This window comes from Malus sylvestris, chromosome 8 (genome assembly GCF_916048215.2).
Source record: "Malus sylvestris chromosome 8, drMalSylv7.2, whole genome shotgun sequence".
In the NCBI taxonomy this organism is placed as follows: Eukaryota; Viridiplantae; Streptophyta; class Magnoliopsida; order Rosales; family Rosaceae; genus Malus; species Malus sylvestris.
This window is the reverse complement of record NC_062267.1, coordinates 1596605-1871385: the sequence shown is the minus strand read 5'-3', so window position 1 is coordinate 1871385 and position 274781 is coordinate 1596605. Positions and strand designations below refer to the sequence as shown.

The following is a 274781-nucleotide window of genomic DNA, read 5'->3' as shown; positions in this document are numbered from 1 at the left end:
CATGATTGTCGAGGCAATCAATATTGCTCAACAATAATTTTGCCTTTTCGTAAAATTGTATCCATAGGGTTTTTGGTGGTGAACATCACTTCCATTGATTAAAGTGCACGTCTTGGAGGATGGTAATTTTCAAGAGGGACAAGAAAGGTCGATGATTGCAACCTTTTTTTTAGTGTTTGAGAAGCACACGTAGACACAAATCTAGTATTTTGATTTGTAGCCTTGTGTGATCAACTAGCGCATATAGCTACGTTGAACGCAGACTTCTATCACAAGTAGTCCTAGCAAAGCCAGACATAGCTAGTCATGGCTTTATAAACTTTTGAATGAAATAGCTAAGATATCTTTTTATCATGACAACATTTGTATAAAACACTAAGAGAACTGCATGTTGCATGTGGCCCTTTTGTGTTTGTACGAATCAAATTAATTACATATATAATCTTTAGTTTATCCCCTTGGAATTAGGGTTAGATCAAGTAAAGAGGGAGTTCTGCCCCCGAGGATCCTTTAGAATGGAAAGGGATACTCTCCGGATCTCTTCCACCAAGTTTACCAAGTCCACTCATCCGGGCCATTGAAATTTGATCAAACGGTTAAAGTTATTATAACTTTTAAAGAGGTCCTCTGTTTGTAGCTGTTGGATCAAATTTCAATGGCCCGGATGAGTGGACTTGGTGGAAGGGATTCGGAGAGGATCCCTTTCCCTTTAGAATAACTATGTGATTGTAGCAACTTTTTTAATTGAACATTCTCGTCTCTTTTTATAATTATACAATATTGCACAATGATACGAACCATATAGTTTCAAGGTCACCTTGTAAAGACCAACTCTGCTAAATTAAATATGAAATTGTTTAGTCATCTAACGCTTATCCAATAACACACAAACCATGTTATTCAATTAAACTTTCAAATTTCGACAGAACGGTCAAACAATTTCTAATTTTTTTTTGCAAAGTTAATGTTTAATAAAGGGTCCAATAGAAAGTAATAGTTCCAATCATTGTGTAACATTGAAAATGAGAAGAATAGTAAAGAAGGTAAAACAAGAAGGTCCGACTGAGTAGATCAATAGCATACCGGGTATAGTTTAGGGTTAGTGAGATGTGTACGTACTTAGGAATGGCTTGTCCCAAAAAGAGATTTCCATTCATGTGTAGGTTCAACGACAGTACAGTTGCTTCTATGTTTTGGTCATACGATTGGTCTCTACTTTATAGCCTTTGTTCTTAGGTTTTTAAAGCAACTTTGTGATGCATATGGATTGGAAGCTGAGTAGATTAGACGAACATTGACGATTGATCACATCAGTTACAAATCAAAGATTCGTGTGAAGATATCTATATAGAAGATTGATATTTAATTAGGATATCTAAGACCTTTCTAATTCAAACTTTTCTTCTGCATGATCGACTTCTTCACGAACTGAACAATCTGCATTTTTACTTTCAATCTGTGGATCTTTTTCGTGATTATCTATATGTATATAACTTCATATATATATAACAACAGAAGCTTGTAATTAATGTGAAGAGCGATATTGTACACAAATGGCACAAATTAACTGGTAGACGCCAAATTGAATAAATATTAATTTTTTATCTTCATGTACGAGTACAGCTGATATTGTCAATTATATATCTAGTATTTTCGCCATTCTCCGGCCCAGATCTTGAGGTAGACAAAGCAAATATGAGGGAGGCAGGGGCAGGCAATTCACTTCTTATTCAAGAGTAGAATACTGTCAAAATATATATGTTCAAAATACTTGTTTATGATGGTTGAAATAGATCAGGATAAAAAAAAAGTGTAACCTAATTAATTGTTCAATCATATACCTCCTAGCTGCTAGTGGCAAACAATTTCTCTAACCCAAAAAACTCTTGCCAGACAAAATATAAATATTTGATGTACATAACTAACTGTCTGCTATTTTTCAAAAATAACAATAAATTTGAGGCTGCCTCTGTACATGTAAGTCTGAATAGATGCGATATTTAAGATATGTGTGTGTGTGTGTGTTACGGATCCGGATTCTCTTCTCCCATTTTCTCTCCCGTCCTATCTTATTTGAACACTCACAATTAAACCACGTCAACATCTTTTATTTGTTTCTTTATAGAAAGAGAAAGACAAAGCGGAGTGAAGGGGAGGGAAGGGGAGGTAATATGGAGGGGAGAGAATCCTACTCCATGTGTCACTACTATCTGCAAGTGCATTTATGTTCAATGGGAAGAAATAAAGCTAGCAGCTACTTGTTATTTCTGGTCGAGCTAGTACTGCAATGGGAGCTAGGGTTGAACTAGATTAGCCTCGCTAATTAACCCTAATAAGGGTGGGATCGAAATATTAACTATATATACTTGTGGACATGGATTATATTCTCCATCAAATATTTGTTTGAGCTGCTGACAAAGACATTTAGCTGAAGAATTAAAGAACAATTAAAGTATGTTTAAGTTGTCATTCTCCATCAAAAGAAGGGGCTATATTATAATTCTCAGCCCCACAAAGTTCACATCAGACGAAAAAGGGGAATGTGAGATCAGAGAGCATGGGCGAGCTTAACTTTTCTTTTAGCCTGCTCTTTCGCCTTTTGGCTAGCCTTCCAGCAAGCATGCATGCCCACCCATCTCACAAACTACACTAATTCAATTTATTTATTTCTTCAAAGTTCCAACTATTTATTTCTTCTTTAAAGCTTTTCTTCTTTATCATGAGCTTTTTCTTTTCCCTCTTTCTTTTACTTGCTTGTCACCTTTTTTTTCAACTAATTTCCTACTCTCACTATCTTCCAAGATTCATTTAGCTAAAGCTGCTTCTGCATCTGGTTTACAATAGAAATTTCAATTATTATTTTCACTTTCATGGTTCTTCAAAGATTCGTACATCTTAATAATTCTTTTCCTTTGAAAAAAAAAAAATATTCGGGCCTTATGAATGTGCAACTAATGGTTGCATACATTATATACATCAATTACTATTTTCATCCAAATAACTATAATAAACACAATTAAAAAAAAAATTGATTCAAACTTGCTCTGGTCTTATTAGGTAGTACTTGTTAATCTTTCAATCTTTCAATCTTTCAATCGTGCATTCAAATAAGAATCCAACTAATCAACATTTCATATTTTTTGTGCCATAGGATATATACATGTCATACAATTTGGTATGAAAACATAATGTCGCGGTGGTAGTATAGTAGTATCTCAAACTAATCATGCTTTATGTGTGAAAGTTAAAACACATAATAATATGTGATTAGTTTGAATTTGAAATATACTACTTGGGGTGTGATATCCACATACCATTTTTTACTTCTCACACACCTTTCTAATTTTCGGCCATCGGATCGAATGAATTGAAGAAGATCAACAGACATAAATTAACAAAGGGTGTGTGAGAAGTAAAAAGGGGTGTGTGGATAGCACACCCCTACTACTACAGAGCTCATTTGGATATGTTTTTGAAATGACTGAAAGCACTTTTGATGAAAATATTTTTAGAATTAATCAATAGTAAAGATGCAAGTAAATCTTGGAAAAGCACTTAAAGTGCTTCCTGGAAGAAGCACATAACTGGTGTTTCTTGCAGAAAACACTTAAAGTGCTTTTGAAATCCAAAAATATTTTTTCTAAAAGCGCTTTTATTCATTTTAAAAGCACATCCAAACGAGCTCATAGTGGTGTTCTCCCTTCATGAAAGTTTCTCTCTAAAATATATGCACATACATATTGTTTTATAAATATTCAGAAATTTAATAATTTTGGTAATCATTTTCTCATCAACCCTAGGAATCATTCTCCAGCTTGAGGAAGATAATGCACATATGGGAAAATAAAAGCCACCGCCACGAGCTCTAGTAAAACAAATTAACCAAACTATTGAACTTAGCTTCGGTTGAAAGGTCTCTTCTCTACTTTCTTTAATGCATGTGCAAAGGAGTGAAGTTAATTATAATCTCATCTGAAAAAGAACTGAGGGAAACAAACTTCCTCAGTGGGTAAGGATGTGGACTTCAATTTGAAATGATAACAAGTCACTCCTTCTTATACAGTCATTCAAATCCATTGTATCTCATCCATAGATATAATTCACATCGCAAGAGATTTGTAGACCAATTGATTAAGAGCATTAGCCCTTGCATCTGAAATCTCGAACTCGAACTTCCCCCAATACGCTTTTGTATCTTCAAATATAATTTCCAAGTAAGCATACCAAAAAACTGGATGCTCTATCTACGTAGACCCTTCGTCGAAGCATTATTTAATCCAAATTATCTCCAAACAAAATGTCCCATAACCTACACACAAAAAAGAAGCAAAGTTGTTATGATTAATAACTTTAGGGTTAGGGTCCATCACCATCATTAATTAAACTAAGTAGAGATAACAGGTCTTTTTGGAGTCCTTGCTCGTCAACGCCAGGGTCACACACTCACTAGGTCTGTGGCACTTACCATGTTGCCTTATAATATAACCCTAGCTACTTTATCGTAAACTTTTCCAAATATATCAATATTTTTTTGTCTAATTACTTTAGTATAATCCGCACGTACACATAACACTGTGTGTTTAATTAGTTTCACTGTATTGTTCAATGCTTAGTGGAACGAATATTAGAACCTTCTTAATTCAATCCCAATCACTAGTCATCGTAGCCGTACGTCAGCCTCGCGTTTCACTAAACAGTTCAAATCTTTTGTACTCAAAATCTTTAATGACCTCTTTATGTCCTATTGAGTAACACGTGTTATTTTGACTTAATTTATCTTGAGTTTTTTTATTTTTTATTGAAGTGATAAGTTAAAAAGTTAACGTTGTTAAGTGAAGTTTAAATAAATGGCCCAATGTCAACAAATGAGATAAGTTACAGAGAAGGCATAGAGGGTTTTGGGTGAGATTTGATTTGATTCTCTACATTAAACTAGACCTATATATATGTGTGTGTATATATTTTTTGTCAAAGAAACTAAACCTATTTATAATTATTGAAATTACTGAGAAACCCAAAAGGGTTTGATAAGCAAACTTTTCAAGAATTTTCTTAGTGTGGTTTACTAGCTGTGAAGAGATTCTAAGGTCGTATGTAACTGTAGTAAAATTAAGGGAGTTTTAACAAAACACTTCCGCTATTGTTCACTTTTAACGAAAAACCACATTTATGCATTTCTCTGGTACTATTCATTATACCTTTAAAAATAATTTTTCATTAAAAGAGAAGTTTTTTTGGATTTTTCGTTAGTTTTTCTTAAAATTAAATTATATACAGAACTTGAAAGATGCTAAAAGAACTTTAGTAGCTCCAAACAAGAACACATTGGATTGGGAAATAAAGTCTCTCTTGACGTGAAGGTAAACATCAAATACACGCGCGCGCGCACACACACATAAATAAAGTTCATGAAAAAGTTTTTTTTTTCCTTTTCCCTTCATAAAAGAATAAGATACATGATGATGATACTTTATTTTCACTTTTATATATAGGAAATGTTCATTAGATAAAATTTAACTATACATCAAAGACGTCTACAAGATATGAATGGTAATAACAAACACAGTATAATTCAAAACCAAGTTTATACAATTCGCAATATTAAAACTTTAAACTAACACTAAACATTAACTGCACCACCACGAATCGAAGCTACATCCCCATAAAACGCACTGTATCTCGCTACGAGGAAACTGTGGAACAATTGACAAGTATTTTGACACATATAATATACAACATTTGCATGTTTAGACACTTTATAGCAAGCTAGAGATTAATTAAGAAGTTGTAATAATTAGATAATTTTTCGCCCTCTTTAATTTCCTCCAATTGTTTACCATGATCATTATTTGGTGATGCTTTTCCACTCGATTATAAAATGAACTTTTCAAGAAAATATATGGCAAAAACCCTAAAAAGGAGGGTCTAAAGTTGCAGGATTTAAAGGTGTGTCTTGAGAAGATGACAAATAACTGGAACAGAAGAATATATGCTTGTCAAAACTTAAGGCCATGAAATCCAACACTAAGGGGCCATCACTTTTATTTTAATTTTTTGTCATTTGCTTTCTATGCCCACTGAACCCTAAATAATATTTCGTTATTAATCTATGCGAGTCCTCATCTTCCTAGCTAGCTATATTTTGGTTTTCAGCCACACATCTCTGTAATTGAAGGTGATTTTTGCTACCGACCGTTAAGTAGAGGTGGTAAATTAGTCTATTGGATTGTTAATGGGTATCTGTTAAAACTTGTTTAATTTGATATCACCGTAATTTAGAGGTGATATTGGTAATTGTAATGATGGTGTAAGGTGAAATCAAACTAAATGAATCTTAATGGAAGTAACCAATGAGTTGATTTGACACCTTTATCGTTAAAGGTGAGGTATTCTCTGTTAATTTGAAAACTTCAAGCATGTTTAATTTGACATTAAAAAAATTGATGATGAATCTCTCACTCACTTGATTTAAGCTCGATACAACCAATCTATCATGAACGAATCTCTTATGACTTTGGCCCCTTTTGCATCCACTATACCTAATGACGTTCCAAATGGTTTTAACTTAATTAATTTGGTACTCACCAACATGTTCTTTCAATGGCTATATTCAATTCCCATATAAGAACATGCCAAGTGATCAGTGCCCATGCTTTATTCAAAGGCTTCAAAGAAATCAAGAAAAATATGTCCACATATGTACGAATGAACATTGACATCTGCAAAAGAGAAAGTAAACATGAAGTGATTACACCCATAATTATTAATGAAGAATTAAGATATATAAATAAACTTGTGCATAAGAAAAAAAATACAATAATCATTTATTCATCAAATAAAAGATCTATCATTCAATTATTCGTGATGATAGAATGAGCTCACTTTGTTCAGTTTATAAGAGATTTTTCAATGTATTTGAAATGCGAAGGCGGTACGCCATATTTTATTACACAAATGGAAAGAAGTTTTTTTTAAGTGTCCATCTACTTATATAATGACATGGCGTATGTACCCGTTTTTCAGGCACACTAAAAAATATCTCCCATTTGATTGTCACATAGATAGTTATGTTGGCCTTTTGCATTTTAAGTATGAGTAATGATACGACATTTAGTACCACGGTCTAATCGTAGCCTCTTTTAAGTGAGAGGGCTTAGGTTCGATTCTCGTCAAACGCAAATTTGAACCATATTATTGTTGACCCATTGTGAGACTAAGTCTACCCCCTCATCTTAGTGTAGATAATATTGTTATATATATATATATATATGAGTAATGATACACCTACTACATTTTATATGGATTTGGATCCCATTCGGATCCAAATTGTGGAGATCCTAAAGATTCTCACATTTTAGTCATTTATCGTACATTGTGTGGTTAGAAATCATTTGACTTTTTAATTTATTTAAAATTAAACACAAATAGTACCTGACAAAAACTGACAGCACAATGTACGATGAATGAATATGATATGGGGATTCCTAGGATGTCCTCTTCCATTTTATATACCACATTTGTACAACATCTCTAATAGATGTAAGACCCACCAACACAAGTGGATCCTACCTCTATTTGAAAGATGGTACAGATTTTGTAGGAAATATGTGATAAGAGTAACCATTTTTTTAAGCATCCTAAAAAATAAGTAGGAACTCTAATTCAAAAAAGTTAAAAAAAAAAAGTATGAATTGAAGAGAAATGACTTGGTGTTATTTATGATGAACTGTCAATTTAATATTTGAATTATCACTGTAGTGAAAAATAAGTCCCTAAAGCAATTTTTTGGAAAAATTAGTTATTGAATTATAAAAATCTACCAATTACATCCCTAATATTAGATTCAAAGCTACCATATTCAATTTTCTACCAATTTAAGTCACGTTACTTGCATGTGATACACATTAGAGGGTATATGGATAAATTTCCACAAAGAAATAGTGTATGGAGTTAACTTTGGAGGATAGATTAGACGTTAGATTTGCAACTTATATGAAATGTTTAGGGTTTATAGGTGAAAAAATGACGATATTACATTCTAAAGTATGTCAAATGACTTGAGTTGACGTAAAATTAGATAAAATAGGCACTTTACACTTGTTTCAAAACTAAAATGGGCCCGAACTTTAAAAGACCGATCGGCCTTTTATTTTCTCTCGCAGAAGGCCCAATAATTAGCAAACCTTTGAAGCCCAACTTCTGGATAAATCCGTCCCATTTATTTATTTTTGTTATTTACAAGAGAGAGGATCCACTGTATTATTACAGCATCAGACAGACAATGTACCTGAATTTCATACATCAGATGAGGCAGAAATTTTGCCGTATTTAGATGTATACTGCAAGATTTTAATTACTAGAATAACTCTCTACTTAAATACATACACAATTTTTCGACAAAAAAAAAAATTACTTACAGAATTAGAAGAATCGAGTTTCTAACCGAAGAATCACACTCTAATACACAAAGGAAGATGCCTGTAACGGCATGAAAAAACTCACAACCTTTGTTTCTTCGTTGCGGATGCATTTTGTAGCTCTACTCCATTTTCAAGCTCACTTTCTATCCAGGCTTCAGGATCTATCTCATCATCTATGGCATGAACTGACTTCTTATTTACAACTTTATCGCGCCTTCTCCTCTTTATAGCATCTCTAATCCGATCAACATCAATCTTACTACCGTTGGTCTGAGCAGAAACAGTCCTGCATTTTGAGTTCTGATCATCCAATTCCACTTTAATTGGTTTAATCTCGGCCCCACTACCCTCGTCAATACCACTTGGCTTTCCAGGCAGTGTTTCAGATATAGAAGCAATCTTGCATTTTGAGTTCAGACCATCCAATTCTTCTTTTGTTGGTTTAATCTCGTCCCCACCACCCTCGTCAATACCACTTGGCTTTCTAGGCAGTGTTTCAGATGCAACGACTCTTCCATTCTCGGGCGCTAGAGCTTTTTTTCCGCCTGGCCCCATCATCCGCTGAATGACCTCTGAGAAAGTGCATATAAGTTATAGACATTTTCCAACAAAGGAAAACATATACGATTCCAAGTCCTGATGTATGAATAGAATGGAGGTACCGAGAGAGAGGGAAATCTAACACTATATCCAACAACCATGTGTAATTGTTGAGGAAATATAATAAAACGCATTAATCAAAATATGAACCATATGCAAAGCATACTACGTGAGGATATCACCAAATGAATATAATACACACGTCAAAGATCATGATTCATGAATCCATATAATAGAAGGATAAAAACCAAGTAAGGACTTGTAACGCACCATTTAATTGCTTTGGTGAAACATCGAACTCCAGCCACCAAACTTTTCCCTGTTGTGTTGGTAGTTTCACTTTTTGAACTTTGGCAGCAAGAGCCACTGAACCAGCTGCAATATAATGGGGCTTGTACTGCAAGCACAGTGATGTACGAAGGCTGCACATACATGATACATTCATATAAAGGACCAATTATGAAAACAACAAACGTAATATCCAATTATGCTTCAGCACAAAAACACACACACAGAGCTCCTATAAGGAATTAAACAATGCTCACCAGTCATTAACAAAATTCAATGCCACCTGAGCAAGGTCGGGGAGAATATTTAAACTCTTTAAAGCTGCAACGAGTGACGTGTATGCAAGCTGAATGTCAAGATCAAAACCAATTGTTGCCAGAACAAGTCTCTCCCCAACCACAATCAATTCCTTTTGCTTATTGAAAACTTCCTAAATGCAGAAGGTTGAAGATAAGCAACCATCATTACAAGGATATGTATAATGCCGTAAAAGGGGTGTGTCTACATACTCTTTGTTTGATACTTTCTAAGGCAGAAGAATCTAAACTGTGCACCATCTCAAATGCCACAACAACAACATCCTTCAAAAAGCGTGGCGTTTCTCGTACTTTACAAGCAAGAAAGAAGCTTGAAGTTGCAATTGTCTGTGAAATGTATACAACCATATTGTTAAACAGAAGGTCCAAATAACATAAAACAGAAAATCTTTAGCAAGGCAAATCAATAGACAAGAATAGTAACTAAATCCAAAACTAATTAGAACCCTAGCCTGGCTAGAGGGCCAATTAAACTTGAATTACCTGCCAATCATTCTTAGCATGAGATTGACGCATGTAAAACCGGTGGCACAACACCATTGCACATGCTATTGTCGTCTGAGACCTGAATGAGACGTAGTAGTAATCACTTTTACTATTGATTATTATCTTCTGCGGAATTGCAATAAATGATTAATAAGATGCAGGATACGAACAGAAAAGGGAGATGATAGAAAGCAAAAATCTTCCCCCCCCCCAAAAAGTAATTTATTAATCGCATTTGAGGGATCTTGGTGGAACCTCATGAAATACAAAAGTATTGAGTAGAAGAAAATATCTATATCTTCTTAACGATGGCTAAAAAGGTCGAAGGTTTGAACCAATCAATTATGGCAACATTAAAAAGTTTGGATAATGCTGAAGATAATGGGACACAGAAGAAGAACTTAACAGTCTTAAGGGACCCGACTTATCTCAAGACAATAAGCAAATAGAGAACTTCATAGTTAGCTCAATATATAGCAAGATTAATTAACGTGACATAGAAAGAACATGCCTTCAACATTACGGAAGTTTATTTTCTTGTTATTTGAGGCCGATAGGCACGTAAGCAAAAACAATGTTCAAGCTAAGAGAGAATACAGCATAGTTTGTAGAGTTATCTAAGATATAGCAAGTACAAAAACCGAAAAGAGATGCAGAGAACAGAAGACTATTCTATAGGATTCAACAAGTTAAAACATGCCGTATAGTAAGACAACCATAAGATACTATCAATACACAAATCAACTGAACTTACACTTTAAGCTTCATCCCAATCGCTTGAAGAAACGAGCAATATGAATTCCGCAACTGTGACTCTTTCTTCAGGCTGATTCCATCCCTCCGAGATGGAGAATGATCTTCTATCTCCTCTCTCGTAAAATACCACTTACGCATAGAGCACAGGGGTTCCTCTGGTTCCGGGATGCAGATGCTAGTTGAAGTTTCCGCAACCCCTGGTTCAGCAGGATTCCCGGGCACCCCTCTAGCCATTGTCACCTTCTAATCATAAATTCATAACGCCACAGCACACCAAAATTAAACTCGCAACACGACACGGATGAACCAACATTGGTTTTTAGCATCTCAATCTCAAAGATTAATCAACCTATAAAACAAGCCAGGTGAACATTTACTTAAGCAATCTCCACCTAACTATAATTAACTACAAAATTTTAAAAATTAATTACAATTATTTTTTCAATTAAGCACAAAAATTCAAACCAAAACCCAGTTATAATTTCAATTTGCAGTTTCACCCAAAAACAAAAGATTTAAAATTGAAGATTTTCAAGCCAAAATAGTGATTAAATCACAGTAAAGATTATACCTTTACAGGAAAAACAGTATCCAGAAACAATGCAAATTAAAAAAAGAAAAAAGAAAATTTGAAAGATCAAACACTAACCGAAGACGAGGATTCGAAACTTCGCAGCCGAACGGAAAACTTCGAGAGACCAGACTAGATAAACAGGCAATCTCGTACCTCTCGCAGTAGGAGGTTCCTACGTTTCCCAGGGGTTTGATGAAAACGAGGAAACACTGACGGCGAAAAAAGGGAAGATTGAGACGACGGCGGACAGCTCACTGCAGCGTCGGCGTGCGTTACCAAAGGAGGAAATCGGAAACCCTAGAATTGTTAAGTCCGCTACCGTTAACTAATTCGGTCTGCGTTGACTTGCTTCCTTCGAAAGCACGCATCACGCGTCCATCCACGCGCTTAACTGGCACGTGGTTTGAACCATCCGCGGACTTGGGTCTTGGGAAGTCAAGGTGTTCGATTGGGAGAAGGATGATCTCCTCTCTCTTTTTTTTCTCTCCGTTTCTTTCTTCAATCATGTGAACAGTCACGGTTAAGCCACGTCAATATTTTATATTAATTTTTTATAGAAAGAGAAAGATAAAATACTCTTTCCTCATTTAAACGATCATAAGTAAACCACGTCAACATTTTATATTAATTTTTTATAGAAATAGAAAGACAAAATAAAGAATGTGAAAGGAGGGGATGGAAGGGGATAAAAAGAGAAGATGAGAGAATCTTAGTCCGTTCGGTTGTGTCTTGGTTTGGTATCCAACATCTTCTTGATACGACATGTCGCTTGACAAAAACTGGGCTCAGGCCTCAACGAAGCACTTGCTATTGGGCCTCAACTTTTCTGGGTCCTGGGCCTCTAGATTAAAACTTATGTGGAGGGGAGTGCTAACCTTGGTATTTTGAATTTAAGAAATCCTAAGGGACTGTTTCAAAAGTAGAGTTCTCCATAGATTCTCTGCGATTTCAAGTTTTTGACATAATATTTCATAATGTTGGTATGAGAATTGACGTAAAATTCAAGTGTCAGAGAGTTCGTGAAGATTTCTATTTTTTAGAGAGCATCCTTAGCATTTGTCTTGGATTTTTTCACTTTTACAAATCACATGTGTCATTTTTTTTAAAAGACCTTTAATGCCTTTGGTTATGAATTAATGTTAAAAAATAAAAATAAAATAACTTGAGAGGCATTAAATGTCTTGGTTTTTTGTATAAAAGAATGACATGTATTATGTGAAGAAGTAAAAATGTCCAAGATACAAAAGTTAATGCAAAGGTTGATAGCATTTCTTATATGTGAATATGTGAACTGAAAACACAACACTGAGAAACTTTTTAGTGTGACAATTACGATGTAGTATGATTTTAAAAAATTCATGTTATAATAATGGCGGATAACACAATATTGAAAACTTATAATATATTGCTTGTATAAATTTTCGCTATAATTTTAATAAGTTAATACATGTGTTAATAACAAAAGTAAATTAATAATCCTACATAACGTAACGAAAATCAATTTAGTAATCACCACCGACTGAATTATTATCAATGTGACAATGTCATTTTATGTTGTGTCATTTTATGTTGTTATATGTCACCTCACAACCATTGCACACTCATTACTACCACCCACCTCCACTAATATATGAAAAGTTTTGAATTAGGATTTGAAGTTTTGGTTTGTACCAAACAGGTTGATATCAAATGTAACTGTTTTTAATGGATGGATACGATTCAAGCTTTGTATATGATTGGGCGATAATTCTTTAATTATAAGACAAACGAAGTGCACCTAATAAGTCAACAACTATCGTTTCGTCTTTTAAAAAGTGCACCTAATAATAAAGGGAAAATGATTTCAAACTTATAATCCTTGGGAGTGCAATGCTAGAAGAATTGAAGTGATGATAGTCAGAAAAAATATGCATATATTATAGAGTTTTTATCTCTCAAATAGTTTCTGAAATTGACTTAATTAACTCATCATTTTGGTCTCTCAATTTGAAATCGATCAATTTTCATCCTCTTGACCAAACACATCAATTTTGTAACATCCCACATCGCTCAGGAGAGCGATCCTTAAATGTATATTCCCATCCCTACCTAGCACGAGGCCTTTTGGGAGCTCACTGGCTTCGGGTTCCATCGCAACTCCGAAGTTAAGCGAGTAGCGCGCGAGAGCACTCCCATGATGGGTGACCCACTAGGAAGTTCTCGTGTGAGTTCCCAAAAACAAAACCGTGAGGGCGTAGTCGGGGCCCAAAGCGGACAATATCGTGCTACGGTGGTGGATTGGGCCCGGGAAGTGGTCCACCCCGGGCCGGGATGTGACAAATTTGGTCCCTACCTATATTTTATAAGGGTGGTACATTAGCACTTCAAAAATAGTGTGTAATACATTTTTGGAGTGCAACGACACTCATTAAGCCTATAATCATATTAGGGAGTTGTTCTTTGCACTCATTTTTTAGCCTCTCATACCCTCCTTAGGTCTAGCGATTAGATTTAACTACGAATCATAAACAATTGGCAAAGTTAAACAACGATGTATATGTAAAAGGAAAGAAAGTGTGTGTTCGACATTTTTCTAATATATACTTAAGGCTAAATAGCCAAAATGATCTCTGAGATTTGCATAACTCATCACTTTGGTCTCTAACATTTCAAATCGATAAAAGTGGTCCCTGAGATTGTCCACCATCCATTATTTTGGTCATTCCGTTAAAAACTCCATTAAGTGTCCTGGAGTTCTTGCCGGAAGTTTGGACAATTTTCAAAGCTTCGTAACTCAATCATTTCTTAACCAAATTCGACCCATAATAATATATCAAAATGAAGATAGGAAAGTGTAGAATAAGATTATACCTATTTGGAAGCCCAATGGCTGCTGGAGATATCCAGAAAATAGCCTCAAAGTTGACTGGTCCGAGTGAAAACTGGAAAACTCGCTGGAAACTGGTAAACTTTAAACGTTCATAACTTCTTCAATACTCAACGAAATCAAGTGATTCAAGAACGAAAATCATACTTCTCGATGAGACGAAGAGAATGGTTCCTTTTTAGATGGCTAAATCATCGTGGTTTGGCTGGAAAACGGCTCGAAATTAGTTGTCTTGGTCTCAAGTTAGCCACTTCCGAGCCGTTTTTCGGCCAAACCACGGAGATTTAGCCATCTAAAAAGGTACTATTATCTTCATCTTGTCGAGAATTATAATTTTTGTTTTTGAATCACTTGATTTCGTTGAGTATTGAAGAAGTTATGAACATTTAAAGTTTACCCAGTTTCCGGCGAGTTTTCCAATTTTTCTTCGGACTAGTCAACTTTGAGGCTATTTTCTGGGCATCTCCGGCAGCCATTGGACTTCCAAATAGGTATAATCTTATTCTACACTTTCCTATCTTCATTTTGATATATTATGGGTCGAATTTGGTTAAGAAACGATTGAGTTACGAAGCTTTGAAAATTGCCCAAACTTCCGGCCAAGAGCTCCGGGACACTTAACGGAGTTTTTAGCGGAATGACCAAAATGATGGATGGTGGATAATCTCAGTGACCACTTTTATCGATTTGAAATGTTAAGGACCAAAGTGATGAGTTATGCAAATCTCAGTGACCATTTTGACTATTTAGCCTATACTTAATTGTACCATTAAAATAACAAAAGAAAGCAAATAACAACTATAAAACTTGGACTTCAATGGACAATATATATAATGTGTGTGCGCATGCTTTTCAAGTGTCACGTTTAGATCCTAGATTTGTTTTCATGTGGGTCTATAAAGATTACTTTGCAACCTAGTAGTGCCCTAGTGGCCTCGAGTAATCATTACTAACTTATATGTTTATTATGTGCCGTCTTCATATTTGATTTACCCACTACATTTTGCTACTTGTGAAGCATCGTCTTCAAAATATTGGCAAAAAAAGCATTGTCTTCAATATATTATATATGTAATGTATCATTTCTACATATATATGGTTTCGGTCAGGGACATACGTTTTTTATGCACATTTTTTGAAGGTCTATTCCGTAATGTACGTATATCAAGGATCAATACCGTCTATATTTTACTACAATATTCACAGATCATGCAAAAAATTCGGATCCAAAACTAATTAAGACATATATTTGCTGTAAAGAAAATGAACGAATATGATTTTACAAAGAAACATTGAACTTAATCCAATAGACATGGTTTCAAATTTGTGTATTTTTTAGTAGACATGATCTTTGAGGTAAGGCATAAAGATAGACGATTTGATCGTTAAAATACATTACAAAGCAGACCTATAAAATGTGTGTCAAAATATGTATTGATAATGTGTGTCTGTGAATCCTAACTTTGATAATGTGTGTCTGTGAATCCTAACTAACCAAATATATATAAGTTTTTGGATGGTGGTGGACTTATATTATATCTTCCAAGAGTGCGATTGCAAGCGTGGAAATTGACATATATTTGATCAATTGTTTTAAATCATATCTTGTACAAAATAGGTGAAGTGCGTACACTTCAGTTCAGATTCCTCCAAAAAGATAACATGCACCGATCTAACCGATGGGGTAGATAAGATGAGTTGAGATCGATCTTTGTCAGCACACTCGAAGTCTCGAACAAAGATTACGATCACACCACTGACAATTACTTTATGAATAAATTAAAGTGAAAGGGAAGGCTCTATTTTTGTATTGATAATTTGTTGTTATTTATAGTATTAGCTAGGGAAGTGTTAAGTGTTAACTCTTACCTGGGTTTTCAACTCTTAACCTAATCTTATTTATGGAGCCACACACACTGTTCAGGCAAACTTTCGATGTAGGACATTTTTTCATATCTTCACAGTTCTTAGCCTGCCTTTGAGAAGTAGTTAATTAACCATTCATAAGAACTTAAGATGCTTATCGTTCACGTATATTTTCATTTCTCAATTGTGGGGTGCATGCTTCAAGCAAACATTTTAATCGCTTTAATTTGGAATAAAGGTGATGCAATTTGGGAGCAAATCATGATTTGGACGGCTTGGATTCTCATTTTATATTTCCCATAAATATATATATATATATATATATATATATATGTATACATATATATACACATATCACTTCACCTTAATGTAACTATATGCTACTTTATATTAAGTTATCTTTAGAACACGCATGCTAAATAATAGAAGCCTCCATAGACCAAAAAACAAAGGAGATACCTTATTCTCTTATGGATTGATGAGAAATTGAATGATCAAGCTATTGGAGGAGTGTCACGAGTCCCATTTTATTTTTAAGATAAAAAAAAAAACTTTATTGGAAGAGATGGTATATATATGAGTATGATTAATTTCCTAACATCTTTGCCTCTGGAATTTTTTATATGATGGTAATGAAAATTTAAGTGGACCTAATTATGACGTTCCTATAGTGTATGATGCCTTTAGTATAGCATAGCTTGTGAATTGACAAAGAAAGATTTAGTGCTAATTTATTTTGCAGTGGAAATTAAAGTAAAACGTACAAGATTGCCAACCAAATGATGAAACTTTGATTTGTCTTTACACGTCGTAACACATGGAATTTTGTAATGGCCATCACTTTTCCCACTACCTATTAATTAATATTGTTGAACTTAATGTTGGATTTAAGATACTTAAGTAAACCACCATATATAAGCTTAATGGTGTTTGAGATGTGTTGCCATGTGGAGAAAAAAAGTACACAACCTGTCAAATCTTATCATATGAGAAAAAAGATATAGACAAAAAAAAATGATATACACTTCGTTATGTGCAAGTTCGATCATCTTCATCATGCACGTGTTGCATGGTATCATATTGTAAGCTTTAATATATTTCATGCTTATCTATGCACTACTGCTCCTTATTCACGTACCAATGTGAAGTTCTATATAAGGTTGTGATTGTAATGCTCAATGCTTCTAGAATCCTACCCACTAACGGATTTAAGAAACCCTAATGAACTTATAACTAGAATACTAAAGCTCATAGAATTACTTCCTTACAAAAATCACTTATTGCCTTTGTTTGTACCATACTTGACCAATCCCGAAACTACCGAGCACCGGCCAACGCTATACTGTCAAGGACCCAGAAGAGTTCCCCTCCGACCAGGAGGCCAATCACTACTCGACACGTGTCAAGATTAGAAGCCAATCAGAGCGCAGCACGTGTCGACATCAAGAACCAATCATAACATGACACATGTCAATGTGACAAAGCTACAAGTTTTTCTATAAATAGGGGTCATTCCCCCACAATATGGCCTAATGCCATTTGTGTTAAATCATTCACAAGAACTCACTAAATTGAGAGCTTGATCCTTTGTACTTATGTAAGCCCTTCACTACTAATAAGAATTCCTCTACTCCGTGGACGTAGCCAATCTGGGTGAACCACGTACATCCTGTGTTTGCTTCTCTGTCTCTATTTATTTACGTACTTATCCTCACTAGTGACCGAAGCAACCAAGCGAAGGTCACAAAACCTGACACTTTCTGTTGTACCAAAGTCTTCGCTGATTTTGTGCATCAACATTTGGCGCCGTCTGTGGGAAACGACACTTATTCCTACTCTCTTCAGCTGTGTCAAGCTGGTTTCTATCATTCATACACTTTCTTTTGATCAGGCATCCCTCTCCAACATGGGAAGCGAAGGAAGCCACAGCACACAGAATGACACCCCCCTTGCACATAGTGCGAAACAACGAAAGAAGGAAGGAAAACGAGTTCTTCTTCAAGCTAAAGTCGATGAGTTGGAAGCTCAGAACAACAAGATAGCAATGAGGAATGAGGTCCTCCAGGAGCAATATGAGAAGCTCTTCGAGACACTCCACGAAGCTAGGCAAGCTCAGACACGCGAGCTTGTTGCCCCCGTGGAAGTCAACCATCAACTGGGTGCCCTCCAACATGGAGGGTCACATGCATTCGACATAGATATCCCTGATAGGGAACAGATTACCCCTCGACTTGATAATCAACATGAGGCTTCTCTTAACCCAGTTGCTTCGACCCGAACCATGAGAAGTGGAGGGAGACACCTCTTTGCTGAAGGGGCAGAAGGATCGAAAGCCGTCTTTCGCGATTGTCGGGATTTCCTGAAGCAACGTCGAGAGAATTCCATCCATATAAGCTCAAAGATTAATGACCCAAGGATTTCTGAGAGACTCGGTCCCCTGCCACGGCCCAAGCCGGCCACCAATTTGGGGAAGGAGCAACAAGTCCCAGAGAGACATGAGGGTACAGGGGACTCAGAGGTGTTCCGACAGACATACCCTGGAAGCCAGTACAGCGAGTCCAGGGAAAAATCACATGCCCTTGATCAAAACTTCCTAATTCCAAGAGGAGATGGAGATTTACGAAAGAAAGCTCCAGTGACACATAACTCCGCTCAGGACCCCCTTGTCCTACAACTTCTTGAGGAAGTAAACAAGTTGAAGGCTGAACGTCAGGCTGAAATACCTGACTGGAACCAACCCAGGCCTGGCCCTCTTACAAGGAGGATCCTCAACACCCCCCTTCAAGCAAAGACAAAGCAAAAGCTTGGCTTGCAACTTTATACTGGAAAAGAGGACCCGATTGAGCACCTTAACCTCTTTGAGTCCACCATGGCATACCGGATGCACACCGACGAAGAGCGATGTCTTCTCTTCCCCTCCACCCTCTCTAGTGGAGCTCTAAATTGGTATTGTCGTCTTACACCTGAGACGGTAGACTCATTTGAGGAATTGAGGAAACTATTTGTTTCCCAACACATTTTCCAAACCGATCGCTTGCACTCTGCAGATGACTTGTACACTATCCGCCAGAAGCCAGACGAGTCATTACGTATGTATGCTGGCCGCTTCAGCCATGAATACTCCCGGTGTGCCGAGGCAGACGACAAGACTGCCCTCAAAGCCTTCACGGCAGGCCTACGTGATTGTTTCTTTAAATACATGATCAATGCCAATACTTGGAAGACTTACTCTGAGGTGATGGCGCAGGCTTATAACCATGCCTCCGCCGAGGCAAAGACATATCAGGAGAAACCCCCTACAACCATCCTTTATTAACAAGTGGGAGGTGGAAGCCAGACTCACCTAAATGAGAAGACCTCGACTTTCCAAACAGCAGTGGCACCTCCCCATGCCTTGCATAATGCTTCACCGAATCAACAGACATATCAATTTCAAGGCAAGAGGAAGGATTTCCATCCTCACCACTCTCCTTTCAGTAAAAAGAGTAAGGGACACTATCCCGATAACCAAGGGTATCGCCACAATAACGCTCGCCCCCAGGCAGTCAATGCAGTGGGTCAAACCCACGTCAAGATACCCCCTACCCCAAGGTATGAGACATACACGCCCTTGAATGCCACATGCGCGGCCATTTACCCCAGCATAGCTCACCTGATACCAAAGCCAAAGCCGAGGCACCCAGATTACACGCCCCCGAATAACGCGGGCATGTTTTGTTGCTACCATGAGCATAACGGCCATGATAGCGAGAAATGTATCATCCTCCGTGATCGTATTGAAGCTTTGGCACGAGAAGGAAAAATTGATCAATTCCTCCTTCACCCTCAAAGGGATAACCGTAACCAACGCCAGGTGAATGTCATATATTCCATAAGCGGCGGCACACCCATATCTGAATCTTCCAATAGGGCCATGAAAAACAGTGAACGAATTCTGAGGCCTGGTCACCAAGTGTTTCACGTGGAAGACATCAGGGGAGGGAAGTATCAAAAGCCTAACTGGGATCCGATATGTTTCTACCCTGAGGAAGAAAGAGGCATCATCTACCCTTATAACGACCCATTGATCGTGGAGGCTCACATAGCCAACTTTGATGTTCGACGAATCCTCGTAGACACAGGGGCTTCGGTTAATATCATGTTTGCCGAAGCTTTCAGGGCACTCAGTGTAGCTGAACACTTGCTCGATCGCTCGATTTCTCCTCTGATAAGCTTCTCCGGTGATATCGTGCAACCCTTAGGGAGCATACATTTACCCTTTACTATTGGTACAGGCCCTTACACGGCTACCATTACCACTAACTTCCTAGTGGTTGACTGCCCAACGGCATACAATGTCATATTTGGGCGCACAGGCATCAATGATCTCAAGGCTATGGTATCCACGTATATGCTGTTGATGAAATTTCCAACCCCCCATGGCAACGGCTACATCAGAGGAGATCAGCTTAGTGCACGATCATGTTACAACACTTCAGTTAAGCAACAACACTTGCCCGGACCCAAGGAAACCCTGTCTGTACATGACCAAGTCACAAAGACCAGCCTAGATGAAGCGAACTTGGATCTTCCTGATAGCAACAATCAACCCGATGATCCTCGAGATGACTCTTTCACCCAGCAAGCCCAACCTGCTGAAGAGTTGGAGAAGGTACCTATCTCAAGAGATTATCCAGATCGCATGGTGAAGATTGGCACCACATTGTCACCACCCCTTCGGTTAGCATTGATATCTTTTTTGAAAGAGAACACTGAAGTCTTCGCCTGGTCATACGAGGACATGCCAGACATCTCTCCCGATGTCATCTGTCATCGTTTGAGTATTGACCCCAAGATCAAGCCGGTGAGACAGAAGCGAAGATCTTATGACGCTGAACGATACGAGGCAATGAAAGCAGAAGTTGAAAAACTCAAAGGCATAGGCTTTGTCCGCGAAGTCAATTACCCGACATGGGTAGCAAATGTGGTCCTTGTTAAGAAAAATCCGACCAAAGAAAGTCTTTTGCTTCAAAAGGTCTTGTGGAGAATGTGTGTTGACTACACCGACCAAAACAAAGGGTGTCCGAAAGATAGCTTCCCTCTTCCTCTTATTGACAGACTTATAGACTCTACGGCCGGGTGTGAACTCCTGAGCTTCATGGATGCTTACTCAGGATACAACCAAATCCTCATGAACCCTTCGGATCAAGAACACACAGCCTTCACTACCGACAGGGGACTATATTGCTATAAAGTCATGCCTTTTGGCCTAAAGAATGCAGGAGCAACTTATCAGAGACTGGTCAATTCAATGTTCGCCGAACAAATTGGGAAGAGCATGGAAGTTTACGTTGATGATATGCTAGTCAAGAGCAAACATGCTGACCAACACATCACCAACCTATCTGAAACTTTCACCATTCTAAAGAGGTATCGAATGAGGTTGAACCCCAACAAATGTGCCTTCGGCGTGGGCTCTGGCAAATTCTTAGGCTTCATGATTAGCCAACGAGGCATTGAAGCTAATCCCGAGAAGATCAAAGCAATCCTCGACATGAAGGAACCGGTAACTTCAAAGGACATCCAGAGCCTTACTGGCAAGGTGGCAGCCTTAACCAGGTTCATCTCTAAGGCCACAGACAGATGTGCTCCTTTCTTCAAAGCACTCAAGGGAAATAAGAAGTACATTACATGGACGGAGGAATGTGCCAAGGCATTCAGGAACCTCAAAGAGTACATGAGTAAAGCCCTTATGCTCTCCAAACCAGAAGTTGGTGACACTCTCATCATCTATCTATCGGTTTCGGCTTCAGCAGTCAGTCCTGTTCTTATTCGAATGGACAGTGGTGTCGAACGACCCGTCTACTACGCTAGCAAGGCCCTACAAGATGCGGAGACACGATACTCCAACATTGAGAAATTAGCTCTAGCATTGGTCATGTCTGCTCGAAAACTCCGTCCTTACTTCCAAGCGCACTCCATCATCGTGCTTACCAATTATCCTCTTCGACAGATACTCCAAAGTCCTGACACTTCAGGGCGAATGATCAAATGGGCAATAGCGTTGGGTGAGTTTGACATCTCCTACCAACCAAAGCCAGCTGAGAAGGGCCAAGCAGTGGCAGACTTCATTGCCGACTTCACATATCCGGTTGACATTGCTTCTACACCTGAAGCAGTGGCTTCATTACCCCCGGAAGCTCAGAAGATAGAACCAACAACCCCAGCATGGAGTCTGTATGTTGATGGCTCATCCAACCAACAGGGCTGTGGAGCGGGACTAGTCTTGACTACGCCCGACAAAGTAGCAATGGAGTATGCTCTTCGTTTCAAATTCAAGGCATCAAACAATGAGGCCGAGTATGAAGCCCTTCTAGCAGGATTACGTTTGGCCAAACACCTCGGGGTTAAACAAATTGATATTTTCAGTGACTCCCAATTAGTGGTCAACCAGGTTACCAACAACTTTGATGCTAAGGACAGCTCCATGGCAGCATATCTTGCGCAAACACAACTTTTGCTCAAGTACTTCCACTACCAGATCACCCAAGTTCCTCGAGCGGCAAACAGTCATGCAGACGCCCTGGCTCGCCTCGCCTCAGCTGTGGAAGACAAGATTGGAAGAAAAATTCATGTCGAACTGTTGGCAACACCAAGCACCATGGCCGCAGAAGTATGCAACTTACAACAGGGGGATAGTTGGATCACCCCGATCTATAATTTCCTTGCTCATGGCACCCTCCCAAATGATAAAGTCCAGGCTAAGCAAATTCGATACAAGTCTACCCGCTACCTGATCATCAATGATCAACTCTATAAGCGAGGTTTTAGCCTGCCATACTTAAGGTGTCTTACGCCTGCCGAGGCGGAAATCGTCCTTCGGGAAATACATGAGGGAGTCTGTGGAGATCATGCTGGATCTCGGTCCCTAGCACACAAGACTTTTCGCCAAGGATATTACTGGCCAACACTCCACCATGATGCCATCAAAGTATCCCGCTCATGTGACAAATGTCAACGATATGCGACTATTCCTCATTCCCCTCCAGAGCCTCTTACTCCTATGATCAGCCCTTGGCCCTTCGCCCAGTGGGGACTTGATTTGATCGGCCCAATGCCGGCAGGGAAGGGCAAAGTCTGTTACGCAGTCGTTGCAGTGGACTACTTCACAAAGTGGGCCGAAGTAGAACCCTTGGCAACCATTACTGAGGCAAAGATAGAAGACTTCGTGTGGAAGAACATCCTTTGTAGATTCGGCATTCCCAATGCGATAGTCACTGACAATGGGCGACAGTTCGACAACAAGAAGTTCAGGTTGTTCTGCTCTAAGTTCAACATCAACTTATGCTTTGCCTCTCCAGCGCATCCCCAGTCTAATGGACAAGTTGAGGCCATCAACAAAATAATCAAGCGCACTTTGAAAACCAGCTTGGACAAAGCTAAAGGCTGTTGGCCAGAATTTGTACCCCAAGTTCTTTGGTCATATCGCACTTCATATCGGACTTCAACAGGAGAAACTCCATTCTCACTTGCCTTTGGCACAGAGGCGGTTGTCCCTGTTGAGCTCGAGCAAGCAACATTCCGAGTCCAGAACTACATTCAAAGTGAAAATGACAAACAACTCACCCTCAACTTGGATTTAGTCGAGGAACACAGAAACCAAGCTCACTTGAGGAATGTCGCCTACAAGCAGCGCATCTCCAACTATTATGACTCTAGGGTCAAGCCTCGCTCTTTCAAAATAGGAGACTGGGTCTTAAAGAAAAGATTACTCTGCGACAGAGTCCCGAGTGAAGGCACACTTAGTCCAAACTGGGATGGACCGTATGAAGTCATTGGCATCAGTCGCCCTGGCTCTTACACACTTAGAAGCTCCGATGGCAAGACCCTTGGCCATCTATGGAACGCTGATCACTTGAAGTACTACTACAAATAGACTCACGATGTACAAGTGTTGAGCTATAGCCGTTCGGCATCCTATGTAATGAAGGCCATTTGGCAATGAATTCAATAAAGAGGTAATTTAGCCAACTCAGCCCTCACTCTTTTACATTCATAGCAAGCGATGCCGGAACCCTTCTCAATCAGAAAGCAATCCGTCTTCCACAGTCACTACAAAACAAGCAAATGAAGACCGTGTCAAGCGCCAAAAAAAAAAAAAAAAAAAAAAAAAAAACAGCTTCATCCAAAAAGCTTCACCCGAAAAGCTTCACCCGAAAAGCTTCACCTCCAAAGCTTCACCCACAAAGCTTCACCTAAAAAGCTTCACCCAAAAAACTTCACCCGAAAAGCTTCACCTCCAAAGCTTCACCCACAAAGCTTCACCTAAAAAGCTTCACCCACAAAGCTTCACCATCAAAGCTTCACCCAGAAAGCTTCATCTACAAAGCTTCACCATCAAAGCTTCACCTCGAAAGCTTCATCTACAAAGCTTCAACACCAAAGCTTCACCTAAAAAGCTTCACCCAAAAAACTTCACCCGAAAAGCTTCACCTCCAAAGCTTCACCCACAAAGCTTCACCTAAAAAGCTTCACCCACAAAGCTTCACCATCAAAGCTTCACCCAGAAAGCTTCATCTACAAAGCTTCACCATCAAAGCTTCACCTCGAAAGCTTCATCTACAAAGCTTCAACACCAAAGCTTCACCTACAAAGCTTCAACACAAAACCTTGCTCCAAATAAACAAATTTTGTTCACAAAACCCAAGATGCCCTTGAACTTGTACAAAAACACTTGGGTAAACATAAACATTTTTTGTTTTACACCCACAAGGGCCCAAAATTTTCCTTCTTATTTATTCACTTATATATGTTCCCAAACATATTATAATAGATCCAACAACAAGCCAAAGTCCCAAGTTTCATAATGGACAAAAGTACAAGCAATTCATCAATAATGAAGGTGCTACAAAAATTGGAATCTGCCCCAAAATAGAAATCCAACCCAAGAGACTTTTTCTCTCTCTCCCTCTTCCGCCTCCTTTCATCTATCAAATTTCTGCAACCTCTGCTCTTCTCCAATGGAGCTGAATTTTGGACACCCTATAGTTCTTGAGCATATGAACAACTTTCAAGAAGGAACCATTTCTGTTTGAGCGACGGAAATTAAAGTGTTGAAGCTCCAAACATGACAGTCGGATTCTTGCAGATTTCGAAGCTGCTGTGATGTTTCGAAGATCTGGAAATATTTAACCATTAGTTCATTCTGAATTTTTGATATGTTATGAAAGAGACGATGAGGAACAACTTCAATGAAGAAAGCATGCCGATCTGAACAATAGAAAATGGAGTTTCGAAGCTCACAACAAATCTGACGGGTTGACAGAAAAATAATAACCAGTCATTCATCATACCTGGATTTCTGGAGTTATACTGCTCCGAGGGATCTCAAATTTGGATATGTTGTAGTTCACGAGCTGAGGAACAACTTCAATGAAGAAAGCATACCGATCTGAACAAGAGAAAATGGAGTTTCGAAGCTCACAACAAATCTGACGGGTTGACAGAAAAATAATAACCAGTCATTCATCATACCTGGATTTCTGGAGTTATACTGCTCCGAGGGATCTCAAATTTGGATATGTTGTAGTTCACAAGCTGAGGAACAACTTCGATGAAGAAAGTATGTTGATCTGAACAAGAGAAAATGGAGTTTCGAAGCTCACAACAAGTCTGACGGATTAACAGAACATTGATGAACAGTTACTCATCATACTTGAATTTCTGAAGTTGTACTACTCCGATGGATCTCAAATTTGGATATGTTGTAGTTCACAAGATAAGGAAAAACTTTCATGAAGACGACTTTGCAATCTGAGCTATAGAGAAAGGTGTTATCTTGCATCCACTCAGGCTGATTAGTGGAAACGAAAAGCAATTCCACCAAAGAAAAGATGAAAAAGAGAGAAAAGCTACTAATTGCACTTGATCTTGTCTAGTCAATAGCATGCAGCATCAAACACACAAAAGTTGGAAATATTTTTAGATAAAGCATATACGAATGTGTGACATCGAAACAAGGATTCGTTACTTTGACAAATTAGTAACACGCGAGACACCTCATTCGGCAACTCTCTTCGCCTGAAGACTTGGGGGACTCCCACCATATGCTACTGCACCTTGATACTCGGCAGTCTCACAACCACTCAGTGACTTGGATTTTTCAAGTCTCCAACCGAGAAGTTTTCCTCACTCGGGAAATTAAGGGAACACTACCTCAAACTACATGCTTCACTCACAAAGCTTCAACAATACAGGTTTCAACAAAAGCAAAAATTCAAAGAACTTTATGAAGAAGGCTTTGGTGTATTTAACACAATATGTTGAAATGAAGCAAAGCTTATTTATTAATATTTTCGATAAGCCACAAATATGTACATATACATGAGTCAAAATAAACAAACAAAAGGGAGCCTTCACAAAGGTTGCTTAGGGGAAGTCTCAGCAGTCGGTAGAGCCCCAGAAAGAGAAAGCACCGGAGGGTGGTTATCCGGAGCCTCAGTACTTGACAAAACCCCAGAAGGAGGAGGCATTGGAGGTTCATCATTTGAAGCTTCATTACCAGGTACAGCCCCAGAGGACGAAGGCAATAAATGCCTTTGGAACAAACCCACAAACCGCTGATGATCAAGTAAAACCTTACCATCAGATTCCTTCATCTGGTCAAGCTTCCTCTTCATGTTTGTAGCATAGTCATGGGCGAGCCGGTGCAACTGCTTATTCTCATGCTTGAGCCCTCTAATCTCCTGTTTGAGACTCATCACTTCAGCAGCCAATGATTCAACTTGGCGGGTTCTAGCAAATAGGCGTTGGGCCATATTAGACACAGAACCTGCACACTGAACACTAAGAGCCAGAGAGTCCTTAACAGCCAACTCATCAGACCGTTTGGAAAGTAGTCTATTATCTTTGGGAGTGAGAAGGTTCCTGGCCACCACTGCAGCGGTCATATCATTCTTCATCACAGAATCCCCAACGGTAAGAGGACCAGTAGGGGATATGAAGGATGGGCGCCATATGTTGTCTGGAGAAGGCGTGGCTGTCTCTTCTCCAAGGTTCAAGTCAAAACGACGGTCGGAGGGTCCAGACATTTTCAAATGTGTTGAAGAAGGAAGAGGTCAAACAAATCAAGATCTTAGAAGTGCAAGAAATGAGCTTCTACTGGTAGAGATTCAAGTGTGCTGTGGAACTTAATGCCAGCCTCTATAAAAATCTGCACTCGACGGAGCTTCAGAAATCGAAGAGGCGTTTGCTTTCTCAAAAGCTGGGCTGCTCAGAGACCACGAGGGCCGATCTCAGAAATCGAAGAGGCGTTTGCTTTCTCAAAAGCTGGGCTGCTCAGAGACCACGAGGGCCGATCTCAGAATCGAAGAAGCACCTGCTTTTTCAGCCTCGTCAGCACCTGTCACATGCACAATCAGCTTTGCGGAAATTACGGGCACTCTGTCGAAGATTTCTGGTGAAGTAGAAAGCACGTGAATCTTACTGTTCAATCACCGCTCTCCATATGCACCATCAACTCCTCGGGTACCACATATAACTTTGTCAAAGATCTCTGACAAAGTTTAGGCACGAGAATTTCGAAGTTCCAGCTACCCTACTATTACCCATAAGGGTAAAGGAACAGCACCACTGCTTGACAACTGGAAAGTCCCTATGTGTGTCGACCTCCGTGTTTTGCGGCAAGACAGGTTGGCAAGAACGTCCAACCTTTACTCACATTCGAGAAAAGACTCCCAACATAATTACTTTCTCAAAAACCGGAGTAGCACCGCTTTCCGAATCTCGAGAGTCAGATCCTCGACGGGATTGCTTGTTCGAAAACCGAAGAGGCACAACTCTCAGAACTTCGAGAGCCAGATTTCCTTAGATAAAGCTTGTCTGTAATCTTCACACGTAATATCAGCTTTCCAGATACCACATACCACTTTTTCAAAGTGCTCTAACAAAATTAAAACACGTGAAGCTGGCAGCTCCCACTACATTGCTGTGACCAAGAAGGGTAAAGGAATAGCATTACTACTTGTTATTGGGAAATCCCTATATACATTGACCTCCCTCCTCAACGGACAGAAAAACCTGCAAAAATGCTCAACCCTTTCTCGCATTCGAAAAGGCACCCTCAACATAACCTCTCGAAATACTCAGCTTTATTTCCCCCCGATAATACCTCAGCAAATAAGCCACACCAAGAACAAGAGTATCTCATATCATCAGGGTCGAAAGCAAGAGTATCCCATATCATGCTTTCTCCCTGTCTTTGTCTTTGTCCTTGTCCACACCTGCAGGACAAGGAGAAAGAGAGCAGTCAGTCGGAACCTGAAATCAAACCTCCAATCTGGAACTGACTGCCTGGAGCCTTTGCCTGGTTGCTTACTTAGCATTGCTCTCGAGTACTCATCCTCAACTGCTGTCAAGGTCACGAATTCCACCGGCAAGTACCTCATGACAGTTGATCAGATATTGGCTCTTTACACTGAAGCTGCCAAGCGTGGATGAGTCACTATGAAGGAATGTTCTGAAGGACCATTTAAATGCAAAGGTTGCACACCACTTCTGCCATGCAAAAGATTGAAGCAGAAGGTTCAACGGTGAGCTGAAACAGATCACTACAGCACGACACCTTTCCATACCACATTCATTATTCCGTCAACAGCAAAAGTATCCCATATCATCAAGGTCGAACGTACTCTAGATTTGATGGACTTGTTTTGACCCTCAAATTTTTGAATCGGCCTTATACTCTGAAGGGCACCAGAAAACCCTCCAGCACAGTTCAAGAATAAGCCTGTGGAAAGTTACTTCTTCAAAAGCAAAAGTATCTCATATCATCTCTTATCCATTTGCTTCTCCTTATCCTGGCAGTTGAATGAGAGACAAGGAGAAGGAGAACAATCAACCGGAAGCCGAAGTCAAACCTCTGATCCTGGGTTGCTTACTTGGAAGTTTGACTGCTTACCTTGTCTGTCACCTCTTTCGGCAGATCTCCTAGCTCGGCGACTTGGGGGACTCCTACTATAGGGTTTGTATCACACTTGACTAAGCCCGAAACTACAACTAAGCTTCAAGTGAAATTGATACATTACCTTGTGCGTCAACATCAGCTAAATACACCATTCCCGGATGGAGGAAAGGTACTTCCAGAGAAGGGCAGATGAAGATCAGACCACACTTCGGTACTTAGAAGTTTCGTGATTACTCAAGGGATTGGATCTTGCAAGTCCCCAACCGAGGAGTTTCCCTCACTCGGGAACTTAGGGGAGCACTGTTTGTACCATACTTGACCAATCCCGAAACTACCGAGCACCGGCCAACGCTATACTGTCAAGGACCCAGAAGAGTTCCCCTCCGACCAGGAGGCCAATCACTACTCGACACGTGTCAAGATTAGAAGCCAATCAGAGCGCAGCACGTGTCGACATCAAGAACCAATCATAACATGACACATGTCAATGTGACAAAGCTACAAGTTTTTCTATAAATAGGGGTCATTCCCCCACAATATGGCCTAATGCCATTTGTGTTAAATCATTCACAAGAACTCACTAAATTGAGAGCTTGATCCTTTGTACTTATGTAAGCCCTTCACTACTAATAAGAATTCCTCTACTCCGTGGACGTAGCCAATCTGGGTGAACCACGTACATCCTGTGTTTGCTTCTCTGTCTCTATTTATTTACGTACTTATCCTCACTAGTGACCGAAGCAACCAAGCGAAGGTCACAAAACCTGACACTTTCTGTTGTACCAAAGTCTTCGCTGATTTTGTGCATCAACAGCCTTAGTAATTAAAACCAGTCACATCCTATTAATTGATGCACACATGAAATAACTTACCAAATAAAACTCCAACTCTAATCTTTCTCGAATATATATAAATATCTAAACCAATTAGGGTTTGGCTATAGCGTTTAATTTCAACAGATAAACCCACACACACACACACATATATATAGTTCTAATAGCATTTGATATGGTCGCAAAAACCAAAACACACTCAAACAAATTAAAAACTTGTCAGTCAGTTTACAATTAATTATCGATACTCATTTTACAGTAGTGAGCTGCTCCCATTATTATACTCATACATGATACATTGGCTGAGACTCGAGGATAAAAAAAATTCAATGAACAAACAAAAATTCTCATTAATCCTCAATCAAATATCTAATATTCCATTGGATCTTCGGCATGGAATCCATTAGCACGATGATCTCCATTTCTTTCTTCAGCACACGAAAATTCTGTCATGTAATATTCAAATTTCTCAACCAAGCTTTCGGGCACGGACACAAGAACTCTCACAGCATCCAAATCTCCAACAACAGGTAAAAACAAGCAGTAAACATCACTCGTTAGAGGCCCCATATGCAATGGCTTCCCTTCTCCGAAATCCAAATCCTCTAACCCTAACTTCGCCCACTGCGATATAACCAAACTCGCGCACAGATCCGTCTTCAATGTTTTCTCCTCCAATAAGTCAACCATCGACCTTACATACTCATCATTTAGATCTTGTTTGGCCTGTTGAACCAACTTAACACCGTGCCGCAAGTTAGCGCCGACAAGATCCTTCACGGTGGTTTCGGCGCATGCTAGCACGAACCCGTTGCCGTAGTAGCCCTGTGGGATCTGAGGGTTTAACATTTTTCGTATGTTCATGGAGAAGAGGAGCTTGATGTTCAGAGACGGTGGCAGATTCAATGATCTAATCCAGGAGCGCCACGTATGAGATGCCAGGGTTTCGAAAGTGGTGCACTTCAGCGAGGGTGCGCATCGTCTCTTGAGGTGAAGGATGTCGGAGTGGGTGAAGGTTAAGGATGTGGGGACAAGCGGCTGCGATTGGAGCAGCCTCATTATGTCCACGTGGCCATTGTTGCTTGTTAGGGTAAATTGAGGATGACGGAAGGTTGCCATTGGAGGACTCCGGGATTTTAACACGTGGCGACAGTGGATCGGTTGGATTGGTGGATCGAGATCTGGCTTGGCTGTTATGTGGGCCCACGCGTGTAAGAACTGGGATGTGCCAATGCCGTCGCATAAACAGTGATTGATTGCTGTACACATGATCATTCCACCACAACGGAGATTTGTAACCTACAAAATTGGAATTGCATTTATATAAAAAATACAGAGAGTTTTGTATACATGAAAATAAAAATAGTAAAATGTTTACCTTCTGAACTATCATACAATTTAAAAGGATGTGCTATCCACACATCCCATTTTACTTCTCACATACCTCTTGATAATTTTTATCCGTTGATATTCTTCAATTCATTCGATCTAACGGTCGAAAATTAAAAAGGTGTGTGAGAAGTAAAATGGGGCGTGTGGATATCACACCCCATTTGAAATTAACTCCCTTAATGATTTGTTTGGTAAGTTAAGGACCTAAATTTTCAAAAATCACAAATTTACGCCAAGTTGTTGGATTCCATCCAATTTTGCTTGTCACACCCCTCACAATTATCTTTCTTTTACGTAATAAACAAGTTTCGTAGATGTAAATTAGGTAGCTTAGTCATGGTAGTGTGTATGTCTCTCTTTTCACAAGTTCGAATCCTCTTTTTCATAATTTAGTGCAAGTTCTTTTATAGTCTTATCAAAAAAGTAATAAACAAATGTTAAATTGGAAAAGGACTGAGGGTGCAAAATGAGAAATTTGTGCAAAAACGTTTTGGTGAACAAAAAAGCATAAAGAAAACATTGGATGCAAATGAAAGCACTCAAAAAAAAAAAAAAAAAGCACGAAATGAAATTCACCAAACCCTAAAGTTGACATCTATCGTCTCAGGCTAGGTAGTATGATGAGATGAGAAGGGGTCACTCACGCAACACAATCACACAACTTGGAAGTCTTGGATCGTTATCTTTGGGGCAGTCCACCTTTTCTTTAACGTTTAGTTCAAAAGAAAAAGGATGACTACTACTAAATACCCATCCTATTTCCTATATATATTGGACATGAGCTAACTTTCCTTCTCTTCTACTTTATTGATAACGATCCTTTATAAAGGAGAGGTGACGATTCTCTTTTTGCTACTTTAAAGAGAATCGAACACTAAACTTATTATAATCACGAAATTCTAAATTTTTTTTCTTCACTTAATTAGCACTAGAATTTATACCAAAGATTTAGATTGAAATTTTTGAAAAGGTTGGCGTCACCTTAACGGAAAGACAAAAGTAACCCTGTTTCTGGTGGACCGAGGGTAGATATTGGCCACATTTCATTTTCCGATATTTTTGGTTCTGTTGGGTGAAAAGCGACTTGTTTGTCTTGAGCGTAGGACTGTGCAGTGGAACTTTGTTTCCTCTATTTCCTCAGATAAGTGATTGAAAAGGAAAGTCCATATGGCAGAAAAAACCTTGGAAGTGTGTGTGTGTCTATATATATATATATATATATGCATATATTGGTATGTTATATTTTACCTCTACAAGTGGATAAATTTTTCAATATGACCGGTAAACGAGATGGTACATTACGTGTCATTATATAAATAGTAGGATATGTATGTTAAAAAGTTAATAACTTAAAAAATAAAATTTCTTACCAATTATATAAAAACACGTGATGTACCCCACATGTTTTAGTCACAATGAATTTTTTTTCCTATAAGCGGTAATTCCAGAAGATATTGGAGCACCAAAGGCAGTTGAGAAAATGCCAAACTTCCCATATTTAATGTCAAAAGTATTTTTTAAAATTTAATTTCTAGTGATATTACTATTTTATATATTAATCTAAGAAAATTAAAAAAATGTGAACCTTAGAGAAAGATTTAAAACTCGTTCAGAAGTGTTTTTAAAATGGTTCAAAGCATGTATGGTGAAAACATTTTTTGAGCCAACCCTTGATAAAAATATAAGTTAATCTTGGAAAAGCATATCAAGTGTTTTAATTTGGACCAAAAAACATTTCCTCTAACAACGTTTTAAGTGATTTTAAAAACAATTTCCAAACGAGTTACTATTCACCAAGACAATATACGTACAAAGTTAATTTGTTTTATTAGAAAATTGTGTTTTTTTTTTCCATGGGAAATTTACATGTTCGATTAAGAAAAAAGAAAGGAGAAAAAAAAATATACGGAATCGGACTGACCTGAATAACAAGAGGAGGAATATCCAAGAAACTGAGAGCTTCCACCCTGTACAAGAGTTTCCTCCAAGACCTGTTTGGCTTGCTGGAAAGTTTAAGAAAATCCTGAGCAGTGATGTCCATGAAAGCCTCGGCAAATACAGCACCTTCTCCATTGCAGTCAACCTCGAGCTTCTGGTCATGGTCAGCGTTGCTTCTCAACCTCCCAGCCAATGGGTAGTAGCCAACGAGGACGTTAGAGAGGGCATGTTTTAGGGTTTCTAAGTTGACAGATTTCTTGAAAAGGTAGAGATATTTGATTGAGAATCTGAGAAACTTTTGGTCGTCGAGATTTGAGAGGTGGATGCAATGCTTTGGGGTGGGGGAGTTTGGGTGGATTAATATTGGTTGATTTGGGTAGTAACAATCTGGAAGTTGTTCTTGAGATTTTAACATCTTGCTTATTTGCAGTAGTTGCTGATGGCTGGAGAGAGAGAGAGAGATGATCGAGAGACAAGGCAAGTGAGAGGGGAGCTAGGTAGCTAAGTAGTAGAGTGGAGAAACAATATCTACGGTTGGATATGAGGGATGGTACGATGAGATTCCTTTTGTGGGGTAAGGCTAGCAAGAGGGCGTGTGTATTAGGGGTTACAATATGCCCCCACTTCTCCATTTTATTAAAAAGTCATTAGCAAAGTTGTTAATTGCAAATTACTGCCTATTCATGCGCAAAACCTTGCATGTAACCATGATTATATCGCTTTTTCAGTCTCATCACGTAATTAGGTTATGCGATGAGATAGATATCTAGTGAAGATATATAATGTTGCATGACAAAATCTCACAATAATGCATGAAAGTTTTTGTTGGTGTCGTTGTAAGTTTTGCTCTTTTAACCTACGTACTGTTCTTTTGATAAGTGCGTAATAACTATTTTCGAGTCCTAATAACTTTCTATTTAAGTACCAAGCATTTCTTAGGTAATTTGAGGTCCCATGTCTTTAGGTATTTGTTAGCGCTAATTATGGGATTAAAGTCGTACTTCAAACCAGTACTACGTGCAAAGGTCTTTTAGTCTAGTTATTAGTCATTATATGTCAGTTAGGCTAGCTATAACTCTTTCTCAATTTTTACCTATGCTTTATTTAATATAAAATTTAATTTTGACTATGATTATTGCTTTTGACCGCAATAGCAAACAGACACTGACTTAATTTGTGTTGATGTATGAATTCACTCAAATTAAAACAAGACACTTTTCACTCTTATGTTCCCAACTGGGAATTTTAGTTTACTCAAAATCAGTATATTCCTTTGAAATGGTGACAAAAACGTTGCAAGTGTCCATGGAAATTATTACAACATAATATTCTTTTTTTTCGAGAGGTTTTTCAGCATACCCGGAATACGGATGGTACACCACGTTTCATTGTACAAATGGAGGGATAGTTGCAAAACAAAAGCTTTCTCCACTTATATAATGACTTGTGGTGTACCATCTATGATTATTATACAAATGGAGGGACACTTGAAAAATAAAACATTTATCCACTTAAATAATAATATGTAATGTACCACTCTGTGTTCCAGGCACACTGAAAAATTTCTCCTCATTTTTGACTCTTTGTAATAATTAAGCCAAGCTTAGATTAATATTGGATGTTTCGAGATTAATTAAACAAGATTAATTAGCATTAGATTGATGGCACTGAGCAAAAGGAAAAGGGATCAAGGAAAAAGAGAAGACAATGGATTGGCCATCATTCAATATTTGTCCCAAACCAAAGGCATACGTTTTAAAAGGACAACAAAGACGCCAACCCTTGAAGTTGCCAAGATGGAAAGGATCAAATTTTGTCTTTTTACCTTTCACTTCCATTTTATATATTACATGATGAGGTGAAAGTAAAACGTGTTGGAAAATAATAAGTTTAGGAATTGAGTCCTAGTATGTTAGAATTAGGTTTTTATTTAGATATTAGAATTTAGTTTATTATAAATAGAATGCTTATTGTTTTCTTGTGAATAAATTGGTCACAACTTGTTTGGATGTGCTTTTAAAATTATTAAAAGCGCTTTTAGAAAAAATGTTTTTTGGTTTCAAAAGCACGTAAAGTGCTTTTTCAGAATTTACTTGTATTTTTACTAAGAATTGGTTTCAAAAACATTTTCACAAAAAGCGTTTTCAATTATTTCAAAAGCACATCCAAACAAGCTCATAATCTCTAAGTGCAGCCATCTCAGCACTCGAGTGCTTGGACCATTTATCAGAGTTATGAATTCAAAGAGAAACCTTAATTAGGGTAACTTTCACATTGATTGAAAGGATAGTTAAATTAAGTGAAATTAAAAGTAAAAAAATCTCATATTTTTGTAAAATGTGTCAAAACAACGTCGTAATCGTTCCAATGGCAAAGAATACTCTAGGAGAACCTTATTTTACCTAGAAGAAGAGGGGGCGAGCTGGATTTGGATTTGGGAAATAGACAATCTCATATTGTTCTTCCTGTTTGGAGGTTGTGGGGCCGCATCATCAGCTACCAGGGTGTCAGTCATGATTTGGATGCCACGTGCTTCGGGAAATGGGAAAAATTAGGGAAAAGGATTCGGCGAGAGGATCCTTTTGTTGGAGATCCGGAGGATTCCGTAATCATGACTGTTCATCATAAATCGTATGATCAGAAATCATTTTAAATTTAAAATTAACTATAAATATTACTTAACGAAAACTGACCGCACGATGTAGAATGAACAGTAATGATCATGGGATCCCCAGGAAAAGGATCCGGCGAGAATCCTTTTCCGAAAAATAGGCCAACACAAGGAGAGAGGATCCTCGTTGGATCCTCCAATTAAATCCATTCATCGTATATTGTACGGTCAGTTTTTGTCAGGTACTGTTTATATTCAATTTTAAATAATAAAAATTACAATGATTTTTTACCACACAATGTACGATAAACAGATCTTCAAAATCCTCACAAAGAGAATCTAACAAAAATCCTCTGGACAACACAAGAAGCAAACGAAAAGATTCCCCTCAGCTGGACTTGTTGTATATCACCGTTGTCTTGATGTACCTCGAGTATGGATAGTTCTCCAAACATTTTGCAATGAACAAGTAACATCTGTCCTTTTAATTGAAGTTTATCTTTTCTTTTGTTATCTTACGAAGAATACCATATTTTACAACGAGATAATTCACCCGCAATAGAAACATGCCACCATATGAACCAGCCAATGCACAATTAAATTAAGAAAACTTTAACGAAAAGCATCCGGTACTGTTCACTTTAACGAAAAATCAAATTTTTACACTAAAAAGTCAATTTTGATACTATTCACTTTACCCTTTATTTTGTCCTTATCATTAAAACTCAAAGTTTTCAAGTCATTTTCATTAGTTTTCCTTTAAATTAATATCAAACTCATCTTGTAAGTCTATGACTGAGTAAACGTCCTCCATTTCCATGTTAACGGAGAGTTACATTTTTTGAAGAGAATTTCTAATTAGAGATTCTTTTAGCATGTTTCGATGTATTAAATGCATTTTAGTTTTTAGCCGTTATATTTTTTGTTTGAATTCAAATAATTAAAATGCAATAGAAAAAAAATTCAATGCATAAAAATATACTAGAGCATAATAAAATTCGGAGGGTAAGTGTTCACCGGTTATTCCCTAGAAAATTCCTGATTTCTTGCGAACAAGGGAAAACCTAGGTTTCATTACCATGAAACTTAATATCATCTTTAATTTAAGAATTCCTTTACTCTGTTTGGTGAATTAAATTTTCTTAAAATCAATATAGAGTATCGTAAACTCGAGACTACAGGACCTTATACGAGGTGAACGCTCTGAATCAACCGAGAGTACACACTCATTATATCCTCAAGTATAATTAAGAAATTTTAAGATATTCGATGAATGTTTATTACTTAAAATATGGTGTCCTCTTTCTTCTACTGCATTGAATGAGAATTCATTCCAGATTATGTCTATATCTTTAATTAATCCAAAGTTCCTTCGCTGATAGGAAGGATTAGACGGGCGATTAGACACGATTCCCGTCGTTAATAACCATTAGTCAAACTAAAGCAAACCAATATATTCATCACCAAACAGAAAAAGCAACGAAACCAAGCATCATATTCCTAAAGCAAATGTATCTGTGCATAATTGTTGATGTCAAAGATTATCAAGAATTTGAAATTTGAGGGCAGCAGATACCTTTCGTCGGAAACTTTATACGTAGATTAGCTGAATCGAGTAAGTGGCATCCGGGTGCTTTCTTTAGTATTAGCCATTTGGAATGAGCACACGATCTGGACGGCATTTCGCTATCGGCTATTCCACGGATAATCTAGAGAAAGATGAGTCCCATCATCCAAGTTTCCTTCACACCACTTCTGTTCAGAATCTCAGAGATGGTGATATGAATCAAGTTCTCCCAAAAAGACATCGAAACTGCGCAGTATATATACCCTAATAATCTCCAGCACACAAGTATTAAAAATAATTGAACTTGACATTTTTTGTCTAGATGCAAGTCAATCGAAACATTCGCTAAAGCACAGAGAACTCAACTGGTCAGTTTACTAGCCTGATTGTGACTCGTGTATTGTGTCGATGGGCTTCCAATGTGTTCCCCTTTCTGCAGTAGAGGGCATGCTCCCTGCTGATACATCAGAGTCCAACGCCCAGTTGCGTCATGTCATTATAATTAACATCAATAAGTAGAACACATCCCTAAAGTTCTACCACATTGCAGAAAGTTATATTTTAGTGAGTCAATCATGATAGTACACAGAACAAAGATTCAATCTGATTTGGTACAAGCAACTAGCTCTATTTTTTGATCTGGTGTAAACGAAATAAGCGATAGAGAAATAAAAATCAAACATACTAGGGTGATGAGATATTACAACCCAGCAACGTAGGAATTTGAGTGTGTGGCATATCTCACCCATCGATATGAATTGTAGCTCTTCCACTTCTTTGTTATATGCAAGTACTTTACCTGTATCAAGACAGATGAAGAAACACAACATCTTAGCATAACTGAGAATACATGATTATAGACGTATGAAAAATCGAAAATACAGAACTGGTTCGCGTTGTGAGTTTGATTCTCAAATTAAGGTCAACTAACTCACCTAGATGGCTACTTTAGAACCTAATTTTGATTTACACATAACATTCACTTGTAGGACACGAGTCAGTTTTAATTTGGTAGCACTGCTTACGTAGACTTCCAGCCCTTGTTTCTACACAATTCTAATAGCATTAAGAAAATTTAAGCTCCGAGTTTGTACCATAGGTCAACAGAAATTGGATGCATCCGGTTAGGTCCTTAGAAGGTCAAGAGAAAATCTTACCAGAAGCCTTGAAGGATTGACCATAGGTATTGTGAAGGTCATGCTAAGAGGTCCAGCTTCTTTGGTAATATTTCCTGCATCAGTACAAATGCAGAAACAAAGTAGAATTTACACATAAATGACATTGAATATGATACAGCATTACAGGCTCCAAAATAAAATAGTGTATACCAAGTGATTCCTGTGAAAATGTCAGCTTTGCCTGTAATGTAAGTTCAGATCCACCAACAATCTACAATGTAAGGCACCTGTTACTAATTTCGAACACTGAAGCAAACCCATCAGTTGTGTTTCCAACCGCTCCAGGTTCCAACTTAAAACTAACCCTGATGTAGCCCAGAGCGGACCAGAAATCTAACATTAATTTTGCTCTAACTCTAAGGTAGGCATTTGCTGTATATGCCGGCAGTGGAATCTGCACAAGGATTTTATCTGCAATAATGCTTGAGCGGAAATCAGCCTAACAAAACATGATTTAGATGGAATCAGATGTTACTATTTTAAGCTACGAGAATTTTTTGAACTTTTTCTTCACCTTAAGCAGTCCTGTTTCTTCAATTAACGCATTAATACGAAGGGGAGGCTTGAACTCCTGAGTGATGCGGTAATTCATGACAGGAAATTCGCCATCTGCTGGTACCTATTAAACAGTGGCGTGATCTATTAACTTTAGCACTAACAGAACAGTAGTTATATCTCCATCCTCAAGAAGTACTGCAGACGATTAAAAATTACAGTGTCTCAATCAGACTCACCAATGTAAGTGTTCTGTCAACATCGAAACTATCAAGATGTACAGATTCGTGGAAATTACAATCATCCAGTATAACAACCCCGTTCCTAAAATATAATCCGTTGGAAGAGGCAGCATAATCAGATTAAGAGGGCAATGCTACTAACAGTACTGACATCCTCATCTCACAGATCACACTCAATCCCAGCAAACTATTAAAGAAAGACAGTTCATGAAGACCACCGACATCCTAAAAGCATTTTCTACAGCGGAATGATTACCATAGGCTGAGCCTCCACCTCTTCCAATACTCACTTCCTCATTAAGAAGTCAAATTTCTGGATTGCTTGTGAGATAACTCTTCAATTGGATGGTACCATCAATCTCAGAAGTGTATATCCCTGCAAGAACAACATCATAGTAATCAAAACAGCTCAAAATTGATTACCACCTGGGGGTTGTGACGCCAACAAGAAATTAAAAATGGCGAGACAAACACGAGGTACTTACACTGGAACTGAATGTAACACTCAATTTCAATTACGTCCACAAAAATTTCCTCTCTTTCTACCTCCACGCTCATTTGCATCAACAGATTTTGCGATTGTCGTCACTGGCATTCTCTTGGCCTGATACCAACATGCAAGTTTAGCAAGTCAATCAAACCATACAATTCAATCAGAACCAACCAAAAATACTACCACCAGAATGCAAATTATCATATAAATAATACCATTAAAATTCCAGCAGAACCCTTAGGCAGTTACTGCCCAGGATCAACCACAAACGTCGCCGTCGCCGTCGTCCTTCCAGACCTTCACTTTCCGGAAGAAAACCTCCGCGGTTCCCTTCCGAACTTCGCCGCGATCTGCATCAAATTTTCAAAATTCGAAGCCTGAAACCATAGAAATTCGAAAACTTTGAAAATTCGAAAACTTTGAAGAGTCGAATCAAATGCGAGCGAGTGAGAGTGAGACTTACAGCCGCGGAAGACGATGCCGTCGCCCCTCTCTCTGCAAAAGCTCGAAGCTTCTTCTTCCTTTTCGAAGCTTGGCGCTCCGGCTACAGATTTGGCGCCACGTTTTAAAGTCACGAGCCGATCACGTGACTCCAACGAGACGACGACGTAGCGGGGCCGTTGAATCCCCGCCCTGCTCAAAGATGGGTCCCGCCGATTAAAAATATCCGTCGGTCTTCTCGCTAGCGTTAAAAGAGCGAAATCCGGTGGGAGATGCTGCGATTCGTCATCCATCGGACAAAAACACGAAATAAATAATAATTAAATTAAAATAATAATCCAGAAAATATTAAAAAATAATTAATATCCGCATAATTGTCACTAGCTCTTCCCCTCTCTGCTCTAACCGCGACGAGATCACGAATCCACAGCTCTCAGCTCGTCAAAGGCCGATATTTCTACGCACCCAGATCGGAATCCGAGTTCCCAATTCCAGATGACTTGATTCGGTGGCGAAATTGGAACTAGGGTTTGTGTCGGTGAAATTGGGGCAAATTTGCGGTGGATTGGATGAGAATTGGGACTGATTCGGACGTGGGATAGCGGAGTGGATGGGACTGGACTGAAAAAGGTAAAATCTTTCTGTTTGTTTGATGAGAATCTGAAAGCTTTCTGCGGGAAAAAAAGAAGAAATTAATCGAATTTGTTAATGTGAAGGAAAAATGGCGACGCCAGTGGAGCCTCCGAACGGGATCGGGTCGAAAGGGAAGCATTACTACTCGATGTGGCAGACGCTGTTCGAGATCGACACCAAGTACGTGCCGATCAAGCCGATCGGGCGGGGAGCGTACGGCATCGTTTGCTCGTCGGTGAACAGGGAGACGAACGAGAAGGTGGCGATTAAGAAGATCAACAATGCGTTCGAGAACCGAGTCGACGCGCTGCGGACGCTGCGGGAGCTGAAGCTGCTGCAGCACCTCCGGCACGAGAACGTGATTGCCCTGAAGGATGTGATGATGCCGATTCAGAGGAAGAGCTTTAAAGACGTGTACTTGGTGTACGAGCTCATGGATACCGATCTCCACCAGATTATCAAGTCCTCGCAACCGCTTTCGAATGATCACTGTCAGTATTTCCTCTTTCAGGTAATGTAAATTGATTGTTTTCGGATTCAGATTATCTTTCGCTTTGTTTTGTTAGTGAAATTGTTACCAAATTGGTGATTTAATCCGGTATGAACTCGTACTCTCGTGCATATATTGTCGAATTTACTTTGCTATCTTGTCCATTGTTGGCTACTTGGAAGATGAAACATGTTTGCATTTTGGAATGCTACATAGAAGCTGATACTGCAGAACACTTTTGATAGTTCTCGCTTGGTTTTATGAAAATTCGGAGACAAGACCGCAGCACTAATGTTGTTGAACATAGAAGTTTCAAATAATTAACGTAACCATGCTGGATTGTTGAACGTAGAATTATCGTAACCATGCTGGATTGTTGGGTGGTGCTACCGTTTCTTTCATCGATTTGAATTTGAATTATTGATTTGGTTTAGACTAGGGCTTTTAAGGGATGAGCATGATGGATGGATTGAGCTGGTGGATTTGATTTTACCGTGCTTCCTTTATGCCTTTCGTTCTTTTTCTTTTTTCGGAAAAACCCTTTTTTGTACTTCTTGTTGTTAATTTATTTCTTTCTACGGAATTTGTCCTCCATTGTTTCGAATTTAAAACTTTTGGAGAGGATATGTTCACAGTTGTCTTTCGTGTTAATCTTTTTTTTCACTTGTACTGAAGAAAATAGAATTTCCTTGCAGCTGCTTCGAGGCCTAAAGTATCTCCATTCTGCAAACATTCTCCATCGTGATTTGAAGCCTGGAAACCTTCTTATCAACGCAAACTGTGACTTAAAAATATGTGATTTTGGGCTAGCGCGCACCAGCACGGGAAAGGACCAGTTCATGACCGAGTATGTTGTCACTCGTTGGTACCGTGCTCCTGAGCTTCTGCTCTGCTGTGACAACTATGGAACGTCGATTGATGTGTGGTCTGTTGGGTGCATCTTTGCTGAGCTTCTTGGCCGGAAACCTATCTTCCCTGGTACAGAATGCCTCAACCAGCTCAAACTCATAATTAACATCCTTGGCAGCCAGAGGGAGGAGGATCTCCAATTTATAGACAATCCTAAGGCGACGAAATACATAAAATCGCTGCCCTTTTCTCTGGGGACCCCCTTTACCCGCCTTTACCCTGATGCTCATCCTCTAGCAATTGATCTACTGCAAAAGATGCTTGTTTTTGATCCATCAAAGAGGATTAGCGTCACTGAAGCACTCCAACACCCATACATGGCCCCATTGTATGATCCTAGTAGTAACCCTCCAGCCGAGGTACCTATTGATCTCGACATCGACGAGGATTTAGGAGAAGAGACAATAAGGGAGATGATGTGGAGGGAAATGCTTCTTTACCATCCCGAAGCTGCTACAGACAATGCCGCAGTGTTTTCCTGATCATCTTCTTTCTAGCTTCGCTATGTAGAACTTTGAAATGCGTCTTCCATTCCAATAATCTTGAAGCAGCATATGCTTCAGTGGGTCGCTCACGCCTTCAATAGCTTTGTTAATAATAAGTTACGAGCAGCTATGAGCCTGAGCCCTGCATATGATTGGCGGCGTTTTAAGTTTGTATATATGTGTGTTTTTGTACGTCTATGGAGTCCGGAACTGGTTTCCTTTTGTAATTAACGCAGATACTATTTTACGTCCGCGAAATTTTGTATGATCGACTGAAATTTTACCATGGAGGCATGCTATCGCGACACCGATGTAGTGATACTTCTCCTTTCACTGTTCGATTAGTTTCACAGTTCAAAATTAAGAAGTGATTTCCATGCTTCAATGCGTATTCTGTTTATCGGATTGAATGAATCATAAAAGAAATGGAGGTCCATAAGATGTGGTCCGTGTGCCAGCACTGCTGTCCTAGTAGAGAGACCCATATGGAACATTCCTATGTATACAGGAAGACTAGTCATGGTATACGCGCTTTGACGGGTGGCGCGTATACCTTCAGTACTAATCACTGTCGGGATCGTTTTTCCTTTGTGAGGAATGAGATCGACTTCATGCACTTACCTTCCGCACCATGTCCCCACATTTGGGTCACAAGCGTTGCGTGATTGAACTCGGTACTTAAAATACGTAGACGTCTATGGCAAGCACAGTCGATGTGGGATTACCAGATAAATGACATTGGGTTTTATTTGTACCCTTTTCGAGGCCCGAATTGTGTTTGGGTTGGAGTGTCTCCTTCTTCTTCAAGAAGGCTTGGGCCAATTTCCAAGAAAAGGGCCTGTCCGTTTTAAAACTGATGGTCTAAAAGCATGCTCCTCACTAGTAATTTTTTACGCGCACAAGACAATTTCAGTTATTCACTCAAGCATTTCGTCGAACACTTGATGAGGTTATTATCTTCAATCAAATTATGTTGTGCACATGTCAACAGATATCGACGTATGCAGAAATAAGATAATTTGTTGGGTATTGTTTACGCAACCTGTCGACACACGCTTGCAGGCATTACAATGAACGCTTGGTGGGTACAAAAAAGATATGTATCAAACATTTGGACGGTCCTTGTAAGACCTTCACATGTATATCTCCCGAACTCTAAGTGGTCCTAACCTTGGTCCCAATATACATATGTCCTTAGTATTTGACTCAGTATTTGACTCTGTCGTTCGCTTTTATTACATGAATCAATTTTATTTTTTTTGTCAAACGATAGATTTTGTTAGATTAGTTATTAGATTAGCAACCGACGAGATTTGAATCCACGCCGTCATGCAAAAACTTAACTCCTTTCCACTACTGTGGTAAATGACCACTTGCACAATATGTATAATATTTCATCTCATGACTTTTGTTTTCGATACCCGTATTAGTTTTTCGTCCCGCTAATTAAAATACATGCCGAGTCGGCGTCGTGTTTCATGTGGTGATGTTCCCATGAATTAAAAAACAATGCCATATATGAGAAAGGGACGATTAAAGCAAGATTTTTTTTTTTTTTTTCTTTTGTGTTTTTGGTGGAACTCTTTTCTCCTTTTGCCCTTTTCAGAAAATTGAGAGAGTTTTAATTGGATGAGAGTGAGTGTCGTCCTTCTTTGACACACAAATTTCTTTGGAGTTATTGGTCTCAAAACATCCATGCAAAAATTAGGCACCACCGACATTTTATACCCTTTAATCTGTCTTCGTCTCCACCAAAGAATTTGGGTCAATTCTTATTGGTTCTTGACGTACGTCCAACCAACCAATCACCTTTCAACTTTTCAGCTACCAAACTAACCTACCTAGCTAGCTAACTAACCATGATGCTCACATGTGTAGAGATTCCATAAAATAGTTTCCACCTATTTTGATAACTTGGAAAAATTTGATGTTTCACTATAAAATCAGGTGGTGATATAGAAGTTTTTCCAACTTTTTGTAAAGACATGAAAGGTCGGTCTTTTAATTTACTTGACATGTAATTTACACTTTGAACACATTTTACCACTCTTATAACGTGACCAATAGTGAAACAATTACATTCAAGATCTTGTTATAGACATACTAACCTAGCTAGCCAACTAAGCATTATGTTCATATGTAGAGATTCCATAAAATATTCAACTATTATAACAACACGAGAAAAAAGTTGAGATTTCACTACAAAATCGGTTGGCAATATAGAAATATCTTAACTTTTTATAAAGAAATGCAAGGTCGGTCCTTTAATTTACTAACATAGAATTGACACTTTAACACATTTTACCATTCGCATAACGTAACCAGCCGTGTAATAGAAGATATAGATAAAAAAATAGTGAAACAATTACATTCGAGATCTTATTATAGACTCTAAGACATGTGCTAGACGTGTTGATTAGAGAATGAACAGAGGTACATTGACTCATATTTCAAAATAAAATCACCTTTTATTCATGATTTAATTAGGTTTTTGGGTATTGAATTTCATTCTTTTATACAGATATATTTATAATTCCAGCCGATCAAAATAGAAGAACCCACTAGTTATTGGCAGACATTGGAAGACTGCACGGGAAGGTTCTTGCGCATATGCACGACTAGATCACTAAGTGTTTCATGCATGCTTACATATATAATAATTCTATAGATAATTAGGATAATTAGACCTAAAATATATTAGGCGATTTTGTCATCTTGTTCAACTTTTATATATTCTAATATTACGTCCACCGTTTTGATTGACTGATTGCAAGGGGGAATTTACGAAACCTTCATCTCACAGTTCATCACTAGCTCCTTCCACTTCCCAGCATATATATCAACTAGGGATTTTGTGTCGAACCCTAGCTAGTTGCAGCACCAGAATATTAAACTAATCACTGATTAAGAAAGATAAATCATGACATTTTTTTTATAAATGTTTAGAGAGAGAGGAGGCTACCCCATCTCATCATTATGGTATCTCACAAGTCTATTTAGAGATTTACAGAGGGGTGATCTTAACCCCTTTTTAAAGTTTTTACCGATTACTCACCAAAAAGGATTGCCGGCAAAAGAACCCAAACCTAGGCATTGGTCTAGTGAAAAGAACAATCCTTACCAACTCAACCAACTCTAGTTAGCAAAACAACACATTTTTTCCCTCTACACATTCATGTTCAATTATATTCGTTGTTTTCTTTTGATTCAGTCAATTAGAGGACTAGAAACCAAGAAAGGTATGTAGAAGAGATTACCATTATCATTTCTCAGTAAGAACTATGAGCCAATTAACAACAATAACAATCAAGCCTTATTTCATGAAGTGGTGTCGGCTATATAAATCCATAATGTCATTACACTTAATTGTGCACCACGTCTTTCCTTAGGATTCTACCAGTGATGAACAAAAACTCCTTATTCTGCAAATAATAAACTCGAAATCTGGAGACGTGATTGCTTGCAAGCAAAAATAATTGCCTTCACAACGAAGGCAGATGCAAGAGTATTTGATGGACAAGTAAGTGACCCTAGTTTTAAGGTTGGTAAGAGGAGTGCAGAGAAAGGTGAGACGACAGCACTACAAGTACATTAGCCTACTTTATACTCTGAAACTCACTACTTTAACGTACACAACTGATCTTCCATGCTTGATCATGGGCTTATGATATTCACGTGTAGGAAACCCTAGCTAGTAGCTTCTAATGATATGCAAAATTAAAGGAGAGAGCCTTGAAGAGGATTTCTTCACCAACACATATGAATTGTATGTTGTCCAAATATAATTATAATCACTACTAATGTTCTTGCATGAGGTTATCAGTCATTCTACGTTGCAGTTAACTGCACTTGCGGATATAAAAGACAATAAACCAACAATCATATGAATACATTCTAACAAATATAACTTTACCATATCGATAATATATATCAATAATTACAGCAACATATGAAGGACATATCGACAGCATCCGCATGTCCATATTTTCTTTAAAGCAGTCATGAAGACTATATGATTGATAAGTCCCAACTTTTTTCTAGAGACTTATACTCACTAATGAAAGAAGCACAAGCACCAACAACCTCAAATGCTAAGGAAAGGCAGAAAAAACCCCACAAATAGAAAAGATGCTTGAATCAAGACTGTTTCCATGTTTTAATTACTTTATTTTTATTTTTTAAGAAAGAGTTTAAGCAGAAGAAAAGAAAAAAAGGTGAAAATCATGGCTGCAAAAGAAGACCAAATAAAATTTGTTTCGGGGCACCCCTTTACAAAAGGCTGAATTACTAGACCCTACGAACCAACTACCACTTTCTCTCTCATCTTTCTCGATCTCTCTCAAGATATCTTGATCGATACCTGATAACAAAAACAAAAAAAGAGAAGCAAATATGGTGCTTGGAGTAATGTTGGTTGGAGAATCACGTCTCAAACGATGCTGATTGACCTTTTTAATTACGTATTGGCATCTCTCCCAAACCTTTTCCTCAATGTGCTCCATCACGTAATTGTTTTTGCTAAAAGACAGAGAATTCTGGCAACGAAAACTCAAATTTAGGTCCACTTGATGGTAGTATATGACAGAAGAAAATGATGGAAAACAGAAGGCAAACAAAAGTAAACAAGGAGTTTAATTGCGTATCTGCTTCATATTGATTAATTTTCTTTTTATACAAACGATAGCGTTGTCCGTCTGACAAAAAAAAAAAGTGTTTAAAAGAAAATCAAATACGAAACCTCGAGTACGAAGATGAATACTGCTAATCAACGGAATTACAAACCCATCACAATTAACTTGTTTTTCTAGAATGAGTAAAAGGATACATTGCCACCAAACTATTTGTACACACACTACACTTGTGAATCCAACCCAACTTTTTTTTATGTACACAGAAAGTTTGTATGGTTCATTACGACAATGGTCTATGACATTGTTCTCGTGATTATCATACTTTCTTCCATGAACTCGATTTTTATTTTTTGTAATTATCCAAGGATGCTACTCATGTCATTTTAGTTCAACAAACTTCTATCTATGTGGCGCAATTTGAGAGGTAAAAAGTCAAAAGTAATAGGAAAATGTACTAGTAATGTTACGTAAATCAAATTTTTAGATTAAATTTGTAAATTATATGATGTGTCAACAATAAGAAAAATTACCAAAAAATTAAGGACAACTCATTTGTAAGAGAGTATAAAAAAAAGGGTCATGAGTTCGGCCCATTCACAAGATCATTGTTTGATTATTTACATATATATTAGCCCAGCGAAGAAGGCCAATAGGAGTAAACTAAGTCGAAAATGTAGCAAAAAAATTACAGAAGTGTTGCAGTTAATATTTAATTAGGAACATGATTGTATAAATCATAATAGATTATGTTTATGAATCCTATTTCATACTAAATTATGTATCGGGGCAAGTAAAACCCGTCATATATACTATAAATAAAGACACAAAACATGAAGAATATCAACAAAAACTTCTTAAGCCCTTCTTTCCTGATCTCTATGCCGATCTCCCTCTCTCTTCCCTCTCTAAATTTATACTACAACAAAAACTAAAGACTCGTTACTTGTAAAGAGCATTTGAATTATTTAATTGGCTCCAAAAGAATTTCCAACAATTGTGGGCATGCATTTTGCATCACACGAGTAAGAAGCTTTCAGCTCAAAGACCACATCCCACTTTCTGCCCATCCAATCCACAACAATTAGCCCTCTATTACGCATACGACTCTCACTAATCCATTTTCAATGTATTCCAAATGTTTCTACAAAAATTCATTAATTTAAAGGTCAGGCCAGTATAGAAGGCATGCAGTTTGATTTGGTTTTTTAGCTAAAACGTTATTTGAGCGTGGCACAACTCTTTAGTTCGATAGAAGTAGTTTTTGAGTTTGCTAAATCATCTTGATTCATCTGTGAAAAATCTGTCAATATCCTCGCTAAGTAGAGATGTTGGTTTGACAAAAATACATTAAAAAGGTAACCACATGGTCCTTCAGGTGACAATTTAAGGAGGATATTGACAAATTTTTCACGAAATGATCAAATAATTTACGCTGAACAAATTCAGGGACTACTTTTATTGATTTTCAATGTTAAAGATTAAAATGAAAAGTTATGTGAATCTTAAAAACCATTTTGGCTAAAAATCTTTTTGATTTGTACACTGCTACTGCATCGTGTCTACCATTGGCCCGCTACTTCATTAGAAAAATAAAAGTCGGTTGAAATGTTAATATATATTAGTGCTTTTTGTAAAGTATACTTAATTATGTGTATTAAACTACTAATTAATCATTAAGTTACAAACAGACACAGTAATTTCAATGCTCCTGTAAAATATTCGACAATAATCTCGTCCCTTTGACTTTGTTTAATTCCTAGACTGGTCCCCAAAATCTTGAATGTAATACAATAATATTTACAAGATCGATCTAGTACAGTCTGCAGTGCATCTAGGTATTGACCAAAGGGCAAATTCTTGGATGTAATCGGAAATAATAATAGGTTTTTCTCTCTAACTTTATCGTCAATTGTATGGCAGAATTCCAGAAACTAAAAAGAAGTATTATGAGTTAATGTTTAGGATATGTATAGTGTTAAATCAATCCACATAGTTGTGAGTGAATTGTTAGTCACAAAGATCCTTTATCTTTATAGGGAAGATGCAAAAACAAGAAATACAGTAAAGTAATTACAAATGGTGAGGTTGATATTCCAGCGCTTGCAGTTGCAGACAATAATATGGCGTACTAGTGCTTCTGGTGGGCACCAAATGACAGTAAAAATAATGGTGCAGGGGACGAGAGAGAGTACACCCTATGAGTTCGAGGCACGGAAAAGGAAAAAAAGGAACAAAGTAGGGTGCATGGTGGGGAGAGAGCTGGGTTCCACTCTCACCAGAGAGGAACACAGAAATTAGGGTTTCAGGATAAAGTTAAAAGAGACTTTGGATGTGATCTTTAACTATGAATATTTTTTTATTGAAATCTTGTTGATTTTTAAATTTTGATCGAGATCCCTGAAATTAATGTGATAATTTATTTATATGTACGTTACTATATATTTTTTTAAATTAAAAAATAGAAATTTTAATTGTTTATATAAATGAGATTTTAAATAAAAAACCATAATTTGTGGGATTAAAAATATTAAAATATAAATATACTATTTTATGTGTGTTTGTATAAACATGGGTACATTCATCAAAATTAAGCAAAAAAATTATTGTATAAAAACATGGGTACATTCTTCAAAATTACAAAAAAAAAAAGATATTAGGTTTAATAACATTAGTAAATTTCTTCGATGAAACTTGACATGGATACATTTTAAAATCAAAGAAAAAAGAATGTACCCATATAAGTTTAAAAATGGATTAGAAAAAAATTGAATAGATTTTATATAAAAAAAAATGATACATTTTACATATAACAAATTGGTATATTTAAGAATGAGTACATTTTAAGATTAAAAGTTTTACATGAATGGGTACATATAATTAGCATGGGTACATTTAGCAAAATAAAAAGTACAAATAAAAAAATATATGGGTACAAATACAAATAAACTTTAAAAAACATGGGCACAAAAAGAAATTAATATACGGGTACAAATTAAAATTGAAAAGAAAATTGGTACAAACTAAAACTAAAAATATAAGATAAAAAAATTTAATAAATATAAATATACTAATTGTAACATTTTTAACATTAAATGAATATATTTAGAAAAAAAAAATATTTTATTATTAAAATAATTAATGATGTTATTAATACCCAAGGACCTTGATCAAAAATTGAAAAGGAATAGGATTTTAATCAAGGGAGTTTTAACGAAAAGCCCACGGTACTGTTCACTTTAACGAAAAACCATTTTTTAACACTAAAAAGTCAAACATGGTACTATTCACTTTACCCTTTATTTTGTCATTATCATTAAAACTCAAAGTTTTCAAACCCTCTTCATTAGTTTTCCTTTTAATCAATGAAGTAGCAAAAGGAATGATGAAAACCTAATTTCTCCTAAAGTTAACCTGCTCGTTGTGGCCTTTGGGAGCAAAGAGAGCACCAAATAATCTTATTGGCTTATGTTGGCGTCTCTCATGCCTTATTCTGATTCAGAGTGAAGACCTCAATTTTTTGCTTTGTCAAGGTGTGAATTGCTACCCATCAATTGGGTTAGGGTTTTCCTACAAACCGGAGGACTTAAGGCGTGTTTAATTTGACCTTATAGGAGGATAATGAATCATTCATTCACTTTAACTCACTCTTCATACAACCAATTACTTTAACGCTCTGCTTAGTTACATGCCAAATCACTTTTTTGCTTTGTTAAGGTGTGAACTGCTACCCACCTATTGAAGACCAAACTTTATAACTTATTATTAAAAGCCGATATTTTTCCTTCACTTGCAACGTAAGATAAGTGTGATAGTAATTTACAACGATAAAAGATCTTACGTGTGATAGTAATTTACTACGATAAAATGAAAAAAATTGAGGTTCTACCATAAATCAGTTCGCAACATAGGGAGTAACCCAACTTCCTTATAAACTCATACGAAGTCCCTTCTCTCATAAGTGTAAGATTCATTGTCAACAAATATTACACTCGCTAAGTGTGTATATAGAACTATGGTTTAGGAATAGAACTATATGGGGAGAAGCTTCTTACTGTAGTAAACTCGAGACAGGAATAGGACCATCGTACATGGACCATATATGCACTGTATAGGACTTCTTCAATATTTCACTGTCCTTTTTTAGCTCCAGATACAAGCGGAAATACACTTTCCTTTCGTGCAAGAATAATTTCATTTTACTGTAGTGGAACGAGATTCCTGCTCATAAGTGACTTGAGACCATACACGCACCAGATAGCTAGCTAAAATAGACAGCGCTTCATTACAAAAAGGAAAAGTGAGGAGGACACCAATCCGATGGAAAATTTTCTTCTGATCTTACAATGATCCCTCTTTGCAGTGTACGTAAATGATAAGGTTTTCTTTCTAATTTTAACCCTTCAACTTGTGTATCTTTTGCTATTTTATTACATTACTGTGGAGCTGGCAAATTGTCCATGACAATGACAAATTGATATGAAAGTGATGCCACGATCCACATAATCCAGATTAAGATAATGCGATATACAGATTAAAATCTTGCAGGAGAGAATAAATCTACCATAAACAGCAAGAATTCACCTCAATCATTGTTGTTGGAGCTTAAAGTGTTGTGAGTGTTAGTCGTGTTCATTGCGATATTCCGGAATGACATCGTGGTCCCTCTAGCTATAAGGGCATGAATATGAATAAAGAAGAAAGTATTGTTCCTACTATTAAAACACTTATAAAAGTTGAAATATATTTAGCCAGATAGAGACACACAATTTGAATTGCACTAACATTTCGTTTATATTCTTCTTTCGTCTTTTTTGAAAAGAAATAAAAAAATTGAACTATCAAACTGTGGAATTGAATTCTACTACTGCTAATAATACGACATACACAAGGTTCTAAAATGCATTAGGCACTAGTCAGGTAGCGTCAAAGGCCTAGCACCTAGGCTTTTAAGTGGGGGCTTAAGTTTTTATTTTTATTTTTTAAAAAATTTTAGTTAAATTTATGATATACATATAAATAAATATCTACTATTACTTAAAAAATACATTATTGTATTAGGACACATAAATTACAAAATAGAATGATATATAAATTATAATTAATGTTCATCCAACTGTCCAACACTACAATTTATTGAAAAAATAAAATGTAAAATAGAAGTTAATTATCTATTTTCTGTTTATGTAAGAATTGTGACCTAAACAGTCTAAGCGGGCTCCTAGGCGAGTCTAGACGGATTAGATGGGTATCTAGGTAGGTATATGCACCCTTTCTTATTTTTTAATAGCTTAGGGATTAATCGTGGCCGTGATCAACCGCTTAGCTCCTAGGATGCCCTCGATGAAACTTCCTTTTTGTTTTTTTTTTTAACAATCGATATTATCTTTACTAAAGATAAAGAGGGATGAGTTTAGCCTCATAATAGGTTAGCAATAATGTGATCAAATTCATATTTGGCTAGAATCGAATTTAAAACATCTCGCTTACAAATGAAGATGAATATTATTTCGTTGATGCTATCATTAGTACTCAATAATAACGCACTCGTGCTATGAAATTCTTTCTCGTGAACTCCAGAGCATTCATGAGGAAAAGAAAAATGATCAGCAGCAAAAAGAAAAAGAGTTTCAGAAACGCCAAGAACATTTTAGAGAGAGAGAGAGTGAGAGAGGGAAAATGTTGACAGAGTGTTTTCTCGACGAACCCTTCTATCATTGGTTAATTATAAAAACGAGTAAAACTACACATGTCAAGAATCTCTTGGTGCAAATAAAAGTAGGGTAACACAGAGAAACTAACTATTTAAATAAAATGTTAAAAATTATTGATTATAAAATTATTACTTACTTAATATGCTTATTTATTTATTAATAAAATATTCTTTATCAACCAGAAATCAAAGAAAATAGTATTCTACCATTCCATGCATAAACTGAAAGAAATATCATGAAAATAAATTATAAAAGTAATTTTTTGTTGTTTTTTGTTTTCCCTCGCCGACATCTGATCATAGTTTTTTACTCTTCCACTCTCTCCGTCCTACTTTTTTTCTTTTTCTTTTTAATTTTAATTTTCATTTAAATAAAACTCCTTTAATTCTATTTTTAATCGTTATATATGTTGTCGGCCTATTTAACTAAAGAATTATAAAGATATGCGGAGAGGGAGCACAACAAAGAGGAGAGACAATTTGGTGAATTGTGAGATATGATTTCTCACCTTATTGTGCTTTATTTATAGTATTGTAGAAGGTAAATTTCGCATATTTAGGTATTAACATACAAACAGAAACTATCTAAAATATATCATAGAATTCCAATAAAATTTACACAAACACATTCATGGTTAAATTTTTAAATTTAAACACATAATTTGTAGGGCTTTTACATGGTTGGAAACGAAGGAGACGGGGTTGACGATCCTTTCAGATTTGAACCCAACATAAAATATTTTTAAAAGACGGTATTGTCCTTGTCCTACTACTTTTATACCACCTCCGTCCCTGAGATTCCTTCTGCTACATTCAGGTGTCACTTGTTCCATTATTTATCAATAAAAAGGGCACAACCTGTCACTTGCTACCAAAACGGATAAATCCGGTATATGACGGTGAAAGAGAGGTAAAAAGTACAAAATGTACAAACTAAATAAACTAAATCATCGTTTGTTTTTTTTTTAATTATCATTCGACCCGAAAATCTTTTAGTTGATGCAAATGACCTTTTTATTACAGTGGTGAAGAAGAATATTGTCTTTACATCACGGCGTAAGTTGAAATTTCGTCGACTTTTTAATTTAACATTTATTATTTGACAAAAATGAAAAATCTTTTAATTGATAATGAATCCAATAAAATTGACGGTTTATCATGAAGTTACTAATTGTTATTATAATCCATTACCTGTTCAACACAAATAAATGTTAAAATATCTCTTCTGACAAAAAAATTGTTAAAATATATCTAAATCAATAAATTTAAAGTAGTTAAATGCTGATAAAAAATTAATTGTAAAGATTATGACATTTATATAGTAAAATATAGGGAACTTTAACGAAAAGCACCCGGTACTGTTTACTTTAACGAAAAACCACATTTTTACACTAAAAAGTCAATCCTGGTACTATTCACTTTACCCTTTATTTTGTCCTTATCATTAAAACTCAAAGTTTTCAAACATTTTTCATTAGTTTTCCTTAAAATATACTGTCACATACCGGGTAGTTTTCTCAATTTCTCAACCCAAAAAGAGAAAGAAAAAAAAAAACATAAAATGGGTCATTAAATTTTTATAGAAAAAAAAAATTTTATGAGTTTACTGCTCACCAGCTGGAATTGGACAGTTCTGAAAATCTCGTACATACTTCACATGCCTCACCAGCTTCTCCCCCAACAAACCCTTCCTCATTTGCGGGAGAGAGATTCAGTTTGCCGAACACGGTACATTCATCAAGTGTAATAATACAATTATGATAAATTTTATTTTTACAATTTTAATTAATTGTATTATTATATTTATTATACACATTGTGTTTCCAAGGCATTGAATAATTTATCTATTTATAGAGAGAATATATTTACTCATCATTCTCACTAAATGATAATGCTCATCATCATTTTTATATAAATTTAAATTTTAAAATATGTATCTTACATATATTTTAAAATTTAAATTTATTCAACAGTAACAAGTAAGGTGGGTAAAAATGCACCCATTTATTTGTAGAAGAGTTGGGAGGAGATTCCAAAGCCCTTTACTTTTCCAACTTTTTTCTTTCTATTTTTCTTCATTTTTAATTTTTTAATCAATTTTCCAATTTCTTTGATTTTCCTTTTGGAATTTTTTATTGCATTTTCCTTCTATAAATTGACCCCTCAATTCCATTACAAACCTCTTCCTCTTCTCTACTCTTCCTCCTCTTTTGTTTACAGATCAGTCTGAGAGCATAAATTCTCCTCCTGAGTTCTTTCTTTCTCTTGAGGGCTGAGGCTCTGTTGGGTTTTCTTCCAAGAATTTCTGGGTGTTTTTTTTAGCTTAATTTTGGGTTTTTGCTGTTGAATCTTGGGTCTTTGGATTCTGTACCCAAAACCCATATATTTTCTGATCCAATTAGTCTTTGAAGTTGAAATCTGAATTTAATCTTGTGTTTCTGCCGAGATTTATTTCTCTGTTTCGGAAAATAAAACTCTGGAAAATTAAATGCTGAAAATCTGGATCTTAATGTTTGAGATTCATGTCGCCAGTTCTCAGTGAAATCCTCCGTTCCGGGTTTATGGTAGATTCCTCCCTCCGGCGCAGAACCCACCTCGTCCAATCTTTCTCCGTCGTCTTCCTCTACTGGTTTTATGTTTTCTCATAAATCGGCTCCCCGCACTGCCTAATACCTATATTATATATATAATCGCCCTTAATTATCTGAATAATTAGTATTTGGTTCTTCGTGTTTAGGGTTTAATCTAAGTTTTTATATAAGTTTGCATATATTTCTATGGCTTCTTCAAGCGGAAATTCCTCTGGTTCCACTCAGCTTCAGAACTCTGGCTCCGAAGGGGATCTGCATCATCTGGTGGATCAAAGAAAGAGAAAACGGATGCAGTCGAACCGCGAATCGGCGCGGCGGTCCCGGATGCGGAAGCAGCAGCACCTGGACGATCTGACGGCGCAGGTCGCCCAGCTGCGGAAGGAGAACAACCAAATCCTGACCAGCATAAACATCACCACCCAGCACCACATGAATGTCGAGTCGGAAAACTCGGTCTTGAAAGCGCAGATGGCGGAGCTCAGCCAGAGACTGGAGTCACTCAACGAGATCCTCGGTTACATCGACGCCGGCGGCGGTTACGGCGGAGACTTTGAAACCACCCCGGTTGCCGATCACAACAGCTTCATAAACCCTTGGAACATGCTTTATGTTAACCAACCAATCATGGCCACTGCCGACATGCTTCACCAATACTAATAACTAATCAATGGCAACAATGACAATAGAAAATTTTACCTTTAACCAGAATGTCACTGATTCGGTATTTCAAAATCTTAACACATTATTATGTATTTTAATTATCTCTAATCTCGTTTGGTAAAATGTTATTGGTTTTAAATATTGTTACAGTGACGTTCAAAGGTAAGAGGGGGTGATTGGTCAATTCGTTTTGTTGCCTAGTCTTTGGTGTTGGTGGTGTTTGGAATTGCATCATAGTCTCAAATGATTGGAGGAGGAAAGAACAACTTGGTTTTGTTTATGTAATTAGGTATTAATATTAGGAGAATCCAATATATGATGATTGTGATGGAAATGGGCAAAATTGAGAGGGACCAGAGGAGTAGGTTCTGGAATTTGTAATGAGTATTACGGTGTGAATTGCTAAATTATCAATGTAAATTTCTCTATTAACTTTAAATGTCTTCACTTGTTTGTGTATTATTTTTATTTTGACTTAAACAAGTATCAACACACAAAATGTTTATAAAATAGATCCAATCACATCCGACCTACCAAACTAGCCCTGAAAGTTTTGGTTGCTTTCGTAGAGTATGCAAGTTGAAACAAGTAATAGAACACTTCTACACGTTATTTAGTTTCTCCAATGGTCTATTACTTGAATTTTCAGTAATTTAGCATTATGGTGTATTATTATTGGCACTATAAAATCATATTATTCAGTCTTGATTTATTGATTAAGGACGTGTACATTCACAATTTATCAATAATATTGTGTTTATTTATTTATTTAGGTCACAGCCAGTTAGAAAACTAAACACTTTTATGATTTGAGTGAGTTTTGCTAGGACCAGATTTCAATGACGACCTAGTTAAAAATGTGGTTAATATCATGATATGGAGTGGTTAAGTCACCAATAGGATTACATTCGAGCACTTCTCTGTGTGCATGCATGTAGTTCTCTTGGTTGAAGGATTCATCAATTAAGTTTATCTGAGAGATCTTTTGTATGACTTACTCTATATCGTATTTCAATGATTCAATGATTTATTGTTTAGGCATTCCGTCAAAGATCATCTTTACTAGGAATCACCCACATCCAAAATTATTTGACCATTCGATTAAATGAAAGTCATATTACTGTTTCTTAGAAAAATCATATTCATCTATTTTCTTTGCTACAATTGGATGTCATAATAGTTTTGTCTAATTTTTTGCAAGGATGATCAATGAATGATATATTAAAACACAAACAGTTTGAATCGTTGAAAAAATTACGAAACGAGCACCACAAATTGTCTTTCAAATAGTATATACATATAAAGCTTCATCACATTTAACAATGTCTAAAAATATGTAAAGCCAATGTTGTATTGATAAAATTATGCAAATAAAAGATTCCAAAAGAGAAAATAAAGATCCAGAACTTATGGTTCTCCTGCGCCTACGCCATGTTATCTTCCTCAAGACAAGAAGAAAGAGATGCTTTGCTTCATATTAAATGAATTTTCTGTCTATTAATCTGTTTTGGGTCCATCATTGTTGCTGTATAATCCATCATTTTATAAACGATCAAATTACTCGAACGTTCAAATACCGGTGGTGGAGATTCCGTGCACATTCAAATAAAGTTTTTCTTTTGAAAATTGAAATCCTCTGTGGATCTCTGTATCTGCAGTTAACAGATCTAGAGATTCAGACCATTCATTTTAAATCATACGACTCTCATTAGTTTATTTTACGGACTTCACTTCACAAATTAAGGGTTCAAATCTCTCTCTTGAGCGGCTCGGATCTCTGGGCACGCTAGTAAGCTTCGAGATCCGGAGAGATCTCGATTCTTCTTTTGGCTTGTTTTAAATAGTTTATTAGGTATTTTGAATATTTTAAAGAATTAGATCGATGGATTTCCAGATTGATAGAGCGTTTATGTGAATCTAATCACAAAAGAATATGGGGGCACACTCCCAATAAACAAAATGAAGTTAAAAATAATTCAGTATTCTACAGTTTCATATATATTTAACTGCTTTGTTCTTGGTGATATATATGTTAATAATATGATAAATAACTACCATAGGAGACAAGAAAAAAAGTTATTTTAGTAGAGAAAAATATGAAAAAATTATCCCTTTCTCCTCGACCTCTTTTCCCATGTTTGGATTGTTGTGCCAATTGGTGCTGGCTAATAGCTCCAATTTGATTATTTGGCCAATGATTTTGCCTTGGTTCAATTTATTTTTTATTTATAAATCGTTTGAAAGTATTTTTAGAATAACTGTAAACGCTTTTAGGAAAAATATCTTTGAAAACAATTTTTAGTAAAAACGTACTTGAAATGCTTTTTTAAAAACATATAATTGGTGTATGACATTGACAATTTCTAGGAATATTAGATATATTTATCAACACCATATTCTATTTGTATGACATTTTAACTTTAACGTTCATCAATACATATTATAACTTTTAAATGAATAACACCACGTAATTTTGTGACTTTTTCACTCATAATAGTAATACTTCATGATGCACCTATACCTCAACAAACTTTGATCAGACCATAATATAAACCAGCAGGACAAAATTGGAATTGATGGTAGGTAAAGTAAGAACTTCAAACTCGAGCATATGCAACAATCACCAGATGACATAGTAGTCAGCAACGAATTTCAGGTATGTATTCTACACAGTATGCTCTGAGTTCAATTTTTTGTGCTAATAAATCACATCATGATGGCCAGAGAAAAATTAAAATGCCTACGTAAATCTTTTTAATCTCAAAAAGATGAATTAAAGTGGCGAAGCCCAACTAGTCCCTAGAGAAAACTCTGGCATACGCCAGATTCCTCAGAAGCGAGTAGGAAATCCCTGGTTTTATTTTCTTTTTGGTCGCACAGCCTGTTTCTGATACATATGGAGAGGACAATCAAGTACATCATGTGTCGTACTTGTTTGCTCGATTAACATGGGTTGACATGGAATGTCCCCTTTATTTTATTTTAATTTATTAAAAACTTAATTATACAGGAAATTGCTACATATATCAAAATATTTTGATAGTGTGTGGGATGCTACATCTTTTCTTTGTTCCTTTCATTAATTATTTATAGAAAAAGAAAACAAGAAAACTACAACAAGAGGGGAGGAGCTTTCATCCTTTCGATTTAACCAAAGATACAGTAATTAAAGTTTAATTCTAGAGCTCTATCTATGTTACTTATATTGTATTGTAATCTCAAATATTATGATGGCATCTAAACTTGTAAACGAGTTGTATTATTATCGGATCGGATCGATTTCGATCAACATCTAGATCTATTTATAATTGGATTATTGGATTCGGATCTTATTCGGATAATCAGATTGGAAGTATGGATCCATATCATATTAATTGCATTGGATTCAAATCGGATCCGGTTCAAAATATGATATATTGACAAGTCTAATGCCGTTTCTTAGTACTACGATTTAATAATATTGTTTTTCACTTGTAATTCGAATCTAGTAGATTACGAGTTCAATATCAAATTATTTTAATGACTATTATATGCCTTAACCTAATTCTTTTTTTAATATAAATTGAAATTATGCCAAAAGTAAATAATAATGAAATCAAATAGGGTCATAAAAAGAAGTGAAGGGAGTGGCTTGATTAGGTCGACAATAAATTTAACAATGGTGGAATATCTAAAAGAGGAAACAAAAAAAACAAAAAAGGATGATGAAATCATTTGTCACGCCTTTCCAATTTCTAAATGTTATTTTTCAAATAGAATGTTGTAGAACATTGTAATTAATTAGAGTTTAAACAATGGATTAAGAAATTAATTAAAGTTTAAACAATGGATTAAGAAGATGATGAAAGCATTTAAAAGCCACGAGTGAGTTCAGAAAATGGAGACTGTCATTTTCTCCATCATATTAGACGACTTTTGGTGTAGTGGGAAGCCAGTAATTTGTATAAATTAATGGCTGGTTGAAGGTGATAAATATTTGATTAATCAAATGGAACGAGAAGCATTATCAATCAAGAATATAATTTCATGATTACAAATGCAACAAAATCTACTTGCAAGAAAGAGTTTTTAATCGTTGTTTACATTTTATAAAAAATGGTAAATTACAAAAAGAAACAAGCTAAGGCAGAGTATAAACATGCTGTTGTTACGACGTGCATGCAAACTAGAATATCGGGAGCTGTTTGGTATTGTAATAAAAAAAATTAGAATTTTTAAAATATTTCTTAAGAACTTCTTTAATTTTTTTTTTAAGATTAACAAATTTGCTATGAGATTCAAAATTTAAATTTTAATAGTTAAAAAGAAAATAAAAAAATACCTTGCACCAACTCCTCGTAAATTTGAAAATTATTACTAAATTCAATTGGACAGACAAAGAGATCTAAAGAGATGGTCGAAGAAGAGAGAGATGAGATAGAGAGTTATCGGAGAAATATCAGAAGTGAGAAGAGAGGAGAGAGAAAGTAGTACTTTGGAGTTTAAAAACCAAAAAAATAAAAAATAAAAAAAATCACTTTTTGTGTTTTTTGGAAATAGGCTATCTTTAAGTTAATTTTGTGTTCAGTTTTTTAAAATAGTCTAACCAAACAAATATTTAAAGTGTAAAACTAAAAAATTGTTTTAGAGTCCAAAAAGTTGGATTCAAATAGAGTACTAAACAGGCTCTAAAGTATCCCACATTTCCTCTAAGAACAAAAAACAAAAAAACCTTTAGTAGGATATGACGTATATAAAGAGTTGTTATTAACACTTCTTCAGTTCCTTGAATTGAGAGAAGTTGAATTGTGAAAATACATTACTAAACTTATCATATTTCATAAATGAAAACGTGTTGTTCACGCAATGAGATAATAATAAATGTAAAAGAAAAGGCATGTACACGACTATTTCACCTTAGAATTAATGCTCCAAGATTTATCTAGTGTAATGTAACCAATATTCAAATCAATTACTAATTTACTAGCGTCTATTTGAATTTGAATTTATACAAGGTTTTACATTACGTGATATAAAACCCAACCATACATTTCCGCCCCACCACTTAGCCCATTAAACTAATTTCATGAAATGACGTAGTGACCACCTCATCCGACGTAAGATTTGGTTTTATTGGTTTTTTCCAATTTGTCTGTTTTTTTTTTTTTTTTTTCAAGAGGTATTGATCGGATCTGTCGATTTCCCTCTTTTTCTGAACTTATAAAGAGTTGTTATTTTTCTCTTTCAATTTTAATTTTAACTGATAGCCTCATGAGCTTTAATAATTAGTCAAAATTTCTCCCTTGGATCTTGGAATTTTCAATCTATTTTGATTACATGACAAATGTTTGAGGGCAATAAAGTAACTTTATCCACAATGTGGACAACAAATAATTTTTTTTCCTTCTTCTTCTTTTCCCCTAGTTGATTCTGGAAACTTTATGTTTGAAATAGCTATGGAAGTACAATTAGAAGCAGGGCCGTCTCTGAGATTTTAGATGTCCTATGCGAAATTTGAAAGAGGCCCCTCCTTAAGATAGGTTTTATTTTTAATTTTTTTAAAACTATGTATTTAGGTTGGAAAACAATCACTTAAATCAAAACAAATTTTAACACTCATTGAATGCTAGTTTACAAATGTTATTAATTATACGTACAGAGAGTTACAAATATAACCTTCACTAAATAATCAAAAGCAGTTCATTCTTAATTAAACAACCAAATATGAAAAATAAAAAACCAAAAACTCTAACTTTGAAGTTTCACTTGAACATATAATATTATTATATATATCATTTTTCGGGTGTTATTACTGACATACAAAATATATCATTGTACTTCAAATTTTTATATTTAGAAAAAACATTACTTTTATAAGAGGTGCACAAAGAGATTTTAAAATACTAACAAAAACATTTTTTTTAAATATAGAACTTATTACATAATATTAGACGACAATAATTATGGGGGCCCTTCAAATTTGAGGCCCTGTGCAACCGCACATTTTGCTCTCCCTCAGCGCCCTCTCTGATTAGAAGTTGCAAAGTCTTGGCTTTGTGCTCAATTTATCAAAACAAAATTATATTTTTGCCCTCATACAGTTACCATGTATTATTCACGTGATCAAGATAGATGGAAATTGGATAAAAAATTTTCAAAATCTAATGTTAGAAAAAAAAAATTGGCAACTCTATACATGTTCGGATAACAAATCGGTAAATAAGTCTTTTCAAATGGATTGCAACGTTGCAAGCATGAAAGGCAACACAAAAACACTCTGTGGTGTGAGACTAAAAACGACATGCCCAACTAATTGGATAAAATATTAAAAATAAGAGCACAAACATTTTATGTATAATATTATAATTATTATTTTATAATATTTATATTTTATCTTTTGGGACAACGTTAATTCAACCAAATTTTTTAATAGGTTAATGCTTACATCATTGAAGTCATCGACACTGTTCCATGTAATATGTAATGTTTTCTTTTCTAGAACCATCATCACATATATTAATGGTTTTATAATCTACACGATATTGGTTTTTCTAGGAATTGAATTCCATCCGAATCTACTTTGTGGAGATTTTAGAGATTTCTATACTTTAAGTATTCATCGTGTTACGATCAGAAATTATTTAATTTTTTATTATTTAAAATTAAACACAAATAGTATCTGACGAAAACTGATTGTACGATACATGATGAACGATTAAGATGTAAGAATCTCTATGATCCTCATAAAGTGAATCCGAAAAGGATCCTCTTCCTTGGTTAGAGCCAACAATAGACACGTCATCATCCATTTGCAAGCCCTAACCATGAGAAGAAATTTCACGCACATAAAATCTTCTCGTGGTATTTACTCAGGCTATAGATCGAGTTGGATTTGAACGCCATAGGCAAGTAAAGGCGCCAAGACATCAACCCAACTCCAGCCCAACACAAAATGAAAGTAAGGTGGGGTTGGGTTCGAGCAAGTTTTTAGTTTATTCTAACTCTCCCATCAAGTTTAAAAATCTAGTTGAGTAGGAGGGATTCAGGTTGTCCCGACCCTAGTTGCACCCAGGTGTTGCCTCAACCAAACCACTAGGTATGAAATTTACAATGAGGCCCGCTCTTTATGTTTTTGGCCGCAGGTAGAGATGTGCAAAATATTCGCGGGTATGGATAATCGCAGTTACCCGTTCATTTAAAATTAATAGTTACGACGATGAATAATCGTTTAAAAAACTGCATAGTTATAGATATAACCGTTTACATCGAGCTAACAAGGCTTACAAACCAATCCAATGCCTGCAGACTCCATAACCACAAATGTAAACCTCCACAATCACACAAGACCATCGTGACACGAGTTAATCGAATAAAGGTGTCACTTTATGTGTCTGTTCCAATGACACTGCTTTGTGCTTCACATGAAGCTTATCTTTTTCTGCAAAAACAGATAATTTATAATAACACACTACTATGAGCAAGTCTCGAAACGAAGCCAAAACAAAATTTTCTTAAATTTTAGAATCACAATGTTGTTTCAATAGTCAACACACTCACTCACTAATCACTACATCACAAAATACACACAAACATATATCATGTAACATGCTTCATATAAACCAATATCATCCAACACATCTAAGCAGACATTCATGTCTTAAAACTAAAAAATTTAGAGTAAAAAATGAAAAACTAAATCAACTAGAAAGAAACACAATTGCCGATGTGTGAGACTATGTTCTCCGAAACACCCACTCATGAGTGGCACCACACTGTGTCTCATGGAAAATCAATTCCCACATTGGCAATGGTCAAGTGTTTGACGTCAACTTAGTACTACGATCTAGTGGTACTCTTCTTCACTTGTAAGTAAGAAGTGTTAGGCTCAACTCTCGCCAAAAGTGAATTTGAACCACATTATTATAGCTAGCTCATTGTGTGGCTTAGCCCACTTTCCCATCTCTTTAGTGTAAAATATCGTTTGTTCATAAAATGCTATAAAATCATTACAAAATTTCAATAATCATCCATTCAATGATATTTCTCAAATGGTACTAAATTATTAGAAATTAATGTCATTTCAGAAATTGACCCGATTATGAGTTGAAATACATAAGCATAGAAGAAAAAGGAATATTTGTTTGGCGTGGAGGAATCACTCAAGGAATTGACTCAGCTAGCTGATACTGCTGGACTTATGGTTGTTGGTTCCACGCATAAAAAGTGATTAGTTTTCGATGCTTTCGTGTTCTTTGCTAGTATAGTGCTGTCCAACCTAGTAGTTTGTGTCAATGTGTGCTCAATTATTTGATGCTGATCACCTATCTTCAAATTGCTAATGCCTATATGTAATGCAGACTCGTTTATCCAAACTCGAGGACATACATTGGATCCGGCAAGGTTGCAGAAATCAAGAGCGCAATTAACGAATTGGTTGTTGAGACTGATATTTGATGATGAGCTCTCAGCAGGGTATGAAACATGACTTCATAGTTATTACGTACATGCTTATGGTCACTGTAGACTGAGTTGCATGAGTTGCGCAGTTTTATTTTGCCGATACTGACTCCCTTTCCCCCGCATCTATCAATTTGTTGTGTCTGTTGGATGATTTGGATTAGAATTCAACTCTCTTCTCTTTATCTTTGATTTGAGACCCTATGGAGATTTTTCTGTTTAAATTTTATTTTCTCCAAGAACCTTTCAAGCACTACTATGTTTAAAGTTTTTGTCTTTGTTTCAAATGTTACTAGGCGTTTGCGCAATTTGGAAAAGGCTTTTGGTGGGGAGGTTAGAGTTTGTGATTGCACTGCCCTCGTTCTGGATAATTTAACCAGCGGGCTGCAACACATGAAGCAGCTTTACAGGCAATTTATCATTGTGCTTTTAATTCTAGGTAATAATTTGTTTCGTTATATTTGAATATATGGCAACAGCTTACTTGGTACAGTTGTAGTAACTAGTAACGTAACAACAAAATACAAATTTTCCAGAATTATCATGCTGACAATATTTCAATCGTGATCTTCTAGGTTGCATCGGCACAAATGGAATACCAGTTACCTCGGCAAACAAAAGTGTGGACCCATCTTGAGCTTTAAGCAGGAGGACAGGTTAAGAGGACGGGTGAGAAGCAATTGAAGTGGATGAGCGTATCTTACGCACTCAAGGCCCTTTAATTTGTCGACAATATTCCAGTAATTCATTGCAATATAGAGATGGATGTTTATCGTAATGTGGAGCCGTTCTATAGCACTGGAAATCGATTCGCTTGTAAATATGTCTGTAATGCTAGATTGGTGTTCTCAAGGAGGAGTTAGAATCTGTCCGAAAGCATAGAAAGCAGTATCGTAATCAGCGCCTATCGGTACCTGTCCCTGTAGTATCTTTGGTAAGTAAATACGTTGACATTGTGGAATTCACATTTATTTGGTGGTAATTTTTAGTTTCTGCCCGGTGTTGGTGTACCGAATCAACAACTGAAAAGTCAGAGAAGCAAAATTTTGATTTTGATGTAGTACCGAACAGGCTTCAGGGGTTGCATGAAATTTGGTTAACATGCTATACAACCTTGGATTATCCACTGACAATGAGCTACTTTAGGTCCTATACCAGGCTTCAGGGGTTGCATGAATTTGGACTTCGTGCAATCAGTTAATTATTTATGAATCTGTTCCAGTTGAACCATCAGGCTTTTACATTGATCAGTCTACGATTTTTAAGTTTTTTCTAGTAGACGTGCAAGTTTAATGCTAAAAATTTTATATTTCATGTACTATAAGTTTGTGCTACTTTCCTTCCATTTGGTTGTAAGTCATGCGTGTTTCGTTTTCTTCCAGACGAAGAATGGGAAAGAGTTTCTTCTCACAGATACTGTTGGTTTCATTCAGAAGTTACCAACTACAGTGGTAAAATGCGCACAATTTATTCATGAAGCTGCTACCGTGCAGTTTAATTTCTCTGCCTCCTATTGTTCATTTTCAACTGTATTGCAAGAAAAATGTTTTGACGAATGTCAGTCCAATGTCAGTCAAGCTGATTATGTCTTGCACTTCTTTCCACTAACTGCATCTTACAGTTTGCTGCCTTCAGAGCAACACTGGAGGAGATATCAGAGTCCTCATCATTGGTGCATGTGGTGGATATCAGGTACAATTTTGGAAACCTTTAAACGATGCATTCGCGATGGTGGCCATTGGTATCTTATTAGATATGTTGATATCGACTTCAGTCATCCACTAGCTGAGCAACAGATAGACGGACGTGTCTGCAATTCCAAAGTTGATGGTGTGGAACAAGGTAGGGCGAATTTCCCTGATGGCTCAGTTATTTAATCCAATGTTGTGAAATGAGTGATTTATATTAATCATCATATCAGTGAATTGTGTGGTGTTGGTTGTTCTTTTATTTGCATGGAGTGTGCATGGGTCTTCTTTTATAAATACCGATGATCATGTACTGGATTTCATTTGTGAAGCGTATGCACAAGATTGATGATACACGGCTACTTTTTTTGCAGGTTGATAAGTTTAGCGATCCTGAAAGGATGAAGTTGGAAGCAGAAAAGAGAGATGATGTGATTTGCATATCTGCTCTGAGTGGTGAGGGTATAACTGAATTCTGCAGTTCAGGAGAAATTGAAGGTACGAGTGCTTGTTTCACTGTTTACTTTTGATACTCAAGAGTGAAGTCTGTACCTATATAAAGTGAAAGCAATCTGTTGCTTAACAGGACTCTATGGTATGGGTTGAAGCCTTGATCCCGTTTGAGAAAGGGGAGCTTCTTAGTACCATACAAAGGAACGCTAGCAACTCAAATGTTCCCTTTTTTTATTACGGAAATTGAAATTGCATTTTGGGTGGAAACGTCTTCGGATGACTATAATCCATCGTACTTAAACGGTGAATTTGAACTATGAAGTCGTTCCCTTTGCAAAAAAGTATCATAAACGCAAATCGGAGTTCAGACAACAAATTCGCAAATTCTCACTGCTTCCTTTTGCCTGCCAATGGTCCATTTCCTCTTCAATCCATTCGGCCATTTGTTCCACATCATGTTATCTTACTAGCATCTCAAAATGGAGCCTTTCACTTTCTCCATTTTATTATTTTAAGTTCCTGATTTCACATCAGTTACCGTGTGGTTAGTTCGATGTACATACAAATCGCAGCTGGCAGAAGACACTGTTCAAACATAGGTTTTCTGTATATAGCAGTCGAATGCTAACCATCGTGATTGAATCAATCACACTTGCCTGAAATCACAAATATGAAACCAATATTCGTATCAATGTTATATGCCATTTCGAGGAGTTGTGCTGTGTCATCTTGTCAAGTTGTTCATCTTCTGGAAAAACCTTTTTTCACGAAAGGCTTGTTCTTTTTTCTAAAGCTAATGAGGAATTGAATAGCATCTTCAAATGAGGTGTCAAAATCTTAGTTGGAGTGTCTCTGTGCATATTTGACGTTAAAAGTCTCTCCAATCAAAGTGTTATTTGCTGACTAGATTTGAAAGCTTTGTGGTTTGAAGTCAAATTTGACAATGTCAAATTTATTTTTAATTTATTTTAATGGTGGATCCTGCAAGGTTCGAGGGGGAGGCTTTGGTGCTGTTATGCGAGATCATAGGGGAGTTTTCATTGCTGCAACTGCGGGTTCGATTGGTTGGACATGTTCTGCGTTCCATGCAGAACTTTTTGCTGCTCGTCAGGCTGTGTTGCTGGCCCAAACGTTTTGCCATGTTGGTAAAATGATGATTTTTGAAGGTGACTCTAGCTTGGTTTTTTCTGCCATGAAGGGTCAGGAGGAGGATTGTTCATTTTTGGGGCCTATCATTAATGATCTGCATTTTTTGCTCCAGTCTTTTCCTCAGTCGTTGGTAAACTATGTGCAACGGGGAGGTAACTCGGTTGCGCACAGGCTTGCTCGAGTGGGAGTTGGAAATAATCAACAGCTCTTGTGGTTTGAAGACCTCCTGATTTGCTTAGGGATATTTTATTCGAAGAAAGCTTGTAAATTGTTATGTTTTGTTATGTATTGTCATTTGAGGATAGTTCTTTCTGTTATGCGGGACGCTCTTTTCCCTTCGACCAGGTTGAAAGCCCCCGTAAGGTTTTATTGAGGCTCATTATGCACACTATTCTCAGTTTGTATGTGTTCTATTTCAATGCAATGAATAACTTACTTTCCCTTAAAAAACAAAAGTGGAGTGTATTAAATAAGTAGGTATAGTCAACAATATGTAGGGTGCGAATAAAACAATCCCTGAGTTTGTTTGAGCTTCCCTGACTTGGGAACCCCTCGGCCACCCGCACCTCTGCCTATGTCCTTCTACATTGCTTTGCCATTTAGCATATCTTATCGCACTTGCTTTTGTCCCCTTTTTACTATAGTTGCTTGTGACGAAGGAATCTAGAGAGAGACAGAACTTAGAGAGAGAGAGGGAGTTCGGTAACTGTATTTCTATTTCTTCTTACTTAAGCTATTACATCACACTAGTATTTATAGAGAAGCCATACATCACAACTGCCTCTCCAACAATCCTAACTAATTACTCCTATCTTGAGCTGACAAGTGGCACTATATCTACCCTTGATTATACTCTAACATCCCCCCGCAATCACATGTGTGGATGAACCAAGCATGAGATTGTTACAATGAGTGTGAAATAGGGGTGCACTAAGACCCTTAGTGAAAATATCTGCAAACTGTTCTCGAGATGACACAAACTGAACAGCAAGCTGCTTCTTGGCAATCCTCTCCCGGACAAAATGGACATCCACCTCAATATGTTTCGACCTTTGATGTTGAACAGGGTTAAATGACAACGCTATTGCCGACAGGTTGTCACAAAAAAGGACAGGAGGAGAAGATATTTGAACCTGCAGAAATGCAAGAACTTGTAAGATCCAATCAAGCTCAGCAGAGGTAGTAGACATAGCCCGATACTCAGCCTCTGTGGAGGACCGAGAAACAGTTTGCTGTTTCTTGGAAGACCAGGACACAGGATTTGAACCCAGAAACACTACCAATCCAGTGGTGGACCTGCGATCATTCGGATCACCCGCCCAATCCGCATCACTAAAAGCTCGTATTGTCAAGTCACTCTTGGAGTAAGTAAGACCAAGATGCATTGTGCCTTTCAAATATCGGAGGATTCTCTTTACGGCAGTAAAGTGAGACACCATAGGATTTTGCATAAACTGACAGACTTGGTGTACAGAGAATGAGATATCTGGACGGGTAAATGTAAGATATTGTAAGGCACCAACAATACTTCTATAGGCAGTGGGATTGTTATACGGAAGGCCATCATCTTTCAAAAGCCTGTTATAGGGTAAGCAAGGAGTATCACAAGGCTTGGCCTCGAGCATTTCTGTCTTCTGCAGCAGGTCCTGAATATATTTAGACTGGGAAAGAAACAAACCAGAATCTGTTCTAGTGATTTGGATGCCAAGAAAATAATGTAACTCCCCAAGATCCTTAAGATCAAACTCAGAAGTAAGGGACCGAATAACCTGTTGGATAACAGTGATGGAGCTTCCAGTAATGATAATGTCATCAACGTATAGTAATAGAACCACAACAGCACTACCAATGGTGTTTATGAACAGAGAAGAATCTGAATATGTTGTTTTGAACCCAATTGTTGGAAGGAACGTAGTGAACCGCTCATTCCATGCTCGAGGAGCTTGTTTCAAGCCATAGAGAGACTTGTGAAGCTTACAAACAAGATGTGGATGGCTAGAATCTTCAAACCCCGGAGGTTGGGACATATAGACCTCCTCTTGCAAAAAACCATGCAGGAACGCGTTCTTCACATCCAATTGTCGAAGAGGCCAGCCAAAGTGAGCAGCAAGGGATAAAACTAACCGGACTGTAGTTGGTTTGACCACAGGACTGAAAGTCTCCCCAAAATCTAAACCAGGTTCTTGGCTAAATCCTTTTGCAACCAAACGAGCCTTATGTCGACCAATGGACCTATCAGCATTCCGTTTGAGTTTGAACACCCACTTGCAGCCTACAAGATTCTTCTGAGATGGTAAGGAAACCAATGACCAAGTGCCTTGAGAGTGAAGTGCATGGATTTCCTCCTGCATAGCCTTGTACCAAACTGGAACCTTAAGAGCATTCTTATAGGATGTGGGTTCAATAACAGATAGATCCACTTCACTGGAGTCCTCCAAGGTAGCAAGGAATGCCTTTCTTTTGACAATACCATTTTTGCTCCTAGTTTGCATAGGATGCAAGTTAATGGGAGCAATAGGCAGGACCACGGGCAAGTGCTCAGGACTAAATGTTGAGCCTATAGAATCAACAGGACTTTGTACATAATCCACAGGGAGCAGGGAGGAAACATTGTGACCAGCAGTAATGGACTGTGATGGTAATTGAGGCTGAGACCCTGCAGGAGAAATGGATGCTAGTGGCACTGACTCGTGGGTTGCAGAAACAGTGTGATTATGGTCTGAAAGAGGACAATGAGATGAGGAGGAAACCAAAATGTTATCGAGTGTGGGAATTAATGATGAATGTGAAAAAGTGCTAGAAGACTGAGGGAGAGAATACTGATGCTTCTGAGACAGCAAGGTCTTGTATGGAAACTCTAACTCATTGAACACTACATGCCTGGATATGTAATATTTGTGCCGTGAGACATCAAAACAAATATACCCCTTGTACTGGGAAGCATAACCAAGGAAGACACACTTGATGGTTTTGGGTTGTAATTTAGATGCATTATAAGGGCTGAGAAATGGAAAACATGAACAGCCAAAGATCTTAAGATGGGAAATGATGGGGAGTTTACCATACAAAGCTTCAAAAGGGGATTTATTTTGTAAAATAGTGGTAGGCATTCAGTTAATAAGATAGATAACAGTTTGACAACCAAAAGACCAAAATTCAGAGGGTAGAGAAGCATGTTGAAGTAATGTGATTGTGGTTTCAATGACATGCCTATGTTTACGCTCAGCTAAACCATTTTGTTGAGGTGTATAGGGACAAGATTTGTGATGTAGAATGCCTTGATGTTGTAAGAAGGAATGCAATCTATGATTGACATACTCACCACCACCATCAGTTTGTAATATTTTGACAGTAGTAGAGAATTGAGTGTGTACAAAAGAACATAAACTTACAAAGGTGGTAAAGAAATCTGATTTATTTATAAGAGGGAATATCCAACAAAAACGAGTACACTCATCAATTAGTGTGACATAATACTTGAAACCATCAATAGAACTACAAGGAGCAGGACCCCAAAGGTCACTGTGTACAATTTCAAATGGAATGGAAGATTGATGAGTTCTAGGTGAAAAAGGTAACCTGGTGAATTTACCCTCTAAACAACTTTGACACACAGTGGACACAACATCTTTATCACATGGGATATGAGCATTTTTCAGCATCAATGAGGTAGTAATATTAGAAGGATGACCGAAACGGTTGTGCCAAACACTGGATTTGACAAGCTGTCCAAGACATGCAATAGTCTGGTGAATAGAAGATCGGGACTGAGGAAGAGTTGGTATGGGATAAAGTCCATTACTGCACAGGCCTTTGTGGAGGATCCTCCCTGTGGCTTTGTCCTGGATCCAAAAACAAGAGGCATCAAATATGAGCCAACAATGGTTATCAAGACAAATTTTATGAACTGATAACAGGTTATGAGTCAACTTTGGGACATATAAAACGGAATTCAATTTAATGGGATAGGTAGAAGGTTTGATAACACTACTGCCAATATGAGACACAGTCAAACCTTCACCATTGGCAGTTTGCACAAGCTCAGTAGTGGGATATGGCGAGGCTAAAGACAGATTCTGAATATCAGCAGTCATATGGTTTGAGGCTCCCGAATCCGCAAGCCAAAACTGATGAGAGGTTTGAGAAGAAGAGCATTGGGAGGGATGATTAACCACAGTATGCATAGCATGCATATGAGGCAGATTTGGAGACTGAGAAGTCGACATGGAGACTTGTGAGGGAGGAAACTGCGAATCACCAATGTAATTTGGCCCTTTGTCATTATAAAAACAAAACCAAGTGGAGTGGTTTGTCTTGCCACAGATATGACAGCCTTGTTGTGATTGAGATCTCGATCCACAAAAAGATGCAGAGTGACCATATGTGTTGCATAGCTGACAAATGACGGAAGGAGATCCACCAGTATACCCATTTGGAGAAGAACCAAGAACTCCTGAAGTTGAATTAGGATACACATTATAAGACTATCTGTGGAATTTGACTCCGTGATTAAACTTGCCCCTGCCTTTTTGTTTGTTATGATTAAACTGCCTGTTCCCTCCTGAGAAGAAATTAGATGGACCAGAATTATTATGAAACTGAGATGGAGATCGTTTGGTAGCCGAAGAATGATCTGCAACCATAGCAGACAAAAGTGGACCCTGAACATGAGTTTCAACAATGAGCTCCTCAGCAAGAAGTTGAGATCTAAACTCCTTAAGAGATATAACATTCTCACGGCCCCGAATCACACACCTAAAGGTATTATATTCAGGAGGTAATCCATTAAGTGCAAGAATCACAATGTCCTCATCTGCAAAGTGTACCCCGGCAGCAGAAAGATAATCTCGAGCTTCTTTGATCTTTTGCAAGTACTGAGACACACTATCAGACCCTTTCTTGATTGTTTGGAGATTGGACTTCATTTGAAAGATACTAGTTCGAGAAACAGTGGAGAATTGTTCCTTCAATCTAGTCCACAAATCTTGAGAACTAACACTGCCAATAGCACAGGAGACAGCAACTGGAGATAAAGTTGCAGTGATTAATTGCATTAAAGCCCGATCATGCATTTTCCAGACAATGTAATCCTCATTTTCCACAGTAGATAAACCAGGCTCATTGTTCCGATCAACAGCAGAATTTCCAGAACGTTGAACAAAACGAGCAGGACAAGGAGTAGATCCATCAACAAATCCCATAATCCCATGTCCGTCCAATAACAATTGCATTTGAAATTGCCAATTTAAGTAGTTAGAATCATCCAATTTCACATGAACAGATGCAGAAACAGTGGAAACAAGAGATGTTATGGGAGATTGAACAATCTGAAGTTGAAAAGCAGTCACCATAATTTCGTATATCAATGAAGAAACTTAACAGAGGCAATATCACAAACACCTGGCGGGCAGAAAAATTTTTAATCTTGAAGAGAATCGAAGGACAATATCAGAAACCCTAGAAATCGAAGGAGAAGAATACCAATCCAATCTTTGAAGAACCACAACACCAAGTGCAGAAATGGCTGTGGGAAGAAGACGAAGAACTCGACGAGCAGCGAGTAGCGGAAGCAACTAGAGGATCGAAGATGCGCAAGCAATTTCGGCGATTGATACCATGTTAAGCATTAGCCATTTAACCAAGAAAACGAAGGAATCTAGAGAGAGACAGAACTTAGAGAGAGAGAGAGTTCGGTAACTGTATTTCTATTTCTTCTTACTTAAGCTATTACATCACACTAGTATTTATAGAGAAGCCATACATCACAACTGCCTCTCCAACAATCCTAACTAATTACTCCTATCTTGAGCTGACAAGTGGCACTATATCTACCCTTGATTATACTCTAACAATGAAAACAACAATAAATCTTCATGGACAAATTGTAGAGAGAGACAACGGGCACACAAAAAAACACGCAAGCATGAAATAAAAATGTTAATTTGACTTCAATTCTTTTGCTCTTATTTTTTTCTCTAATAATAGTACAAGTTTAATTTCTTTTTTTTTAGTACAAAATGTTAATGTGGATGATAGAAGTTGATTACATGGGTAATGAGAAGATAAGTAATGGGTAACTGCTAAATCCTTGTGTTAATGTATGTGTGTTTGTTCCTTTATTTTTTACTTGGATAAGAAGATTTGGATAATAATTTAGATAAAAGAGTTATTTACAGGTAGAAGGGGCATAATATGGCCTCCTATTTAAGTTTTTGCTAAAAAGATTTAATTAATAAGAATACACCATACAAAGCAACTCTTCAATCACCAAATTTATATTAAGTCTTTTTCTAAAAGGGGTCGGGTACGGGGCAGGTCCATATTATTTTATATACAAAACGGGGCGGGGCGGGTCTAAGTAAACAGAGGGGCAAGGCGGGTCCAATATTATGAAGACACGACCCCCGTGTAAGATTCCACATCGTCCAGGGGAGTGATCCTTATATGTATATTCCCATCCCTACCTAGCATGAAGCTTTTTGGGAGTTCACTGGCTTCGAGTTCCATCGGAACTTCGAAGTTCTCGTGTGAGTTCCCATAAATAAAACCGTGAGGACGTAGTCGGGGCCCAAAGCAGACAATATTGTGCTACGGTGATGGAGCGGGCCAGAGATATGGTGGACCCCGGGCCGAGATGTGACACCCCGGCCCGAACTGTATCCAATAAAGTGTCGTCTCACATACACACACTCAAATCTCACACACACCACTCAAATCACACACACACACACACACACATCACATCACTTTCTCAAAGACTCTCATTTGACTCGAATTGAAACTCAGTCCTCCCTCTCGATCTCTTTCTCCCAGAGTCTAGACTAACTCGTATCCCTCTCGATTCTCAATCTATCTCTATCGAACTCGAAGGGACGAATGACAAAGTCAGTCTCTCTCTGTCGAACTCGAGGGGACGAACAATGAAGTCGAACAACTTAAAATGACGAATCAGTCATCTCCTCTATCTGACTTAGATTTGCATGGAAGCCGAGCTCTGCTGACAGTCTTTTTCAGTTTCAAGGTATTATGTTTTAGGGATTTAGGATTGAAAATTAAATTATGATTTCCTAGGGATTTTGTTAGGTTCTTGAATCTTGACTTTTATTCTGTTCCAATTTCAAATCTTTTGTTTGATTGAATTTGAATATTCTGTTGAATATTTTTAATTATATTATGTAAACTAGATTTGAATGTTTCATGCAATTTAGATCAGTGGAGCGTTTCATGCAATTTGGCAGGTTATGAAACATGTATTCACCTTAAAGAGAACTGAGAGAAGGTTGTGATTCCTGCGAACACCTGTGTTTTGACTTACAGTGATAATTGGACCTGTGTTCAATTTGTGCAGCTGCTGTTGTGAATCTGTGCTGCCTTCTCTAAAAATTCAGTTTCCCCCCCCCCCAAAAAAAGAGGACCCGTGGACCCGGTCTGACAGGTCCGGTTCATGTATTAAAATTTGATGTACCCGCCTCAGCTCGATCCTTTTCTTTTAAACCCGAATCCGATCCAGTCCGTTCAAATTTGGACCCTGCCCGTCTTGTGCCCAGCTCTACTTCAAAGTCACCTAATTTATACTACCTACCTCAAATACTACCAATTCCACACCACCTCCCTTTCTCGTGGGAATTTTTTTATAGAACGCGTGCTTGTTTATGCATTGTTTGTTGCACACCAACTACATGCATCCATGTGGCATCTAACTCCCTCCGCATTCAAATGTTTCAATATTGAACGTATCCAAATTTTGTCACGTGGAAAATCAATGAGGAAGGAAAGGGAGGGTGGGGTACTAATAATTGGAATGGTGTGTGATGAGAATATTCTGGCATATTACTAAAGTCTGGAAAAGAAATTGCACTATTCATGTTGCATTTGGAATCGATTTCGGCCAATTACATATGTGCCATTGGTCTTTTCGTTTTATTTACAAGACTGCCACTGCTGGGTTTATCGAATTAGGCTGGATTACAGGTATCTGAGCCCAATGAAAGTATTGGTCCAGTGGAAGACTTCATTGTGAGGAGCAAGGTTCTAAAAATCGCTAGGCGCTAGTCGGGCGGCGGGCTGGGGCCTAGCGCCTAGGCGGCTAGGCGGGGCCTAGGCGGGAGCCTAGGCGGACTAGGCGGATTTAAGTAAATCTATCATATTTAAGGTAAATAAGTTCTGCTTCTACTTGAAATATATATAATTTCATCATAAACTACAAAATAGAATGCATATATATCATGAAGTATTGGAACATAATAAAAACATGTGAAATAAGGATATAATGTTTGTTCATTCAAGTATGCAACAAGTTTCTTACAATTTATTGGAAAAAAACAAAATGCAAAATGAAAGTTATGTATTTTCTGTCTAAGTGAGTTGCAACCTAGGCGGGTATAGGCGGGTGCCTAGGCGGGTATAGGCGGGTGCCTAGGCGGGCTAGGCGGGCTAGGCGGGTGCCTAGGCGGTCTAGGCGGTGGGCCTAGGCGGTCTAGGCGGTGGGCTGAGGCCTAGGCATTAATCGGGGCGGTGGGCTGGGGCCTAGCGCCTAGGCGGGGCCTAGGCGGCGTTAGGCGGGGATTTTTAGAACAGTGGTGAGGAGTGCATTTTGTAATCAAGAAATTCAGAATGTATAATTTATCTGTGTGGGCCTTTCACTTAGAATTACTCACCCCTGTTCCACTTAGAATTATAATAAGCTTCTTCAGGTAGGATTAGGGGTGGTTCGGTATGGGATCCCATACCGAAATCCTTGTCCCGATTCTCATACCGAAATTTTCGGGAATCCCAATTTCAATACCGATCCCAAACCAAATTTTTGGGAATCCCGAAATAGTTTCGGGATTTCGGGACAAATCGGGAATCCCAAAAATTACAAACTCACCAAATCGGGATTTCGGGACAATTTTCTGAAACACAATTACAAACTCACCAAATCAGTTTTTTGTAAAACCACTAAGTCAGTAAAAGCGCAAAAATCCATACATGGAAGTTTAATTTGTAACTCACCATAACAAAAACTAATATATAATCATATCAATGAGTAGTTAGTGAGGGATGAAAGTATGTGATACATGTAAAAAAAGAAACAATAAACTCAAACATCAATACATAATTGAAATTGAAAAAGTTGCACATAACTGAAAATCTTCAGCCACAATGACAGTGGCTGGCCACAACTTCTGGCACTGGCACTGGTGGCATGTGGGTCGTGTGCAATGGGGAGAAAATATAAATGTTCCTAAGCTTACATAGTATTTTCCCACAATTTGTTGCTTAATCCAAATAGAATGGGAAGGGATTGGTAGCTTTTATTGAAGTTGGTATTTTTTCTTAATACCTTTATTAAAATTGATTTTTAATCTGAAGCCTTAAAAGTATTTACCTTGAAACACCAAAAACTGAAGAAGTCTCTTCAAGAAACTGCTGAAGTTTGTGGGGAGGCACATAGAATATTTGGGTCGTCCCCTCATTTGCTGAAACCGTCAACCTCTCTCTTCTAGATCCAACATGTTTAGAGAGAAATCCAACTGCAGAAGTATACTCAATTTCAGAGTTCTATATACATCTTATCCCTCAAGCCACATCCACCAAGAAGAATATCTGCAGCATCATTTCCATGGAAAACTTACCAAACGTAAACTCATCCGTGGAGAGGCCAGATGCAGAGAGAGCAGCCAGAAAAGCAGACGGCCCAGGTATAGGAATAACAGGGATGTTTTCATCCACGCACAGCTTTGCCTGCAGCAAAACTTGAGAGATATCCAACTGCAGAAGTATACTCGAGAGAGATCCCTAGTTCTGTGACCTGTCCTATCCGTGAAAGACAATCGCCCTAGAGAGAGAGAGCGGTTGTTGTGTGGTGAAGGAAGGCTGGAGAGTCAGATACGAGAGTATGGTGTGGTGGTGGGTCGATGGCTGGTCGGAATTCGACAGTATGGTGAGGGACGACGTTGGTGAGGGTCGGAGGCTCACGGCTGCGCTTCGAAACAAATGAACGAAGGAATACAAAAGTGAAATGTTATCATTTGACCTAAAAACAAATCGACGACACAGATTAAATCCAAAACAATCAACGGTTGAAATAATTGTCTTATAATTAAAAAATTATATATATATATATTTTTTCGGTTCGGTATGGGAATACCGAAAAATGAAATGCAATACCGAATCCCATACCGAAAATTTCGGTTTGGTTTGGGATTACATCCCGAAACTTTCGGGAATTTTGGTTTGGGATCGGGATTTTTTTGGTTTGGTTTGGGATTTTTGGGATTTTTTTCCAGCCCTAGGTAGGATTGGCATATGGTTTCGTTGTTGTTGTTTAACTTTTATATCTTTCAAACATAATCTTTCATTTAATTTTCAATCTCGCAGCAACGCGTGGGCACTAATTTCTAGTGAGTCCCTAAGTTATAACATATGCTTCTCTTACATGTGTTAGTTTATAATTGATTATAGTTTGTTAGATGATTTTAGAGTATTCCTTGAAGCCCGTGAATGAGATCCTCAACGGCTCTAATTTAGGAGAAATTATATCATCAAGACACAAAAATTCACACCTACCCCGCACCCCTGATTCCCAGATCTACACCTACCCAACTCTCTAGTCATATCCTTTCTCTTTTTGGCTCTAGTCCAATTTCGGATAGAAGAACTTCTCCTAATTTAGGTAACTTAATTTCAGCACCTTCACGATAAAATTTGCACATTGGTGACTTTGCTTGATAACGTTATTCTCTTATTTTGATACAACGATATATCTATACCAGGGTTTTTATTACAAGAGCAAACATTTTTTATTTACCAAACACAAGTAAGGACTCAACTTTTTTAAGAAGCTGTTTAAAAAAAAATAAAAAATTTAAGCAACCCCAAACTGACCATAGAAGTTGAACATAATACCTTTTATTTATAAATAAAGAGATAAACATCACCACACAGTATGTGTTACAACTTACAACAAATTCTTAATAATCTTTAGATGATTGCCCCAAAGTGATAAAACGTAAAGTTCACCAACATTACAACTTACAACTGATTATTTAGATTATTTGATAAATTTGAACATAAAAATAAATGAGAAATGAAGAAGAGGGGTTGAGATAGTGATATTTGAGAAGAAGAAAGATTGACAATTACACACATTTGGGACAACCGTTAGAATGAGTGGAAGATGATCCTCTCCGAGTTCACTTTGTGGGGATCTTAGAGATCCCCACATTCTAGCCGTTCATCATACATCGTGCCATCAATTTTCGTCAAGTACTATTTATGTTTAATTTTAAATAAAAAAAAGTCAAATGATTTCTGATCGCACGATGCACGATGAATGACTAAGATGTAAGGATCACTAGAATCCGCACAATTTGGATCCGGATGGGATTCAAATCCAGAAGGCTTGGGGTGGGCTCCATAAATCAAAGTGGTGCACTGTACTAGTTGGCGACAATTAGGGCGCGTTTGTTTGGCCGACTTTAGTTTCACTGGATTGGACTACTTAGCTAAAATCAGTAGTCCTGTGTTTGGTGTAAATTGGGATTGTGTTTAATGGGATTAAGCCGGACTCATGCAGACTAAATCCTTCGCTAGGTGGGCTTAGCAAGAGCCACAAAAAACGATGGGATTTGTAGTCCCGTTTCTGTTCTTCGCTTCACCTCGTGTTGCTTCGCTTCGCTCCAGGCTGGAGGCTTCCAGAGAGAGGAAGAGTTTTATTAGAATAAAAAAAGATAGAATTAATTAATATAATATTATTAGATATGATTTAAAAAATATAATATTGTAGTTTGTTATTATCCTTCTTTTTAGTCCAATACTGCACCAAACGCTTCACTAAGTCAGTCCAGCTTAGTCTAGTTTAAGCCAGTCCAGCTTAGTCCCTGAAGCTAGTCTAGTCCGAGATAATCCGGTGCAACAAACGCACCCTTAAAGACTTTTGACTTGGAATGAGTAAATTTATGGAAGACTCCATCAAGAGGAAAAATTATTAATTGGAAAAACTTTTTCGTGGTCTGAGAGACACTGAGTCATGAAGATGTCATTTTCTTGTGGAAAACAAAATATTTTGTCATAGTCATATTAAATAAACGAGAATACTAAAAATAAAACTGGAAGTATCAATTAAGCATCATCAAGCTCTTATTCTTTGAAGAAAAAATTTGAAATAAATTGCCAAATTGCATTTATGGCCCTTGACTTGGACTTTGGCCAAGTTGCCAAATTGCCAAACTGCATTGATGGCAGACTCTAACATCAAACCTTTTTTTTTTCTTCCTCAAACGATAGATTTGTTTGATTAGGGAGCCGACGAGATTCGAACCTATGCTGTGGTACAAGAGCAACACTCATCTCCACCATTGCGATAGAAGACCACTTGCTACATTGGTGACTTTGCTTGATAACGTTATTCTCTTATTTTGATACAACGATATATCTATACTAGGGTTTTTATTACAAGAACAAACATTTTTTATTTACCAAACACAATTAAGGACTCAACTTTTTTAAGAAGCTGTTCAAAAAAAAAAAAAAATAATTTAAGCAACCCCAAACTGGCCATAGAAGTTGAACATAATACCTTTTATTTATAAATAAAAAGATAAACATCACCACACAGTATTACAACTTACAACAAATTCTTAATTATCTTTAGATGATTGCCCCAAAGTGATAAAACGTAAAGTTCACCAGCATTACAACTTACAACTGATTATTTAGATTATTTGATAAATTTGAACATAAAAATAAATGAGAAATGAAGAAGAGGGGTTGAGATAGTGATATTTGAGAAGAAGAAAGATTGACAATTACACACATTTGGGACAACCGTTAGAATGAGTGGAAGAGGATCCTCTCCGAGTTCACTTTGTGGGGATCTTAGAGATCCCGACATTCTAGCCGTTCATCATACATCGTGCCATCAATTTTCGTCAAGTACTATTTGTGTTTAATTTTAAATAAAAAAAAGTCAAATGATTTATGATCGCACGATGCACGATGAATGACTAAGATGTAAGGATCACTAGAATCCGCACAATTTGGATCCGGATGGGATTCAAATCCAGAAGGTGTGGGGTGGGCTCCATAAAACAAAGTGGTGCACTGTACTAGTTGGCGACAATTAGGGCGCGTTTGTTTGGCCGACTTAAGTTTCACTGGATTGGACTACTTAGCTAAAATCAGTAGTCCTGTGTTTGGTGTAAATTGGGATTGTGTTTAATGGGATTAAAGCGGACTCATGCAGACTAAATCCTTCGCTAGGTGGGCTTAGCAAGAGCCACAAAAAACGATGGGATTTGTAGTCCCGTTTTTGTTCTTCGCTTCACCTCGTGTTGCTTCGCTTCGCTCAAGGCTGGAGGCTTCCAGAGAGAGGGAGAGTTTTATTAGAATAAAAAAAGATAGAATTAATTAATATAATATTATTAGATATGGTTTAAAAAATATAATATTGTAGTTTGTTATTATCCTTCTTTTTAGTCCAATACTGCACCAAACACTTCACTAAATCAGTCCAGCTTAGTCTAGTTTAAGCCAGTCCAGCTTAGTCCCTGAAGCTAGTCTAGTCCGAGATAATCCGGTGCAACAAACGTACCCTTAAAGACTTTTGACTTGGAATGAGTAAATTTATGGAAGACTCCATCAAGAGGAAAAATTATTAATTGGAAAAACTTTTTCGTGGTCTGAGAGACACTGAGTCATGAAGATGTCATTTTCTTGTGGAAAACAAAATATTTTGTCACAGTCATATTAAATAAACGAGAATACTAAAAATAAAACTGGAAGTATCAATTAAGCATCATCAAGCTCTTATTCTTTGAAGAAAAAATTTGAAATAAATTGCCAAATTGCATTTATGGCCCTTAACTTGGACTGTGGCCAAGTTGCCAAATTGCCAAACTGCATTGATGGAAGACTCTAACATGGAACCTTTTTTTTTTTTCCTCAAACGATAGATTTGTTTGATTAGAGAGCCGATGAGATTCGAACCCATGTTGTGGTATAAGAGCAACACTCATCTCCACCATTGCGATAGAAGACCACTTGCTACTCTAAAATCGACTTGGATTTTGGCCAAAATGCCAAATTGCATTTTGGCCAAAATGCCAAATTGCATTTATATAAAAGACTCCATAGTCGTCCAAGTTACCAAATTGCATTTATAAAAGACTCCAAAGTCATCCAAGTTGCCAAATAGCATTTGTGGAACTCCAAGGACCATGTACAATGATTGGTTTAAAACTCAAATTTTGAGTTTCAAAATGTTAAAACTTGCTTTGGGCCAAATTCTCACCTCCCCTCCCAAAAAAAATGAGCCAAGGATAGTGGTGGCCCGAGCTCCAACGCATGAAAGCGCCTAGAAAAAGCCCAGCTGTAGCTAAGCAACGCATTAGAAGCATCTCATGCGACAAGTCATCAACTCCTGGGTCCCAACGACTACCCACTAGCATAACTACTCTTTTTGTGATCCAATGATTGGAAATGATGGGTAATTGGTTGATTCAACAGTCTATATTCAATTTTTTTGAAAACAAATTTATAATTAAATTAAATCGAACGACTGAATTCTTATATTAAATTAACTGTAAAAAAAAAGGTCTTATGGCCCAAAATTAAATTTAACGGCTAAAACATTTAAAAGAAATTATTTAAATCAAAATTCACCGAAAAACTCTATAAATACATGTATTTGTTCAAACATCCACCCAAAATTCACTTTCCTCAAACAATTCTTCCATTTTTTTCTACTGACTTCCAAAATTTTCAAGATGACAAAAGATCATATTAGAAGGAGGACCCTTACAAGATGACATTCAATTTTGATGTAATGAGGGAGGACCGGCCCCAACAAATACACTTCAAATAGGAAGAAATTATTCCGCGACAAGCAATCGGAAATTATAAGAAGGAATGCCGTAAGGAATATCTTTGAGGATGATGACCAATATAATGTCTATTACCCAAGTCCACCACGAAATCCACCACAAATTCAAGGACCAAGTCAACCAAATGTTGATGAATATTATTAGTATTAGTAATTGTTGTAATTTTTATGTGGTATTTTACTTATCGTTTATTAATTTTTATTTAGTGTTTTAATTATGTTTGTATTATTAATTGTTGTAAGATTGAAGCATACTATATAGAATTATTTCAAGTTTCAAAGTTTTAATCCTTATCTTTATAAAAAGGAAAACTAATGAAAATGGCTTGAAAATTTTTAGTTTTAATAAAAAACCATGTTATAAGTTTTATTTAATGATTAGTACAAGACCCATATTAAAGCAGTCCAACTAAAAATGGGTCAACTATAATAAATTATGATTTATCGATTTTACCACTAACTTTTTAAGGTTGAGTTCCAGATTTTCATCGTTAATGGAATTCATCGTTGTTTTGCAGACCTTCTTCTTTTTCTTTGTAACAAAAATATAGATCTCATGCTATTTAATTTATATTTTGTATTATTTCGTTGAAATGTGATCGTTGTTATTATTTATAGTGTATTCGAGGTACTGTTTTTCAATTTTTCTTCGTCAGTGGAGTTCATCGTTTGTTTCTCCAGAAAATAAATTTGAGAACTGCATGCTATTCAATAATAATGACGGGTCACTGTTTCTGGACTGTAAAAATAAGCTGTCTCTGGATTTTAAGTAACACTGTTTCTGGAATCTAAGTCACAGTTTTTTGAATTTAAATTACTGTTTCTGGAATCTAATTCACTGTTTCTGAATTTAAATAAAATATGCACATTGTTTCTTAAATGTAAGCTAGAAAAGAAATGGTGAAATTCACTGTATCTGGATTCAAATCAAAATAAGCACTCTGTTTCTTAAATATAATCAGCTGATACATGAAAGAAAAGAAATAGTCAAAGCTTAAAAACATAGACTGTTTATGGCATGTAAGTCACTATTTCTGGAATGTAAGTCACTGTTTCTGGAAAAGAAATAGTGAAATTTACTGTATCTGGATTCAAAGCAAAATAAACACTCTGTTTCTTAAATATAATTAGCTGATGCATGAAAGAAAAGAAACAATCAAATGTTAAAAACATAGAATGTTTCTGGAATGTAAGTCATTGTTTCTGTAGTGTAAGTCATTGTTTCTGGAATTTAAGTCATTGTTTCTGAATTTTGGTGTTTTTTTTTTTCCAGATACAATGTTTGTTTGTGCACAAACAAAACAAACACTGTATCTGATTTTTTTTCTTCAGAAACACTGTTATGTTTTGGGTTCTCCAGAAACAGTTTTATGTTTTGGGTTCTCCAGAAACAGTTTTATGTTTTGGTTCCTTTTTTTTTTTTTTTTCCAAACACTTTTTCGTCGGTTTCTGCCTTTAAACTTCTTTGAACTTGGTTCGGCGGCTTTGTTCCAATGAATGCTTCATTTTTCAACTTTGATTTGAACTGACACTCCTTTTAGGGGTATTTACGGGTTAAGGTTGGTGAAGAGTTGTCTTCGAGTGCCGCACGCCAACATCGAAAGAGAACAAAATCCCCACGATTCTTAAATGTCCGCCTGCGCCGAGAAAGCGGGCCAGAAGGGTGGGTTCTTCATGCAAGAGGAAACTGCAGTTCTTCGAGACCACGAACCGCGAAGAGGTTGAAGATATGTTCAACATCCAAAGACAATAAATAATAAGAATTCAAAGAATACCAATTAGCTAGCTAGTTGTGGAGGAAAGGTACTTCATATGATTGAAGTAATTCACGCTCATAGATGATGAAGGAATACAAATATATATATCCACATCCAACTGTCTGAAAAACTCATCCAAGTACTCCACCTATATATAACCTGGAAATTCAATCTTGCCCACCAGGCTTGAATCTATCCATGAACTTGCAATACAAATTATACGGACGTGATTGCCACGTTTTTGGACCGTACATATCCCTCATATATAAAACCCAGAAACCAAAAATCGTGAAAAATAAATAAGAAAAAAGGTGTAACAATAGTAGTCCGTTGAATTGAATTGGCACCAATCCATGAAGCAGCTTTGATTTATGTACATGGGCATCTCCTTTTGGCACGAGAGTTGATCATAAAGCTTGATCTGAAAATATCTTCAACCTCTTCGCGGTTCGTGGTCTCGAAGAACTGCAGTTTCCTCTTGCATCGAATCATTTAGGGTATTTACGGAAGTGTAGATTTGTAGCGGGTTGGGATTATAAGTTTGGCTCGTGGACAATAGTTTTAGATGATTTTTTATTAAACTTTGAGCCCTTTTGGTTAAATAACATTTTGGGATGATTTTTGATTAAATATTTGTTGACCCAAATCCTTTTCATTAAAGCTCCCTTATAAAAATGTAATTATTGTTCCATTACTTCCATGTTTCAACCGGCAGGTTTATCGGAATTTAATTATTTTTAAGTTAAAATGTTCACAAAAATAAATCAAGATAATTTACTTAAATTTTACTTTAAAAAAAAATTAAGCTAAAATCATTATTTAATAATCTTGGCCTAAAATTTTTAGCCAAAACTATTGGAGGATAAAAGTTATTTTTGAGTTAAAACTTAATTTTTTTTTATACAACACAATCACGGAGGTAGATTTGGGGCTAGTCTGGGGTTGCTGTATTTCTTGTTTTTAAAATTGCTTCTACTGTATTGTGAGAATAAATAGCGGTGAAAAAAGCAGGTAAGTGTAATGGTAAATTATAGTGCTAAAAGTGCTTTTAGAAAGAAAAAAAAAAGATGGGGTAGGATTGTCAATATGAAAGTTTCATTAATTGGTATTGTTCACCTGCGTCATTTGGAAAAAAAAAAAACTATTTTTTGAGAAGCATGTGTAGAGTTGCTTATGTTTTTAGCTGATTTAGACCTATGATTTGGAAAGAAAAAAAAACGAAAAAAAAACTTTATTTTTATTTACCAAACACAATTAAGGACCCAACTTTTTAAAGAAAGCTGCTTTTAACAAATTTAAGCAACCCCAAACTAACTATAATTAAGTTTTCAAAATTATTAATGCTCATAAAAGTTGAACACAATACCTTTTATTTATAAATAAAAAGATAAATATCACTACACATTACGTGTTACAACTGATTCTTAATAATCTTTAGATGATTGCCCCAAAGAGATAAAACATAAAGTCCAGTAGCATTTCCCAAATTTTCTTTTATTTGATAAGTTTGAACTTAAGATACCAAACGGAATAACTTTAATGAGAAGAAAAAAAATAGAAATAAATGAGATGTGAACAAGGGGCCAGGGCTGAGATAATGATATTTGAGAAAAAAGATTGACAATTACACATATTATAGGAACAACCGTTAGAAGGAGAGGGGTGGGCCCCATACAATTACACGCATTTGGGACAAAGACAATCTTGTACCTACAAAACATTCAAGTCCTCTATCTTTCTTCTCTCCCACACCCTTTTCGGTGCAGGTTGAATTGAATTAATTACAATAGCTCATGGATGCCATTATAAATAAGCCCTAGGAGTAGAGTCTAATATGTACACGAAATTAAACACTAGTAGCCATGACATCTTTAGATTTTCATAAACTATGCCTTTTGGCTTATTGCCTTGTCTTATTCATACAACTTCTTTCACCGCCAAGTTGCTCTGCTTTTGCTTCTGCTACTTCTACTACTGAAGCGGAAGCGCTTCTCAAATGGAAAGCCACCTCTCAAAACCATACCCGCCTGCAAAATCTCACCTCGTGGGCTTACCTACCCGCTCATACAAAAGCAGCCCCATGCTTCTGGACTGGTATTTCATGCAATGCTGTTGGAAGTGTCAGTGTGATAAACCTTACCAATTTTGGGATACAAGGTACGCTACATGAGTTTTCATTCTTGTCTTTCCCCAATCTTCAATACCTCAACCTCAGCTACAATAATCTCTTTGATGTCATTCCATCTCAAATCAGTTCCCTCTCCAAACTCATCTATCTTGATCTTTCTAACAATTGGCTCAGTGGTTCAATCCCAACATCCCTCGGTGAGCTCACAAACCTTACCATTCTTTATCTCTACAACAATAATCTCTCTAGCACAATTCCTAAGGAGATAGGAAACTTAAAATCTCTTGTGGAGCTAGATTTGTCTGAGAATAAGCTCAAAGGTTCAATCCCAACATCCCTCGGTGATCTCACAAACCTTACCACTCTCTATCTCCATAGTAATAATCTTTCTGGCACTATTCCTAAAGAGATAGGGAATTTGAAATCTCTTGTGGACCTAGAATTGTCTGAGAATCAGCTCAGCGGTTCAATCCCAACATCCATAGGTCAGCTCACAAACCTTTCCATTCTCTCTCTCTTTAGCAATAATCTTTCTAGCTTCATCCCCCCAGAGATAACGACTTTGAAGAAGTTGGCTGACCTATATTTGTCTAATAACCAATTAATAGGTTATTTGCCCCAAAATATTTGTTGTTGTGGACAACTCCAAAACCTTTTAGTGCGCGATAACCATTTGACAGGTCCAATCCCCAAAAGCTTGAAAACATGCAAGAGCTTAGTTAGAGTTTATCTTCAAGGGAACCAATTCACAGGCAATATATCAAAAGATTTTGGTGTTTATCCAAATCTTGATTTCATAGATATGAGTCACAATAAGTTTTATGGTGAAATTTCACAAAAATGGGGACAATGCGCACAATTAGAAACCCTACTAATTGTGGGAAACAACCTTACCGGTAGCATACCACCCGAGATTGTCAATGCTGACAAAATCCATAAACTCGACCTTTCTTCAAATCACTTAGCTGGGCCCATTCCGAAGGAGTTCGAGAGAATGACTTCTTTGCAGAAGTTGATGTTGAATGGAAATCAACTTTCAGACTGTATACCTTCGGAATTTGGATTGCTTGTTAATCTTGAATATCTCGACTTGTCATCAAACAAATTAAATGGGTCAATTCCGAGCACATTCGGCAACTTTCTCAAACTGTACCATCTGAATTTGAGCAACAATCAATTTTCCCAAGGAATTCCATTGAAGTTGGAAAAGTTAGTTCAGTTGAACGAACTTGATTTAAGTCACAACTCACTGGAAGGTAGCATACCCGCTGAAATCAGCAATATGGAGAGTCTACAGACACTCAATCTTTCTCACAACAATCTTTCTGGTTTCATACCATCAAGTTTTGAAGGTATGCATGGCTTGTCGTATGTGGATGTATCTTACAATGAATTGGAAGGTCCCCTTCCAAACAACAAAGCATTTCGACAAGCTCTGCCAGAAGCTTTACGAGGGAACAAAGGATTGTGCGGCAACGTTGAAGATTCGCAATCTTGCACAATTGGCCCAAGAAAGGACCGCAAATGGGTATTTGGAATCACATTCTCCCTTATAGCAGCAATTTTACTTCTTTCTGCTTTATTTACAATTAAATTCGTAGTGCAAAGAAAGAAGAAACGTCTAGAAAAAGAAGAAAAAAACTTGCATGAAGAAATATCGTTTTCGGTTTTAAATTTTGATGGAAAGTCAATGTATGAGGAAATCATAAGGGTGACAGAAAATTTTGATTCCACATATTGCATCGGGAGCGGAGGACAAGGAAGCGTCTACAAAGCAAATTTGTCAAGTGACAACATAGTGGCTGTGAAAAAACTACATCAATTGTGGGATGGTGAGAAGAATTTGGAGACGGCATTCTTGAATGAAATAAGGGCACTAACAGAGATAAGACACCGAAATATTGTGAAGCTTTATGGTTTCTGTTCACACCATCGACACTCGTTCTTGGTGTACGAGTTTGTTGATAGAGGTAGCTTGGCTGCAATTTTGAGCAAAGATGAAGAAGCTAAAGAAGTAGGGTGGAGAAAAAGGGTTAATATTGTTAACGGTGTAGCTCATGCCTTGGCATACATGCACCACGATTGCTTGCCACCAATTGTGCACCGGGACATATCAACCAAGAATATTTTGTTGGATTATGAATATGAGGCCTCTGTTTCAGACTTTGGCACTGCTAAGTTTTTGAATCCAGACTCAACAACTTGGACTACCGTTGCAGGCACATATGGTATGTCGCACCAGGTAATATGTTTTCTTCCTTTTAACCTTATTAATTAAGTGTTGTTTATGATTAATTTTTTGGCGAAATTTATTTCTTTCCAATGTTAGGACGGATTAAACATACCACGTTCCATGCTTTGATTTTGAAAAGAACATTCACATCAAGTATAAGCGATACTTGGGTTTATTGTATGTTTCCAAGTCAACACTTTCTTTCTTTAAAGATAAAACATAAAAACTGAAGAAAAAAAAAACCAATTATAAACATGCAAACTATAGTAACATCTAATTTATTAAGTAATACCAATCGAGATGTTAATGAATTACTAAAAACTAACTAATTAAAACAACATGTAGTAAACATAGAAACTGCAGTAAGAATACAAATACCATGTAAGATTTACCTCTTTTGCCAAAAAGCCAATCTCTAATACATAACAATGCTTGAACGGTTTCAAGCAATAAACAACTACGATATTGATCAATCACTCTAGCACCAATACTAAATACTAATTCTGAGGTGACAGTAGAAACAAGATTTGTTAATACATCACAAGTCAAACGAGAAAGGACAAGATAATAAAATTGTTCTATTTTTCACTGAGAAAGAATATCTAACTCTTGTGTCTTTCTTCATCAAGATATTTACGTAAATTTGAGCCCTTTTTGTAACGTTTATAGAATATCAAGAATAAACATATCGAAGAGAGCCCATGTCTTGTATTCCTCCGATCATATACCAACATACACTATAGATGCATACAAAAAGTACAAAAACACCAACAATAAACATTAATTTTACCTCAAAAGTTTAGTTTGACCCAAGGTCTGATTCATTGGATTCGAATGATGACAAGGTATCACAACGTTCTTCAACTCCCTCACAGTATTTCTACTTCTACGTGAAGTTGAAAGTCAATATGAAAATTTCATTCTGATGCATCTATATGACCAACTTTTAGCAAGCTAATAGTCCGCGCTAATAAGAAATCCCTAAAACCACCACACTAATAAATAAAATTCTCAAATTTTGAAGAAAAATCACCACACTAATAAGAAATCCCTAAAACCCAATATTAACCCAATTGTAATTTTAACTGAGCTTGTTAAGTCTTTCCCCATTAATTAAAATTTTGCGTGCAAATTGAGTCGGATTAACAATGTCCACTTTGCCAGATCTATTATCATCTAGTTTTTTTAAAAGTTAGTTGTAAATTAGTTTTGTTCAATTTTTTCACTCTTTATCGTCAGTTTAGGTATTATATATACAAACTAGTAGTCCCAATATTGCTATGGTCTTATTCTGAGCAGAACTTGCATATACCATGGAAGTGAACGAAAAATGCGATGTTTATAGCTTTGGAGTGGTTGCTATGGAAACAATCATGGGAAGGCATCCTGGTGATTTTTTCTCATCATTTTTATCAGTGCCTTCTTCGTCCACGTCGTCATCAGCATCAACATTACCACCCCATCAAATGTCAGTTGTGGATGTTCTGGACCAACGCATTTTGCCTCCAACACATCAAGAAGCAGGGGAAGTACTCTCTCTTATGAAGATTGTGTTTTCATGCTTGAATCCCAGTCCACATTCTCGCCCTACAATGAAACGGGTTACTCAACTCCTCTCAACTCAGAAGTTCCATTTGTCGAAGCCAATACGTATGATAACGTGCGGTGAATTGCTTGCTCTAGATCCTTTGACGGCCTGAGAAGCAGAGAGTGTGCTTGTTTCCGATAAATAAATTTCGAGTCTTCCTTTTAGAAGAAAGATTCTTCGTAGATGTTTCCTGTATTGTAATTTATTTTTATGCACTAGTTTGCTGGGGCTCTATTCACTTTATGCAGAACGCTTGATGTTTTTCAGTTAAAATTGTGTTTACGCTTGTGAGGAAGAAACAGAAGTTAATAAAACAAAGAATTGGTTTTCATGCATATGCACAACGACTGGCTAAGATGAGAATGCAATGGCCACACTTATATTACTATTTCTATTTATGTATACGAACAGGCGTAAAGTCATAGATAAAAGCAATCAAGAAGTAGACCAAAAGCAATCAAATTTTGGAACGTAAGCAAATGAACGTGCGTTTGACGCCTGTTGGAACGTAAGCAGATAAACACATAACTAGCCTATTTCTAGGAAAAAGTCAAGTTTTGGAAATTTAGAGAGAGAGATAGGGAACAGGTTGAATATTACACCGTAAAATTGATTGGAGAGCTTGAGAAATGATGTAATGATGATCTCGGGTCCGACTTCTCTTGAATTTCTCCTTTCTCCCTAGCAGGCCCGGCCCTGGCCCAATGCTAACAAGGCTCCTGTCCTGCCTGCCTGCCTCCACCTCCGCCTCCACCTCTCCGCGGCTCCACCCATCCGTGACACCAATCACACCACCACCTGACCACCATCGCCCATCGGATGATCGCCGATCTAATGCCGATGATATTAAATCCCGACTCCAAAGCCCAGCCCAACCGCGCAGCCGTGGCGAAGCGAGTTTCAAATGCACCCGCATTGACTCAGGGTGTCAAGTCGGTCTTTCGGTTCGTTCGATTCGCCGAGATCCAAATCCTCTTTCGTTGTCTTCATCATCGCTTTTATCATTTTCAAAGATCTTGTAAGTTCCCCATTCCTTTTTTTCTCATATTTCTTTTGATTCTTTGCTTAGATTCCTAAGTATGGTTATGGTTAATTATAAAAAAAGGTCGTACCCAATGCACAAGGCTCCCGCTTTACGCAGGGTCTGGGAGAGGTGAATGTCGGCTAGCCTTACCCCCATTTATGGAGAGGCTGCTCCCAAGTCTCGAACCCGAGACCTACCGCTCATGGGCGAAGGCACTTGCCATCGCACCAAGTGCGACCTCTTGGTTATGGTTAATTATGTAATTTTAATTTTCTAGAAATTGATTATGTTCATATAGTTAATCACCTCAAGTGATATGATTTTGAAAATTTTAACGAAAAACTTTTGGTATGTTCATTTTAACGAAAAACCATATTTTTACATTAAAAAGTCAATCATGGTACTATTTATTTTACCCTTTATTTTATCTTTATTGTTAAAACTCAAAATTTTCAAACCATTTTCATTAATCTTTCTTATGTTGTTATGTTTTTATAAGGGACAAACACATTATACAAATTCTTGAAATTTGTTGACTCGTGTTGATTGAGGTGGGCAAAACTTTTCTAGGCATTTGATGTTGATAATTAAAGAACCGAATAAGTTTGCTAGTACTTATTTTAGTCAATAGGAATAGGGTACTCAAATTTGGGACCTCTCCGGAGGGAAAAGTCCCATAAAATTTTCAAATTTTTTTTTTGTAAGTGATTATAGTTTAAGGTGGCTATGAACGTTGACCTTTGCACTTGAGTAATATAATATGTGTCAAGGGCCCCACCCTCTTTAAATATTTATTTTTAATATATACCCGTGTATTGAGAAAAGGCACTTTCTAGGCATTCGTGCAGAGCACCAAAAAACTCAAGACCGACTCTGCTCCCTAGTAGAACAATCTGGGGAAGTTAGAGCAAGACACGGAGCCAACAACTCAGGGAATGAAGTTGGAAACGCTACAGCGAGAAAGATGAGGATGTTGTACCCTTTTGCCCTTAGAGTAAATTGTAGCAATGGTTCCTTAACTTTATCTCAATTGGAGCAATGGTCCATCAACCAAAAATCCATTACCATTGGTCCCTCAACTCATCAAAACTTGCAGCTATAGTCCCTTAACTAAAAATTTGACGAAATTGATGAAAATGACCATAGCTACACATTTTAATGAGTTGAGGTACCAGTGGTAATGAATTTTTAGTTGAGGGACCATTGCTCCAATTTGATTAAAGTTGAGGGACCATGACTACAATTTACTCTTGCTCTTATTTGTGCAGCATGTGCATGGCACGTGATAAAATTTGTGTTCATGTGCATGGCTCGTGATAAATTTTTAACAGAAATACAAATGGAAAGTTGGAAATCTAAAGGAATCTAAAGGAATCTAAAGGAAGGGTGGTAATTAGCTATTAACAAAAGTTTAAAGGAATGATGGGCTAAAATAAAAGGTCAGGGTGTAAATTGACAGCAAGTTACAAGTTCAGGGGAGAAATAAACAAATACCTCAATTGAGAAACAAGAAAAACTGTGTTTTGCAAGATTTTTCTACCCCCAAAGGAACTCTATTTTATACATTTATGCATAGCAGGCAAGAGATTACATTGAACTAAACTCTAATTATTATATATTTAATTGGAGATCCAGGAAGAAAGAAAATGAGTTTGTGGGATGAACACGCAATTTTTTGTTTTTTGGAAACCAACATAGAGGTTGGTGTGGAGTGAAAAGTGTAGAGTGTGAGGGTAGTATTGAAAAATAACTTGGGTATTTTAAGATAAATTGTAATTTAAAAAGTAGGTATGAAGTGTATTAAAAAAAATGTATATTCAACAATATGTAAGGTGTGAATAAGACAATCGTTGAGTTCGTTTGAGCTTTCCTGGCTTGGGAACCCCTCGACCATGCACACCTTTGTCGATGTCGTTCTACATTGCTTTGCCATTTAGCATATCTTATCGCACTTGCTTTTGTTCCTTTTTTACTATAGTTGCTCGAGAAAAACTATGGAAACAACAATAAATCTTCATGGACAAATTGTAGAGAAAGACAACATGCACACAAAAGGAACATGCAAGCATGAAATACAAATGTTAATTTGACGTCAATTCTTTTGCTTTTATTTTTTCCTCTAATAATAGTGCAAGTTTAATTTCTTTTTCCTTGTAGTACAAAATGTCAATGTGGATGATAGAAGTTGATTACATGGTTAATGAGAGGATAAGTAATTGGTAACTGCTAAATCCTTGTGTTAATCTATGTGTTGTTCCTGTATTTTTTACTTGGATAAGAAGACTTAGAAGGGGCATAATATGGCCTCCTGATTAAGTATTTTGCTAAAAAGATTTAATTAATAAGAATACACCAAACCAAGCAACTCTTCAAAATCACCAAATTTATATTGTCTTTTTCTAAAAGGTTTAATTAATAAGAATACATCAGTCATTTAGTACTATGATATAGTAGTATTCTTCTTTACTTGTAATTAAGAAATTTCAAGTTTGCATCTCAAAAATTTTAAGTTGGAAACTAATTTATACACCAAACAAAGCAAACCCTTCAAGTTCCTCAAAAAACAAAAAACAAAAACAAAACAAAAAAAAAAAAAAAAAAACAAAGCAAACCCTTCAAAGTCACTAAATTTATACTACCTACCTCCAATACTACCAATTCCACACCACCCCCCTTTCTGGTGGGATTTTTTTTTATATATATTTTATTTTATTTTATAAAACACGTGCTTGTTTATGCATTGTTTGTTGCACACCAAATACATGCATCCATGAGACACATAACACCTTCCTCCGTATATTTTTTTTCTGTCAAAGGAACTCCTCCCTCTGCATTAAGGACTATGATTCTCTCTCCTTCTCTTTCCATCACCTTCTATCATTTTTTCTCACATTCTCTTATTTTATCTTTTTCGTACTATAAAAAATTAATATAAGATGTTAACGTAGTTTAACCGTGACCGTTCAAATAGTAGGAAAGAGAAGAGGAGGGGAGGGAAAAAAAGATGAGAGAGAATCCTACTCCTGCATTCAAAGGTTTCAATATTGAACATTTCCAAATTTTGCCACGTGGAAAATTAACAAAGAAGGAAAGGGAGGGTGGGGTACTAATAATTGGAATGGTCTGTGATGAGAATATTCTGGCATATTACTTAAGTCTAAAGTTGAAAAAGAAATTGCACTATTCATGTTGCATATGGAATGGGCCCTTGATTTCGATCTAATTACATTTGTGCCATTGATCTTTTCAGCTTTGGGCTTTCCTTCATAAAAGATAATGAGTTTGGTCTGCTCTTTTAGGCTCGGATTGGCATGTGGGTTGGTTATCGTTGTTTAACTTTTATGTCTTTCAAACATAATCTTTCATTTAATTTTCAATCTAAAGTAACTCGTAGGCTTAAATTTCTAGTGAGTCCCTAAGTTCTAACATATGCTTCTCTTAATTGTGTTGGTTTATAATTGATTATAGTTTGTTAGACGACTTTAGAGTAAACCTTGAAGCTTGTAAATGTGATCCTCGACGGCTCTAATTTAGGAGAAATTACATCACCAAGACACAAAAATTCACACCTACTTTGCCTCCAATACATCAAGAAGCAGGGGAAGTACTCTCTCTTATGAAGATTGCGTTTTCATGCTTGAATCCCAATCCACATTCTCGCCCTACAATGATACGAGTTACTCAACTCCTCTCAACTCACAAGTTGCATTTGTCGAAGCCAATACGTATGATAACCTGTGGCGAATTGCTTGCTTTAGATCCTTTGACGGCCTGAGAAGCAGAGAGTGCTTGTTTATGAGAAATAAATTTCGAGTCTTCCTTTTAGAAGAAAGATTTTTCGTAGATGTTTCCTGTATTGTAATTTATTTTTATGCACTAGTTTGTTGGGGCTGTATTCACTTTATGCAGAACGCTTAATGTTTTTCAGTTAAAATTGTGTTTACGCTTGTGAGGAAGAAACAGAAGTTAATACAACAAAGAATTGGTTTTCATGCATAGGGACAATGACTGGCTAAGATGAGAATGCAATGGCCACACTTATATTACTATTTCTATTTATGTATACGGACAGATGTAGGGCTGGTTTGGTATTGCTGGGCTTTGAAAAAAAGCTGCTGTGAGAATAAGCGGCTGTGCTGTGAGAATAAGCGGCTGTGAAATAAATCAGCAGAGTGTTTGGTAAACTTTTTTGTAAAAGTGCTTTTGGAAAAAAAAAACAGTCTAATAGTAGGTCTTTTCATTAAAGGAGCACTGTAGCTCCGTGTGCTTTGAAAAAAAGCCAGTTTTCCAAAGCTACAAATAGCAGCTTCAGCTTTTTCCTTTGATTTCAGCTTATTCTCACAGCAGCTTCCAAAATAAGCTTTTTTTTTTTCAGTTTACCAAACACCTAAAACCCTCAAAGCTTTTTTTCATGGGTGTTTTTTTTTTTAAGCACCTCACTCCCAAACCACTCCGTAAAGTCATAGACAAAAGCAACCAAGAAGTAGACCAAAAGCAATCGGGTTCTGGCCAAAATAGCGTGCAGTAGGTCTTCACATGAACTGCTTGTGGCAAGGCATGCTTATCACTCTCTCTACAAGAAGTTGGGCATCATACAACTGGGGATTGCCGCAAGGTAAAGTTGCTAGAGTATAACTTTTTCAACATATTATATTATATAGGCTAAATTATAGGGTTCTTTAGAAGAAGACCCTTGAAACTCTTATTTTTCAATTAAAAACCCACCTAATATTAAACATCCAAATAAAACTCAAATTTCAAATAGAATACCATATAGACAAATATGTAACCAATTATTATCACATATTTACAACTTATGCCACAAAACCCTAATTATGTCATTAAATATTATTACTCACCCTAATTATGATTAGCAATTAACCCCATATGGAAATTTTACCTTTCTTGTATTATGGGCACATTTTTCGTATGACAAAAGTGTGGACCCATCTTGAGCTTTAAGCAGGTGGACAGGTTAAGAGGACGGGCGAGAAGCAAATTGAAGTGGATAAGCGTATCTTACGCACTCAAGTAAGCCCTTTAATTGGTCGACAATATTCCAGTAATTCATTGCATGATAGAGATGGATGTGTATAGTAATGTGGAGTCGTTCTATAGCAATTGTTGATTACAAACTAAATGAAGATTTTTGTCTGGAAATTGATTCGCTTGTAAATATGTCTATAATGCTAGATTGGTGTTCTCAAGAAGGAGTTAGAATCTGTCCGAAAGCATGGAAAGCAGTATCGTAATCAGCGCCCTTCGGTACCTGTCCCTGTAGTATCTTTGGTAAGTAAATACGTTGATATTGTGGAATTTAAATTTATTTGGTGGTAATTTTTAGTTTCTGCCCGGTGTTGGTGTATCGTATGAACAACTGAAAAGTCAGAGAAGCAAAATTTTGATTTTGATGTAGTACCGAACAGGCTTCAGGGGTTGCATGAAATTTGGTTAACATGCTATACAACCCTTGATTATCCACTGACAATGAGCTACTTTAGGTCCTATACCAGGCTTCAGTTCAGGGGTTGCATGAATTTGGACTTCATCCAATCAGTTAATTATTTATGAAGCTGCTACCGTGCAGTTTAATTTCTCTGCCTCCTCTTGTTCATTTTCAACTGTATTGCAAGAAAAATGTTTTGACGAATGTCAGTCCAATGTCAGTCAAGCTGATTATGTCTTGCACTTCTTTCCACTAACTGCATCTTACAGTTTGCTGCCTTCAGAGCAACACTGGAGGAGATATCAGAGTCCTCATCATTGGTGCATGTGGTGGATATCAGGTACAATTTTGGAAACCTTTAAACGATGCATTCGCGATGGTGGACATTGGTATCTTATTAGATATGTTGATATCGACTTCAGTCATCCACTAGCTGAGCAACAGATAGACGGACGTGTCTGCAATTCCAAAGTTGATGGTGTGGAACAAGGTAGGGCGAATTTCGCTGATGGCTCAGTTATTTAATCCAATGTTGTGAAATGAGGGATTTATATTAATCATCATATCAGTGAATTGTGTGGTGTTGGTTGTTCTTTTATTTGCATGGAGTGTGCATGGGTCTTCTTTTATAAAGACGGATGATCATGTACTGGATTTCATTTGTGAAGCGTATACACAAGATTGATGATACACGGCTACTTTTTTTGCAGGTTGAAAAGTTTAGCGATCCTGAAAGGATGAAGTTGGAAGCAGAAAAGAGAGATGATGTGATTTGCATATCTGCTCTGAGTGGTGAGGGTATAACTGAATTCTGCAGTTCAGGAGAAATTGAAGGTACGAGTGCTTGTTTCACTGTTTACTTTTGATACTCAAGAGTGAAGTCTGTACCTATATAAAGTGAAAGCAATCTGTTGCTTAACAGGACTCTATGGTATTGATGGAAGCCTTGATCCCGTTTGAGAAAGGGGAGCTTCTTAGTACCATACAAAGGAACGCTAGCAACTCAAATGTTCCCTTTTTTTATTACGGAAGTTGAAATTGCATTTTGGGGGGGAAACATCTTCGGATGACTAAAATCCATCGTATGTCATAGCTAACTTAAACTAAAATCCATCGTATGTCATAGCTAACTTAAACGGTGAATTTGAACTATGAAGTCGTTCCCTTTGCAAAAAAGTATCATAAACGCAAATCGGAGTTCAGACAACAAATTCGCAAATTCTCACTGCTTCCTTTTGCCTGCCAATGGTCCATTTCCTCTTCAATTCATTCGGCCATTTGTTCCACATCATGTTATCTTACTAGCATCTCAAAATGGAGCCTTTCACTTTCTCCATTTTATTATTTTAAGTTCCTGAGTTCACACGAGTTACCGTGTGGTTTGTTCGATGTACATACAAATCGCAGCTGGCAGAAGACATTGTTAAAAAGTAGGTTTTCTGTATATAGCATTCGAACGCTAACCATCGTGATTGAATCAATCACACTTGCCTGAAATCACAAATATGAAACCAATATTCGTATCAATCTTATATGCCATTTCGAGGGGTTGTGCTGTGTCATCTTGTCAAGTTGTTCATCTTCTGGAAAAACCTTTTTTCACGAAAGGCTTTTCCTTTTTTCTAAAGCTAATGCGGAATTGAATAGCATCTCCAAATGAGGTGTCAAAATCTTAGTTGGAGTGTCTCTGTGCATATTTGAAATCACAAGTCTCTCCAATCAAAATGTTATTTGCTTACTGGATTTGAAAGCTTTGTGGTTTGAAGTCAAATTTGACATCAATGTCAAATTTATTTTTAATTCATTTTAATGGTGGATCCAGCAAGGTTCGAGGGGAGGCTTTGGTGCTGTTATGCGAGATCATAGGGGAGTTTTCATTGCTGCAACTGCGGGTTCGATTGGTTGGACATGTTCTGCGTTCCATGCAGAACCTTTTGCTGCTCGTCAGGCAGTGTTGCTGGCCCAAACGTTTTTCCATGTTGGTAAAAGGATGATTTTTGAAGGTGACTCTAGCTTGGTTTTGGCTGCCATGAAGGATCAGGAGGAGGATTGTTCATTTTTGGGGCCTATCATTAATGATCTGCATTTTTTGCTCCAGTCTTTTCCTCAGTCGTTGGTGAACTATGTGCAACGGGGAGGTAACTCGGCTGCGCACAGGCTTGCTCGAGTGGGAGTTGTAAGTAATAAACAGCTCTTGTGGTTTGAAGACCCCTTGATTTGCTTAGGGATATTTTATTCGAAGAAAGCTTGTAAATTGTTATGTTTTGTTATGTATTGTCATTTTAGGATAGTTCTTTGTGTTGTGCGAGACGCTTTTTTCCCTTCGACTAGGTTGAAAGCCCTCGTAAAGTTTTATGGAGGCTCATTATGCACACTATCCTCAGTTTGTATGCGTTCTATTTCAATGCAATGAATAACTTACTTTCCCTTAAAAAATAAAAGTGGAGTGTATTAAATAAGTAGGTATAGTCAACAATATGTAGGGTGTGAATAAAACAATTCTTGGGTTTGTTTGAGCTTCCCTGGCTTGGGAACCCCTCGGCCACGCGCACCTCTGCCTATGTCCTTCTACATTGCTTTGCCATTTAGCATATCTTATCGCACTTACTTTTGTCCCCTTTTTACTATAGTTGCTTGTGACAAACAAATGAAAACAACAATAAATCTTTGTGGACAAATTGTAGAGAAAGACAATGGCCACACAAAAGAAACACGCAAGCATGAAATAAAAATGTTAATTTGACTTCAATTCTTTTGCTCTTATTTTTTCCTCTAATAATAGTACAAGTTTAATTTCTTTTTCTTTTTAGTACAAAATGTTAATGTGGATGATAGAAGTTGATGACATGGGTAATAAGAAGATAAGTAATGGGTAACTGCTAAATCCTTGTGTTAATGTATGTGTGTTTATTCCTTTATCATTTACTTGGATAATAATTTAGATAAAAGAGTTATTTACAGGTAGAAGGGGCATAATATGGCCTCCTATTTAAGTTTTTGCTAAAGATATTTAATTAATAAGAATACACCAAACAAAGCAACTCTTCAAAATCACCAAATTTATATTAAGTCTTTTTCTAAAAGGGGGCATGTACGGGGCAGGTCCATATTATTTTATATATAAAACGGGACGGGGGCGGGTACAAGTAAACAGAGGGGCAAGGCGGGTCCAATATTATGAAGACACGGCCCCCGGCCCGAACCGTATCCAATAAAGTGTCGTCTCACGTACACACACTCAAATCTCACACACACACACATCACATCACTTTCTCAAAGACTCTCACAGACTCGAACTGAAACTCTTCTCCTCAGTCCTCCCTTTCAATCTCTTTCTCCCAGAGTCCAAACTGACTTTTATCCCTCTCGATTCTCAATCTATCTCTGTCAAACTCGAAGGGACGAATGACGAAGTCAGTCTCTCTCTGTCGAACTTGAGGGGACGAACAATGAAGTCAAACAACTTGAAACGAAGAATCAGTCATCTCCTCTATTTTTCAGTTTCAAGGTATTATGTTTTAGGGATTTAGAATTGAAAATTAAATTATGGTTTCCTAGGGATTTTGTTAGGTTCTTGAATTTTGACTTTTATTCTGTTCCAATTTCAAATCTTTTGTTTGATTGAATTTGAATATTCTGTTGAATATTTTTAATTATATTATGTAAACTAGATTTGAATGTTTCATTTGGTCTTTTCGTTTTATTTACAAGACTGCCACTACTGGGTTTATCGAATTAGGCTGGATTACAAGTATCTGAGCCCAATGAAAGTATTGGTCCAGTGGAAGACTTCATTGTGAGGAGTGCATTTTGTAATCAAGAAATTCAGAATGTATAATTTATCTGCGTTGGCCTTTCACTTAGAATTGCTCACCCTTGTTTCACTTAGAATTATAATAAGCTTCCTCTGGTAGGAATGGCATGTGGGTTCGTTGTTGTTGTTTAACTTTTATATCTTTCAAACATAATCTTTCATTTAATTTTCAATCTCGCAGCAACGTGTGGGCACTAATTTCTAGTGAGTCCCTAAGTTATACTTATAACATATGTTTCTCTTACATGTGTTGGTTTATAATTGATTATAGTTTGTTAGATGACTTTAGAGTATTCCTTGAAGCTTGTGAATGTGATCCTCAACGGCTCTAATTTAGGAGAAATTATATCATCAAGACACAAAAATTCACACCTACCCCGCGCCCTTGATTCCCAGATCTACACCTACCCAACTCTCTAGTCATATCCTTTCTCTTTTTGGCTCTAGTCCAATTTTGGATAGGAGAACTTCTCCTAATTTAGGTGACTTAATTTCAGCACCTTCACGATAAAATCTGCACATTGGTGACTTTGCTTAATAACGTTATTCTCTTATTTTGATACAACGATATATCTATACTAGGGTTTTTATTACAAGAACAAACATTTTTTTATTTACCAAACACAATTAAGGACTCATAAAAGTTGAACATAATACCTTTTATTTATAAATAAAGAGATAAACATCATTACACAATATGTGTTACAACTGATTCTTAATAATCTTTAGATGATTGCCCTAAAGAGATAAAACGTAAAGTTCACCAGCATTACAACTTACAACTGATTCTTTAGATTATTTGATAAATTTGAACATAAAAATAAATGAGAAATGAAGAAGAGGGGTTGATATAGTGATATTTGAGAAGAAGAAAGATTGACAATTACACACATCCGGGATAACCGTTCGAATGAGTGGAAGAGGATCTTCTTTGGGTTCATTTTGTGGAAATCCTAGAGATCCCTACATTTTAGCCGTTCATCGTACATCATGCGGTCAGTTTTCGTCGGATGTTATTTGCGTTTAATTTTAAATAAAAAAAGTCAAATAATTTCTGACCGTACAATGCACGATGAATGATTAAGATGTGAAGATCATTAGGAATAGGATCCCCACAATTTAGATCCAAATGGGATTCAAATCCAGAAGGAGTGGGGTGGGCTCCATAAAACAAAGTGGTGCACTGTACTAGCTGGCGACAATTGAAGACTTTTGACTTGGAGTGAGTCAATTGATGGAAGACTCCGTCAAGAGGAAAAATTATTAATTGGAAAAACTTTTTCGTAGTCTGAGAGACACTGAGTCATGAAGATGTAATTTTCTTGTGGAAAACAAAATATTTTGTCACAGTCATATGAAATAAAGGAGAATACTAAAAATAAAACTGGAAGTATCAATTAAGATCATCAAGTTCTTATTCTTTGAAGAAAATATTTGAAATAAATTACCAAATTGCATTTATGGCCCTTGACTTGGACTTTGGCCAAATTGCCAAACTGTATTGATGGAAGACTCGAACATCGACTCTTTTTTTTCTTTTTCTTTTTCAAACAATATATTTGTTTAATTAGGTAGCTGACAAAATTCGAACCCACTTTGTGATACAAGGGCAACAATCCTCTTCACCACTGTATTAGATGGCCACTTGCAACTCTAAAATCGACTTGAACTTTGGCCAATTTGCCAAATTGCATTTATATAAAAGACTCCAAAGTTATCCAAGTTACCAAAGTGCATTTATAAAATACTCCAAAGTCATCCAAGTTGCCAAATTACATTTGTGGAACTCCAAGGACCATATACAATGATTGGTTTAAAACTCAAATTTTGAGTTTCAAAATGTTAAGACTTGCTTTTGGGCCAAATTCTCACCGACCCTCCCAAAAAAAATAAAAAATTGAGCCAAGGATAGTGGTGGCCCCAGCTCCAATGCGTGAACGCGCCTACAAAGTGCCCAGCTGTAGCTAAGCAACGCGTCAGAAACATCTCATGCGACAAGTCTTCAACTCCTGGGTCCCAATGACTGGAAATGATGAGCAATTGGTTGATCCAACGGTCTATAGTCAAATTTTTTGAAATCAAATTTATAATTAAATTAAATCGAACGGTTGAATTCTTATATTAAATTAACTGTAAAAAAAGATCTAACGATCCAAAATTAAATTCAACAGCTAAAACATTTAAAAGAAATTATTTAAATCAAAATTCATCCAAAAACTCTATAAATACATGTATTTGTTCAAATATCCACCCAAAATTCACTTTTCTCAAACAATTCTTCCATTTTTTCTACCGACTTCCAAAATTTTCAAGATGGCAAAATATCATGTTAGAAGGACCCTTACAAGATAACATTCGATTTTGATGTAACGAGGGAGGACCCCAACAAAGATACTTCATATAGGAAGAAATTATTCCGCGACAAGGAAGCGGAAATTAAGAAGGAATGCCGTAAGGAATACCTTTGAGGATGATGACCAATATAATTTCTATTACCCAAGTCCACCACGAAATCCACCACAAATTCAAGGACCAAGTCAACCAAATGTTGATGAGTGAGTATTATTAATATTAGTAATTGTTGTAATTCTTATGTAGTATTTTACTTATCGTTTATTAATCTTTATTTAGTGTTTTAATTATGTTTGTATTATTAATTGTTGTAAGATTGAAGCATACTATATAGAACTATTTCAGGTTTCAAAGTTTTAATCCTCATCTTTATAAAAATGTAATTATTGTTCCATGACTTCCATGTTTCAAGGGACAAGTTTATCAGAATTTAAATATTTTTTTAAGTTAAAATGTTCACAAAAATAAATCAAGATAATTTACATAAATTTTACTTTAAAAAAAATAATAGACAAAAAATTAAGCTAAAATCATTCTTTAATGATCTCAGCCTAAATTTTTTAACCAAAACTATTGGAGGATAAGAGTTATTTTTGAGTTAAAACCTAAATTTTTTTATACAACACAATCATGGAGGTAGATTTCGGGCTAGTCTGGGGTTGCTGTAATTTTTTTTTATTCAAAACTTCTTCTGATGTACTATGAGAATAAATAGCTGTGAAAAAAACAGGTAAGTATAATGGTAAATTATAGTTCCAATTTCAATTCTTTTGTTTGATTGAATTTGAATATTCTGTTGAATATTTTTAATTATATCATGTGAACTGGATTTGAATGTTTCATGCAAATTAGATCAGTGGAGCGTTTCATGCAAATTGGCAGGTTATGAAACATGTATTCACCTTAAAGAGAACTGGGAGAAGGTTGTGATTCCTGCGAACACTTGTGTTCTGACTTACAATGATAATTGGACCCGTGTTCAATTTGTGCAGTTGAACTTGTTGTTGTGAATCTGTGTTGCCTGCTCTAAAAATTCAGTTTCCCCCCCCCAAAAAAGGACCCGTGGACCCGGTCCAACAGATCTGGTTCCTGTATTAAAATTTGATGTACCTGCCCCAACTCGATCATTTTCTTTTAAACCCGAATCTTGTCCGGTCCCTTCAAATTTGGACCCGCCTGTCCTGTGGCTAGCCCTACTTCAAAGTCACCAAATTTATACTACCTACCTCCAATACTACCAATTCCACACCACCTCCCTTTCTTGTGGGAATTTTATTATAGAACACGTGCTTGTTTATGCATTGTTTGTTGCACACCAACTACATGCAACCAATGTGGCATCTAACTCCTTCCTCAGTGCTCCTTTTTTTTTTTTTTTTCAAACGAACTCCTCCCTCCGCATTCAAATGTTTCAATATTGAACATATCCAAATTTTGCCACGTGGAAAATCAATGAGGAAGGAAAGGGAGGGTGAAGTGATAAGACATTGGGTGCGCTTAGTAACACTCAAAAGAAATTGCACTATTCATGTTGCATATGGAATGGGCCCTCGATTTCGAGCTAATTACATATGTGCCATTTGGTCTTTTCGTTTTATCTACAAGACTGCCACTGCTGGGTTTATCGAATTAGACTCGATTACAAGTATCTGAGGCCAATGAAAGTATTGGTCCAGTGGAAGACTTCATTGTGAGGAGTGCATTTTGTAATCAAGAAATTCAGAATGTATAATTTATCTGTGTTGGCCTTTCACTTAGAATTACTCACCTCTGTTCCACTTAGAATTATAATAAGCTTCTTCAGGTCGGATTGGCATGTGGGTTCGTTGTTGTTGTTTAACTTTTATATCTTTCAAACATAATCTTTCATTTAATTTTCAATCTTGCAGTAACGTGTGGGCACTAATTTCTAGTGAGTCCCTAAGTTATAACATATGCTTCTCTTACATGTGTTGGTTTATAATTGATTATAGTTTGTTAGACGACTTTAGAGTATTCCTTGAAGCTTGTGAATGTGATCCTCAACGGCTCTAATTTAGGAGAAATTATATCATCAAGACACAAAAATTCACACCTACTCCACGCCCTTGATTCCCAGATCTACACCTACCCAACTCTCTGGTCATATCCTTTCTCTTTTTGGCTCTAGTCCAATTTTGGATAGGAGAACTTCTCCTAAGTTAGGTGACTTAATTTCAGCACCTTCATGATAAAATCTGCACATTGGTGACTTTGCTTAATAACGTTATTCTCTTATTTTGATACAACGATATATCTATACTAGGATTTTTATTACAAGAACAAACATTTTTTTATTTACCAAACACAATTAAGGACTCAACTTTTTCGAGAAGCTGTTTTAAAAAAAAAAAATTAAGCAACCCCAATCTGACCATAATTAAGTTTTCAAAAATATTAATGCTCATAGAAGTTGAACATAATACCTTTTATTTATAAATAAAGAGATAAACATCATTACACAGTATGTGTTACAACTTACAACTGATTCTTAATAATCTTTAGATGATTGCCCCAAAGAGATAAAACGTAAAGTTCACCAGCATTACAACTTACAACTGATTCTTTAGATTATTTGATAAATTTGAACATAAAAATAAATTAGAAATGAAGAAGAGGGGTTGATATAGTGATATTTGAAAAGAAGAAAGATTGACAATTACACACATCCGGGATAACCGTTTGAATGAGTGAAAGAGGATCTTCTCCGGGTTCACTTTGTGGGAATCTTACATATCCCTACTATCTAGTCATTCATCATATATCGTGTGGTCAATTTTCGTCAGATACTATTTACGTTTAATTTTAAATTAAAAAAATCAAATAATTTCTGACCGCACAATGCACGATAAATGATTAAGATATGAAGATCATTATGAATAAGATCCTCATAATTTGAATCCGGATAGGATTCAAATCCAGAAGGAGTGGGGTGGGCTCCATAAAACAAAGTGGTGCACTGTACTAGCTGACGACAATTGAAGACTTTTGACTTGGAGTGAGTCAATTGATGGAAGACTCCGTCAAGAGGAAAAATTATTAATTGGAAAAACTTTTTCGTAGTCTGAGAGACACTGAGTCATGAAGATGTAATTTTCTTGTGGAAAACAAAATATTTTGTCACAGTCATATGAAATAAAGGAGAATACTAAAAATAAAACTGGAAGTATCAATTAAGATCATCAAGCTCTTATTCTATGAAGAAAATATTTGAAATAAATTACCAAATTGCATTTATGGCCCTTGACTTGGACTTTGGCCAAATTGCCAAACCGTATTGATGGAAGACTTGAACATTGACTCTTTTTTTTTTCTTTTTCTTTTTCAAACAATAGATTTGTTTAATTAGGTAGCTGACAAGATTCGAACCCACTCTGTAGTGCAAGAGCAACATTCCTCTTCACCACTGTGGTAGAGGGCAACTTGCTACTCTAAAATTGACTTAGACTTTGGCCAAAATGCCAAATTGCATTTATATAAAAGACTCCAAAGTAGGGGTGGGCACGGTTTGGTTTGGTGCGGTTTTGAGTGAAACCAAAACCGAAACCAAAATTGTTTGCGGTTTGGTTCGGTGCGGTTTTGAAGCCAAAACCGAAATGAAACCAAATCGTTTGGTTCGGTTCGGTGCGGTTTCAAACGGTTTCGGTTTGGTTTTTAAGAAAAAATGTACAATTTGAAATTAAACATATTAATAAGCATTTCCCAGTAGCAATAGGAAAAAGACATTTGTTATATAAACAATTAGCATGTTGCATGCAGTTGTGATGTTAAAATATGTTTGTGCAACAAAAAGGTGTCCCGTACAAAGTATAACATAAAACAAGTTGAATAACTTTGAATTCATTAAACATGAGTGAAACTTTCATACTAGAATATGTGATATCATGCTTCAAATGAGTGGACTTCATTAGATCATTGTTCGACTCTTGATAACAAGATTAGTCCACCCTTGTACATATATGTGTGTGTGTGTGTGTGTGTGATGGTATAAAATAACAAAGGTCCTTGAAGTTAATGAACGAAAGAAAGTGATGAATGATGATATTCCAGTGTGGTTGTGTCCATACTAAGTGCATGGATTCTAACAAACAACCAATTAAAACATGAAATTTAATATGGACATTTAATTAAATGTTTATTAATATTTGCGGTGCGGTTCGGTTTCGATGCGGTTTTCAAAAGCCAAAACCGAAACCAAACCGTTTTCTATGTTGCGGTTCGGTTTCAAAACCAAAACCGTTCCAAAACCGCAAAACCAAACCATTCGGTGCGGTTCGATTTGGTTCGTGTTTCGGTTTCGGTTTTCGGTTCTAAGTGCCCACCCCTACTCCAAAGTTATCCAAGTTACCAAATTGCATTTATAAAAGACTCCAAAGTCATCCAAGTTGCCAAATTACATTTGTGGAACTCCAAGGACCATATACAATGATTGGTTTAAAACTCAAATTTTGAGTTTGAAAATGTTAAAACTTGCTTTTGGGCCAAATTCTCACCTCCCCTCCATAAAAAAAAAAAAAAAAAATTAATGAAAAGGACATGAAAACTTTGAGTTTTAACGATAAGGACAAAATAAAGGGTAAAGTGAATAGTACCATGATTGACTTTTTAGTGTAAAAATATGGTTTTTCGTTAAAGTGAACAGTACCGTGGGCTTTTCGTTAACACTCCCAAAAAAAAGAAAATTAATGAAAATGGCATGAAAACTTTGAGTTTTAACGATAATGACAAAATAAATGGTAAAGTGAATAGTACCATGATTGACTTTTTAGTGTAAAAATATGATTTTTTGTTAAAATGAACAGTACCGTGGACTTTTCGTTAACACTTACTTAAAAAAGAGAGCCAAGGAGAGTGATTGCCCTAGCTCCAACGCGTGAACACGCCTACAAAGTGCCAAGCTATAGCTAAGCAACGCATCAGAAACATCTCATGCAACAAGTCATCAACTCCTGGGTCCCAGTGACTGGAAATGATGAGCAATTGGTTGATCCAACAGTACATATTCAAATTTTTTGAAATCAAATTTATAATTAAATTAAATTGAACGGCTGAATTCTTATATTAAATTAACTGTAAAAAAAGATCTAACGGTCCAAAATTAAATTCAACGGCTAAAACATTTAAAAGAAATTATTTAAATCAAAATTCATCCAAAAACTCTATAAATACATTAATTTGTTCAAACATTTACCCAAAATTCACTTTCCTCAAACAATTCTTCCATTTTTCTACCGACTTCCAAAAATTTCAAGATGACAAAATATCATATTAGAAGGAGGACCCTTACAAGATGACATTTGATTTTGATGTAATGAGGGAGGACCCCAACAAATATACCTCAAATAGAAAGAAATTATTCCGCGACAAGCAAGCGGAAATTAAGGAATGCCGTAAGGAATACCTTTGAGGATGATGACCAATATAATGTCTATTACCCAAGTCCACCACGAAATCCACCACAAATTCAAGGACCAAGTCAACCAAATGTTGATGAGTATTATTAATATTAGTAATTGTTGTAATTCTTATGTAGTATTTTACTTATCGTTTATTAATCTTTATTTAGTGTTTTAATTATGTTTGTATTATTAATTATTGTAAGATTGAAGCATATAGAACTATTTCAAGTTTCAAAGTTGTAATCCTTATCTTAATAAAAATGTAATTATTGTTCCATGACTTCCATGTTTCAAGGGGCAGGTTTATCGGAATTTAAATATTTTTAAGTTAAAATGTTTATAAAAATAAATCAAGCTAATTTACATAAATTTTACTTTAAAAAAAATTACCGACAAAAAATTAAGCTAAAATCATTCTTTAATAATCTCAGCCTAAAATTTTTAACCAAAACTATTGGAGGATAAGAGTTATTTTTGAGTTAAAACCTAAATTTTTTTTATACAACACAATCATGGAGGTAGATTTCGGGCTAGTTTGGGGTTGCTGTAATTTTTTTTTTCTTTTCAAAACTTCTTCTGATGTACTGTGAAAATAAATAGTTGTGAAAAAAGTAGGTAAGTGTAATGGTAAATTATAGTGCTAAAAGTGCTTTTAGATAGAAAAGAAAAGAAAAAAAAAAGAAAAAAAAAAGAGAAGATAGGGTAGGATTGTCAATATGAAAGTTTCATTAATTGGTATTGTTCACCTTTGTCCTTTGGAAAAAAAAAAACACTTTTTTGAGAAGCATGTGTAGAGTTGCTTCTTTAGCTGTTTTAGACCTATGATTTGGAAAGAAAAAAAATATTATTTACCAAACACAATTAAAGATCCAACTTTTAAAAGAAAACTGCTTTTAAAAAATTTAAGCAACCCTAAACTAGCCATAATTAAGTTTCAAAATTATTAATGCTCGTAAAAGTTGAACACAATACCTTTTATTTATAAATACCACATGTTACGACTGATTCTTAATAATCTTTAGATGATTGCCCCAAAGAGATAAAACATAAAGTCCACTAGCATTTCTCAAATTTTCTTTTATTTGATAAGTTTGAACTTATGACACCAAACGGAATAACTTTAATGAGAAGAAAAAAAAAAAAATGAGATGTGAACAAGAGGGCAGGGCTGAGATAGTGATATTTGAGAAGACATATTGACAATTACGCACATTTGGGACTAAGTACATTGTATATTATAGGAAACAACCGTTAGAAGGAGAGGGATGGGCCCCATACAATTCCACACATTTGAGACAAAGACTTTGCCTTATCTTGTACGTACAAAACATTTTGCAAGTCTTGTATCTTTCTTCTCTCCCACCCCCTTTTTCGGGTTGAATTGATTTAATTACAAGAACGGGACTTAGTTGCTGAAAAATCAGCATCGAAGTTCTTTCCTAATTACAATAGCTCGTGGATGCCATTATAAATAAGCCCTAGGAGTAGAGCCTAATATGCACACGAAATTAAACACTAGTGGCCATGACATCTTTAGATTTTCATAAACTATGCCTTTTGGCTTATTGCCTTGTCTTATTCATACAACTTCTTTCGCCGCCAAGTTGCTCTGCTTTTGCTTCTGCTACTTCTACTACTGAAGCAGAAGCGCTTCTCAAATGGAAAGCCACCTTTCAAAATCATACCCGCCTGCAAAATCTCACATCGTGGACTTACCTACCCGCTCATACAAAAGCAGCCCCATGCTTCTGGACTGGTATTTCATGCAATGCTGTTGGAAGTGTCAGTGTGATAAACCTTACCAATTTCGGGATACAAGGTACGCTACATGAGTTTTCCTTCTTGTCTTTCCCCAATCTTCAATACCTCGATCTCAGCTACAATAATCTCTTTGATGTCATTCCAGCTCAGATCAGTTCCCTCTCCAAACTTATCTCTCTTGATCTTTCTAACAATTGGCTAAGTGGTTCAATCCCAACATCCCTCGGTGATCTCACAAAAATTACATTTCTCTATCTCTACCGTAATAATCTTTCTGGCACAATTTAAAAAAAGATAGGGAAATTGAAATCTCTTGTGGACCTAGAATTGTCTCATAACCAGCTCAACGGTTCAATCCCAACATCCCTAGGCCAGCTCACAAACCTTACCACTCTCTATCTCCATAGTAATAATCTTTCTGGCACTATTCCTAAAGAGATAGGGAATTTGAAATCTCTTGTGAACCTAGCATTGTATGAGAATCAGCTCAGCGGTTCAATCCCAACATCCCTCGGTGATCTCACAAACATTACATTTCTCTATCTCCACCGTAATAATCTTTCTGGCACTATTCCAAAAGAGATAGGGAATTTGAAATCTCTTGTGGACCTAGAATTGTCTTTTAACGAGCTCAATGGTTCAATCCCAACATCCCTGGGTGATCTCACAAACCTTACCACTCTCTATCTCAACAATAATAATCTTTCTAGCACAATTCCTAAAGAGATAGGGAAATTGAAATCTCTTGTGTACCTAGGATTATCTGACAACCAGTTGAGCGGTTCAATCCCAACATCCCTCGGTGATCTCACAAACATTACATTTCTCTATCTCCATCGTAATAATCTTTCTGGCACTATTCCAAAAGAGATAGGGAATTTGAAATCTCTTGTGGACCTAGAATTGTCTTTTAACGAGCTCAATGGTTCAATCCCAACATCCCTGGGTGATCTCACAAACCTTACCACTCTCTATCTCAACAATAATAATCTTTCTAGCACAATTCCTAAAGAGATAGGGAAATTGAAATCTCTTGTGTACCTAGGATTATCTGACAACCAGTTGAGCGGTTCAATCCCAACATCCCTCGGTGATCTCACAAACATTACATTTCTCTATCTCCACCGTAATAATCTTTCTGGCACTATTCCAAAAGAGATAGGGAATTTGAAATCTCTTGTGGACCTAGAATTGTCTTTTAACGAGCTCAATGGTTCAATCCCAACATCCCTGGGTGATCTCACAAACCTTACCACTCTCTATCTCAACAATAATAATCTTTCTAGCACAATTCCTAAAGAGATAGGGAAATTGAAATCTCTTGTGTACCTAGGATTATCTGACAACCAGTTGAGCGGTTCAATCCCAACATCCCTCGGTGATCTCACAAACATTACATTTCTCTATCTCCATCGTAATAATCTTTCTGGCACTATTCCAAAAGAGATAGGGAATTTGAAATCTCTTGTGGACCTAGAATTGTCTTTTAACGAGCTCAATGGTTCAATCCCAACATCCCTGGGTGATCTCACAAACCTTACCACTCTCTATCTCAACAATAATAATCTTTCTAGCACAATTCCTAAAGAGATAGGGAAATTGAAATCTCTTGTGTACCTAGGATTATCTGACAACCAGTTGAGCGGTTCAATCCCAACATCCCTCGGTGATCTCACAAACATTACATTTCTCTATCTCCACCGTAATAATCTTTCTGGCACTATTCCAAAAGAGATAGGGAATTTGAAATCTCTTGTGGACCTAGAATTGTCTTTTAACGAGCTCAATGGTTCAATCCCAACATCCCTGGGTGATCTCACAAACCTTACCACTCTCTATCTCAACAATAATAATCTTTCTAGCACAATTCCTAAAGAGATAGGGAAATTGAAATCTCTTGTGTACCTAGGATTATCTGACAACCAGTTGAGCGGTTCAATCCCAACATCCCTCGGTGATCTCACAAACATTACATTTCTCTATCTCCACCGTAATAATCTTTCTGACACTATTCCAAAAGAGATAGGGAATTTGAAATCTCTTGTGGACCTAGAATTGTCTTTTAACGAGCTCAATGGTTCAATCCCAACATCCCTGGGTGATCTCACAAACCTTACCACTCTCTATCTCAACAATAATAATCTTTCTAGCACAATTCCTAAAGAGATAGGGAAATTGAAATCTCTTGTGTACCTAGGATTATTTGACAACCAGTTGAGCGATTCAATCCCAACATCCCTAGGTCAGCTCATAAACCTTTCCATTCTCTATCTCTATCATAATAATCTTTCTGGCACTATTCCTAAAGAGATAGGGAATTTGAAATCTCTTGTGGACCTAAATTTGGGTGAGAATCAGCTTAGCGGTTCAATCTCAACATCCCTAGGTCAGCTCACAAACCTTACCACTCTCTATCTCCATAGTAATAATCTTTCTGGCACTATTCCTAAAGAGATAGGGAAATTGAAATCTCTTGTGGCCCTAGGATTGTCTCAGAATCAGCTCAGTGGTTCAATTCCCACTTCAATAGGTAACCTAGTCAACTTGAAATTCTTATACCTACTATATAACCAACTTTCTGGCTTCATCCCCTCAGAGATAAAGAATTTGAAGAAGTTGACTAAACTGCACTTAAGTAATAACCAATTAATAGGTTATTTACCCCAAAATATTTGTTGTAGTGGACAACTCCAAAAACTTTTAGTGGAGAATAACCATTTGATAGGTCCAATCCCCAAAAGCTTGAAAACATGCAAGAGCTTAGTTAGAGTTCGTCTTGACGGGAACCAATTCACAGGCAATATATCAAAAGACTTTGGTGTTTATCCAAATCTTGATTTCATAGATATGAGTCACAATAAGTTTTATGGTGAAATTTCACAAAAATGGGGACAATGCGCAAAATTAGAAACCTTACTAATTGCGGGAAACAACCTTACTGGCAACATACCTCCTGAGATTGTCAATGCTAACAAAATCCATAAACTCGACCTCTCTTCAAATCACTTAGTTGGGGCCATTCCGGAGGGGTTCGAGAGAATGACTTCTTTGCAGAAGTTGATGCTGAATGGAAATCAACTTTCAGGCTGTATACCTTCGGAATTTGGATCACTTGTTGATCTTGAATATCTTGACTTGTCATCAAACAAATTAAATGGGTCAATTCCGAGCACATTAGGCGACTTTCTCAAACTGTACCATCTGAATTTGAGCAACAATCAATTTTCCCAAGGAATTCCATTGCAGTTGGAAAAGTTAGTTCAGTTGAACGAACTTGATTTAAGTCACAACTCACTTGAAGGTAGCATACCACCTGAAATCAGCAATATGGAGAGTCTAGTGACACTCAATCTTTCTCACAACAATCTTTCGGGTATCATACCACCAAGTTTTGAAGGCATGCACAGCTTATCATATGTGGATGTATCTTACAATGAATTGGAAGGTCCCATTCCCAACAACAAAGCATTTCGACAAGCTCTGCCAGAAGCTTTACAAGGGAACAAAGGATTGTGCGGCAACATTGAAGGTTTGCAATCTTGCACAATTGGCCCAAGAAAGGACCGCAAACGGGTATTTGAAATCACATTCTCCCTTATAGGAGCAATTTTACTTCTTTCTGCTTTCTTTACAATTAAATTCGTAATGCAAAGAAAGAAGAAACGTCCAGAAAAAGCAGAAAAAAACTTGCATGAAGAAATATCGTTTTCAGTTTTAAATTTTGATGGAAAGTCAATGCATGAGGAAATCATAAGGGCGACAGAAAATTTTGATTCCACATACTGCATCGGGAGCGGAGGACAAGGAAGTGTCTACAAAGCAAATTTGTCAAGTGACAACATAGTGGCTGTGAAAAAACTACATCAATTGTGGGATGGTGAGAAGAATCTGGAGACAGCATTCTTGAATGAAATAAGGGCACTAACAGAGATAAGACACCGGAATATTGTGAAGCTTTATGGTTTCTGTTCACACCATCGACACTCGTTCTTGGTGTACGAGTTTGTTGAAAGAGGTAGCTTGGCTGCAATTTTGAGCAAAGATGAAGAAGCTAAAGAAGTAGGGTGGAGAAAAAGGGTTAATATTGTTAACGGTGTAGCTCATGCCTTGGCATACATGCACCACGATTGCTTGCCACCAATTGTGCACCGGGACATATCAACCAAGAATATTTTGTTGGATTCTGAATATGAGGCCTCTGTTTCAGACTCTGGCACTGCTAAGTTTTTGAATCCAGACTCAACAACTTGGACTACCGTTGCAGGCACATATGGGTATGTCGCACCAGGTAATATGTTTTCTTCCTTTTAACCTTATTAATTTAGTGTTGTTTATGATTAAACATTAGGATAGATTAAACATACCACGTTACATGCTTTGATTTTGAAGAGAACATTCACATAAAGTATAGGCGATACTTGGGTTTATCGTATGTTCTTCCAAGTCAGCACTCTCTTTCCTTAAAGCTAAAAATAAAAATAAACTGGAAAATAAAAAACCAATTATAAACTTGCAAACTATAGTAAGCGTCTAATTTAACAAGTAATACCAATCGAGATGTTAATGAATTACTAAAAACTAACTAACTAAAACAACATGTAGTAAACATGGAAACTGCAGTAAGAATACAAATACCATATAAGATTTACCTCTTTTGCCAAAAATCCAATCTCTAATACATAACAATGCTTGAACGGTTTCAGGCAATAAACAACTACAATATTGATCGATCACTCTAGCACCAATCTAAATACTGATTCTGAGGTGACAGTTGAAACAAGAATTGTTAATACATCACAAGCCAAACGAGAAAGACAGGATAACGAAATTGTTCTATTTTCCACCGAGAAAGAATATCTAACTCTTGTTTTCTCCCAAGTCTTTCTTCATCAAGATATTTACGTAATTCAGATTTTGTACTTAAAATTGAGCCCTTTTTTGTAACGTTTATCGAAATCCTGCATATCAAGAATAAACATATCGAAGAGAGCCCATGTCTTGTATTCCTCCGATCATATACAAACATACAATATAGATTCATACAAAAAGTACAAAAACATCAACAATAAACATTAAAATTACCTCAATAGTTTAGTCTGACCCAAGGTCTGATTCATTGGATTTGAATGATGACAAGGTACCACCAACATTCTTCAACTCCTTCACAGTATTTCTACATGAAGTTGAAAGGCAAAATGAAAAATCTTATTCTGATGCATCTATCAACAACTTTTAGCAAGCTAATATTCCGCACTAATAAGAAATCCCTAAAACCACCACACTAACAAGTAAAATTCTCAAAATTTGAAGAAAAATCACCACACTAATAAGAAATCCCTAAAACCCAATATTCAACTATAGTTGCAAATCAAAATTAAGCCAAAACGAAACCTTCACTACCCAAATTAAGCCAATAGTCCAATAACCCAACAAGAAAGGCAAAGTAAAATCACCTCTAGATGACTGCCATTGATTCAACACCGAAAGAGCTCGAGCTGCTTCATATTGCTCTGAAATTAGAGAGAGAGAGAGAGAGAGAAAGAAATCTTGAGAGGACGGAGGGCCGAATGCCGAAGTGAGAGATCGTGAGAGGGCGGAGTGAGAGACAGGGTAGTGAGTCGGCAGAGTAGAGATTGCTGACCCTCTTTAATGGATGATTTGTGATTATGGGTTTTTTGGGATTACTCGAAATTAATCAACTGTATTTTTAATTGAGCTTGTTAAGTCTTTCCCCATTAATTAAAATTTTAGCAAATTGAGTCGGGTTAACAGTTTGGTCCACTTTGCCAGCTCTATTATCATCTAGTTTTTGTTAATAGTTGGTTGTAAATTAGTTTTGTTCAATTTTTTCACTCTTTATCTTCGGTTTAGGTATTATATATACAAACTAATTGTCCCAATATTGCGGTCTTATTCTGAGTAGAACTTGCATATACCATGGAAGTGAACGAAAAATGCGATGTTTATAGCTTTGGAGTGGTTGCTATGGAAACAATCATGGGAAGGCATCCTGGTGATTTTTTCTCATCATTCTTATCAGTGCCTTCTTCGTCCACATCGTCATCAACATCAACATTACCACCCCATCAAATGTCAGTTGTGGATGTTCTAGTCCGACGCATTTTGCCTCCAACACATCAAGAAGCAGGGGAAGTACTCTCTCTTATGAAGATTGCATTTTCATGCTTGAATCCCAGTCCGCATTCTCGCCCTACAATGAGACGAGTTACTCAACTCCTCTCAACTCAGAAGTTGCATTTGTCGAAGCCAATACGTATGATAACCTGCGGTGAATTGCTTGCTCTAGATCCTTTGACGGCCTGAGAAGCAGAGAGTGTGCTTATTTCCGATAAATAAATTTCGAGTCTTCCTTTTAGAAGAAAGATTCTTCGTAGATGTTTCTGTATTGTAATTTATTTTTATGCACTAGTTTGTTGGGGCTCTATTCACTTTATGCAGAATGCTTAATGTTTTTAAGTTAAAATTGTGTTTACGCTTGTGAGGAAGAAACAGAGAAGTTAATAAAACAAAGAATTGGTTTTCATGCATAGGGACAATGACTGGCTAAGATGAGAATGCAATGGCCACACTTATATTACTATTTCTATTATGTATACGAACAGACGTAAAGTCATAGACAAAAGCAACCAAGAAGTAGACCAAAAGCAATCGGGTTATGGCCGAAATAGCCTGCAGTAGGTCTTCACATGAACTTCTTGTGGCAAGGCAGGCTTATCACTCTCTCTACAATAAATCCCTCGAGGAGGATGGTGGGCATCACATAACTGGGGACTGCCGCAAGGTAAAGTTGCTAGAGTATAACCTTTTCAACATATTATATTATATAGGGTAAATTATAGGGCTATTTAGAAAAAGACCTTGAAACTTCTATTTTTCAATAAAAAACCCACCTAATATTAAACATCCAAATAAAACTCAAATTTCAAATAGAGTAACATGTAAAAAAATATGTAACTAATTATTATCATATATTTACAACTTATGCCATAAAACCCTAAATATGTCAATAAATATTATTACTCACCCTAATTATGATTAGCAATTAACCCCATATATCTTGTATGATAAATATTAGGAATATATATATATATATATATTGACACACCCCGTCCCGAAGGAGGGCATGCTGGCCGTCACGTGAGAGTGACGTAACCATTTGCACAGTACGGAAGCTTTAATTATACAATTTATAAGTTGATACACCCGAAGGTGAGTCCTAATTTTGTCCAATCTGTCAGAACCCCGCTGTATTCCTCGTAGTCACCACACCTTTGTGATTCCTGAACCTGGAGGGGCGCAAAACCAAAATTGAGTGGGTCAGTAAAACAATTCTTTTCCAAATCCAAACATTTCTCAAAACGTTGTAACCCCTCTCCGTAAAACCTGTATACTTTCCCAGAAATGTAAAATATAAATATACATATATATTCTCAAAACTTCATTTTTACTATCTCAACATTATCTCTTTATCAATCATGCCATGCCATGTCATCTCAACATTTCTCATATTAATTATGCCATGCCACATCATCTCAACAGTAATAAGGTATGAATGCATCAACATAATCATATCAGGTGCAAGAAAGTAATCAACCGTAGGCCCTCTAATAGCCCTATACGGTTGAACCTAGAGCTCAAAATCTATCATTATCACTCTACCGGAGTCACCTCTGTGACCCGTCCGGCCTTCTGCACACAAGTTACGCTCTAGTGCTTCTCATAAATCATCTGTGCACATAATCTAAGGTCACCCACCAGTCGGAATCTCACTAACACTCTCGCGACTGGTCTGTCGTACCCACTCCGCGTGGACTGTACGACTAGCATCTACTTGGATCCAAGGCGAGCGTGCGATGCGGTGAATACTATAAGCACTAAACCATGGTGCAGGATTTGAGCTCAATATATATCATCATCATCATAACAGTAATTAAATACTCATCTGTGCGTCCACCGCACCATTTCATACATATGCATCATAAATCAATTCTTACCTGTGCGTCCACCGCACCAATTCATACATATGCATCATAAATCAATTCTTACCTGTGCGTCCACCGCACCAATTCATACATATGCATCATAAATCAATTCTTACATGTGCGTCCACCGCACCAATTCATACATATGCATCATATATTAATTCATGCATGGCATTTCAACTCACATTTCTATATACTTTTCATATCAATTCTATGCATGGTATTTCACTTCCCGTTTTTCCACATAACTCATATGCATTTCATTTTAAACATATTTTCATTTCAATTCAATTTCTGGGAAACGTCAAGTATATATATATACGGAAAACAAAACTGCCCACTCACCTGGAGTTCGTCCAACAACTCCCTAGCACCACACATCAAGGCGTCATGACGATCGCCGCCTAGAATAGTAATCAAATCCAGGCTCAGAATTCATATCGATAGAATACATAACTTATATAAAATACGTCACTACGTTGATCGATCCGGAAGATCTGCCACTCAGATTTTAAATCCATAACTTCCAGAGGTCCACATTATACCTCTAGGACAACATCCTAAAATTTCATTACCATCCAACGGTCGGATCTCCGTCAATTTCCAAAACTAAGTGACGGTTAACATTTTATATTATGGACTTACAATTCCAATTCCGGAAGATCCGTAACTCGGATTCCCAATCCGTAAGTTCCAATAATCCTCAAATATTACGTATTACAACGTATCAAATTTTGGTGACGATCCAACGGTCGGATCATCAATTCACATTTTCACCTAAATGTGAAAACTATAAAACGTTATTTGAACACCTAACCAACAATCCTCAATAACTTTCTCATACGGTGTTCAATTTAGGTATATGAATATACCACAGTGATCTACTCGACGTCACGGACGTCGACATATTTTTAAAATAATTTTATTTTTATTTTTTATTTTTACTGTAGCACCTTCTTCTTCCTTGGGTCGCCGGACTGGTTTTTCCGGCGGCCGTTTTCCGGGCAGTTTTTCAAATTGCCATAACTTTGTCATTTCTCAACGAAATCAAGTGATTCAAAAACGAAAGTTGTAGCCCTTGAAGAGACAAAGAGAATGGTACCTTGCACAACACCTAGTTCGCCGTGGTTTGGCCGGAAACTGCCTCGAAAGCCTCGGAGGTCGCCGGAAACTGGGTATTTTTCAAATGAGTATAACTTCTTCAATACTCAACGAAATTGAGTGAAACAAAAAGGAAAGTTGTATTACTTGACGAGACGAAGAGATTGATACCTACCTCGACTCCTAACTCGCCGGGGATTCGCCGGAAAACGCCTCGAAAGCTCCGGCCAAACTTTGAACTTGTCGATCTCCGTGTTCTTACGTCCAAAAACTTCCAACGAAGCACTCCGAGCTTCCTTGGGACCTTACTAAACTCGCTGTGATCTTGTTTTAGCCTAAAACGTAACCAATTCAAAGCTCATGAACAGTGTCATCTCACGGCAACTTTAGAACTAGGGTTTTCGAAGTGAAACTCACCTGAAATTGGTATCCCCGTGCTCGTGAAGTCCCCAGGATCACGATGGTGGTCTTAAATGGAACGTTGGTACAATATTGTGGTGGTTCTTGGTGGTTGCCGTGAGTTCGAGAGTAAGAGAGAGAATGAGAGAGTTTTCAGAAAAGAATAAGAGAGAGAGAGAGTCTGGAATGAAAGAAGAAGAGAGAAGAAAGGTTACGGGTTTTAGGGAGGGAATTCAGGGTAGGAGGTCCTACCTAAGTCCAAGCACAAATTAACACATACAAATATAAATCTAACCCTAGTTTAGGATCTTAAAGTAAAACAAATGTCATACATTTACACACCTTAATCCCGTTTAAGGTCACATTGGTCATCTCACGTCCTCGGAATTAATAATTCCGGGACGGGCTGTGACATATATATATATATATATATATATATATTAATTTAGCCATGTTCGTAAACAATTATGGGCACATTTGTCGTATGGAAATAAAAAATCCTTTGTACAATCAGTTATTTTGCAACAAATAATAATATTGTTTGATAAAAACAACAAAGAACCAATTAATATTCTTTTATGTTGTAGATAAATTATTTTACCTAGATTATTACATATATTAGGCATTTTTTGTTTGTTAGCATATATGTTTTTAAAAATAATTTATGTATATTTAATATATATATATATATAATATAAGTAAATTAATTTTGAATCAAATAGCATTTATTGTGTAGGTAAATTATTATTTTATTAAAGTTAAACAGTGCCTAAATTATTTCTTAAAAATTAAAGCAAGACAAATTATCTCCATTAAAATAAAACAATAGATATTCAACAAAAATAAATAAAAGTAAAACAATAGATACATTATTTTCTTATAAGATTAAACAATATGTAAATTTCATAAACAAAAAGTAGTAGATATATTATTTTTCAATCAAATTTCCTTTAATTGTATGTGAATTATTTTCATGCATTATTATATATAAGGCACATTTTACTACTAATATATATGTGTGCAATAATTTACCTATATTATTATATAAAATATAGATAAATTTATTTTGAATCAAATAACATTTTTTATTTTATAAGTAAATTATTTTGCATGTATCATTACATATACATGGAAAATTTATTACTAATACACTTTACCTATATTTTTTAAATATACGTAAATTATTTTATAGTGCTCTTTCAGATTTTCATTTGGTGAGAAAATGACAAGATTAAATTATTGCTCCAATTTGATAAGTTGAGGGATTATTGCTACAATTTACTCTTGCTCTTATGTGTACAGCATGTGCATGGCACGTGATAAATTTTTTGTTCATGTGCATGGCTTGTGATAAAATTTTAACAGAAATACAAATGGAAAGTTGGAAATCTAACGGAAGGGTGGTAGTTAGCTATTAACAAAAGTTTAAAGGAATGATGGGCTAAAATAAAAGTTCAGGGTGTAAATTGACAGCAAGTTACAAGTTCAGGGAAGAAATCAACAAATACCTCAATTGAGAAACAAGAAAAACTGTGTTTTGCAAGATTTTCCTACCCCCAAAGGAACTCTATTTTATACATTTATACATAGCAGGCAAGAGATTACATTGAATTAAACTCTAATTATTATATATTTAATTGGAGATCCAGGAAGAAAGAAAATGAGTTTGTGGGACGAACAAGCAATTTTTTGTTTTTTTGAAACCAACATAGAGGTTGGTGTGGAGTGAAAAGTGTAGAGTGTGAGGGTAATATTGAAAAATAACTTGGGTATTTTAAGATAAATTGTAATTTTAAAAGTAGGTATGAAGTGTATTAAATAAGTATGTATATTCAACAATATGTTGGGTGTGAATAAGACAATCCTTGAGTTTGTTTGCGCTTTCCTGGCTTGGGAACCCCTCGGCCATGCACACCTCTGTCGATGTCGTTCTACATTGCTTTGCCATTTAGCATATCTTATCGCACTTGCTTTTGTTCCTTTTTTACTACAGTTGCTCGAGAAAAACTATGGAAACAACAATAAATCTTCATGGACAAATTGTAGAGAAAGACAACATGCACACAAAAGGAACATGCAAGCATGAAATACAAATGTTAAATTGACTTCATTTCTTTTGCTCTTATTTTTTCCTCTAATAATAGTACAAGTTTAATTTCTTTTTCTTTTTAGTACAAAATGTAAACTTTATGTGGTTATATAATTAAAACACAAACGAAGGAATTTTAGCTGACCTGATCATGAAGCGATAGCCATTGGAGATCAAACGAAGAAGATGAAGGATGCGGCAACACCAAAGTCTTCTACAAAGCACCTAGCTGGATACAACTACTTTATGGGAAGTGTTTGTTGTGTCTCTAGGGTTTGCAGGGACCTTAGTATTTATACTGGCTAAGGCATTAAGGTTCCATCCATAAAGGAATCCCAAATCCCACTTTTTAGCCTATCAGTTAGGTATCATAATCACATAAAATCAAGGACTCCATCAATCTTACTTATATTGCAAGACACCTAATATAAGATTGATATATTTAGGAAATAAATCACAATATCTACATTAATCTCCAATATTACATTCCTATTATATGTTGTAGACCATTTAAGGTTGATTTACATCGGAATAAATCCAACATTCTCCCACTGGTCTACACATATAATATTTATGTTTATACTTGAAATTGAAGATTAATGTCACTTTAATGGCCATGTAGTTGTGATAACATCCTATCCTTGATACAAGTTTATGTCAAATAAGTCTTTCAACATGGAACTAACAAGGTTGTAAGGTTGACACAACCAAAAACCTTCATAATCACACATGCTAAAATCCTCATCCACATGAAACACCGTCAAATTATGATTGCAAAGATGAACTTTAATTACCTGAATGTGTCTCAACTTTTATCATCTCAGGTCCTCTTTAATGCAAACTTCTACTGCAGTTGCAAACAAAACTTCATAAAACACAATTAATTCAACACCTACGAGCAAGATGAATTAACATGTTTTTGACACTAGTTCATATACCATATTAGTTACTTTCGTGAGAAAAAATTTTCAACACTTATGAGCAAGATGAAAAAAACCCTCACAACTAATACAACATATAAATCATGTCATGCCATTTTAAGTCGAACCAAAAGAATTAATCCACACCTACGAGCAAGAAGATTAACCATTCCTTTATGACTTAAAATGCAATTTGCTTAACTGGATATCAGATATATCATCATCTGATAATTGACCAACACATAAACATGTGACTTCATGAATCCAACCGGAGATTAAACTGAATGAATGGATTCAATCAACCATACATACCTTATAGGTCATCTGCAAATGTAAGGCATCAATTACATGAAACTCAAGCTCCCACTGATTTGCAACATCGTCACTTAATTTGCAAATCACTACTTAAATCATACTTTTGAAATATGCTTGTGGGAACACCCTTACTTAGTCAATGAATGCATATCACTACAAAATTGTCTTTCTTTAACCTTTCCTTAACACCTTAAATAGCATAATCTCAATGAAAGGTAAAACTAAGACATTCACCGCTGTTTATACAAAACCATGCATTTCACAACCATCTATTTGCATTAATAATTCCATATTTGTGCTAAGTCCCCATGAGCCTCAAAATTCTTCTAAAGATTAACAAATAATCAATCAAGTCATCCAAATGATTGCAAGTAAAAATATACACATACACCAAGTACTCATTCTGCAACTTAAACATATTATTGTCATTCGAGTCATGGCATAATTCTAATTTCATCAACCAAAACACATATTCATGGAAGATAAAATAACACTTTATGCAAGTCCACTTAATGCTCAAAACTTTAGAACAACTCCCACTAAACTTTTAGAGTTTATACACTTATTGCAAATAAGTTAATGAGTGTGAAGCCCAATTTTTCTTTCACTAATTCTCCCACTTGGGCAAACACTCATTCATATATTCTTTCAAGGATTTACCTAAACAAATTTGCTTCATATTTTAGACATAATTAAATAGACATCGCAACCAACATAAAGTTATCAAACAGAATTTCAGCAATGAGTTACACTTACTTTAGAATTTATCATAATTAATTTACAAGCTTAATTGCTACCAAAATTTTACAGATCAAAATAGACATACTATCATAAAATAAAAATATAGGGCCGTTTTAGGTCAAACTAATTGTCTAAAGTGACGTCTCAAAAGACAAAAACAATCTGCCAGCAAAACTGTCTGTACGAGCATGGGTTACTAGTAAATTCACCATAATTACACTACATGGCAAAACTTTACGAAAATTTGCAGACACATAGTAGACATATATATGTTGAACATATCAAAAATTCAGGTCGTTTGGTGATCATTAGACGTATCATTCACTCAATTTAAATCAAGACATGCAATCTGCCAGAAACAATTATGTGCATCTATCATGAATTTATACATCCATAACAATTCAATTTCATATCATTTCAATTTTGATGTCCAAGGGAAACTCTAGTAGTCAAATTTCATCATCTAAAACGACATCATACTTCAAATTGAAAAGATTTACAAGCATAAGACTTAAATAATGTGTACCTTAGCAATCCTTGATTAACCTTCATGGGTCCAATACTTTGCATCAACAAGTCTCATGAATAGACACAAAATATGTTATGATGCAACCGATTTCCATGCCTTAAAACCACAACCTATTATGGGGCTCATAGTGGGATTTTGTAACTGATGGCATGGAACTTTATCCCCAATAAACTTCATGAAACTAGATTAATTTACACCTACGGGCAAGAAAATTAATTAGTTTCTAGTACTGAATTATATGTCACAAGAGTTACCTTCATAAAAAACTTCAACACCTACGGGCAAGATGAAGTTTTCACAAACTCCTGTGAAATAAAACTCATACTATGCCATCTTAATTAAAACAAAGGAAACGATCCACACCTACGGGCAAGAAGATTATCCCTTTTATTCTAATTAAGATGCAACGTTGATCAAAGTAACTTAAAACCATAGTCCCAGCATCAACTAAGCCGCTACGGCTTGCTTAGTTGACAAGACATTAATCATCTCCAGCCTTCATGACTCCTTTCGATATCCAATTAATCTCAAAAAACCTGACAACATACTTGAAAGGAGATTAATCACATATAGATCAAGTTGTATAAGAGCTATAATATTAATTTTCCACCACAAGGATGTCAATACGTATGAGAGAACATGATAAAGCTAATAGATTCAAAATAGAAACCCCTTAGACAATACCATCGATTTAATTCAAAAGCCAAATTGTGATATCACCTAAATGCTTTCTTAAGTCAAACGGGTTCCTTTCCTTTTGTGCCTTTCTTTCCGTAGTACAAGACTCCATATATTAGCCTTGAATAATTTATTTTCTTCTCCCCTTATGGCACAAAACGATTGACTGATCAAAACATTGTTTAAATTCTTTAGGCATAGGAAAAACTAACAAACTATATACAAGTTTGAAAACTTATGCTTATCAATTTAGTCATATGCTTTAAATGAAATACATTCCTCATGCCTTCATATGTTCACCACTTCTTTATAAACATATATATAATCACATGACCAACCACAATTCTCATATAAATAGATAAAATACAAATGAGAATTGTCACATAATTACTGCATATCTCATTCATTTGTATAATGTTCTTGTTCTTGTTCTTGCCACTGGATGCTTTATGTCATTCTTAGTCAATCCACAAATTATACATCAAATTTTCATAATTAACTAGTTATGTATAATTTATACGACTATTGAGAGGAAAGCAAATTATAGATAAACCTGATCGATTAGTCACGCATATTGCTTGTGCTATTAATGGCATAAAAGTTCATTCACATATTGTGAAAATTAGTGGAAACAAAACCACAATTCACTATAGTTCAAAACCCACGGCAATATTAAAAATATGTTATCTCATGCTTGAACCAAATTAGCCATACAAGCAACACTATACACGTCATTTGCTTAACAAATGTTGCCAAAATTTGTATGACTTACTTTCATGTATGGGAATCTAATTCATTAACATACTTGTATATAGTTGACATGTATAAAACTTAGCGTATGCTTCCCTGCAACACTATTGTAATATATGTTATTACAATCATAGGCATAACATATCCCAATAGTATTGATAAATTATAGGATATGACTAATTATGTCTCCTACAACAAAAAAAACGTCACGAGATGGTTGGATTTTGCAAGAACAATATAACACTTCATGAATCCAACATAACCATTCCTTATATAATTTATCATGAAGACCAAAAGGCAACATCATACCAGAATTTCATATACCGATGTAATACGAACCTCTTCATTGGGCTTGTTCCACTGAGGAATCTTAATAAATTCTCCAATGCAAGGTTAGAACAAATGTAAATACATATACATGCTATGCGAACTGTAGATACATAATTGGCTTTAGAAAATTATATATATACTTGCTTGATCCAACAATTGCTGGCACTTATGCAATTGTTTCTTGTCACATTAACGTATCACTCGTAGCAATTCATATAGAATGCAATTCATGGAAAATAATATTAGTTCTTATTCAATAAGCATATGCCCATTTAGATACGTATTGCCAAAATATATAATATTTGGATCCATATTCATGACATACTTAACCGATACATGGTAATCAATGTATGTACATACTCTACAATAATTAGTACATCACTCATGCAATTATATCTTATCTTATTACCAATTTAAGCTTTCAGGGATCAACCCAAATATATATCAACCAAAATACCATAAACCATTATGGAAATCAAAGTCAATGAAACAAACCATTTTGCTTTGGTAGATGACTTCGTTCTGCTTGCTAATCGGAGGGACCTCTTCAGTAAGGTCAGAACAAATATAGCATGCTTACAAAAATTGAGATCATCAGTGGCACATGGTAAATCAATTCAACCAAAACACTAGCATGAAGATTGAAATAGAACAAAAAACTGTTATTCTTCTTAGTGCCATGGTTTCCACTGTAAAAATACATAATATAATACCACGCCTTACATATATGCTTCTTTACGTTCCTATTTGATTATAGGATTCCAATTCCTATATGGTTTTTAAATTTCATGCTTCAATACCATAAGAATATTATATAAATTCTATGCTTCAATTCCATAATTTAATTCATGCTTGATCAAAAGCACCTCTAAGCGTAGTTCAATTTCCAATTGGCAAGCAAAGCTATGTGGTTATATATAATACACCGCATACAATATTATGGATTCGTGCTATAATCAGGCAACTTGTCTTGCTGATAATAATCAAGGTATCAATTAGCATAGTTCTTAATAAATTTCCCTTGACTGCAACCATAATATTAGTGAAAAATATTCTTGATTAAAACTGAATAATTATGCAACCTGATCATAATTAACAATTGAACTTATTCAAATCGCATGGTGATGTTGCCGAGTATATGCAATGAGAATTTGGATTAAACACGCAGTTCAAGAGAATATTATATAACATTAAACCTAATAGGTTTTAATTATATAACCAGTGGCTCTGATACCACATGTAAACTTTATGTGGTTATATAATTAAAACACAAACGAAGGAATTTTAGCTGACCTGATCATGAAGCGATAGCCATTGGAGATCAAACGAAGAAGATGAAGGATGCGGCAACACCAAAGTCTTCTACAAAGCACCTAGCTGGATACAACTACTTTATGGGAAGTGTTTGTTGTGTCTCTAGGGTTTGCAGGGACCTTAGTATTTATACTGGCTAAGGCATTAAGGTTCCATCCATAAAGGAATCCCAAATCCCACTTTTTAGCCTATCAGTTAGGTATCATAATCACATAAAATCAAGGACTCCATCAATCTTACTTATATTGCAAGACACCTAATATAAGATTGATATATTTAGGAAATAAATCACAATATCTACATTAATCTCCAATATTACATTCCTATTATAAGTTGTAGACCATTTAAGGTTGATTTACATCGGAATAAATCCAACACAAAATGCTAATGTGGATGATAGAAGTTGATTACATGGTTAATGAGAGGATAAGTAATTGGTAACTGCTAAATCCTTGTGTTAATCTATGTATTGTTCCTGTATTTTTTACTTGGATAAGAAGATTTAGAAGGGGCATAATATGGCCTCCTGATTAAGTATTTTGCTAAAAAGATTTAAGTAATAAGAATACACCAAACAAAGCAACTCTTCAAAATCACCAAATTTATATTGTCTTTTTCTAAAAGGTTTAATTAATAAGAATACATCAGTCATTTAGTATTATGATATAATAGTATTTTTCTTTACTTGTAATTAAGAAATTTCAAGTTTGAATCTCAAAAATTTTAAGTTGGAAACTAATTTATACACCAAACAAAGCAAACCCTTCAAGTTCCTCAAAAAAAAAACAAAAAAAAAAAACAAAAAAACAAAGCAAACCCTTCAAAGTTACTAAATTTATACTACCTACCTCCAATACTATAGCAAAGGAAAACTAATGAAAATGACTTGAAAACTTTGAGTTTTAATGATAAGGACAAAATAAAGGGTAAAGTGAATAGTACCAGGTTTGACTTTTTAGTGTAAAAATGTGGTTTTTCGTTAAAGTGAACAGTACCGTGGGCTTTTCATTCCACACCACCCCCCTTTCTGGTGGGATTATATATATATATATATATATATATATATATATATATATATATATATATATATATATATATATTATTTTATTTTATAAAACACGTGCTTGTTTATGCATTGTTTGTTGCACACCAAGTACATGCATCCATGAGACACATAACACCTTCCTCCGTATATTTTTTTTCTGTCAAAGGAACTCCTTAACGACTATGATTTTCTCTCCTTCTCTTTCCATCACCTTCCATCATTTTTTCTCACATTCTCTTATTTTATTTTATTTTTTCTATAAAAAATTAATATAAGATGTTAACGTAATTTAACCGTGACCGTTCAAATAGTATGGAAGAGAAGGGGAGGGAAGGGAAAAAAATATAAGAGAGAATCCTACTCTGCATTCAAATGTTTCAATATTGAACGTTTCTAAATTTTGCCACGTGGAAAATCAACAAGGAAGGAAAGGGAGGGTGGGGTACTAATAATTGGAATGGTTTGTGATGAGAATATTTTGGCATATTACTTAAGTCTAAAGTTGAAAAAGAAATTGCACTATTCATGTTGCATATGGAATGGGCCCTTGATTTCGATCTAATTACATTTGTGCCATTGATCTTTTCAGTTTGGGCTTTCCTTCATATAAGATAATGAGTTTGGTCTGCTCTTTTGGGCTTGAATTGGCATGTGGGTTGGTTATCGTTGCTTAACTTTTATATCTTTCAAACATAATCTTTCATTTAATTTTCAATCTGAAGTAACTCGTAGGCTTAAATTTCTAGTGAGTCCCTAAGTTCTAACATATGCTTCTCTTACATGTGTTGGTTTATAATTGATTATAGTTTGTTAGACGACTTTAGAGTAAACCTTGAAGCTTGTGAATGTGATCCTCGACGGCTCTAATTTAGGAGAAATTATATCACCAAGACACAAAAATTCACACCTACTTTGCATCCTTGATTCCTAGATCCACACCTACGCCACTCTCTGGTCATATCCTTTCTAATTTTCTCACAATAAATTATTCTAATTTAGAATATTAGAATGTTAGAAGTCAAGTTTGGTGTCTCAAGGCTTCACCAAAAATAATTAGACTAATATATATATATATATATATATTATGTATGCACATATATATTTGAAAAATAATGTACCGATAATTTGGTACGTTATTAGTGCGTTTCGTAATCCAAATTTGTATACAAATTTGTATTTGATATGTTATGTAATTTCTGTTTAGATAAATACCAAACTACTGGTACGTTTATATTATCATAATTTTAGTATGTAAAAAACTAACGGCAAGTTATGTGTAATCTTAAAACCTTTCATTACGTTTTATGCCAATATGGATACATTTTAATTCGACATGGGTGCACGATGATTAATTCCGAGGGCAAACCAGCCTACAACTTCAATCGTCTCCCACCTGGGTGATTAGTCATTATAGCTAGTAAACCAACCAAGGTCCTAACTAAAATTTCCGTATTAACTATAAAAGGTTTCTCCTCCCATTAATGTGGAATTTATTCTCAATAAAAACAAAGGGAAACAAAATTTCCTTAAATTTTAGCATCACAAGATCGTTTCGATAATCAACACTCACTATAGCACCAAATACAAACAACATAATGTAACATGCTTCATACATACCAATACCATCCAAGCAATCCAAACTGACATTCATGTCATAAATAAAAAAATTTAGACTAAAAAAAAAAAGAAAAACTAAATGAACTATAGGGAAACACAATTGCTAATATTTGAGACTCTATTCTCTAAACAGCCTCCTCATGAATGGCATCATATGGCGTCTCACGGAAAACCAATTCCCTCATGGCAATGGTCAAGTATTTGACGTCAAAATTAAATGGCATAAAATCATTACAAAATTTTCAATGGATCATCCACCCATTCAATGAATTCTTTAAAATAGTACAAAATCATCAGGAGTTAACATGATTTTAGAAATTAACTCCGATTATGATCTTTGAATTACAAAAGCATAATAGAAGAATAAGGAAAATATATTTTCAATTATTATTGAATAAATGTGATAATTAGTTATGGAAATATCATATGGCATTTGGAGAACCAAATCAAAACAAATTGAATCCCTAATAGGCTCCATGTTGTATAAATTGATTTGTAACGTGTTTTTGTATTGGGAGTTGATAGAGAAAGGTTAAGGTTACATGCATGGTTTGTTTCCGGATCAAAGATGGCAGTTGGAATAAACAAGATTTTGGTGATTGGAATCGGCCTTTTTGTCAGCTGTTTGCTGCTCCAATGCGAATAAGTTGATAAAAAAAAATATATAGGCGGCGATGAGAAAGGATGGAGCCCTGATGCTAACATAACCCTGTTCGTCGCAGGAATTGTCCGTCGGGGATGACTTCCTGGCAAACGAGCACACAGCTCCCCTGGGAGATCGGCGCCGGTTGAGGGCTGCTGTTGGGCTTCTGCTTTCCTGTCGGGCTTTGTCGGGCAAGTCTCGTCGGGCAATACTTGTCGGGCAAGTCTGAAAGAGAAGGACAGAGTTAATTTGAAAGGTGCCTTTGTGGGGCCTTAGGTATAGGCCTTGAGGCTCACAATCAAGATTAACTTTTGAGGTGCTCAGGCATGCCACTGCCATCTTCAGCATGGCAGATGTCGAATGGATGTCAAGTTTTAGTTATGAATATGCATATGCCCGAGCAACCGTGTTAGATATAACAGGTGCCTTTGTGGGGCCTTAGGTGTAGGCCTTAAGGCTTCCTGTCAAACTAAACCAGTACTTGAACATATCATATTTGGTCTTTATGGTTGTCGGAGTTTTCTAACTATTATACTTCTGATTACCCGAATCCAAGAAGTGGAATGAACCCAAATAGGTGCCTTTATGGGGCCTTAGGTGTAGGCCTTGAGGCTTCCCATCAGAGTTCATTCTTATACTTAGACTCTTTAGATCGCAGAACGGAATGAATCCAAATGGATGCCTTTGTGGGGCCTTAGGTGTAGGCCTTGAGGCTTTCCATCAGAATCCATTCCATGCTCAAGCGTTCTATGGAAATCATGATATAATAGAAAGAAAACTAAAGGATAGGTCGATTACTTGCGCCCCAAGTAACTTCGGACTTCTCGTTTATCAAGGATTGTCGTGGATGGGTTAAGTCCACATAAAGTTCTTTTTTATGCCTTGAGGCCAAGGACTTTTAAACTAATCAGATTTACATGCCCGAGGGCTTAGGACTTGGATCTGATTTAAACACTGAAGATATATTTAAATCGGATCTAAATACCGAGAAAGCTTTGTCATCGTAATTTTGCTAGAAACAACTTGCATATAACTGGAAGTATACAACATATTGCTAGACTTTAAAGAAAGAGAAGACAAAGACAGAGCAAAGCAGGTCGGGCAAGATTAAACCTTATCAATTAAGGCTGATCGTCTTGCAGGTCCCTATCTTTGTAGTTCTGTCAAATGTCTGAAAGCTTAGAGGGAGGAAGGGGGAAAGGAGAATACAAAAGGTGAATCGATACTACAACAAGTTCGAACAAGGTAGCAGAGCTATTACAGAGGTTGGGAGAAAAGATTATCCCGCGGGGGATGAAGGTTGGGGCTGACTACAGCTTCGTTTTGAAAGGCAAATCTGGCTTTTTGAGCAGAGTTTGGGCTTGCATTTGTTTGTTTGATTGAGTGTCCTTATTCCTGTCTTCTCTTCCTCCTTTTATAGACAACTCGGTTTGGCTCCTGTAGCGATAATTTTGCCCGAATGCGGTCTAAGGGTGATGACTCATCAGCTTTATTACATGTGATGCCACCATAAAGTACTTTATGGGCTGTGCAGTCTGATCAGTCTACACCACTTGGTCCTTGGGTAGGTAGGCAAGTGGCCCTTATGAATTGCATCAAGTCAGAAGAGGCCTACTCCTGCTTTCTTGGTTTCGACTGGGCTTCGGCTATCTTCCCCTTCGGGCCTCCTTTTGGGCCGACTCCATCCTTGGGCCAAAAATCAAGTTTTGATCCAAACAAACCCAGTGGACGAAGGGCAAGAAGTCCAAGGCTGGAGATGTTTTGGGTAAAATTACTGACTCTTTGGTTTTCTTTTCAATTTGTGTTCTGCATCCGACTCCTCAAGTTTATATATTACCATATTTGATTGATTAGATGGTTTGTTCACTAATTAATTCAATGTGTTTTGATAACAGTTTTCAAATATAAAGAGCCCCTTCGCATTGTAGCTGCTCTACGGGAAAAGTACTTTTTCGACAAGTGTGAGATATATTCAAGGGGCCTCATAAATATGTACAATTCAGAAAAAGATAATGTAATTTTAGAGAAAGGCACAATCTACTTCGCACTTTTTCCGTCTTATCTATTGTGAAAATGGAATGAAATTTACTGTTCATCCGGACTAACTATATAGTTATAAACATGCATGCATGATGCAGTATGTTTATCAAGCTCCACTGTTAATTATATATGTCATACAAGAGAGATGCTTATATATAATGAAGAAATAAATGGAGCTGTAATTTTTTTTAATTTGGAGTTTTTTTTCCTCCTTTCTAACCTTGAGTAACCCTTTTGCTCACATAGATGCATGAGAATGCTTTGATAAAAAATAAAAAATAAAGATGCATGAGAATTCCTTATATTGCATGTTTTTAGAACTCCAATATACTTTACACATATAATACACATAGGTTCTATACACATTTAATACACGTTTTGATACATTTTTAATAATACATAAAAAATTTACGTATTCTACAACGTGTTTTTGAAATATTAAAAAAATAATTAAAAAATATATCATAAAAATTAAAAAGAGCCTTTTTTGTCAAGACATTTTCCCAAATTTATTAGGTAATACACGTACATATTTTCAGTTATTATACTCAATTTGTAGTTTATTATTTGTATACGTTTATTGTTGAAACGGTCAATTTTCTGAACTTTATAAATATGACGTCAATAATTGATCACTAGCATCGCCAATATTAAATAAATATATGAACCATTTCAATTATTTCAACAATCTGAATTTGTTGCAAGTGACCCTTTACCATAGTGGTGGAAAGGTGTTTAATCCTTGCATGAATGCTTGGGTTCGAATCCCATCGTTGACTAATCTAACATTTAATATAATAAAATCTATTGTTTGATAAAAAAAAAAAACAATCAGAGTTAGTTAATTCCACGTCCTGCCATTTCCCAAGAAAAAATAAAACTCAGTTTGTTTACCATACAAGGTACTAATAATTTGGTGCCTTTTGATGTAGATGCTTGGTTTTTTGGATTTCTTAGACCAAACAGTTTAGGCTTTTAGATATTTGATCAAACTACTTCCCTACAATTTTAATTACTTAACTAATTAAGTTCAAATTACACAAATTTTCATTATAATTAATTTACAAATTAAATCCAAAATATACAAACTCCTATTTTGAAAAGATCTAGTTAATTTATGTCCCATTAGTTCCATATATTTCAAAAGAAAAAAAAAACAAGAAATCTCTATAATAAAAAGAAACAAAAAAAACCTTGAATTGTGACTGCAAAAAAGAAGGTGGTACTCTTTAACTAAAAAAAAAATTAAAAGATAATGTTTTAAATGTACCAATGAACTCCAAATAATATTACATACATGATACATCTTTAATCTCTAATATCTAATCTAATATTAACGATAATGTTTTAATCTCCAACCAATGAACTCCAAATTAAAAGATAATGTTTTAAACGTACCAACAAGTCTCGCAGTGATGGATTGCTTCCCTCCTAACACAAATAGGGCTGAAATTGATGAAACAAGCATGCGGGTTGTGGCCCATTTCCTAAAAATGACTAATGAGAATACTTGCTGCTGGTAGTTCTCTCCCATGGTTAATTGGAGGGGATTTTAATGAACTGCTTGGCATTCATGAGAAGGAAGGGGGTCCAATTAGGCCAATAAACTAGATTTTGGAGTTTAGAAGGGTGGTTTGTGACTGTCAACTTCATGACTTGGGCTTTACGCGAACCCCATTCACATGGGTGACTACTAGATCAGGAGGTATAAAAGAGAGGCTCGATAGGGCGCTTGCAACGAACGGCTGGAAGGAAATGTTCAACGATGTACGTGTGACTCATCTGGACCCATCTAAATCTGATCATGTCCCAATTTTGATTGATCTGAATGAGACTACATATCTGAGAAGGCGCAGTCGAAGAGCATTTCGCTTCGAAAACATTTGGGCTAAGCATGATGATTGTGAAAGCATTATTCAGGAAGCCTGGAATTGGCCGGTCTTGGGGGTGCCAATGTATCAGGTCGTTAGCAAGATTAAAGCTACAAGGGTGGCATTGATCAAATGGAACCACGAAGTGTTCAGAGGAAAACAAGATGAGGTTAAAAGGGTTAGACAAAAATTGGGGTTCATATTGGCCCAACCACTTACGGAAGAATCAATTGCGGAACGTGAAGCTCTATTGCTGAGGCTTAATCTTTTGATTGGCCAGGAGGAAAAATACTGGAGACAGCGATCTCGTGCATTATGGGTAAAGGAGGGAGACCGGAATACCCGGCTTTTCCACCAAAGAGCTAAGACCCGGCAAGCAAAGAACTTCATCAAGAGGATCAGAAACACGGATGAGGACTTGGTTACTAACGAACATGGGATCGAAAGCACGATCACTTGTTACTTTCGGGACATTTTCTGCTCCTCCGGTAACTTGAATGATGCGGAGGTCATTGGGGCTGTTGATGCTCGGATAACTTCGGACATGAAAAGAACACTGGAAAGAGATATCTCTGACTATGAAGTTCGGGTGGTAGTTTTTCAAATGCAGCCATCAAAGGCCCCGGGCCTGGATGGGATGAATCTTTTTTTCTTTCAGAAGTATTGGTACATTGTTGGGGCTGACATTACGAATGCTATCATGAGTTCTCATGCATCAGGGAAACTATTGAAGCAGATTAATTTCACGCATATTACACTTATTCCCAAAATAAAGCACCCGGAGGAAGTGGCTCACCTTCGACCCATTAGTCTATGTAACGTTCTGTTCAGAATCATTGTAAAGATTATGGCAAATAGGCTAAAAGATCTCCTACCAACAATCATATCCCCAAACCAGAGTGCCTTCGTACCAGGGCGAAACATATCTGACAATACAATATTTTCATCCGAAATCGCCACCTACTTGTTCAGAAGACGAAGAGGCAAAATGGCTTTATACCCTTGAAACTTGATATTAGTAAGGCTTATGACCGCATAGAGTGGGGCTTCCTACGACATATCCTTACCAAGCTCGGTTTCTCTGCAAGATGGGTCAAATGGATTATGCTATGTGTATCGTCAGTATCATACTCTATCATCCTAAATGGGTGTCCACGGGACTACATCATTCCGTCGTGGGGATTGCGCCAGGGTGATCCACTATCACCATATCTCTTCATTTTGTGTGCCAAAGGGCTGTCGGCTTTGATTGCAAGGAAGGAAATAAGAGGATTGATTACTGGCATTTCCATCTGTCAGGAGGCCCAGTCGGTAAATCATCTACTGTTCGTGGACGATAGTCTCCTATTTTACCGTGCGTCGGAAGATGAGTGTAGCCAAATCAATGACGTCTTACAGATGTATGAAGATGCATCTGGGCAGCGGGTTAACGTGCAAAATAGTGAAATTTGCTTCAGCAGAAATGTTAAACGGCGAATGCAATTGAGGCTAGCGGGTCTGCTAGGAGTCAAGAGGGTAGACATACATGACCGATACCTGGGTATGCCAACTCTTGTTGGTCGAAACAAGATAGAGTGCTTCAGTTATATAAAGGACCGAATGTGGAAAAGGCTCCAAGGTTGGAAGGGCAAACTGCTTAGTGCGGCAGGGAAGGAAGTACTAGTCAAAGTCATCACACAAGCAATTCCAAATTACACAATGAGTTGTTTTCTCCTCCCCAAACACTTCTGTTATGATTTAAACAAATTAATTGCATCCTTTTGGTGGAATGGTGATGAAGGTGAAAGGAAAATGCACTGGTGTTTGTGGGAAAGACTATGCAGCCCAAAATTTGAGGGTGGTCTTGGGTTTCGAAATATCTTTGCGTTTAATTTGGGGATATTAGCTAAACAAGGCTGGAAGCTACTTACTGAGCCCAACTCCCTGATTTTGAGGGTTCTAAAGGCTAAGTACTTTCCAAATGGCTCCTTTATGGAGGTACCCGTACAGCCAAATGCATCTTATACATGGAAGAGCATATGTGCAGCAAGGAAGGTCATTGCCCTTGGCTCCCGTTGGCAGGTGGGAGGGGGACGATCTATCCGTATTTGGGAGGATTCGTGGATCCCTACCCCTTTAACGTTTCAACCATTCTCTCATATGTCGGATGGGTGCACGTTGACGATGGTTAATGAACTGGTGGACCAAAATACAAGACGATGGAATTGCGGGATACTCCAAACCCTATTCTCACCCGAAGAGGTTAAGGACATTTGCTATATCCAACTAAGTGAACGATCCCCGCCGGACTATCTGATTTGGCATTACGAGCACCAAGGAAGGTCCACAGTGAAAAGTGCATATCACATCGCCCGTTCTTGGATACAACCTACCAACAACAGGGTGTCATCTTCTACCCTTTCTTCCAATATGTTGTGGTCCAAACTGTGGAATGCCAATGTCCCGCCCAAAGTGAAGATTTGTGTGTGGCGTCTCCTAAGGGTGCGTTTGGTACGTGGGACGGGACGGGACGGAACGGGACGAGGCGTTCCGTCCCGCGTTTGGTGCGCCAAAAATGGGTGGAACGGGCTGTTCCACGGGACAGATTTTGGGTGTTTTTGCGTCCCACCTGCCCCCCCGGAACGGGTTTGTTCCACGTCTGTGGAACACAATGTTTTACCATTTTAAGACAAATATACCCCATGTCTTTTTCAAAAATTACACCTTCATTCCGTCCCGTCCCGTCCCGTTCCGTCTCATCCCGTCTCATCCCGTTCCGTCCCGTCTGCGTACCAAACGCACACTAAATGAACATTGTCCCACAAGAGCTAACCTGGCAAGACGTCATATCACTACTGAAGTGGAGTGTTTACTGTGTAACCACTATGGTGAGACTACTATCCATATAATGAGGGAATGCCCATATGCCAAATGTGCTTGGATGGCATCGGGTTTGGGAGCATGTTTGCGTGATGCCCATCACCCGTCAGTTCTTGAGTGGGGAATCGAGACTGCTCGACTTCTTCATAAGTCTAGTTTTGAGTTGTTCCTCATGATCTGCTGGGCTCTCTGGGGGGGCTATAAATGAAAAGTTGTGGCAGGAAAAGTTGGAACCCCTTGACGTGTGCGTAGACCGTGCTCGGCAACGATGGTCTGCTTTTGTCAAAGCCAATGTGGTAACACCCGCTTTGAATTCAGGGACATCTAGACACATCAAATGGATGGCCCTACCACCAAGATGGCTTAAAGTAAATATCGATGGGTCCTGGAGTGATACCAAATTGGTGGGAGGTTTTAGGGCTGTTGTTCGAAATGATTCCGGGGATTTTGTGGCTGCAATTTGTGGAAGTTTTGAGGAGGTCTACTTTTCCTTACAGGCAGAAGCACTCGCTTTTCGGGAGAGCTTGCATTGGGCAGTGAACAGGGGTTTTTCAAATTTGTTTTTTTAGAGTGATTTGCTTCAGATTGTGGAGGCAGTAAAAAATCCTATCCTAAACTTGTCATCAATTGGACAAGTTGTGGAGGATATCAAGGCACTACTCCAATCAATCACTGAAGCAACTGTTACCCACACCCGCTGTTGGAAGTTTTGATACTCTTGTCCCACATTGGTGAAAACAAGATTCTCAAGTACCTTTATATATGTTTTGTCTTCTACAATATTAGTTAGGTGTTAGACCATTTGGAATGAGGATTGAGGCTTGGGCCACCAATTGTTGGATTGGGCTTGATGATTATACCATAATATTAATATAAATTAATATTAATTAAAAACGTTTTGATTAAAGATACAACCTTTTGTAGAGAGTTGTAAAGTTTCAGATACATCCAAAAGGTATTTGAAGAGGTATGAAAGAGTCAAGATACAACCTTTTGTAGAGAGTTGTAAAGTTTCAGATACATCCAAAAGGTATTTGAAGAGGTATGAAAGAGTCTATATAACTGGAGTCCTCAGTTCATCATCAATCATCTTTTCTTCTTCCTTTTCTTCGTACAAACTTTCCAGAGAGAGTAAACACACAAAGCAATTCGCTAGAATCTATAATTCAGTGCAGGTTGTAGGATTAGGTAGTTGTATCCTGGTCGAGCAGACGTTATAGAACCACAAGTACAAGAGTGGGACGGAATTACTGTTCGAAGGACATAGCTTTTACGCTAGCCTCTACCTTCTGTAATCAAGTTAGTACTGTTGATATTCTTATATTAATTTCTGTATTTATTGTATACTTTTCATTATGTACAACAAGTACTTTTTGTGAAATAAAATTGTGAATTTCAAGTTCTGTTTATTTATGTTATTTTGTTTATTTCTGAATTGTTCTCCTACACCCGCCACAATGCAAACTCGGCTGCTCATCGCCTTGCCCAGACTGGCCTCTCGTTGAACCAAAATTGTGAATGGACGGTTCTCCCCCAAGTTTTATGATTGACACACTTGTAGAAAAAGGTGCTATGCACTAATGCAAAATGTGGTATGCTATTACCCCTTTGTTGAAATGAAATTTACTATCGTCTCTTACAAAAAAATCACATGCAACTTACAAAGTCGTATAGGGCGTTTCAATTCTTATAAAAAGTTGCAGAAGCATGATTTTAAACCAATGAAGGGATGATATAGAAATTTTCATATACTGATTAGTAGCTATATATTCATTTACGGACTGTTCACGTATTCAATCTCACATACGTAGCCCAAGTACTAACACAATTCTATTCACACTTACCTGAAATCACAAATATGAAACCAATATTCGTATCAATCTTATATGCCATTTCGAGGAGTAGTGCTATCATCTAGTCATCTTGTTCATCTTCTGCAAAACTATCCGCTTCAAAGTTGAAACTATTTCCACTTTAGTCTGATTAGCTGCTAATGGCATTTTCACCTCATCCATACCCTAAACCTAATATTCAAACTGCGTTGGGATTTTGCCCAGTGTAAGAAGTAGTGAGGAAACTTTGTACGATGCCTAAGATGGGATGGTATTTTAAGCCTTAAGTGTTTGTTTACCATACAACGCACTAATAATTTGGTGTCTTTTGATGTAGATGCTTAGTTTTTGGGATTTCTTGGACCAAACATTTAAGGCTTTTAGAGATTTGATCAAACTACTTCCTACAATTTTAATTAGGGGTGTTTCGATATAGGTGCCTTAGTTTTGAAATTCTTAGATTTAATATCCATAGCTTTTAGACTTTTGATCAAACTTTCTTACCTAATTTGTAATAACAAAAATTACATATATTTGGTTTATCAATAAATGACAAATTAATATCACCATTAATATCACCTAAATCCTAAAATCTAGGAGATATATTATCCATAATTCATTTCAAACGACACTTTTCATTACTCAAATAAAAAATATCATTAAAATTCTAAAAATACAACTAACATCCTATTAAACATAACGTACCAATTATGGACATGATATATGAATGCACATATGTATTAAACATAACGTACCAATAACTTGGTACATTATATAATCTTAGTTTTGGTACGTATTAATATTTTGGTACATTACATATTACTAATTTTGGTACATTATGTGATTCTTGTTTTAGTATGTACCATGGTATTGGTACAATGTGTTAGCCTAACTATGGTACGTACAATCTAGTGGTACGTTATGACCCTTAAAAAAGAGAGAATTTTTCAAATTAAAACTTGTACTGAAAATTAAATATATCAAATTCTTAACAATTAATTATTGGGATAATGACTTAATCATAATTTTCAAACTTATTTTCTTTCCACGAATTTAGGGATTTTAGATCTAATCAGTTTCAATATAAATAACTCCTATTTTCATTTTTTTTTTGTTTTCTTTAAAATTTACTCAAAATGATGAGTTGGAAATTAAAAAATGACATGAATAAAGATGGAAGCACCTTAATCAAAATACAAAGTGTTTTAATAAAAAGTTGAAAACCCACAAATGTTTAATTAATAAGATGTAGAATTGGAGCGCTTTTATCTAATTAATCCTTTAAAGAATAAAAATTGACAACCCTAAAATAAATCAAACTCCATTTGTGTGAGATCCCACATCGATTAACGGAGAGGATGCGATATGCCTTAAATGTGTATGATTCCCTCCCTATAGCACGAGGCATTTGTGTGAGATCCCACACCGTATCTTGTTCCGAAGAGTGCATGCTGAATGGAAGCAACGAGCCAAATAAAGAGACATACATCATGTGTTACTATATAAATGGTGAAATATGTGGGTTAAAAAGTTAATAACTTAAAAAGTAAAATTTCCTCCCACTTATATAAAAACACGTGATGTACGATTTGTGTTCCAGTCATAATGAAAATTTGATGGTCTGGGCTAACCTGGCCCATTTCCTAGATGATTTGGATTATCCATAAGCCTTATGTCTTGGGCCAGTTGGACTCAGTGTAGCCCAATAACATCAGCCCAAGTCAGTTCTGAAAGGGGTAATTCCCAGACCTGAAAAAACACAATCGGGAACACGCTCATGGAACTCGGATGCAGCAGCCTCACTCCTAGGTCCTTCTTCATACGAGCATTCGAAACTCTCTTCTCTTCCCGTAAACCTCTCTTCTTAACAAAAAGTTCTGAATGCTCGGTGTTACAGCGGGCCATTGAGAAGGTTCCTCGGGTGGCAGCCTCTTTGATAAGGCTTCACTTCCATGATTGTTTTGCTCTGGTTACTTTCTATCACTTTGAAATACTGTTACTTGCATATTCATATAATTATTATATTTACGTTCTTGCCAAAGGCTAAATATGATATGATTGGATGACAGGGTTGTGACGCCTCTGTGCTATTAGACAACAGCACGATAATACGGAGTGAAAAGGGGGCAAACGTGAATTCTCTAAGAGGTTTGAAGTAATCGATGAGATCAAGGCCAAGGTAGAAGAAGCATGTCTAGGGATGGGCAAATACTCATTGGTTATGGGTAACCGTGGTTATCCGTCCATTTAAATTTGACGGTTACGGTTATGAGTAACCGTTTAGATAACTAAACGGTTATGGGTAAAACCGTTTACCCGTGAAATTTAAATGGGCGGTTATGGGTATTACCCATGGTTATAAACGGGTATCCATTTAACCATTTATTTTAATATATGTAAAACTAAAAAAAAAATATAGTTTATAGCTAAGTTTAGTATCCCAAGACATATTTGGTTATAAAGGGCCATATATATATATAGGTAGGTACGCATCAACCGACAATAACATGTTTCTAAACACTCAAGGTAATCCTTATCTTGAATTGGCCAAAGCTCCAAAAGACTCCAAAACAAAATTGTCGAACACTCTAATGCTTTAGCACATTCAATCACATATATTAAATATTGGCCCGTTCTATCAACTATATTTTGCTCTCAAGTGAGGCATAAGGTTTTGAAGTCTTTTGGAGCTTTGGCCAATTCAAGATAATGATTACCTTGAGCTTTTAGAAATATGTTATTGTCGATTGATGCGTAACAAGAGGGAGCCTTCACAAAGGTTGCTTAGGAGAAGTCTCAGCAGTCGGTAGAGCCCCAGAAAGAGAAGGCACCGGAGGGGGATCATTCGGAGCCTCAGTACTGGACAGAACCCTAAAAGGATGAGGCATTAGAGGTTGATCATTTGGAGCTTTATTACGCGGTACAGCCCCAGAAGACGAAGGCAATAAATGCCTTTGGAACAAACCCACAAATCTCTGATGATCAAGTAAAACCTGACCATCAGATTCCTTCATCTGGTCAAGCTTCCTCTTCATGTTTGTAGCATAGTCATGTGCGAGCCGGTGCAACTGTTTATTCTCATGCTTAAGCCCTCTAATCTCCTGTTTGAGACTCATCACTTCAGCCGCCAATGATTCAACTTGGCGGGTTCGAGCAAATAGGCGTTGGGCCATATTAGACACAGAACCTGCACACTGAACACTAAGAGCCAGAGAATCCTTAACAGCCAACTCATCAGACCGTTTGGAAAGTAGTCTGTTATCTTTAGGAGTGAGAAGGTTCCTGGCCACTACCGCAGCGGTCATATCATTCTTCATCACGGAATCCCCAACGGTAAGAGGACCAGTAGGGGAGACGAAGGATGGGCGCCATATGTTATCTGGAGAAGGCGGGGCTGCCTCTTCAACAAGGTTCAAGTCAAAACGACGGTCGGAGGGGCCAGACATTTTCAAAGGTGTTGAAGAGAGAAGAGGTCGGACAAATCAAGATCTTAGAAGTGCAAGAATGGAGCTTCTACTGGTGGATATTCAAGTGTGCTTTGGAACTTAATGTCAGCCCCTATAAAAATCTGCACTCGACGAAGCTTCAGAAATCGAAGAGGCGCCGCTCAGAAATCGAAGAGGCGTTTACTTTCTCAAAAGCTGGGCTGCTCAGAGACTACGAGGGTCGATCTTAGAAATCGAAGAGGCGTTTGCTTTCTCAAAAGCTGGGCTGCTCAAAGACCACGAAGGCCGATCTCAGAAATCGAAGAGGTTTGCTTTCTCAAAAGCTGGGCTGCTCAGAGACCACGAGGGCCGATCTCAGAAATTGAAGAGGCACCTACTTTTCCAGCCTTGTCAGCACCTGTCACACGCACACTCAGCTTTGCGGAAATTATGGGCATTCTGTCGAAGATTTCTGGCGAAGTAGAAAGCACATGAATCGTACTGTTCAACCACCCACTTCTCACACGCAACAGTAGCTCATGGGTACCACATATAACTTTGCCAAAGTTCTCTGACAAAGTTGAGACACGTGAAGCTTGCAGCTCTCACTACATCGCTCTGACCAAGAAGGGTAAAAGAATAGCAAAGAAACAACACTAACAAAGTTTAGACACATAAATTTTGAAGGCCTAGCTACCATATTATTACCCACAAGGGTAAAGGAACAGTACCACTGCTGGATAATTGGAAAGTCCCGGTGTGTCAACCTCTATGCTTCGTGGCAAGGTAGACTAGCAAACATGCCCAACCTTTACTCATATTCGAGAAAACACTCCCAACAAGATTGCTTGCCCCAAAATCGAAGAGGCATCGCCCTCCGAATCTCGAGAGCCAGACTCCCAACATGATTACTTTCTCAAAAATCGAAGAGAGGGTAAAGGAATAGTACCACTGCTGGATAATTGGAAAGTCCCTGTGTGTCAACCTCTGTGCTTCGTGGCAAGGTAGACTAGCAAACATGCCAAACCTTTACTCACATTCGAGAAACACCCCCAACAAGATTGCTTGCTCCAAAATCGAAGAGGCACCGCCCTCCGAATCTCGAGAGCCAAACTCCTAACATGATTACTTTCTCAAAAATCGAAGAGAGGGTAAAGGAACAGTACCACTGCTGGATAATTGGAAAGTCCCTGTGTGTCAACCTCTGTGCTTCGTGGCAAGGTAGACTAGCAAACATGCCCAACCTTTACTCACATTCGAGAAAACACTCCCAACAAGATTGCTTGCTCCAAAATCGAAGAGGCACCGCCTTCCGAATCTCGAGAGCCAGACTCCCAACATGATTACTTTCTAAAAAATCGAAGACACCGCTCTCCGAATCTCGAGAGCCAGACCCCAGCAGGATTGCTTTCTCAAAAATCGAAGAGGCATCGTTCTCCGAATCTCGAGAGCTAGATCCCTGACAGGATTGCTTGTTCGAAAACCGAAGAGGCACCACTTTCCCAACTTCAAGAGCTGGATCTCCTTAGATAAAGCTTGTCTGTAATCTTCACACGCAACATCAGCTTTCCAGATACCACAGACCACTTTTTCAAAGTGCTCTGACAGAGTTAAAACTTATGAAGCTGGCAGCTCCCACTACCGTGCTATGACCAAGCAGGGTAAAGGAATAGCATTATTACTTGATGTTAGGGAGACTCCTATATATGTCGACCTCCATCCCCAACGGACAGGCAGACCTGCAAAAATGCTTAACCCTTCCTCTTATCTGAGAGGGCACTCCCAACGAAGCCTTTCGAAATATTCAGTTTTCTTTCCCCCCGATAATACCTCTGTAAACAAGCTATACTAGAGCAAGAATATCTCATATCATCAGGGTTAAAAGCAAGAGTATCCCATATCATGCTTTTTCCCTGTCTTTTCCTTTGGCCTTGTTCTTACCTGCAAGACAAGGAGAAAAAGAGCAATCAGTCAGCACTTGGAATCAAGCTTCCAGCCAGGAACTGACTGCCTGGAACCCCTTACCTGATTACTTACCTGGCATTGCTCTCGAGTACTCATCTTCAACATCTTATGCTTCCAGGGAAGATACCGCATCTGCCTGAGGAACAGATAGGGCAAGTAAGAAGGATACAAGGAAGTATGTGGAGACAAGCGTAACAGCACACGTGCCGATACATCCACTACTCTGTCAAAAGCAAAAGTATCCCATATCAGCAGGGTCGAACGTACTCTAGATTTGATGGACTTGTTTTGACCTTCAAATTCTTCAGTCGGCCTTATACTCTGGAGGAAACCAGAAAACCCTCCAGCCCAGTTCAAGAATAAGCCTGTGGAAAGTTACTTCTTCAAAAGCAAAAGTATCCCATATCATCTCTTCGCATTTTTCTTCTCTTTATCCTTCATGCTGCCTGCAAGATAGGGAGAATGTGAACAATCAGCCGAAGCTCTGATTGCTTACCTTGTCTGTTACCTCTTTCAGCAGATCCCCTAGCTCGGCGACTTGGGGGACTCCTACTACATGGTTTGTATCGCGCTTGACCAAGCCTGAAACTACAAGTAAGCTTCAAGTGACATTGATACATTACCTTGTGCATCTCCACCAGTTACAGATACCACCCCTGGATGGAGGAAGAGTACTTCCAGAGAAGATGCCACATCTACCTATGAGACAGATAAGGAAAGTCAAGACGATACCACACTCCGGTACTTAGAAGTTTCGTGGTTACAAGATCATTCTCCCACAATATTTCCTAATGTCATTTGTACTAAATCATTCACTTGTACTCCCTAAAGGAGAGCTTGAACCTATGTACTTGTGTAAACCCTTCACAATTAATGAGAACTCTATTCCGTGGACGTAGCCAATCTGGGTGAACCACGTACATCTTGTGTTTGCTTTCCGATCTCTATCCATTTATATACTTATCCACACTAATGACCGGAGCAATCTAGCGAAGATCACAAAAAGTGACCGTTTTCGCTACCTAGGATCTATCTCGCAAGAGAACGGAGAATTAGATGGAGATCTCAACCATAGAATACAAGCTGGATGGATGAAGTGTAAGAGTGTATCCGGCGTGTTGTGTGACCGTCGTAGGCCACTGAAGCTCAAGGGAAAATTTTATAGGACGGCAATAAGGCCAGCGATGCTGTATGGCACATAATGTTGGGCGGTGAAGCATCAACACGTACACAAAATGGGTGTAGCAGAGATGAGGATGCTTCGTGGGATGTATGGGCACACGAGAAAGGATAAGATTGGGAATGAGGATATCCGAGGTAAAGTAGGAGTAGCCAAAATTGAAGGAAATATGAGAGAAAATCGGTTCCGGTGGTTTGGACATGTGCAAAGAATGCCTACTGACGCTCCGGTTCAAAAATGTGACTACGGGACAGAGGTTCAGGGCCGAAGGGGTAGAGGAAGACCTAGGAAAATTTTGGAAGAGACCCTAAGAAAAGACTTGAGTACTTGGATCTAACGGAGGACATGACACAAAACCGAGCGCAATGGCGTTCTAGGATTCATATAGCCGACCCCACTTAGTGGGAAAATGCTTTGTTGTTGTTGTTGTTGTTGTATTTATTTAATTGGCCTCGAGTTTTCAATAAGTATTTAACCCAAAAATTAGAAATCAATTAAATAGCTTGGATTGATGAACATATGTTTCTAAATAAAAATCCAAATATTTATCAAATTAGCTTATTAGCAGACTGATGCGTACTTACATACATACATACATATGTATGTATGTATGTATGTATACAAGAATATTAATTAACCTACAACCATGCATGATTCTTGTAATAGATTGACCATCAAATAATTGGGAAACATCGCATATATTCAAAAATAATATTGCCGTTAATACAAAAATTCTTATTAAATGTATTTATAACGGTATTTAATTGTTAGAAACAGAAAATTATGACAAATTTCTTTTTAGTTTTCAAGTTGTTAAAAAAATAGGTAGAGGGGTGAGAAAAAAAAGTAAACGGGTTAAAAATGGGTAAACGGGTACGTGGTTATGGTTAAATGGGTATGCGGTTATAAGTAAATGGGTATGCGGTTATGGGTATGGTTAACCGTTTATAAACGGTTGTGGTATGAGTATACCCATTTATGTAAATAGCCAACGGGTAAACGGTTATGCAGGTAAAAGCTTAAACGGTTATGGGTGAATAACAACGGTTATCCATCCGCCATAACCGTTGCTCATCCCTAAGCATGTCCCCTGACTGTGTCATGCGCTGATATTGTTGCTCTTGCTGCTAGGGGATCCACTGTACTAGTAAGCAAACTAATTAAACCCTCAAACGTCGTTGCCTAAATATTAATTAATTATGACTTTTTAAATTTACTAATAAGTGATCAACTTGGTTGTTGTATGTGGTGGAATGGAACAGAGCGGTGGACCTGATTGGGTGTTGCCACTAGGAAGAAGGGACTCCATAACTGCAAGTGCAGAAGAATCAGATAGCGACATTCCAGCACCAATACCCGTCCTCTCAGCCCTAATAACCGCCTTCGAGCGTCAAGTCTTGATGAAACTGACCTAGTTGCCCTCTCAGGTAGCCAATAATTACTCAACTCTCTCCTTTGTAATCATATTATTTAGGGAACTTTAACGAAAAGCACCCGGTACTGTTCACTTTAACGAAAAACCACATTTTTATACTAAAAAGTCAATCCTGATACTATTCACTTTACCCTTTATTTTGTCCTTATCATTAAAACTCAAAGTTTTCAAGCCATTTTCATTAGTTTTCCTTATTATTTATAAGCGATCTCTCAACTTGGTACGTTCTTCTGATTTTCTCTTCGACTTTCAAGTTAGGTTTGATCTTTCTAATTTTTTCAAACGTCCCATTTTGTCAAATTGAGGGCACTTTTTGTCCATTCAAGACTAAAGAGGCGTGAAAACGAACTGAAAGTTCAAGGGCAAATTGAAAGATGGTTATTATGAGAATGTGAAACATTTTGGGTTTTTGTTAGGATCTCACACCATCATTTTTTTTTTTTTTGAATAAAGGATGTCACACTTGTTGAATTGTAATCTTGTCTTGATTCAAGACAATTGATCCGGCCCATACACAAAGAAAGATCCATGCACATGCTAAAGAGTTCTAGCAAATTCAAGTTGGTGGAATGCATGCATAAATATCTAAGGCTTTTTGTAGAAAGATCTAGAATCTTGTAAAATTATGTGGTTGTTAAGCATTAGCTAGAAAGTTCTAGCAATGTCAAAGTTGGCAAACCTTGCCTATAAATAGGTGAGGTGCTAAGCTATGTGATGTAACAAAAGTAGTGAGAAGTGAGAGTGCCAAGTGAGAAGTGAGAAGAAGTAACAAAGCTTCTAAGAGTGTTGGAGTGTTTCCTCTTGTACTAGTTTGTGAGTGAATAAAAATCTTGTGTAATACGCTGAGTGTTCTTTCTTTCTCTTGTCTATAAATTCTGCTGCATTACATTCTTCTTTGTGAGATAAACATCTCCAAAGTAGTGAAGTCTTTTTAAATCCCAACAACACTATCATTAATAGGGTAAAACTAACTTGCTTCAAGAATCACAACAATCTAAACACGGCACAAATTCAAGATGAACATTTATGGGGTTTTTTTAATCATAAAAACAATATCAATGCAGGAGCGCATACAATTGGGTTCGCGAAGTGCTCGTTGGCCAGGAAATCTGTTTCCCCTGGCAGAGGTGGCGGCAACACCACTGCTCCCTTGGACGTTGTTTCCCCAACAAGGTTCGACAACAGCTACTTCAAGCTTATACTTGGGGGACATGGACTTCTCCCTTCAGACCAAGTGCTTCTGACTGGGAAGGGAAGGCAGGCAGCTGAGCTGGTGAACACCTATGCAGCTAATGAGAGCTTATTCTTTCAGCAGTGTGCTAAGTCCATGGTTAAGATGGGGAACATTAATCCTCTCACTGGATCGAAGGGACAAGTCCGGAAGGATTGTCGCCACCTTAATTAAGTTATTTACTATGTATATGCTCAAAGTTTAAACTAAATAAGACCTTTGGATTTTAACTACTACAAGGAAACACAATCGTTGATATGTGAGACTTTATTCTCCAAAACGCCTACTCACGAGTGGCACCGCACGACGTCTCATATAGGAAAACAATTCCCGCATTGGCAAAGGTCAAGTATTTGACGTCAAAATGGTGTAAAATCATTACAAAATTTTCAATGGATCATCCACCCATTCAATGATATCTCTAAAATGGTACAAAATCATCATAAATTAATGCAATTTCATAAATTGACCCCAATTATGAGTTGAAATACACAAGCATAGAAGAATAAGGAATATTCACAATAATAATCATTCAATAAATGTGATAATTAGTTATGGAAATATTATATGGCATTTGGAGAAGCAAATCAAAACGTACGAATTGATTGCATAATAGGCTCAATGTTGTATGTATAAATGGATTTGTAATGTGGTTTTGTATTTGGAGTTGATAGTGAAAGGTTAAGTTTACATATATACTTTGTGGATAGATCAAGGATGGCAGTTGGAATGCACAAAATTTTGGTGATTGGAATCGGCATTTTTGTCAGCTGTTTGCTGCTCCAATGCGAACCAGTTGATGCAAAAGAATATACAGTGGGGGATGAGAAAAGATGGAGCCCTGATGCTAACTTAACCCAGTGGACTGAGGGCAAGAAGTTCAAGGCTGGAGATGTTTTGGGTAAAATTACTGAAATTTGGTTTTCTTTTCAATTCCTGTTCATGCATCCGATTCCTCAAGTTTATATATTACTATATTTGATTAGCAGCTGGTTTGTTTACTAATTCAATGTATTTTATTTTGAAAACAGTTTTCAAATATAATAAAGACCCCTTTCTCATGGTAGCTGCTGTACGGACCTGGCCGACGTATCACTGATTGTATTGGCCTAGTTTCAGAATGTTTCAATGTGCTTGACAAAAAAACTCGTGGTGGCAATATGGGAGTCAAAGTTGATATAGCTAAGGCTTTTGATACTTTAGATTGGTCATTTCTATTGCGGGTGCTTACTAACTTTGGGTTCTCCACTTGTTTTATAGACTGGGTTTCTACCATCTTACGATCTGCTAAATTGTCCATCCTAATCAATGGTTCCCCGCATGGTTTTTTCTCTTGTTCACGAGGAGTGCGCCAAGGGGATCCTCTCTCTCCGTTACTTTTCTGTCTAGCTGAGGAGGCTTTATCAAGGGGCTTGAGTCGTCTTCAACTTGATGGGCTTACTAAGCCAACTTTTGCTCCAAGAGGTTGTATCTCTCCTTCTCACGTTCTATATGCAGATGACTTATTCATTTTCTGTAGAAGTGATGGTGTCACCCTGCGTAACTTGCAAGGTTTCTTCGATAGATATAGTAGAGCCTCTGGTCAATTTATCAATAAGGCAAAAAGTACTTTCTACTTGGGCTCTACCTCAAGGCATCGCAAAGCTGTGGTTGAGAGTTGCTTGGGTTTCAAAGAAGGCAAAGCACCTTTTGTCTACCTTGGAGTTCCAATCTTCTGTGGCAAGCCTAAAAGGAGTCATCTTCAAGCCTTGGCAGATAAAGCTAAAGCTAAGTTAACTGGTTGGAAGGGGAAACTTTTATCTATGGCAGGAAGAGTTCAACTCACTCAATCAGTTTTTCAAAGTATGCTCTTGCATAGCTTTTCTGTTTATAAGTGGCCTTCTTCCTTGCTAAGGTATCTTTCACGATGTGCTCGCAATTTTATATGGTCTGGTGACGTAACCTCCAAGAAGTTGGTTACCGTTTCTTGGCATCAGATATGTGCTCCGAAGAATGAAGGTGGTTTGGGTTTGCGTGATCTTGGCTCTCTTAACACTACAGCTCTCTTAAAGCTTGGATGGCTTATTATTACTACTGACTCCCCTTGGAGTATTTATATTCGGAAACGTTTCAAGCTACATGGTCGCCTATACTCTTGTAGTTATATGCGATCTTCTATATGGCCTGGTATTAAATCCATTCTTCATATCTTGTTTCAGAATTGTCGTTGGGTGATTGGAAATGGTTCTACTACTTCCCTTTGGGTTGATAAATGGCTGGATAAGCCTATTGTGGACGTCGTTGGTGCAACAGAGATTGCCCCTTCTCTATCTCGTACTAAGGTCTCAAATATTATTCGTATGGGACAATGGGTTATTCCTTCTATTTTTTCTTCTACTTTCCCAGACCTAACTAAAGAGATTTTAGAAATGCCTCTTCCAATTGATGAGGATAAAGACGTTTTAATTTGGGAAGCTTCTTCTTCTGGTGGTTTTTCGTTTTCCGATGGCTATGAAATTGTTCGTCATCGGTTTCCTGTCAAGAGTTGGGCTTCCATTATCTGGCGTCCTTTCATCCCACCTCGTTACTCTATTTTAGTTTGGAAGATTCTATTCAACAAGCTCCCAACGGAGGATCAACTTCAGCGCCGAGGCATCCCGCTGGCTCCAATGTGCCAACTTTGTCACAAGAATTCTGAATCTATTGACCACTTATTTTCTAGTTGTGACTTTGCACAATGTGCTTGGCGTTGGCTAGCCACCCAATTTGGCACTATTATTCAACCTACGGGCTCCCTCTCTGATCTATGGCTTGATTTTCTGTCAAAGCGGTTTTCTCCACATCTTCGCAATGTCTGGCTAGCTTCAGGGTTTTTCTTACTCATGGCTATTTGGAAGATGCGTAATAAAGTGAAGTTTGAAGGCAAACCTCCCTCCTTCTCACGTCTCTGCCGCTCCACCTTGGCCTGGATTAGGCAGGTTGGAGCTCTCACCCCTGGACATGTACGAGGCATTTTGGACCGGCAACTTTTAGTCTCTCTTGGAATATCGCCTAACCCCTGTAAAGCTCTTTCTATTGTCCCTGTTCTTTGGCACCCCCCTCCTTCTTCTTGGATCAAAGTGAATACTGATGGCCTTGCTAAAGGTAATCCGGGTCCTGCGGCTTGTGGCGGGGTTTTTCGAGATTCTACGGGTTACTTTCTTGGTGGTTTCTCCCTAAGCTTGGGCCATCGTACTTCTTTCTATGCGGAGCTCCATGCTGTCATCCTTGCTGTCGAATTGGCCCACGCGCGAGGCTGGCAAAATTTATGGCTTGAAAGCGACTCTTCGAGTGTAATATCATGTTTTGCTTCTGGATCTTTCTCTCCCCCTTGGTCGCTCCAGACACGCTGGAACAATTGTACTCTCCTTTTGCAGAACATGGTTTTTCGTTGCTCTCATATTTTTCGAGAAGGGAATGTTGTTGCTGACAAATTAGCCAATTTAGGGCTTCTATCATCTTCACTTGTCTGGCATTCCACTCCCCCAATTGAGATCCTCCCTCCTCTGCACTCAGATTTCTTGGGCATGCCAACCTACAGGTTTGTCTCCTCTTCTTGATGTGTCTTCTCCTTTCTTTTCCTAACCTTTTTGGATTCCCTTTTGTTTTGCAGTTTGTTTTGCAGGTTATTACCTTTTAAGGTTTATAGAAGGGTTTGGGCTTATGTCCGCCTAGTCTTTTCCTTGTATTTTCTTTTCCAAGAGGGGTACGGTCTATGTCCCCCCTCTTTTTCTGGCATTTCCTTTCTCAAAAGGGGTAAGGTGCATGTCCCCCCCTTTTCTTTTGTATTTCTTTTCTCTTGTTCTATGAGGGGTTAGGTTTATGTCCCCCCCTGTCTAGGTGTAACTTCTTTTTTCTTATCAATAAAATTCCCTCGTACCGCCGAGGTTCTCCAAAAAAAAAAAAAAAAAAAAAAAAAAAAAAAAAAATGGTAGCTGCTGTACGGGACAAGTATTTGTTCGAGAAGTGTGACTTATATGCCGGTGCGATAAACATATACCGTTCAGGAAACGATCATGTGGTATTAGAGAAGGGCACAACCTACTTCGCACCTTATCTGACTCCCTATTGTGAAAATGGAATGAAACTTACTATTGATGTGGAGTAACTATGTGTTATAGTTATAAACATGCATGATATGCGGTATGTTTGTCAGGCAGACTCCATTGTATGTCATATAAGAGATGCTATATATAATGAAGAAATAATTGGAGCTAGCTGTATTGTTTTTTGTTCCCAAAACCATTGATTGATCGCTAGCATCGCCAATATTTAATAAGTCCATCATTTCAATTATTTCAACGATCAGAATTTCCACACCACCTCTTAGGAACTTCCATTCGATTTTTTTTAGGTACACCACTTGGATGTTGCAAAATTCGGCAGCAGCACCAGCTTGTATCAAATCACGTTTGGACACAGGTTTAGTTTATATTTATAATTTTAATTATTTAACACATATTCAAATGTAATTGGGTAACAACAATAATTTGCAGTAGCGAAATAGTGTTTTTTTTAGCCCATTAAACTTATTCCATGAAAAGACGTAGGGGCCACCTCATCCGACAGATTTGGTTTTATTGGTTTTTGTCAGTTTGTATGCATGGATTGCAAGTTGCAAGCATGAAAGGCAACACAAAAACACAGGTAATGCTAAGGAGATTAAATTCGTAAACTAATTAATGTGTCACCAATAAGAAGTAAACACGTTAAACAACACTTGGTTAATAATTAAATGATTTACAACCACATCATTTAATTTGTAAATTTAATTTAAAAAATTTGATCTCCTAACATGACCGAAAACACAAAGTGATGTTAGACTAAAAACGACATGCCCAATTAATTGGATAGAATATAAAAATTAGAGCACAAAGTTTTCATATTTTTAATATTATTTTTTAATTTTTATGTTTTATCTTAGGGAGAATTTTAATTCAACCAAAATTTAATAGGTTAATGTTTATTTTATTATTTTATTGGACCTAGAGTTACATTAACTATTAAGAAATAATCAAAATTAATTCTAATTTTTATTCTATTGGTTGTTAATGGGATCTATGTATTAAAAAATTCAATTAAATATATTTGACTCCTTCTTTGTTTTCTGTCAAAAAAGCCAGCTAGAAAGTAAGGAGTCAAATGACTCACATGCCATATCATATATAGCATATCCATTAGAGAACACCTAAATATCTTTTAATCCTATGGACATATTTAACATCTTCTTTAAAGATGGTCTACTCAAATTTAAAAATCTAGTTGAGTATGAACAAATTCAGGTTGTCCCGATCCAAGTTTTACTCTTACCTTTACATTCTAGGTGCAAATAAGTTTCTCTGCCTCCACCAAACCGCTAGCCGCTAGGTATGAAATTTACATTGCGGCCCACGCTTCATGCTTTTGGTCGCCAGTGGTCCATTCATAATATCAAGATGCAAATCAGCCCAAACCCCAACCCTCCCACAGTCAGCGCTTTTTTTTTTCCCGACAGATTTTGTTAAATTAAATATTATATTAGATACTGCTGGGGTTCAAGCCGTCATGCAAGAGCTCAATTTATTTCTACCATTATGGTAAAATGTCACTTGCCCCCAATCGGCGTTTAAGATATGGATACAGGTGAAAATATCAATATTGATTTTTTTTTTTTGTCAAATGATAGAATTTGTTAGATTAGCCATCGGGGTTTGAACCCAAGCCGTCTTGCAAAAACTCAACATCTTTCCATCACTGTGGTAAAAGACCACTTCCCAATATTGATATTGACATCAATTCCCTTGGACAAAAATTATGAAAATTGCAATGGGTGGGTATATCAACTCATTCAAATTTAGCCTAAATTAGAGAATTTAAAAAATAAAAAATAAAAATTCAAAAGTTCGAAATCTGTCATGAGTTCTAGCAAAATTTATGTGGTGGATCAATAAATATCGTCGATATTCATTGATTTTCCTACATCTCGCCAATATAGGGTAAAATTTGCATTTCACCCCTTTCCGGTTTCCATATCAATCCTTAATTTTTCATCGATATGTTACACACTGACACCGCCCACATCAAAGAAAAAGAAAAGGAAATCGAAATGGTCATAAAATTAGAATAGAAAAACAACAAAAAAAACACGACCCGAACGAGAACTCAGCAGCTAGAACACACCAAGCTGATTCAATTAAAACATTTACACAAATGTCGATTTTCGAAAAACTACTTCGGCTAACAAGTTTTCATCTCGTACAACAAAATCCAAACAATGCGAAGACAACATTCTTTATGAGTTTCTGTTGTGCTTTCGTTCACTCTGTTAGTCATATGGAATTTGAATATATGCAGCATCAGAGACGAAGGGGATATCAGCATACATGCCAGCAAGAGCACAACGTATGGCCTCCAACACGGTGAAAAGGTAAGCAAATGCAATGGCCGTCCAGAAGTGCATCCCAACCTTACCCCAGTAGACAGCAAGCGGCATCCAACGGCTCACAGTCCCTATCACCTGCAAGGCAATCTCAAGCAACATGCCCATCACCACATGAAACCTGAAGAAATGAGGCCATTCCTTTCTCCTCACAACTCCCAGATACGCAACGAAAAAGTATGCCATCAAGAACCAGCTGGGCAACCTCCCAATGGCTCCGAGGAACGGGTATGTTAAGAATTCAAAGTCCTCCAAGAACGGGTGTAGATGATACGCTGTCTCAGCATACATCCATGTCTCGTGTAGGGGCATCAAGTAGGGGAGACAGGCTAACGTCCTCCACCACCACTTTGGTTTCTTAGTCATTGGAGGGAACCGAAAACTGTATGGAACATCCTTAGATGCTTGAGGGGCCATACGAGATTTGCATCTACTTTTCAATGCAGGGATTGTGCGTAACAAGCTACCGTGATCCCCGCTGAAAAATGGGCTCGATGCAGCACAGGGGTTCAAAAGTGGCATAACTACAACAAAAGTAATGTCGAATCAAAACTCGCACTCAACTCAACATATGGGTTGGCGAATAATACATCAAATTCTATTTGAGCAAATATGTATTTTCGTGCGAGTAAATGATAGCCGGTGAAGTGTGTGTCAAGCACATTAACAGATAGGATTGAGAACTACACAGTGATATACTTTTTCATACCGGAATTAAACATACAACCGAGAGTTACCTTCCTGCTGAGCTCTCCATGAACTCAAGCATGGAAACGCAGCCGCCTTAGCTTGAAAGCGGGAAGCACATGACAAGACAGGGCCACCAGAAACCGATGGCTTGCACACTCCCAAATTCACAGAACTGCACCCGGCGGGCATGGCGCAGCCATTCGGAATCATAGCCAGGTACCTGATTAAATAAAACCCAATTTCACAAGTCGAAAGCATAATCCAGATAAAGGGATATGATTTTTCTCCAATTTCTCCTCCTACTAATTTACAATGCAGCACAGTAAATGCAAAACATGCACAAATCTCTCAGCTTGAACAAGGAAAAGGAAATGAACCCTAAATTTAATTCCAGACAAAAAAACAATTAAATCCCATAAATTAGATATCCTTTTGCCCAAAAGCCCTAATTTCATATGATAAATTACCTAGAACAGAGAAGCTGGGCAAGCAGAGCCGCAGCACTCGCTTAAGATTGCGCCACTTCAATCGAATTTTTTAGGGTTTTTCGATTAGTTTCTTGTTGGTAGAGAAGAGATGAGACACCGTATCTTGTTCCGAAGAGCGCAGACTGAATGGAAGCAACGAGTCAGATAGAGAGACAAACACTGAGGCTGGCTGTGAACTTTAACGAATTAAAGCTCTCCTTCATTTTAACGAATAGCTCAGGTTATTTTAACGAAAATTTATATTTTTACATTAAAAAAATAATTATGATACTATTCATTTTATTTTTTATTTTTTATTTTATTTTTATTGTTAAAACTCAAAAGTTTTCAAACCATTTTCATTAATTTTTCTAGCTAACGATCTGAGCTAACCCGGCCTTTTTCCTAGATGATTTGGGTTATCCATAAGCCTTATGTCTACTTGGGCCAGTTGGACTCAGTGTAGCCCAATAACATTAGCCCCAGTCAGTTCTGCAAGGGGTAATTCCCAAACCTGAAGAAACACAATTACGGAACACGCTTCTTCACGTGTGACGATTTTTGCATGTAAAGTCTAAAACGAGCGATGTGGGAGAGCAGATGAGCCGTTTGGCCGCCATAAATGACAATTTATGCACATAAGTTTTGTTAAGAATAAATCGTGTTCGAAGTGCGTCGATTTAAAGATCTAGCATTTTTCAGCAGATTGTCAACGAAAAAAAGGTTGTATGGAAATCATTTTTTCATCTAAAATGTTTAAAACAAGAGGAAATACAGTTCGATGATTGGAGAGTTCCACTTCCACTCCTCATGAATTCAATTTGCCGTGTTGAAAAGGGCTATCCATTTGATCAATAATACTCAGCAATCCCGACCTGTAACTTGGATGCAGCAGCCTCACTCCTAGTTCCTTCTTCATACGAGCGTTCGAAACTCTCTTCTCTTCCCGTAAACCTCTCTTCTTAACAATAAGTTCCGAAGACTCTCTTTGCTCTGAAGGCTGTTTGATCCAGCCAGGCCACTTTTTCTCAACCAAGTCTCTTGCATACTCGAATACTTCTTCCCTTGGGGCTGGATCATCGTCAACAATATTGTAAACTCGCCTGCGATTTCAAAGCCCATCATTTCAGTGTACATAAACTATATTTCACACCTTTAGAATGAATGGTTTTGAAAAAGAGTCGAAAAAAGTTAAGAAAAAATGAAACTCAGAGCCAACCTGGATGACGGTGTACATATACTGGCTATAATTGCTTGACAAATATCATCAACAGAAACTCTTGATGTGAATTGCCGATGTCCTCTCATTCTCTGACTCTCCGATAAAGCTCCCTGCTTGACTATTGTATCGACAGCACTGCAGAAAATAGTTTGCAAAAAACCCAACTTTTACCTTGAGAAAGAAGCGAAAAATTTATCAAATAGAGCAGGGAGCTGACACTGCATTGCTATGAAGAAATGTGTTTTCAATTTTGAAACTTCGGAAACGGGGAAGGCTTACTCTTAATTATAGAGTGAAGAGAAAAGACAGGATTTAAACATAATGATTTTGAAATTCTCACAACCTTCTACCAGGACCATAGATGCCTCCGAGCCGAAATACTTGTGTTGAGATGCCAAGACTCTGGCCGAAATTGAACCACCCTTCCTCAGCAGCTAACCTTAACCTGCCCGACTCACTCTCGGGGTTGGGGATATAACTGCCAAATAATAGTCAAAGTTTCTGAGACAATTTGTTATATTGAGCAGTAGTTTGCATATCAAGGTCGTTAACTTAGGTGCACTCACTTACTCCTCATCTACCCATGCACCGCCAGTGTCTCCATATACACCTAGCAGAAGCAATTCCATAGTTAAAAAACTAACATTGGCGAGCATTTGAGAAAACAAACAATGCACAACTAGTTTTGAAGAAACGGAGAGTGCAACATTGTCACTTGACTCACTTCCCATGAAAGCGGGCAACAAGTGAGATGCATAACGAGCTACTTCGAGTAAAATCGCAATGTTAGAATTTCATTTTCTGATTAAGCCCTGGTTTGGTACTGAGGTGATTATAAAAAAAGCTGGTATAAAAAAAAGCTGGGAGCTTTTTTGTGTTTGGTAAACATTCAGCTTCAGCTTTTTTTCATAGTTTTGGGTGAAAAAAAGCCAAAAACAAAATGCTGCAAAACCCAGCTTTGAAAACCCGGTTTTTTTTCACATCTGTTTTACATAAAAGTGTACCAAACACTATAATACTGCTTTTTTTTTTCTTCAAAAGCATTTTTACAAAAAAGTTTACCAAACACTCAGCTGTTTTATTTCACAATTGCTTATTCTCATAGCACAGTAGAAGCAGTTTTTTTTCAAAACACAGCAATACCAAACCAGCCTATATATGAATGCTTGTCGACCATATTTTATCTATATCAGTCTTATCAAAACGAAAACATACATACTAGTTGATGACAGATAACCAAGCCATTGAAGATTTCCACCCACAAGTTCTCTCCTTAGAATTTGTTCATAATGCAGCATCTACAAAAGCAAGGCCTACATTAGTTGCCCCTAAAGACCGAAACTGTCATTAACACTCTAAAAAAGTTATTCTGCACTCCATGCACAAGCATCTCGTAGTTTTTTACGAGAGGTTTGCAAGATTAGATTTTTGGATTGCCAATAACAGCTCCCTATAGAAATTGTCGCTAAACTCGATAAACAGTTCCGATTATCTCCTAACCTAACTGGGCAAGAATGTATCATACCGGATCACCGATGCCCGGAACAGGAGGAATGGAGACAACCATGTGCGTATGGTTCTTGATAGCATCAAGGATGATCACACTGAACAATATCCAGATATTGGTTTCCCAAATTAAGCAAATCACCAAAGAAAATTCAAAAAAAAAAATATTAAATTCAAAAAATTGGCAATTACTCTGGCTCATTTGCATCAAAAAGGTAAATCTGAAAGCTCCTTTCTTCCTCAAGTTTCTTCTTCTTGTTAATGCTAGTGCAAGTACCAGAGACATCCCTAATAACAGCAAGATTTAAGCTTAAATTAGGAACCCTAAAATTGAAATTCAGTTCATGAAATGTGAAATTAAGCACCAGAAGTGATTAAGATTTAATTACCATCCGTGGTTCTTGAGCTCGCGCCCCAGGCGCTGGCCGACGAAACCCATTCCGGCGATGAACATCCGGTTTTGTGGTTTGAACTCTGTGCCGGTCATTCGGAAGACGGAACGTTTCGGGAGATGGCCGAATTGGAAGGCCGCGGAACCCGATATTTTACACAACTCCATCACGAAATATCGGAGCTCAATACAGAGAAACACTGAACCGGAATCGGATATCTGCAGATGATGACGTGGACAGAAAGTTATTGGACTCACCTAATAAGGGCTACTGACCCAGTCAAGGCCCACAACCAATTGATGAACTTTGTGAATAACGGGCCCCAACCAACCCAAATCAGAATTCCGATCATTTTATTACAACTTTCGAAGAACTTTAACGAAAAGTTCCGATTACTGTTTATTTTAACGAAAAATCTTATTTTTACATTAAAAGTTTAATTCTAGTACTATTCACCTTACATTTTAAAACTTAAAGTTTTCAAGATATTTTCATTAATTTTCCTTAACTTTTATTTTATTTTTATTTTATTTTGGGAGTCAAAACATATGTGCACGTAATTAATTGTGATTATAAATTGATCACAGATTCACAGTACATATATTTTAATCCTAAAAAATCAATCAGGTGGAAATGTCAGATACAAATGTATATATGTCAAACACTAAATGTTTCATTAAATATTTTCGATTTGTTTGATACGTATATAATATATTAATATAAGATGTTCAATCTGATTGACGTTTTGCGTATTTGATATATAAATTGAGATTACAAAAATGAATGGTTCATAATATGACATATGTATAGAGGAAATTGGTTGATTATACAACTTGGCGTTGTTCATAGGGGTGGTTCGAAAACCTAAAGAATAACAGGAAAAATTTGAAATAGGTCTAATTTTATAGGTTTACTTTTGAAATAAGTTCAATTTTTATTGACTTTTGAAATAGTTTTAATTTTTTGTTACTTTAGACCCATATCAAAAGACCTCAAAATAAAACCGAACACCTAGGAACTATTCTTTCCCAATTAAAGTACTAAAACAATAATTCATAATATATGTATTTAATACAATTATTCATATGTATTCATGTGAATACATGCATTTAACAATTATCATTTGATCATCAATATAATGATTGTATAAAATACATTTAAGTATTGGTTATATGTATTTAATACAATGATAATCTAACCATCTTGATGGTGATTATATTAAATGTGTGTGTGTGTGTGTGTGTGTGTGTGTATATATTATATAAGTATTGTACCAAATCTTTTATTTTATAACACAACGCATTAATTGTTTAATGATAAAATTTATTCGACCATTGCATCCAACTGTTATTACACTATATCTAAGGAGTTTTTGTACAATTGTATTACTTGTAAAGGGCTTGAAACTCATCTACACTATATTTGAATGGAAAAAATTAAGATGATTAAGAAGTTTTAAAATGACAAAAATTGAAATGAAGTGATTTTATCTTCCAGTTAGTTAACCTAAAAGAACAAGGGAATTGGATAATGAATTTGTTATTTTTAAACTCTCAATCATAGAAATTTGGAAATGGCCCACGCGCGGGGTTGGCAAAATTTATGGCTTGAAAGCGACTCTTCTAGTGTAATATCATGTTTTGCTTCTGGATCTTTCTCTCCCCCTTGGTCACTCCAGACACGCTGGAACAATTGTACTCTCCTTTTGCAGAACATGGTTTTTCGTTGCTCTCATATTTTTCGAGAAGGGAATGTTGTTGCTGACAAATTAGCCAATTTAGGGCTTCTATCATCTTCACTTGTTTGGCATTCCGCTCCCCCTATAGAGATCCTTCCTCCTCTGCACTCAGATTTCTTGGGCATGCCAACCTACAGGTTTGTCTCCTCTTCTTGATGTGTGTTCTCCTTTCTTTTCCTAACCTTTTTGGATTCCCTTTTGTTTTGCAGCTTGTCTTGCAAGTTATTACCTTTTAGGTTTATAGAGGGGTTTGGGCTTATGTCCCCCCAGTCTTTTCCTTGTATTTTCTTTTCCAAGAGGGGTACGGTCTATGTCCCCCCCCCTCTTTTGTATTTCCTTTCTCAAAAGGGGTAAGGTGCATGTCCCCCCCTTTTTTGTATTTCTTTTCTCTTGTTCTATGAGGGGTTAGGTTTATGTCCCCCCTGTCCAGGTGTATCTTCTTTTTTCTTATCAATAAATTTCCCTCGTACCGCCGAGGTTCTCCAAAAAAAAAAAAAAAAAAAAAAAAAAAAGGTCCCAAATTCCAAGTTTCTTTTCTATGCGGAAATTCTAAATTTCTATATTTATGAATCTAAACAAAGGAATTGGTGCATGTCAATTTATAAATTATGACTTTTATCTAAATTCCAAGTTTATTTCTCTCATCCAAACATAGTCGAAATTATGAGTTTGGTTCACCTACTAGGTAAAACTTGTATCAAAAGAAAATATTTTTTCACTCATTTTATAGTTAACAGAGTGACTAAACTAATTAAGCTTTAATTAAGTTGATGAGTGTGTTCTGTGTCTATTCCATGAACGTAGAACAATGACTACTAACAATAATATTGAGCGATAAATTTGTCGGTGAACATATTCTATTACATTAAGTGTCATAATACAATTGGTTGATATTTTTTTTTTCAAATTTCCAACTAATTATATTATAATTCTTGGTGTACCGTGCTGTATTTTTGGCACATTAAAAAATCTCTCCACCACGAGGTAGAGGTACATATATGCAGTGCATGCAATACAATGGATATTCTGAAACAAGAATCATCCAGCTAATAACTCACGACTATTTTACACTAATTATTTTGATCAACTAACAATTGATTAGGAATTAGTCATTTTATAATGTCAGCAAATTTGCATGATTCAAAACGAACGAACGAACGAACGGAAGCCATAAATAAATTAAATTGTATTTACTTATTTTGTTGTCTTCATATCATATTTAATTTTAATTTAAAGTTTGGTACAAGCACCTACTTTCCCCCCTTAACCTTCAAATCCAACTACTAAAATAAATGAAGTTCCAACCAATAACAAATTCATAAATTAAATTAAAAGCTTTCCAGAATCAAACATTTTATGCTTTCATTTTTCAGAAATTAGAAGGAAAAAAAAATAGACAGAAAAAAAGAGAGGGAGGAGGAGGATGGAGGAGCAAATTGCAAGTGTGGTGGTGTTGGGGGTGATTTCATGGACTACGGCGTTTCTGTTCATACGAAAGATGCTTCCGAAGCGATCGTTCGACTTCTGCAACCGCCTTGTATCCACAGTTCATGCAACTGTGGCTGTGACCTTAGCTTCCCTCTCTGTTCAAGATTGGAACTGCCCTGTGTGCCCTCTGGCTTCAACTTCTTCTCCTCGACAGGTATATTGTTTTGTTTTGTTTTTTTTTTTTTCGTGGGAATAATAATCTTTAAGTTTTATAAAATAAAAAAAATAAAAAAAGATACTTAGAGAGAGCTCGATGCGAGTTGCTCAGTTAGAAGCCGTTTGATAACTATTTAGTTTTCAGCTTTTGAAAACTTGTTTAATAACTGTTTTCTACTTTCAAGAAAATGAAAGTTGAAATTGAAAACGAAATGATTATCAAACGGTTGCTTAGTAAAATTCGAACTTTCTTCTGTTAAAAACTCAGCATGGCGTATTTTTAAAGAATTTAACTTAAAGTGTTTCTGCTCTAATATATACGCAGATGAAAGCACTGTCTGTGAGCCTTTCTTATCTCATATACGATCTTGTGTGTTGCCTCTTTGACAAGAAATTCAATCCTGATAATTTCTTCCACCATTTGGTCAGCATTGTTGGCATTGGAGCAGGCCTTTCCTACCAAAAGGTAAACTAGTTTCTTTCTCGATAGTGTTATCTACGCATCCCTTTTTATGTTCCAGACATTCTTGGTTAATTTTGTCATTTGACTCTCTTCAATTCATTCGATCCAGTAGTCGAAAATTGAGAAGGGCATGTGAAAGGTAAAAAAAAGGTGTGTGAATAGCCCACCCTTTCCCTATTATAAACAACTATGTGAGTCTTAATTTCCTCCTATCATGAGTTTTATAAAGTATGAGAGTCTCTGTATTTTGACACTTGACCTCATGTTGATTCCATTTGGTTATGACTGATTAGTAGATGCTAATTACATTTTTCTTGATCTAGACGTGTTGATAAGTTACTTACTTCATATTTTACTGAATTTCGCTCTTGATATGTATCAAACTGTGATTTGTAGTAACGATAAACGAGGCAAGCATCGTTCTTTCGAATTAAGATTAGTCATCATAACTCATAACGTTTTCTCGAACTGAATCAGAATTCTGGGGTAATGATATTCTTATTCGGTGCTAAATTTGTTAGTGTGGGTCGGAGATGGTGGCAGCATTGTGGATAACAGAGTTGTCCAGCCCCTTCCTCCATATAAGGGAGCTTCTCAAAGAGCTTGGTTACAGAGACACCGATCTAAACCTAGCAGCCGATGTAAGTTACTTAAAACTCGAACTCTTCGTCGTTCCTCATTTCTCCCACGTATTTTTCTTCTATAATTGCAAAAATAATAAAAAAATAAAATTTAAAAACGAAATAGTTATTGAATGAACGCTAGTAAAAATAGCATATATAGATTTTATTTGCAGTTATATTCACGGTTGCAAGGATGGTAGGCGGGCCTTATCTCACCTATGTGACTCTGTCTGCTAACAACCCATTCATCATCAAGGTATTTTTCCTTTACCTCGAACTGAACTGCTCGTCGAGTAATGTACTCTCACTTTGATTCTAAGTAAGTAAACATGTCATTGAGCTATTCGTGTTTTTCAGGCGATGGCGGTAGGGTTGCAGCTGGTGAGCGCTTTCTGGTTCTACAAGATTGCGAGGATGGTCAAGTACAAATTGACAAAGAGGACGACTACTGCTGCTGCATCTAGTAAACAAGTCGATCCCCCAACCCATAAAACACCTAGCAATTGAAATTTATCTGTTCGAAAGAAGATGTACTACTTTCCAATTATTTTTATGAAAGTTACCAAACAATTAATTGGGGTGTTTTATGGAGTTGTATGTCTTATTAGATGATATGACTGAGTTATACGTACAATTCAATTTTCTTTAAGTCACAAATGCGTTTGGTTGCGAAGAACATTACGTTTTATATTCTGATGTATGTAAAATAAGAAAAATGTTCAGAAGACCATATTTGTGTACAAATCGGAATTTGATTGGCGGCCGACGGGGGTTTATTTTATTTTGTGCTTGAGATTTCCGTTCAAAAATTTCAGAATCGAATCACATCACCATCAAAATTTTCGGCATATTTGGAAATTTTGGAATCAAAGAAATCTAGGAACATAATTCGAAAATTCATTTATTTTATAAGCTTTCGAATATTCTCTAATGCGGTACGTTTGATTGCTCCATAATTTGGGTCACGATTTGGTGCATCAAGTCGACCTTAATATTTTCTCTTTTTTACTAATTAAGATCGGAGGTTGAAGCGAAGCTGCTTGGATTCAATTGACACTGGTTATTCTACAACACATATCGCCACCTTTTTCTCATCACTTAAGCTAATTCAAGGGCTTAGCTTTGAAACTTTAGTATTCTAGGCATTTGTTATCAACACTTGCATTGTCCCTCTTGCTGCTAGGGGATCCATTGTACTAGTAACCAAACTAATGACACCCTCGACTGTCCGTTTATATATAAGGAACGAACATCTGTTACGTAGCCCGAACTATTACTTAATTATGACTTATTATTTAAAAAATAGCGCACCAATAATTTGGTACTTTATTAGCACGTTTTGTAATCGAAATTTGTGTACAAATTAGTATTTGATATGTTACGTAATTTCTGTTTAGATACGTACCAAGGTATTGGTACGCTTATATTATCATAATTTTGGTATGTAAAAAACTAATGGCAAGTTATGTGTAATCTTAAAACCTATCGGTATGTTTCAAGCCAATATAGGTATATTTTAATTAGACATGGGTGCACGATGATTAATTCCGAGGGCAAAGCAACCTACACTTAAATAAGATTTTTTTTAGGTTTTAACCTAGATGGTTGTATAAACCTAATTTAAGTCCCTATTATTAAAACTTACCATATTTAAGTATTTATAGCACATTTATAATATATAACTTACCATCCGAAATCGTCTACCCGTCCATAAATAATGTATTTTCTTGTGCTTCAATCATATAAATAGAACAACTTATTTAATTTCTTATAATTAAACAAAAAGTCAACAACAATACAAAACAATTTATATTAAAAAAAACCCCCTCATAGGTTTGAAAGTATCAGCACATAAGTTTTGGTACAATTGCATGGATATATATATATATATATATGTTTCGATATGATTGCATTGGTACATAAATTTCAGCACGAATGTATCGATACATAAGTTTCGGCACAAATGTAGCAGTACGATTGCATCAGTACATAAGTTTCAATACGAATGCATTGGTACATAAGTTTCGCTATAGATGTATCAGTACATATGTTTCAGTACGAATGTATCGGTACATAAGTTTCAGTATGATTGCATCGGTAAATGAGTTTCGGTACAAATGTATTGGTATATAAGTTTCAGTACAATTGCATGAGTACATAAGTTTTGGTACGAACTTATCGGTACATAAGTTTTGGTACTCTCGGCACATAACTATAGTACATACATAGGTACGTAATATGCATTTACATATATATAGAGAAAGTTACGCACAATGAAAAATATATGATATATATATATATATATATATGGCTTTTTTTTTATTGTGGGAACTTAATAATAATTGTCAAATAGTATTTTTATTGTTTATGAGAATCAAATATTACTATATTTGATTAGCAGCTGGTTTGTCGAACGGGACAAGTATTGGTTCGAGAAGTGTGACTTATATGCCGGTGCGATAAACCTATACCGTTCAGGAATCGATCAAGTGGTATTGGAGAAGGGCACAACCTACTTCGCACCTTATCGGACTCTCTATTGTGAAAATGGAATGAAACTTACAATTGATGTGGAGTAACTATATATTATAATTATAAACATGCACGATGTAGTATGTTTATCAAACAGACTCCATTGTTAATTATGTCATACAAGAAAGACATTATATATAATGAAGAAATAATTGGAGCTTGGTTTAGGGTATGCACTCTTTACCTTAAGTTTTCAGAAGCTACTTTGTAATCATTTGGAGTTTGATTTATTTTAATCTTGATCTAGATGTTATAACTTAAGACTTGCTTGGGTGTAGCGGAAAAGTATGTTGAAAATACATGAATTTTCTTTCCAATATACTTTAGTTTGTAAAAAGAAATACAAGTATGAAATTTGAATTTCCTTGCTCAAGTAAATAGAAGTATTTTGTTTGTAATCCAATCAATTCTCAAAAAATATATTGTCCGTGGAGAATCAAAATCCGTGGAGAATCAAAGGTGGTATAGCATGTTAACCAAATTTCATGCATCCCCTGAAGCCTGTTCGGTACTACATCAAAATCAAAATTTTGCTTCTCGAACTTGTCAGTTGTTTATACGGTAGATAACTTATGATCATGTAATAAGAAATTTGTGAGAGTATGATCAAGCTACCTGAACCCTTCTTGTGGTTGGATCTAGGGTTGCAAATAATCAATCCTCAGTAAGCACATTGGCTCCAGTCAATTGATTTAAGAGTACTCGTGCCAGCATTGGTGTACCCAACCTTGTTTCCCAGCAGAGCATGCACAAAATCAACACCGGGTAGAAACTAAAAACCACCACCAAATAAATGTGAATTCCACAATGTCAACGTATTTACTTACCAAAGATACTACAGGGACAGGTTAAATATGCAGGGTTCCTGTATTCTTCATTTTGATGGTACATTAAACGGAAACCCTGGAATAGCTGGTGCTGGAGCTGTGTTGCGAGCAGACGATGGACGCTTGGTATACATTTTACATCTGGGTGGTCTTTTCTTATAGTTACTCGTCTTTCAAAGACTCTAACCATGCCTTTCCTCATGTAGATCGGTGAAATACGTGAAGGTCTGGGTGTTGTAATCAACAATGTTGCTGAGTACCAAGCTGTTATTTTAGGGTTAAATTGTGCTCATAAAAAAATGGTTTTACAAGCATTTCTGTCCAAGCCGACTCCAAACTCGTGTGTATGCAGGTTGGTTAGTACTGTGATTACATTCTTCTACTTAAGGAGGTGGTTTATTTGTCTTTGGTTGTTTGATACTTTAGCAGTTTTGCGGTTTTCCTTTTCCTTTTATTCCTTGTTCTGTGTCAACGGAGAAAGATAACTGGACAGGTTCAGGGTTTATGGAAGGTGAAAAACCAGAACATGTCGGATTTGTATGAAGAGGTGAAGAAACTGAAGGATAAATTGCTCTCCTTCAAGATCAGCCATGTCCTGAGGCTGAGCAAAGTCGAGTCTATTTATCTTTTGTGCTGTATTGCTTTCCGTGGGTTTGTATTATACTGCCTCACGAAGGCTGCTTATAATATTCTGACATGCTCGTGTGCACCTTCAAAGGAACGAAACTCCAAGGCAGATGCTCAAGCAAACTTGGCAATCACTCTTGCCGGTGAGAGACTCGAGATATAATTTTGCATTAATTTAGTGGATTGTGCATATGGTCAATTGAGATGATTTACCGATGTCATTTGGACATGTTAACTTTGCAGATGGTCAGGTCCAGGAGGAGTCCGCAAAGTAGTTTTGACGCTGATGCAGACGACCTATTTTTTGAAGAGTAGGCCCCCTGATGAGTTGAGGATGTTATTGTAAAACCATTTGTGAATGACAATGACTTATACCAAGAGCCTTGAAAGAGTAGTTGACTTGGCAATCAAGTTGATGAAATCTTCCATGATTCTCGGAACCTTAAAGAAGTAAATATATTGGAGTCCTAACATCTTGCAATCAGTTTAGGGTCCTTTCATTAAGAGAATATATGGTAAATGAGTCATGATAGGACTCTGATTGATTAGAGAATATTAGGGTGGATATCCTTTCCGTTAATAGGGTGGAATCGATAGAAACCCTAAGTATATAATCAAGAAGCAGTCCCTGCTTCCATACCGCTGAATCTCAAAACACTACAAACCTATTTCGCTAGTTGAGTTCATAAAAGAGGTATTGGAAGTAGAAGGCTGTTTTGATCTCGCACCAGAAGCGGCCATGGCATCAGGTAAGTGTCTCACGTTCGTATGAATGCATGTCGATAATGCCATGCAGTGTGCGTATGCAGGATTGGCTGCATATTGTTCTTCTGTATATTGTTCTTTTGTAATCCTAATACATGCTGTTAGGTTCTTGGGACATTCCTACAGTTATGGCTTCCAGCTCTGTGTTACAGCGACCACAGTGGCTTTCTGGTTTCAACACTGCCATTTGTTGGGTATAAGTTTACAACGTAAAGCATTTCGACCACAAAACTGAAGCTTCTGTTTACGTGCAACTTTGGAGACGGATTATTTCTGAAATTCGAGCCTTGGATGAAATAAGACGCGATACAAGGGAGATTCAGTTTGACAAACCACACCCGAAAGAAAGAAAACGCGCATAGGAAAGGATTTGCTAATCAAAGAAAAGATGTGAGCAGGATGTGAAAAATTCTTACTAGCATTCCGAAATCAAAGAGAAATTCTAAGACCTGATTTCCATTTACTATCACAAAACCAAAACCAACAGTTGCATATGTTAGACTTGAGAAATTGAAAATCTTTACAACTTCAGTCGTTAAACTTCTACTGGCAATTTTTACCATCAAACTCAAAAGAATTGAAATGCCTTCTACTGCAAGCGATTAATCCTCTGTCTGATCTGTGTTGCCTTCGCCGGTCATGGAACCGGCGGCTAAAGAGTTAGAGTCCTCTGAAGACTCCCCAAACTCTTCCTTGTACATTTCTTCAATCATAGGTTTCCACAGCCGGACACGCGCGTTTATGAACCAATTCGCAACCTGAAACAGAGACAACATGGATGGATCATCAGAAAATCGGACTGTTACATATGACCTACAGCATATGAAACTAATTAGGACGTAATCAAGTTGTTGGAACTTACTTGGTTCTTGGACAGCCCTGTTTGTGATGCCAAAAGCAGCTTTTCATTGTCATTCGGGTAACTGTATGATCAAAACCAAGTTAAACACAATTAATTCGGATTAATCCCAATGAAGGGTTGATTAGTTCTTGGATTGCTTACGGGTGGAGGAAGTGTTCGAAAAGCCAAGTGCGAAGAATCGCAACAGATGTCTCTGGCAATCCACGAATTGGTCTGAAAGCTTGGCGTTGGCTCTGGAAAATGCCGAGCTGTTGAAGGGACATTCTTTTGTGCCTGCACTCTCTATCAAGCAAGTTCAGTTGCGATAACCCGCTGCTGATTTTCGGAACATCTTGCAGCAGCTTTCGCTTCTCAGTGTAGATTTGTGATACTATGGCATCTCTCAAGCTGCAAAAATGCCTTGACATGGCCTTGAGTGCCAGAGCTGTGTAGGACTTGGCTGCTCCTTCCCCTACCACCATCTCAAATGATGATATCACTTGTTCCATTTGATGGTAGTACTTCCCACATCTATCCTCAACCTTAAAAACATCAAACAAATTAAGTCTTAAAAAAAAAAAACAAAATTGTTCCCTAAACCCTAAGGCAGTGTGTCCGATGCCTTGTACCTAAGTTCTAATCCCCCCATTCCCGTAGATTAAACTAGTTTAGAATATCGTCTTGTTTAAAAACTTAAACTAAGCATCAAGATTGTACCTGTTCCAACAATGTGATGAGGCTTGCAAGTCTAGCTTGCAATTCGTGTTTGTCGGAGTTCATGAGCCCGGCATTGCAAGACAGCTCTGCTTTTAGCTCAGAGGAGAGCCCCATACCGCCTTGCCGCCCTTCTCCGTACAATTTCCCAACATGTTTCTCATTGCTAATGTCAACCAATTTTCCGCCAACATTAACAATCTCTTCCAAGAGGGACTGAGCCGGTTTAAGATATTTCGAATTTGCAATGACAGCAGCTACAGATTCTGCTCCATAAGAAGTGGAGCAGGATCTATTCAGTGCCCTTGAATGCGAAGCAAGTGTGCCGCCCATGAAGCAGTACTCATCGCCTACGTGCTCAACTCCCGGGTTGCAAGCCTCCCCTGATTCTTCCCCAATGAGGAAGTTGTTGTACCGGTACTGGACAGAAGGAACAAGCATGCGGGAACCGAGGGAGAGCGAAAGCCGCTGTGCTTGGTTCTCCACTGATGCGCCAGTAGGAGCTTGAACAAGGTCTACTGATCGGGGCATTCTTTCGCCGAGGGAGTGAATGCCGGGGAGGACTCCGAGAGCTTGTGGAACCGTGGTACTAGTTTGAAATGAAGGCGGATAAGCGTCAAGGTGCTGGCTTTCCAGATGATGGTTTTGAGCAGAAATGGAGTCTGAGATTATGAACTGGTGGAAAATGCTTGAGGAGGGATTTGGGGGTGAGTCTTGTGACACCATTGCAAACAAGAAGTTGAAAAGCTCAAAACTTTCGAAGGGGAGAAAACCAAATTGAAAAATCTAATTCATGATCATAGGGGAGATAGGGAGAAAGAGAGAGAGAGAGAGAGAGAGAGAGATGGGGAGATGGGTATGTCAAGGACAAAAGCAATGCAACTATAGTTTGATGAGCCCAGATATAAATAGGACTTGGCTATTGAGGTAGAAGGCCATCTCAGAATCTTTGGTGAATTTGTGGTCATAAAATGGCTTAAAAGAAAAGCACTTCTGACAAGAGGAAGAAAAACCCAATTTGGTGAATGTAAACCTGAGAATTTGAGCTATGATGACCCCTTTTGAATGGCAAAACAAAGAGCAAGAACCAAACCGTGATTTGGGTTTCAAATCCTACCTTTAATGAAGAAATGGTTCTCTCTCTCCTCTCTCTTTTCTTTCTCTCTCTCTCTCTCTCCTCTGTGTGTTAAAGAGAGAACAGGCCTAATCTAAATGTAAGCAGCAGCAGAAGGGTAATGCTAGGTACCATTTATTTAAATTATATTTTGTAAATTATATAACAATTTATAAAAACGATCTAAAAAGTTAATCTATCTAGCATTACTCGCAACAGAAAAGCTAGAAACATAGACTTGTGCTAGATCCTTAACGAAGGCAGGTTCATTGGGCAAGTAAACACAGAGAAAATGACAAGAGAAAAGATGGTCCCAATTTTCCCTGACTTACAAACAACCAACAGCCAAAAAGCATCCAAGCCTCCAGCTTTAGTGTCTGCAGTCACATTTCCTTTGGACTCTCAAATCTACTTTCCTTCGTCTCTCTCTCTCTCTCTAAACAGTGTGTATGTCGCTGTCTCTTTCTCTCTCCTCACTTTCTCTCTCTTGTTGTGAAAGGCAGAAGGACAGCAGCTGGTCTCAGCTAGTTCAGCACGTTAAATTGTTCTATTCATATGCAGTGCTGCCGGGTTTGCTCTCCACTGTAATAAAAGGAGGGAGAGGAGAGAGGAGGGAAAAAGCGGGGTGTCTTTTGCACACTCCCAGTTCTAAGATTGTCAGCTTCTGAGCCTCTAAGCATATGGGAATATCTTGCTTTTTCAGGTATCGTATTCATGCTTCATACATATGGAGATTGATGGATCTGAATTCTCTCCGCTCCTATTTTTAACTCCCCTCCCTCCTCTCTTATTTGAAGTCACGTCATTATCTTGTTTTAACCTTCTCAATAAAGAGAGAAAGAAGAGGAGGAAACTAAGAGAGAAGAGGAGGGAAGGGATGGGACGATAAGGGAAAAATGACGGAAGAGAATCCAACTTTACGATCGAGATATATGGAGAGAGAGGGACAGATGTTGAAAGGACACTGATTTCACAATCTTTCAAATAATGAATAGAAAATGTAAATGGGTTCATGTGATTTTGATGGAGATAACCTAGATGTCATTGTGGTGATAATCAAAGTTAATTTTGAACTCTCATTCAAGTTAATAGCATTTTCGATGCAAGTAAGTTTCTCATTGTATTAAGAAGGAAAATTTTGTGTAGGGTCGACTAACTAGGGCAAAACTCCCACTAAGCAGGATAAGCTTGTGGTCAGACAAGTCAAAATGCATTGAGTCCCATGTTTTCTAATAGATGACCAACAAATGAAGCGGTATGGATGCCCCCATACCAAGTTTTCTAGAGAGGTAAGAAAAATTTGTGTAGCACTGATTAATTGGGGCTATTTTCACATCTAATAAAACTAACGTGAAGTCGAATGAAATTAAAATACAAATAGATTATGTTTTTAATGAAAGAATCTACATATGACGTGACCTGGATGCCCCTACTACACAAGGTTTTCGAGAAAGAGGTAGGGTGGAAAAAAATTTCAATATGCTAGGAACACGACTTGATATACGAAGTGTCTTCATATAAGTGGTTTAAATTTTTTTTTTTTTTTTTTTACAACTATTCAATCAATTATATAGTGACATTTGATATACCAATATATTTCCCGCACACTGCAAATTTTATCTTGAGGTTGAGGTAGGGCGTTGGTTTGCTGGTTATTTTGGGGTGATCTGATCGGATGCTTTAGTAATGATTGCCATCTTTGTTCCTTTGGCCTCCTCCACTTGTCACTCTCTTACTCTCGTTTCTAACTTTGTAATTTTATAAAAAGGGTGTGATATTCAAACACCCATTTTTACTTCTTCAACATCTTTTTAGTTTTCTACTGTCGGGTCAGAAAAATTAAAGAAGATTAACGGATATATATTAACAAAATGTGTGAGAAATAAAAATAGATGTGTAGATAGCACACTTCTTATAAAATAATAAGACACACCCCTCCCCACTAAAATCTAGGGCCCACAACCCTGTAGATTAAAGGTGTCTCGGCCCTATCTGCAAAACCTGAACAGTGAACATCCCTCCCACTCCTTCCCCTCGCAGTAATTTTCAAATGCCAACAATTTTCTGCCAGAAAAAAATTGTTCCCGTGATCATATTGCTTTGGGATATCCACCCTCCAATCCGATCTCCTTCCAAGTCCATAAGAAAAATCGAATGCTTGGATAAGTATGGTTCTTCATAGTCCCATGAGAGAGAGAGAGACTAACATACAACCCATTGTACATCTTTTTGGATTTGTTTCTTATCGAACATTGCGTGACGAGAGAGACAAATTTTTTTATACCTTACTCTCTTTTGACATAGCACGTACATGAATGTGTTCTTGTGTACGACCGGCTGTATGCAATGTTCTTTTACGAATACACATGGTTGATATAAAAAACTGTCTCACTTTTGTATGTGTAGTTGCACAGACAAATAATACACTACATTTTTATCTTATAAAAGAACATTCTCCCGACACGTCACGTGAGAATATAAGCAAATACTTCGGATTATACACCCGATTTCATGTAAATCTGGTATCAGACTTATTTCCCAAATGAGATTATACATTTTGATGTCACACTCACAGAGTTTCCAAGTTCCTTATTCAATGAATGCACAAGATATTCCTTCACCTTTTATCTTTACAAAACTAGTTTACAAATATGCCTAAGGCTTCTTCTTCTTCCACCAATCTCTGTTATATTACTAGTTGGTATCAGTATCATACACACATCTACATCTACACCCCCTTTGCTACAGCAACAAATCAAGCATTCTGTTTCTCGACCATCATTGCCTGAGACCGCTTACCACCCAAAACTTGGAGGCGATAATCCTCTCGGACTACAAAATCAAGTAACGCGTGGGTATTGCCATATCTGAATCAAATGTTGCTGCTCTGGATCCTCATAGTGACAATCCAAAGAAGCTGCCGCATCGCTACCTGTTACATGGGATCCGGTTGATGGAGGAAATCCATCGTGCTCTTCGCAATGCCGCAACTCCAATGCAAGTGACACGTCGTTGCCAACTGTGAAATGATCCAACCCTGGCATGTCATATGTGGAACTGTGACCCGACTTCGAGTCATGCATTTGCCCTGGTTCAATGCTGTCAGCAGTTGCGGATATCAGGCTTTCGTGCAACTCCTCTTTCCTGTCCTCCGATGCTGAGAAATCGACTCTTGCTTCTTCTTTGAGTGCATTTTCTGGTGAAGATTTCGCATCCGTGTCCAAATCACCGAATTCTTCTTTGTACATTTCCTCAATCATGGGCTTCCAAAGCCGTACCCTTGCATTGATAAACCAGTTGGCAACCTGATAACGAACAACGCTAGTTACGACACTACGCAAACAAACCAAGGGTCCATATGGCCTTGGTGATGTAATATTTCAAGGTAAGCTACGAGATTCAAATGATAAGGAAGAAATTACAACATTGAGTCGTCAAGTTGATGGCATTGAAAACAAAGGACCAAGTATTAACGTTCATATTTTGAACTGACTGAGAGTTGAATCCCAATTCAAAACCGTGCACGTAAAGAAACCATAACGGGAAAAGGGGAGTTTTAACAAAACACTTCCGGTACTGTTCACTTTTAACAAAAAACCACATTTATACATTTCCCTGATATTATTCACTGTACCTTTAAAAATGGCTTTTCATTAAAAATGAAGTTTTTTTGGACCTTTCGTTAGTTTTCCTAAAAAATAAATGGCGATGCAACAGGAAGAAGACTATAAGTCATCTTACCTGGTTTCTGGTTAATCCTGTCTGCCTTGCAAGCATAATCTTTTCTGAATCCTTTGGGTAGCTGGAGGGACATCAAAAACCACAAAAAATCAGTGACCAAAATTCTTAAGAGATTGGCAAGTATGATTTTCCATCAAGGCAAAAAGGTGCTCAAGTACATACGGAAGAAGGAAATGTTCGAACAGCCAAGCACGAAGGATTGAAACAGAGCTTTCCGGAAGTCCTCTTTGAGGCCTCCAAGCATGGTGCAATCCACCAAGCTGCTGAAACGCCCTCTGCTGTCTGAGTTGCTGGTCCACGTAGCGGAGGCGGGGTATTACTGATCCTTGACCATCCGATGAATTATCTTGCTCTCCCAGTCTTTTCCGCGTCACTTGAATTTGGCCCCTGATTGCATCACGCAAACTGCGAAACTGACGGGAAATTGCTTGGAGAGCAAGTGCAGTGTACGGTCCAGCAGCCCCGTTCCCAGCCACCTTGTCAAAAAATGACACCACAGCTTGCATTTGATGGTAATATTGTTTGTATCTTCTATCTACCTGCAATAACGGCATATCCATTGATGACGTTGCAAAATAAGTAACATAAAAAGGATCTACGACCAAATCATTAACAAAAGTTTCTACGAATTGCGCTTATTTACCTCATCCAACATGGATAAAAGTTTGGTCTTCTTGTTCTGCAAATCCTGCCGTTCTGCTGCTGATAACTCGACAGAAGAAATGGTGCTCGATTCACCAGGATCTGATGACCTCCGTAAATGTTGATCATTCCCATCAGTCTCTTTGGAACCATCTGATCCGCTCCGCTTAAAGCTTTGGTTCTTGTCCAATCGAGATTGCTTCAAAGCCTTTTTGACATTGACCACTTCATCAAGCAACTGTTGCGCGGCCTTGAGGTACTTAGAGCTTAACATAGCGTTCGTGGAACCTAGCGAGTCATACACATATTCCGAATGCATTTCTTTGGATCCCGATGAACACATAGGATTGTAGAAAGCCTGTGTTTTGACAGCCTCATGGCCGCCTCCATATAACCCCGATGCCAAGCTTTCGAAGTTTCTAAACTCCTCGCTCTGATTGTACTCCTCACCCTTCCCTATCATTGGAGCATTGCTCAAAACCGAAGAGAGACTTGAATTCGGATATTGGTACTGAAACGAAGGCAGAGAAACTGGTTGCGGAATTTGGGTGGAAAGGCTAAGAGACAATCCATGATCCTGCATACTGTGTTTCCCAATCAAGGACTCGCCGCCAACGTCACAGTCCCTGACTGGATCACTCGTTGGCGGAATAAACATCATTTCACTCCTGCCCCCATCAGAGTCAGCATATTTCTGAGGGGAGAAGTTGCCGCCGGACAAGACCTCGGAGTAGGATCCGGCGCCATAGGAAGCCTGATTCAGATACATCATCATGTTTCCGGGCGGTTCGGGGTACGAGGGAAGTTTCTCGTCCCCTTGATAAGGATTCAGTAAGTTTTGATTACTCAAATTTTGGAAATAGGTGGCCATAGCTTAATAGCCTAGTGTCTTCTTCTTCCTCTGTCTCTCCAAATCTTTGAGTAAATATTGAGGGACGGAAACCAAAATTTACCTAAAACCAATCGAATTGGTGACACCCATTTAACCAAATTACCGATTCCTACCAAGAAAAACAAGAAATTCATCAAATTTACCAAATAAAAACACCCAAAAATTACCAAAAGCAAAAACCCAATTCAGAAGGTAAGCAAGCAGAGTGATCAAACCAGAACACAAGCAAAATCTAACCCAAAAGTCAAGTAATCTAAGGTTAATTAAACCAGTGGAGATTAATACTACAAACCCGAAACTAATACTGATTTCATAGCCAAAATACTAACTTAATCAACATAATTAATTAAAATCGAAAACAGAGAAAAGGGTAAGAACTGAAGCAGCAGGGGAAGTAAGAAACCGAAATTACCAGAAAAAAATGGAGAATCTTTGAAGAATTGAAGGGAATTGCAGAAAAAAGAAGAAGAAGAAGAAAAGTCGAGCTATCTTCTTCTACTCTCCGGAATCGAAGACAGACACGAATCCCGAGAGATTTGTTTCCCGAAGAAGACCAACCTCCTTATCATTGGAACAAAGGCACCTACTTCGGCCGACTATATTTATATTTTAATGACCAATTGAATAATCGAAGAATTCGAATATCAACACCAACTTGAATTTTTTAATGCCCGGAAGAAATTTAAAATTGAAATACTCTGTTTTTTGTGTATTTTTTAATGGGGATATTGGTTTGGCAATATGTATACGCTAACCCAAGAGAAAACAGAGCCAGAAAGTTCTTGAAGAGAGAGAGAGAGAGAGAGAGAGAGAGAAAGAGATAGAGATGGAGACAGAGAGAGAGAGAGGGAGAGAGATGAAGAGAGAGAGAGAGAGAGAGAGAGAGAGAGAGAGAGAGAGAGAGCAGGGGAGTGGAATATGGGTGGTGGTGACGGGTGGTGGTGGTGGTTGTTTGCTTAAGATTGTTCAATCAAACGTTATTACGCTAACGGCTAACTAACCACCAGTTGGTGAGTTAAGTAAATGTCGTCCAATTTTCTTTCTTCATTTATTTTAATTTTTTATTTTTGAAAATTGCAAGTTTATGACTTAAGACTTTTCTACGTTTGGGAAATTTTCAACTGATATAGATTTTTTTTAATTTTACAATTAATCATTTGAACTTTTATTATGTGAGAATTCAACGTAGGAAACTTGACGAAACAAAATACAATGTATAATGAGATGGTTACACTACTAATTGTATAGAGGTGTTTTAGTTATTTATTTATAAAACATCACAAACGTTGTTCATATAGGTAGTTAAATGCAACTTATTAACTATATCAATGTGATAAATAGTAAGCTGGTAATGAAATGCACCACCTCAAGGCAGATTGTGACCTTTTTTGGTCTTTCGACTCCAACCACAAGACTTTTTAAGTTTTGTCTTTATTTGGTCATGTGGGAGGTTTGCTTCACACTATTCACGTATCAGTCGAGTTCTTTGAAACGATCAAGTTTGCGCATCGCTTCTCAGTCAATTTATTCGACCTTGATTGGAATTGGTATCAACATTTTCCAACATACACTCAAATGAGGGCAATTTGTGTGCTTATGAGGTTGTTTTCTCTCCACAAATCTAAATTCTCAGAGTATCACCTATACGTGTGGGATTAATTAGTTTTTTCCTCCAATGGTAGGATACTCATCATTTGAGCCCACAACTTTATAATGCGCCACACTAGATCATGGCCCTTGGGTACTCGATATTTAGGATACGAAGAGGAGTAAGGATGGACCTGTAAAACTAACCCAAACCAGGAAAGGTACTATATGCTTAATCCAGGTCAGACTATCACGCACGAAACTTGCCTGGGCCGAGACCAACGCACCAATAGATGTTTAGTGAGCATGCGACTAATCTTGATTTCCATGGTTGGATTACAAAGGTAATATAATCTATATCGTAGAACGGTCCCACTATTGTGGTACACAATGCACTAAATGACAGTAGATGCAGCTAATAGCACAAGGCCCATCTAACATGTTTCCATTACATATTTCTTCACCAGGGTCAATCCCAACTCATACACCTATCACTAAACTCTAAATCTAACTTTTTAGCCCCCTAAAATACATGTATTAGAGAAAGTTTAGGGGCAAGATTTTAAGGTTTTGGGATTTTAAGGCCACCTCCAACTGAGGGCTGGTCAGATGGCTCGTTTCAACCTTTGAGTCTGGGCCTTCAAGATATTAATATTTTAATGAACAGTACAGAGTCATATTTGCCTCCATCTTCAACCGATGGCCAAAGAGTCATATGGCTCATTTTAGCCTTGTCACAAAAAACTGTCTCCAACCGAGGGCCAAATGGTCATAAGGTCAAACATAATTTATTATTTAAATTAAAAAACTACAACAACTTAAATTTAAAAATGGTGAAAATTATGTGAGAAATGGTGTAGAAATGGCTTATTTATAGGGGAAAAGGGGAATTTTTTAAATTCATTAAAAAAATTGAATCCAACAGTAACTAGCTGTTGGATTCAAAATTTTCCCTTCTATTTGTGTTGGTTATAACTGACACTACTTGTTTTATTCCTGTCGGTTATAACTGATAGGAAATCTAACAGAAATTTTAAAAAAAATTGGGTCAGCCCTTTGGCCCTTTCAGATTTCATAGGCCCACGAGCCTTCTGGCCTAACTCTCGGTTAGAGATGATTTTCGGGCTATTTTCGGCCCTCTGGACCCTTCGGTTGGAGTAGCCTAAACTCTCATTGGAGATAGCCTTAGTTATCCTCGTACCTTACACGCACACATGGATGTTTTCGAAAAAGGTCTTCTTGAATGCCACATGATCATTATTTGATACAAATACGAATGATACCGGATTAAGGTACCAAATTGTCAAAATGCATGAAGTACAAGTGGTTGATTGTGAATTATTTAGAGCAAATGTTAAGGAAAACTAATGAAAATGGCTTGAAAACTTTGAGTTTTAACGATAACGACAAAATAAAGGGTAAAATGAATAATATCAGGATTGACTTTTTAGTGCAAAAATGTGATTTTTCGTTAAAGTAAACAATACCAGGAGCTTTTCGTTAAAGTTCCCCAAATGTTAATTGTACAAAAGTAGAAAATATAAAGGGTATTAAGCAATAAAAGGTTGTAGGTAGAAAACATGGAAGTGGCAAACTCCCATGTGTGGTGTAGTCGAAGGCTCGTAGGCTTGTAGTCGGTAGCTTGGTTGTCGTGTCGAAGGACTATTATTGTGTGTTTAGGTCTAAACTTTAACAACCGGATACCGGTCTGTTAACTCTCAACTGCAGTCCCACCATTAAGCGCATATGAAAGTACAGTTTCACCTTTTTTAAGTATGGACCTCCAAAATACAACACAACCAAGCCCAACAGAAAAACAAAAGAAAAAAAAACCCGAAGAGCTTGCATCATGTACCGTTGCAACCTCTGCCACTGCTGCCATAAGAAGAACCACCAAACTCGAACCAGTGGCCTGAAATCAAGCCAAATCGAGCACCCAAAAGGCATAAAAAGAAGACTGCAACAACCTCCAAAGAATACATCGAAGATCAGCACCACAAATCGAAGGAAGCTCGTGAGAAACAACCCATGAACGACAACGGCAACAAGGCCAAGTTAAGGCAAGAAGGTGGTGAGAACACTCGAGCATCAAGAAAATCCGAAGCTCTACACATCTTCCTCCTAAACGGAAATTGCGAAGAGTACTTATGGATTTTGCAAACCTAAAAAACCTTATATTAGGCTTTTTAATCAAAATAATTATGAGATTGGTATAACTCCTCATTTTGATCCTTAAATTTAAAATCGTGGTATTGAGATTGTCTACTGTCAATTATTTTGATCATTCCGTGAGAAATCTCCGTTAGGTTATGGGTATTTTCTTCATATCATTCTCTCCCTTGGAAATTGATGGTTTCTTTAATTTAACGCAAAGTTTTCACAGAATGACTAAAATAATTGACCGTAGACAATTTCAAAAAACAATTATATTGATCTTAAATATCATGAACCAAAATAAGGAGTTATAACATTTCACGGACCATTTTGACTAAAAAGCCCTTAAATTATAAAGCGTTTTGCTTACCCCTAATTCAAGGTAACCGTCATAAATGCCATAACATAAATTTGAGACCTTTTATTTATTTATTTTTTAAATGACCTTATACTTAAGAAATGAGAAAATTAAATTTGAATTGAGTTTGAGCAATTAAGTTGTTTATAAATGCTTTCTAAAGTTTAATTAAATTGTATTGACTAAAATGTTTGAAAATCTCAACTCTAAAAAAAGATACATGCTCACCATTCACCAACAAATGGCGATTTTAATAAGAGATTGGAAAAATGGTCTGGAAAGCCTTTTCGGAGACGTTGTGATAGTCTGGTACGAGGCCTATCGGTGCCAACTAACTGTTAGATGAAGGAATTAGGTTGCTTAATGGTTCAATGACCATTTGTAAGACTACTTTAGTAGGTCAATGATCAAGTCTTTATTTGTAGTTCGTCTCACATAATCCTCTTATTATAAACGTTTTGAAAATTCCACTTTTATCATCAATATATTTATTTCTCTTCAAAACCTTGTCTTAAAATTGCCAACCAAACTGTTTCCACTAGAAATAATAGCATATGGGCACACGCAAAGTGCGTGAGGATTTTTTTTTTTTTTTTTGAAATAGAAGGAGAGAGGAACAAAGAGATAGAGAATGTGGGAGTGTGATTTTTTTTTTAATTAGAGATATGTTAGGATTATATGTAGATGAGGCTTTAAAGAAAAAAAACACCAAAATTTAGTTGTGTGAAATTACATTTCTATCCCATATTTCTTATTCATGTTATGTTTTAATTAGTGGGTTAAACTAGTAATTTCATAAAATTTTGGTTGACAATGAGTGTTATATTAATTAATGGAGATAATCTAAATATGGTACTCCACCAAATGGGCCTAATTATACTTTAGATTAATGACCCAATTGTTCATATCCAAACATTTGAAAACCAGTAATCATATTTCTTAAATTAAAACAAGAAACTAATTAATGATTATTGTAAAAAAAAACTAATGAAAATGATTTGAAAACTTTGAATTTTAACGATAAGGACAAAAAAAAAGGTAAAGTGAATAATACCAGAATTGCCTTTTGAATGTAAAAATGTGATTTTTCTTTAAAGTAAACAATATCGAAAGTTTTTCGTTAAAGTTCTCATCGAAACAAAATAAACCATTAATTCTATAATTATATGATTAGACTAGACGACCACGTGTAAGATTTGGTGCGACTTTTCTATATTGAAATTATATTAGGAGAATATTTTTTGGTTCCACGTAAATTAAAATTAAATAAAGGCAACGACCAGCGCCAACACAAACAATATATATATATATAACTGTTTGATTGCGTAATACGCGTGGTTGTTTAATATATATATATATATATATATATATATATATATATATAATTGTTATTAGCATTCTACAAATTTCATTCTACACTTCAAACTTTTTATATCAGAAAAGAAAAATACATTTGTGAGGAATATAGAATGAAATTTTTAAAGTTTCAATAACACTTCTTTATATATATTAAACAACCACGCGTATTACGCAATCAAATATGATCAGCGTGGAAAAACCAAACCTAAAAAACTTCCTGTAATTAGTGGGTCTTGCCGAAGAAGAAATTTTTTTGTGTGATGGAAATACAATTCGGAATATAAATATTATATACAAGTAGTCGGCTAAAATTCTAGAAAGAGATCTTCTTCGATCCCTTTCTATCAAATTTATCTAGTTCGGAGTTTGGACAATTGAAATTTGATCTAACAGTTAGAGTTATTATAATTTTTAAAAGAGTTCATGTTTATAACCGTTGGATCAAATTTTAATAATTCGAATCCCACACTTGATGGATTTAGTGAAAAGAGATCTCCTCTAGATCATTTTCCTAAAATTCTAATAACACTTGTTATATCGACTGACGTGTTTTTGGCACATTAAAAAAAGAGGTGTGTGGGCCATTTTACTTTTCATATATATTTTTAATTTTCGACCATCAAATTAAATGAATTGAGGAAGATCGACATAAATTATCAAGGAGTATGCACCTTAAAAAATTGCTTCTGCCGGAGATGGTTCTGTTGAGAGTGGCAGTTGCTCGCGCGCGTGAACACATTTTTGATAAAATATAGTTTTATTTTTATTTTTTTGGAAATATTTCTGATCCCGAATTTGACCAGTCATATAAAGTAAAATACTTTTTTCTGAATTTTTCCAGAGAAATTTGAGAGCGAATGCTAGCTGAGGAAGGAGAGTAGGGAGGAGCACTCGAATCCGCCGTTGCCGTCCGCCTCTCTCTCCACTTTCTCCGGAAACGATGACTAGCTCCTCCGCCACTTCACGCAAGGTTTACTTCTCTCTCTCTACAACTTAAATATTTATTTATTTATTTATTTTTAATGGAATTTTTTGTGTGCGTAGGCTTTAAGCAAGATCACCTGCAATCGGCTGCAGAAAGAGCTGGTGGAGTGGCAGGTGAATCCTCCGGCAGGTTTTAGTCACAAAGTCACTGATAATCTTCAGAGGTTCCATTTCCAATTTCTTTGAATTTAAAGTGTTAATCTCCTTTGTTTTGCGATTAATCATGTGATTAGTGTTAATTTCCTTGAAATTTTGTGTTAAGATGGATAATCGAAGTCACCGGAGCGCCGGGAACTCTGTACGCTAACGAATTGTATCAGCTCCAAGTTGATTTCCCCGAGCATTACCCCATGGAAGCACCACAGGTCCATAAGATTCAGACTTTAATGTTTGCTTTTCTCTTAATGCTGTTTGGCTGCCAAGAAAATTGTTTCGAAACCGAAGATTGACTATTAGGTTTAAGTTGTTTAAGTACTTATATATACCGTTTGGTGGTTGTATAGTTGTAGTTGTTAGGGTTTCAAAAAATTGGCGAATACAGAACGATTAGTAACTTAGTAGCGCATAATGTTCGATTTATATTTAAAATTTTCGCTTAAATGACTGGTTTGTAGTTTCTATATTGTTTGTTTCGGTGTTCAGGTGATTTTTGTCTCTCCGGCTCCTCTGCATCCCCACATTTATAGCAATGGCCATATTTGTTTAGGTACCGTTCTTGTCTTTTAACTTTGTTTTAGTATTTTCCGCTATCTTTAGTTTTCAGTATTGGGCCGGTATGGAACTAAAGTCTTGGCATGAATTCCTACTTTGTTCTTATGGAAGTAGACAATTAGATGGTTGTTATATTATTCGAGTCATTGGTTTGACCTATGCGATCGTTAGTTTCATTCTATCAAAATGATGACTAGTTGTTAAGTTGGTCAAATGTTACATCGCAATGTTTGCTTGCAAGTTAGGCAAGTTTATAATAAGTTTAATTGAATTCTATTGAATTTTCAGACCATTAGAATTTGGCCTTGCGTTGGAGAATATCCTTCTCTATGCAACTATGCTTGAGGCAAACGTTACCTAACGTTTTGATCATAGTACTAGCTCTTTGGAATGTTTCGTTTTGTGTTCTGTCATAGAAATCTAATGTCTCATGTCAAGCAATTTTTTCATTAGCATAAACTGTTGGAGAGTACAATCAATACCGGTCACCATAACCCGAAAAAATAGATCTGGACTTGAGTTAAAGGATGTCGGTAATATGTTTTGTTGCTCCACACCCACAAGCCTCCGGTGCTTACTGTAGTGAGTACACATGAACTCGGTACATGCCTGGTTGGAGGCTGTGATATTCTGAATTGGCTTTATATGAAGATTGACAAGAAAATCCGGCATATAACTTTTATTATTAAATCACATCAAGTATTATAGCCCTACAGTGAATTTATAAAGAAAGGACCCGAAATAGGGTGGCTTTTAGTTGAAGCTCAAATTTAAGTTTCAACTCCTATTCTGGTTGACTGTAAGCGACAATAATGAGTCCAGAGGCATGGCCGCATGAGGTACTGCCAAGCTCACAGTTGAAGTTGTGAGGCTTTGGTCACCGGATAGAATCTTCTAGGTGCTGGGAGTCATTTGGCATCCCTTATGTTTGCATCTATACTTGTTATTGCTGTTTTGAGCCTTTAAAGCTTTCGTTTTTGAAGCACTAGATATCTTATTTTTGTTGCCGGAAATGATAAGATAACAAAAAAGGCGAAACTTTCATTTTTTTATCCTTGATTCCCTGTGAAATGCGCTGCTAAGGTGATCACAGTTTGATCAGTTTGATCGATTCCAGACGTTATTTTGAATTATTGTTGATGAAATACAAAACTGTCACATACCTGATGGTTCTGATTATTAGAATGAAATGAGCACCAGCTAACTCATTTTTCGGTAACGGATTATGTTTTTCTTTGCAGACATTCTATATGATTCATGGTCCCCAGCCATGACGGTTAGTTCAATCTGTATCAGCATTCTGTCCATGTTATCGAGTTCCACGGAGAAGGTATGGTGGTTGAATTCATAGAGATTTTGATGATTTACTTCACCCTACATTACTTCGGTAAAGCAAACTCACAACCCTGATGCGTGCAATTTACCATTGTGCAGCAACGCCCCGCGGATAACGATCGATACGTGAAGAAATGCAGGAACGGCAGATCTCCCAAGGAGACGAGATGGTGGTTCCATGATGACAAAGTGTAATATAATGACCTAACAAATGTTTATTAACTATTTATAAAAAAAGGGGGGTTTGATTTGGAGTACTATTTAATCAATGTTGTTATTGAGAGGGAAAGGGAGGGAGGGAAGGGAGGAGGCGGCCGAGTGGCAGGGGACATGTTCCCCAACTCCTTAACATATTTGCTTGCCATTGCTTAGAATAATACTGGGTGGTGCTGTCGGCATATTTTTTTTTACCCTTCGCATATATTTTCAATTTTCGACCGTCGTAAAGGAATTAAATGACAAAAATTAACAGAGAGTGTATACGTATATCAAGTGAAATATGAATTAGATTGCGTTAGCTACAACTATGAATACTGTCGGAATTCAATGGTGTAGCCACCAACAAGGCTAGGATGGGTTGTAGCCTAGGGAGGTTTTCTGTAAGGGTAGTGTTATCCATGCATTCATTTTTACTTCTTACATACATCTCTCAATTTTTCGGTTGTTTGGATCGAATGAATTGAAGATGATTATTGACAAAAAATTAATAAGGCTGTGTTGGAGGTAAAAATGGGTTTGTGAATAAAACTATTCTTTTGTAAACTCATGCTTATAGCCTACTTAATTTCAATACATATTATTATTTAATGTATATTTAGTAAAGGGTAGGTAGTAAATAATACGTTTTATGCTAAAAATGATAAATTAGTTTTATCTCTAGTCCCCTTTTATCTTTTTCTATACCATTTATCTTATGTAATTTAGCCTCTGTGCTTCTTACTCAAGAAAAGAGAAATAATTTTTTATCCACAATTAAATCCCTATCTCCGCAATTCCTTACTTTCAGTTGCGATTTTCCAATAAATGTCACATTTGGTATGTTCTTAATCTTTTTATTTACTTATTCTTGATTTAATTAGTAGGTTAATTATTTATATGGTCCTTAAATTTATCGGTTAAGGTTATGATTTTGAGAATAGTTTATATTATATTGTTGTTCTTTTATATTGATTATTATATAATTTTATATAAGCAAAAAAAAATAAACATATGATTTTATGGTGCTATTTTCAGCTAGCCCACCCAAGAAAAAAATTCTAGCTCCGTCCTTGTGTTAGATATCATGTCTCCATCCTTGCTTATACAAATAGTGAGCTCCGTTTGGTTGATCAATGAGACTTGTGTTGTTTTGGTCCTAATAAGATTACAAAGCGTTGGTTTGATAATCATTTTGTTTACAATCTTCAAAGCAAAAAGAAATATAAAAAAAAACTGAAAACGAAATAGTTATCAAACGATTCCTAAGTTTTTATGTTAGATGGTTTCAGAAAGGCTTTTGACTATTCTAAAAAAGTCTCACATATGTTCTCAGTCTCGAGTTAATCGTTTTTTGATACACCTGGTAGTAGGGTGACGACAATCGCATTGAGTTAACTATTTTTTTGATACAAACGTAGTGATATTTCACTACTCTTAATCAATTGAGCTACAAATTCCTGAAAACTTGAAAACCTTTTGCATCGACCTTAATTAAGAAGATTAGTGTCGAATATCGTTTCTTATTCTCTTAATCGTTCTTTAAAGTAGCGTCTTTGTTAACTTATCGTTTCTAAAATAACCGTTTTGGGTAGCTTCAGCTGTGTTTTCCCTCCGATAAGAAAGACGAGAGCGAGAGGTTTAGTTTGGGTTTGGGGAACAAATGCTATTGCGACGACTTCCTTTCACGGCGGTTTCCTTCTCATGGTGGCGCCCCGGACTCTCGAACTTCCTCCCTACCCAGACGGCTCCGACGCCGCAGCCGTCTCTCCACTCGCTCTCCGTTTGCCCTAATAAAGTTAGCATAATCCCCTTCTGTTCTTCCAGCCCTCAAATCTCCGCCGAACTCACCGACTCAATCCCCCAACCGCCGTCGAAACAAGTAACCGTCCTTCCCCTTCAATTTAATTTTCAATTTCTTGGCTTTTGCAGAATTCAATCATTAATTTTTCCTTTTTGGTTGATGAAAATGCATGATTTTACTTCTTTTCCGTAAAGTTTGTGTTTTTTGAATGCTGTTTCGGTTGCAGGGTCCTCTTGAACCCGGTCTGTATCTCGTCGGAACTCCGATTGGAAACCTCGAAGATATCACTCTACGGTGCTCGCTCAATTTCTACATACAAAGTTACAAACCATGTTTTTCTTTTCTCTTCACTTTTTAATTTGATATCGAATCCAATGCAGGGCTCTCCGGGTGTTAAAATCAGCTCATGTAATACTTTCCGAAGACACTCGGCATTCGGGGAAGCTGCTCCACCATTACAGTATCAAAACTCCCCTTGTAAGTGAATTGGGAGTTTTTGGGGGTAAATTTGGTTGGCTTTTAGATTTAGTGGTTCTAATTTATGCTTTTAGATTACAGCTGAGCTATCACAAATTCAATGAAGCTCAAAGGGGACAAACAGTGTTGAAGCGGTTGAAGGAAGGCGAAATTGTGGCGCTCATAAGCGATGCTGGGATGCCAGGCATCAGTGATCCTGGTACGGAATTGGTGAGGTGCTTTCCCATCTTCTTTACTTTTACAGCAAGTAATTCATCATGTGTTAGCTTGGATTGATTTTGTCAATTGTTTAGTCATTCGGGACAATATGAATTTGGAGTAATGTACTGTAATATTATTGCGGATATGGTATTTAGATATATATGTATCATGTAGCAGTGCAATTGATATCAAGTTTTGCTGCAGGCAAGCTGTGCGTGGATGAAAACATCCCTGTTATTCCTATACCTGGACCGTCTGCTTTTGTGGCTGCTCTCTCTGCATCTGGCCTGTCCACGGATGAGTTTACGTTTGGTAAGTTTTCCATGGAAATGATGCTGCAGATATTCTTCTTGGTGGATGTGGCTTGAGGGACAAGATTTATATAGAACTCTGAACTATACTTCTGCAGTGGGATTTATTTCTAAACATGCTGGATCTAGAAGAGAGAGGTTGACGGTTTCAGCAAATGAGGGGACAACCCAAATATTCTATGTGCCTCCCCACAAACTTCAGCAGTTTCTTGAAGAGACTTCTTCAGTTTTTGGTGTTTCAAGGTACGTACTTTTAAGGCTTCAGATTAAAAATCAATTTTAATAAAGTTATTAAGAAAAAATACCAACTTCAATAAAAGCTACCAATCCCTTCCCATTCTATTTGGAATAAGCCACAAATTGTGGGAAAATACACTATAAGCTTAGGAACATTTATATTTTCTCCCCATTGCACATGACCCACATGCCACCAGTGCCAGTGCCAGAAGTTGTCGCCAGCCACTGTCATTGTGGCCGAAAATTTTCAATTATGTGCAACTTTTTCATTTTCAATTATGTATTGATGTTTGAGTTTTTTGTTTTTTTTTTTTTTTTTTTTTTTTGCTTGTTTTTTTACATGTATCACATACTTTCATCCCTCACTAACTCTTTGATATGATTATTTATTAGTTTTTGTTATGGTGAGTTACAAATTGAACTTCCATGTATGGATTTATGCGCTTTTACTGCCTTAGTGGTTTTACGAAAAACTGATTTGGTGAGTTTGTAATTGTGTTTCAGAAAATGCGTCATAGCTCATGAAGTTACAAAAATTCATGAAGAGGTAGGTTTATGGTGATGTCTTTTATTTATATCTGTTTTACTTGTGATCAGCTTGCTGAATATGTGCACATTATTTTCCTTACCTCATTTGTGATGAATTGCATGCCATTAACCATTTTAAAACCCATTACATAATTTATCAAGAAACGAAAAGTGATCTACTTTTTATGAGTAGTATTTGATTCTTTCTGATGATATAACTTAAAATTTTTGCATCGATCGGTAACTGATAATATGGGCGATGTCTCTGTGTACAAGAATGCATGCCCAGCCAATGCTAGTAGAAATTTGTCGCTCAAGAGTGTCTTTAGGCTTAAATTCAGACTCTGCACATTTGGTTTTCTTTATGTGGTACAGCCTCAATTTCTTTTGGGCTGTGCGATGCAGGCACAAGCCGATCTCACTTAACAAATGTTTTGGCAATGTGATTTGAACCTCTTGGAACCCAGACCCCGTTAGGGAATAACTGAATAGGTCAGGTGGACACCTTGTATCAATGTCCTTAATTCGATATGTGCATATCATTTTGCCTTGTCTTCCTTTTAAGTTCAAATTCAGTGATAAAGTTGCTATTTTTGTTTTTAATTTTCCAAATGCTAGCATGTTCTTTCACAAATGATGGCTATTCTGTTGATTTCATCTTGCGAATGTGTGTCTAATTTTGATGCCTTGTCAGTTTTGGCGCGGTACATTGGGGGAAGCTGCAGAAGCGTATTCTACTCACCAGCCAAAAGGTGAATTTACAGTATTAATTGAAGGAAAAGAAAATTCTCCGGTTGTAGCTCCTTCAGAGTCCCAGCTTGAGGATGAGTTAAGAGATTTGATCTCAAGTGGGCATAGTCTTTCTACGGTAATGACTCCTGTTTCCGGATATTAGTCTTTTTCACAGAACTGTGTACCACCTTTTCCAAGTTTTGAAAGATCACGAAGAATTATTTTTTCTTCCGTTTGTTGATCATGAACTGTTGAGGGGTTTGACAACTCTTATGTACGTATATAGGCTGTCAAATTAGCGGCCGATGGGACATCAGTTCGGAGGAAAACCTTATATTCAATCGCATTGAAAAAATTCGGGAAGCAACCCGGTTCACAGAGTGATGCAGATCCATGCAAGCCACAGCTAGAGGAGTGAAACCTTACACGTTAATGGCAGACCGCCAGACCACGTATTTTACGAGTAGATTTCGCTTAATGTGTACTGTGCATTCACATTTCTGTACTTCACATGTTCTTCTACTTCTACATGGAGACCACTCTAAGAAGGGTATAGCTATAATTTTACAAACCATGAAGGATGATGGAGTCATGGAACAGGAACCAGCTTGTGTTGGAAGAGGTTGAGGACAAAGACGTCCGAGTCCTTGAACAAAACCAGACAGGGCTGTCGGGATCACGGGCGCTGCATGCAACACATAACATATGCAGATTGTGGTCCTGGACCCTGCCCGGGCCCACTATTCGCTTCTTACCCTCGATGAACAACCGTAGAAGATGAGAAATTCTTGAGTACGGATGGTTATGCCACCTCACCTCTACAACCAAAGACACAAAAACATTTCATCCAGTCCCACCACTGTATTCCTGCCCCATCCACCCTCTCTAGTCTCTAGTCACACACGGCCTCGGCCAGACAGTCACGTGATCCGAGCATCTAAATTGAGCAACTCCAAAAAAGGCCCCCTCATTTTCTTTCTAATAACAAATACCTATTTGATCATAAAAAATAAAAAAACACTTTCGGTACTGTTCACTTTTAACGAAAAATGACATTTTTACCTTTTCTACTACTATTAACTCACACCTTTATTTGTTATTTTTCATTAAAACTAAAGTTTTTGAGAACTTTTCATTAGTTTTTCTTAAAAAAAAAAATGGTGTGCTATCCACACACTTTATTTTACTTCTCACATACTCTTTGTTAATTTATGTCCGTTGATCCTCTTCAATTCATCCGATTTGACAATCGAAAACTAAAAATGTGTGGAAGAAGTAAAAAGAGATGTAGATATCACATCCCAAAAGAAAATTCATCTAAAATATTTACATGCACAAGACTAACCCTAGAAGCTGTGCGTTTCGTTCATCAATAAACTGACAATTTAGCACTACCAACCCCACCACTAGAAGAACCCGATGAAGGGCTAAAAATACGTTGGCCGGTGGCTAAAATGCGCCGGGGGTCGAACTTCATCTTCCTCTGGTAAAACCGGTCCCACTTATCTCCAAAGTGGTCCATCCACTCCTCCCGAGTAGTGTAGTGCGGGAGGTACTGTTTCACCTCGATCCCGGCATCATCGCAGAATCTGAGGATCTGACGGTTCTGATTGGTCAAGTGCTCCAAGGTGCGGGTCTCATCCCCGGTATCCAAGGCCGATCTTAGCAGCGCTACAAGGTAAAAAACGTCCTCATCGGGCGTCACCACCGAGCTACTCTGGTCCCACCTACACAGAATCAAAACCATACAAACGACAATCAGCGAAACATGTTTTTGGAATTAACGGCTGTGTTAATATTTGTGCTGTGATAACTAACGGCAATGTTTCTCGAACTGAGCTTGTACAACGACAATGGACATCCCATCGGTGGATCTACCGACATGAGAATCTTTACGTTTGGAAAAGAATTCTCGTCGGTTTTTTTTTTTCCGGAATTGTAAGGATCTTATAATCGTGACTGTTCATTATTCATGTTGCGGTTAGAAATGATTTCAAAATTTAAAATTTAAAAATAAATATAAATAGTACTTAATAAAAATTGACCGTACAATGTACTATAAACGGTCACAATCACGGGATTCCCAGAATCCCTTCCACCTAATCCTTCTCATTAAACAATCCGGACTCTTAACATTTGATACAATAGCTAAAATTATTATAACTTTTAGAGTGAGCCCCTGTTTGTAACCGTTGAATCAAATTTTAAGGGTTCGGATTGTTTAATGAGGAGAATTAAGTAGAATGAATCCGGAGAAATCTATTTTCATAAAAACAAAACCAGCACTGTATTTTTTTTGGTCAGAAACCAGCCCTGTGTCTGTTTGTGTGGATCCTGGACTAAGTCCAACTGTAATCTGTAGGTAATTATATGCGTTTTCATGTCCAAAATTGCACTCAACTCAAGCAAAAGCCATGGAGATTAAGTGCTAAATTATTCAAATCTTGTAAGAGAAAATAGTCAGTAGAGCAACCCGATCAGCTAGTTTGTCACGTCACTCTCAAAAAAGTGTGTATTATTGGCAGTAGTACTACTACGAAGATGGTATCCAAATACAGCGGGACATGCATCTTTGAAATAGTGCATGACGATCCAGCCAAATTGCTCTGCCTAAATTTTCAAAAAAACTAATGGAAATGATTTGAAAACTTTAAGTTTTAACGATAAGGACAAAATAAAAAGTAAAATGAATAGTACTATGATTGATTTTTTAGTGTAAAAATATGATTTTTCGTTAAAATAAACAGTATCGAAAACTTTTCGTTAATGTTCCCTAAATTATTCTCCACATATAGATAATGGCATCTCTACCAACCTACCTAATACCCTTTATGATCTGGAGGATTTTATCCTCAAGACTATGGTATCATCTACATAGTCTCCGGTCATTCTTTATCAATTATTGAGGAGGTGCGCAGCTTCTGTCACAAGAGATTCTATTTGCCTTTATAGTATAATTACCAGTGTTTAGAGCTAGGCTCAATAAATGCAACAACCTAGATTCACACTTTGGTATTGTTAATTAGGAAGATTAACAAGGTCTTAAAAGCATCTTCTTTTTTACTTAAACAATAGCATTAGTATATTAAATAGTTAAATATTAAGAGGCAGGAAGATCGATGGAGATCGAATCCACAACAGAATGTTAGCATGTTGCATGAAACAGCTATGTCGTCATATTTAGAGGCATGCATGCATGATGCATGCAGCGGAAAGAACATTATATAGTTATATCAGTAGTGTGTGTGTGTGTGTGTGTGTGAGTACACATACATGTATGCATCAGAGGCTGTGGAACTTACTTGTCTTTGTTCATGGGGTAAATCAGAATGGGTCCGCTTGTCTTATTTCCCAGAATGCCCTTGAACACCCCTTCGTCGAAGTCAGAAATCCTTGATTTGGGGACAAAAAGGTTAAGCCATGGATGGGGGACGTCCCACAAACCCTTGGATCGGAGCTTCAACTCGGCCTTGTGAACCCGGTCCAGAAAATCCACGTATGGAAGATCAGTCGTGAAGACTGACGTCGGTACAAAATCCAGTTTTTCCAACAAATCCTCTATTTCCTGCAGTAAAAAAAATATTCCCAACGCACAGTTTTTAATTATTTGTTGGTTTTAAATGCACGTATTATTACTAAAAAAAAAATCAGTCTGCTTAAAAGAAAGCTGCTACCGAACTGTTACTTTTGTCAGGATAAGTTCCATTATTCTGTTTAAATTTCTAATTAACAAGAGGAATATTTGGTGGGTGCGTGGCTTAGATTTAGTAATATACAATTAGTAACAAATTAGAAAAATAAAGGTGTATTCGATCTTAGGTTTGAATAGGATATTAGATAACAGATCTTCCATGTTTTCTTGCGAATGTCTGGTTATATTTTATAGCAGCTTTAATTATTATGTACACTAAGACACTAATCATCTCAATCATATAATCTAGGGTTTAGTGGAACACCCTTGTAAATTAATCAATCTAGCAAAGCATAACTCTAATTGGTTTTAAATTTTAATACGTACAATATGATAGGGTTGGAATTTGGAAGCTACTGTAAGAAAGCACTTTAAACAACCACATAAACGATTTTAATTAGTCTCTAAAGTCCGAGTGTGCTAACCAATTATCGCTCTTACTGTTTATTCTAATGTAATATATATTTACTGGAAGTTGGTGTGTTGCTTTAGCATATTACATACTCCAAGCACGGAGAGATCTTTGTGTGCCCGAATCATGGGGCCGAATACCACCTCTTACAATTGGAGGAAAGTTTTTTTTTTTTTTCATGTGTCCTCTAACAGTATAAGATGTGGTGTTTTGCTCCGTATTCTGGCATACTGAAAAATCTCTTCCATGCACGACACAATGGCCTGACACATTACTTTTATATATTTCATATTTGTTACTCTATATTAATTTTTCTTATCAATGGCAGATGACTCATTACTAACTACTTAGATAATTTGTATTTCACCACTTACGCAACATGAACAAGTATATAAGTAAAACTATTTAATATATATTGAATTTTACTTCTTCAAATTTTCGATATATGACTCTTGTATTTTCAACACTCTTAAGTTACGTATTCTATAGGTTTTTCTTTTCTTTCTTTCTTACCATTTCAAGTAGTTAGGCTTGCATGCCTAAACTTTACGACTATCTTGGACTTACAACTTTTTAATAACCCAGATTAATTAATACATCACCGACCCCCTAATAAAACCATATTAGAGTGTAAATACGAGTATAATTATACCTGGTCAATTGTAACGGCGGTCGATTCGTCGTAGTTTTTCGTAATCTCCAAGCAATATAAAACACCACCCTCAGAATTAATGGAGGTGATCTTGACAGGGTTGCTCGGGGAGAAGAAGGATGACCTCCAGTTGTTGATGAGGCCTTCGTCGACAATAACGAAACCCTCGACATAGTCGAATTTCTGGCTGGTGGGTTGCCCATGCAGAGAGATGAGGAATTCCTGGTCTTTGGTAAAAGCCGAAAAATTGGAATACAGTACTCGGATCCACCTCACCTATTGACAACAACGACAATAATTTTTTATTTTCTTTAATAAAGCAGCAACAAAAAGATATAGGAAAGAGACCACGTTAAAGAAGCAAAAGGACACATCAACAACATTGCCAGCTATAGAACAGCCGTTTGAATGTGGTTAAAAAAGCTTCAATCCATGGACTTAAAACCCTTCATTAGGTCATGCATGATAGATGATACCTTGCTTTTTTAGGTTTTGTCATTAACAAATACAAGGAAAGTTTTGCAAAGTATGTGCCCCCACTCCCACTTTGGAGAGATTTTTAGTGTACTGAAAACCGGAACCAAGTGTAATCATACAATTAATTGGTTGAAAACCTGAGAATTTTTTTTTTCAACCAATTGTATATTATGACAGTTGTTGTACCAGGCCGTATTCCCGGCACTGAAAAAGTTCTCCCCACTTTGGAAGGTGGAAACCGACCAAAGCAGTTGAGAATAACGTTATTTGGACACTCAAAACTAACATATTTGAGAATGATTTTAATACAAGTCTTTCCTCCACTCACATTGTGTAATGTAAGGTGGAACCGACCAAAACTTTCAAACCCATTAAGCAGAAACGATCAATACTATTTATTAGACACATAAAACAAACATACTCGCAGAACAGCGTGAAAGGGAGATATATACCCTTTGGGGGGAGAGTTCAAGAGCAATTCTAGCCCTAGTGATGATTCCAAATTGGCCTAGCCCACCAAGAACAGCGTGGAACAGCTCTGAGTTTTGCTCTTCTGAACATGTCAATAGCTCGCCTTTGCCTGTTGTTAAACAAGACATATATTGATCACTTCAATACATCAATTATATATGTACTCGAAGATTTACCATATATTGATCATGCATGATGAGATCATATAAGACAAGCAGTTTCATTGGCAACAACGACAACAACCTAATAATGTGAGAATATTGTTAGATCGTCACTATATCAGACATAACAAAAGAGGCCATGTGAACAGCGTAACATTATATAATAATTTAAGTTTAATAAGCTAAATAAGGAGACTAACTTATAACTAATTAAACTACCTTTCTAGCCATTTCGAGGCTTATATGGGAATTGTTTGTTAGTGCTTTTAAAATGATCAAAATGTTTTTTATTATAATTTTTTTGGGACAATTCTTAGTAAAAATGCAAGTCAATCTTAAAAAAACACGTGAAGTGCTTCATGCAGAAAACACTTTAAGTGTTTTCGGAACCCAAAAATATTTTCCTCAAAAGCGCTTACAGTAATTTTGAAAGTGCTTTTAAACGAACCCATATTAAAACAAACATTTGATGAAATAGTGGTATAATTTCTTTGCTGAAAATAACTAATGAACAAAAGAAAATACCACAATTTCTGCGTGATGCTGATGAAACAATATAAAAACAACCATTTTAAAGAGACATTTATGTGGTCATGTGTACAGTTTAAACCGAAACTGAAAACATCCTTCATGACATAAGAAGACCAGAAGTGTAAAATGGGCAATCTTAGAATTCAATAAAATCTGCAAACACCATTTAGGAGAATGATTAAGAATTATAAATAAATATTGAGCATACCCATATTACTTACAAAAATAATGTTATGCTCAACTGTTCATATAAACAAGTTATCTTAAAACAAGTGATGCTATTTGAATCATATTTATTAAATATATTGTTCGACAATTTCTCTTATACGAGACAGTCGAATTTCGTATGTATGGATAGAATCCACTTTAGAGTCCTAAATGTGGTAGAAATAACTTTATTCTACTAATAAACCTTTGCATATTCAATTGGATATTGGTAAGAAGGAAAATTAAACACACCATGATAAATAAAATACCAGAAATGAGTGATAGATATATAATCCAAACCTGTAACAACGTCGAGCTCATGAACATTACTAATCTGAGGTCCGTAATTGAAAGCTTGGCCACTGATTCCGGCGTTGGAAAGGGTTCCGCCGACTGATAAGTACAGATAATCAGTCCACGACTTCGGTGCGAGTCCATACTCAAGCGTGCTCCTGAGCACATCTATCCACAACTCCCCACCCCACGCATCCACATACATACCCTTCTCCGACACTCGAGCCGCCTGACCCGGCGTCCCCGATCTTGACGATCCCCCGCTCATCTGAATCACGACACCGTTGTTGGTCTGCGCCTGCCCGTTGATGGAGTGCCCGTGGCCTCTGGCCGAGACCGTGAACCCGTGCGGTGAAGAGTATGCGGTCCGCACCAGTCCCACCACGTCTTGGGCGGAGGCTGGGTGTAAAACTGCCAAGGGCTCCGCTCTGCTCATCAGGCCGAAATCGTTCGAAGCGGTATTTACGTCGGACGGGTCTAAGCTCAGCTGTCCTTCGACGACGAGGCGGAGAAGCTCCGTTGGGTCCACGGTTAAACCAACCGTGACAATAAGTCGACAGATTGCGAATGTTAATAAAACAAGCTTGGTAGTGGCCATGTATTCGAGTACGTTACTATTCTTGTTCTTGATCTTGATTTTCTTTGTTTGGTTTAAAATGATGAATTAGGTATAGGGCTACATAATGGAGGAGGAGGCGGCGGCTAGAAGGATGAAGGATTAGAAAACTGAGGACAACGGCGGAGAGAAGTAGGTGGCGGTGGTGGCAGCTAGGTTTACGTACTCTAGCTATATATATAGTGAGGGACAGAGTGAGAGGAAATAATTAACGAAAATTGTGAGAAATTATTAAGCAAAAAATGAGAAGGAACAAAATCTTTGTCGCAGAGGGAAGGAGGGGGATGTGGGAAGTCGTGGAGATAACGTAAGGCTGATTTCGCTTTAAAGATTTTGTACGCAACATGAACAGATTCGCTCAGCTTCTCTTTCTTTCGTTCTTTTCCAGAACTCGATTTCTTCACGTTACAAGACTGCAAGTACACTCACATACATATATACTGCATAATATTTTAGCAGATAACTGCAGGTAATATATGTATGTTAATATTTCTTCTCTCACCCTACAATTTTCCGAGGCAACAAACAACAAATTATACAGAGTTTCTGACTGTATCTCTCTCTTTTGTGTCTAGGTTATAACATGCAGGTCCTCTATTTAAAGGACAAAGGGACGGGGCGTGGGGTCCGAGGACACGTGTCTGTTCACGTGAGAGAGTTCAGAGACACGTATACGTAATAATTTTTTTTGTTTGGTAAAAAAGTATAAGTTAACCCTAGCCAGGATTTTCTCTCATGACCCATTACCATATTACCCAATGCACTGCCCAGAGATCCTGCTCTGAGGGGGAAGAAAGGAAGGGAAGGGAAGGGAAGGGAAGGGATGGTGGGGGCCCACATGTGGATACGGAGGATCTGTGTGGGGACACGAGGGAGGGAACCTTCACATGGGTGCCGCACCACTGCGACGATGTTCGATTCAGCTTAATGCAGCTACCAATAAAGATTTGAAGATTCTCTCTCCCTTCCCTTTCTTTTTAGCTGCTAGGGTTTCTTTAGGCTTTAGTGAAAGCCTCCCTCCCTCCCTCTCAATCCATATCAAACACTACACAACACAACCAGATGTTTAATCAATTAAATTAATTCTAAGAAAATCGCAGAATCTAAAGCTTAGATTGCAAATGACTAATTATGGACTTAATTATGGTTTTTCATGCTTTCCAAACTAAAAACATTCATAAAACAACAAGTGGGCGTTTGGAAATTAGTCAGTCTTCTAGGTTAATTTTTAAGTGAGACATAGATCGATGTCAATTTCCCAAGTGGGAATTGTTGGCACCCACTTCTAGATTTTTCTTAGATTGGTATAAAGTCTTCGCAAATAATTAGTTGGTTATAAATATAAGAATTTAATGGATGTGGCCCTTAGATTAGTCAAGTCTTTGCAGTTTAGGAACACCTAGCTTCTTGGATAAGAATACGATTCTCATACCAAGATTGTAGTTTCTATTTTTCTTTTATTTTTTATACCAAATGATATTCAATACTAAGTTTTAAACTATGTGAAGGAAGATTCAACTTTGAAAGTAGTGGAGAGTGCATACTGTTTAAGCGAATTGGTTGAAACCCAAATCTGAAAAAAAAAAAATATATATATATATTCAAGTATTCAAGTATTCAAGTTACGCTATTAACAACCAGAAAACCTCCATAGAGAACAAAGAAAGGAAATAGTTACGGTGTAAAACCATTGTCTGGTTAAAGAAGTCACTGTTTAGGAGGGCTTTCTGCAAATTGACAACTCTTCCACCTTTGTCTAGGAATGAAAATGATTATCCAATCAGTGAGTGCATATTTTGAGCTTTGATACATATACACACTTGTTGGACCACGTAATAATAGCTTGTCTAATTCACTTGTCTTTCACTACAGACGTGATGAATGGGAATTCGCCAGTAAGGAATAATTAGGATTCATAATAATTAAACTATGCCAATGGTGAAAATATAAGTTAACCCGAGCACACGGAAATATGGTGTTGGAAATATGTTTGGGTCAAGGTCTTTTTTTAATATGTTTACTCAACAAAAATGGACAAATGAATCGGAAAGCTTAAAAATAGAAGAAATAAGGAGTGTGAATCGAAACAACTAATCACCTCTAGTCGATTTGATTTTTTATTTTTTGGTATTTTATTACAGATTTTAGGGAGAAATTTTTCACTTTTCTAATTTCTTATTTGTAAGTAAACGCAGAAAAAATTAAGGGGTGGAATGATTCCCTTATCCATAATTTAGTAACATTGGAAAATCAAGAATCAAAATGATTTTAATTCCTATTTCTGATAAGTAAACACCCTCATTTTCTACCTTAATACCTTTCTCTATTTCTAAATTTCTAAATTTTGAATTAAATAATAAAGAAAAAAATAGTGCGTAGAAATTTTCTATTGTATGAGTCAGAAAAATAATAAGTAGAAAATTAAATGGTACAACTTTGAGTTCAACTTTATAATTTCAACGTTCAAATTATACTAATACCTTATTTTTCAATAAAATACCATATACGGACCCTGAATAAAAATATATAAATCAACATGGATATCGTAGAAATCATTTTTCTGTGTGAGTCAAAAAATTGGGGTTTTGTTGAGAATGACATTGACAATATAAAATCAAGTGGTGCCTATAATCTCATTTTCTTCCACTAAACAAGCCCACATGAAATGGGGACGCATGTATTCATTTTCTCTCTTGGTGTGAATAGTTGGACCCAGCTACCTTGCTTGCTTTTATCATCTTTGTAGTATAGTTACGTACTTATTTTTACTTCTCATGTACTTTTACTAATTTTTATCATTAAATTTTTTTAAATTTATTTACTCTAACAACAAAAAGTTGAACAATATATAAAAAAATAAAAATAAATATGTGTATGACACTGTCGTATTTTTATACAAATTAAAGAACTTGTAAATGAAATTTGACCTATATTTGAAGTTGATGGCCATTTGTCAGATCAATGTTGTAAACGAGGAAAATACTTCCAAATTATTCCCATTGTTAAATCCAAATCAACAGTTTCCCTTTTCTGTTCACAAGATTGAGTCTTGACAAGAAGTCTTGTCTCTGTCGGGTAGCCAAATCCAACCGGATTAGATATGAGAAGCTTTGGTTGTACAATTATCATTAAATAATTTGGCTTAATGAATTAATCCACGTTTAATCTGTCGACAAGAAGAGGTGTGTTAACAGTGCCAAATGTCCTTCAGACTTGGGATTGCAACACGAGTCCTGTCCAGGGACCAAGTGTACTAACAATTTTAATGGCCAATTGTTTTAGTCAGCAACCAATTTGGACTGTACGTAGATATATATGCATGCGTAGGACCCCATTAATTTATAAATAATGAGAGTTAACTATGACCAATTATCTTAAGTGAGCTTTAAAAAAAAATTATAATACTGTTTACTTTAATGAAAAATCATATTTTTACACTAAAAAGTCAATCAGGGTATTATTCAATTTACCATTTATTTTGTCCTTATTGTTAAGACTCAAAGTTTTCAATTTTTTTTTCATTAGTTTTCCTTTATCTTAACATTAGAAATAAAACTAAATTTATAAATATAATCTCCAATATTTTATAAGGAATATAAATTATCAAGCAACCGGAAACTACATAACAAAAACAAAACAACCATGCAACTCGAGCAAATTGACAATCATCTTCTCATTTTCTTCTAATCTAAACTATGGACATTCATCCTTAATCTTCTAATATCTTAACTTATCTAAGCCTCAATGATATGCATCAAATACTATATAAATTCAACTGCTCGAATTGTGATTCTATTAACATGCTGGAAAAAAAAAAGCAAAATATATATGAACTTATTATACTCTTTTCTTAAACATTATTGTGTAAAAAATCCACTTTATTTTTTACGTAACACTTAATCCCACTTTACCATTTTGGTCATTCCTCTCCTCACTCCTTCAATATAATCAATTGGGATTAAACTATAAGAACGATTAGTGCAGTTTTAAGCACCAACTAAAGTGACAATGATAAAATTAATAATATTAATCGATAGGAGTTCGTTTGAAAGCTGTAATTGCTCTTTTCAACAAAAGTTTGGCAAATAAGTGGAAGTGGGGGCTCTCTATTTCTTTTCTTCTTCTATCTTTTGTGCGTCTAAAAAGGGAGAAAGCCAGTTTGTCTATTTGCTTTATGATTCGTTCATGCTGTCTTTGCTTTTGAGTTTAAACTCGTCTTTAATTTACAACAAAAAGTTTTTTTTTTCTCCCTCAAAGGGCAGAGCAATGAGGCAACAAAGGTCCTACACAAGGGTCACTTTACAGGCAAAGCTGCTCAAGAAAGCAAACACAATTGCTTTTGTGTTAGTTTATAACATAGCAGCCTCTTTTCCTTCCTGACACCAATTGTTCCCTAGATTAGATTCTTAAACTTTTTTCTTCAAAAAATTATAATTAAAGGTAGCTAAATCACAGATTTTATCGCGTATTAAACCCTAATTGCAATTAAAACCGTGATTAGACTGTAAGGATGCATGTCAGAAGTGAGAAAAATTTTGCTTTCCTCGGGTCTTGATGATTTTAATTACATGATGAACAGCTCATTCAGTCCCTATTGTTTTCATTATCATTATTGGCCCCATTTTTCTTTACCATATTATAAAGGGAATTTTAATGAAAAATCTCTAGTACAGTTTACTTTAATGAAAAACCACATTTTTACATTAAAAAGTCAATCTTAGTACTATTCATTTTACCCTTTATTTTGTCCTTATCATTAAAACTCAAAATTTTCAAATTATTTTCATTAGTTTTTCTTATTATAAACAGGAGCAAGCTGCCAAGCACCATGCAGTGCATGCAAGCTAGCTTAATTAGTAATTTTTTAAACCATATAGTATTATATTAAATTAAATATTTGTAATTTCTTCTTGAATCACGCGGGCAAAGGTTTAAATCTTTTCCAGGGGAATCCCCTTTCACTGTACATGGAGCGGAATAGATAATATCATTGTATTGACTACTTCATGATGGGGTATTCAACATAAATTAGAGAGTATATCCAACATCGAGAAGAAAAAAAAGAGAAGTTGCAAGTACTTATAAAAAGTTGAACTACTTCATGTAGTGTCAATTAGTTTTATAGTTGATTCGGTATTGAGACGTATCTATCAATATGTAGAGAGATAATTCTAGTTCACAAGATATACGAAAGACAATTAATGTATAGTACAAAGTACGTACGTAGGAGCTGGCCAAGGCCCAAAGCTAACCTAATTTTGTAACCATTCATTTCGTTTCATTGCATGCAAATACTGTACTCAATAAATTGCACATGCATTCTGCGACAGTTTTACTATTCACGGTCGAGCTACCAAGGTTTTCATGTTTTGCTTGCACATGCATTCTGCGATAGTTTAACTATTCGCGGCTGAGCTACAAATTAAGGTGGTCATGCTGTGGCCCTTTAATTTTTTGTTCAACAGATTTATGCTACTCTTGCAGGCTATATGCTTATCGAAGAACTTTGATAGAGCTGACACGTGGTCAGCTACATTTTATAATTTCACTAAGAAGTTAACACGTAAACACAAGTGCGGTATAGAAAACCATGATGCAGGGGGTTTCCGAGAGAGTGGAGAAAAGGAAATGACTCATTTTCCCGGAAGAGGATCCTTTTTGGATCCACTTTATGGGGATCTTAGGGATTCTCACTTTCTAACCGTTTATTGTACATTATACGATCCATTTTCGTCATGTACTATTTGTGTTTAATTTTAAATAAAAAAAAGTTAAATAATTTATGATCATACGATGATCGATAAATAATTAAGATATAAGGATCCTTATAATTTTCACAATTTGAACCCGGATGAAATTCATATCCCATTTTCCCTACCAAAATTACACGACGTACGCGAATTAGTACCTGGATTGAACACTAGTGATAACATAATAATTAACATTTCACATCAGTGATGACTGATGAGGGCGCAAAATGTAAACAGATAGTAACAAGCATTATTAAGGCGTCCATCACGGCTGATTGCTTCTTACGTGTGTCTCCTTTGTGTAATACAAATTATACAATACTAGCAAGATAGCTAGCTAGCAATAGGGAGCTTAAAGTCGCATATCGAACAGTGAGATATGGATAAGCATTGGCATTATGCATAATTGCCTATGCTATATATATATATAGAGACAGAGAGAGACAGAGAGAGAGACAGAGTAATTAGATGCAACTACCCGAAACACATTAATAGAAATGAAGTAAATGGTTTTCGAATCAATGCATGCTTGGCATCAAACAGCACAAATAATACCCCAATAATTTACACATGAAATGAAATGAAAGTGCTTGTAACTCAATGCATATGAAATAGGTGAAAAATATTAGAAAGTGTGATGCTATTTGCAGTGAAGAAGCTAAAATTTTATAACAATGAGGTTATAAGCTAAAAAAAATTCATTAGATCATTTCGTCGAGCTCCTAGTGGGTATCTGACGAGTTATGGCATATTTTATCGATTTCTGCCAAGGCATGTAGAGTGAAGCATTTAATCAAACACTTGTTGCGAACATAGGGTCGCACACAAGAAATACTAGTAGAAAGACAAAACAAAGAAATAAGAAAAACTACAAATAACTATGCATAGAGTTACACAACAGAAGTAGCAGGTCGTAATTTAGTGTTTTTGACTCATTTTTTTAGTCCGCAGTTGTGTATATTAGTCACGAACAAATATTATATAAATATTCCTTGGGGGCTATGAAGCAAGTGGGGTCATGAGTAGTCAATGACCCTAGTTGGCTTCGCCATTGGCTATTTGAACATGCGAAGTTGATGCTTAATGACATAATCTATAATATAGCCAAAACTCATATATAATAAAAGAGTGTACTTGTATTAAAAGATTTTATGTCAGTTTTATGTGTTCAAACAATTTTATTGAACGGGAAAGAAATAAGGTATGCATACATGAACTTCCTTATGAGAGAAACCAACAAGACCAAAATATAAAAGCATTATGCAAGGGCCTTGCCTTTTATGTATATATAACATGCATATGGATGAAATTTCAAATTATCGCGCGACTATATATTATAGGCTGTAGCCTATACATATACAATTAGTGATTCTAAATTTTTACAAGAAGACAATACAGCTAATTGGCTCGCACACACTAGCACAAGCACTCCCGTAACAAATCAGAAACAAAGATGGCAAACTTAGCAGATTTATACGGAAGCACAAGTAATGTCACCGCCACACAAGCAAGACTACATCAAACAATCGCTAGCAAGCGAGGCCACATTAAAACCACAACACATACGCGAAGCCACATCACTCGCTAGGCAAGACGTTATCCCCTAGATACGGTACAAACCAATTAAAATGGGGCTATTTATTTGTCGGTGGAAGAAGATGCAGCCTGTTAATTTGCAGCATTGTTCATTCATCATCTCTGTGTGAGCCTGCGACCTTCAGCAATCCTGAAAGGTTGCTATGTATAATTTTCTTTTCGTGGTCATGAACATTAATAATTAAGAAAATTACATAAAATTTTTTAGTTTTAAAGATAAAGACAAAATAAAGAGTAAAGTGAATAATACTAAAATTAAATTTTTAATGTAAAAATATAATTTTTTTTAAATAACAGTACCAAGAACTTTTCTTTAAAGTTTTTTAATAATTAATTACTACGTCGACATAGCATTTTGCATCAACGTGCATAACTGCATTGCCCCATGCAAAAAGCTAAGCTGCAGGGATAAACTCTAGCACAGAATCTTGGTGTCCATCGTTCGTGGGTTATATATGGTAGCAGATTGCCAGATCCAATTTAATTATTAGTTTGCCATCTGACATCATTTGTTCTGGAATTTCCCACAACAAGTGGCATATCAATTATCCATACGGCACAACATATATAGGTCATAGGTCCCATGCATCTCCAATTCTCCATCTTGTTTGGCATCATCTTATATGTTTCTTTATATTTATTGGCATTTTTTTTATACTAATCATGCCATATAATCTGATACCTAACCCTAATTATTCACTTAGGTCTACCAAATTAAGTGACACTTCATTTTCATGTCAGCTATAAGCTGTTATTGATCAGCTCATGCACACAACCGCATTTTACATGTATCTTTCACATGTAGCTCACTCTTAGATTCTAGGGGGGTCTCTCACAATTAGAATTAGTCGGTCAACTGGAATGTGTATGATCTAGGGGATCTTTGAATTGAGAAGATCTGTTGACCTGAGATGAAGGGAAAGAGTTGGAAGTGAAATACAAATAATGTTATTTAGAAACACGAATTGTCATAATCGCTGACGCATACATTTTTAGTTAGATGAACATTATCATTTTATGTGAGATCTACCTGTATTAGGGAGTATATCAATTTTCCGTGTCTAAATAATTAACATTACTCTAATTATATTAATAATTATTTTTTTTGGTGCTATAGTCCGGGAAGCTAATTTAAAAGGGGTGTTTATTATTTAAGGCAGTTGAGTAGTGGACTCATATATCTATTATATATAAATATCAGGTGGAAGAAGTTATAACAAACCTAATAGTTTATTGCACAAAATGGAAAACCTTTTAGCTAGGTTTCCAAAGTTCTATAATTTTTTTCTCTTTGGCTTCATATGTAAGTATAAAATCTAAGAAAGATAATATAAAAGCACTTGATAAAGAAAAAAAAAAAAAAAAATTTTGATAAATAATTACTTCAAGTACTTACCTAAAAAAATGTTTAATTAATTAATCAAAAGCAGTTGATGATCTAGTCAAATTTGTTTCTTTCTATTTATATTATTCTCCCAATTGCTTTGCGTCACTTGTTGAGCGATGACACTGGTGGTGGTGGAGAGATTTTTCAGTGTAATCGATACATGAGATAGTACATCACGTGTTATTATATAAATTATGGGATATGTGTGCTAAAAAGTTAATAATTTAAAAAATAAAATTTCCTACCACTCCTATTAAAACACATGGTGTATCACTTGTGTTCCTGTCACAACTAAAAATTTCTTGTGATGGTGGTGCAGTTTGACATCATATACATGCATGCACGGTTTCTGATTAAAGTTTGGCTTTACAACTGTGTATGGCATTGAGTTGGTGAATGTACAGCCACAGCAGCAAACTTTCACTAATATGTCATTCTCTAAATCAACTTTACCTGAAATTCTCACCATCAGCATTACTTTTTCTTAAAAAGTTAGGTTAGCTAGCTAAATCCATTCATACTTTTCCAAAACGACGACCCGATTATGTTTGTCATGTATGATTGGATTGAATTTGATAACTTATTACATTTAAGGAATGGTGGATTACGTCACGAATGAAAATTGGTGTGCAACTTGAATAATGAGTTATACATTACTATTCAATTCTATAATTAGATTAGATTACTTATTAAGAGCTTGTTCGGTGCATCAAACTCAATGTATGTTAAAGACGTGAATTATTGAATTGGATTAGATTACTCATTAAGAGCTTGTTCGGTACATAAAACTCAATGTATGTTGAAGACGTGAATTATTTTTTGTCAATTATTAAAAGGAGATTAGACATGATGAAACATATATCTTTCAACCCTACTATTTTTCTAATGATAGGAAAAATGTGAGTTTCCTTATGTATTAATCCACTTTTTAACCTTCAAAGTGGATACAATTCTTTCTTTTTTTCTTTCAACATACCTTGCTAAATATCGACACGACTGAACCAAAGGTCTAAGAGAACTTGGCCCATTAAGATAAATAACCTATGGTCTCCATAGCCGTCACCTTAATTAAGGATTGTTACTTAGGCCCGTAAAAAATCAAACCAAATAGAATGAAGATAGATAAAGGATTATTACACGACGTGAGGAATTTCCTCCATTGCCTCCATGCCTAACAGACCAGATGAATTGGCCGTTTCGATCGTACTCAATGTGGATTGAGCAAACACCGTCTGCTGTTCTTGTCAAATGAATCTGCTGATACCAGAAAACACTCCGTCATCCCATGATCTGCCTCCACCTCCGCCCCAAGGTACCAGTCCACACAAGTGCCCGTCTAGCTCTTTTACCACCCCATAACCAACCTGGACAAACACAGGATCACCAATACAATTTGTACATTACTTTCTTCTGATTAATCTTAATTTTTCTGTTAACGTTTTCGGCATAAACCAAATTGGATGATCCATCTCCGCAATGTCCTCGGCAATCTTCATCCGGATGCTTGCCATGCAAGTAACTTGTGAGAGGTGGTGATTTGGGTTTTTGGGATGTATATTTCACAGCTTCCTCAGCATTCCAAATCTTAAGAGGCCTGCATTCAACTTTCAACCAGCAACAAGGATAAATGCAGTAATCTATCAATGATCAAATTAAAATCCAAGGCAAATAAGGTAGGTCGAGCGAAGGTTAGGATTGGATTGGATTGGACTGGTTTGGACTGGCGATAGCAGATTAACGACACATATATGCCATAAAAAGATTAAGTGGGTTTGTACAGAAATGAAATCTGATTCCAAGCTCCAACATTGACCAAAAAAAGAGAGGGAACCTAAGCTGAGCAAAGATCATACGCAGAAATTAACTTTATTCTGGGGAAAAAGTTTGTTCTTTGTGGATACTATGCTGTTTGTAACGGACTTCATGAGAAGTTGACCCAATAGAAGAACAAAACAGATCCAAACCCGTCAATGAGTAGTTTGGCCTTGGAGTAGAAGGGCTTCCGAGGAGCTCATGCCATGCTTTTTAGGGAAGCATAGCTGGTCATTTCTCTAACCTTCAAATCACAAGCTGACACATACGTTTATCCATACGCTTCACATCAATTGATCTTTTCAGTATGAATGAGTTGTTACATGGGGAGGGAAAATGTGAAACATGTCCAAGCAATGCTTAATGCTAATTAAATAATGTTTTTTTTTTGTTTGTATACAAAGAATATCAGAAAGAAAAAAGGGCCCTCACCTAAACCCAAAAGTCTTACAAATCCTCTAGGCAAACTGTGCTCCTTGATTGGCTTCCCCCTCCTAGATATTCAGGGGTGAGCCTGGTCAAATTGGAGCAGGCTGAGTTCTGCACAACGAAGAGGATCGAAGGCTTCTCTCTAAACATTGGTATTGAATCTGCTCTTGCGGCCGAGTTACAGAGCTACAGCGAAGCCTAAGTTTGGCTTCAAACTAAAAAATGTTGACGGATTGGAGTTGATGTGACTATACAAAATGAAGTTGAATGTTAGCTGCAATAGTGCCTTTAACAAGCCCCGTTTCGCTGCACCTGATCTTTCAACTTTGGCCTTTGATGATTTTCCATGATGACCTCTCTACCAATAGTCACCACAAGAACAATGGCCATTACTAAAATGGTGAAACGACTTTGGGTCACTCAAATATATATCACACCCAAAAGCCATAGATATATACTTGGCTGTCCTGTGGCAGTCTCCACACATTCTCAGATTTTTCACCATCCTAATACTTCGGGGTACACTTGGGGAGCCAATGAGAGCAAAAGCAAATGCAAGGTTTTCACTATGGACCCAGCTAATACCCCCCTCTTCTTCCTCAACACAAAGCTCATTACAAAAATCAGGTCTCTTTGCTTTTTCGTCTATGTTTTGTAACCACGAATTTAGAAAGTTTGAGCATAACTTCGACCTGTCACCTGCAGTGTACATATGCACCGAGTTCTTGAACTCAATCCAGCACTGCCCAGTAAATTTCTTTATTGCAGCATCTCGACCGAACTTTCTCAATTTTGAAGTATCCTCAGACTTCCCACATAGTGCATATGCCTGTAACAGTAACTGTTGAATCAAAATATTCCCTGGTTCCAAGTCGAGTAAATGCTCCCCCACACGAACTGCCAAGGCAAGATTCCCATGAATCCTACATGCTGTAAATAAGGCAGCCCAAATAGAGGAGTCTGGTTCTATGGGCATATCTTCAACAAACTGCATTGCTTCTTGAAGCCTACCTGAACGCCCGAAAAGATCTATCATAGCTGAATAATGTTCTAGACCTGGTATGATTTGATAGTCTTCAGTGATGCTGTAAAAAGCTTGTCTCCCCTCGTCTACCATTCCAGCAAGACTGTATGCATATATGATACTTGCAAAGGTACCTCTATTTCGTTTAAAGCCCAACTTCTTCAGCTGATCAAAAAGGTCAAGTGCAATGTCTGAAAGACCATGCAAGACATAACCAGAAATTAGTGAGTTCCAAGTGATGATATCTTTGGATGGCATTCTATCAAATATGAATCTTGAATATGCTATATTTCCCGATTTGGCATAGGTGTCTATCAAGGAATTTGCAACAGGGACTAAGGACTCCAAATTTCTACGCAATACACTACCATGGATCTCTTTCACCTTTTTCGTGGCAACTAAATTCGCACAAGCAGGCAGGACACTCAATATAGTAACAGAATTGGGATTAACACAGTAGGCCTGCATCTGCCTGAATACCCCAAGTGCCTTGTCTTTCTCCCCAAGTTGCAGGTAGCCAGAGACAAGAGAGTTCCAAGATGCTGTATTTCGTTTAGCTTTCCCGTCTTTTTCCATCCTTTGGAAGAGGTCCATTGCTTGATCTGCATCTCCGCTCTGCATGTATCCTGTGATCATCACATTCCAGGTCACAGCATTGGGATGCACATCTGATTCCTGCATCTTCATGAATAGTTCATAGGCCTTACCACAGTATCTAGCTTGGCAATATCCTCCTATCATTGAGTTCCAGGTATAGACATCTTTCTCTGGGATCCTAACAAAGACCTTCTGAGCAGCTTCCAGTTCCCCACATTTTGAAAACATACCAATGAGCGCATTTCCGACCAGTACGTCATCAATGAAACCCATCTTTATAGCAATAGAATAGATTTCCAACCCTTTGTTGAGTGATTTTAAAGATGTGCAAGCTGAGATTGCACTAGTGATTGTAATCCCATTTGGTTGTACCCCTGCCAAAAGCATCTTCTTCAACAAATCCAAAGACTGATTTTTCCTGTTGTTTTGAGCAAACCCCGAAATCATAGAAGTCCAAGTATATACATCAGGAGTTATCCCACAGCTCTCCATCCTCCTCATCAGTTCCATAGCGACATCACAATGCCCTAACTGGTTATGACTAGCAATCAATGTATTCCAAGTTACCAACCCCGGTTCAATCCCTTCTTTGCTCATCGCATCAAACAGTCTCTGTGCTTCTTCAGTCTCACCTTTGTGGCAATAACCAGATATAATTGCATTCCAACTCACCCCATCCTTCTCATCCATGTCGTCAAAAAACCTCCTTGCCCACTTCAATTTTCCACACTTTGCGTACACTGCCAGTATCGAATTGTTCACTTGAATACAACTACTCAAGTTACACCGAACCACAATGGAATGTATCAATTTTGTGGCCTCTAAATTCCTACAATTCCCACAAGCCTGCAATATCTTAGGAAACAGAAAGTAATCCGGCAAAACCCCATCTCTCATCATCGAGTAAAAAAGCTCCACCACCTCTTTCCACCTCTGGTCTCTGACACACGCACCGATCATGGCAGACCAAGAGTACAAATTTCTCTCACGCATTGCGTAGAATACCTTGCGCGCATCATCCAAAAACCCGCATTTCGCATACATACTCACCAACTTCGTTTCAACAAAAGGGTTCAATTCCTCAACTACATCAATACGCTCATGGATCTTCCGACCCAGTTGAATACAATTGGTGTCAATGCAAGATTGAAGTAAATTCATGTAGGTAGTGGAAGTTACCTTCGACCCACTTTTGGCAATGGATTCAAGAACCGTGACGGCCTTGGTGAGCTGGCCATTCTTGCAGAGGTAATTCAAGTGAGAGTCTGAGCATTTTGGGAGGGTTTTTCTGGAAAAAGAGATTGTGGGTTTGGTTTGTCGTGGTGAGAATTCAGATGGGTTGCTAAATTTGGGGGGAACGATGGCCGTTGGAGGGCTTGATTTGCAGGGGATTGTAAAATTCTCCATTGCTGAAAGCTCGAAGCTTGAAGGATTGGGTTTTTCTGGGCGCTATTTGTTTCAGTTCATGGCTGGAAGATGAGGTGGAAGGCGCGGATAGAAGATTGTAGAGTTTGTTGTGTCCGTTGGAAGTGGAACCCGCGCGCATTGCAAATTGCAATGGATTTACCAATGATATTGCGCCACGTAGAAGCATGGCCTTTCCAACGGAATTGGATCCCCCTCCAGATCTTTGTATCTGGAGCCAATGCATCAATTTATTTGGGCCGCACAAATTGAATCCAACGGTCCCCATTAACTTATTTTCCTAGCCTACCACACAAAACCAATGACTCTTATTTATTTTACATATCAATCAGTGACCCAGATGATTTGATTCTTAGGCTCCAAACATTAAGGTTTGAAGCAAATCCAATTCCCCTTCCAACTATCTAATATTGACAAGTGTAGGAATACGTTATCAACTATCGATGTGTCGTTGATATTACCGATATCACATTTCTATACATAGTTGTCAATATACTTGTTGATAAAAGTTTTATTACAAAATGATTAATGACGCAATATTATCTTATTGACAAATTGAACTAACAAGATCGTTATATAATATGACCGAAGTTTTTCACTTATGCAACGATGATAATGCAGAATTTCCACAAAATGACCATAATTATCGATATACAAAAGAAATGTTAACAACTCCAAAATAATCATCATGTACCGTCACTTTCTTATTTTTCTACAAAGGAGGACGAGGATGACTCCAGAATTTCCACAAAATGGCACAACCATAGTTCGATTAAGATAGTCTAAAGTTCGACTCACTTGACAATACCTACTAAACCACATAAGAAAATGACCCAAAACAATCAGAAAATGCTTCTCTTGTGCCCTTAATCAAACAAATATTATTCACTAGTCAAAAACTATTTATTTTCCCAGCTGTATGAACTCCGGTTATTGCTTGAGACGTTTGATCAATACTTCTTGAAGAGGGAGGGCTTGAAGCTTGTTTTCTGACCACTTCCAAGCCAATGCTGCATGTGAACTCCGATGGCGTCCAAATACAGGCTGCTCCTCCCATGGAAGCCCACCACCTTACCCTCCGTCGCAGTCGAAGTGAAGAATGTCCCAACTTCTTCTCCAAACGGACCGTACTTCCCTCTGCTTGTATAAAAAGTCAGCGACTTTATGATTTTATGTACCTCGCCATTGCTTACGCAACCATAATATCCAGATACGCAGGTGATCACTTCATGAGGGTACTCCAATTTTATCTGCAGAATATACAAATGAAAACGGTAAGTAGAAAGCCAGTCAGTCAGGGCAGTATGTCCGCCCACTTGCACGAAGTTTCAAATCTCCTTCCCGTAGATTACTAAGATTATAGTTGTTTATGATATCGCGAAAAAATAATCAAATTGATGAAGATGTTGATGAAGCATTAGTACTCTATGTGGGGAAGTTCCTCCATTGCCTCCATGCTTAGCAGACCAGATGAATTGTCCGTTTCGATCATACTCAATCTGCACTGAGCAAATGCCTTCTGCTGCTCTTGTCAAATGAATCTGCCTAATCCCGGAAAACACTCCATCATCCCATGGTCTACCTCCGTCTCCGCCCCAAGGTCCCGGTCCACACGGAGCTGGTTCTTTTATCACCCCACAAGCAACCTGGCCAAACACAGAATTACTAATACAGTTAGTACATGCACAATATTGTCTTATCTACTAACGGAATTGGATTGAACTTATTACCTCTTCGACTTTTCCTCTGTTTGTCATCAGTAGTTTCTTTGTCCAGTGAGGATTATCTATCTCAGTAATTGCCCCTGCAGGCGCCTTTGGGACCATTGCAGTGCTAGTATTAGGAGTATTTGTGACAATTGGTGTCTTACTTTTGTGGTCACTGTGACCGTTACGAATATTAGGAGTATTTGTGGCAGTTGGGGTCATATTTCTGTGGTCAATGTGGCCGTTGGGAACATTAGGAGTATTTGTGACAGTTGGTGTCTTTGTCTCTACAACATGGACCTTCCCTTCTATGGCATGGACCCCAAGAGCATCCAAGAACAGACCGCTCCTCCCATGAATTCCGACGATTTTCCCTTCTCTAAGCTTGGTGGTGAAGCAGGCTCCTTGTTCTTCTCCATACGGCCCATGCTGCTTCTTCGTGGTGTGGAAAGTGAGGGACTTGATGACACTAGGCCCCATCACCATTGTAGGCGCAAATGTTCCTGTTATATGCGTCAAGATCTCGTTCGGATAGTCAAAAACTATCTGCAAATACATGTACGGAACATTATAATTTCAAAAACACCATAATATATAGTGTAAATACACTTAACTTGTAAGACAAGTTTGTTTGAGTACTAATTGTTCACCTTGTCACTTTTATATCCTCCAGTCCCGCCGCGTCTGCCTCCCCAAACGGCTTCACCATTGCGGTCATACTGAACCTTAATGTATACAACTCCAATGTTTCTTGATAACTTGATTTGTCTAATCCCCGTATAAATTCCATCATCAAATACAGTACCACCCGTCCCTCCGAAGGGGCCATATGCTACCACCCCTTCAACTTTCGAGGGAAACCTCTCAATATTCGTCATCTGAAATAAATAACTACTTGTTAATATGGCGTATTTTCAAATTGAACCCGAAAAGGAAACGGAAAAGGTGAAATTTTCCTTACCAGCTTACGTTTGGTTCCTGCATCACTTAATTCGGAATCAGAAAACTGCCCTGAGAGCATTTTGGGTACTGGTGCTGGTGCTGGTTGTGGTACTACAGCTGGTTTAGTAGTGGAGTTGTCCTTCGGTCTTATAGCGAAAAACACATCACAGTTTTGGATTAATGAGTAGCCAGCAAGGTTGTGATCAGTATCAACAGTCAGGTAATTGAACTGTGTCTGAAGCAGAGTTTTCGCGTGTTGGTTTTGTTCATTCCGATCAAGGGGCTTTAGGTAAGCGCCTATTGAATCAAGATTCCAGCCAGACATGCCATGGAACCCAACAATCTTACTATTCGCAGCTGTCTCTGGGACTGAAAAATAGGTTCCTTCTTCGATCCCAAACGGTCCATAAGTTGTTCTGTTGCTCTTGAAAGTAAGAGATCGAACTGTGACCAGTCCCCATTCGCTTATCTTACCGTAATATCCCTCAATTGATGTTAAAAATTCTTCTGGAGAAGCAAGCTTCACCTGCAGCAGTATGACATATATATATATACACAATTAATTTGTATAACACCGTGAGTCGTGACTAGCTGACTTTTATGTCATGTACTTTGGGATGAATTGAAGAGGAGGAGAAGAAATTCGATAGGGCTGCCTAACTAGAACAAGTCTCACACCGAGTAAAATTGCATGGAATCAAGTGGGAGCGTTAATCGGAGGATCACTAGGTCACATGCTTTTGTGAGAATATATAACGTGGACTAAATTAACTAACCATGTCAGTTTTCCAGCCTCCATTGCCACCGTGCCTGTCTGACCAAAATGAGTTCCCCTTCTCATCATACTCAATCTGGATGGAATCAATGGCAGCTCCATGAGTTATCACCAGCTGCTTCACAGTTGAGTAAACTCCGTCATCCCAAACGAGCCCGTTCTGGCCTCCCCATGGCCCAACTGACACGGGTTTGTTGTTGTATCCCTCAAAAGTATCCTACCATCGTTAACATTCACCTCAAATTAGTCAGTCATATATAATTAACTGGGGTTTAAATTCCGATCAAAATACAAGAAATCACACAACAAAGACGGGCGTCAAATTTTCATCAATATATTGACCCCAACAAAATTTACTAACATGCTATCGACACATTTATAAATATGCGTTATGTTGTAATTAAAAAAAGGGACGACCTGCACTTAAAATATCTTCAAAACAAATAGTTATCAACTTACCATTTTGGATCAGTGACCAAATGAAGGAGATGGAGAAGGGGTGAGATTGTGAATGCAGTTGATCGAATACTTGAACGCTGCACTCTGAAGAATGATACGGCTGATAAGCATTTATACGGAACACAAAGCGTGCGTGGGTTCATGACAATAGTTTATATCTACACCTTACAACTGTGTGGAAGAAGATAATTATTCTCTCCACTATGGAGCTAATGGCTTCAAAAGTAAAAAGAATCAAACAATCGTTCCCATCACTTCTGAGTTCTGACCTCAGATAAAGAATAAAGACTCTGCATGGAACGGAATTTACCACCATCGTGGCATTCCAATCTAATAATATAATATTATACATAAATATCTCATTACATGTCATTACATATCAAATTGGAAAGCCACATGACGATGACCTGAACTCATTTCATATAAGTTGTTCGCCAGAAAAGAAAGAGTACTATCTTTACCTAGCTAGAGAGCATTTTCCAGGGTTTATAATTTTCTCACTGAGCATTTGGAGGACAGAAGATTACGCAGTAACGCAAAAGAGTACTGCTTTATTCGGATTCCTTGGAAATTTGGAATATATGGGAAGCATTTTATATATGCATGGCGCATCGTGGTCGATTGGACACGTGCGTATGCCAGTATGTCAATCAAACTTTTCGAGACGTACGTACATTTCCCAATCATTGTTTATTTCCTCAGAATTCAGACAGGGATGTTCTTCTTTTCTGGTAATTCTGGTTTTTTGTTTTTTACTACTAAGATACTCAGAATCCTTTTTTTTTTTTATCACCTTCATTTCTGTTTCTGCCCCTGGACAATTTGTCTGGTCAATTTCTGTCCTTCTGCAGAAAAAAAAGAGAGCAAAAAGTGGTAAATATCGGATCGGATTCGGAGGGGAGGGTGGAAAAAGCACCGCAGGTAGAGACGCCGCCACAGTGACGGAGTCCTCCACCCACAGGGTGGCGGGCAGAAAGCAACGGGGGAGGAGGGCTTAGGGACCGGGGTGTTGGAATCGTATTTGCAACCTTGAATGGCTGAACAGACATACAAAAGTTGAGCCCGAATGAACACTTATGTGAGTCCAGCCCATATACAACTCGGGCTTCAAGCCCTAACATGAGAGGCAATTGTAGCCCAATGGTTCCTTTCCTCTTTTTCTGTATGAGTCGAGTAGAACTAAAATACATGACGTATCGTGTTTTTGTGTAACACCCTTACTAATGATCACTTTCCTATTCTTTCACTGGCCAGCATCACGCAAAAATACGTGTGATGAGAGAAATTTTGATAGGTTTGCATAATTACAACATATCTCACACCGAGTGCAATTAACATGAGGTCAAATAAGACCGAAATACATGACCTCTCGTACTTTTGCGAGAGGTGCTCTACCAATACTCTCATTTCTATTTCTTCAGCCATCACCAAACACAATCCATGGAAAAATTTGTGCCAAGACACCCAGGCTTTCCATAGTAACTTTTTAAGTGAGATAATTGGTATCGTATCTTGCTAACACATTTTCACATAATTTTACAATATCTAAATTACATCAAGAGTTTATGAAATACCAACTATATAATATATTGCATATTTTAATACAAGTATTAGTAACAATACGTGACAATGACGATGACACAATTTTTCTGTATTTTCTCGGATTAAAGTCCTTCTAATCCTGTTTGTCCAGAACCGAAGTCTATGACAGCTGAATGAATGGTCGCACCGACGAAAACGGAACGGAGATCTAGCGCGCTGGACCAACTTCCACTTGCAGACAAACGGCCGTCAACGGTGCCCCAGTTACACGCTTCAAAGAAATTGTTAATTTCCAACCCAAAAAAAAGGGCAATAAGAAATTGAGATCCACCACTCTCGGTGCACCTTAATTTCTATTATTTTTTTTTAAAGAAAATTAATAAAAATAACTTGAAAATTTTGAGTTTTAACTATAAGAACAAAATAAATGATAAAATGAAGAGTACCAGGATTGATTTTTTAGTGTAAAAATATGATTTTTCGTTAAAGTAAACAAGTTTTTCGTTAAATTTTTTTTTTTATACAAATTATAACGTGAATTAAATTATTAGTTGTTTGCAAGAGAAAAATGAGTTTGAATTTGCATTTAAATATAATTACTTTATTCCTTTACAATAAAACGTATTTGCTTCTTTTTTTTTATTTTCTTTTTTATTTTTAATAAATCAGTGCCTTTTCGTACTTCTTTTGATAGTAGACAGCTGGTTCTATATTTTTTTCTAAGTGCTAATTTGAAATTATGATGATGGTGATTTGAAGGTATCGAAACCCTACTTAATTATTAGGTGTAGCATGATCAATCATCAAACTTTAATCATATCTGCATGTAAAAGGTGGTACGAGCGTGTTGACTACAATTGTATTCACACATCAAATAAAAGTTTGTAACTCAATTAGTTAATTAAGAGCGTTTATATGCACATTGCAAGTTTTGTGTCGGTATCTTCTTCTTTTAGTCCCGCTTATAACAAATATTATATTCATAAAAGAAAAGTTAAACCAATTTTACAAGCAAATTTTTGGTAAAACTCGGGTTTTTATATATATATTTTGATCGTCAATTGATAGGACTTTTATTGCTAGTAAGTAAAATATTCTATGTAAGATAAAAGATAAAGAGATTTTTTTCAAAATGTGATTCTTTATTGACTCTCCTCCATCACCTCAAAGTTTGACGTTTCTAGAAAAACATAATACATTATTTTACGGATTCTAAATTCAAACATTAATCACAACTGTATTAAATAAAATTCCAAAAGAGTGAAAATGAAGTTAAATCGGCATGCCTAAAATAAAAATTAAAAATATAAGGGTTTAGCCCATACAAGGTGGTGAACCTGTCATTCCATGCTCGGGGAGCTTGCTTTAACCCATACAAGGACCTCTGCTTACAAACATAGGTAGGATGATTCTTGTCAATAAATTTATGAGTTGTGACATGTAAACTTCTTCTTCAAGAAAACCATGTAAGAACTCATTCTTGACATCTAATTGCTTGAGTTTCCAACCATGAGTTGCTGCTAAAGACAACATTAACCTCACAGTGGTTGGTTTGACCACGGGACTGAAAGTTTCATAATAATCCAAACCAGCTTCCTGAGAAAATCCATTTGCCACTAACCGAGCCTTGTGTCTTGCAATTGAACCATCCAGATTCCTTTTGATTTTATAAATCCATTTGCAGCCAACCAAATTTTTACTTGGAGGAAGTGGAACAAGTTTCCAAGTCTTCTGTTGTAACAAAGCATCCATTTCTTCCTTCATGGCAGTTTGCCACTGGATAGATTTGGAAACTGCAATAAAAGACTTTAGTTATGTGTTAGAATCAAACTTGATAGCAATGTAGACCTGTTTCTTCTTAAAAATCCCAGACTTTGATCTAGTCTGCATAGGATGAAAATTATGAGGAGAAAGTGACACCAATTGTAATGTTGAAACTTGAGATGTGGTAGTGTCTCGATGTAGCTCATAATATTGTAAATCTGTTGTCTCATAATTGGATGAAGTTGTTGTCTTAATATTTGGTTGAGTTGCTGTCTTAATAATAAAAATCAATAGAATTGGTAAGTGAGTTTGTCAACAATCATTTTGGTTATTTTGTAAAAAAATTCAATTAAATAAGAATCAAATCACAATAATACCATCAATTTTTGTCATATCATTACGGTCTATTATTTATTAAAATGAGGGTATATTTGTTATTTTGATCCTTATTTAATAGAATTTTTCACGAAATGATCAAAATGATTGATGACGGACAAACTCAGAGACTATAAGCTCGTTTGGATGTGCTTTTAAAATGACTGAAAGCATTTTTAAAGAAAATATTTTTGGGTTTCAAAAGCACTTTAAGTGCTTTCTATGAGAAACATCGGTTATGTGTTTCTTCTAGAAAACACTTTAAGTGTTTTTCTAGGATTTACTAACATTTTTACAAATGATTGTTTTCAAAAATATTTTCACCAAAAGTGTTTTCAGTCATTTTAAAAATATATTCAAATGAACTGTATTTCTATTGATTTCAAATCTCAAAAAAAAAATGCGGAATTATATCAATCTGAAAAATATTTAGCTAAAAAACCAAAATAGAATTATGGTTAGGATTTTTATTACAGAGAAAGCGAGTCAAGAGTCAAAGGGGTGGAACAGTGTCGACAATATTCGATCAGCATGCATCTATGGCCCCGCCCACGGACTCAGTGTTCTCGCACCTTCTTCGATTTCCGCCTCCATCCAACGTCCTTTCTTTCTCTTCTGAATATATGGGAGACAGGTAGAAAATAAAATGGGGCAGAATTTATAATACCTTAAACATTATTATATATTTTATATATTTTAACAAATAATAATGTTAATGCATTAAATATTTAGTTGTTAGAGTGAAAGAAAGTTGGTGGGAATCAAACCCGCATCATCTGCCTTGGTGATGGTGCATATATGCAGGTGCGTAAGTTAGAGTTGCTATCGGCAAATCTTAACAAATGTATATATTCGTGTGTTATTATTTCTCATCACGTGAATAGAGATATATGAATACAATTTATATGGTGGCACACAAGAACTACTCTCTTTCACATGTTTTTTTGTTAACTCTTTGTCACGAGTTTATGAAGAAAGACTTACATGAAATGTGTTTACACCATGTCGTCCTTATCTAATGTTATAATGTCATATATAGATTTCTCTTTGCATAATATTGTATTGTTAAAATAAAAAACACTACAATGACAATAAACCTTTTACATATAAGCTGCTCTCAAAATTCATGACCATCGTCCAACCCATCCACCACATTTGGATTTTAAAAGGTATGGGTTAGGGTTTTGATATGTGGAAGGACAAAGTGTTTTGCATGATGAATGCTATAAATAGAGGACAAAACAAGACAGCCCACATGGTGCAGTACACCCATAGGACATAGAAGGCAAGACTTTTGCTTAAATAATTGATGAGATATGGTTTTGGTATGGCAGGTTGATGTCGGTGCTAGCAAAAGCAAACAATTACAGAACAAAAAGCACAATCGTTTTGATGGGAAATTTATGGGGTTCCTTTTTTTTTATTAAATATTTTCACATCCATCTTTTGTTTGGCATGGAAAAGAAAGCATGATTTGTTGTTTTTACATGTTTTTAAAAAACAGCTGGCTTCATCATGAACCTAATCCACCTCATTAAAAACTAATATATATATTTGTGTTTTGTTAGTTCAAAATAAAATTATTTTTAGTAACCTAATCTGTTAATTAGTCTGTTTATGAAACAGACGTCTATTATTTTTACTAAAGATTAATGTGATTTTATTGATAAGGAAAGTTATACAATAATGAAGTAAAGCGTCACTAATAGATTAAGCGAGCAAGATTACACAACGGAGTTTGATAATCGGTGGTTATTCTTACGAGCTTCGCTTTCGAAGCAATTGAAAAGAATAAAGCTCCCAATAAAAATGCATCCACGTCCCTGTCAGACATCTAAACCAAATTTAAACAGTATAAATTGTTAAAGAAAATACAAAACATAAAAAATTATGAAGAAAATATATCAATGATGCATTTTAAACATACGTGATGCACAGAAAATTTCTGTTTACCTAACAATCCAAAAGCTAAAACTTAAAGTTAGTAGCGTTTCCAGAAAATAATACTAGAGGTTAGTAAAAATAGCGCGCGCATCGCGCAACACGCAAATTTTTTTTACCAGAAATAGCATGTATATCGTCATTTCATCGAATCTTAGTAGACCTAAAATCATTTGGAAATACATATTGCACACCTGTTAATGTATGCAAAGGAGCAGGACTCAAGATATCCATGGACATTCACCAAGTCTTGGTAGGCCTGAAGTCAGTTGGAGGGCATGTATAAGGCCAACTCTAATCTTCAAAATGGCATCACTGAGTTATCTATGAAAAATTCGGAGGGTTAGCATCTAAAGTATCCATAGACGTTGAAGTTCGGGGATCAGCTGACAACCCCCCCCTCCTGCCCCTCAATGCATCCGCCAAAGTAATATGCATTAATTTCAAATAATTGCTTGATTAAACTCAATTTTCCACCTCCCCAGCTGAACCCATCAAATATTGAATAATGTAGTTAAAAGTAAGAATCACACAGCTAATTCAAGTAAAATCCAAACCAAAACCTGTGTTGCTGTCAGTGTCATCTTGTCACTGCACAGTTTTATGGATCAGAATTCAGAGTTTTAAGCTCAGAACTTCTCTCTCTCACCCACTCTGCCTTTCCTCTTTCCAGTTTCCACACACACACACAAACACATTTTCTAGGTTCAAATTTCCCTCCAACATTTCCAGAGATGGAAACTCACTCGGTTTCCAAGCTCTTAGTTTTGTTCTTGACGATGACATTGTTCATAGCTTCCGAGCTGATCCACTGCACCACCGTCACCTACGACAAGAAGGCCATTCTCATCAATGGCCAAAGAAGATTGCTCATTTCTGGATCCATTCACTATCCCAGAAGTACCCCTGAAGTATTTCTCTCTCTCTCTCTCTCTCTCTCTCATTTTTTGTCTGGAAAATGATTTCTGCACTCTAGTTTTCTCATCTCACACAATTCTATTTATTTATGTCTTTTAATTCTCGTTTGATTTATTTAATACAAAGTTTAAAAAATAAACACGGCCATTGTGCATATGCAGAAAAAAGAGTGCGAAAATCACTTACAGTACTTCTGTCCTTCACTATCCCAAAATCATAAAAATGTGAATTTTGTGATTTTTTTTTTTTGTGGTCTTTGAGAAATCATGAATTGGCAATTGGGTTTTTCTGTAGATGTGGGAAGGCCTCATACAGAAAGCCAAAGATGGAGGCTTGGATGTGATCGATACCTACGTTTTCTGGAACGGCCATGAACCTTCTCCTGGCAACGTACTATTTTTACTACTACTCCTACCTACTCCTATTAATTTTCACTTAATTGTTCAAATTTTAGTTTTTTTTTTCTTCCTATTTTCCTTTTTTAATAATTTTGTATTTTTCAGTATTATTTTGAAGGGAGATACGATCTGGTACGGTTCATAAAGACAGTACAGAAAGCAGGGCTTTTTCTTCATCTGCGCATTGGACCTTATGTTTGTGCAGAGTGGAATTTTGGGTACCGTACTTTCCCTTTCATTTATTTATCTATTTTTGTTAGAAACTTCGTTTATCTTACGATGTTGATCTCAAATCCGGATAAAAAAAGGAGGAAGAAAGCGTTAGATAGTCGACAGCTGACAGTCCGTATTCATAAATCCCTATAGTTTATTTTTGCTAGAGTTATATCTGCATTCTGTCTGATGCAGTGAGGAATAAATGCTTCAGATATCAGAATTGTTTATTTATTTTAGTTTTTCTGATATTCCATATTTATTATCTTTTAACTTTAGTTCTTAAATTTTGACTCCCATTTGTGCAGAGGGTTTCCTGTTTGGCTGAAATATGTACCTGGCATCAGTTTCAGAACAGATAATGAGCCATTCAAGGTATTTTTCTTCTTGAAATTTTTCTACTGAAAGATCTAGATTTTGTTAGATTTTGATGAAATCAGAGGGTTAGTCGCAGACAGACGTGGATTAGGTGAGTTGGCTAGAGCAGTGTGCTCGTCCCTTTTCCGTAGATTACAGTAGTTTAGAACTTTGTTCTTTTTGTTTTGTGGGTGAAGATGGCAATGCAAGGGTTTACCCAGAAGATTGTCCAGATGATGAAAAATGAGAAGCTATTTGCATCACAAGGTGGTCCTATCATCCTTTCCCAGGTAATGTATTCGAGTTTCGATTAACTTGATCCGCTGGAATTCGACTACATTTGCTTGGAAATGTTTGAATTCTTTGATGAACTTGTTCGACTCGATCTTTGAATTTTGTGTTGTGCAGATTGAGAATGAGTATGGACCGGAGCGGAAGGCACTTGGAGCTGCTGGACAGAACTACATTAACTGGGCTGCTAAAATGGCGGTTGGATTGGATACGGGAGTACCATGGGTGATGTGCAAGGAAGATGATGCCCCGGACCCTATGGTTAGCTGTCTTTTTTGATTTTGGTTTTCTTGGTGCGCTAGGATTGGATTGGATTGGATAACTCTGATGCTCGTAATCCTTTCTCGATGTTACTATATCTTGGTTACAGATCAATGCATGCAACGGTTTTTACTGCGATGGATTCACTCCCAACAAACCTTACAAGCCTACCATGTGGACGGAAGCTTGGAGCGGCTGGTAAGTCGATCTTAACCAATGTTCGGAATTTAGCCGAGTGTATTAATGCTCATTCTTCTAATTTTCCATCAATGCAACAAAATTTTATCAGGTTTACGGAGTTTGGTGGCACAATTCACCATCGACCTGTTCAAGATTTAGCATTCGCAGTTGCTCGATTCATACAAAGGGGCGGCTCATTTGTGAATTACTACATGGTTAGTTTCCTTGTTCATCAGTTCCTAGTTTTAAAAGAGTGCCGGCTGAAAATTTGAGTTTCGCCGTTTATGGTTTATGACAGTATCATGGAGGAACAAACTTTGGACGCACTGCTGGAGGCCCCTTCATCACAACCAGTTACGACTATGATGCCCCCATTGATGAATACGGTACAAATTTAGTATGAAAGTCTAAATTTTTTCGATGAATTCAAAATACAGTTGATTTTCGATTTCTGTCTCATGATCGTACATGGAACTAATCACCCAACTGTTTTTAGGTTTGATCAGACAACCGAAATACGGTCATCTGAAGGAGCTTCACAAGGCTATCAAATTATGTGAACATTCTTTACTCTCTTCAGAGCCTACAGTCACTTCACTCGGAACCTATCATCAGGTTTGGCTTCTTGAATGCGCATAATTTCTTGCATCAATTGCACGATCCCTGCTACATTATCAACCTTACGGAAAAATCTTTACATATCTTGGTTATCTTCCAGGCTTATGTATTCAATTCAGGACCGAGAAGCTGCGCAGCGTTTCTCTCAAACTTCCATTCAGTAGAAGCAAGGGTGACTTTTAACAACAAGCACTATGATTTGCCTCCTTGGTCTGTTAGCATCCTTCCTGATTGCAGGAATGAAGTATACAACACTGCAAAGGTAAGCAAAGATGTTGGCGCTCGTATTGCGAGTCCTTTTATTCATAAATTCGTATCTCTATCTCTCAATTTACTGATACAACTGGCTTTCCATCAAGGTGGGAGTTCAAACATCACATGTGCAGATGATCCCAACGAACAGTCGGTTGTTTTCATGGCAGGCTTACGATGAAGATATCTCTTCTGTACACGAGAGATCGAGCATACCAGCTGTCGGACTTATTGAGCAGATAAATGTTACTAGAGATACTAGTGACTATCTGTGGTACATGACGAAGTGAGCAGCCACGCAATCCTTTCTTTCAAAAATCGTTTCTTAAGCTATGTCACACTTTGACATTTTCGGTTTCCATGCTATTCAGTGTTGACATCAGTTCTTCAGACCTCAGCGGAGGAAAAAAGCCTACTCTTACTGTGCAGTCAGCTGGCCATGCCCTCCATGTCTTCGTCAACGGACAGTTTTCAGGTATGCTGTCAAATTTTTGTTATCCAACAGCAAGCAGGAATATACTCTCCACTGGAATTAAAACATTGTCATAATTTTCTACAGGGTCGGCGTTTGGAACTAGGGAGCAGAGGCAATTTACATTTGCTGAACCAGTCAACCTTCGCGCTGGAATAAACAGAATTGCACTGCTCAGCATGGCTGTTGGATTACCGGTTAGAGCCTTACTCATAGAGTCATAGCTCATTGACTCCAAAAAACTTGTGCACATAAACTCAATGATGATGCCCGTAAACGAACTCATAAACTCTTTGTTTTGGTGTTGAAGAATGTCGGGTTGCATTATGAGTCATGGAAAACAGGAATCCAAGGTCCGGTTTTTCTGGATGGTCTTGGCAACGGAAAGAAAGACTTAACATTGCATAAGTGGTTCAACAAGGTCAGACAACCTGCCGAATATACATTTCTGTCACTTGTTATTCTTACCCTCTCTACTTTTCGCTGAGGTTTTGATCTCGTTAAAATCTTTCAAACAGGTCGGCCTTAAGGGAGAAGCAATGAATTTGGTCTCTCCAAACGGAGCATCATCGGTTGGTTGGATTCGAAGGTCACAAGCTACTCAAACCAAGCAGACGTTGAAATGGTACAAGGTAAGGATCTCGAGATGGTGATGAAAATTAGTCAAGCATTTGGCTTTGGAAGCTAAACTAAATGTTATCTCGGATTGTGCAGGCTTATTTCAATGCACCTGGAGGAAACGAGCCGTTGGCGTTGGACATGAGGAGGATGGGAAAGGGACAAGTATGGATCAATGGGCAAAGCATCGGTAGATACTGGATGGCTTATGCCAAAGGCGACTGCAGTTCGTGCAGTTACATTGGGACATTCCGACCCACGAAATGTCAACTTCACTGTGGCCGACCAACTCAACGATGGTACCATGTTCCTCGTTCATGGTTAAAGCCAACGCAAAATTTGGTGGTAGTGTTTGAGGAACTAGGCGGAGATCCATCGAAGATAACCCTAGTGAGGAGATCAGTGACCGGTGTATGTGGTGACTTACATGAGAACCACCCGAACGCTGAAAATTTTGATGTCGAGGCTAATGAAGATTCTAAAACGCTTCATCAGGCTCAGGTTCATCTGCATTGTGCACCAGGGCAGTCTATCTCGAGCATTAAGTTTGCAAGTTTCGGAACTCCTAGCGGAACTTGTGGGAGTTTCCAGCAAGGAACATGTCACTCGAGCAACTCACACGCCGTTGTGGAGAAGGCATTTCCCCATCTATAATCTTTTACTCTTTTCTTTTCTTGTCCTTCCACACACACAGGTTTACTAATATCCGTTAACATGTTTTGCAGAATTGTATCGGCCGCGAGAGTTGCTCAGTTGCTGTATCGAATAGCGCCTTCGAGACAGATCCATGTCCGAACGTACTCAAGCGGCTGTCTGTTGAAGCTGTTTGTTCGACAGAAGTTACGACCGATGAAGCCAATTCGAGGACATGAAGATATTGCAAAAGGAGGTGGAGAAAAACCTCAACACACAGATGACATTATATGCACACCACACCATGTACTTTATAAAACATACAAATCTAGGCAGATTGAAGGCATTAATGTTTGGTTTTCACAAAATATGAGTGCATAGGCAAGTGCTTTTGCCTTAAGTACTAAAACACAAGCACGTGCTTTTACCTTGTGTTTGATTAGATGGCTCAGATTTTGACTCGTTCTACGGCCTATGGCTCGTTTGGACATGCTTTTAAATTGCTAAAAGTGCTTTTAGTAAAAATATTTTTGGTACCAATTTAGCAAAAATGCAAGTGAATCTTGAAAAAACACTTAAAGTGCTTCTAATAAACATCAGTCATATGCTTCTTATAGGAAGCACTTCAGGTTTCTAAAACCTGAAGACATTTTCTATAAAAGCGTTTTCTATCATTTCGAATGAACTCCCAAACGACATAATTGGGAACGGGCAATCCCGACGCTTACTATTGAATTCGAAGCATCTCAATTAAATATGATTCGTCACGAAAATTCATCTCAATAGCGATATATGTGATGCCATCTTAACATCAAAATAAAAGCATTCATAGATACTTGCCATGAGGCATCAGTCATATACATAAAACATTCATATGTCTTGAAGAAACCCATAAAAGTTATAAACGTCTAGCAAAGCACAGTAGGAGGTTCACATTCTCGAAAGATAACGCGAAAAGTTAAGCAGAAGCAGTCGCGGGATCACCAGCAGTAGCGGGCTCATCAGCAGTTGCATGCTTCGCAACTTTGAGCTGTAACTCATCTTTCTTAGCACCCACAACCTTGTCGACTACCTTGCCTTCCTTGAGGAACAAGAAGGTCGGCATTGCCTCCACTCCCCACTCCTCGGAAACAGTTTTCAGCTCATCCACGTCCACCTTTAGGAATGTCACCTCCGGGTTCTTCCTGGCCAACTCCGCGAAGATGGGGGCAATGAACCGGCACGGTCCACACCATGTAGCTGTGAAGTCGACCACAATCTATTGAAATATACACCAAATTAGTTTTAACTTAATTTGCTAAACATTGTATAAAGACACACGAAATCAACCACTTGGTATGCAAAAATTCACAAGCAGTCATTAGCATAAAGCCTTAAAGCAATGAAAACCACAACCAAACCTATCCCGCTAAGTGGGGTCGGCAGCTTAAAGCAATGAATCGTGAAAAAATGACATTTTATTCTCCAAACGGTCTTTAAGACAAAAGTTTAATAAATTCAAACCCAAAGCGTCACCAAAATCTATGAGCTCGATTGAGGAAGCACATTGGAACCCAAAAACGTATCTAAAAGCGCTACGAAACAAGAAGAGAGACTTATATACACCCTGGATGCCACCATGGAGTCTCGTACCACTAATAGAATGTCATATAAGACCGTTACAACACATGACATTGTATTATTGACTCAGAATGAAATTGACCACAAACTATAACATATTTAATAGGCTAAGCAATGTACCAAAGCAATCCCAACATAAAGGGAGCAAAATAAACAGCCATAAACCCTAGGTCTTCCAACCATTACCCAAATTGCATCTTTTCAAAACTGTAATATGCAACAAACCCCAATTATTGTTCTTGAATATGAAACAAACCCCAATTATTGTTCTTGATTTTGAAAACCACACACCAATTTTTACTTCTCACGTACACCTCCTAATACACACTTCTTAATTTTCCGTCATCAGATAAAAAAGATCAATTTTTTACACTCTTTTGAATTTTCTTAATTTTTGACCATCAAATTCAAGAAACCCAATTATTGTTCTTGATTTTGAAAACTACACGCCAATTTTTATTTCTCACGCACCCCTCCCAATACACCTCTTAATTTTTTACCATCAGATAAAAAAGATCAATTTTTTACACTCCTTTAAATTTTCTTAATTTTCAACCATCAGATTCAACAAACCCAATTATTGTTCTTGATTTTGAAAACCATACGTTAATTTTTATTTCTCACACACAGCTCCCAGTACACACCTCTCAATTTTCTGCCGTCAGATAAAAAGATCAATTTTTCACTCTTTTAAATTTTCTTAATTTTCAACCATCAGATTCAACAAACCCAATTATTGTTCTTGATTTTGAAAACCACACGTCAATTTCTATTTCTCACACACAGCTCCCAGTACACACCTCTCAATTTTCTGCCGTCAGATAAAAAAATCAATTTTTCACTCTTTTAAATTTTCTTAATTTTCAACAGTTAGATTCAACGAAAAACATAAAAAATTAACAAGAGTGTACGAACGTGAAAATAAGTGTTTGAACAGTCATTTTCTTTTGAAAATTTGACCAAGATTTTTAGCCGCAAATCCAGAACGGTGAAACAAAAATCAAAATCCCAACAGATTTTTAGCCACAGCATCACAGAACTACAAATAACAATACAAATTCACTAATTTACCGTCTACGAGAAAAAAAAAGTAGCAAATAAACGATTGAAAATTTGAAAATATACCAGTTTCTTGCTGACGTGGCTCTTCTCGAGGTGCTCGGTCCAGGCGGCAACAGAGTGGCAGCCGATGACTTTTTCTTCCGACATTTTCTTCTTCTTTTTCTCTCAAATGTTTTCCGAAGCGAATCTAGGTTTTCTCAGACCTCAATTCTTTCGCGATGATTTGGGAATGGGATCGGAGCTCCGCGTATATATAGGCCGGCCTTAACAAAAGGGGTCATGTTTCGAGGTTTATTGCGGATTTGCCACTCGGTGTGAATAGCGTGTGCGGTGGTGACGGTAATCGCGGGTGTCAACAGCGGACGTGGTGCGGCGGAGGCATAGCACCCATACGCAGTGACGTTAATGTACTTTGTCGTGTAGTGAAGGAAGGTACAGAATAAATCTAGACGGATGATCCAAATTCACCCAATCAATTAATCGAAATTCTTGAAATTTGACCCATAATTAAAGTTATTATAATTTTTAAAGAAATCTTTGTTTTTAACCGTTGAATTAAATTTTAAGAATCCGAACTATTAATTCGACGAATTTGATGAAAGGAATCCTTCCCTGCACAGATAGGCCCAAGTTGAATGGAATAATATTCCACGCGGTCGTAAATGGAGCTCACATGGACATTTCACCGTATTTTCGTTATTATTGTGTGATTTATTAGCACTAAAAATTGAATTTAAGTTTTAAGCTTATTTTACTTCTTGAATATCGTTTGTATATAAAAAAAATGCAACGTAAATGAAGATTGATTTTGATCTTTATTTTACTTTAGCTATGTTTGAAAGGAAAAATAATGAAAAAGGTTTAAAATTTTGAATTTTAACAATAAGGATAAAATAAATGATAAAGTGAATAGTAACAGGTTTGACTTTTTAATGTAAAAATGTAATTTTTTGTTAAAATGAACAGTGCCGCAAGTTTTTCATTAAAACTCCCATGGTTTAAAGGTGTTTTTATTTTTATTTTTTTAAAAACCATTCTAATATAAAACGAGATGGATTTAAAGTTTAGTGAAAAAGGGCGAGCACATTTTCTGCACAACCTTATCCAATCACATCTGCTTAGTTGTACGTAATTGACAATTATTATTTTCTTTGTTACTAAATATTGATATTGATGGTGACAATGATAATTATAAATTGAAATTTTTTTGAATTGATAATGTAACTTTCAGAGAAGGGTTTATTTTATTTTTAATTTTTTTTTAAGTACATCAATATTTTTACATTAGGGAAATGAAGGATTAGCTAAGCCACACAATAAACAGCCTAATTTGGTATTAAATTTGCCATCCATAAGATTCGAACCTAAAACCTCTCACTTCTAAACGAAAAAAAACATCACCAAACTGTAGTATTGAATATCAAATACCCAAAAGTTGAACAAAAATTATTAAAATCAGAATGTTTGTTTTAGAAAATACATAGAAGGACTTCCTTTAAACCTAAATTGGACAATGGGATTTTCTCTTCAAACAGAAAAAGAGTTAAAACTTAAAACTTTCCAGCCCATTTATATAAATGGACTGGACATCACAGAGTCGGCCCGTTTTATTTCTCCGCCTATCTATCAACATTATCGGCTTAGGCCCATTGCATAAACGGCAATTAAATGGGGAAACGACGTTTTTAATAAAAACAAAAAAAACAAATATCAAGATTTTCATCGCAAATTATCTCTAATAAAGACTTAAGTCTTTGTTTTGGTTTCTGAGTTTTAAAATCAATCGATCTGACTACCACACAACAATATGATCATTTTCACGGTCACATATTAATGTGGTCATTTCGTTAAATTTTCGTCAAATATATAATTTTTCAACCTCTGTGAATCAAAAGAAGGAAAAAAAAATGATAAATAAAAAATTGGAGTTCAGATCTCGTTATCCTAACAATATCAACATTATTAACACATTATAGGATGGAAATGAGGACAAATAAAAAAGGGGTTGTGGATTTTTGTGTTTGAATGAAAATGATAGACCAAACCATAAAAACCACTTGCCCAACTTCCACGTGGGAAATCTAAAACCACATCCCAAACACTCTCCATATTTCCAATTCCTTTCCCATCTATCAAATTACAGCAACAATTTACATTAAATGAGTTCATTAACATCGTAATTCAATAATATAATGTATTATGACAAAAAACTTAAACACAATAATATAATATTGAATTACCGCGCGTGGTGAAAAACTTACACACAAAAACATAATTTTAAATCAAAACCCTATATGGTGGTGAACCTACTCCATCCAGTACTTCTCACCAAATGATAGACCAAATAAGCTATTGCTAAGCCGACCACCTATCTTGAAGAGATTTTTAATGTGCTGAAAACATGATTCGATACATTAAATGTTATAATACAAATAATTAAATAGTTAAAAAAAATTATTTTTAACTACTTCGAAATGTATTTCCGACCCACTAAGAAAATTTCTCCCTCTATTGCCTTCTCTCTCCATATTATCCACTTCTCCTTCGCTGCCTCAAAGCCACCAGATTTTTCCACATTTTCTAAAAATTTAGAGGGAGAGAAACAGAAAAACAGAAAAAAAAAATTAGTCACTCCCACTCTCACTCACTCTTTCCAGAAAAACATGGCAATCTGACTACTTTCTCTCTCCTCCTCCTCCCAAACACCACTCCAATGGCTCTACCTCAGCTCATCCCCTCCCCTTCCTCCTCCTCCCTCCCCCATAAACCCACCTTCAACCCCAATCCCATCCCCTCCCCCTTAAACCCTAACCCTAATTTCCTCTCCCCCCATCTCCGCCGCCGCCGCCAGCGACCTGGCTCCCTCAGATGCTCCGCCTCCTCATTCTCTGAGCGCCACCCCACCAATCAGCCCAAATCAGACGACGTCGTCGAGCTCCCCATCTTCCCCCTCCCCCTCGTCCTCTTCCCCGGCGCCATCCTCCCACTTCAGATCTTCGAGTTCCGCTACCGTATCATGATGCACTCCCTCCTCCAGACCGATCTCCGATTCGGGGTTATCTACAATGATGCCGTCTCCGGCACCGCCGACGTTGGCTGCGTCGGCGAGGTCGTCAAGCACGAGCGCCTCGTCGACGACCGGTTCTTCCTCATCTGCAAAGGCCAGGAGCGGTTCCGGGTCACCGACCTCGTCCGTACCAAACCTTACCTGGTGGCCGAGGTCAAATGGCTCGAAGACCGGCCGTCGAACGACGGCGAGGAGGACCTGGAGGCGTTGGCCAGCGAGGTCGAGTCGTATATGAAGGATGTGATTCGGTTGTCAAATCGGTTGGGCGGGAAGCCGGAGAAGGATGTGCAGGACCTGCGGCGGAACCTGTTTCCGACGCCGTTTTCGTTTTTCGTTGGGAGCACTTTCGAAGGGGCGCCGAGAGAGCAGCAGGCGTTGCTGGAACTGGAGGACACGGCGGCGCGGCTTAAGAGAGAGAAGGAGACTCTGAGGAACACGCTTAATTACTTGACGGCGGCCTCCGCCGTCAAAGACGTCTTCCCGTCGGCGTGAAAAATGAACGGAAATTGGGATTGAGGTCTCGGAATTGCACCCAATGTACCACTGCAATCTCTATAAAGGATGAACAAAAGCAATCAAGTTGTAAAATTTTCAATTTTGCTTTCTTTTTTTCCTAGATTTTTAGATATAATTACAAGTTCATTTTGCACATACTTTCGTTACTTTATATGGCATTCATGTGTGTTGATCTCGTATAAAAACAAAAAACGAAATGGTTATAAACCGAACTCTTAATCTAACCATCTATAATCCCTCCCTAAAAAAACGAAAAACGAAATGGTTATCAAACAAATATGTTATTTGACAAGACAATTTTGTATTAGAAGTTCCGACCCTTCAACAAAGCAAAGAAACGAAAACACAACTCTTTGCTGCTTGTTCTCTGTCCGTCTCGCCTGCTGGTTCTTGGGCCAGCAGGCGGACGAGACAGAATGGAGGTCACTACTCTCATTGTTGCGAGGTGAACTAAAATTTTATTCAGATGGACTGAGTAAATATTACATATTACATTACATGAACAATGAATAATTTAGGCAAAATTGGCATTTGCGAGTGCAACAGGAGTTGTTCGTTTGCAATTTATATACAGAATCTGTATCCTGTGGCAAAGAAATGTGCCTCACCATGTCATTAAAAATTTACTACTACACTCTGCAAAGGAAGTTCAAAGGATCCAACCCTCAACTAAGTTACTGGCTCGACTTCCTCAAAACGCTTCTGCCCATGAGCGCTTTTGTTGTTACGTTCGAAGTAGCCTGGGATTGCGTTGATTGTTCGCTACTCTGCAATGCAACAATGGACTAAATTTAGTACAATAATTGAAGAATCTATTCATTTTGATAAATGATAGTGATTAGTGTGCGGAAATCATTTCTCTATGTTTTACGAGGAAAGATTCGTACAAACCTTGAGGCAGAGCGCCCTTTCTGTATCACAGATGGGATAATCATGGGGACAGCAGTGATCGTGATCCTTGCAACAAACAGCAGAGTTCAACTCACAGCATCTCCAAGCAAAGCATATTCCAATAAACCTCTTGGCACAACAGCAGGTTTCCCCTGCTGCGCAGTGCGTAAAGAGGTCACATTTGGTTGGACCTGGGGGAGGAGAAGGCGGAGGAAGAGGAGGGTTTTGCCCGGTCTTTATCGGATATGAAGCTAAACTGTTGATGCCACAGACCCCTTGGGAATTGCTATGATCACGTAGCATGTGGATGTAGCCATTCATTCCCCAACCTTTTCCCCATGAGTTCTTCACAATCCAATAGTCCACCCCATTTTCTGAACCATAACCTACGATTAGAACAGCGTGATCCAAAGAATTCGAACATGGACCAGTGAAAATTCCCTGTAACACCAACATAAACATGAGTTAACACACTTAAGACATCTAACGATTATGATTATCCGTCATTGACCTAACAGGATTGGTGTAGAGGATTAAGGCGAACCTTCGAGTACAACTGAAATGCAATGTCACTGCCACATATGCCGACGCTCACAGGCTGATTTGCCACAGCTTGTAGTAGTTGTTCCTCATCATTTGGCGGCACATCAGTATAATCATCTATGGTCACAGCATGCCTCTTCAACTAAAATGTATGAAATAACCAGAGGATTAGTAACAATGTAAGAAACAGAGCATCTGTACCATTAAAACATCTTTTCTCCAACGAGTTGAATACCTTTTTCTTATTGCAGGTGCCATCCGAACCTTTATACGGGTAATCGTCCTCAGTGTCGACCCCATTGTTTTCTATGACAAATTCGAATGCATCGTCCATAAGTCCGCCACTGCAGCCGCTGTTTGGATAAACTCTGTCGCAATCAATCAGCTCTTGTTCGGAAAGGCTGAGAAGTGAACCCGTGACGATTTTGTTGATACCTTCGATGGCACCAGTAGTTGAGAATGCCCAACAAGCACCTATGCAAAAATACAACAAGCATTACGGCATTACTCAGAATTTACGTCAAGAAAACCACAAGGTGTAAAAACTGCATGAAACAAACCCCTTTCAAGAAATCAGAAAGGATGGTTTTTGGTTTTTGAGTTTTCATTTCGCGTACCATTTCACATACATTTCTCGTCCCCAATCCCTCCAACCATACTTCTAGTAAAATGTGAGACCAACCAAGAACCAGTTGGAGAATACCAGGGCGAGGTTCAATATCATAGGAATTCGGCATGAAGAACAAAGTGTCTACTGCACACTACCTAACGCACTCCCCCTCCTTTATCCAAGCTTGGGACCAGCAGCGTATGATAAAGTTACACAGGCGGAGTTAGGGAGATGTTGACTATCATTTAAACTGTTAAGCAACGTTGTAATTCCCCGATGTAGGATTCACTCTCAACACTCGCCTCCACCCTTCTTCACCTCTCCATTCCCCCGAGTACTCTCGTTATCGTTACTAACAAAAATGAAAACTAAAAACTTAAACGACGAAATGGTTACCACAATTTTTGCCTCATTTCTCATAACATTTGGTGCTAACAAACCAGATTTCAGGCAAACTCAAATCACAAACAATATCAAAATTGCAATCATAGATATTAAAGCAAATGATTAACTAAAAGACAAAAGTCAACCCAAAAATTTACGCACTTCTCATTAAATTAAACCTAAATATTCAGAACAAAAATCAGCTTACCACAACTCCCTTGATCCTTAACCTTCGTCACCGCCCCTTCCTTCCTCCAATCAATCGAAGAAGGAACATCACGAGCCAATAAACCGGGTTTTCTATCCGGTTCACGCTTAAGACCGATGAACGAGGGCGAGAAGCCTAATCGGGAGGCCTTGAACTCGCTGTGGGAGAGATCAGAAAACGCATTGAGAGAAAGGGTATAAGAAGAATTCCCCATTTCGTTGTGTCGGGTGACAAAGTTGAGATTGCCCTCGAACACACTGAGCCTGCGGAGCTTTTCTTGCGGTGAGGGGTAGGACTTGCCATACTGTTTGCACCAAGCTTCGAAGAGCTCGGAGGCGGCGGTTTGCGGCGGAGAAGAGAGGCAGGTGTGGGAGAGGTGGAGGAGAGTTGGGAGGAGAAAAAGAAAGACGAAGGGGTTCATTGTGCTGGGTTTGGGGTTTCGAGGGGTTGTTGGTTGCCTTTGTATAGCTAGAAGTATGGAGGACCGTATACTTGTATTGTATAGACGTTGTCCAATTGGAGGAAGTTTCTTCAAGGGTCTAGACCATTAAAAATTGGACATTTTTGGTATGAAGTATGATTGTAGTGGGACCCTCTTCGTAGTGATACGGTTGGACCAGTAATGAGGGGCATTCGTTAGCGGCATCAGGTCTCCACTTAGTCGAAAGAGGTCTCGAGTTCGGCTCGGATTAATATGAGAATGACTAAGTAACGACATATTGTAACTTGTTTCGAGTAGACTTGTTGTACGAGTACTTTTTAAATATTGATTGCACGTGATAAAGTATTATTCGACACCTTAAGTTAGGGGAAGGACTTCCTTGTAACGAGTTTATCATGATTGTGGCTATCTCAATCGGATAATGTAATGTCATTTGAAGCAGGACGATAAACTCATTCCATGTAATTTTCCTAAAATTGGATTTAGCTTCTTGCTCTCATTTTTATATGACATAAAAAGGTAACTTATATGACGTTTATATTGAAAATGAGTCACACATTGATGAGATGATAAACCTTACATGTGTAGTTGGGTTACTTACTTCCCATGTTGATGAGAGGATGGACCTCACAACTACTTATAAGTAGTTAGTATCAGAGCAAGTTGTCTCACATGTAAAGCCTAACGGTCACACGTACTCCACGTCACCCGAGTTGTATTGTTCACTTGTTAGGCTTGAAAATTAGCCACACATGAGGGGGCATGAGAGAAGTGACCTTACATGTGCTTATAAATAGTTGGACAATTCCCTATATTACCCATTGGTTTTATGATGAAACCTCAACTTCTTCAATTTCTTGCTACCGATGACATGTAAGGACTCTACAATTAACCTCATTTTGATCTAGAAATTTCTATTAGATTGAAGCTTGTGGTTTCTTGGGAAATATTCAATTTGTGCTAGTAACACCTATAATATATATAGTGGTATGTCAACTTGCTAGGTTCAAGAGAAGGCACTCGAAGTCAGAATCTCTTATAGTAATACTAAGAGCTAGTTTGTCATTTGAATTTCATACCAGTTAAATTGTAAAAATAGTGTAAAAAATGAAACCTTCGTAGCAAATAATCGCGTGAATTGTAAATTAACTGAACATTAATGATGAACCAACTAAGGATGGACAATGGTTATGATTGGCGAGTAACCACGGTTATTTATACATAACCGTTTATGTTTTTACCCATGTAACCATTTACCTGTAGGGTAATTGGCTAAACGATTATACTTATACCCATAACCGTTTATTAACGATTAATCATACCCATAACTGTGTACTCATTTAACCGTAACCGTTTAACTATTTTTTACCTATTTATCTTTTTTTTTCCGTTTACCCATTTATTAGTTGGTAAAGTTAATTTGAAGGGATTGTTGAGGGACCATGATGTCTACACACACACACACACACACACACACACATACATAAAGCACAAGAGTGTAGCAAGTGAGATTGATGGGAGTATATCTTCTCCAGTCACGGCCATATAAGTGTCCTCGTATGTTAGATAAGCTCCCGAACTGAAATATGACCATAGTCTCCAAAGTAGAAGTTGTATATTTTTTTTTTGGGAGCAAAGGTAACATACATTACCAATAACAAACAATACAAACACTACAACATAGAGGCCCAAAATTTACAACATAGAGGTCCAGGAACGAAAAACACAAACAACCAACAGAGGCCCAACCAAAAGTTGAGCCCAAAACAAAGAACACACGATAACAACCAGAGTCGCCGCAAACTCTGCCAATATTGCCGCTGCAACCACCAAAATAACAGCAGTACATGTCGATCCAGTCAAATTCAGTCTCCAAACAAAGCCACGCCTCACCAACACCGGCAGCCAATTCCAAGCTTCACGCCCATCACAACTACAGACCCTAGAGAACCTGCAGCCAAGTGAAAGAAGCTCATGGCAGTCCACGAGAAACATTGCTAACAAGAGCAGACAACAAAGAGAAGATGGGGGTGCAAGGAACACCCGACCCAGTGCCAACACCAAATTAAAGCACACCAACTTGAAACACCGCAACAAATCGCGATAAAGGGTGACGGAAGCTGGGAAATTGGATGAAAATGGATGAGAGACATCAAATGGGAGAGAATATGGCAGATTGGCCAAAAAACCCAGGGAAGAAAACAACGGAAAGAAGAGGAGAAAGAAACAAAAGAAAACCCACCAATCTCAGCCGGAGCTAGGATCGGCAACACCGGAAATGGACTCGATCGGGAATCACTCACACAAATCGATGAGATTAACCCTCACACAGAAGGAAGGTCTCTCACGGAGAGAGAAAGGGAAAGATTTTTTAGCTAAGAATGCCTCGTACCTGTCGCCTTTTTTCTCGGAAAAGTTTTGATCAAAACACACATGCCTCTTTCCCTATCGTGTACACATGCAATTCTTGAACTTTTGCTGGAAAAATTAAAAGCGTAAATGATCAGTTGCTCGCTTCTATCCAAAACGCACTTATGTTCATAATCACTGTTAAGAAAAGTGCTTTTATTAAAATAAATGGTTTATGGTTTGTTAGCCATGAGAGGATCATCTTAGGGTGATCATTTTGTCGACAGATGCTCTTATTACACTCGTAATCTCTAGAGGATGAGAACCAACTATGTAGCATCTACATCAAGAATTCAAGTATTGTATACTTGTAAGATCCCACATCGCCCAGGGATGTGGATCCTGTAAGCCTTATATGTATATTCACATCTCTACCTAGCACGAGGCCTTTGGGGAGCTCACTGGCTTCGGGTTCCATCGGAACTCCGAAGTTAAGTGAGTTCGCGCGAGAGCAATCCCATGATGGGTGACCCACTGGGAAGTTCTCGTGTAAGTTCCCAGAAACAAAATCGTGAGGGCGTGGTCGGGGCCCAAAGCGGACAATATCGTGCTATGGTGGAGTTGAGCCCAAAATGTGGTGGGGGCTCGGGCCAGGATGTGACAATTTGGTATCAAAGCCAATCCCTGGGCGGAAGTGTGCCGACGAGGACGTCGGGCCTCTAAAGGGGGTGGATTGTAAGATCCCACATCGCCCAGGGGTGTGGATCCTATAGGCCTTATATGTATATTCCCATCTTTACCTAGCACGAGGCCTTTTAGGAGCTTACTGGCTTCGGGTTCCATCGGAACTCCGAAGTTAAGCGAGTTAGCGCGAGAGCAATCCCAGGATAGGTGACCCACTGAGAAGTTCTCGTGTGAGTTCCTAGAAACAAAACCGTGATGGCGTGGTCGGGGCCCAAAGCGGACAATATCGTGCTACGGCGGAGTCGAGCCTGGGATGTGGTGGGGGCCCGGGCCGGGATGTGACAATACTCATACCCCTGAGTATTTTGCCCATCCCTAGAACCAACTATTATCCCACCTTTTGTATACAACGAACTTTGTTATGTTATACATCACATTAGTTAGTAGAAAAATATTGAAATAATAATTGTTTTGAATATTTCAAATTTAGGCAGTGCAACTTAATTGGTAAAGAGCATTTCTTTGCCCTCACCGATTAAACTTTCTCCTTCTCTAATGCTACATGTTAACATTAGAATTTATTCCATAAAAATTTGTAGTTTTGTCGATTAAGAATACTCAATTTTATATTTTAGGTGTTGAGTTCAAATTTCTAATCCACGTATCACTTATGTAAAAATAAAAACAATAAAAAAATCTAGGGTAAAAGACTGTTTACTACCCTCATGTTTCATGGTTTTCAACATTTAGTACATCAAGTTTTTTTCGTCTCAGAGTCATACCTAAAGTGTAAATTTTGGGACAGTCTCATACATCCGTTAGTCAAACTGTTAAATTTACCATTAATTGTGACGTGGCGCCCATGTGGACAATGACTGGGCGCCATGTGTCAGCCACGTTTTTTTTTTTCTTCTTTCTTCTTTCTTTTTCTTTTTCTTCTTCTTCTTCCTGGACTACAACTTTTTTTTTTTTGCTTCCTCTTTCTCCTTCTTCCTTCCCCTTCTTCTCCTTCTTCCTTCTTCCTTCTTCTTCCTTCTCCCCTCTCCTTCTCTTTCTTCTTCCTTCGAATCTGGGGAAGTTTTTTTTCTTTCTTCTTTCTTCTTCTTCCTCCTTCTTCCTCTTTCTTCCTTCTCCTTCTTCTCCTTCTCCTTCCCCTTCTTCTTCTTCCTCCAAATATGGGGAAGTTTTTTTTTTCCTTCTTCCTCCTTCTTCTTTCTCCTTCCTCCTTCTTCCTTTCCTCTTCTTCTTCTTCTTCTTCTTCCTCAGAATCTACCCAGATTCGGCTTTTTTTTTTCTTCTTTTTTCTTCTTTCTTCTTCTTCCTCCGACTGTAATTTTTTTCTTTCTTTTTCTTCTTCTCCTCCTTCTTCCTCCTTCTTCCTTCCTCCTTCTTCCTTCCCCTTCTTCTCCTTCTTCCTTCTTCCTTCTTCATCTTCCTCAAAAAAAAAAAAAACCTTCATCTTCCCCAGATTCGGAGGAAGAAGAAGGAAGAAGCCTTTATCTTCCCTAGATTCGGAAGAAGCCTTCATCTTCCCCAGATTCGGAAGAAGGAAGAAGGAAGAAAGAGGAAGGAGGAAGGAAGAAGGAGAAGAATGAGGAAGGAAGAAGGAGAAGAAGAAGGAAGAAGGAGGAAAAAAAAAAAAACTTCCCCAGATTCGGAGGAAGAAGGAGGAGAAGGAGAAGGAGAAGGAGAATGAGAAGGGAGAAGGAAGAAGAAGGAAGAAGGAGAAGAAGGGGAAGGAAGAAGGAGGAAGGAAGAAGGAGAAGAAGGAAGAAAAAAAAAAGTTGCAGTCGGAGGAAGAGGAAGAAGAAGAAGAAAAAGAAAGAAGAAAAACGAAAAAAAAGAAAAAACGTGGCTGACACGTGGCGCCCAGTCATTGTCCACATGGGCGCCATGTCACAATTAACGGCAAATTTAACAGTTTGACTAACGGATGTATGAGACTGTTCCAAAATTTACGCTTTAGGTATGACTTTGAGACGAAAAAAACTTGATGTACTAAATGTTGAAAACCACGAAACATGAAAGTAGTAAACAGTCTTTTACCCAAAAATCTAAAACCAACAAAATAAATCATAGTATCGATACTTCGATCACATGGTTACCGGTAATGCTAGAGAGACCCTCAATTTAAACTATATTTTGTAAATCAGATGACATGATTACTAATGATTAAGTTATTACTTAAATGTCAATTAACATGTTTATTTTTTTATTAATGATATATCACATGATATACAAATGTAATCTTAAAATTTGGTCTATCAAACATTAGTGAAAGTCAATGACAATGTGACATGAAGCCAGACTTGTGACATTATTGCAGTTTTCTTCTTTTATAATGTCTAGCTTATAAAATGAATGAATAACCGTAACTTACTACCAATTATCTTCTTTTATAAAAAGAAAAAAAAAATGACAACGTGACATTATTTGCAGGTCGACCCACGTTTTCCTCACAATTTATAGAACCTAGTAAAGGCACGTGTACAAGAACCTATAGACACAGTGAATAGCGGTATAAAGTCGAGAATTAAAGATAGAGATCGGATCACTCTCTCCAGTGACTCGAACTGACTCGGATTCGCCAGCCGATACGTAACATCGTTCGTCGTGTCGGACCGAGACGGAACTCCCTTTTCTTTCTCCGTTCCTCAGCCGCGCCCGCCTCCGCTCCGCAGCCTCATTCCGCACCGCAGGATTTCAGAACGCGGCGAATCATGGACGTCGATCCTCGTCACTTCAATCAAGTTGTAAGTTTCCAGTTTTCTGTTCTTAATTTCCCAAATTATTGCAATTTCCATAGTCTTATTGCAATTCAAAACCCAAGGATTACACAATACTTACCCAATTAGTGTTAAATTTCATCGATTTTAGATATTGACTCGTTGATTTTGTATTTAGGGCTTGCTGCATTTGCCCAATTGGGGATGTTGGACTCGAATTATATATATATATATATATATATATATATATATATGTATATATATATATATATGTATGTATGTATGTATGTATGTATGCATGTATCCTTTATTTGATCTTTTTTTTAATGGGGATTTTCATTCGGTGTTTTATTGATAGGCTATCAATGACAATGATATCAACAGTATTGTTCTGTCATACCTTGTGCATAACTGCTACAAAGAAACTGTGGAGTCGTTTGTTGCTTCGACGGGGACGAAGCAGCCTGCCGACTGCGTTGAGGATATGGAGAAAAGAAAAAGTAGGTTTGCAACGACGTCGAGTTTACTGTCATATAATACTGTCATATAATGATTGAACACATTGTATCGAATGGTTTTGGGACCGTTGGGATTGGTTTTTGGGATTCTAAAAGCATGTGCTACCAACTAAAAGCGCTTTTGATTATGGTGGTTAGAAAAACTTAAAAGTGATTTTGGGTCACAGAAGTGTTTTCGAGAGAAGCTTGTTTAGGAAGCGTAAAGGTTTCAACCTGTTTATAATATAGAAAAGTATAGCAAAAGTATTCATGAGCAGTTTCCAAAACGAAAAAAAAAGAAAGGTTATTTTTGAGCAGGAGTGGCAGTTCCAAACGGACCCTAAACAACTGTTACTGGGGATATCTTGGATTGGTTGATCGATGATGGTGCTAATTGTATGTTTTGTTGTCTTCAGGGATTTTTCAATGTGCAGTGGAGGGGAATGCTCTGAAGGCGATTGAACTGACGGAAGAGCTGGCACCTGAGTTACTGGAGAAAAACAAAGACTTGCATTTTGGCCTTCTGAGCCTGCACTTTGTTGAACTTGTTTGCGCTAAAAAATGGTGAGCAAAATTACAATGACACCTTGTTTGTGGTGCACGTTGTGCTATTTTAATTCTTTATTTCTTTGGCAGCACAGAAGCTTTGGAATTCGCCCAGAACAAGTTGGCCCCCTTTGGGAAGGTGGACAAATACGTTACTAAGCTTGAAGTATGCTTCAAACTCTTAAGTTTCCTTTTATAAGTATATGTGTATGTTTTTTGTATGTTTATTCATGTCCGTATGGAACTCAAGTTTGATATTGCTGCAGGATTTAATGGCTCTGCTTGCTTATGACGAACCGGAGAAGTCTCCTGTGTTTCATTTGCTTAGCTTGGATCATCGGCAAGAAGTCGCAGATAGTTTGAATCAAGCGATTCTTGGTTTGTTTCCCACATTCCTTGCATCTTTGTATCATATTTGTTTCGATCTTTTGCAGAGATATCCATACTGTGCCAATATCATATCCTTATTTTCTTTGATTATATTTGAAACAATCGCTAATGTACTGGTTTTTATTGTGTTTCCTGGTTCAGGGCATTCAAACCTGCCCGATTACTCTGCATTGGAAAGACTAATACAACAGACAACAGTAGTAAGACAATGTATGATTGAAGATAATGTCAAGGTAACATGCAGTCACTTGATTTTTATTTTTATTTCAGCTCTCGGGCTGCAGTTGGGAAAATTTAAGCCCGACTTTCACTATCCGACTTTGGTTAGCCTTGCAGAATTTGATGCTTATCCTCATTTCAAAACTGACTAGATTATTTGGTCCATATCCAAGTACTATACTATTATTGGGATTGCAGAGGCCTAAACTATCCATGTTAAAGCGATATGCTCATACGAAGGATGAACAAGTAATTAGGTGATAGGATAAGTGAAATGCGTCGTGCATTGCAAAATTGCGTTACTTAGTATTACTTGGTTTTTGCAGAATGGGAATCCTCCATTTTCTTTGGAGGATTTTATTAAAAGCTAAATGTATGAAACTTTTGGAGCAGCACCAGATGGGGATGATTGGCGATCGCTGAGTTCTCGTATACTACAGTTTGGCTAGTTTGCTTCCGACAGCATTCCCGCATGTGGATTTGGTGTGTCATCCATTATTTCATGTTTAGAAGTAGTAATCGAAGGAGGTGAACTTGGTGGGTCGTATAGAAAGCTCGGATGGGGTATGTGCCAATGGTTTTTCTTTAGGCTTTACTGCAAGGCTTGCATATGTTATGGTGCTTGTTTTAAGACTTGCAAAACTTGTGTAATCTATCTATTGAAATTGATCCAAAGTTTATCTACACGTTGCGAACATGCTGGGGATTTTAAGACCTCCTAATTACAAGTGAAGAAAAATGTAACGACACAGTAACATTAAATGACAAATTAACACGTGTCGAAAATTATAGGAGATTCTAACTTTGGACCTCTTCATTACTAATGAAGAAAAATTAAACCAGACTATAGTATTAAATGACTGTGTCGAAAATTGGGCTTTTTGAAATACCGCAAAGGTAACCTCGTCTTTGTCCGTTGGACTGTTTGTCTCCCTCGCTCCCTTGCTCGCTCACTCGCGCCGCTTCTCCATCCGGATATGGCGTCTCTCATCTCCCCGCCACCGTCAATTTCCTATCTCTTCCGTCACAAATCCTCCTTATATGGCACCGCTTTCCCCCAAAGGTATCCTCTGAACGTTGAGGTTTCCCAATGAATCTGTAAAATATTCTCCTCCAATTCTCAACGCTTAAATGCAGCAACTAAGCAGGCAGTAATTTGTACCTTCATTTGCTCACGCGAGTAGTTTCCATGGCGTTTTACAGAGCAGGACTCGAACAATTCGAAAATTGTCAGATTTTTTGGAATAAGCTGCCGAATTAGCACCAGAGCCAAGGGGTTATCTTCTACTTAAAAACCCAATACTTTAAATCAAGGAACCCCGCAAGTACTTTGATCAGGTGATCGTCACCGTTCGTTCAGGAGACGGAGGCCATGGCGTGGTCCTCGCCATGCCGAACCAGAGACCTCCCAGTAAGCCGCCGCAGGGGAAACATGAGAAGGAGAAGCTGAGAAGGAAGAGCTTGCTGAAAAGGAATTTTGGTGTGGCCGTTGTTCTCCCCGTGGGCGGCCATGGAGGTGATGTTGTGATTTATGCGGATGAGGGTAAGGATTCGTTGTTGGAATTTCATACGAAAAGCAGGTTCAATGCGAAACGCGGTGGCAATGTGGCTGCAATGGGGGTCTTGACATCCCAGTAGCACAATGGACTTTCTGCTCCGGCTCTGCGTATTCCGTGCCTCCCGGTTTGTTTATTGTTTTGTGTTCTTTTGTTATGATTTCGTGCTGTGGATGTAATGAATTGGGAGTTTTTTCTTCAAGGTATAATCGGTGATGATAATGTGGTAGGATGGTCAATTTAATTTGTGTTTTTGCGATATAGGTACTGTAGTGAAGCATAAACGAGGAACGTTGTTGGCTGTGAAGCGTAAACGAGGAACGTTGTTGGCTGATCTAGCATGGCCAGGGGACGAAATTCTTGTGGCGAGGGGTGGACAAGGAGGGGCGAGACACCATGCTTCTTATAGATTGAGAAATTTTGGCAATTGGGACGATAGCCTCAATCTTCGTATCATATAACTTGTCAAGGCTGTTATGCAGATTAGCTAACTTGCATGTCAATGCTAATCTGCACTTTACATTTAATTTTTTCCGCTTTTGTGGCAGATTAGCTTGGTAGAAACGCCAGACCGTAGTAAGAAAAAGGTGATGGCTCGGACCACAAATGTGATGAGAGATGGTAGTGATAAGGTATAGTTGTGCTAACGTGTTTCTACGAGTTGTTGCAGGTTTTAGCAGTTGGTCAACCGGGAGAGGAGATCAGGTTGGTATTCATCGTACGAGTTGTTGCTGATGTTGGTTTGGTTGTAAGTATTGCTTTCCCGTGCTCTATATTTTTTAAAGTATATTTCTCTGTGGGTTCATTTTTCAGTTTGAAGTTCTGTCTTAGAAGTTCAATTATCAAATCCCCATGGTTTTAATGGAACTGGTGGTAGCAATATTCTTGGTACCTAGCTTTCCGAAAAAGAAACAATATCGCACCATGTTGAGCACAAAATCTGTCAGACCAGATTTTACTTTATCGGATTTAGTTTCCAGTTTTGATTTGCTGTGTTGTAATAAACTTGGCACAGTTGATCTGATTCCTTACTATTGGTGTTATGGTAGTGATTCTTCAGCAGTTCCTTACACTGGTTAGCAAATTTTGATGAGAAGGGAAATCTAACTAGAGAGTTTTGCAAGTTACAATCTAAAGAGAGTAATACATATTTTGATCAAGTTAATTTGGACTTGAATCAAAGAGAAAAACCTTATATTTTGGCGTTTCATGGTTCAACGAGAAAGAAATGGAGTAAGACTACTTATAGAAGGTATATGTATGGTCTTTAGATTCCTAATATTTACCTGCCTTTGTTGCAGGGCCTTCCAAATGCTGGAAATTTAACCCTTTTGGCCGCCACCACACTTGCAAGACCTGACATAACCGATTATCCTTTCACAACCTTAATGCCAAACGTTGGATGCCTTGATGGCGACCCAAGTTTAGGTTCAGGGATGTATTCTTCTGAAGCAACTTTTGCAGATTTGCCTGGTCTTATTGAAGGCGCTCATCTTGGCAAGGTAATGCTTGTTATCATGTTTATCGCTTATTGTAAAGCTCCAACTCTCGTAATTCAAACTCTGTCCTCCTTTATGGTCTTGGTCGCAATTTCTTGAGGCATCTGAGGCGGACTCGGCTATTGGTCCATGTTGTTGATGCAGCAGCCGAGAATCCTGTGAATGACTACAGAACTGTCAAGGAAGTATGTGTGCCCTTATTCATGTGTCATTCTAGCTGGCTGTTGTAGTACAGATACCTCACTGCCATTTTAGCCAACTGTTGTTTGGCCTGTGAACTGCTGTTATATAATTTTCAGGAATTGCGAATGTATAATCCTGATTACCTTGAACGACCATACATAGTGGTGTTCAATAAAATTGACCTTCCCCAGGTTCGTCTCTTTTTGTTTGGTTTTCTGGCGTGAAAATGCTTCCCGGTTCTAATCACTATTCTTTGCTTGTCACTAATACCTTGTTCTATGAGATACTTTGATATCCTAAATTTCATTTTTGATTAATATCAGTATATATCTGCATTTTAGGCAAAGGGCAGGCTTCCATCTTTGACTGAAGAAATAATGAGACTTGGTATTGATAACGCATCTTATGGGTCAGAAACGAGCATTATTGATGCAGTTCAACAACCGTCATCTGAAGGTCGAAATGCAGATGTGAGTTCATCAAGATTTCTGAGTAAAGACCGAAAGGAAAAAGTTATTGAGGACTATCCACGACCCCTTGCCATTGTTGGTGTCAGTGTATTGTAAGTTCATCTCTATCATCTTCTATGCTTTCTAACGTCTTGAGTTTTATGTCTAAACTTCTTTTCTGTTTCTCTCTACTCTTTTTCTCCATTGGTTTTCGTCAATAAGTTTTTGCTTGACAGATTATTTCATGTGAAAATCTATAAAGCTCGTTATAATTGGAGCTACCCTGCTTAGTTCTATGTAGTAACAACAGGCCCTGCATAGTTCTGTGTAGTAACAACAGCAGCAACCTAAGTAAAAGTTTCGTTAAATTGCCTTTGGTTTTTGCAGGAAAGGTATCAGAGTAAACGAAATGTTGAAGGCGATAAGAGCAGGTCTGCGGAAGTGCCGAGGCATAAACGAAGCATTGCAATTGAGTGAGACTGGCTAGAACCTTTTTTTTATGCATTAACTTGTGTATGTATGATGTATTGATTATATCATGTAATACACACTACAAAGAAGGCATGAATGCAATCTTTTTTTATTCCCTTTCTCCTTTGTCTTTCTACCTTAAACCCGCGAACGAATTGAGTTCTTCGGATTAAGAGAAGGTTGGACTGAGATAAGAAAAAAGCTACATAAGGGTTCAGTTTCTTACAGGGATTTTTAAAAAGTTAAAAAGATTGGTGTTTATGTGTTATGATATGTGATTTTTGAGTGTTAAAGTTGGATAACTCTAAAAGAGTCTTCTATTCAATAATTAATAATATAATGATTTGTATGTGTCTGTATCTGTGAAGTAACAGTTAAAAGTTAAGATTGTTGTATACTTCGTATTATCCTAGGATTGATACGTTGTTCATTTTTCTTTATTTTTTATGATCACAATAAAAATGTAACTCTGACTCTAATAATATGAAATTGTATCTATGAAGTGACAATTAAAAGTTTATGATTAAAATATTAGTTTTGTCTTATAGTTCGTACTATCATAGGATTGCTGGATTATTCTTTTTCTTAATATTTATTTTTTATGATAACAATAAAAATGTAAATATGACTCTATCATAATACTGACAAAACTATATCTGTCGGTAAGTGAAGTGATCTTAGTTTTTGTCGTACAGTTCGTACTATCATAGGATTGTTGGGTTATTCTTTTTCTTTATTTTTATTTTTTATGATGACAATAAAAATGTAAACCTGACTCTATCATAATTCTGACAAAACTGTGTATGTCTGTAAGTGAAGTGATCTTAAAATTTTAAGATTAAAATCTTAGTTTTTGTCGTACAGTTAGTATTATCATAGAATTAAGATGTATCCCTTATTTTTTAAGATGACATTAATGATGAACTCTTGACTCTATAATAATACTGACGAAAATCATCATACGCTTTAGTACGTAGTTCAACACACTCCTAAAGTGCTCCCCATCCTTTGGGGTTCAGTTACTTATATTTTTTTTGGTCAATCCTTCAAGAAGGAGAAAAATTTATAAGTTAGTTTATGTAATATACACAATAACATGAAGGAATGAATAGCAATCGTTCTTCCGTTGATACTTCGATCCGTAAACAAAATAATGTTTCTTGGATATATTGAGTGGGGTGAAATTTAGATTAGATAAGAGAGTTAGGTCAGGGTTCAATCTTCTTTCAGTGCGATAAAATGAAAAATCATAATTGAGATATCAGAAAGTGATTATATTTCTGTGTTATACATGTGGTGTTTGAAAGTTTAACTTTACAATATTATTGGTATATGTATTTATACGTGAATCATGGCATGTGACTTCTAAGTGTTGTTAAAAGCTGATGTCAATGTACGGTTCGTACAAAGAACTATAAAATTTGTAGGATGTATCATTTGTTTTTTTGTCTTTTTTGTTTATCATATAGTTGGCAGGTCTGAGGATATTATTTCTTTTGTAATGTGAGTCGTAACATATTAATTTTGACGCTACTCAATATTACAGTTTAGTGATATTCTTCTTCACTTAGAAGTGACAAGTCTTAGATTCAAATATCGTAGATGGCGAATTCGATACCAAATTAGGTTACCCATTGTGTGAGAACTTCTTTTTTCTTTAATGTAAAAATATCGATGTACGAAAAAAAAACATATTAATTTTGACAGTGTTTAGAAAGCTAATGCAAATTTAGGTTATAGATGTTTCAAAATTAAGATAACTACAAGTGAATATGTGTGTACGTATTGATTTACTGCAGGACAAGAACAATAACAACAGTGTGAACGTAGAGAAGTTTTTTATTATCACGATAATACGAATGGTACATCACGTGTTTTTATATAAATAATGAAATTTTATTTTTTAAGTTATTAATTTTTAATACACAAAACACATTATTTATATAATAACACGTAATGTATAATGTATGTCGATTACACTGAAAAATATTTCGTCGACATAAACGGAGGAAATGAGAATCAGTCCGTAAGATTCATTGTCCCCATTAGGATGATGTCATCCTCGCACTCTCGGGGCCGTCCATCCCTTCCTATCCTTTTCGTAAAACTCGCAGATCCACGGGACCCAAGGGACCCACGGGATTTAGCAAAACACACCACGTATGCAAGCTTTGCATGCTAAATTGCGAACTGTCAAGCCCTGATTTAGGGAACTAACGTAGGGCTTATCCCCAACCGTTCACACCGCCTCCGTTACTAAATCGTCCAAATTCCTCCCCCCAACCCAAAACACTTTTCTTTTTCCAAAATGAAAAGAAAAAAAAAGAGAGATATGATGACTTAATTGAGTTCTTATCTTGTTATAAATAAAAGAAAAGTGAAGAAAAAAAAAATCTCACCGTGTCGATAACTCTTTCAAACAACAATGCTAAAAGACCAAAATTTTAAACTAAATTTACAAATTAAATGATGCGTCACTAATAGAAAATAAGTACGTTCATCAACATTTAAGTAATAATCTAATAATCAACCACCACAGTCATTTGATTTGTAAATTTCGTTTTGAAAATTTAGTTTCCATGACATTACACATTCTTCAATCTTGAAATGAAAAATGAAAATCTAAACAAGTTTTAACAATTTCTTAAATATCTATTAGATATCTATTGTGAGTCTCTGCTATCCCAACAAATGGTTCTGATGTAAAATTTACTTACTAATCAATCTTGTTGTATATATACCATTTGTTCCTTTCCGTTATCCTTGGGTCATAATTTTATAATTTTAATATCCGACGTGGATGTTCATTGTAATGTTTAAAAAAAACTACCATCATCCAAAAAAAAAAAATACCTATGTAGTAAGAGAATAAAAAAAATAAAGTGAACATGTTTATCTTGTCATCGACAAAATTTTCAGGTATCTCAATTATTAAGTTTCTCTCTTATTTCGACGGTCAATTAGCTTCAATAAAACATATCCATGCTTCAATAAATACTCATATACTCCTAATCAGTTTTTTTGTACCGTTTTCCTTCTACTATTATTCATTACGATTTATCTCTGAGTTAACATCCCTCCCTCCTTCTCTGGTAACCCAAAACACTTCTTTTTCCCAAAATATTGAAAACTAGAAAATAGAGAGAAAAAGAAGAGACAAAAATAGAGTTCTTATCTTGTTATAAATAAAAGAGAAGTAAAAATAAAAATGAAAATCTAACCTGTGTATGTGTGTCAATGGATTCTTCAAACATCTTTTAATATGAGTCAAATACGGTTACAAATGGTTTTAATGAACTAAATATGTAAAATTAAAATCTAAACATATTTTAACAAATTTCTTAAGCATATATGAGATATCTTACTGTGAGTCTATACTGTACACAGCGAATAATTTTGTACTAAAACTTATTAATCAATCTTGTTATAATTTTGATGTAGGATAAAAAATTTAAATAAGTAAAAAAAAAAAAATGAAAAACTGACACTTGTTTCAGTTGTCAGCAAATCTTTTAGTCAGTCAACTTCAGTAAGATATACTCTACTTCAGCAGAAATACTCATTTAATCTTTGTGTACAGTTTAAAAATTTTCCCTCTTACTATCATTCATCAATTACATGTGATTTGTCTCTGAGTTAAATAAAATCTGATATGATCTTCTTGTAAAAGGCGGATTTAATAAAAGAAAGAAATGAAAAATGAAAAGCACAGCACAACTGGAATAAGGCTCCTCTCCTATTGCCACCTGAGCAAGAAAGCAAACAAAGGTGTAAGCCAAGTGTGTATTAGAGATTTAAATAGTGAGTCTAGCCATGGACACGATATCTCCTGTTCACCATGCCAAATATTTAAACCCTAATCCTCCACAAGCCACGTTTCTGGTCAAATCTGCCTTCCTCATATAAATATCACTGCTGGTTTCTCAAACTCGCCACCCAAATAAAAGTTCACGAAAATAATCCTCAACTCATCTCATAACAATCTCACAATGTTGAAGTCGGAGATGAATGGTGGTGGTAGTACCAGTGTTGGGGTTGAGGAAAGGAAGCCGTCGAAGTGGCCGGCGCAGGCGAGCTCGAGGAAGGGTTGCATGAGGGGGAAGGGAGGGCCGGAGAATGCTATGTGCACTTACAAGGGCGTCAGGCAAAGGACGTGGGGAAAATGGGTGGCGGAAATCCGTGAGCCGAACCGTGGGGCCCGGCTCTGGCTCGGGACTTTCGACACCTCCGATGAAGCAGCTCTGGCTTATGACGTTGCGGCCCGAAAGCTCTACGGTTCCGTGGCCAAGCTGAATTTGCCAGAGCAGCGAGTCCCTCATTGTCACCAGCATCATTTGAATCAGCATCTGCAGAATCAAGTCGTTCCCTCGCCGGCCAATCCCTGCGTGCCACCTCAAATTCCGAACCAAACCCTTGTGCAGAACAATCCATCAGGTACTGGGACTAATCCTGCAGGTTACGGTGCTCTTGTGAACGATATTGCGGTACCTTTTATTGGCGATAACTTTCTGGCTGTGAAAACGGATCAGCCCCATGGAAATTGGGCTGTGGCCCTCCCGGAGCAGGGCGGCACGGAAGTGGGGGAGAATATGAGTAGTGGTGGGAATAATGAAATGGAGGGTATACTCTGGGGGAACACAAGTGGGAACTTTCCGGTGTTTGATGACTCGATATGGACGGAGGCCGCCATGTCGCTTGATCTTCCGGCGGTGGAAGATCATGGTGTTTTCGGTGGCGGTTTCGTCGATGGAACTGGCTGGGAAACAATGCCTTCGTATTAATGGTGCATGTAAATCAAAATTGAAGGTATATAGATAGAGGTGGTAGCTTGGTAAATAAAGTTGCACAATGCCTTCAGTGCTTCATATGTCGAATAATAATATATGTACACAACTAGTAGGGGGTGTGTGTATATATATAGTAAAAATATATGGAGGTGTGTATAAATATCTAGGGGGCTGCGGCGGCGCATGAGTTTTTCTGCGCCTTGTCGTGGTCATTCCAGTGTCCTGTATATATTATAAACCAACAAGCAATAAGGTTTTCTTTTCTTAATCCCCTTTATTTTTAATTTTAATTTGGGAGTGTACTAAAAAAATGTAATGTGCAGGGTAATGTAAAAGAGTCGCAGCTTGCAGGGTTTGTTGCAAATCTTAATGTGGGTATATGTATAATATGAATGAGATAATTGTGGCTGTACTCTGCCTTTCTATATTATGTGAATGAATTCCTCATAAATGTGGTTTGTTATCCAATTTAATCTAATTTTTTAGGCACTGAACGAGTTTTCTGAACTAAATCAAGCGCGATGGTTGGATTATTTCGTCTATTTTATTTTCTTTATTAACCAAACGCGACGGTTGGATTATTTCGTCTATTTTATTTTCTTTATTAACCAAATTAGCTTTCGTATTTCACCAAGCACAATGGTTGAATTATTTCGTCTTTCTATATTAACCAGACAACTTTTTTGTTTCTGGGTTAAATCAACAGTTGGATTGTAAACTTCACTTCGTCTTTTTGTATTATGTGATGATTTTCATGTTGAATCATGTGAGTTATCTAATTTAATCTAATTCAAGACATCATATATGTTATCTGAATTATCTTCTGAATTATCTTTGGCACGATGGTATGATTATTTCGTGTATTTCGTCTTGTTAGAAGACTAATTCCAATTATTTCTTTTCCTGAATTCCATCTTTTTATGGGAAGTTTTCTAGTCTCATCATTAGGATTTGGAGGATTCCTGTTCCTACCTCTTGGGGAGGTTTAAGGTTTGCGCTTATCCGTACAACGGTTGAGACATTAATTCATCTCTATCTCTGTTTTCAAGCCACGTTTGTCCCTTTTATTCCACAAGCATCTTGTATATTTATCAATGCTGGGAATTATTGCCAATTCTGCAAGTGCACTTATATATTGCAATCGGAGTTGTTGAGTCGTAATTTCATTCTTTACCATACATTAAAGAAAGTGCGTAAAGGGTAGGCTATGCTAGTAGTTCCATCTGATGTGTAGAAAGAATGAATTATATAACTCTTAAGATTGAATGGAAACCATTCAACCAATATAGAAACATGAAATAATTTAACCATCGTGCATAGTCTAATTTAGAAGTTAGAAAGCTCGTATGGTTAATATAGAAAGATGAAATAGGCAAAATAATCCAACCGCCGTGCATGGATTAACTCAGAATTCAGAAGGCTCGCCCTGGTTAGCATAAAAAAAAGAAAAAAAAAGAAAAAAGACCGTCGTCGCGCCTTAACTTAGAAGGCTGACCTGGTTAACATGGAAAGACAAACAGAAGAAAAATTGTTTGTTGAATTCATTTCCCTACTTCTTGTGATGAAACCCCTTCTCTTCAAAAAAGGAAGAAAAGAAAGTGGTGACTGACAACACAAAAACAGCAGTGAAAATGGTTTTATCTTGTTGAGTTAAATGAGGATGAAGAACTGATTGTTTTATTCAGGATGATGAATAGAGTGCTATACAATGATTACATGAAACCTTTCTCATCCTTCCCATCTCTTGTACATTTGAATTTACAATGATATGGCAGGTGAGTGAAAACTTGTGCAGCAAGTCTACATGGTGGTTGTGAGGGCAGTGAAAACTTGATCTAAAAAACAGCCAAGGATGATGACTCTTCCAAGCTGTTCCAATATCTGCCCTTAAACCACAAAGAATCAGCTTCAACCGCATACCCGTCTCGATTCCGATGCCAACTGAAAAAAGCATGAGTTCTGTTCTTTATATTGAAAATCCCATGGCCAGAAAGCTGAGTAACTTGGCTGTGGTTCTGACATTCTGCAGAAAAACACAAAATACCACCGCAATTTCAAAACTTTTGATCAACAGGAAAGACTGCTCACAGTTAATACGAATGGGAATTAACATCATACTCGGTAACCAGTCCTTCTAGGTGTCCTCCAGCTCCAATGGTTATGTAAACCGGGGCTGACTGGTCACTTATCGGAGTGCAGAGTCTTCAAAATGTTGTAGGCAACATTTGATATCCTTTCCTGTGATGGAAACATTCATATCTGAAACCGCCATAGCTTAGTTGTTCGCAGGCATGTATAAGGTACACTTACATATCGTTCGTAGGCATGAACATGGCCAGGGAAGACAGCATCTACTTTATATTCCACAAACCATTCCTCGTACATAACTCTAAAGGATTCTCCTTCCATATAGCGATGCACATAACTGTTATACAGTGGAGAATGAGAATGCATAAGAACAATAAGCCATGGTGTCACTGTCTTGTTTCACTTTCGGAAGCTCCTTCGCGAGCCATTTGTATCGAGGAGTATATTTCCCTGCAAACAAAGCACAATTTGCGCGAGAGCACATAAGCATAACTAACCACGACTGACTCAGTACTGCAAAATTGGTCGCACGAGATGAATTTTGGCTATAGAAGTGAGATGTCAGCATTCTTACCATATGCTGAGTAAGAGGATAAGAATACTATATATGCTGAAGCTCTCTCGATGGAGTACCATAGCGGAGATACACTGCATGAAGCTAAGCTTCGTACAGAAGAAAATAACGCGTTGTGTATGGTTTGAAGGGTTTACTTTCTCCTTGACACAACATTGCAGTTATATCATACGCTTAATCATTTGTACAACTTGTTGCAGAACGAGATCGAAGTACTGCAAAAAAAAAAAAAAAAAAAAAAAAAAAGAGACATACAAGCTCAGGACAAAATCAATTTCGTGATTTCCTGCAGTCTAAGTGCAAGGCTGGTAAGCGACATTTCTCTCTACGAACCTCCCCCATGTATCCGGTATCCCACCGGTTATTGTCATGAAACGGAGAATCATCTGCGTAAGAGAGGTCCCCAAAAAACAATACCGTCTGTCCTTTCATAGGGTTTAAGTCATAATGTGAGAGTGTACGATTTGAATCGTGAGTTTGGCCAAGATCCCTGCTCAAAATGCAAACCACATTGATGAGAACAAGATAGGACACACAAAAATATGGTTCAAAGCATAACAAACAGCACAAGTGTGCCAATTTGTGCAAAATTTCTAAATGCATCAAATTTGAATTACCTGTGAGGCCAAGACACAATCACACTTTTCCCCTCATGATCTCGTTGTGTTATATGCACCTTCATCAATCACAACACTCAAAATTCAGAAAGCCCTAGTCAGGGCTCACCCAAAACACTATACAGAAATCAAAATCATAATAAATCATCAATCTTGAAGAACCTATAAAAAAATCTAAATCTCAGACGTGAGTTAGGTAAAAAGAAACTACCATAATCCAAATACCTCCATAGTAATCGAAAAAAATGATAAGTGAACATGTTTATCTTGTTATTTAAATAAAAAGGTAAAAAGAAAAATTAAAAACTGACACCTTGTTTCAGTTGTCAGCAAGTTCATCACTTATGTCAACTCTCAGTCAGCTTCAGTAAGACATACTTATAGTCAGTCTTCTCTGCAGTTTAAGAATTTTCCCTCCTACCGTCATTCATCAATTACGATTTATCTGAGTTAAAATCTGATGTGGATCTTCATGTAATGGGCGGATTTAATAAAAGAAAATTAAAAATGAAAGGCAAAACTGGAATTTGGCTCCTCTCCGATTGCCACCTGAGCAAGAAAGCAAACAAAGGTGTAAGCCAAGTGTTTATTAGAGATTTAAATAGTGAGGCTAGCCATGGACACGATATCTCCTGTTCACCAATGCCAAGTATTAAACCCTAATCCTCCACAAGCCACGTTTCAGGTCGATCATGTCTTCCTTACTCCTCATATATATCTCGCTACCCTTATGGGTGATCACCACCCAAATTAAAAAAAAATCGCGGAAAAAGAATCCTCAACTCTTCTAAAAAAATCGCAGAATGTTGAAGTCGGAGATGAGCGGTGGTAATACGACGGTTGAATTATCCACGTGTTCTAAAAATTTCACGGAAAAAAAAATCCTCAGCTCTTCTAAAAAAAAGACACCATATGTATTCTTTGAGTTATCCTTAGCACAACGGTTGAATTATTTCGTTTATTTCGTCTTGTTAGAAGACTGATTCCAATTATCTCTATCCTGAATTCCAACTTTGGATGGGAAGTCTTCTAGTCTCACCATTAGGATTTGGAGGATTCCTATTCCTACCTCTTGGGGAAGTTTAAGGTTTGAGCTTATCCGTAGAACGTTTGAGACATTAATTCATCTCTATCTCTGTTTTCAACCATGTTTGTCCCTTTTCTTCGACAAGCATCATCTATATTTGTCAATGCTGTGATTTATTGCCAGTCCTGCAAGTGCACTTATTGCAATTGGAGTTGATGAGACGTAATTTTATTCTTTACCATACTTAAAAGAAGTGCTTCACCTCGCCTTGCCTTGCTGCATCGTGCCTTTCATTACAATACCATTTGTTCGTAGACATACCAAGGAGGCGAGGCTATGTAGTCACCCTTCCCCAAAATCTCCCTTGCCTTTGAATTTACACGTAAAACAACTTATGCAAACATTAATATGGCAGGTGAGTGAAAACTTGTGCAGCAACTCTACATGGTCTGAGGGCAGTCAAAACTTGTTAAAATGCCAGCTAAAGATGAATGATTCTTCCAAACTGTTTCAATATCTGTTCGTCAACAATGTCGCTTGATCAACAGGTTGTGAAGACCATGGGATTTTTCGGCGCCTGCGAGTTCGTGGATGGAAATTGCTGGGAGACATTGCATTCGTCTCAATGGCGCACTGAAGGTATAAAGATATATGAAGCACTGAAGAGTTCAACTTTATTTACTAAGCCACTACCTTTATCTTTATACGTTCTTCTTTCTATATACTATATATTTACACACGTACGGAAATAGTAAGTGGTGTGTGTGTGTGTATATATAGTACAAATATATAAATACATATAGAGAGAGGTGTTTATGAATATCTATTGGGCTGCGGCGGCGCATGGGACTTTCTGTCGTGATCATCCTGGTGTGCTGTATGTATCATCAGGCATGGGACTCGCAAGTTTTATTGTCCTTGTGCATGCACGTATGATATGAATGGTATACTAATATACAAGTAAACATGTATTTGTGGCTCTACTCTGTCTCCTCCATATTATGCGAATGATTTTCCTTTTGAATCTTGTGATTTGTCTATCTAATCTGAGACACCAAACGAGCTTTCTGAGTTTTGAGTTAGACTAGGGGCGAACGGTTGATTATTTTGTCTTTCTATGTCAACTAACCGAATCTTCCTAATTCTGAGTTAGACCAAGTGCAAAGGTTGAATTATTTCGTCTTTTTATATTAACCAAATAAACTTTATGAGTTCTGAGTTAAATTAGGCGCAACGGTTGAATTATTTTATCTATTTTGTCTTTTTATTCCATTATAAATCATGTGAGTTATTCAATTTAATCTAATGTGAAGCATCATATGAGTCATGTGATTAGCCTTGACACAATGTTGAATTATTTCATGTATATTTCGTTTGTTAGGAGAGTGGAAGACTAATTCCAGTTAGTCTCTCTATCATTACTCTCCTCTTCTTAGATTTAAAGTAGTTTTGAATATTATACTTTTCATGATTATTTATGACAATACGATTCTTATCGAGGTCGAGTCCTCCATGGAAAAATTTGAAGATTTTGTGGATATCAAGAAGGTAAAATATTTTTATTTTTTGAATCACTACGTCATGTAATTTTTGTTTTCATGTACCAAATTTACTCTTAAGTAACTAATAAAGTAAGTAATATTCTCCCTTGATTTTAGAATTATCTTCTCTCTTTTTTTTCTTCATTTGTGATCAATTTTGATATTTTAAGAATACAATCTTCTTAATAAGGGGATTAGTTATAGAATAAGATCATTTTCCATATTTGCTTCAATTGAGGGACTCTGAATCGTACGGATTGATACTTTCCTGTTTCTTTTTTTCCCCTCTTTTCTTCTACTTCTTGTTATATGCCCCTTACTTCATTAGGATTTAGCATTCCTCGCACAATCTTCTTCTTCTTATTCTTCTCATTGTCCTGCTCGTATATGCCCCTTACTTCATCAGCCAATATCATCCATTTCTTATGGTAATCTTCTTAACTCTGCAAAACTCGTTCGTGTTTATTTATTTATTTCAAATCTGAGTACATGATGCATAGTTTAAATATATTTTCAGTTTTACTATAAAGAGGAAAATGTTCATAAGAAAAAATCAACTGAACCTGCATTGATACGAAAATTGCACTGAACTAAATCCGAAAGCAGCTGAAACTTTGGACACGGACTAAATGCCCCTAAATAGCTATACACTTATGCTATAACTAATCAACATCAACATGCAGGAAGGAAGCGTAACCACAACTTTGGTAAGCAATGGATGTGTGGACTTCAGGGGAAAAATTGCTGACAAGCAAACAACAGGAGGATGGAAGGCCGCACCATTTATCATAGGTACTTTATAGTAATTCTTATATGCATTACAAATTTACAATTTTATTATTAGGCTTTTTATAAAAATGATATTTGAAATTTGCATAACGTTTCACTTTGGTCTTTGAGATTTAAAATCGATAGAAGTGTCCCTGAGATTGTCTACCATCAATCATTTTGATCATTCTGTGAGAAATCTATGTTAAACTGACGAGATTTTTGTCAATCAACCCCTTTTCTTGAACTTGTGGTTTTTTTAAAGGAAAACTAATGAAAAGGGCTTGAAAACTTTGAGTTTTAACGATAAGGACAAAATAAAGGGTAAGGTGAATAGTACCATGATTGACTTTTTAGTGTAAAAATGTGGTTTTTCGTTAAAGTGAACAGTACCGGGAGCTTTTTGTTAAAGTTCCATTTTTTTAATTTAACAAAAATTTTCCATACAAGTACTAAAATGATTTAAGGTAGACTATCTCAAGGATCACTTATATCGATTTTAAATTTTAGAGACAAAAGTAATGAGTTATAACAATCTCAGAAACCATTTTAACTAAAAAGCTTATTTATTTATTGAGTATATCGATATTTTTACACTAAGGAGAATATGAGTTCGACTAAGCTACACAATGGATAACCTAATTTGGTATAGAATTCGTCATCCACGAGATTCGAACCTATGACCTCTCTTTTCAAAGTGAAGAGAAATACCACAAGACCGTAGTACTAAGATTAAATTAACTTTTTTTGTTTTGGCTTAATTAATTGTAGTGAATGAGGTGGCTGAGAGGCTGGCATTTTTTGCAATTGCGGTGAACATGGTGCGTTATTTGGTATACGAGATGCGACAGTCGCTGCCGACAGCGGCGACTCATGTGACGAACTGGATCGGAGCTTCTTACGTCCTCACACTATTTGGAGCCTTTGTAGCCGATGCTTATTTGGGCCGCTTCAAAACCATCATCACTTTCTCTTGTATCTATGCTGTGGTATGAAAGCCCATTTCCACTTTCATCTTGGATTTTCATCAACTTGGTTAGGCCCACAAGCCTTATTGGGCTGAAATTCAGATAATTGGACCCATTAGCATGGGGTTGTTTTGGGACTTTTGGGAAGTGATAAAAGTGTTTTTTTTACAAGGGTATTTTTAGGGCGCCACTATTCACATAGCTATATTTACTTCTCATACACTTTTTGTTATTTTTTTTTTCTTTGATTTTTTTAACTCTTTTGATCCGACGACTAGAAATTGAGAGGGATATGTAGAAGATAAAAAGGGGTGTGTGAATAACATCAACCATTTTAATCACAAATGGTCCTTTATCTCTTACCATTTCATCAGTTTAGTCTTTTATATTTCGAACTCATCAATTTCATCATGAACGCTCTCCGGATAGAATTTGTCTATGTTATATACATGAAACACTTGAATTTTTCAATAAATAGCTTATGAACGTAAGTGCTTCTTGCAAAAGCCCTTACTACTTAATGTGAAAATAGGTTTAAAACTAGAGGATGTATACATAATTCAAAATATATGGTTAAATTCCCTCAAAAATACTTTATGGTTAAATTAATGTTTGGATATATTGATGTTAAGTGAAAACGATTTCAAATCTCAATGAATGTTGACATATTTATAAAACTTCAATAAATCTTGTGAAACACAAAAATTCTCAAAAGAAGTTGGTGTAAGTTTAACTAACCCAATGTTTTTCTTACAGGGTATGATCTTGTTGACAGTATCAGCCTCCGTGGACAGCCTACGTCCACAGCCATGCACGGTTGAACCGTGCAGCCAAGCTACCAGCAGCCAGACTGCCTTCCTCTACGGCGCACTCGCTCTCATCGCCCTTGGAACCGGTGGCATAAAACCATGTGTTTCGTCCTTTGGGGCCAATCAATTCGACGAGGCTGATTCAAAAGAAATGGTAAAGAAATACTCGTTCTTCAATTGGTTCTTCTTTGCCATAAACATGGGCGTACTATTGGGGATCACGGTGCTGGTTTACATACAAGATAACAAGGGGTGGACTTGGGGTTTTGTAATCCCGACCGCGTTCACGATGTGCTCCATTATCATTCTAGCCGCTGGTGTTCCGTACTATCGTTATCAGAAGCCTATGGGGAGTCCTTTCACTAGATTCATTCAGGTTGTTGTGGCCTCAGTGAGGAACCATTTTAGCGGAGTTGAGGTGGTGCGTGATGCTGAGCTCTATGAGGTTAAGACCGACGAGTCTGACATCCTGGGTGCACGGAAGCTAGCGCACACGGCACAGTTCAAGTGAGTTTTAATATGTCTCGTTTTTGGGCTGCATAGCAATGCACATATAATTAAGTTCTATCTTTTGTCAGATAGTATGCATACATAAAGTTTTTTAGCCAAAATGGTTATGAGATTCTCATAACTCCTCATTTTGGTCTCTGAGATTTAAAATTAATGGAAGTGGTCCCTGAGATTGACGAGATGTCTATCGTCAATCATTTTGGTCATTCTATGAAGAATCTCCGTTAAATTGAATAAACCACATGTTCAAGGGGAGGGGTTCATTTAACAAAAAATACCCTCAATTTAACGGAGATTTCTTAAAGAATGACCAAAATGATTGACGATGGACAATATCTGGAACCACTTCTATCGATTTTAAATATCAGGGACCAAAGTAGTTATATGTCAATTTCATGGACCATTTTGGATAAAAGCCCTACATATAACTGTTTTGTGTATTGTGCGCTAGCTTAATGAGCATGAACTTGCTGAAAAATGTAGTATCAAGATTGTGAATTAACTGTTTTAGAATCCCATTTATGTGATTTAGGTAAGTTATATATTAATTGGCCACTTAATCAACTTGTTAATATGCAGGTTTTTGGACAAGGCAGCTGTGATGACAGACCCAGAAGGCAACCCAAAGAGTCGTTGGACGCTATGCACAGTGACCCAAGTCGAAGAATTCAAATGCTTCATTAGGGTTCTCCCCGTATGGGCATCAACCTTAGCTCTCGCCATCTCATTCGCTCAACTCTCAACCTTGTTCGTCAGCCAAGCCATCAAAACCGACCGCAAACTCGGCCACAACTTCGAAATTCCCCCAGGTTCCGTCCCTGTCTTCGCGGCCATCAACGCCTTAATCCTCATCCCCCTTTACGAAAAGTTCATTGTCCCCATCATTCGCAAACGCACAGGCCACCCTCGTGGCCTGACGTCGTTACAACGAATGGGGGTCGGACTCTTTATCTCAATCTTGGCCGTGGCCTCAGCCGCCTTGGTTGAGAAGAAGCGCCGAGACGAGTTCAGTCCGTTGAGAAAAATGAGCGTGTTTTGGTTGGTTCCGCAGTTCTTTCTCATTGGAACCGCCGAGGTGTTTACGTACGTTGGACAGTTGGAGTTTTTTTACGATGAGGCCACGGACGGTACGAGGAGCATTAGTAGTGCGATTTTTCTGAGTGAGATTGGGATCGGGAGTTGGCTCAGCACGGTGCTTGTTAAGATCATTGGGCGTGCGACCGGCGGAGAACAAGAAGGGTGGCTGAGGAATGATTTGAATAAGAGCAAGCTTAATTACTTTTATTGGATTTTGACCGCCATTAACGGTGCTAATTTCTTGGTGTATTTGTGGGTGGTTCGGCGTTACAAAGGCAAGGACGGTACCGGCACTAGTGTGATAGATGGGGACGAAAAGTGATGAGATATGTAGTTTGAAAGTGTTATGCAATTTGACGGTGTATTAATTAGTTTCTTCAATATATGGTCGTGCCATTTCCAATAGAGATTCATTTAAGATTTTTTTTTCAATGATCGAAATTGAATAATCACTATAAAAAAATTTGATAATATACACTGATATTAGTTTTTATATATTTTCTTAGAATGTTTACAGGACTAATGGCAGGTAACAATTCAACTTTTTTTTTTTTGTCACGAAGGAGGGGAGTGAAAATATCTGTTTGAGCCTTCATCAGTGGTTTAGGTGAATGTGATACTTATATATAAGAATCAGATACCGTAAGTTTAATTCATACTACACTTGCCATAATGCTTGAGTTTTATATCTTAAATGTGAGACCCATCGACTTTTCATCTTCTCTTTTTATGGTTGAATACTTATTTTCTCTTTCTTGTTATTTATGATACAGATATCACATTAATAAGTTCAATATATTGAGCTCAAAAATAAAAATCACTCTCATACCACTCAAATTTTCCAATTCACTGAAAGCCCTCAGATGCAAAAAGCGTGTAATTTAGCTCATCAAAAGTGTATATATATATAAGTTCGATTTCATTCTCTTACTGATAGTGCTTGTATAAAGAAATACATACTTACACGGACAAAAGTCCTGGAACATGATACAAAATAACTAACTACTTGCACAATGCTCTAATAGATGGGGATAAATGAACACAATTGATGCCATTCACATCACTAAAAGGAAAAGCAGCTTTCCATTATAAAAGAAATGAATGTTTCTTACAAAAAATTACATAAAAAAAAAAAAACCTAATGTCATTACTATTCTGGACCCCTTTCAAGTTTCAAATAATGTACTCTTTGCTGATGTGATTTAGGATCTGACAATAATCATGCATCAAATCTTACCTGCAATTTTGTCACCACACTAACGTAAAGAATTGTAAATAATTATACCTTTAATAGAAGAAATTATAATGCTTCTGTGAATTCTTTCAATTCTTAAAAGAATAAATAGCCGTAATAAAACCACTGGTTGATCATTTTTTAATATAAAAAAGACCGATATCAGATTTTTCTAATTGTGATTATATAGACATGAGTTGAGGTGATTGTGATATAAATAGTGATATTTTTCCCCATCAAAGTTTAAGGTTAGTTTCAAAATGGATCACAAGGATGTGATTTTCTAACATTGCACCTCGTATAAAATTAAAATTTCGTGGCTCATTTTAAACTGACTCCAAACTTCAATGGTGTTAAATGTACTTTAACCATATGAGTTTGTTTGCTGTGATATGAAGAGCATGAATTTAGCCAGCTTTGACTACAGTGTAGGAAAACCTTTTTCATTTAATCAAACCATAGAATTAACATATAATTAAAGCATTTGAGATTTAAGGCTCTGAGTCCCCCACATAGCTGACAATGATCATGATGAATATATTCATCCCCCTGAGATCTCTCCCTCTCTTTGATTTTCCCCCTTCTCCCCTTACTAAAGAAAGTGATTGAATAAAAGTGAAAAAACAAAGAGAAAAAAAAAAAAAAAACACCTTCATTACACACACAAAGCTTTCTGATATATTATATAGCTACGGCAGAATTTTTTTTTGTCCTCCTGATATCTCTTGAAGGAGAAGGGCCCAAGATTGTCGCTAAAAGTTGGAAAATGGCGATCAAACATTTTCGGTGGATGGGGGGATGAGCGGCTGAGTGAGGGACGTCTTGGTTTGGATTTTCCTGTTGTTTGTGTGCTCTGGAGTGGACTGGATTCCAGCCCTGCTGCTTCCTTGAGTAATTAGCTGAGCAAACTTTCTTTCTTCGCTTTTACCCCACAGCACTAGGTATAGTCCCACTATAATCAGCACTGCCCCAATGATCCTGTCCAATATTGTACAAGACCAATATTTAAGTATAGGTATATTCCACAACAACAAAGATGTGACCAAATTGTGATGTATGTGTTTTACATGAACTTCTGAATCATTCAAATCTTGTTTGTTTATTATTTATATATGTCTTTTTTTTCAAGTGTAAACATAATATTTTACAAAAAAAATTAGTATATATGTGGTATTGAAACACGTATAGACATCAAATTTATGTAAAATCGAGTATAAATTTTGACGAAAAGTACAAAAAAAACGCATGTTAAAACACATGAAATGTTATTATGTTTTATATATATATATATATAACTTGTTTTGACTTGTCAACCTATGTGTCAATGAATCTAACCCTTTTGAATGGATATTCTATAAAGAGAAATTGTGATGATTGCTTGGTTAGAATAACTCTAACTCCCACACTATAATAGAATCAGTGTGAAATTAAGTAGGACAAAATGAGAGCATATTTGTGTACTGCCATACAAAAGACGTGATCGGAAACCCTACTCAAGTTTCTATCTATTCTATGGTTCTCTCTTCTAATATCATACAAATGGTGTTGGGATGCATAGATTAAGTAAATGTTGGGTACAAACAGTGGAGGGTAATGATGAATAACACAGAGAGAGAGAGAGAGAGAGAGAGAGAGAGAGAGAGAGAGAGAATGATGAAATGAGACGGGAATGATTATTTTTAGGGTTTAATGGACCCAGGTGGTGGTGGTGGTCAGGACTATGAACTACTTACCCGCCCAAGTAGAACTCTTCGCCTAAAGCGACGGAGGCCATTATAGCGACAACGAGGGTCTGAACAGGCTGATATACGGCCACAAATACAGGGCCCCCTCTGTCGATGCACCATATCTGTACAGCGAATGCGATCCCTGATGCAACCACTCCCTGCAATTGCAATTATACATATACAAGTCCTATTAATTAACCAAAAAACAAAATTATATAAGGAAAAAAAGGAAGGGAAAAAAGAGAAAAGATTTAAACAGTATCATTTGTTTCACTTTCAATACCCACCACCCTGCATTATTGTGTTTGAACCTTAGAAGCTTTTTAAGTTAGAAGCAACCTGTTTACACATGAACAAGTTGTGCCTTTTATTTATTTTATGACTAGTCAGACTTTAACTTTGCGCTTCTGACTTCTTTTGGTTAACTAACCAGAAAAATATGGCACATGACACCATACTAGAGAGGAAAAAAATTCATCTTCTAAATTGGGTTGAGCGTTTTACATAATAAGAAAGATAAGGAAAAAAATGTCACATTCCTTCGCATAAATTTTTTTTATTTTTTATTTTAATTTAACACACCGTAGTATATGTTTATATAAAGTATAAACAAGTAACCTTTTTTATAAAAATAAAAAATATATAAACTAGGCGTTTTTCTTTTGATAAGTTGGGTACGGATTTAACCTAAAAGGGAAATAGCTAGTTACTTAAGAAGGCGTTTTAGTTTTAGAGAGGATTAGGAGATTTTCATCGATCATATATATACATATATAATTTAGTAATGATCTTAGCTACTAAGTACTTACCGCGTAGAGGATGCTGAACACTTCACCACCGTTGTGAAAGATCCAAGCCTGATAGTCTCGCTCAAAAACGGCAGCAATAATGACGAACTGTATAAGACCAAAGAAACACGTGTACGTCGTTACCGAGAGCCGAGCTGGGTACTTCTTCAGAACCGGGGCTTGCAGCACGAGCCAGGCGGACCACGACAGGCAGTGCCCGATCAGGTACAGGCAGCCCAGTGTCCAGCTCTTTCCATTTGCATCGCCGAGCGATGAGAGAGTCGACACTATTGCTGATGAAGAAGTTGATGAGATTGCAGAGGCGGTAGTTCCGCTCATCAAGCTCATCATCTGGAGTGGAGGAGTTGGGCTGTATATGGTAGGACCCTTGTATAGAGTGATTACCGACGCTCCAGCGACGCAGAAGACCGTTCCGACCACCTTGGCGATACCATCTTTGCGGTTTAGTCTTACGTGCTCTATCCTGCAATATTAATTTATAAAATAATGTTATTTAAACATGCAAAAGTGACGCTGACAAAGTAAGTATATGTGTGTTTGTGTGTGTGTGTGTGTGTGTGTGTATATATATATATATATTGATGAAGAACTTGGAATAAAAATATTATGACTTATTATGTAAGTTAATAAATTAACGTTACCGGAGTATGGCTGCCATGAGGAAAGTGATGGCGGGGACGGAGTTCTGGATTGCAGAAGCAAAGGTGGGTGATGTGTTGTCCAACCCCAGCAAGTAAAATCCTTGGTTTGCTGTAATTCTGTAAATTAAGAAAATAATTAGAGTGAAACAAAAGGTGATTATTAAATAGTTAATTAGCAGAATATATGTCTTGGCTTTTCAAATGTGTAATTTTTTTAATCATACCCAATAAGTGCAAGCAGGAAGAACTGAATGAGAAAGTTTAGAGTGATTGCAGGCCTGTCCTTCCTGATGAAGCAAAAAATCAATAACAAGATGAACACGTTAATTAATTAATCTCCATTAAGCAATATTGATTAATTATAAATAAGCACAAACTGCTTTTCTCTCCTTCTCGCTAATGTTTATTTCTTTTCTTTGGATTGAATTAATCAAAACAAATCAGTTGATAGAAATAAACATGCTTGAGCATCATAAAGAGAAAAGAGATGCGCCGAATTTTTTTTATTTTAAATATATGCGTACTTCTCTAGAAAATAGGCAAAAGGAAGGAGGAGGAGAATAGCGATGATGTTTCTGTAAACTGGGAAGACGAGCTTGCTAATGCCCATGTTTAGGGCAGCTCTTGAGACGACATGGAAACCAGCGTAGCCAAACTGCAAGACCAGCATGGCGCCATGCAGTTGGAGCCTCTCAGGCACTGAACACATTCTCTTTGCAGAGGATGAACCTACTGCGTCAGCCATTGGTTAATCACCTAATTAATCTAGCTGATCAAGCTAGAAAATGGAGATTAACAACGTAAGACAAGAAAGAGGAAGAAGAAGAGAAGTGGAGGTGGAGAGTTAGGGATGGAATTAGAGATATAAATATAGAGGGGAAGGGGGGAGTCAACAGAGTCAAGAGATAGAGTGAGGAGATGGATGTGGGTCCCATGTGCGTCCAACAGGGCCCTAAAATGATATTTGGTCAACTGTTGCTAACCTTCAAATGTTTTTATTTGTCTCCCACATTCACATATATTCTGCTTGGCTGAAAAGACAACTCTCTAATGGATCGCACTAATATGGAAAAATAAAATTAATTTAAAATTAAAATTAAAATTCTTAATCAATAATTAGTGTACACTATTATGAATGCACCTATATGAAGATTAGGTAAATATACAATAGGAAATAAAACATAATAAGAAACAGAGATAAATTACGTTCAATTCTAAATAAACTGTTATTGATACTTTCAAAATTTAATTGTGCACTCCAAATTTTATATATTTAAAAAGAAAATTACTTACATAAAAAGTACTCAATTAAATTTTTAAAGTATCAATAATATTTTTCGAATTGCACTTCACGCCAACAAATTGGTAGGTATATTATGTTGATACATTTTGTGCACAACCATAACAATATACCTAATTCAAATTACCAAACAAGGCAATATTACCTAATGAAATTACCATAAAAAAAAACCTAATTAAAATTACCAATAAATAAATAAAAATTTTGCTTGATTCAAAGAACGAAAGTCAAAATCTAATCTACTACCTTGACTTAGTAAAAAAATTATCTTAAAAGGTTAAAAATGTAAAAGCCCAAAAGGCTTAAACAGATTCTCTATTTTGGCAGCACGCTATTAATGATGATAATCGAGGGGGAAGAGCTCGCCATCGCCCAATTGCATGATCCATGATAGATAGCGCGCACGAGGGGATGTGAAGAGATTTTTCAGTGTGATCGGTATACGAAGTGGTACATCATATATTATTATACAAATTGTAAGATATGTGTGCTAAAACGTTAATAACTTAAAAAAATAAAATTTTCCCACCACTTCTATTAAAACACGTGATATATCACTTATGTTCCCGTTACAATTAAAAATTCCTTGGGGATGTGGGAACCCCAAACCCCCATCCCCCATACCATGCGTTCTCATCCCCTGTGAAACCCTAGAACCCCACCACCACCACCACCCATCCCCATTCCCCCAAACCCCCTCCCCCATAAACAATATATATATATATATCTATATATATATATACGAAAATCCCACTTTCCTCCTGTACAAGTCTCATCATTTCTTGTATTGTATTGTTGTATATATGAAAATCCCACTTTCCTCCTGTACAAGTCTCATCATTTCTTGTATTGTATCTGTACAACAATATATATATATATATATGAAAACCCCACTTTCCTCCTGTACAAGTCTCATCTATATATCTATATATATATATATATATATGAAAATCCCACTTTCCTCCTGTACAAGTCTCATCATTTCTTGTATTGTTTCTGTTTCTGTACAGGTGCACAAATATAGTTTTAATATAGGAAAAGTACTTGGACTCGTTCTTTTGGAAGTAGGCATTTCCAGGCATGCGGATTCCTCCTTGTAAGAATTATTTTGGGCAACTCTAAAGTACTATACACGCAGGAGAAAACTAGAGCTTTGGTTTCTGAAAAATTTAGGTTAGTAAATTTACGTATACAGTTACAAACTTATTCTTCAAAAGTACTTCTTGTTTCCATGCATATTTTAATGTTTCATTAAATCGCACGTCTTTATAATTCTGAAGTACTAGACATATATCATACACAAACATATGTATTTTTACGTTTAAAACACGTTATTTTGACACATTTTCCAATATATGATTACGTTTATATACATATTTTTAACATATTATATGACACATCCCGACCCGGATTGTCCACTAGGACTCTAAATCGAGTTGTGATGGTCGACACCTGGAAGGTGACGAAGCCATAAAGTGTTGTGATGTGGAAAATGTGAATGAATTTAAACCTAAAAGTGCCTAAATACAAGAGTGCGTTGTGAGCGGGAATGAACTCATTTCACGCGTGACGTCAAAGCATAAGTAAAGTACAGTAGAGTGGATTGAGAATCATACCATCGAAGGTAATCTTCAATACCAAGATTTTCCACGAATCCTCGTCGATAAGAAAGCTCGGCTATTAAAACCTGGAGGGGCGAAAAACAAGGGTGAATGAGCCTGGAAATAAAGTTTTAATAAAAATCTTTTGAAAACGTTATAACCCCTCGCTGTAAAACATGTATAGTTTTCAAAAAATCATACTACGTATAAGTATGAAATCAAATGCAAATCAACAGTAAATCCATAAATATTCCAAATCACTACACATCAGCAGTAACATAAAAAAAAAAAAGGTGCTCATCAATATATGCTGATACACGAGTCTGAGTTGCCTAAGGCAACCTGTACGACTCATAAATCAATCTATGATAACACACGAGTCGGAGCTGCCTAATGCAACCTGTACGACTCATAGGCAACCTGTACAACAATGTTGGAGTTGCCTATTATTGCAACATGTACGACAGTGTTAGAGTTGCCTATCACAACCTATACGACAGTGTCGGAGTTTCCTATTATTACAACTTGTACGACAGTGTCAGAGTTGCATAAAACATAAATATAGTCATGTCATAACTCAATCATTTCAAATAACACCATAAACTCACCTGAACTTACATGTGTGTCCCGCGTTCACCTTAGCACTTCCAATCATTCACAACAATTATATGCAGGTAATATACATATGGATATGCTATGATGCAATCTAAAACTCAACCATATCATAGTATTTAAATATATATATATATATATGACATGACATAAAATGCATAAATCAATTTAAAAGCATTTGTGGAACTATCAATCATATATATACTATAAAAAGGAAAAGACCCACTCACTTAAAGTCAGCTCTACAATTCCCTAGCATGAATATCGATGCGTCACGAACCATCAACGCCTAGAACAATTATCAAATAACATCTCAGAATTCTTATCGATAGAACACATAACTTACATAAAATACATCCCCAAGGATGTTCTAGAGTGATTTGAAACCCATTGACCAAAAATCAACCGTCGGTCAAAGGTCGACGGTAGGGTCCACAATCCTACGTAACCTAATCCAGAAGATCCGCTCCTCGGATTTGCGATCCGTAACTTCTAAAGATCCACATTATGCTTCTAGAACATCATACTAAAATTTCATTACGATCCAACGGTCGGATCTTTGCCAATTGCTAGAATTAAGTGGCGGCCGACGTTTTATTTACGAGCTTACAAATTCAGTTTGGAAAGATTTGTATGTTAGATTCCCAATTCGTTAGTTCCTATTGTCCTAAAATATTACGTATTATAATGTAGTAAATTTTGGTGACAATCCAACGGTTGGATCGTCTTCATATAAGGATCAAGTGACGATCTCTATCAAAACTATGTTCAAACAATGAAATTTCAACAATCAGACTTCACATATGGAATTAGGGTATCAAATTTAGCCTAGGAAGGTCAGAGGATACCTCGGCCCATGAGCTGCCGCAGGTGGCAGTCGGTCGCCCCGACTCACCAGAAAATCCAACTATTTCAAAAAATTACCAAAATTTACAAGAATGAAGATCTCAATGAGTAGAGCAAGTTTTATACATGTGGCCAAGTCTAATTTGGCCGGGAAAGGCTCTAATTCATCTTGAACCCGCCGAAACCCTAAGAATGAGTGGCTTCGATCCGTCACTTACGGTGCTTTGCTTTCCCTATAGTTGTTTGGGATTTGTTCCAAGCCTTAAGGGAAGTCTAATGGTGGTGGAGATGCATGTAGTTGGCTTCAGATTTAGGTGATTCGAACACAAAGCCACCGCACCCCACCGTGCTGGTTCACCTAATTTCAAGGCCAAATCCCTTGATTTTTTGGGTGTAATAGGAAGAGGGAAGATCATATAGGGTTTTCCAAGTGATGGTTTGATGTAATTCGTCGGAAAAAATGGGCGGAAAGCCGTCGGAAAAGTAAAGAGCCAACTGGGTCGAGACAAAATGGTGCGGGTCAAGAATCCCCCGTTTCCCCTTTCTCTCATTTCCCCTCCTTGTTCTCTCCCCCGATTGGCCATCTCCCTCCCTCATTTCCCTCATTTCTCTCCTTGCTTCCTTCATCTCCTCCGTCCATCTCACTCCCCTTCTCAATCTCAGCCACACGCGTGGCTCATCCCATTACTCCAGATTTTCTGGAGCCTTCCAATTAAATGGTAAATGATCTATTTTGCCCTCCACTTCACTCGTTAATAACTCCTTCATTATAACTACATTTCACGAACGGTTTGCTCCTACTCATTCGTGAGGTCGAGCTCTATCCAAATATGTCAAGAAACATGACAGAATATACGAGGATCAAATACATCCTCGAAAAATTTCATTTTGCCCCTAGGCCATTTCCGTCAATTCCCTCGATTAAAATAAATAAAAACTTAAATTTAGGGACGGGTTGTCACATTATAGAAGTAAATGAATAATTTTAATAAAAATATTAAAATAGTTAACAATCTTGCTCCTAATGAGTATATAATACTTATACAACAAACAGTTTATACATTATTGCTTCTAGGGGTGGTTCGGTATGGGATCCCATACCGAAACCCTTGTCCCGATTCCCAAACCTAAATTTTCCGGAATCCCAATTTCAATCCCGATCCCAAACCAAATTTTCGGGAATCCCAATTTTCGGGAATCCCGAAATAATTTCGGGATTTCGGGAAAATCGGGAATCCCAAAATAGTTTTGGGCTTTTGGGCTTTTGGGCTTTTGGACTAAAATTTGATATGGTATTTGGGCTGCCAATCTGTTGAATATAACCATATAGACACAAATCTTTTCTTTGTTTTTGTTTTTTAAGCAGAAATTTTGCTAACTAACTAAAACATGAAATGACATGGAGTTCTCAACGAATAAAACCATAACACAATCTGTGCAGTGTGCAAATCTGTGCAGTGTGCCAATCTGCCCAATCTATGCAGTGTGCACAAATATGTGCACAATGACAATAACACAAATCTGTGCACAATAACAATAGCATAAATCTGCCTATTCAATTTCTACTACAAAAGCACCTTGTTCAGATGACCTACATTGGAAAAAGAAAAGTAAAAAGAATTTTGTACGCATAAATACATCAATCCTTACAATGATGATTAAAACGAACAAAACATGACATAATACAAGGTTACAAGCAATTCAGCAACTAACAAAAAGTGACTGATGATTGGATGTTTAGACAGAAATATACTTCACCCAGAGTAAAGCGTGTTGCACTCTCTGCTACGCAAGCATAAGAACCATCGGCTTGTTTTAGGATTACCTGCCAAGGCCCTGCACAAAATGAAGAAAATATCCATTGAGAAAAACCAGAGGATTTTCAGAAAAATAAAGTGCCAACAAAATCATGGTTAACAACACAAACAAGCTGATTGTATAGCAGAACCTTCCTGGATAAAGAAACGTTGGGGTTACAAGCGCATTGATAATGAAAAACATAAAATCAGAAGGAGACAAATACAAGTAATGGAAACATCTAATCAGCACACAAAAAAATAGCATTCAGAACCAAAATGTTAAGACTTTAAAGTAGCAGACACAAGAATGAAGATATTGATCATTAAGCAAATGAACAATGCATTGCATTTGCGCATGAAGTAGAGCTATTATATAAGCATGCAATTACAATGCACAATCAAATGATAACAGGGTTGGTAACCATGAGGAATAGGGTGGTGGTAAGCAGGGTTGGTAACCATGTAAGCAGCTCTAGGCGGCTGCACGCGGCCGAGGATTGGAGCTGGTGATCTCACTTGCCCTGCAATCCAATCAACCAAAGCAACAATTCGATTGCAAATACAGCTTTAGAAATGCAGTTCCTAAGTACCCAGCAGAACAAAAATGCAAGGAAAACAAAAAACACAATGAGAAATAGATTAAAAATATACCATGAAAAAGGAAAGGTTGGCGGGGACGACCCAGAGAATCAAGATTGTAGTTAGCTCTGCGGCCATCGATCACAGGATTGGGATCCAAGCAAGCCCTTCTTGCAGATTCAGGATCACGAAATGTGACCTAAACCCTCCAAACAAAAACAACCCAGAAACCAAAAAAAGCTGATTAATCTCAAATTGATCAAAATTTGATCAATTGTTTCATACTTTTAGGAAGATGAGAGAGATGGGTTATTGAGTACTGACAAAGCCATAGCCTTTGGATCGGCCGGTGTTCTTATCGGTGATGACGACAGCCTCGAGGATTTCGCCGAACTGCTCGAAGTGACGTCGTAGAGTGTCGCTCTGGTTCTGTTCTGTCCGTGAGAGAATCGCCCGAGAGAGAGAGAGATCGCGAGAGAGACCGGTGGTTGTGTGGTGAAGGAAGGCTGGAGAGTCAGAGACGAGGGCTCGGTGTTGTGGTAGGCCGGTGGCTGGCCGGAATTCAACACAAACAGTCAGATGAGGGCTCGATGAGGGAAGGGGCTGCGCTTCGAGTTCGATTGGATGGAACAAATGAACGGAAGTGAAATCTGAAATGGGATCTGACCTAGAAACAAATGAACAGCACAGATTAAATCTAAAACAATGAACGGTTGGAAATAATTCTCTTATAATTAAAAAATAATATATATAATATTTTTTTCGGTTCGGTATGGGAATACCGAAAAATGGAAATGCAAAACCGAATCCCATACCGAAAATTTCGGTTTGGTTCGGGATGAAATACCAAAAATTTTGGGAATTTTGGTTTGGGATCGGGATTTTTTTGGTTTGGTTTGGGATTTTTTTCCAGCCCTAATTGCTTCTATTGAATATAGTACTCACTCAGAAAAGAATTATTGTAAAAGGAAAAATATAACTAATATATAGAAAGAAAGAAAGAAAGAAAATGATTTCGGTTTACTATTATTGTTCAATATTACGTAGCATTGAATTGAATGATAATGTTTGAGTTTGAAAATATAAATTATAATAATTAAAGCAGGTAAACAAAAATATCGTTTAACTTGACAGGTGCAACCACGACAGCCAAATATAACGGCTAAAACTCTTGCAACACCTAACTTATATTATATTATATGTAACATTCAAGTCACACCATAACGTTGAATCTTAACGAGTCAAAGATGGACTCGACCAAACACTGGCTCGGAAGATTCTCTCGTGCAAAGAAAATCTAATTTTATCTGTCACTGATGTACTTATGCACCTGAAAAGAGAACGGCACAGAGCAAATGCAATTAGCATCACAACTGGGTTGGTCAGGGTGGTGTCCGACCGGTTCATGCAGGCCGGGTCAGATCACCCCGTCCTTCTCTTCCGAAACCCTAGCTTTTACAATAAACAGTACTTTTACAAAAGTCCTCTTTGCTGTCAGAAATGATAAATTTTTTAACGCATACGGTCTGATAAATTAAGTTTCATAATGTAAGTGGTTGATAATTTTATTTATTTTTTAAATATCTAATCATTTATATTATAACACTTAGTGTATCAAATTGTTTTTCCAGTACATTAAAAATCTCGTTAGTTAGCAACACCTTTTAACGATAAAAGAACCCCTAATTAATTCAAATTAATAAATATATTGTTCCTGGGCAGGCCTTTGGTTCCTTTTGAACTATAGAATGATGGTGGTCTCAACTGAGGGGAGGCAGCATGTCTCTTAAAGTGAAGAGGATTCATATCACCATATCACAACACAACCTACACAATTGATCGAGAAACACTTCATTAGGTTTCCTTCGGGTGGCCAGTCAGCAGTGGGAGAATATTTTTACTAGCTCTCACTTAGTGGAAACACTTCATCCTTCGGAGGAGGATCAATGCATCATCAAACATCTTATTAAAACAAATTAAAGACGCTTTAATTCTCATTTGATAGTTAATTAAGCACAAA

General features: G+C 37.0%; 26 protein-coding genes, 6 long non-coding RNA genes and 5 pseudogenes across 43 annotated transcripts; 16 read left to right on the top strand and 21 right to left on the bottom strand.

Annotated features, from left to right (window-relative positions):
* Window positions 1-8197: 8197 nt before the first annotated feature.
* LOC126633477 (cyclin-T1-3-like) lies at window positions 8198-11776 on the bottom strand. 4 transcript variants are annotated; one of them, XM_050304089.1, is made up of 7 exons: window positions 11517-11776; window positions 10866-11216; window positions 10109-10190; window positions 9818-9952; window positions 9566-9738; window positions 9291-9442; window positions 8198-8992 (listed from the first exon to the last, which is right to left on the bottom strand). In XM_050304089.1, the coding sequence occupies exons 2-7, from the start codon at window positions 11099-11101 to the stop codon at window positions 8499-8501; spliced, it is 1272 nt and encodes a 423-aa protein (XP_050160046.1). In that variant the 5' UTR covers window positions 11102-11216; window positions 11517-11776; the 3' UTR covers window positions 8198-8498. The 4 variants fall into 4 exon arrangements, with proteins under 4 accessions (XP_050160046.1, XP_050160047.1, XP_050160048.1 ...); XM_050304090.1 differs by having other exon boundaries at window positions 10866-11110; XM_050304091.1 differs by having other exon boundaries at window positions 10866-11107.
* Window positions 11777-24995: 13219 nt separating this feature from the next.
* LOC126632894 (uncharacterized) lies at window positions 24996-26092 on the bottom strand. The gene is made up of 3 exons (XR_007626862.1): window positions 25687-26092; window positions 25506-25603; window positions 24996-25330 (listed from the first exon to the last, which is right to left on the bottom strand). It is a non-coding gene; the product is annotated as an uncharacterized LOC126632894 (long non-coding RNA).
* A 4065-nt stretch (window positions 26093-30157) lies between these two features.
* Window positions 30158-33832, bottom strand: LOC126632188 (alcohol acyltransferase 9-like). The gene is made up of 2 exons (XM_050302461.1): window positions 33263-33832; window positions 30158-31248 (listed from the first exon to the last, which is right to left on the bottom strand). Exons 1-2 carry the CDS (start codon window positions 33692-33694, stop codon window positions 30319-30321), a joined length of 1362 nt encoding a protein of 453 aa, XP_050158418.1. The 5' UTR covers window positions 33695-33832; the 3' UTR covers window positions 30158-30318.
* A 3491-nt stretch (window positions 33833-37323) lies between these two features.
* On the bottom strand, window positions 37324-40599 carry LOC126632505 (AP-4 complex subunit mu-like; annotated as a pseudogene).
* A 5-nt stretch (window positions 40600-40604) lies between these two features.
* Window positions 40605-43109, top strand: LOC126632189 (mitogen-activated protein kinase homolog NTF3). The gene is made up of 3 exons (XM_050302462.1): window positions 40605-40936; window positions 41023-41450; window positions 42125-43109. The coding sequence occupies exons 2-3, from the start codon at window positions 41028-41030 to the stop codon at window positions 42818-42820; spliced, it is 1119 nt and encodes a 372-aa protein (XP_050158419.1). The 5' UTR covers window positions 40605-40936; window positions 41023-41027; the 3' UTR covers window positions 42821-43109.
* A 12229-nt stretch (window positions 43110-55338) lies between these two features.
* On the top strand, window positions 55339-56854 carry LOC126632396 (bZIP transcription factor 44-like). The gene has a single exon (XM_050302799.1). The coding sequence runs from the start codon at window positions 55942-55944 to the stop codon at window positions 56410-56412; it is 471 nt and encodes a 156-aa protein (XP_050158756.1). The 5' UTR covers window positions 55339-55941; the 3' UTR covers window positions 56413-56854.
* Window positions 56855-64117: 7263 nt separating this feature from the next.
* On the top strand, window positions 64118-99624 carry LOC126632504 (uncharacterized; annotated as a pseudogene).
* LOC126632498 (probable leucine-rich repeat receptor-like protein kinase At1g35710) lies at window positions 86627-87449 on the top strand. The gene is made up of 2 exons (XM_050302916.1): window positions 86627-87377; window positions 87430-87449. The coding sequence occupies exons 1-2, from the start codon at window positions 86627-86629 to the stop codon at window positions 87447-87449; spliced, it is 771 nt and encodes a 256-aa protein (XP_050158873.1).
* LOC126631726 (MDIS1-interacting receptor like kinase 2-like) lies at window positions 87398-117035 on the top strand. 3 transcript variants are annotated; one of them, XM_050301867.1, is made up of 3 exons: window positions 87398-88244; window positions 113925-114815; window positions 116451-117035. In XM_050301867.1, exons 1-3 carry the CDS (start codon window positions 87695-87697, stop codon window positions 116849-116851), a joined length of 1842 nt encoding a protein of 613 aa, XP_050157824.1. In that variant the 5' UTR covers window positions 87398-87694; the 3' UTR covers window positions 116852-117035. The 3 variants fall into 3 exon arrangements, with proteins under 3 accessions (XP_050157824.1, XP_050157823.1, XP_050157825.1); XM_050301866.1 differs by having other exon boundaries at window positions 87398-88292; window positions 113973-114815; XM_050301868.1 differs by having other exon boundaries at window positions 87398-89111; window positions 114792-114815.
* Window positions 110825-113000, bottom strand: LOC126631733 (uncharacterized). The gene is made up of 7 exons (XR_007626446.1): window positions 112928-113000; window positions 112577-112639; window positions 112001-112144; window positions 111713-111856; window positions 111425-111568; window positions 111200-111280; window positions 110825-110911 (listed from the first exon to the last, which is right to left on the bottom strand). It is a non-coding gene; the product is annotated as an uncharacterized LOC126631733 (long non-coding RNA).
* LOC126631732 (uncharacterized) lies at window positions 115143-116439 on the bottom strand. Its single transcript, XR_007626445.1, has 3 exons — window positions 115981-116439; window positions 115610-115700; window positions 115143-115485 (listed from the first exon to the last, which is right to left on the bottom strand). It is a non-coding gene; the product is annotated as an uncharacterized LOC126631732 (long non-coding RNA).
* A 599-nt stretch (window positions 117036-117634) lies between the features above and the next one.
* LOC126631731 (uncharacterized) lies at window positions 117635-118866 on the bottom strand. Its single transcript, XR_007626444.1, has 2 exons — window positions 118647-118866; window positions 117635-118594 (listed from the first exon to the last, which is right to left on the bottom strand). It is a non-coding gene; the product is annotated as an uncharacterized LOC126631731 (long non-coding RNA).
* A 79-nt stretch (window positions 118867-118945) lies between these two features.
* Window positions 118946-120387, bottom strand: LOC126631730 (uncharacterized). 2 transcript variants are annotated; one of them, XR_007626443.1, is made up of 4 exons: window positions 120373-120387; window positions 120049-120211; window positions 119807-119966; window positions 118946-119701 (listed from the first exon to the last, which is right to left on the bottom strand). It is a non-coding gene; the product is annotated as an uncharacterized LOC126631730 (long non-coding RNA). The 2 variants fall into 2 exon arrangements; XR_007626442.1 differs by lacking the exon at window positions 120373-120387 and having other exon boundaries at window positions 118947-119701; window positions 120049-120251.
* A 20993-nt stretch (window positions 120388-141380) lies between these two features.
* LOC126632497 (peroxidase 9-like) lies at window positions 141381-149072 on the top strand (annotated as a pseudogene).
* Window positions 149073-155006: 5934 nt separating this feature from the next.
* On the bottom strand, window positions 155007-156624 carry LOC126631729 (protein TIC 20-I, chloroplastic-like). The gene is made up of 3 exons (XM_050301870.1): window positions 156433-156624; window positions 156013-156185; window positions 155007-155799 (listed from the first exon to the last, which is right to left on the bottom strand). The coding sequence occupies exons 2-3, from the start codon at window positions 156173-156175 to the stop codon at window positions 155162-155164; spliced, it is 801 nt and encodes a 266-aa protein (XP_050157827.1). The 5' UTR covers window positions 156176-156185; window positions 156433-156624; the 3' UTR covers window positions 155007-155161.
* Window positions 156625-157094: 470 nt separating this feature from the next.
* LOC126631728 (uncharacterized) lies at window positions 157095-159780 on the bottom strand. The gene is made up of 8 exons (XM_050301869.1): window positions 159550-159780; window positions 159353-159448; window positions 159180-159258; window positions 158874-158952; window positions 158225-158264; window positions 157998-158132; window positions 157652-157789; window positions 157095-157535 (listed from the first exon to the last, which is right to left on the bottom strand). Exons 1-8 carry the CDS (start codon window positions 159717-159719, stop codon window positions 157241-157243), a joined length of 1032 nt encoding a protein of 343 aa, XP_050157826.1. The 5' UTR covers window positions 159720-159780; the 3' UTR covers window positions 157095-157240.
* Window positions 159781-162621: 2841 nt separating this feature from the next.
* LOC126630983 (uncharacterized) lies at window positions 162622-164801 on the top strand. Of its 3 annotated transcripts, none has more exons than XM_050301146.1 (5): window positions 162622-162932; window positions 163364-163400; window positions 163919-164038; window positions 164194-164276; window positions 164378-164801. In XM_050301146.1, exons 1-5 carry the CDS (start codon window positions 162714-162716, stop codon window positions 164525-164527), a joined length of 609 nt encoding a protein of 202 aa, XP_050157103.1. In that variant the 5' UTR covers window positions 162622-162713; the 3' UTR covers window positions 164528-164801. The 3 variants fall into 3 exon arrangements, 2 of the variants coding, with proteins under 2 accessions (XP_050157103.1, XP_050157102.1); XR_007626182.1 differs by having other exon boundaries at window positions 162637-162932; window positions 163260-163400; window positions 164378-164526; XM_050301145.1 differs by having other exon boundaries at window positions 162638-162932; window positions 163260-163400; window positions 164181-164276.
* A 2605-nt stretch (window positions 164802-167406) lies between these two features.
* Window positions 167407-168281, top strand: LOC126632496 (uncharacterized; annotated as a pseudogene).
* An 892-nt stretch (window positions 168282-169173) lies between these two features.
* Window positions 169174-172086, bottom strand: LOC126632368 (BEL1-like homeodomain protein 11). Its single transcript, XM_050302749.1, has 4 exons — window positions 170330-172086; window positions 169775-170154; window positions 169634-169694; window positions 169174-169529 (listed from the first exon to the last, which is right to left on the bottom strand). The coding sequence occupies exons 1-4, from the start codon at window positions 171050-171052 to the stop codon at window positions 169374-169376; spliced, it is 1320 nt and encodes a 439-aa protein (XP_050158706.1). The 5' UTR covers window positions 171053-172086; the 3' UTR covers window positions 169174-169373.
* A 1861-nt stretch (window positions 172087-173947) lies between these two features.
* LOC126632367 (BEL1-like homeodomain protein 3) lies at window positions 173948-177628 on the bottom strand. The gene is made up of 5 exons (XM_050302748.1): window positions 177128-177628; window positions 175825-176824; window positions 175344-175720; window positions 175182-175242; window positions 173948-174745 (listed from the first exon to the last, which is right to left on the bottom strand). The coding sequence occupies exons 2-5, from the start codon at window positions 176692-176694 to the stop codon at window positions 174281-174283; spliced, it is 1773 nt and encodes a 590-aa protein (XP_050158705.1). The 5' UTR covers window positions 176695-176824; window positions 177128-177628; the 3' UTR covers window positions 173948-174280.
* A 5217-nt stretch (window positions 177629-182845) lies between these two features.
* LOC126631120 (probable ubiquitin-conjugating enzyme E2 18) lies at window positions 182846-185468 on the top strand. The gene is made up of 7 exons (XM_050301277.1): window positions 182846-182902; window positions 183015-183143; window positions 183218-183321; window positions 183420-183522; window positions 183800-183863; window positions 185110-185198; window positions 185303-185468. The coding sequence occupies exons 2-7, from the start codon at window positions 183114-183116 to the stop codon at window positions 185396-185398; spliced, it is 486 nt and encodes a 161-aa protein (XP_050157234.1). The 5' UTR covers window positions 182846-182902; window positions 183015-183113; the 3' UTR covers window positions 185399-185468.
* A 1496-nt stretch (window positions 185469-186964) lies between these two features.
* Window positions 186965-190266, top strand: LOC126632471 (uncharacterized). The gene is made up of 9 exons (XM_050302897.1): window positions 186965-187280; window positions 187429-187496; window positions 187583-187679; window positions 187761-187894; window positions 188074-188192; window positions 188290-188434; window positions 188933-188975; window positions 189651-189824; window positions 189975-190266. The coding sequence occupies exons 1-9, from the start codon at window positions 187062-187064 to the stop codon at window positions 190104-190106; spliced, it is 1131 nt and encodes a 376-aa protein (XP_050158854.1). The 5' UTR covers window positions 186965-187061; the 3' UTR covers window positions 190107-190266.
* A 689-nt stretch (window positions 190267-190955) lies between these two features.
* On the bottom strand, window positions 190956-197781 carry LOC126632470 (cytokinin dehydrogenase 5-like). Its single transcript, XM_050302896.1, has 5 exons — window positions 196591-197781; window positions 195373-195500; window positions 194444-194719; window positions 192991-193253; window positions 190956-191415 (listed from the first exon to the last, which is right to left on the bottom strand). Exons 1-5 carry the CDS (start codon window positions 197180-197182, stop codon window positions 191058-191060), a joined length of 1617 nt encoding a protein of 538 aa, XP_050158853.1. The 5' UTR covers window positions 197183-197781; the 3' UTR covers window positions 190956-191057.
* Window positions 197782-206962: 9181 nt separating this feature from the next.
* On the bottom strand, window positions 206963-211306 carry LOC126633225 (pentatricopeptide repeat-containing protein At1g19720). 4 transcript variants are annotated; one of them, XM_050303799.1, is made up of 2 exons: window positions 208178-211306; window positions 206963-208003 (listed from the first exon to the last, which is right to left on the bottom strand). In XM_050303799.1, the coding sequence occupies exon 1, from the start codon at window positions 211200-211202 to the stop codon at window positions 208533-208535; it is 2670 nt and encodes an 889-aa protein (XP_050159756.1). In that variant the 5' UTR covers window positions 211203-211306; the 3' UTR covers window positions 206963-208003; window positions 208178-208532. The 4 variants fall into 4 exon arrangements, with proteins under 4 accessions (XP_050159756.1, XP_050159755.1, XP_050159757.1 ...); XM_050303798.1 differs by having other exon boundaries at window positions 206963-207989; XM_050303800.1 differs by lacking the exon at window positions 206963-208003 and having other exon boundaries at window positions 208016-209824; window positions 209906-211306.
* A 537-nt stretch (window positions 211307-211843) lies between these two features.
* Window positions 211844-215224, bottom strand: LOC126633227 (jacalin-related lectin 3-like). The gene is made up of 7 exons (XM_050303802.1): window positions 215103-215224; window positions 214645-214860; window positions 213888-214394; window positions 213577-213804; window positions 212951-213472; window positions 212645-212866; window positions 211844-212470 (listed from the first exon to the last, which is right to left on the bottom strand). Exons 1-7 carry the CDS (start codon window positions 215103-215105, stop codon window positions 212171-212173), a joined length of 1998 nt encoding a protein of 665 aa, XP_050159759.1. The 5' UTR covers window positions 215106-215224; the 3' UTR covers window positions 211844-212170.
* A 5963-nt stretch (window positions 215225-221187) lies between these two features.
* Window positions 221188-226475, top strand: LOC126631823 (beta-galactosidase 5-like). Its single transcript, XM_050301982.1, has 18 exons — window positions 221188-221635; window positions 221937-222032; window positions 222146-222258; window positions 222562-222628; window positions 222808-222900; window positions 223019-223162; window positions 223272-223360; window positions 223452-223557; window positions 223641-223728; window positions 223839-223957; window positions 224061-224222; window positions 224320-224498; window positions 224584-224687; window positions 224772-224881; window positions 224995-225105; window positions 225203-225316; window positions 225399-225938; window positions 226028-226475. Exons 1-18 carry the CDS (start codon window positions 221459-221461, stop codon window positions 226172-226174), a joined length of 2559 nt encoding a protein of 852 aa, XP_050157939.1. The 5' UTR covers window positions 221188-221458; the 3' UTR covers window positions 226175-226475.
* Window positions 226476-226740: 265 nt separating this feature from the next.
* LOC126631824 (thioredoxin H-type-like) lies at window positions 226741-228855 on the bottom strand. The gene is made up of 2 exons (XM_050301983.1): window positions 228681-228855; window positions 226741-227193 (listed from the first exon to the last, which is right to left on the bottom strand). The coding sequence occupies exons 1-2, from the start codon at window positions 228762-228764 to the stop codon at window positions 226894-226896; spliced, it is 384 nt and encodes a 127-aa protein (XP_050157940.1). The 5' UTR covers window positions 228765-228855; the 3' UTR covers window positions 226741-226893.
* LOC126631825 (uncharacterized) lies at window positions 227608-228674 on the bottom strand. Its single transcript, XR_007626459.1, has 2 exons — window positions 228056-228674; window positions 227608-227885 (listed from the first exon to the last, which is right to left on the bottom strand). It is a non-coding gene; the product is annotated as an uncharacterized LOC126631825 (long non-coding RNA).
* A 2301-nt stretch (window positions 228856-231156) lies between the features above and the next one.
* Window positions 231157-232333, top strand: LOC126632393 (uncharacterized). The gene has a single exon (XM_050302780.1). It carries the CDS (start codon window positions 231331-231333, stop codon window positions 232174-232176), a length of 846 nt encoding a protein of 281 aa, XP_050158737.1. The 5' UTR covers window positions 231157-231330; the 3' UTR covers window positions 232177-232333.
* Window positions 232334-232672: 339 nt separating this feature from the next.
* LOC126632392 (low-temperature-induced cysteine proteinase) lies at window positions 232673-235323 on the bottom strand. Its single transcript, XM_050302779.1, has 5 exons — window positions 234837-235323; window positions 233870-234108; window positions 233636-233776; window positions 233092-233532; window positions 232673-232967 (listed from the first exon to the last, which is right to left on the bottom strand). The coding sequence occupies exons 1-5, from the start codon at window positions 235255-235257 to the stop codon at window positions 232875-232877; spliced, it is 1335 nt and encodes a 444-aa protein (XP_050158736.1). The 5' UTR covers window positions 235258-235323; the 3' UTR covers window positions 232673-232874.
* Window positions 235324-240832: 5509 nt separating this feature from the next.
* On the top strand, window positions 240833-243373 carry LOC126632930 (uncharacterized). Its single transcript, XM_050303465.1, has 7 exons — window positions 240833-241064; window positions 241396-241537; window positions 241951-242098; window positions 242171-242246; window positions 242347-242458; window positions 242612-242703; window positions 243016-243373. Exons 1-7 carry the CDS (start codon window positions 241032-241034, stop codon window positions 243058-243060), a joined length of 648 nt encoding a protein of 215 aa, XP_050159422.1. The 5' UTR covers window positions 240833-241031; the 3' UTR covers window positions 243061-243373.
* Window positions 243374-243666: 293 nt separating this feature from the next.
* LOC126632495 (probable GTP-binding protein OBGC2) lies at window positions 243667-246968 on the top strand. The gene is made up of 10 exons (XM_050302915.1): window positions 243667-243771; window positions 244004-244232; window positions 244510-244631; window positions 244794-244877; window positions 244916-244993; window positions 245517-245747; window positions 245822-245929; window positions 246044-246118; window positions 246269-246489; window positions 246764-246968. The coding sequence occupies exons 1-10, from the start codon at window positions 243667-243669 to the stop codon at window positions 246861-246863; spliced, it is 1353 nt and encodes a 450-aa protein (XP_050158872.1). The 3' UTR covers window positions 246864-246968.
* Window positions 246969-250703: 3735 nt separating this feature from the next.
* Window positions 250704-252086, top strand: LOC126631286 (dehydration-responsive element-binding protein 2D-like). The gene has a single exon (XM_050301462.1). The coding sequence runs from the start codon at window positions 250837-250839 to the stop codon at window positions 251626-251628; it is 792 nt and encodes a 263-aa protein (XP_050157419.1). The 5' UTR covers window positions 250704-250836; the 3' UTR covers window positions 251629-252086.
* Window positions 252087-253338: 1252 nt separating this feature from the next.
* On the bottom strand, window positions 253339-254481 carry LOC126631287 (purple acid phosphatase-like; annotated as a pseudogene).
* A 3406-nt stretch (window positions 254482-257887) lies between these two features.
* On the top strand, window positions 257888-262018 carry LOC126631285 (protein NRT1/ PTR FAMILY 8.1-like). The gene is made up of 5 exons (XM_050301461.1): window positions 257888-257909; window positions 258165-258273; window positions 259021-259238; window positions 259974-260533; window positions 261116-262018. The coding sequence occupies exons 1-5, from the start codon at window positions 257907-257909 to the stop codon at window positions 261933-261935; spliced, it is 1710 nt and encodes a 569-aa protein (XP_050157418.1). The 5' UTR covers window positions 257888-257906; the 3' UTR covers window positions 261936-262018.
* Window positions 262019-263276: 1258 nt separating this feature from the next.
* On the bottom strand, window positions 263277-266874 carry LOC126633397 (protein WALLS ARE THIN 1-like). The gene is made up of 6 exons (XM_050303982.1): window positions 266549-266874; window positions 266249-266311; window positions 266025-266141; window positions 265384-265846; window positions 264581-264732; window positions 263277-263825 (listed from the first exon to the last, which is right to left on the bottom strand). Exons 1-6 carry the CDS (start codon window positions 266767-266769, stop codon window positions 263621-263623), a joined length of 1221 nt encoding a protein of 406 aa, XP_050159939.1. The 5' UTR covers window positions 266770-266874; the 3' UTR covers window positions 263277-263620.
* A 5060-nt stretch (window positions 266875-271934) lies between these two features.
* On the bottom strand, window positions 271935-274168 carry LOC126632494 (uncharacterized). Its single transcript, XM_050302913.1, has 6 exons — window positions 274092-274168; window positions 273086-273428; window positions 272834-272960; window positions 272579-272703; window positions 272209-272219; window positions 271935-271974 (listed from the first exon to the last, which is right to left on the bottom strand). The coding sequence occupies exons 1-6, from the start codon at window positions 274166-274168 to the stop codon at window positions 271935-271937; spliced, it is 723 nt and encodes a 240-aa protein (XP_050158870.1).
* Between the last annotated feature and the right edge of the window lie 613 nt (window positions 274169-274781).

Coding starts and splice junctions, on each gene's coding strand:
- LOC126633477 (XM_050304089.1), bottom strand. CDS start 11,101: ATGGCTAGAGGGGTGCCCGGGAATCCTGCTGAACCAGGGGTTGCGGAA. Junction 10,191..10,865: donor ATTGGGATGAAGCTTAAAGT/GTAAGTTCAGTT, acceptor CGTCTCATTCAG/GTCTCAGACGACAATAGCAT. Junction 9,443..9,565: donor TTGAATTTTGTTAATGACTG/GTGAGCATTGTT, acceptor ATGTATGTGCAG/CCTTCGTACATCACTGTGCT.
- LOC126632188 (XM_050302461.1), bottom strand. CDS start 33,694: ATGTTAAAATCTCAAGAACAACTTCCAGATTGTTACTACCCAAATCAA. Junction 31,249..33,262: donor TTCCTCCTCTTGTTATTCAG/GTCAGTCCGATT, acceptor CCAATTTTGTAG/GTTACAAATCTCCGTTGTGG.
- LOC126632189 (XM_050302462.1), top strand. CDS start 41,028: ATGGCGACGCCAGTGGAGCCTCCGAACGGGATCGGGTCGAAAGGGAAG. Junction 41,451..42,124: donor GTCAGTATTTCCTCTTTCAG/GTAATGTAAATT, acceptor ATTTCCTTGCAG/CTGCTTCGAGGCCTAAAGTA.
- LOC126632396 (XM_050302799.1), top strand. CDS start 55,942: ATGGCTTCTTCAAGCGGAAATTCCTCTGGTTCCACTCAGCTTCAGAAC.
- LOC126632498 (XM_050302916.1), top strand. CDS start 86,627: ATGACATCTTTAGATTTTCATAAACTATGCCTTTTGGCTTATTGCCTT. Junction 87,378..87,429: donor TTCAATCCCAACATCCATAG/GTCAGCTCACAA, acceptor TAATCTTTCTAG/CTTCATCCCCCCAGAGATAA.
- LOC126631726 (XM_050301867.1), top strand. CDS start 87,695: ATGAGTCACAATAAGTTTTATGGTGAAATTTCACAAAAATGGGGACAA. Junction 88,245..113,924: donor CATACCATCAAGTTTTGAAG/GTATGCATGGCT, acceptor CAAGTTTTGAAG/GCATGCACAGCTTATCATAT. Junction 114,816..116,450: donor ATATGGGTATGTCGCACCAG/GTAATATGTTTT, acceptor TATTCTGAGTAG/AACTTGCATATACCATGGAA.
- LOC126631729 (XM_050301870.1), bottom strand. CDS start 156,175: ATGATTCCGAATGGCTGCGCCATGCCCGCCGGGTGCAGTTCTGTGAAT. Junction 155,800..156,012: donor ATGGAGAGCTCAGCAGGAAG/GTAACTCTCGGT, acceptor CTTTTGTTGTAG/TTATGCCACTTTTGAACCCC.
- LOC126631728 (XM_050301869.1), bottom strand. CDS start 159,719: ATGGAGTTGTGTAAAATATCGGGTTCCGCGGCCTTCCAATTCGGCCAT. Junction 158,133..158,224: donor GGTGCATGGGTAGATGAGGA/GTAAGTGAGTGC, acceptor ATTATTTGGCAG/TTATATCCCCAACCCCGAGA. Junction 157,536..157,651: donor ATATGTACACCGTCATCCAG/GTTGGCTCTGAG, acceptor TTGAAATCGCAG/GCGAGTTTACAATATTGTTG.
- LOC126630983 (XM_050301145.1), top strand. CDS start 162,714: ATGGAGGAGCAAATTGCAAGTGTGGTGGTGTTGGGGGTGATTTCATGG. Junction 163,401..163,918: donor CAGGCCTTTCCTACCAAAAG/GTAAACTAGTTT, acceptor TAAATTTGTTAG/TGTGGGTCGGAGATGGTGGC. Junction 164,277..164,377: donor ACAACCCATTCATCATCAAG/GTATTTTTCCTT, acceptor CGTGTTTTTCAG/GCGATGGCGGTAGGGTTGCA.
- LOC126632368 (XM_050302749.1), bottom strand. CDS start 171,052: ATGGTGTCACAAGACTCACCCCCAAATCCCTCCTCAAGCATTTTCCAC. Junction 170,155..170,329: donor TCATCACATTGTTGGAACAG/GTACAATCTTGA, acceptor GATGTTTTTAAG/GTTGAGGATAGATGTGGGAA. Junction 169,695..169,774: donor TTCGAACACTTCCTCCACCC/GTAAGCAATCCA, acceptor TTGATCATACAG/TTACCCGAATGACAATGAAA.
- LOC126632367 (XM_050302748.1), bottom strand. CDS start 176,694: ATGGCCACCTATTTCCAAAATTTGAGTAATCAAAACTTACTGAATCCT. Junction 175,721..175,824: donor TTTTATCCATGTTGGATGAG/GTAAATAAGCGC, acceptor CCGTTATTGCAG/GTAGATAGAAGATACAAACA. Junction 175,243..175,343: donor TTCGAACATTTCCTTCTTCC/GTATGTACTTGA, acceptor ATGTCCCTCCAG/CTACCCAAAGGATTCAGAAA.
- LOC126631120 (XM_050301277.1), top strand. CDS start 183,114: ATGACTAGCTCCTCCGCCACTTCACGCAAG. Junction 183,523..183,799: donor ACCCCATGGAAGCACCACAG/GTCCATAAGATT, acceptor TTCGGTGTTCAG/GTGATTTTTGTCTCTCCGGC. Junction 183,864..185,109: donor CAATGGCCATATTTGTTTAG/GTACCGTTCTTG, acceptor TTTTCTTTGCAG/ACATTCTATATGATTCATGG.
- LOC126632471 (XM_050302897.1), top strand. CDS start 187,062: ATGCTATTGCGACGACTTCCTTTCACGGCGGTTTCCTTCTCATGGTGG. Junction 187,680..187,760: donor ACAGTATCAAAACTCCCCTT/GTAAGTGAATTG, acceptor TTTAGATTACAG/CTGAGCTATCACAAATTCAA. Junction 188,193..188,289: donor CACGGATGAGTTTACGTTTG/GTAAGTTTTCCA, acceptor ATACTTCTGCAG/TGGGATTTATTTCTAAACAT.
- LOC126632470 (XM_050302896.1), bottom strand. CDS start 197,182: ATGGCCACTACCAAGCTTGTTTTATTAACATTCGCAATCTGTCGACTT. Junction 195,501..196,590: donor TGAGCTCGACGTTGTTACAG/GTTTGGATTATA, acceptor GTTTAACAACAG/GCAAAGGCGAGCTATTGACA. Junction 191,416..192,990: donor TACCCCATGAACAAAGACAA/GTAAGTTCCACA, acceptor GATTCTGTGTAG/GTGGGACCAGAGTAGCTCGG.
- LOC126633225 (XM_050303799.1), bottom strand. CDS start 211,202: ATGGAGAATTTTACAATCCCCTGCAAATCAAGCCCTCCAACGGCCATC.
- LOC126633227 (XM_050303802.1), bottom strand. Junction 214,395..214,644: donor GAGGCTGGAAAACTGACATG/GTTAGTTAATTT, acceptor ATACTGCTGCAG/GTGAAGCTTGCTTCTCCAGA. Junction 212,471..212,644: donor GAGGAACTTCCCCACATAGA/GTACTAATGCTT, acceptor TATATTCTGCAG/ATAAAATTGGAGTACCCTCA.
- LOC126631823 (XM_050301982.1), top strand. CDS start 221,459: ATGGAAACTCACTCGGTTTCCAAGCTCTTAGTTTTGTTCTTGACGATG. Junction 222,033..222,145: donor ATGAACCTTCTCCTGGCAAC/GTACTATTTTTA, acceptor TGTATTTTTCAG/TATTATTTTGAAGGGAGATA. Junction 223,361..223,451: donor ACGGAAGCTTGGAGCGGCTG/GTAAGTCGATCT, acceptor AAATTTTATCAG/GTTTACGGAGTTTGGTGGCA.
- LOC126631824 (XM_050301983.1), bottom strand. CDS start 228,764: ATGTCGGAAGAAAAAGTCATCGGCTGCCACTCTGTTGCCGCCTGGACC. Junction 227,194..228,680: donor GCCACGTCAGCAAGAAACTG/GTATATTTTCAA, acceptor ATATTTCAATAG/ATTGTGGTCGACTTCACAGC.
- LOC126632393 (XM_050302780.1), top strand. CDS start 231,331: ATGGCTCTACCTCAGCTCATCCCCTCCCCTTCCTCCTCCTCCCTCCCC.
- LOC126632392 (XM_050302779.1), bottom strand. CDS start 235,257: ATGAACCCCTTCGTCTTTCTTTTTCTCCTCCCAACTCTCCTCCACCTC. Junction 233,777..233,869: donor GCACCTGCAATAAGAAAAAG/GTATTCAACTCG, acceptor CATACATTTTAG/TTGAAGAGGCATGCTGTGAC. Junction 233,533..233,635: donor CATTTCAGTTGTACTCGAAG/GTTCGCCTTAAT, acceptor TTGGTGTTACAG/GGAATTTTCACTGGTCCATG.
- LOC126632930 (XM_050303465.1), top strand. CDS start 241,032: ATGGACGTCGATCCTCGTCACTTCAATCAAGTT. Junction 242,247..242,346: donor AATACGTTACTAAGCTTGAA/GTATGCTTCAAA, acceptor ATATTGCTGCAG/GATTTAATGGCTCTGCTTGC. Junction 242,704..243,015: donor TGATTGAAGATAATGTCAAG/GTAACATGCAGT, acceptor TGGTTTTTGCAG/AATGGGAATCCTCCATTTTC.
- LOC126632495 (XM_050302915.1), top strand. CDS start 243,667: ATGGCGTCTCTCATCTCCCCGCCACCGTCAATTTCCTATCTCTTCCGT. Junction 244,878..244,915: donor TGAGAGATGGTAGTGATAAG/GTATAGTTGTGC, acceptor GAGTTGTTGCAG/GTTTTAGCAGTTGGTCAACC. Junction 245,930..246,043: donor ACTACAGAACTGTCAAGGAA/GTATGTGTGCCC, acceptor TATAATTTTCAG/GAATTGCGAATGTATAATCC.
- LOC126631286 (XM_050301462.1), top strand. CDS start 250,837: ATGTTGAAGTCGGAGATGAATGGTGGTGGTAGTACCAGTGTTGGGGTT.
- LOC126631285 (XM_050301461.1), top strand. Junction 258,274..259,020: donor GGCCGCACCATTTATCATAG/GTACTTTATAGT, acceptor AATTAATTGTAG/TGAATGAGGTGGCTGAGAGG. Junction 259,239..259,973: donor TCTCTTGTATCTATGCTGTG/GTATGAAAGCCC, acceptor TTTTTCTTACAG/GGTATGATCTTGTTGACAGT.
- LOC126633397 (XM_050303982.1), bottom strand. CDS start 266,769: ATGGCTGACGCAGTAGGTTCATCCTCTGCAAAGAGAATGTGTTCAGTG. Junction 266,142..266,248: donor TTCCTGCTTGCACTTATTGG/GTATGATTAAAA, acceptor CTTAATTTACAG/AATTACAGCAAACCAAGGAT. Junction 264,733..265,383: donor TGTTCAGCATCCTCTACGCG/GTAAGTACTTAG, acceptor TTGCAATTGCAG/GGAGTGGTTGCATCAGGGAT.
- LOC126632494 (XM_050302913.1), bottom strand. CDS start 274,168: ATGAACCGGTCGGACACCACCCTGACCAACCCAGTTGTGATGCTAATT. Junction 272,961..273,085: donor GATCCAAAGGCTATGGCTTT/GTCAGTACTCAA, acceptor TGGAGGGTTTAG/GTCACATTTCGTGATCCTGA. Junction 272,704..272,833: donor CCAACCTTTCCTTTTTCATG/GTATATTTTTAA, acceptor ATTGGATTGCAG/GGCAAGTGAGATCACCAGCT.